The sequence below is a fragment of the Lepidochelys olivacea genome (genome assembly GCF_965140295.1).
Source record: "Lepidochelys olivacea isolate rLepOli2 genome assembly, chromosome: 9".
NCBI lineage: Eukaryota > Metazoa > Chordata > Testudines > Cheloniidae > Lepidochelys > Lepidochelys olivacea.
Window position 1 is genome coordinate 100640828 of NC_140419.1, and position 288358 is coordinate 100929185.

The window sequence follows — 288358 nt, forward strand, 5'->3', positions numbered from 1 at the left end:
ATGGGAGGGCAGGCGTGCGAAACTACAGGGGAAAAACCTCACTGCGCACATTTTACCCACAGCAATGAATAACTGGCCAAGCTGATTCCTCCAGACATGTCAGGTCCTCAGATGGCGAGGTGCATTTGACTCCAGGTGGCGCTGTGCATTTTGACGGATTTCTGTTAAACTTCCATAGCGCGATACAAAGTCGTTGCCACCTGCGCATTAATCTGTTTGCTACGACATAGTGTACACATTTGATTATATGTATTGATCTCACTTGCAGTTTTGCGTTTGCTCTTATTACAATGGATCGTTGGCACTGTTTGAATCGATGCCTTACTGTTTTCAATATTTAGTGAGAGTTGCATGTTGATTTTTTTTATCAGTAAATGTACTTGTGTGGTGGGGGTGGGGGGTGTACCCTACTACAGACACAAAGAAGGGGGGTGCGATCAAATAAGTTTGAAAACCACTGGTCTAGATCATAGGATTGGACCAAGAACCAATGTCTGGGGCCCCTGCTCACAACAGTTCAGCTCATTGATAATTCTCCACTAACATCTACATTTTGAGATCTGTCAGTGACCCAGTTTGTAATCTGTCTAATCTGTGCTGGGTTGGTTCCATATGATGCCAGGTTTTTAATCAAAATGTCAATTGGTACTAAGTCAAATACTTTAGAGAGATCCAAGAATGCTGTATCAACAAATGCAGTTTCCTTTATCAACCAAACCTGTAAACCTGTCAAAAAAGACTAACAGCTTTGACAAGACATACTTTTGGTGAAACTATTCTAACTGGCATTAATTATCATTAACCTCTAATTCTTTGTTGGCAAAGTCCTGGATTAACCATGCTATTATTTTTCCTCAGGTTGACTACAGGCTAATGAGTCTATAGTTCCCTGGCTCATCCCTTTTTGACCCTTTTAAAATATCTGTGAAGTGCTTTGCTGAATAGGTGTCTTAGTTAGGAAGATAAAAGGTATTTTTTAAAATTCCACATTTCTGTATAATGCTAGTCAGATCACGAAGTATGCAGCGTTGTTGGAGTGGTGTCGGTCCCAGGATATTAGAGAGACAAAGTGGGTGAGGTGATATCTTTTATGAAGAGCTCTGTGGAAGCTCAAAAGCTTGTCTCGCTCACCAGGAGAAGTTGGTCTAATAAAAGATAACACCTCACCCACCTTGTCTCTCTGAGATGCTGAGGTGGCATTTTGCCCTCCCTGTGTACAGCATCAGATTAGCTGTAAGAGTGTGGTGGGGTTAGCAGAAGTGTAGTGACATTTTTGCTAGGCTTGGCTGGAACATGGACACCTCTTCCCAGTGCCCAGGAGACAGGTGCTCTGGAAATAAATTCTGAGAGGATTTGCATATCGGACACAATGTGTTTGAGTTGAATGAGTTTAAGGTTTTCCTTGTTTCCAACACTCAGTATATTTTAAAAGGTTTACAGAAAGTCTATTGCTTCCACTACATTCAGGGTGCTGGTTATCTGAGTGCTGCTACCATGTGTGGGGCTGTATAAGAGCTTTTCCACACACAAACTAGCACTGAAATAAGAAAGATGTCTGCAGCAGTGCCACCTACCTGGTCCAGCTTCCAGCTAGCCACTGCCTCAGTTTCCCCTCACTCAAGTGGGCTTTCCCAACCTTTCCGGGGAGGACTCGCTGCCAGGCCCAAGTCTCTTTCCAAGTGCAGATTTATTCTTCAAACATAAAACTTAGGCAAAACTTCAAAACAAAAGCAGTTCCTCTGCCCACCCTGGGCAACAGCTCCCAGAAGTTTCTGCCCTTGCTTCTCTCAGTGCTGAAATGAAAATGCTCCCGCCCCTTCACTGCCTGCTTCAGAACTTACAGCAGGAGCCCATCTGCCTCCTGGAACTCCGTTCCATCAGAGCTCTCTCCGCCCTTTATAGGAAACGTGACCCTTTCCCAGCGGGCTCTGATAATCTAACAGGGCTGGCTGGTCCTTAAAGGGCAGGCTGCCCTGTTACAGTGTAAATTAAAATTGATTTAGTTAATCTGGTGCATTTCTGGGTGTGGACACTCTCATTTCAGATGACCAGTTTTAGATGAAGTTTAAGTTTTATTGGGGCCCTGGGCACAAAGAACTTTTGGTCCCGCCCCCACACCTCCATTGCCACAGGGCCCCGCCCCCCTGGCCAGGCCAGAAGCCAGAGCTGGGCTGGTGTGAGAGCTGCCCAGGGAGCCTGGGCCACTATGGAGAGCCCTGGACCCTCCGCCTGCCCTGGGTGGTGTGCCTCGGGGGCTGGGCACAGGGGCTGGGGGCTGCTTTCAGGCCCCCCAGCCCTCCGCCCAAGTTGGAGGGTCCGGGGCTCCCCTCAGCAGCACGGGCTCCTTGGGAGGCTCTTACCATGGCCTGGCTCCAGCTTCTGGCCTGGCCAGGGGGCAGGACCACAGGGGGGAAGAGGAGGAGCAGGGGGCGGGGCCTCTGGGGAAGAGGAGGAGCAGGGGGCGGGGCCTCAAATCCAGTGCCCGTGGCCCCACCACTTCTACCCAGGTTCGGGAGCTCCTGCAGAGCCCCCAAACTGCCCACACAGATTTGCACTGTAGCAACCAAGGGTGTGAATGAAAAGCAATTCAGCTATTTCAGTGGTAGTTTATGTGGAGCGCGGGAGACCAGCCCCAAGGCCCAAAATGAAGGCGGTCTCTCCCCCAGTGTCACATTGTTTGAGAGACACATTTTCTTCTGTTGGTGGAGGAAACGCTGCTTAGCGCCACAGGGTATAAATCACGGTGGCTGAGAGCATAACAATAGCTTTGCCTCTTCTATAGTGGAGTCGATAATTTCACACCGAGTGAGCAGAAACCACTGAAATAATAGGCAAAGCTGATAAGAGGTCCCTTCAAGCCTATAAATACAATTATACTCTGCAGCTATATGTGGATGTTCAAATGAGTTCCAGTCTAAAGCCAATGGCAGAACAGAAACGGGCAGTCTTTATGTGCTGTTTCCTTGGGGTACTTACAAACAATTGGAACCTGCCACAGAAGGAATCTGAACTTTTTGCCCAGCGTAGTTTTGTTGCTCTAAAGATTCTGTTTCCTCTTTCTGCCATAGCCCGGCTCCCACGGTGGGACTGATAAAGATGGGCCCTGTCAGTGCACATGAAGGCACTAATAACGTTCAGCTGTCGCTCTCCCCACGCAGTACAAATGAGCAGGCAGGTGTTTGTGCCCTTGGAGAAGTGGGGTATCATTCCAATTGCATGTTCATTTTTTTTTTTTAAAGAGGAATGGCGTGAACAGAAAGCAGCCCTGCGACACAATCACAAGGCGTTCATAGCTCTGCTGGCATCTACACGGCTCAGCTAGATGCCGCAGAATCATAGTCAGCAGTTTGTACTTTAAGTAGACTCCAGACAGATGGTGGGTTGATGGCACAGCCTCCTGTGTCATTATACTAAGTAAAACTATTTCCCCTTGTTTATTTCCCTCCCCTCCCCACCCACTGTTCCTCAGATGTTCTTGTTAACTCCTGGAAATGTGCTGGAAATGGCCCACCTTGATTATCACTTCAAAAGGTTTTCTCTCCCCCCACCCCACTCTCCTGCTGGTAATAGCTCATCTTAAGTGATCACTCTCCTTACAATGTGTATTTTTTCATGGTCTGTGTGTATATAAATCTCCTCACTGTATTTTCCACTTTATGCATCCGATGAAGTCAGCTGTAGCTCACAAAAGCTTATGCTCAGATAAATTGGTTAGTCTCTAAGGTGCCACAATTACTCCTGTTCTTCTGACTAGTGCTGTGTGAACAGCTGATTTTTGGTTCTCTGGCAGTTCCAAAAAACCGAAAATTAATTTAGGATCAAATGAAACATTTCGTTCTCCTGAAACAACGAAACATTTTGCTTCAGGTTTGAGCTTTTTAAAAATGTTACATTTTTAAAAAATAAAACTGAAGGAAATTTGCAAATGACAAGCCATGTCAAACTGAAAAATCAAAACGTTTTGCTGCGAAAATGTTGAAATGAAATGTTCAGATTTCTTCAGGGTTTTTTGTGACTCGGACAACCCAGCGACTTTGACGCAAATTCACAAAACGTTTCAGTCCACCTCAGTTTGCATTTTTGACGTACACAAAAAAAGTTTCAACCAAAATATTTCACTCAGCTCTGTTCCCAACCTCTCCACTCCTTGAGCTCTGCCATACCTGGCTGGTTGTGCCCATTCAGATCTGCTTTTTATGAGGCTCAGGACCAGAGGCCCCTAACCTGTCCTCTTTTCCCCCAAATCAGATTAGTAGCTTTCTTTCCTAAGCACAAGTAGGACTAAAGAATGCAATGTCAGGCAGAGTCCCTGTGGCCAGAGACCCATGGAGCCTACGCATTAGCTGATGGTGCATGAGTCACAGGCATGCAGTGTGCCATAGAGGTGCAGAACGACAACATTAGTGCAGAAGAAGAGGGGATCTTCTCTGCCTGCTCCTGTTCATTGACAGGCCCAGGTTGTCCCGTTCCATCCAGGCTGGCAGGATGTCCACGTCGAGTCTCATTGACTTCACTGGGGCTTTGCATAGGTGTGAGAGGCTGCCTGCAGGATTGGGGCCTTTGTTTGTGCTAGGTTGGCTTAGCTGCTTGCCTCTGAGTAATGCCAGGCTGGAAGGAGCAGCAAGAGCCCTTCTCCAGCAGAAACTTCAACTGTGACACTGTAAATCACTCAGTGGAAACATTGTATTGGTATATTGTGGTCACTTTAGCACTAGTTTTCCTCTCCGAGCTTATTTCCCCAGTGGCTGTTTCTTCTACCTTCTTGGCTCTTCTTTCGACATATTTTGGGCTATGTGTTTTATCTCTGTTTTATTAAAAATAATACTAGAGGGTCTTAGAGCACTTATCCCAAACACAGCAAGACCCTATAGCTCTAGATTCAAATGCTGCAGGGTTGGTACTGGAAGCCATTAGTGTTTTTGCAACGTTCTGGTAAAAGCGTGTAATACCTGTGTTTTCTTTAAAGGGGTGCTATAGAAGCTGCAGCAGCAAAAGTGGCAATGGATGCCTCGGCTGTCAAAGGCGAAAACCTCTCGACGGACAAGTGGCCACCCACACTACAGCAAAACATACAAGTTCTCAGAACCATCCATATGAAGCTTATCTCAGCTGAGTCACTCGGTGAGTATCTCACATCCTATGAGGTCAGTGTGATAGGAAGTGGTCCCTGTGTGGCGCTGGACAAAGCGTGTAATGTATGCCTTTATGTCCAGCTTTGAATGCAGCTGCATTTCCTATGCATGTTCCTCTCTCTCAGCATGCTTTATTGCCCTACATTTTAAAGTATAGTTCTGACCTTTTGTGCCTGTTTTAGTTTATCAGCTTGCCGGATAGCCTCCAGAAATTGTCACAAAGTACCAGGCTGCCTGCATCCCCTGAAATTCGTGCATCTCCTCTTGGGGATTTGCTTGATTTACCCTTTACATTTTCTCTCCTATAATTGGACCTGGTCTCCTCCTTATTTTTCACTCTGTCTCTTGTTTTCATTATTTCCCAATAAAGTAATTCATGGAATTGCAAGAAAACAGCTCTTTTTAGGTTTCCCTTACCTCTGCCCAGGTAGTACCACCTTTTGAGGTGAATGCTTTCCTTGGCTAAACAAAAGTGGATAATGCCACTACAAACTTCACTAACAAACTCCAGAAGACTGGAAAAAACACAGAGACTTGCAGGAATCTTTGATCTACCACATTTCTTTGCTTGAGGTATCGTTGCCTAGCAACAGTGATTATGACAGGATTCTTGTTAGCTGGACTGAGACCTCACATAGCAAGGATAACGGCTAGCTTCCAAGCATTTAAAGTTGCTTGCAATGTTGTTGTAGCTGTGTAGGTCCCAGGATATGAGCGAGATAAGGTAATATCTTTTATGGGACCAACTTCTGTTGGTAGCTGGTACAAGCTTTCAAACTACACAGAGTTCTTCAAGTCTGGGGAAAGAAATCAGGAAAGGATTTTAAAGGCAGCAGCTACCTTTTTACTTTGCACATGGTCCAAAAGGGGACCAGCAGATTTCCCTAAAACAACACAACTAAGGGGCAATCATAGACATATATGTAATACTGTGTGTAGAATCTTAAGGACATTAAGACCATGTTGTCTGTACAGAAGAGGTATGAATCCAAGAAAAGCCCTGGCATGCTTACTCTCTTCACACATTCAGAGTGTAGGTGTTTTCCTCTTCTAGCGGAGAGTAACTTTACCAAGGTCAGGCTCAAAGACTAGTGAAAGGTCAGCTTGCAGACAAACAAACCAATATCTCACCCCAGTAGATTAAAGTGGCCACTGCCACCTTGAACTCACTTAAAGTATCGCTGCTATTGATCACAGTTTCTCCTAAACCAAGGTCAGTGTCTGTCTAACACTAACAGTGCATTATTCTTCAGCCACCTTGCTAATGCTGCATTATGGGTCTGCTGCCAAGTACAACAAATTACATGAATAATTTCCAAATACTATGGTACAGCTTCAACCATTTGTACCAAACCAATTTCCATCACGCCATTCTGACCTAGCCAGAGCAAAGGGCTTTGCTCCTTGGCAATGCTCTCCCCCAGTTCAGAAGTGGACTGGATGCCAGTTGTCTGCCTGGAAACTACTGCTACTTCCTCTCCCCCACACAATTTCCTAGAGGCCACTGCACTTCCATGTTATTATTATTGTTTGTATTACAGTTGCACCTAGCGAACCCAACCAAAACCAGGGGCTTTCAGGCTAGGTGATGTATGAACTGATAGTGAGATTCAGGCCTTCCCATACAGAGCTTACAGTCTAAAAAGATACGAGAGACAGCAGATGGGAGGAGAAAGAGTCACAGAGAGGTGGAGTGATTTGCCCAAGGTCATGCAGCAGGTCAGTAGCAGAGCCAGGAATAGAACTGGTCCATTTCACTGCTTTTATGCGGTGGGGGCAGCAGTGAAACAGACAAAAATCACATCCGTTTGAGCTGTCAGGGATCCTGGGGAGCACACATCATTTTGGAAACACCATGTTTCGGTGTTTCCTAACCAAAATATCTTGGGATTTCGATTCTGCAAAAAGTTGCGGTTTTATCTTCATCCCTATTCAGAACAATCCTCCCCTCCTCCTGCCCAAAACTCGAAAGTATTCTCAGAATGGAAATTCAGTTTCCCAGAACCCTAAATAGAACCCAGGTCTCCTGACCACCACTCCAGTGACCAATCTGCTAGACCATGCTGCTTGCATGAAGAGGGGGGTGGGAATTCCTTTGTGCATATGGAGCCCAATCATGTGAGATTCTGAGCACCCTCAACTCCTGCTGATGTCAATGGAAGTTGAGAATGCTCCGCACCTTTCAGGATTGAGCCTATTGTGTACAAAGCCCTTTGAGATGAAAAGTGCTATATAATCAATTAATACAAATGCCATCACTTTGACATGTGGTTTGACTGATGTCCAGGCTATGAGCCCTGTGCGTTTGTTAACCATTTATATTTAATGTAATAGCATTTTTAAAACTATTGTAAAGTTCAGCATGTTTCACCTCTTTCATTTAGGCTCTTTTATGCACAGAAAACAGTCTCTAGTTAATTTAAAATCAGCTGCATATCACTGACTGAGGAGCTGGAAACCAGCAAGAGGAGAGAATCTGTCAGTTCACATCAGAATCCCAGTGTATACGAACGGGCATAGCCATTGATCTCCACTCAAGAGAAAGGTTCTAGGGAAATATTAGCTCTTCATCTCCCAGATGAACAGAAACTTAGGTTTGATTTCCTGCCTTTTATTCTCTTTAGAAATTTTTCTATCACTTTTGGAGACCTCCTGTTCCCAGCTTCCCCAAGCAATGAAGTAGTTTCTGTGCACAGGGCAGCTGTGCTGTCAAGATCACTTCTGAATTCAAATCCTGTATTGGGTCATTCACAGCACACCTCATGAATACAGCCAGCACTGGAGAATGGGAGGAAGAGGGGCATTTGTAATAGAGGGGGAAATGCCATAGCGAGATGTGGAGTAATTTTTTCCTATACAACTGACCTTAAGTGGAAGCATGGTTTAAATCGCTTCTCACCCCTACAGGGATCAGATTTCTGGGTCACAATGGACTCGCTTGTTAGCTAGCTGGTCTAACTGCTGCGAAATGGTCATTAACTTCTAAACCATGGTTGATTTAGATATGTATACATATTTATATTCTAAAACAAGGACACCTCAAGAAACTGGCCTATGAAGTTTTATCAGTTCATATATTCCATGAAGATTAAATTAGTCATGAAATATTATTTTATTTTAATTGGTTATTGCAGAAAGGTGCCGGACTGGCAACCCTGGAGGCTAGGCTGAAGTCTGTTCAAGCTAAGGTGACTCTGGGATACCAAGAAAGATATGTTCTTTAATCTTAGATTGCCTTTACTGCAGTGAATATCAGAAGACCAACACAGTCATGCTCTACCAAAAGGTAGGAATATAGCACACACAAAGACACGTTGCAAATGACCATAAAACAACAGAAATGTTAAATCCCAGATGAATCTCATTCACCTGGCTCCTCCAGCTTATAAATGGAATGACTTCCTCCCTGTATTATAGAATTATCTGCGGGAAGATGGGACAAGTGAAATGAACTGATTGAAAAAATGACCATATGGAAAACTTCTGTAATAGCAATGCAGCAAAAATTGAGCAATTGTTGAACTGCAGGAGTCACTTGTTCAAATAAATGGGATCTGGCCAGGCTCTGACCTTTAATCCTTCTCTTCCCCTTCCTAGCTTGTTGTGTCTGCTCTCCCCTATTGTCTATGTCTGTCCTCCCATCCCTTCTCTGCTCTGTCCACTGCCTTTCCTTTTACTCTCTCACTCCATCCCACAGGGCCTGTGCTCTTCTTTGGTCACTCTGGCTGAAATTTTCAATGCAGCCAGCGTTTCACTCTCTCTTTTCCTATCCACTTTCCCCACCCCCTTCTCTCCCTTTCTCATAGGGCTTGGGGAGATGCCATCCCTTGCCACCTTGCTCCTCCTATCTCTTTTCCACACACACCTCTTCCTCTCCTTCCTAAGGTGTTTGAGAGATCCCAGCCTCCTCCCCCCTGGCAGTGAGTACCTCTCTATCCCCTTTAAAAATAAATGGATAGACACTATTTAAAAGTGAATTGATTTCTCAGGTTTGTATACTCCATTATTTATCAAACCCAAGACACTGGTGGGAAAGGATCAGACATTCATATTTACCGAGTCATGTGCATTTCTATGTGACTAAGATTGTTATATACTTTCCTTGAGTTCAAATTAAAATAGAGTCTTTTCTGCCCCTCTGCCCATCCACCCCTTCTCTCATTCTGATCTTATACACATATTAACTGAGAACAACAGAGCTTGAAGTGAACATGAAATCAAGCATAAACTACTGCTCCATCTCCCAAGTCTTATTAGAGGGCGATAACAGGTGCCGTTGCAATAGCAGTCTGAGTCTGGGTTATGGTTAAATGGTAACTCTGAAGGAGGCAGAAGTCTCCACAAACCACTGGCTTCACAGTGAGCTATTTCAATGTGGTGCAATGCAGAACACATCTGTACCCTTTCCTCCTGTTGTGTACTGACAGGTGTCTAGAGAAGCGCAGAGAATGATGCGTCCTGGCCTCACTGAATCTCTGGGGCGTCTAGGTAATGAAAAATGTTGGGAATGGGGAATATGGCCAATCATCCCTAGAATGTTTTCCTCTCTCTTACATTTCACTTTTATCTTTATAGTTCCTGGAAGGAAAATACATTAGAAAGTGGAAAGATGATGAACTGAGCAGACAAATGCATGTACAGATCAAATATATTTACAGCTGCCACTGGTTTGTCGTTAAGCATTGATTGATTCGCAGTGGTATTAAGAAGGCCCAGGCTCACATGTTGTCATGGTGTAGCCAGCATTATTTAGCTTTCACCCCACGGGACTTGCTTCTAGAAATTGGTTTGAGCCATCTTTGCTAATGGCAATTCCTTCCAAACTGTAGCAGCCACAACAAAGTGCAGAAACTGTTTGCCTGTCACTTTATGGTATAGGGGAAGAGTCAGGATTTGCTCTGGGTGGAAGAGAGATGAAGGCATGCAAATATACAGGATGAGATCCACAGGAGTTTGATGAGAGAGATCTAATATCTCGGGGAAAATTCTGTCTTTTGGTTACCCTGTCCTCCCAAACAACCCCCTACCCCCTATTCTATCCACTTGTTGTATCCTATCTGACTGACACCTAGACTGTGAGCTCTCGGGGAGGGGCAGGGGGGAACTACTTTCTTTATTCCATGTCTGTACAGCATCTAGCACAATGGGGCCCTGATCCCTGGCTGCAGTTCTTGGATGTTACTATCATAAATAATAATGACAGGGCAGCGCCTCTCAACTGGGTGAGGTGGACAGGGGTCTTTATTTCTTTCTGGGGAGCAATAAAATGTGGGAAGACCACTCCATGCATGGTTCCCTCATTCTTCCTTTACTCTGCAGACACACCCACTGGAATTCCAGGAGGAGGCTCCCAGGGAGGAAATCTCAATGAGGATGGTGCTACAGAGATATTCCCTGATTGGACATGGGGCAAATCCTCAGAGATCTGTACCCAGCCCAAGGGGATCTGCAGAAGGCCAGAGCAGTGTTGCCAACTCTCATGATATCTACTGTTTTTTCTAAGGCTCCAGCTCCTGGAGTCATGTGAACTCAAATTTCATTTTTTAAAAGGTAAATTTCTGGCCCTCCTGGTTGCAGAGAAGAGCTTGAATAGTGACTCCTAGAGGCTCAGAAACCAGGAGGCATATATAAGAACCCCAATGTTGTTATTTAAAAAAACTCAGTATTTTAAAGCCAATTTCATCAGTTTTGGGGGCCTGACTCATGATTTTTGAACACTTGGGGTTGGCTGTTCTACTGGAGCCAACCAGATTGGGCCCTGCACCTTTGAACTGGTTCTAGTCTGAGCCCCACTGAAGACACAACACTGGAGACAGCCCCTCACCACAGCTGCAGCTAGGAGCACCAGGATGGGTATGAGCGGGAGTGAAGTAGAGGCGAGGGCTCAATGGGGGTCCTGGGATGGAATATCTTTTCTGACCAAGTGCCCCAGGACCAGAGGGGACTGGCATCATACGGCCACATGGCCTGGTGAGGCTTCTCCCCATCCTCCCCAAGCACATTCCCCCTTGGGACTGGAGGATCTTGGGGGACAATACCATGGATCTCAGGGAGGAAGGGGAGAGACAGGGCCCTGTTGCTAAATAGATATTTCATCTCTGTAGGGCACCTTGATCTGTGAGTCTCTCATGATTAACCTGGTGCTTTAGGACTGGCTGTGGATTGCATCTGCTGGAGTATTCTAAGAGGGGGAAGTTGCTTTTCTAGTGTTCTGCTTGTCTTATAACCCTCTGGGAGAGCTATGTTCCTTCAATATTGGCCCCAAGAGTAAATCATATTAAAACATCAATTGAATAGAAAACGAAAGCACTCTGGCAGTATGAGTACTGGGGGAATAGATTGAGATAGGGAGCATTGAAACCTTGTCTAAGTGTATGTTACTGGCCCATTCAAATGTATCACAACGCAACAATGGGCCCTATTGCTTGCAGGTGGAGAAAGTCATATTATTTGGAGCCAAAATGCCAGCAAAACCTTTCACGTTCCCATTGTCTTCAGGAGAGTATTTGCTGATGATCTGAAAGGAAAACAAAACTGTCACCATATTTAGAGCTGTGTAAACCCAATAGATAAATATATACATTTGCCAGTTTGTAATGAGACAAACTAAAGAGACAGAGCAGTCCATTTGGTATAAAGATATTCAGTTATTTCAGCTAAAATTACTTAGGGACAGCAGCACATAAATGAGATACCAACATTTGATTTTAATGACTTTCCACCTTGCTGCAGGCTAAAATTCAGTTAAAATTCAGATTTGCTATGTTAAAGTGCAATTCTCCCCTCCCCATCCCGCAGGAGCTGCATAATAAAGAGAAAATGGCATCCACAACACCTGCCTAGAATTCTGAAAGTCAACAACAACCTCAAAGTGTGGGAGTTGCAGTTGTGCAACAGGAGTAATTTATCTTTTCAGGCCTCCTTGCCAATAATATGGGACATCAACGCAACATTTTTGCAGAGTCAGAAATTTGTGTTTTTAAACCCTAGGCTTCTTGATGAAAAAACATTGGAAATTTCCCAATTATTTTTCTCCCTCCTAAAAGGACAATTGATTATTTTAAACGTGAGCTGTGAACCACCAAGTGCGGTGGGTCGAAACAGGCTCAGCAATCCTTTGCATTCATAGAACACAGAGGGGTGTGAAAACGACAACAAAAATGGATAATGATAGATACATGTTTGACAAGCTGCAGCCAAGTCTAACAATTCTGTTGCCAGCAGGATCATCATGTCATGTAAAAATCAACACCCAAAACCACAGCTTGCTTACCCCTATAGATTTTACTAGTTTAATTTATGAAGTCACGAGTTACAGCAATTGCATCTGAATTTAGTAATACACAGTACTACCAACCCCAAACATCCAAAAATCATGAGTCAGACCTGCCACCCCCAAATCATGAGATTGGCTCGAATATCATGAGATTAAAAAAACATGGGACTTTTTATTTGCCTTCTGGTTTTTGAGTCTTTAGGTTTCACATTTTCAAACTTTTGTCTGCAACCCTGAGGGCTAGTAACTGATCTTTTCTTTTTAATGAAAGCAGAGATTTTCACAATCATATGATTCCAGGAGTTGGGGCTTTAAGAAAAACACCAAGTATTATGACACTTGTGATAAAATGTCAACAACAGCTGGCAACACTGCATAGCAAACATGGCAAAGAAAAATAAGGTACAATATGCAAGTGATTCCTTAAAATGGTAGCTTTGGTACTACAACTAAGGTGTCTGCCACAGAAATTCAGTGTGTTTGAATGCACTCTGTATAGGTTCAATTCAAATTTGAATACAAACTGCTATAGAAATGACTTGAAAAAATAAGATGAGTCACCCTAACATCAGATCAATAACAACAAGACAAAAATGTAGAGTGCGGTTTGTGCTGGGCAAGCCACAGTTATTAACATGGTGAATTTTTCTTTGCTTTTCTTATAAACAGGTTTATGCTGAGAAGAATAAACGCCGGAGTTCAGATGTCACCATGCATAAGTCTGTGCTGAAAACCCCTCCCCTAGGATTTCCTCCCACCCGTCTGAGCTTTCAGCGCACATATTACAATGAGAGGGTACCTTCCATCCAGCCTTGTGTGGGCCTATGGGGGAAATGGAGCTAAGAGTTAGGTCAAAGAGGATCCTTCACACTGCTGAGAGCCCCTCTCCTGGGACTAGCTTTCCCGAAGTGGGCAAGAAGGGGACGGGTTCAGGTCCTCTCTGCAGGCTAGAGCAGGTCTAAGGGTCACTCTGACTTGTACCCTGTTGCAAAAGCTACAGAATGGCTGGGGCCTAAGACTGTCCTGGCCACATCTTCCTCCTCTGCCACTGGGCTGCTGTGGAGGTGGCAGAGAGAACACAGCTGCGGGAGGGCTGCATGTGGAGTCTGCAGAGCAGTGCTGCACTGGGCCCAATGTCTTAGTTCCTGCTAGGGCAGTGCATGTGAATGGTTAATTTAAGTCCATGGTAGGACACTGGGCACGGGTCTGGAGAAGGATCTAAGCAGAAGGTGAGCCATGAAGGCCAAGCTCTATGGGTAGAACTGAGTCTCTTTCACTGATAAAGTTCTCCATTTGGTGTTAGCAGAAAGCTGCTCTGTCATGTGACAATCATTTGGAAACACAGAGTAATGTGGGTCTGTAGCTACCTTCAAGGCAATAGGGCTGGGCAAAAAACAGGATGGAATTTCCCTCCAAATGAATTCCTATTTTTTCCCATTGAAATTCAAAAAATGTTACCTACAGCGTCTCTTTTTCTTTCTCTGTCCTACTACTGAGATTAGATTTGTTTCTAAGGTTATATCTACACTATGAGCTAGGGGAGTGATTCCCCTGCTTGTGTACATGTATTTGTGCTATTTCTCATTGAGCTAGTGCTAATATAAATAGCAGTATTGCCATGGTAGCATGGCTAACGGCCGCACAGCTGAGCCACACCAAGTACATTCCCACTACACAACATTGCCTCTGCTAATTCTTATAATTGTGAAGTCTGCTCAGTTCTTTTGAAAAACTAATACAGCTGCAGCACAGCTAGTTGGGCTTTCTCGGCCCCCGTTTCTATTAGTTCTCAAAGGGATTTTAGAAACATTTGTTCCATATTTGAAAACTGCTGTTGTCCAGACAAACTGAAGAACAATCTAATAGGCTCTGGCATACTACCCATTTTACCGCTAATTGCAAATGTCAGGTATTTCTGCATTTCATGTGCCGTAACAACAGGATTTCACTGTGCCACACATCTCATTATTTAAAAACAATATTTTAAAAAGACACCAGGGCACTGCAGCTGCAATCAGTTCTAAGTAATGAGCTTCTAAAGTGATTGACCTGTTCCACCTCAGTGTTTAATGTGTTGTGTATCACTTATAATTACTGTGCTAACAGCGATGGCCAATGCTTTACAACCCTCACCCTGTGCTAATTCATTTTCTCTCTTTCATAGGAGTGTCACAGAGAGCTGGGATTTTCAGCCAAAACTCATAGTATTGTGAATCTTAAAATTCAAGTGTAAATTCATATCTAGAAATGAGACAAGCAAGGATTTTTAGAGGCAAGCTTATACACGGCCATTCCTTGTACCTTCAGACATAGCTAACAAAGTGGTATTCCCAAGAATAACATCTTAATAGTTTTACACATACTGATGCGCATTGGGCACTGCTGTAGTGAAATCCTCAGGGATACAATGCCACCAGCCTTGTCCCCTAAAACTAACATATAGACAAACTGCAAGGCTCACCAGTTTGGGGGCTCCCTGGTAGGTAGGGTATTCAGTGATGGTGTATAGACTTGTCACGTAAGAGTATCTCCCATTTGGAAATTGATCTCCATTACCATATATCCATGTACAGGGCCAGATTGTGATGCCTTTACCTACGTTGAGCAGCATTTTTCCTGACTTCAGTGGAAATGCTTGTGGGGAAAGGTGCTATTCAACATGAGTACAGATTGCACAGCCTAGCCCACAGAAATTTTATATTCAGACATGTTATAATGCAAATCGACATGTCTTATTGGTTTGTGTTACTGTCTTTGTTACAATATATGAACATCTGATGCATTGCTTCAATGACCAGCCATCCCTAACTAAAATATTCCTGGGCTGGTGGGAGCGGGGAGAAAGTAGCATTTTCCTTGCATTGGCTGGTACAACAAGGATGATTTTTTATCATGTTACAGTTTTAAAAATTAGGTGACAGAAGAAAACAAGCACGTAGGATGTCGTGAGAGAGACCATTCAACAAGACACTTGTTTAGAGGGGTGTGTCTTTTTGGTGACTCTTTTATGGTTGCTTCAGTTCACACCATGCTGAGTCTAAGGATTTTAATTATCTTACAAGTGATCACTCTCATTACAGTGTGTATGGTAACACCCATTGTTTCATGTTCTCTGTGTATATAAATCTCCCCACTGTATTTTCCACTGAATGCATCCGATGAAGTGAGCTGTAGCTTATGAAAGCTTATGCTCAAATAAATTTTAGTCTCTAAGGTGCCAAAAGTACTCCTTTTCTTTTTTGCAAATACAGACTAACATGGCTGCTACTCTGAAAATTATCTTACTGTAACTTCAGGGAATTTTTGACTGGCTTCCTCATTTTAAAAAAAATCCTTCTTTTAAAAGTTTAGGGGTTTGGTTTTTTTGGTATATCTAATTCTGTCCCTACGGATATTCAATTCAATTCAATTGTTTGTAATTACTGTTACTCAGTGGCTCAAGTATAGTTATTTCTTGAACAAATTCCTGTGTGTTAGGACTATCTCTAGAATATTCCCTCTCCTTTGTGGCTTGGAACAGGGAATCAACATCGAAGGGGTGTATTTCTAATGGGGTCCTGCAGGGATCGGTTCTTGGCCCTATAATATTTAACATTTTTATTAGCAACCTGGAAAAAACATAAAATCATCACTGTTAAAGTTTACAGGGGACACAAAAACTGGAGGAGTGGTACACAGTGAAGAGGACAGGTGACTGATACATAGCAATCTGGTTCACTTGCTAAGCTGGGTGCAAGCAAACAATATGCATTTTAATATTGCTAAATGTAAATGTATACATCTAGGAGCAGAGAATGTAGGCTATGCTTACAGGATGGGGTACTCTATCCTGGGAAGCAGTGATTCTGAACAAGATTTGGGGAGTGTGGGGGGGGATCATCAGCTGAACAGGAGATCTCAGTATGGGATCAGCTAATTCTCTGTAACAGGTGCGAATCTGTGAGCTTAATATGTGCTATATTGCTCTTAGGACGATCATGATGAGGTACTGCTTAGTGTCCTGCAGGATGTGCAGATCTTCATACTTTCTGCTAAAGCTTTGCCCTTAGAGCACGCATAATAAATATTCTCATTTTGTCCCCATGATCAGCTGTAAGATTAATTCAATCTAAGGATGCATAAACAGGGGAATCTTGCATAGAAGGAGAGAGATTATTTTACCTCTGTATTTGGCATTAGGGCAATCACTAATGGAATCTATTTAGTTTAACAAAAAGGTTAATGGGCAACTTGATTGCAGTCTGTAAGTACCTATGTGGGGAACAAAAATTTGATAGTGGACTCTTCAATCTAGCAGACAAAGTAATAACAAGATCTAATGGCTGGTAATTGAAGGTAGACAAATTCAGACTGAAAATAAGGTTTAATTTTTTAAGTGAGAATAATTAACCATTGGAATGGCTTAACAAGGGTCTTGATGGATTCTCAATCACTGACAATTTTTAAATCATGATTGGATGTATTTCTAAAAGATTTGCTTTAGGAATTATTTTGGGGGGGGAAGTTCTGTGGCCTGTAGTATACAGGAGGTCAGACTAGATGATCACAGTGGTTCTTTCTGGCCTTGGAATCTATAATGTATTTATAGTCTTATAACTTGGAATTTGTATCCATACAGATTCTACTGTAATGCGCAACTCATTATATTCTACTGATGCAATGTATATATTGCAGTAGCTCAGTGATGACTAAAGCAGGTTTTAGGATAGCTTGTTTATTTATCTCTCAACAAGAAATGACTTACCAAGTAAACACTATACTGATGCTACTGCAATCTAGCCTGACTGTACTCACTGTCTCATTCTCTGTAATGGGTTCCTGCCTCTGACTGTGAGAGAGTCTGTGAGTTTAATATGTGCTATATTGTTCTTAGGATGATCATGATGAAGCACTGCTTAGTATCCTGCAGGAAGTGTGGAACTTCATACCTCCTGCTAAAGCTTTGCCCAGAGCACACATAATGAATATTCTCTTATTGTCCCCATGATCAGGTTTATGAGCGGTATGGGGCATATTAAGGTTCTTCATTATTGGATCAGCCAGAACTGATGGATGGGAAACTCCTAAAGCATTGATATTTACTATATTTGGTTCACTTGGAGCCATCGATCTGTTCTTGTTTGGAGCTGGATTTGGTAACGTATTTCCTGGCAGTAATCAATTATTTTATATTCAGTATGATACTTAATTGTGAGTAAACCAAAAGACAGATTGCTTGGATATAAGAACTATTGATTGCCAGCAGAAGGCACACTTATCAGCTAACTTTCTGAAGAACAGGAATATGAAGCTACTCTTCCGTATTGCTCTGATGACACTGGGAAAATGACAAATAGCTCTTCTACTCAAGCATGAATGGATGGTATTGAAGCAAACTTGCCACATCTTGAGTCAAATTCTACTTGCCTCATTCACATGAGCAGGGACATAGAAATCAATGGGAATACTTGAATAAGGCAAGCAGGGTCTGGTTCTTTATCAGTGCTTTATGATTTTAAAAGTCATAGGTAGCAATATTTTTATCCTGCTTAGATACTATGGTGATAGATGATTTACTAATACTGATAAATAATCTGTTTCCAGTACTCTTAGTGCACAAGGGAAAACAAGAGACCATGCATCACCTCCTTCTGTATGGAAAGAAATGTCCACAAAGAGCTACCAGTGATGCCCAAACTATTCCTGTTACGCCTCCCCACGTACCAGCACTGGAATCTGTCTGTGCCCCCCTCCATTATGGCACAGTTGGCTCAGCAGACGAATTTGGGCCGAAGGTGAAGCTGGGGTTGGAACTGGGGATGGAGGAGGAGCTCAGGCTAGGGGTGGAACTGGCCTGGGGGTGGAGAGAGAAGGAGGGCAGAGCTGGGCTGGGGCCAGAGAGAGCTTTGGATGGGGTGGGAGCGGTGTAAGGGCCGGAATGGCGCTGCTACTGGGATCAGAGCTGGACTGGGGGTGGAGTGGAGTGTGGCTGGGAGCAGAGTTGGGAGGTGCTCCCTCCCTGCTCCCCGTGGGGACTGGCTCTGGCTCCCCTCCCCCGAACATTTCTCCATGACACTCTAGGGGGCATGCCCCATAATTTGGGGACCACTGAGCTAGATTGTGGCTTTGCTAAAAGCCCTGAGTAAAGGGCAGTGCAGAACCAGATTTTTGCCTCACTGAGCATTCCTAGTGTCCCCTTACACCAAGGGGAAATTATCTGCACCAGCCCTGTACCTGGCACAGATTCCTCCCTTTCCACTCTAGCTCAGCTGTATTGGTGGGTGCATTGGGGGAGAGGCTCTGCCCTCTTCTTGCCCATCTCTACTCACCTGCACAGAAAGGGCAACAGCAGCCCTATGGAAGGTTCTCCCCCACCCTACACTGCTACTGGCATTATGGATATGCCAAGGAGGTAAGGGATGCACCTTGTGCCCCTGCTCCCCTGAGCAAGTGTCTAGGCAGCATCATGCCTATGCCTATAATACCAGTTTTGTGCTTCAACAGGAAAAAGCCTTTTCAGGCATTTGAGCAACAGGATTAAAAAAAAATTAAATTATATTCCACATTCTCAAAGCTGACCAACAGTGATATGTGAAGGAGGAATATCATTTGTCACAGGGGAACAAAGGCATATAAGCGTGCAAGGCAGCATTGTCTAGCCAGTTGAACACAGAGTTTAGTGAGATGAAAATAGTTTTCTACCAGTGAAAGTAATTTTTTACAGAAGGCATTATAACCAGTCAACTAGAACAATAAGGTCTTCCTCTGAAGATAGCAATTAACTTATTTTTTTAGCTGACTATTTGAACTTGTGCTCTGTGATCGAGAATGTGATCAGTTAATGAGTCACACAACAGCCAAAACTTTCATTGCCATCAAACCAAAGCTCCGTTCATTCTGAATCTTGCTGTATGGACATTTTAGTAAAAGAGCCATTGATGGGACTGATGTTAAAAGAGCTATTGTAGTAGGATGCATATTTGAAACTGAGTACAGCAGTTAGCTGTTTGCATTGACATTTGTTGGAAGCATTGCCATGCTGTTTGCCATTTGAATAACAAAAACAATTTTTTTGATAATTTTTTGCCTAAGCGGAAAAAGACAGAGAAGGAGAAAAACATAGGGAAAGGGAGGATGAAGCAGCAAAGTTGACTTATAGTATCACATACAAAAATAAGATTTCCCATCTTCTTAAAATGTTCTTTTGGGAAAGTCTAAGTCTGGATACAAATTGATGCTCTATTAGTTAGTAACATTGCTAATACAGTGTATGGATGGATGCAATAAAGCAGGCTATAACTGAAATTTGTTGTAGGCGGGTGGTGGGGGTGGAGGAAGTGTTTCTAGGATCAGAAATACTTAAAATTAGTAACCTTTTATCAGAAAATATTTTTTTCGGTTTTTACCTGTTGACAAATAAGCAGCTGATTTCTTCCTTTAGAATGGTCTTCCTTTAGTTCAGTTGTTACTATGCCACGAATGTGTCCATCTATTCAACACAGAAGAGGGAGCATTAAGGTCCTGATCTTGTAGGCACTTATTTATATGCTTAACTTTAAACATCTGAGTACTCCCACTGACTGTAGCCATGTCAGTGCTTGTAAGATCAGCAATTTAAATTGTAGTATTCTTAATGAACCCTAAACATAATTATAGGTATCTGAGCTTTAATAAAGCATAGCTTCTCATTTAACAAAGCTTCTCGTTGCGCTTTGTAACAAGTAATATTGTAGTTTGACTTAAATCTGTTAAATTAAACCAGGTTCAGTTTACATCATGTATTGCTTAGGGCCTGGGGTGGTAGCTATGCTTTAATTTTGTTTTCTTGACTAAGTACTTAAATAGGAAATACTGTTATATTGAGAACATCATTGAATGGACCTGGTTCTCTCTCCAGCCCTTTGCATGGTCAATAATACCAGTGCATAGCATGTAATCCATTACCATTCTGATTAGGTCATGTTTTGTGCTCTGTATTCACTTAGCACTGCAGTAAAGGACTACAAAAGCTACAGAGCCACAGAGAATCATGTCCATATGGTAAACAGAGTCTCCTTTGCTGAAAATACACTGATGAGTCTAAAGGTGAAAAAGCAGGTAGAGGGAATGAGCAGTCTTTTGCATCCCTGAGATTGGAATTAAGACATGTAACAAAATGTCTAATTTTGTAGCCATTATGACAGCTGAATTGGTGGGGAAAATGTTAGCATTAAACTAGGTAAGGGACATACAGACTACCTCAGTTGTTATCTTTTCAGATTAATAATCAGGTATACTGGCAATTAAAAGGGGTAGCTCAGAAAGCAGGAGTATATTAGGGTGTGAATATAGTACTAGTGTGGATTCCAGCACATGCTGAAAATATCACATCTTATAATTTACTGGTTTGTGTATTGCAGAAGAACCTTATTGAGGATCCTGGCGTCATTATAATAGGCATTGTATAAACACATGCTTTCTTGTAAAGCATCACAGGTATGCATGGCACTTTACAGGACAGTAAAATACAAATGCTTGCACAGACTAGCTTGCACTATAAAGCCTGCCACATGGCCACAAAGAACTTGCTGCAGGATCAAGACTTACAGTTAGAAGTAACATGAGAGATAGAAGATAAGACAGTGAGAGGCCTGAGGAGGGTTGCCACAGGTTGAGGTTGTGGTACTCCTTGTAGAATGTGCATCGTAGCGGGCCCTTTTGTGTCACGGAGCGATTTCATTTCCCAACTCTTGGTACCTCACGTGGCTCGGCCCTGCTGCCCCTGGATGTTACTTGGGCACTACGTGCTGCAACAAGCAGATCTGCTGATGCAGACGGTAGGGCAGATGAAAATCCAGGGTGCAGTTAGGCCACATGCATGACCCTACATCCCTCTTCCTCCTTATACAGCCCTCATGTGAGGAAGCAAGTGACTCCCAGACAGGATGAGTCCGTATCACTGTCCCGTTACGAGGTGAACTCTGAGGCCCAGAGTGATCAAGGGCGATTACCTCAACATGGTGACACCAGCATGGGTTTCCCTAGTCTACCAAGGCCTATGTGAGTCATCCCATGGAGTCTGTGACTGAGCTGGGGACCAGCAGTACCAACGCTCTGGGGAGCGGATGCCCCCCCATAGCCCCAAGTCTTGGGAGTCCCACCATGAGGAGACAGAGATGTTGGTACCAGCATGACTGGGGAGGAGGGAGTCGCAAGTGTGACCCCTCTGCCCGGCCAACTCCAGCACTGCACCCATTGTTTCACCACGCATGAGTGCCTAAGGGCCGGCCGGAGGATACATGGCTTTTGGATATTTAGGGTTGGCCAAACAGGTGGGGAATTGCACCTGCCCGCCCCCTCCAGAGCCCCAGGGGCCCCGCCTCAGGCTCGCCCCCGAGCTCCAGCCCAGCTCCAGCCCAGGGGCCCCGGCTCAGGCTCGCCCCCCCACCCCCCGAGCTCCAGCCCAGGGGCCCCGCCTCAGGCTCGCCCCCCCCACCCCCTGAGCTCCAGCCCAGGGGCCCCGCCTCAGGCTCGCCCCCCCCTACCCCCAGCCCAGGGGCCCCGCCTCAGGCTCGCCCCCCCCACCCCCTGAGCTCCAGCCCAGGGGCCCCGCCTCAGGCTCGCCGCCCCCCCCCCGAGCTCCAGCCCAGGGGCCCCGCCTCAGGCTCGCCCCCCCCCCCCCCGAGCTCCAGCCCAGGGGCCCCGCCTCAGGCTCGCCCCCCCCACCCCCCGAGCTCCAGCCCAGGGGCCCCGCCTCAGGCTCGCCCCCCCCTACCCCCCGAGCTCCAGCCCAGGGGCCCCGCCTCAGGCTCGCCCCCCCCTACCCCCCGAGCTCCAGCCCAGGGGCCCCGCCTCAGGCTCGCCCCCCCCTACCCCCCGAGCTCCAGCCCAGGGGCCCCGCCTCAGGCTCGCCCCCCCCTACCCCCCGAGCTCCAGCCCAGGGGCCCCGCCTCAGGCTCGCCCCCCCCTACCCCCCGAGCTCCAGCCCAGGGGCCCCGCCTCAGGCTCGCCCCCCCCTACCCCCCGAGCTCCAGCCCAGGGGCCCCGCCTCAGGCTCGCCCCCCCCTACCCCCCGAGCTCCAGCCCAGGGGCCCCGCCTCAGGCTCGCCCCCCCCCCACCCCCCGAGCTCCAGCCCAGGGGCCCCGCCTCAGGCTCGCCCCCCCCCACCCCCCGAGCTCCAGCCCAGGGGCCCCGCCTCAGGCTCGCCCCCCCCACCCCCCGAGCTCCAGCCCAGGGGCCCCGCCTCAGGCTCGCCCCCCCCTACCCCCCGAGCTCCAGCCCAGGGGCCCCGCCTCAGGCTCGCCCCCCCCACCCCCTGAGCTCCAGCCCAGGGGCCCCGCCTGAGGCTCGCCCCCCCCCACCCCCTGAGCTCCAGCCCAGGGGCCCCGCCTCAGGCTCGCCCCCCCCCACCCCCTGAGCTCCAGCCCAGGGGCCCCGCCTCAGGCTCGCCCCGAGCTCCAGCCCAGGGGCCCCGCCTCAGGCTCGCCCCCCCCCCGAGCTCCAGCCCAGGGGCCCCGCCTCAGGCTCAAGCTCGCCCCCCCCCCCCGAGCTCCAGCCCAGGGGCCCCGCCTCAGGCTCGCCCCCCCCCCCCCGAGCTCCAGCCCAGGGGCCCCGCCTCAGGCTCGCCCCCCCCCCCCGAGCTCCAGCCCAGGGGCCCCGCCTCAGGCTCGCCCCCCCCCCCCCGAGCTCCAGCCCAGGGGCCCCGCCTCAGGCTCGCCCCCCCCCCCCGAGCTCCAGCCCAGGGGCCCCGCCTCAGGCTCGCCCCCCCCCCCCCCGAGCTCCAGCCCAGGGGCCCCGCCTCAGGCTCGCCCCCCCCCCCCCCCGAGCTCCAGCCCAGGGGCCCCGCCTCAGGCTCGCCCCCCCCCCCCCCGAGCTCCAGCCCAGGGGCCCCGCCTCAGGCTCGCCCCCCCCCCCCCCGAGCTCCAGCCCAGGGGCCCCGCCTCAGGCTCGCCCCCCCCCCCCCCCCGAGCTCCAGCCCAGGGGCCCCGCCTCAGGCTCGCCCCCCCCCCCCCCCCCCCCGAGCTCCAGCCCAGGGGCCCCGCCTCAGGCTCGCCCCCCCCCCCCCCGAGCTCCAGCCCAGGGGCCCCGCCTCAGGCTCGCCCCCCCCCCCCCCGAGCTCCAGCCCAGGGGCCCCGCCTCAGGCTCGCCCCCCCCCCCCCGAGCTCCAGCCCAGGGGCCCCGCCTCAGGCTCGCCCCCCCCCCCCCCCGAGCTCCAGCCCAGGGGCCCCGCCTCAGGCTCGCCCCCCCCCCCCGAGCTCCAGCCCAGGGGCCCCGCCTCAGGCTCGCCCCCCCCCCCCCCCGAGCTCCAGCCCAGGGGCCCCGCCTCAGGCTCGCCCCCCCCCCCCCGAGCTCCAGCCCAGGGGCCCCGCCTCAGGCTCGCCCCCCCCCCCCCGAGCTCCAGCCCAGGGGCCCCGCCTCAGGCTCGCCCCCCCCCCCCCCCGAGCTCCAGCCCAGGGGCCCCGCCTCAGGCTCGCCCCCCCCCCGAGCTCCAGCCCAGGGGCCCCGCCTCAGGCTCAAGCTCGCCCCCCCCCCGAGCTCCAGCCCAGGGGCCCCGCCTCAGGCTCAAGCTCGCCCCCCCCCGAGCTCCAGCCCAGGCTCGCTCCATCCTAGTATCTCTCGCCCCCCCCTTGCCCGTAACTGAAGCCCGGCGCCACGCGCAGGCGCAATAGCGCGCGCGGCCGCCATCTTGGCGGCGCGCCGTCGGCGGGGGGCGGGGCGAGCGGGGCCGGGCGGGGGGAGCCTCCCAGTCCGGACTCGGGACTTTTGAAAAGCTCCGGAGCCGCGGCGGGGGGGGGGCTGCGGGCTCCGGGGCTGAGCTGCTACCGCCGCCTGCGACCGGGACCGAGCCCGAGCCCACCGGCGCCTGCAGCTCTCCGGCGGCGCGGCTCCGGGGCGTCGGCGTCCAGCGGGTTGGTGCCGGGGGGAGCGGGCGCCCCTCGCCGGGCTTGGGGGCGCTGCGTGCCCCGCCCGCGGTGAGCGGGAGCGGGGGGGGGGCAGGGCCGCTGCGCGCGCGCGGGGGTGGGGAGAAGAGGGGGTGCCTGAGGGGGGAAATGGGGGGGGGTCGCTGCGCGCGCGGGGAGATAGTGGGGGGTCATTGTGTGTGTGTGGGGGGGGTGCAGAGGGGAGGGGGGACTGGCGGGGTTCAGTTTGAGCGCGCGGGGGGGTGGGGAGAAGAGGGGGTGCCTGAGGGGGGAAATGGGGGGGGGTCGCTGCGCGCGCGGGGAGATAGTGGGGGGTCATTGTGTGTGTGTGGGGGGGGTGCAGAGGGGAGGGGGGACTGGCGGGGTTCAGTTTGAGCGCGCGGGGGGGTGGGGAGAAGAGGGGGTGCCTGAGGGGGGAAATGGGGGGGGTCGCTGCGCGCGCGGGGAGATAGTGGGGGGGGTCATTGTGTGTGTGTGGGGGGGGTGCAGAGGGGAGGGGGGACTGGCGGGGTTCAGTTTGAGCGCGCGGGGGGGTGGGGAGAAGAGGGGGTGCCTGAGGGGGGAAATGGGGGGGGGTCGCTGCGCGCGCGGGGAGATAGTGGGGGTCATTGTGTGTGTGTGTGGGGGGGACTAACGGGGTTCAGTTTGAGCGCGCGGGGGGGTGGAGGGGGTGAATGGGGGGTCGTCACCGGGAGGGGGTGACTGTGGGCGAGGGGGGGTCACTGTGTCTCTCCCTCCTCCCTCGGCTCAGGGAGCTGGGTCCCTCTCCCCACTTGGAAGAAGTGCCATGCTGCTCCCCCCCCACCCCAACAGACACTTCAGGGGCCCAGGCCCCCCCGTGGCCCCCCCGCTGCTCTCCGGTCCCGGGTGCTGGGCGCGGGGAGCCTGCCCGGGAGGGACCCGCTGCCGGGGGCGTGGAGGGCAAGAGGTGCCCGCGGCAGGGCTGGGCTTGGCTGCTCTCCCTCGCCGCTCCGCAGTTAGGCCCCGCTCTCTTCCTCCCTGGGCGCTCTTCAGGGCTGTCGATGGCTTTATGAAAATGTGCAGTGCTGACTTGTGGAACCCTCCGAGCTCTTCGCACAGGTCCTTTGCACAACTTCAGAGGCGCACACCTGCGTGTAGTTTACCTTGTTTGCATGGTAAAGGAGAGGGGTTTTTTTTTTTTAGAGTAAGCGTGCTGAGTGCTAGCAAGATATTGATACCGGCTTTCTGAGCTGCTGCAGTCCGCCTCGGAAGTATTCGCAAAAAGAAAAGGAGGACTTTTGTGGCACCTTAGAGACTAACCAATTTATTTGAGCATGAGCTTTCCTGAGCTACAGCTCGCTTCTTCGGATGCATGCAGTGAGCTGTAGCTCACCAGAGCTTATGCTCAAATAAATTGGTTAGTCTCTAAGGTGCCACAAGTCCTCCTTTTCTTTTTGCAAATACAGACTAACACGGCTGTTACTCTGAAACCTATCAGAACTATTGTGCTTCAAGTAATCTAGAGGTGTGATTTATGTCTAAATATTGTACAGACTGTTACAGAGAAGTCTCAGTAATTCTCACTTTGTTAGTCTATACATTTAGTAATCCTCATCAGAAACCTTGAGGAACTCTCCCCATTTCTCAACAGAGATTTCATAACAAAGTCAGTTCAGTAATCCTGTTTAATATTACTAAAATGTACTACAGAATATTTTAACACATTAAGTTTGGGTGATAATTAAGACTAATTCACACATTTCAAAATAACTGTCTTTACAAAAAAAAAGTTTTTATTCTCTAATATGCAAAATTCAGCAATCTGCAGTGGATCTCTAGCACAAATTAGCACGCTGCTGTGCATTCAAAGCAAGAACACTTACAGGGACGCTGTCAGATTGAACCCACTTTCCAATAATAAGCCCACTGGTTTTTCTTGGAGTTCCAGCCAGTTTTGCTTTTACATTTCCTTATTTAAAAAAGTTTCCCCTACAGTTCTGTAATCAAAAGGGGAAAATAGTAGTGAGTAAGGCCCCAATCATGCAGAAAGATCCATGAATTTGAAACCCTGTACCCTCAAAAAGTGGGTGCAAAGAGCAGCCACTGGAGATCTCCTCTGTAGGAATGAGTGACTACATTGTAGCAACAATGATATTGGTTATACAGGGAGTGCTGTTGCATGTACAAAGTAAAAGTAATTTTCCCATAATCTCTTTAAATAGTAGTAACCAGAGATGTTGCTTGTTACAATAGCAGGTGAAAAAAAAAAAGGTACAAAAGTGATTTAAGTTGGTGGTATCCCATTTGCAAAATCTAAGATTCTCTGCTGTATCTTTCTGAGCGCTTGTACAGCCGTCTAAGTCACCTAAGTCAGTATAACATATTTTGCTCAGGGGTGTGAATAAGCCACCGACCTAAGTGCTGGTGTGGACAGCGCTGTCTGCTGGAGAGTCTTCTCCAGATGCGCTACGCCACCACTGTAGTGCTTCTAGTGTAGACTAGCCCTAATGTAACACAAAACCCCTAGGAGGTATTAGGCAGTGGAGGTCAAACCCAGGACCTCTGGTTTTAAAAGCATGAGCCTCTGCTAGCTGAGCTAAAAGTCCCTGTTATGTTACATCAAAGGTTGTATAGATTTGAACCTCTGTGTGGGACAGCCATATTGTTCACGTGTTCTATAAACGAACTGAGAAACTAGAAGTTTTTGTTTTAAGAACTAGCTATGTAAAAGAGGTGATGTCATTAAGTTTTAAGTATCAATGTGTGTCAGTAGTAATATTACATAATTTTTTCACGGCGCTTCAATAGCTTAGGGGAATTGACTCAGTTGGGCTCCCTCAGTCTAGGATCCACTGAATAGGTGTCCACTTAATCTCTCATCACCATGTCTGACATCCTCATGAGTCTCAGCAGAGGCACCAAGGATTGAACAGATGTGGTCAATGAGCCCCTTCTACCTCACGATGGCATCTCATCTTGAGAATTTTTAAAAATGATCTCACTGTGCTGTACTGGCGGAAGACTGGTTGCAGATGTTTTTTATCATTGAATGTTTTTATTCTAGTATTTGTGACAAAGGATTACTACATCTGAAAGATGGAGTATGGATAAATCTCAGAAGATTTGAGTGTCTCTGCTAAGTATGCTTCTTCTGTCTCTTCATGGGCTATATCTTCACTGAGAAAAGGTGTTTACACTAGCTCTGTCAAACAATTAAATAAATGTCCTACTATTCACATTGTTAAATATTAGAATACCATTTTGTCAAATATTTTTGGACATTTTCTACGTCTTCAAATATATTGATTTCAATTACAACACAATACAAATTGTACAGTGCTCACTTCATTTTTTATTACAAATATTTGCACCGTACAAAACAAAAGAAATAGTATTTCAATTCACCTCATACAGGTACTGTAGTACAATCTCTTTATAATGAAAGTTGAACTTACAAATGTAGAATTATGTACAAAAAATAACTGCATTCAAAAATAAAACAATGTAGAACTTTAGAACCTACAAGTCCACTCAGTCCTACTTCTTGTTCAGCCAGTCCCTCAGACAACAAGTTTGTTTACAATTAGCAGGAGATAATGCTGCCCATGTCTTGTTTACAGTGTCACCTGAGTCAGATGCCACCAGCAGAAGGTTTTCTTTTTTGGTTGTTCAGGTTCTGTAGTAATACATTGGAGTGTTGCTCTTTTAAGATATCTGAAAGCATGCTCCACACCCCATCCCTCTCAGATTTTGGAAGGCACTTCAGATTCTTAAACCTTGGGTTGAGTGCTGTATCTATCCTTAAAATCTCACATTTGTACCTTCTTTGCGTTTTGTCAAGTCTGCTGTGAAAGTGTTCTTAAAACGAACATGTGCTGGATCATCATTCAAGACTGCTATAACATGAAATATATGGCAGAATGTGGGTAAAACAGAACTGGAGACATACAATTCTTCCCAAGGAGTTCAGTCACAAATTTAATTAATGCATTAATTTTTAACGAGAGCATCATCAGCATGGAAGCATTTCCTCTGGAATGGTGGCTGAAGCATGAAGGGGCCTATGAATGTTTAGCGTATCTGGCATGTAAATACCTTGCAACGCCGGCTACAAAAGTGCCATGCAAATGCCTGTTCTCACTTTCAGCTGACATTGTAAATAAGCAAAAAGAAAAGGAGTACTTGTGGCACCTTAGAGACTAACCAATTTATTTGAGCATAAGCTTTCGTGAGCTACAGCTCACTTCATCGGATGCGTAACCACTTTTAAACCTGTCATTGTAAATAAGAAGTAGTCAGCAGTATCTCCCGTAAATGTAAACAAACTTGTTTGTCTTAGCGATTGGCTGAACAAGAAGTAGGACTGAGTGGACTTGTAGGCTCTAAAGTTTTGCATTTTTTTTGCGTGCAGTCATGTAGCAAAAAAAAAATTTACGTTTGTAAGTTACACTTTCATGATAGAGATTGCACTACAGTACTTGGTATGAGGTGAATTGAAAAATACAATCTTTTGTTATTTTTACAGTGCAAATATTTATAATAAAAATATAAAGTGAGCACTGTACACTTTGTATTATATGTTGTAATAGAAATCAATATATTTGAAAATTGTAGAAAAACATACAAAAATATTTAATAAACTTCAGTTGGTAATCTATTGTTTAACAGTGTGATTAATCACAATTAATTTTTTTGTTAATCGTGTGAGTTAACTGCGATTAGAGCTGTCAATTAGTTTACACATCAAGATAGCTATTTTGATAGAACATCTTAGTGGAGAGAAGGCACAACAGCTTTTACGTATATATAGTTATTCAAGGTGCATGTCAACTGGGATATGTAGATTTGACCATGACTAGCTACAGATAGGTTTAAAAACAACCTGTGCCTTGTCTCATCTAGGACATTGCATTGTGGTACATTGATGTAAAACCACACCTATTTCTTGCAGTGAAGACATAGCTTAAAATACCTTCCTGAAGTTGGACTTGTAGCTGAATTCAGATTTCATGTATCCTGAGGCTATTTACTCCAGTGTGTGAGACTTGATATTGGCAGTGACAAAAGGGCTCTACTGACTTTCAAAGAGCTTTACATAGATGGGCTTATTGGGGAACCATAGAGAGGAAGTAACTGCCCTGTTACTAAGTGGGAGTGTGTTTGGGGTGGTGGGAAGGTCACATTTGAATTTCAGTGGGAAAAGTTTGCAAGATGGACCAAAATTTAGATCTGTGCTATGGTCCAAATTGATTTTCCTATATCTGATGAAAACAAGGTGGAATGGCATCTCAGATAAGGCTTTCCATGCCCATTTCAAGGTGTTGAAATATCCTACCCTATGGTTATTTATTTGTATTATCTTAGTTCCTAGGAGCCCTAGTCATGGACCAAGGCCCCACTGCGTTAGGCATTCTATGAACAGAACAGAGGCAGTTCTACCCCAAAGAACTTACAATTGAAGTAGAAGACCCGAGACAATAGATGAATACAGATTGGGGAAGTACAAGGAAACCATGAGATAATATTAATCAGCATGATAGGTTGTGATCTAAGCACATCTGCAGCCTCCCTGCCCATTTAGAGAAGCTTACGCCTTTTAAAAAAGCAGATCATGTGCATGAGGTCTCTGGAGGGAGTATAGCAATTGAGTTATGTTCTTAGAGCTTAAGCTTTTTTGCTATAAGCTCAGCTGTAGTTTAGTTTAAACTCAGCTGTAGGAAACAGCACATTTTATTTCCTTTCTCGGAAACAGCAGTGCTTTGTTGTAGATACTAATGACACAGTACAGTCATATGATTTCTTGTGGCTTTTGTTTTAAGTTCTTCTTTGTGAATTATGCAGCAATTATTGGTGTATGCTCTGGTTGTGAAAATCTTTGATGAAAAGTTGAGACTTGTAGGGGAGACTGGATTGGAATTGCATGAGCTGAAATTGTTCAGTTTTGGGCTTTATGGGGAAAGTTGGAACTTTAAAGATACCTAGTCTTTTTTTGGGAAAAGGGGTGAAGAGTCAAAATTAACAAGAGTATTTTGTTCTTTCCGTATTCTTGGTGTGAAAAATGAACTGACACTAAAACCAATTTTACCAGCGTACACGATTTAAAGATTGCATCCCAAGGCTAGGACTTGATGATCTGACAGAAAAAATGAAAAGTTAAAGTTTGGTGAATGCTTCTCCATTTGACCAGCTGCAAATTGGCTTTACAAGAATTGGGGAAAAGTGGATGGGATTTTCTGAATGGTGGGAGGTGGAGGGGAAAGAGTAATATGTAACTTTCACAGACCAGCAAGCCAAGCTGCTATGACTTCAAGCAGGGGTTCTCAAACTTCATTGCACCACGACCCCTTTCTGACGACAAAAATTACTACACAACCCCAAGAGTGGGGACCAAAGCTTGAGCCTGCCTGAGCTCCATTGCCCTCAGTGGAGGGGCCAAAGCCCAAGCCCCACCACCCTGGGGTGGGGGGAGGGGCGGGGGCAGAGCCCAAGGGCTTCAGCCCCAGGCAGGGGGCTTGTAACCTGAGCCCCGCTGCCCTGGGCTGAAGCTCTTGGTCTTCAGCTTCAGCCCTGCTTGGTGGGGCTCAGGCTTCTCAACCAGTTCCTCGTTGTTTGTCAAAATCAAATCTAGAAAAGCCTCTCCCCTAGTAGCTTTCTCCACCTTCTGAAATAAAATATTGTCTCCAATACATTCCAAGAACTTACTGGATAATCTGTGCTCTGCTGTGTTGTTTTCCCAACAGATGTCTGAGTAGCTGAAGTCCCTCGTCACCACCAAGTCCTGTGCTTTGGATGATTTTGTTAGTTTTTTTTTAAAAAAAAAAACCTCATCCACCTCTTCTTCCTGCTTAGGTGGCCTGCAGTTAGGGTGACCAGAGGTCAAGTGTGAAAAATCGGGATGGGGGTGGGGGGTAATAAGTGCCTATATAAGAAAAAGCCCCCACAATTGGGACTGTCCCTATAAAATTGGGACATCTGGTCACTCTATCTGTAGTAGACCCTACCATGACATCACCCTTGTTTTTTACCCCTTTTATGCTTACCTAGAGACTTTCAACAAGTCTGTCTCCTATTTCCATCTAAACCTCAGTCCAAGTGTATACACTTTTTAATATATAAGGCAACCAACTCCTCGCTTTTTTCCGTGCCTGTCCTTCCTGAGCAAGCTGTACCCTTCTGTACCAAATATTCCAGTCATGTGTATTATCCTACCAAGTCTCTGATACCAATTATGTCATAATTGTGTTTATTTACTAGCATTTTGAGTTCTTCCTGCTTATTCCCCATACTTCTTGCATCAATATACAGACATCTAAGATACTGATTTGATTTCCCCGCCTCCCAGTTCTGTCTTGTCTTTCCTTTATCCCTGCTATAACAGCCAGTGCTCCCCCCAATTCCAACCCTTTTCCCAGGTCTCCATGCCTTTGACTTACTTGCGGACTTTGGTCACCTGCCCCCTTCAAACCTAGTTTAAAGCCCTCCTTACTAGGTTAGCCAGTCTGTATCCAAATATGCTCTTCCCCCTTCCTTGATAGGTGCCTCACAGCATTCACCTCCAGGATGCATCTGTTTTTGCCTGGGCCCCTATCCTTGACCATGTCTTGTACCCATTCAGAAAAATGGGAGAGGAGAAGAATGTTTTAAGTAGCAGCAACTGAAGCAAGAACTAGAGAAAATCAGAGCTCACCATGTGTGAATTCAGTGATTTTAACTTTGTATCCGTTTCAGTTCACGAAGACTTTGTATCTGCAGCCTAGCTACCATGGAAAGGTGTGCATTAGAAATGCCTGGAATGAGTGGGACAGTCTTGTCCCACCCTTGCAGCGAGTAAACTGACTTTCCCTCAGGGCTAAGAAGGAGGTTCCACTTTTCCACTCAGAGTGGAGATCAGGCTTAAATAACTGCAGGAGTCCGTAGTTAACTCTGATGGAAACGCTGTACCCTGGAAGTCTTTAAATAACATCTACAGTGAATAATAGCTTACGAGTCTGTGGTGGTATTTTTTTCCTTTCTTCCCTGAGTTTTGTTCTGTGTCAAAATTAACCTGGACTTCTGGGACTGATGAAGCGGAGCTCTGTATCACAGAGGTAGTCCTGGTTGCTGGCATAAGTGCAGCGAGACGGGTGTGAAGTTATGGCCACATACATTTATTTTAGAAAGAGAGTAATGAAGGCACAATGAAATAGTTGATGCTGCATTCTTAACTACTCAGTTTGTTGGCCAGTTACATTAATACAGGTGTACTGTTATCTTTTTACTTAGCACTGAGGGATGATGTTGAAAGTTAATAATTCCCAACATGCTTGTTAAGTTAGTGTATGTTAGGAATACTCAAAATGTCTAATGCATTGCACAAGGGTTAATTTGTTGGCTGCTAAAGCTATTTTTGTAATCCTCCACAGTTCTCATAAGAAATTTACATGAAGGAGCTAGTGGGCATTTTTAGATGAGGAAATGAAAAATATGCTAATACAGGTGTTTAATTCAGGTAGCATGAGCATGGTGTTATCTTTTTCTGGAATTTATTGACATTTTATACATGACAATTTCTTCCTGGTTTATTGAGTCCGTAGAACTAGCACTTTTGAAGGCATACTGTACTCTTGACAGACTTATGGAACTAAGTGGCAAACTTTCATAAACGGGCTTTGACTATTCTGTTTATGTTGCTGTTGGTGCTGCGATATTCTCAACTTTTGGGCCTTACCGTACGTGTAAAGTATGTAAGAAAATATCTCACCGTGAAATAGAAATTTTTTTCTACAATAGGTATGCACACTGCGTTCCTTGTACATAGTTTTCCTATATATACAGATGTGGAAGTAGGATTCTTCTACTATAGTCATAAACCTCCAATCGCTTAATTTATATTTAAATTAACACTTCCATTTTAGTTTCACCGGCACTGGAAGCAGATATCTCAAGGAATGATTTTTCTTTTTATGACGTATGGGATACTGCATGTGCACCTAGTGATGGACTGAATCTGGGGAAAAAATAAGAATGGAATTTCGGGTTGTTGACACTAAGTGCCAACATTCATGGGGATAGAAGCTAGAATACTTTTTTTTTTTTTTTGTATTCCAGGAAATATTCAGTTGGAAAAAGATAGGTATTGGAAATTTGCATTAGTACACAGATGTTGGAATGATTTGAAAAACGCTTTCTGCCGTGTTACAAAACTGATACATGGTGTTTAAATAACTTCTCCTTCAGGGGTTAAATGCTATTCCTAAAAGGCTTGCCCCATCTACAGCAATTGAGAGAATTGAGTTTGTGTGCAACCTTCAAAAATGTCTTAGTGATTTAGGAGCACAAATCCCACTGAAAGTCAATGGGACTTAGTACTCCTAAATCACTTAACTACTTTTGAAAATTGCACCTTTTCATCTGTAGTTTGTTGCAAAATCTGCTTACTACTCTGAAGTTGTACTGTTAATTGGGAAACGTTGCTTATAGATTGGTTTCTCATGGATTCTTAAATACTTGAGATGAGTTGAAACTTGATGCGGTTAAAGGGGCCTGATTTTCTTCAGAAAGTGCTGAGAACCTGCTTTCTGAAAATCAGATCCTTTAAAGTGTCTTAAATTGGCTAGCCAAAAGTGGAAGCACCCCAATTGCTAATCATGGTCAGTGTGTGGAAATTGTCATGAAAGATCGTTACTTTAGAAGCTATATTAGTGATAGTATCCGTGTGAAAAATGCTAATTCACGGACCAAATGTCTCTCTGGTTAGTAGTGGTGGTGGTCCGCTGTTGGAGTAACAGGGCGGAAAAATAGTTCTTGTACTGTTTCTGTAACTTGTGCCCACATACATATGTGGTGGGGGTGTTAAAGATGTCTCAGTCTCTCTCGTGTATGTATATACAGGTGCGTGCGCGTGCACACACGCAGATTTAGTGTGATTCCCTGAAAAGCATCTCTTAGAAATGAAGTAGTTTAGTAAAATTTAGATTTGCTTTCATAAGGTACAGTAAAAGTAGGCAACCTTTAATCTATTTAACAAAGAGCCTTCAGTTTCTACCACAAGGAATGTGGAATAATACTTCATAAAGTAACTTAATCTCTAGCCAACTATTTTAAGAAGTTTGCTCTTGTAAGGAGTAGGCCAGGTGAAATGTTTACTTAAGCAGCCTTGTTCCTTTATTCAAGAAAGGTAACTCTACTACTATTTCCAGAAGCACAACCTAGTGTTACTTAACCACTTCAGTTATCCATTTCAGTGCTGGCTAATATACTTGAGATGTTGGACAAACCAACTTTTACCTCTTCTTTATGCTTTTGTAGTGTAGGATTGCAACAGAATGTTGATGAATGTTCCAGGGACATCTTCAGTCTTCTCTTCAGTGAGTTTTAATTTTCATTATTATGGTAAGTGCAGCACTGAAAAAGCTCTGACTGGTGGATTTTGATAGGGTATTGATCCAAAAAATGTGTAGTAATCTTCGGTAACTTTCATGTCAGAAAAACTTGGGCTGCGCTATTTCTGTGTTTAGGCAACAAGCATCTAGGTTATCTTGTGGTGTCTCATGGGTCCAGTTCTTACACTGAAATATTTTTGAATAGTATTGAGATAAATCTAATTTTCACCTGTTTACAAATATATGGGGAATGTAACTCTAGATTCATGGCAAAATATAAATTGGTACACTATAAATAGAAGGTAGCAATGAAATGGCTGATTGTGGTTTCTCTGTGCTTTAGAAAACTGGATCTGTGGTCCTTGAGCCTAGATTTATCAAAGCTAGGGACTTGTTCAGTTGTGCTGCCTTGAGGAAAGTATTCATGCAGTTTAAATGAGCAGCCAAACTCTGGAATCTGGAGTACATATACCTTACTGCTCTTTGTAATCCTCCACTCAAGTGAGCATATCCCACATGATCAATTTTTCTTCAGGTGGACTTGCATTGATAGGCTCTGGCCATTGCCATTATTTAAGCTTGCATATATAGTGAGACTTGTTTTTGATTACTACTGGGTTCCCTTTCTTGACCGTTACAATAACTGTTGGACTACTGTTAACCAAATAACCTTTCAGAGAACAAAAAGAAAAGGAGTACTTGTGGCACCTTAGAGACTAACCAATTTATTAGAGAACAGTCATTAATTTCAAGTCCTGTCCTTTTTTCTTGTGTAGCAGTGAACAAAACCACATTTTTAGGGCATAATTCTCAGCTGTTCCTTGTCCTGAGACTTGGGGTATATCAACACTTAAGATAGTACAGCAGTGCAGCTGTAATGCTCAGTGTAGACACTACCTATGTCAATGGGTGGGGTTCTCCTGTTGGTGTAGGTAATCTACCTCCCTAAGAGGTGGTAGCTAGTTTGATGGAAGAAGTCTTCTGTTGACCTAGAGTTGTCTGCACTGAGGGTTTGGTCGGTATAGCTACTTCTAACAGGGGTGTGGATTTTTCACAAAATCTAACCTGCATATTCAGCATTGATTATTCATTTGCATTTTTCTGATTAAATTCTTCCTCCCAGCTGATTTGGCTCATAATTGTTTTCAGCTTTGTGAAATTGGCTCTTTTTCATATATGTATATATCAACTGTCTGGACTGTATTCTGTTTGCACATTATAAATATGATCAAGTCACGATCACTTGTGTGTAAGCGACCATTAATTTTTAGTTTTGTGATGAGTTCCTTTCTATCTGTGGAAACAAGGTCCAATATAGAATTCCCCTATGTTGGCTGCAGTACTTCTTGAGTTACAAAATTGTTGTCTATAATGTAGAAATTCTATGGCTGTTTTAGTATTAGTAGCATGAGACCTCCAGCATATGTCACTCAATTTTAAGTCACATGTAATCACGCAGCTTTTTCTGCCTAAACGTCATAGATGTGTAAGGAACCAGTCCTACTGTTTCCTAGTGTGATTTATTTGGTGTCTGCTACAGACAATCAACAGCATCTTTTATTTTATCTGTTAAGATATTGATCCATAAGCATTCAAGATGATTTTCTTCCGAGTTTTCAGTTACTTGGAAACAGGTAATGCCAGAGGGCCACTCCCTTACCTGTTTTGCCCATTCAGTCCTTCCCAAATAGGTTGTAACCATTGATTTTTAGTAGAGCCGCAAACATGGTCTGCAGATATCTGCAGATTTTTAGCATTCCAGTCATAGGAATCTCCATTTGTACCTTGATCCAAAGCTAAGCCAACCTCTGTTTCTCTCCATAATGCCTTGTCAGGCAGCTACTTTTGGGAAGCCTTAGATGTTCAGGTTTAGGAGGGTTCACTATCTTGTTCAGCCACGGATTACAAAACTCAGTCGAGGGTTTTTGCCCTGCCAGATATATTTGGAAACAGCTCTGTGTAGGCCCATAAATGCTACTGGAACAACTAGGGGAATGCATTAGGATGAATAAAGCTGTCAAGCAAAAAACTCCATTCAAATTAGATTAACCTTTCTTGTCCATTATGCAGACAGGACTTCACATCCGGGTTTGTTTTAGGGTTTTAATTGGGAGAGCGGCATTCTGTTGAGTATCTTGCTTTTGGAAAGTGAATTAATGGTTTTGTTTTAGTGGTCAAGATCGATAGAATGTGATCTGTGGCAAGCAACATTTTGCGTGTTCGTTTTTTTTTTAAATTTATTTATTTAGTGGACGTCTCCTCTTTGACCTAGGAAACCCTGAAGTTCAGTTAAACTGATAGTATGTCCTGAGGTGCAGAAGCAGAGCACAATTTTGTTCGACTAGCAGCGGCAACAGAAGCGACAGCAGGCAAGTAAGAGGTGGTTAAAGGGTTTCTTTTATATGGTGCCATTTTTGGTAATGCCAGGTTCTAGGTGTTGCTTAGAACACAGTGAATTAGTAAGTAATGCTTTCACTTTATTCATCTGCATGACTTTTAATAAATGTGTATGATTTGACCGTTTCCATTTAGCTAAGATTCTGGGTTAGCATTTATCGTGACTTCTCCTCCTGAACAGAAGGGTGCCCCTTAAAGTTTTTCCAGGTGTGTTTTTTAAATTGCTATATGCCAGGGGTGGCCAACCTGTGGCTCCTGGAGCCAAATTCGGCTCTTCCTATACAAGGAGCCGCATGTTAACTTCGGCACTGACTCTGGGGCTGGAGCTCCAGGCGCCAACTTTCCAATGTGCTGGGGGGTGCTCACTGCTCAACCCCTGGCCCTGCACAGACCCTGCACCCACTCCACCCCTTTCCGCCCCCTTCCCTGAGCCTGCAGTGCCCTTGCTCCTCTGCCATCCCCACAGAGCCTCCTGCACACCACGGAACAGCTGATCGGGAGGGACAGGGAGGCGCTGATTGGCAGGGCTGCTGGTGGGTGGGAGGTGCTGGGAGCAGGGTGGGGAGCTGATGGGGGGGGGTGCTGCTGACCTATTACTGTGGTTCTTTGATAATGTACACTAGTAAATTCTGGCTCCTTCTCAGGCTCAGGTTGGTCACCCTGGTATAGGCCCTTATTTGCATGGTGGTATTGATATAGAGAGCTTTATTTGCTGCTGAGGGATTTGCAGAAATTCCTAAATTTATTTATTTATTTTATTTATTTTTTTTTAGGACTGACTTATGAGCTTTGTGGTGTATTTAAAACATTATGCCATTTTATAAACTTTTTATGTGAAATTATTTTCCACTTCCTGCACAGGAATAATACAACTCATTTAACACCTATAAATGCAAACAAGAGAACAACCTGTTCAAAAAGTGTTTTAGGACTATAAAGCTCAGTGTACCATCTTTCATAAAAGTAACCAATATAAAATCCATACAGTAGCTAATATTTGTTGCAATTTCTTTCTTCGTAACACAAAATAGGAAGTTCAGAACTAAAAATAAGAGTAGTTCAACGGTATTACATACTTTGCAGCATGAGTTAGTTCTGTGTTAGTTGCAAATGAAAATAGTGTGCTTTACTAAGTAAAATTGCAGCAGTGTGCCCTTTAGCAAAATCTGTAAATTTTAAATTGAGTTATGATTGAACACTAGAATCAATCTCTAATTATTGTAAAGGTATTTTAAGATTAAACCTTTGAGAATGAAGAATGGGGGGATGGCACTGTAAATATGTGGTAAATGATTGTGGTACATTTAAAAAATATGCCTCATAAAAATTGAGGCCACCTTTTAATGTGCGTATTTTAACACACACTGGTAATTTACGCTGGTTCTCTCCTTCACTCCTAAAATAGAGTCACAGCTTCCATTTTAGTAAACTATTCATGGGATAGATAGGCAGGGTCAGGCACAGCTAGGTTAAACCATGAGATTAATTTGAGAAATCTAGGGCCTGTAGTTTTTCTGCTCACTTGATTAGTTTTCATAATTCATTCTCATTCCCACAGCAGGAGCAGTAGTCCTAGGTGTTGGAAGTAGAGGTGCTAGGGCTGCGGCAGCACTCTCTGGCTTGAAGTGGTTTCTATCATGTACAGGGTTTACAGTTTGGTTCAGTGGCTCTCAGCACCGCCTCCTATACAAATTGTTCCAGCACCCCAGCAATAGTAATGTAATATTTGCCTACAGAAAAACATTTTTTGGTTTCTCTTTCATTCTTTTATCCCTTAGTGTCAGTGGGAACAGTTGGTGGAACGAGGAAGGAGAGAATCAGTTGAGTATGAATGATTTGGACAGATCTTGCCCTGCTTTGCTAAAATCTTTGGGATCTGGGAATCTACATTCTGTTTCTTGATGTCAGTCTTACTTTCTGCTCCACTTTTTTTTGTGTTCAACTGCAGGTGCATGAACAGCACAGGAGATAATTTTGCTTTTGAGGGATGATGTGGAGAGACACTTTGTGAGTAATTCTGTGTGTTTAAAAACAAAACTTTACTGTGTAGGAACAGAAATGAAATTGAATGTGAATTTATTTTCCTTATTCCATGTTACATTAAATATGCTTCAAGTCCTCATTAAGCTCAGAAAAAACATGAATTTGGGGTGCATCCCTTGAAAAACAAACAATTTAAGGTGAAGTTTGGATGGTGTCTTAAAATTGTAGAACTGAAAAATAGATTCTCTCTACTGTTTCATACACAGCCATTGATGGCAGCAACCTTTCTATGGTGACTGATGAACTTTAGTGTTAACCATGCAACATAATTTGCTTTATAGATATGAATAATATATAACCTGTGAAGCTTGTTCTGTGGATGATCTTTGGCAGGATTAACAGGATGCTTTTAAGAGTCCCTTCAAATAATCTTCAGTGGCAGTGCTCCACGGTAGAAGGGTTGAATTAGCCACCAAAGGATGAGCTTTCTTCACTTTTGCTAATAGGTCCATGTGAATTTACGAATTAAATCTCCCTAATTCTTGTTGAGGACTGACTTGTACAATGCAAAGCTGGTAGAGTAAAGTTCTATATTACCATTCATTCTGAAAACCAGCTTTTCACCCACCCCCTGAAATGCAGTAGCAGTATGACAGGACACAGACACTACACCACAGTTCAGCACAGGAAATGAAGCAAAACTGCCAATCTTTTCACCTCTTAGGCAAAAGGAACTAGCCATAAATGTAGCTCCAGTGCTTTGCTCACTTTTCTAAAACATTTATTTTTGTGAAAATTTGATTAATCTTTAATTACCTCATGTGTTCAAAGCCTTGGTCTGGTGCCTTATTTGACACAGTAACTCTCTCAGGATGTTACTTCCTAATGCCACATTGGAATACTGAGTCATCAAGCAACTCTTTCCTTCGAACCAACAATTTTTGCTCGAGACCCTTAGTAGTAATATTACTGTAGCCTAGCGTAATAACTTAAACCTGTATTGTCACGTTACGCTCGGGCTTTGTAGTAGAAGTACTATAAATTTGCTTAATTTTATTTTCAAATAGTATAAACCTAGTGTGTTCCTTAAGGTGGCTTCTGAATATTCCCACTTGGGATGTGAGTTAATCTTTCTTTCTCTCTCCCCCCAACCCCCACTGTGGTGTGGGAAAATGCTGTTGAGTTCTGGGAATGTTCTAGAAAAGCAGTGCCTGTTGAGACTGCTTGAGTGCCCCTTCATGGCACTAAGCATCTAGAGCTGAAGTAATGAGGCCTTGTTAACCCCTGTCACCTCAGTTCCTTCCTTTTTCATGGACTAAGTGCAGTCACAGGAGCCTGGACTTCACACTCAGAATATTACTTTTATCAAAAATTCTCTTGTTATAATTATTCTAAACTTGTATAGCGATTACTGACCCAGTTTTTAATTCGTTTGGATCCCATTTCATGTGATTTTTGAATTCCCATACTGGTTCTGCCTTTTCTAGAATCCAGACTTAAGATTAAAAATAGACTTAAGCAGTGTATTTTGTGCCAAAGTGTTATGGGTCAAGATGCATGAGGGTAAAATAAATGTGGGGCAACTGTGGGTTGGGCTGATTAGACCTGGGAGGTGGGAGCCAGCATATTGGAGCTGTTTTTCCCAATTCTGCTACTGACTTACCAGGTAACCTTGAGTTTAATCTCCGTTGTAGTATCTTTGTAAAATAGTGGTGCTGCTTATGTGGTTTTACAAAGTGCTTGATCTGTGAAAGTGAATGTTATCTGAGTGTTAGTATTACCATTATTTTATTTTGAGAAAATAAAGTTTTTGGTAATATCTAAATTGCAGAAAGCTGGAGACCTCAAAATATTTAGCAGGCATAAGCTTCAAAGACTTACTGAATGTCTGAAGAAATAAAAATGGGTTTATAAATGAATATGTTCACTCTGCAACGTGTACTTGCTACAGTTTGGAATAAATTTTTTAAAAAAATATATAGTTTAAAAATAAAAATCTCGTGGTGATAAATGTCCCATTCAGCAGTCTTATTCAGTTCTTAAATTCACAGCCTTTTTTAATGCTAGATCAAGAGTGAACTAGATGGATGGCGTTGCACAACTTTAGGTTCAAAGAAGACATTTGACATTAAAAAATGCATTAAATTGCATTCTGTTCTTATGGCTCTGGCTCACTCATTGAGCTTGACATCTGAATTAGGGTTCCTCATTCTCCTCCTTAATATCTGCCCATGTCTAATTAGGAGACTCATTTGTGCAATACTATTTGAAGCTTTACTTCAGCTGTGGCTAACAGTAATCAGTAGATAAGGGAGTTTGACAAGTTGGACAGTAAAACTCATAAGCTTGTGTTTCTCACAACAGAAGTTGGTTCAATAAAAGATATTATCTCATACTCCTTGTCTCTCCAATATCTCTCTAATTATGCTATGCATAATATAAGCTATTCAATTTGATGACTGGAATAATCGGGTCCTTTGGCTGTTCCTAATATTAGTAACTACCTAAAGAAGAAAAAGTGGGTTTTTTACCCATGAAAGCTTATGCCCAAATAAATCCTAGTCTTTAAAGTGCCCCTGGACTCCTTGTTGCTTTTACCTAAAGATGTATTCTCTTAAAGTAAATTACAGCACCTGGCTCATCAATATTGGTTTGTCTGGCACTCTGGGGAATAAGATAACCCAACTCTGTTACCTTGAATTAGCAGAGATGATTTTTTTTTTTCTTTTCTTTTAGCCTTTTACCATTTCTGTGGTTTTGCTGCAGTGTATTTTTTCTAAAAGGGACTATTCAGTTAATCATGTCTTTGTCAGTGGGATCCATTTTAGTGTGGTCTTTGCCTAATATACCTTTTATAATTACTTCATCAGATGAAACTACATTCATAAGCATATAGCTGTTGACTTAGATTCATAGATATTAAGGTCAGAAGGGACCATCATGATCATCTAGTCCGACCTCCTGCACAATGCAGGCCACAGAATCTCACCCACCCACTCCTGTGATAAACCTCTCACTGATGTCTGAGCTGTTGAAGTCCTCAAATCATTGCTTAAAGACTTCAGGGTGCAGAGAATCCTCCAGCAAGTGACCTGTGGATTCTCTTGCTATAGCTCCTTGACTGATTTAAGCCTATGGTGGGTGAAAAGCAAAGACTCTCTGTAGAGCATTTAAGATGTATGTGTATGTAAGTACCTCATATTCTGTAGCATGTTTCCTGTTAAATTTTTTAAAAACATTGTTTCAAATTTATTAGCAGCAGGGCCAACAAAAAAAATCTGCCGGAAAATATTGAGTTTAAGATTTTCATACATCTTGCCACATAAACTTGCTCTACTTTACGAATCAAAAATGTGTAATATTGCTGACCAAAGAATTCATTAATAAGTCATAAGGATCATACTTAATTTTATAAATACACATATGCTCTCGGGAGATTACATCAGATAAAGACAGACAACTAAATATTGACAAATTTTATAAGTACTTGCATACAGATACAAAAAGTTTACATACTAAGGTGGGTGAACTTGAGTGCCTGGTGTTAAATGAGAATATTGATATAATAGGCACCATAGAAACTTGGTGGAATGATGATAATCGGTGAATATGATAATACCAGGGTACAAAATGTATAGTAGTGACAGAGTAGGTTACACTGATCGGGAAGTGCCACTATATGTGACAGTGTAGAGTCAAATACAGTAAAAATCTTAACTGGATAAAGCAGTACCATAGAGAGACTATGGACAGCAATTCCAATAATAAGAGTATAGGAGTAGGACTGTACTACTGACCACCTGACCAGGATGGTGGTAGTGATTGTGAAATGCTTGGAGCATAGAGAAGATACAAAAACAGAAAACCCAGTAACAGGGGATTACAACTATCTCCATTTTGACTGGGTACATGTCACGTCAGGCTGGGATGCAGACATAAATTTTCTAGGCACCATTAATGACCGCTTCTTAGAAAAGCTAGTCCTGGAACCCACAAGGGAGAGGCACTTCTTAATTTAGGGGGGGAAATGCTGAAGAAACCCCCCAAAGTAGCATTTAAATTAAAAAAGGGAACTAGACAATGAGGAAGCTAGTTCAACAGAAAATAAAATAAACAGTCACAGGAGTGAAATGCCTGCAAGCTGCATGGAAACTTTTAAAAAAAAACATCATTAGAGGCTCAAACAATATGTATACTCCCCTTCCCCCAACCAAAAATATGCCACCATGACTAACCTGAATAGAAGAAGCTATTAGAGTCAAAAGGCATCCTTTTAAAAATTGGAAGACAAATCCTTTTGAGGAAAATAGAAAGGAATATAAATTCTGGCCAGTCAGGTATAATTAGGAAGGCCAAAAAGAATTGAAGAGCAACTAGCAAAAGAGACAAAAAAGTAACAGCCAATTTTAAGAACCTCAGAAGCAGAAAGTCTGCCAAAGAATCAGGGCGGCCACTGGAAGATTAAGGTGCTAAAGGAGCACTCAGAGAAGACAAGGCTGTTACGGAGAAGGTAAATGTATTTTTTTGCATCAGCCTTCACTGCAGAGGATGTGAGGGAGATTCCTGAGCCATTCTTTTTAGGTGACGAATTTGAGGAACTCTCCGAGATTGAGATGTCAATAGAGGAGGCTTTGTAAAAAATTGATAAATTACACAGTAGTAAGTCCCCAGGACCAGATGGTATTTACTCAAGAGTTCTGGAGGAACTCATATGAAATTGCAGAACTACTTACTGTGGTATGTAACCTATTCCTTAAATCAGCCTCTCTGGTAGATAATTGGCAGCCCCTGTAATGCTGAGTTAAAAAAAAAAAAAAAAAGCACACCTGAAGAGATGATCCTGGCAATTACATGGCCATTAGTCTAACTTCAGTATTAGGTAAATTAGTTAAAACTATAGTGTAAAAAAAAAAAAAAGCCAGAATGATCAGACACAGAGATGAACATGATCTGTTGGGGAAGAGTCAACAAGGCTTTTGTAAAGGGAAAGAATGCTTCACCAATATCAGAATTCTTTGAGGGAGTCAACAAACGTGAGCCAAGGTGATCCAGTGGATATTAGTGTACTTGGACTTTCAGAAAGCCTTTGACAGGCTTTTATCCCAAAAGGCTTTTTAGCAGTCCTAGGATAAGGGGGTAGGTCCTCCTATGGATCAGTAATTGGTTAAAAGACAGGAAACAAAGGGTGGGAATAAATGGTCTGTTTTCAGAATGGAGAGAGGTAAATAGTGAGGCCACCAAGGATGTGTATTGGGACTAGTGCTGTTCAATGTATTCTTAAATGATCTGGAAAAAGGGGTAAATAGTGAAGTGGCAAAGTTTGCAGATATACAAAATTACTTAAGGGAGCTAAATCCAAAGCTTACTGTGAAGAGCTACAAAAGAATCTCTCAAAACTGGGTGACTGGGCACCAAAATGGCAGATGAAATTCAGTGTTGATAAATGCAAAGTAATGCACATTGGAAAACGTAATCCCAAATATACATATAAAATGATGGGGTCTAAATTAGCAGTTACCACTCAAGAATGAGATCTTGGAGTCCTTGGGGATAGTTATCTAAAAACATCCAGTCAATGTGCAGCAGCAGTCAAAAAGGTGAACAGAATGTTGGAAATCACTAAGAAAGGGACAGCTAATAAGACACAAAATATCGTATTGCCTCTATATAAATCCATGGTACACCCACATCTTGAATACTGTATGCAGATGTGGTTGCCCAATCTCAAAAAATATATATTGGAATTAGAAAAGGTTCAGAAAAGGGCAAGAAAAATTATTTGGGGTATGGAAAGGCTGCCATGTGAGGAGAGATTAATAAGACTGGGACTTTTCAGCTTGGAAAAGAGACGACTAAGGGGGGATATGATAGAGGTCTATAAAATCATGACTGGTGTGGAGAAAAGAAGTGGTGTTTACTCCTTCTCATAATACAAGAACTAGGGGTCACCAAATGAAATTAATAGGCAGCAGGTTTAAAATGAACAATAGGAAGTATTTCTTCACACAATGCACAGTCAACCTGTGGAACTCCTTGCCCAAGAATGTTGTGAAGGCCAAGACTATACCAGGGTTCAAAAAAGAACTAGATAAATTCATGGAGAATAGGTCTGTCAGTAGGAGGCTATTAGCCAAGATGGGAAGGGATGGTGTCCCTAGCCTCTGTTTGCCAGAATTTGGGAATGGGCGACGGGATGGATCCTTGGTGATTACCTGTTCTGTTCATTCCCGCTGGGGCACCTGGCATTGGCCACTGTCAGAGGACAAGATACTGGGCTAGATGTACCTTTGGTCTGACCCAGTATGACTGTCCTTATGTTCAAAGAGTTACAAAGGGATCTCATAAAACTGGGTGACGGCAACAAAATGGTAGATGAAATTCAATTTTGTTAAATGTGAAGTAATGCACATTGGAAAACATAATCCCAACTACATGCAAAATGATGGGATCTAAATTAGTTGTAACCAACCAGAAAGAGATCTTGGAGTTGTTGTGGATATTTTTCTAAAACCATCCACTTAATGGGCAGTGGCAGTCAATAAAGCTAACAATGTTAAGAACCATTGGGAAAGGGACCAGTAATAAGACAAACTATCATGGCCCTATATAAATCCATAGTATGCTCCCACCTTGAAAGTGGGTGCATTTCTGGTCCCCCCCGTGTCAAAAAAGATATATGGGAAATGGAAAAAGTACAGAGAAGGCCAACAATTACTAAGGGTGTGGAACAGGTTCCATGTGAAGAGTGTTTAAAAAGACTCTTCAACTTAGAAGAGAGACAACTACGGGGGATGTGATAGATCTATAAAAACATGAATGATGGGGAGAAAGTGAATGGGGAAGTGTTGTTTACTCCTCATAACATAAGAACTAGAGGTCACTCAATTACATTACTAGGCAGCAGATTTAAAACAAACTGAAGGAATTACTACTTCACACAATGCACGGTCAACCTGTTGAACTTGTTGCCAGGGGACGCTGTGAAGGCCAAACATATCTAATTCTTTTTTTGAACTGATTTAAGCTCATGGAGAGTAGGTTGATCAATGGCTATTAGCTAAGATGGTCAGGGACCCAACACCATTCTTGGAGTCCCTAAATTGCCAGTTGCCAGAAGCTGGGACTGGATGGATCACTTGATAACTGACCTGTTCCATTCATTCCCTCCAAAGCATCTGGCTCTGGTCACTGTCAGACAGGCTGCGGGGCTAGATGGACCATTGGTCTGACTCAGAATGGCTGTTCTTATGTTCTTACACCATCACACCCAATTGAAAAGTTCATCATACAGTAAAGACTCTGCCTTTTATTACTGCATGGTCCAAGAAGTAGGAGTCCAGGGTTTGTCCCTGCCAGGCAACATATGCAGTAGCTTATAGCAGTAGATATTTCAGTACCATTTCCCCCTATTATAGAAGGGTAGGTGCCAGATTACAAATTTGAAAATTGCCGGGGAGGAAAGGGAGAGGTAAAATGGGATAGGGATGGTCTAGATCAGTGGCTGTGAAACTTTTTACCTGCAAAGGACCCCTTTGGCACCTGATTAAATTTCTCAAACCCCTTTCATTTAATATTTATAAACTTTAATGTTTTTCTTCTATTAGTTAGGTTACTTTATTATTTAAAAAAAATATAGTTAAAATAAGACTCTCGAACCAAAAGAAAAATGTAGTGCAAAATCATGTTCTGCAAGCGGTAAGTTACAGATTACCATTCTGGTGTGCCCTACTGCAGTACTCCAAACCCCCGCATAACCTTATGAAAACATCCGCTCAGCATGGAGCAGTTGTCGTCAAAGCTAACAGTGTTAGGAATCGTTAGGAAAGGGACAGATAATAGAGTAAATATCACAATGCCACTGTATAGGGTGCAGCCACACCTTGAATATGTGTGCAGTTCTGGTCAGCCCCTCCCCCCAAAAATATATAAGAAATGGAAAAGGTACAGAGAAGGGCAACAAAATTAATTAAGGGAATGAAACGACTTCTGTATGAGGAGAGATTAAAAGGGCTGGGTGTTTTCATCTTAGAAAATAGATGACTAATGGGGGCTGTGATAGAGGTCTTATAAAATCATGAATAGGGAAGTGTTATTTATCCCTTCACATGACACAACAACCAGGGGTCTCAAAGAAATGAATAGGCAGCAGGTATTAAATAAACATGAGGAAGTGCTGCTTCATATAATGCACAGTGAACCTGTGGAACTCATTGCCAGGGGATGTTGTCAAGGCCAAAAATATAATGGGATTAAAAAAAGAACTAGATAAGTTCATGAAGGATAAGTCCATCAATGGGTATTAACCAAGATTGTCAGGGATGCAACCCTGTTCTATGGGTGTACCTAGCCTCTGACTCCCAGAAGCTGGGACTGGATGACAAGGGATGGATAATTGTCCTGTTCGTTCCCTCTGAAACATTTGGCGCTGTCCACTGTTGGAAGACAGGATACCGGGCTAGACGGACCATTGGTCTGACCCAGTATGTCTATTCTTATGTTCATGGTGGACCCCTGGGAGTCTAGGTACCTCACTTTGGGAACCACTAGTTTAGGTATACTTAATCTTGTTCCAGCAGAGGGTGGAAGGACTAGATACCCTCTCAAGTCTCTTCCAGCTCCACATTTGTATGATTTTATGACAGCTCAAAGTTTTGTGGCCCAAACAAGGATGACAGAAAAATTGGGGGGCAAAGAAGCTAGGAAAGGGTAAGTTTGTCAGGGATTAATATGGGGTTATGGGTAAATATAAATTCAACTCTAAATCTTGAGAAGCAAGGCCCATATATGTCTTCCAGCGTGTTTCTAGAGGGCCTAGTGCAGCAGTCCCCACTTTTGATTTGGGCTTCTTGGCAATACTGCTCATAAGGGAAAGCATTACTTAATAAAACCCTTACTCCGCCCACCCCTTACATCTGCATAAAGTGAATCCGTCTGGTTTGCCTTGGTTTAAAAGGTTAGTAGAATAATGGTCCCAAAAATACTGTCAAGATAATCTCTCCATTTAAAGGGGGATGTTTCATGACTGCTAGTTTTCTGCACTGCCAGTTGAAAACGCTAGTATATTCGGAAAGCAATCTATGTAGTAAAACTGAGTTTAAACTTCACTTCGTACATAAGTACCTGATTTCTTTGCAAGCAATGAGGTATTTTAAAAAAAGTTGATAAAATCAGGTTCCGAGTATTTCCCACTGGCCCTGATTATATGCCTGAAGCTTATTGATTTATCTGAGTGAAATAGCGCAGTCTGAAACAAAATTCTACTTTTTGTATGGAGTCTGTCTACAGCTCAGTACTTAGTTGTTGTGTGAATAAGCAGGCAGTTTTCATTTTAAATGTCTATTTTGCATAAATCTTTGTTTAAAATTTGTCCAGAGGAGCAGAATTATTTGGTTTGTCTGATGTTTCTTGTTGCCAGACTGTGGCTGTTGTAGAGTTCAAGTTATGCAGTCTGATTCTCAGACACGGTTTGACTTGAAAGCCAAGATCCTTTAGGGTACAGACGCCTACGTACTTAGACAATGAAATAATCCACTTTTTAGCTCGGCAGCCCAGGAGCATGTTGTGTTAGACCAAATGCAAATACTGCATAGCAGCTGGATTTGTCAAGAGCAATATCAAGCTTTTAGTGTTCCATGGCAGCACAAAGTGTGCATTGTTTTTTATTTATTAAACAGTTTTTGAGGCTTATTTTGTTATATGTAAGATGTCTTATTTTGTTAAATATAAGACTGCTACGTCTACCATGAAATAAAGATTTTTGGGTTACAGAATGTTCATGATACTGTACTGGATGATTTCAAGGCATACAATGAGGAGAGGGGCAGGCAACGGGGGTTACAAAGGTCTGTTATTCACATTGCTATCTTTTGTTTTCAGTGCCAACTTTTGTCCTTGGTATTAATAATTCAACTTTGAACTAAATGAATCGGATGCTTAAATTTGCTTTAACAAAAATGTCTCGCTGTAAAAGCTAGCTTTTAGTGTAATGGCTTATGTAAAACTTTATTTAAAATTATACGTACCATCTAAAAAAAAAGTTTTAGATAACATAGTTCAGTTCAGTGGACTACTCTAGTAGAGTAAAACAAAATTTTAGGTGTTTATTTCCTGAAATATCACTTGTGATCAACAGAATATCTGTTAAGCGTTATATGTTAAGAGGAATGTGAATTGACTGTACATACGTTGAATGCACTTTAGTGTGGACTGTGAGGTCTGTTGATGATTTTTAGTGAACACCAGACGCTTCCTTAAATTGTAGACCCTGGCTTATCACAGCACAGATGGAAGCGCTCTTCAGTGTTTTGAATCTTGAGGAGAGAAATCCTGAGAAAACGGTTTCAAAAAATCGTATCTCTTAATTTCACACACTCCTCTTACTGAAGGAGAAAGTGGTAGTGAAAAACCTCCAAAGATTATAGTAAAATTGGTAAATATAGTAAAACTTGCTAAAATTGTTCTGAAAATGCTTGCTTCTCGTGTCTCCATATTAGTCCTCGATAAGTGACCTGACACAGTAAGTATCATAATACGATGTAGGATTTACATTTGACTTCAGAACAGAATACCCTCTGTAAGAGAAAAGGGTCTAAATCTTTATATACTACTATCATGCTGTCAGAGTGCTCAGCCATCAACTTACAGCTCTTGTCATGTTTTCAATTATTTGTACAGGGTTTTGGAAATATAAAGTGCTGCATTAATAGTTACCAATTGCCCGCGTTTGTGCTTCTTGCCTGTGATATGTTAACATGGCTTTCCTGGTTCTGATATAAGAATGAGAAGCTAAAAACAATCTTTTTTGTAAAAGTACTTTGGCTTTACTCTATTTCTGATTTTTAAATCACTGTTACTAATTAAATGACCATTGTAATTGAAGAAGAAAGAGACTTTGAGTTCATCTACTTTTTTAAAGGCAGACTATATAGCAGCTTGAAAAATCTACTAGCTCTGGCAAGTGGGACTCTTGAATCTTCAAACTCTGCAGAATCAAACCTTTCATTAAAAAATAAAAAAATCTAGCCCTTAAATATGAAAAGTGGACGCCAATGCAGCTCAGTATTCTTCAACCTGCAGGGAGCCCCATTGTTCAGTTATTACAGTAGTGTTTGGAGATTTCAGCTGCTGTTTGATCTCACTCATGGGCATTGTACAAACAAAATGAAAAGACGGTTTCTGCCTCCAGGAGTTTACAAACCAAGTATAAGATAAGAGAGAACAGGTGGAGGTGGGGGAGGAGGCCATTATAACTATAATAAGCAGCGATAACAGCACACCAGCTGCCAATCCGTTAAGTGTCTTGTAAGCAGGCACCACAGCCTAGGTGACTTATGGTGGGATGTGAAGAAGAATAATGTAATGCATTTATGGAGTTTTAAAGGGAGCTCCTCCCATATATAAGGGGTTGTATGGGTGAAAGCATGACAATGCTTGTTGGACAGTTTGACTAATGGAAAATAAAGGCTGACATCACTGGTGTGGCAGAAGAGGGCGTAGATGACTCCATACCATGTAAGAAATAGGGCAGAGCTAAGCCCTAAGAGACTAAATACAGACTACAAATAGTTCATTCTTCATGTGGTGGAAGAGGAGGCGCCAGTGGAGGGATACACAGAATGAGGCTTATAGTGCATGAGATGACAATCCAGGAAGATGTTTGCACCAGTGTTTAAATGAATTTAAGGGCAGAGCGGCAATGTGACATTTGTCCAGACCAGAAAGGAGTTTTCAGTAGTCAACTGAAATAGATCAAATTTAGCTGTGTGGAAGTCAAAGAAACATGGCTTTTAGGGTTGCCAACTTTCTAATTTCTGAAAACTGGAACCTTGTGCCGCCACTTCCCCCAACACTCCACCGCTGCTTTGCCATCCCCCTCCAAGGCCCTGTCCCTGCTTGCTCCTCTCCCCTCAAGGCCCTGCACTCTGCCCTCTCCTTCCTGGTCACTGCTCTCCCCTATTCTCCTTCCTCATTGCTCAAGAGAGTATGTGACTTAAAAAATGCAAGTTATTTATGATCCCAACATGGCTTATGTGAAAGTCGCAATTATTTTTCAGTGACACATGAAGAATTTTGGCATTCGCCAAAACTCAAGAATATCTTAGAGTTGAGAATTAGATACAGGGTTGATATAAGTTTATTTATCTGATTTATCTCATGGTAGCTAAGACACTGATCTTTGAGACTAACTCCTAACAGGTAAGGATGATGGAGAAAATATTCACAGTTCCTTTTGAATACTTTATGGTAAAAAAAAGGCTTTGGTGTATTGTTGGCCTCCATTTGAACAGAAGTAGCAGTCTCCTGCGTGCCAGTTGAAATTTTTCTTACAGCCCGAAGGGTATGCCTGCATAGAAGTCCTGGTGTGTAGACCTATCCAAATTAGCTGTATCTAACTAGCTGGGTACCACAATGTGGACTTCAACTCGGGCTGTACAAGTGTGCCTGGACCCCTGGATAATTACATAAGGTAGACGTCTACAGTGCATATTATTGGCAGTGTATAGGGTACATGTAGCTATGTGTTACAGTGAAAAGCAAGTTATGCCCACACTGCGGGGTATAACTACACACATGAATGAAAGGCTTCAGCAGTGAGTAGCTGCTGGAGCCTTTCTTCTGCTAGAGCCTTTCCCTGCATTGGGGAAGGACTGTGGCAGCAGGACGCTACACTGCTAAAAATAGCTGTGTGGACAGAGGAGACATTGCTTGTGCTTGTAGAGAGATGTGTAGGGCACATAACCACAGGGTTCAGGCATGTCTTTACTTGCCTAAACAGTGCCTCACTGTGATGGGTTGGATCACAGAAACCCTCTTGAGAACTGCCAACTGATGTTCCGAGACTACTTCTGCCCCTGCTTTTGCGCCCCGGCAACTTGGGACTTCAGTGCCCTGCCTGGTTTGAGCCAGACCCGCTAGCCTGCTGCAAACCCAGACCCAGGTCTGAACCACATCCCCTTACAGCTGTAGGCTTAATTGAAAGCAGCTTAAGAAGTGTTTCTGTCTTTAACACTCAGATGCCCAACTCCCAATGGGGTCCAAACCCCAAATAAATCCTGTTTATTTTGTGTAAAGCTTATACAGGGTAAACTCATAAACTGTTGGCCCTCTATAACACTGATAGAGAGGTATGCACAGGGTTAATTAATAAGTAAAAAGTGATTTTATTAAGTACAGAAAGTAGGTTTTAAGTGGTTCCAAGTAATAGCAGACAGAACAAAGTGAATTACCAAGTAAAATAAAATAAAACATGCAAGTCTGTGCCTAATACAGTAAGAAAACTGAATACAAATAAAACCTCATCCTCAGAGGAGTTCCAGTAAGCTTCCTTTTACAGACTGCTCTCCTTCTAGTCTGGGTTCAGCAATCACTCACACCCCCTGTAGTTACTGTCCTTTGTTCCAGTTTCTTTCAGGTATCCTTGGGAGTGGAGAGGCTATCTCTTGAGCCAGCTGAAGACAAAATGGAGGGGTCTCCCATGGCCTTAAATAGACTTTCTCTTGTGGGTGGAGACCCCTCTCTTCCCCTGTGTAGAATTCCAGCTACAAGATGGAGTTTGAGTCACATGGGCAAGTCACATGACTCAGAACTTACAGGTAGCAGCCATGGTTCACATGCTATCTTGAACAGCCACATGTAGACTTCTTATGTGGGTTGGAGCCTTACAAGATCCATTGTCCATTAAGTGCTTCTTGATTGGGCACTTAATTTGCACATTCCTTTCTCAAGAAGCTGATGAAATGCTTTATTAAGGCTACTTAAAAATCAAGCAAGTAAACAGCCAATATTCATAACTTCGAATACAAAAAGGGTACATGCATACAAATAGGATGAATAGATTCAGTAGATCATAACCTTTACAGAGATGTGTTACATGGCATATGTAGCCTCAAACATATTCCAGTTATGTCATATACATTCATTAGCATATTTCCATTAGGCTTTATGGAGTACACTGTCACGCTCACCATATACACTGCTATTTGTACCTGTGCTAGGCGGACATGGTTTGTATGTAGTCTGCGTGCTGCCGTAAGAGGCTTGCAGTATAGACGTGTAGGCAGCTGGGTTGTGCTGAAGCCCTGGCTTACAACTAGGTGGGATATGTGTACACGAGCCACAGTCGCATCACGAGGTGCAGGCATACCCTAAGAGTTTGGGAGGGGGAGAAATTAATGCTCTTGTAGTACTAATCACAGAATTGTCCCATCAAGAATTCAGAATAAAGCCTGAACTAATCCCTCCCTCCCCTGCCACCTGGGATTCTCTCATCTCTGCAGCATTTAAGTGTTATCACAAGTTATCTCACTTTAATAAATTGAGCTAACTGGTATTTAAACCTTTCCAAAAATTGAGTTTTTTGCCTCTTGCCAGTAGGGAATTTCACCCAGTTAGCCTTGCACATTAGTAAACATTGATTATTAGTTTAAAGACACAGATTTTTGCCCTATTTATTAGGTCACTTAAATTTTGAGGCATCATTTATTCAATCTAGAGAGTATAAACCATGTTTAATGTTTCACTTACAACATTTTCAACAGAATGCAAAGTGTTTCACAAGCATACATTGAAATATAAGTTTCTCTGAAGTATATAAGCATCTGGATTAAAATTTACAACTTGGGTGTTAGTAAAAGTCAACCATTTATTTAGTTACCTAATTTTCAGAAGTTCTGAGTGTCCAGAATTGCCACTGGAGTTGCAGGGAGGTGACTTTGGGCGCTGACAACCTCTGAACGTTTTTGGTGTTTTACACAATTGCACTCAAGTTTAAAACAAATTTGGCCTATAAACATTTAATATCGGAAAACTGAGGGTACGTTCCTGAAGGCCACACAGTGACTCAATGATAGAGGCAGTTGTAGACCAACTGAGTTGACTTTTAGTCTCCTGCTGTAACCAGTACTATTATTCCTCTGTGGTAAATTGTATTAGGGCTTACTTAGAAAGAAGTTGGTTGTTGGAAAAGTGGTAAAACTAGGTATCTCCATCAATTTTTGGAGGCTTTTTAGCCAGCTGAATTACTTACCTAATGGTATCACATGCATGATTAAATGTAAATTCTGCTGGTTGTTGCAAGAGAGCTAGATACATTTGGGAGGAGAGCGAAGAAAGGCTTTCATTCTGCTGTTTTTACTCATAGCTTGTAGGTTTAAAATGTTATGAATTGAATACTAAAAATCACATTTACATACTAAAATTTTTATTTCCTCTACCCTTAAACCATACAATATCCTGGACTACATGAATTTGTCTAAAAAAAAAAAAATCCAGTCAACTTTTAATTAGCTGCCAGTTTACTGGCAAATACTTTTTTTTCTAATTTCTGGTCTTCTGCCGTACAGTTGTGCATGCAGTATTTCAAGTTAGTATGGGGAGGTGGTAGATGCTGATTGCATCGTACTTCTTATTGCACTGGGAGTAAAGTAACTGGGGGGGAAAATGTGTGGGTTTTTAACAAGTGTATTCAATCTAGGGTATTTTTTAAAAGGTGCAGAGATAAAGGATTTGGCTAAAATCCATACTCTGACACTTTGTTTGGAAATAGACCTCTGCTAACAACCAGATTAAAAATCAGTATTCCTTTTGATATTAAATCTTTAGAAAATTATCTAAACTTTGAGAAATTCTCAATCTTTGATGAAGTGAGCTGTAGCTCACGAAAGCTTATGCTCAAATAAATTTGTTCGTCTCTAAGGTGCCACAAGTATTCCTTTTCTTTCAGTCTTCTACAGTTTATTTGCTTGTCTTGCAAAAAAACAAATCACACAGGTGTCTGATTTATTTGTTAACTTTATATGCTGCTAATTGATTCTGCAAACACCATGTGAGTAGTCCTGGTGAGTTCAGTGGTACTCCTCACATTGTTACTCACATGCATGAGAATCTGTAAGGTCATGGAGTAAGATTAAATTTAGCTCTTCCATTATAAACTTGCATTTCCAAAGTTTAGTTAGTTTTTTGTTTTGAAATAAGCAGTGCAAGATATTAGCTGAAGAGTGATATTTCTTGGCTTGGATAAAAATGTTTGTCCTTTATTGATAAAGTTACCAACTTGTATTCTAAAAAAAGGTATTTAAAATCTACAAGGGGTTGGGTCTTCATTTGTATTCTTGCATTGAAACTTGATGCGGTGAGCTGTATCCCACCCAGGATATTGTACATAATGTGCACGAGAAAGGCACAAATTGTATTGTAAATACAAATAAAGTTAGCACTTGATGATCTGATGTTAAAGTTGCCCAGTAACTTTTTTAGGAACACATTAATATTTAAAGGAGTACTTGTGGCACCTTAGAGACTAACAAATTTATTTGAGCATAAGCTTTCGTGAGCTACAGCTCACTTCATCGGATGCATTCAGTGAATGCATCTGAAAGCTTATGCTCAAATAAATTTGTTAGTCTCTAAGGTGCCACAAGTACTCCTTTTCTTTTTGCGAATACAGACTAACATGGCTGCTACTCTAAAACCTGTCATTAATATTTAAGTATTATGTTCTAGAGATCAGTGTAATTTTAAATACCAAACATATATTTTTGTACATAAAATTCTATACTTTTTTTGTATCCCACAGATCAAGGAAGCTCTAATAATTGAAAAAGTTAGGTAAATATTTAAATGGTACAAAAATAATTGTGGATCTGATTACCAAAACCCTGACTTCAAAGTTACAGCTGACTCACAGCTTAAACTGAAAACATTTTTAAAGTTCCATAACAGTAATAAAGGAGTGACATGGCTCTTTTTTTCTGTTTTGCACAATTTTAATGAAAGCCCTTTCTGCAGCTCAAAGATTCTGTTAGGAGAGAATTCTTAAATGGATATTTAAAAACAATTTCATATAACGTGACTTTGTGCCCCAATTGCAATTTGTACAATGTGGTTTCAATTTTTGTCTTGTTTTTTAAATATTAAGATGAGGCAGTATATTCTTAATGACTTCCAAAAACATTTTTGCTACTTCATAGTTGACAGGGCGGAATGTGACCAAACAGGTTAACTGGTTTCTTAGCAGTCCTTTCTTGTTGCACACACAGGATCTAAATGCAGTACCTTGTAAAAAGTTGTTTGACTTCAGGTTTGCCAGAATGACAGTTATGCAGGCAGAATAGGTGAGGATTTGTGCTAAACTTGCTTAAATATCTTCTATACATTCAAATTTTGTGAATGAGATGAGGAGAACACAGTTCTAAGAAATGTGTCATGGGGGGATGACTATCTCTACTCTGGATTGGCAATTTATTTTTATAGTGTTTAGATATTTATACTTGAGACATTTTAGTTCATGAATAGTAATTTTATAGTTGTTTTGAGATATAGATAAATGGCTTTTTCAACAAGGTACTGAAAATAGTTTGTCAAAAACTGACCATTTCAAAAATATGTTCAAAAATAAAAAGGGAGGGGCAGTATGATGGCAATCAGCAATAAATTAATTATATAATGGACCTATTGTTCAGTCTGTCATTCTATTGTGCTTTTTCTTTCCATTTAAAACAAAAGCCACCTTTTCAAAATAAAACAATAGGTAGGCTTCATGAATTTTCAACAGTGACTGCATTTTTAATTCCCTCATGTTAAATACACTTTAGGGTAGCTGCTCTTTTTTAAAATTGCATGTTATATTTTATCTCATTTGGTCAACAGGGCAGTTACTAACCTTGACGGCATGGATCATTCTGTGCTCAGAGGGGAGATGTCAGCAGTGCTTCATGACAGGTATGTTTTTTATAAGTAGCTAAAATCAGGCAGTGCCTTCAGTGCATATTGTCAGGGTGGCTGCAATTTTTCTTAACCTTGAAAATCTATTCCTTTTTTCTTTCTGGAAAACTTCGAAGAAATCTGAAAAAAAACCCCCAAAACAGAACAAACCCGCCCCCCCCACAAAAATCAAATGTTTTGAGAAATAAAACATGCAACACATACTGTGCTTCTCACTTCATTAGCTTATTTGTTCTTCAGAAATAGAGCACGTGATTTTTCCAAAATGAAACGCTTGCAGGTCTATAAGTAAAATGCAAGGAAACAGTTTGCCATCCCTCCCCAGTCTATCTAGTTAAGTGTACTGGTCTTTGTGTTCCTGACAAAGAGCAAGAGCAGATCCAAATCAGAATATGCTAAAGACACTTGATTGCTGGGCTGGCTGAAGAGGAATTCTGGTGTTTTTAAACAAAATTCGGAAAGTTAACTGTTACCCAACCTTTCTAGAGAAACCGATTCAGGGTAGGACTTCTGTTTATATACTAGGTTTCAGAGTAGCAGCCGTGTTACTCCTTTTCTTTTTGCAAATACAGACTACTAGTGGCACCTTAGAGACTAACCAATTTATTTGAGCATAAGTTTTCGTGAGCTACAGCTCACTTCATTGGATGCATTCAGTGGAAAATACAGGGAGGAGATGTATATACACACAGAACATGAAAAAATGGGTACACACTGTAAGGAGAGTGATCACTTAAGATGAGCTACATTCATGAGTGCATTCATCCAGCCCATACTTCCTTAACTTACTGACAAGAATACTGTGGGAGACTGTGTCAAAAGCTTTGCTAAAGTCAAGAAACAATACATCCACTGCTTTCCCTTCATCCACAGAACCAGTAATCTCATCATAAAAGGCGATTAGATTAGTCAGGCATGACCTTCCCTTGGTGAATCCATGCTGGCTGTTCCTGATCACTTTCCTCTCATGCAAGTGCTTCAGGATTGATTCTTTGAGGACCTGCTCCATGATTTTTCCAGGGACTGAGGTGAGGCTGACTGGCCTGTAGTTCCCAGGATCCTCCTTCTTCCCTTTTTTAAAGATTGGCACTACATTAGCCTTTTTCCAGTCATCCGGGACTTCCCCGGTTCGCCATGAGTTTTCAAAGATAATGGCCAATGGCTCTGCAATCACAGCCGCCAATTCCTTCAGCACTCTGGGATGCAACTCGTCCGGCCCCATTGGATGCATTGGATTGGATGCAATTCATTGGATGCATTGGATTGAATGCATCCAATTAAGTGAGCTGTAGCTCACGAAAGCTTATGCTCAAATAAATTGGTTAGTCTCTAAGGTGCCACTAGTACTCCTTTTCTTTTGCTTTATATACTAGAAGATGATAAACTCCAGATTGTTTTAGTAGCTGCATTTCAGCCTTTTCTTTCTGTTTTGAACTCTATCATAAACTCTGTTTGGGATCAGTCATGTTTTATATAATTGGAATGGTTCTAGAGTCCCTTATATAAAATCATAGAAATGTAGGCCTGGGAAGGGACTTCGAGAGGTCATCAAGACCATCCTCCTGCACTGAAGCAGAACGAAGTAAACCTTAAAGCATTCCTTAAAAGTGTTTATCCAACCTGTTCTTAATATCTCCAATGATGGGGATTCCACAGCCTCCTTTGGAAGCCTGTTCCAGAACAACTATCCTTGTGATAAGAGTTTTCTCTAATATTTAACCTACATCTCCCTTGGTGCAGATTAAGCACATTACTCCACCTAAGTTCAGTAGACATGGAGAACCACTTTATCATCCTCGTTATAACAGCTCTTAACATATTAAAAGACTTATCAGATTCTACCGCAGTCGTCTTTTCTCAAGACTAAACATACCAAGGTTTTTTTTTAAAAACCTGATCTACAAGGAAAGGTTTTCTAAACCTTTCATCATTTTTGTTGCTCTCCTCTGGACTCTCTCCAGTTTGTCCACATCTTTCTTAAAGCATGGCACCTGGAATTGGACATAGTGCTCCTGCTTAAGGCCTCACTAGTGCCGAGTAGAGCGGGACAGCTACCTCCTGTGTCTTACATTTGACATTCCTGTTAATACATCACAGAATATTAGCCTTTTTCACAACTGCATCAAATTATTGACTCATATTCAACTTGTGATCCACTATAAACCCCAGATCCTTTTCAGCAGTATTACTGCCTACCAGTTATTCCCCATTTTGTAGTTGTCAGTTTTCCTTCCTAAGTGAAGTACTTCGCACTTGTCTTTATAGAATTTTATCTTGTTGATTTCAGACCAATTCTCCAATTTGCCAAGATAATTTTGAATACTAATCCTGTCCTCCAAAATGCTTGCAACACCTCCCCCAGCATGGTGTCATTCACAGAGTCTTATAAGCATACTCTCTACTCCATTATCCAAGTCATTAGAAAAAATATTGAATAGTAATGAACCAAGGACAGACATACACCCTCTGAGTTTGACAGCCAGCCATTGATAATTACTCTTTGAGTATGGTCTTTTTACCAGTTGTGTGCCCACCTTATAGTAATTTCATATAGACCACATTTGCCTAATTTGCAGGACTGTGTCAAAGCCCTTACTAAAACCTTACTAAGAGATCTCGCTCCTACTGTTTCCCCCTATCCATTAGGCCAGTAACCCTGTTGGCTATTCCTTATAACCCTGTTATCCTCCATGTGCTTACAAATTGATTGTTCAATAATTTGCTCCAGTATCTTTCCACTTTTGGCTGACTGGTCTGTAATTTTCCAGATTCTCTTTGTTCCCCTTTTTAAAGATAGGTACAATGTTTGCCATTCTCCAGTCCTCTGAAACGTCATTCATCCTTCATGAGTTCTTCAAGATAATTACTAACGGTTTTGATATTGCTTCAGCTAGTTCCTTAAAATGTATGCTGTTTTGATCAGTTCTCCACATTGATTAGAAACGTCAATATACTTATTGCAAGTTGGATGCAGTGTAGAGAGAAATCTTCCACTGAGTGTTATTAAGAAGCTAGGACGTGAGTATACCTTTAATTAATCTTACCATGAAGCTGCTGGTAGCTGAAGAAGAAATTTCAAACTTAAGTGTTACTAATTCATCAGCACATTATAAATAGAGTGCAAAATACTCATACGTCAGTGTTCAATTATCAGGTTATGAAACATATACCTGTAAGAAAGGACATGAATAGACTGTTCAGAATGTAATAGTGGCTTCATCCCATTCCAGTATTACTTGGAAATAATCAAATAGATGTTTGTAAGTGACACTTTGTCTGCTTTGTTCTGTCGCTTAATCCTGACTTTTGGACTCTGGAGAAACCACAGTAAGTCAGGAAGTGCAAGCCTGTGCACTAGAGCAGTGCTACTCAAAGTGGTGGTCTGTGAACCGAGCCATCGGCTGCCGGTCTGTGCGCACGTTGGAAAAAAAAAATTGCCGGTCCCCCACATCAGATAGCTTGAGAAGCGCTGCGCTAGAGGGATACTTAACTGAAGAGTGGATGTACCAACCATACAACTGCAACTTTAGACTTGTTATTAATTTTTTTTTCATAACTCATTCTACTTTTTCTAAAAACAACTCATTATGGTGTTTTCAAATATTGACTATTTAGAATTGCATTATCCTTCCTATATTAATGCTTTAATTACAGTTCAGTATGTGAGGTAAATGATCTATGCTTTCAATTTCCTACAGAGATACCTGTGAGGAGTTTTTTTAGTTGTTTCTAAATGTTCCAGTCTTCTTTGTATATCAGCATAACAATATTTCCTTTCAGTTTTCCTAGACTTGAAGTAATTGAGACAACTTGCCAGTCAGAGAGAATTTAGTATGCTTACAGGAATTATAGGTGCACTCTGTTTATATACAAACAAAATTCTCTGTCTTAGAAATATCAGCATGGAGGGATTATTCTAATAGACTGCAACTGTCACCCTTCAAAAAGTGGGATAAGCAGTATTTAAACTAGTTGTGGTTCTGGGAGCCACTACAGGGATCCTCCTATCATTTGTCTTCCATTGGAGGGGAAAAGGATGAGATCTGTTAGATATACTTGGAAAGCTTTACTTTGAAACATCCATTAAAAGGCAATGTATCATATACATGTATGTGGTATTCTAAATGATTTCTAAATGTGGTCTTCCAAGATTTTTAGCTTATAACAGGTACAATCCATTATCAGAAATGCTTAAAATTATTTATATGAGGTACACAACTAGAACAAGGGCATTTATTACATAATAGCCAGGTGAACTGTACCTTCGTGTGTGTGTGTGTGTGTATGTATGTATATGTATAATGTGTGTGTGTGTGTGTGTGTATATATATATATATATATATATATATATATATATATATATATAGAGCTGTGTTTTTTTCCTGATATTGGTGTTTCACAACCTGTCTGGAAAGAGAACTTCTATCACAATAACTATTGTGCCTCTTTCCACAGACTTCTTAATAGCAATATGTACAGCTCATTTGTTCAAACTGAAGTCAACTCAAAAAGTAATGCAAAAAAAAGTCAATATAGTGATCTGATTTTCAATTTGTCTTCTTTTATATTCCAAATTAGGGGGCAAAACTTCTTTAACTAAATTGAAAGAATCAACTCCTTCAGCCAAAAACCTGTAAAAGAGGTGATGTCTTTGTTACAGGTTCCCCCCGGGCTGATGCCTGGAATTGGGGTACCACTGAGCCCTCTGACTCACCAGCCTGGGCTCCCTTTCACACTGTGCTGCTGTGACAAGCTGCAGACACGCTCCCGGTCTTACAGGGCCAACCTTACACTCACTGGGGCCCAGGAAAGAAAGCCGAAGCCCCACTGCATAGGATTGAAGCCCAGGTACCTGCATCGTGCCACCTGGGGCTGAAGCCTGACCAATGTAGCTTCGTGGTGGCCCGTGGCATGGGGCCACAGGCAATTGCCCTACTAATTTATAAAAAGTAGGTGACTGATAAAGGAAGCCAAAGGAATCAACGAAATATCAATGGCCAATAGAGTTAAAGATAAGGCATTTTTAAATAGGAACAAGAAAAATGCCAGATCAGGTATAGGCTCATTGTAAAGAGTGATGTAGGAAAAACAATGTTCAATAAGTGTGTGTTCTGTTGGAACAAAGGAGATTATATCCATCCCATATGAAGTGGATGTAATAAAAAGGTTACCGTCTGTAACAAGGGAGGAAGTGGGGCAGCATCTGCTAAAATTAAACCTTTTTAAATGAACAGGCCTGGATAACGAACACCCAAGAGTCCTAAAGAAACTAGGTTAGGAGCCCTCTGATCACTAGTGTTAGTTTGTAACAAATCTTGAGGGAATTCAGAAGGATTGGCAGTCTGCCAGCAGAGTTCCAATAATTAAAAAAAGGTAAAAAATGATGCAGAAGCTACAGACCTGTTAGCTTGAAGTTGGTTGTAGGCAAAGCAATCGAGTGGTTAATCCAGGACTGAACAGAGAATTAGAGGCTAAAATAGATAGGTAATATGAGTCAGTGCAAGTTCATGGAAGGTAGATTTTGTGATACAAACCTGTTAGTCTTTCTGGACAGAATTACAGATCTGGTAGACAACTACGTTGATTTTAATATACTTAGCACAGAGTCAAATACCTTGGAGAAACCTATGTGGCATTTTGATTAGCTAACTTGCATTATAAGGAATTAATAGGGCACAGATTGGATGGATTAAAAACTGTCTCACTGATCTCAAAATATAGTTGTTAATGGGGAGATAGCAATGACTAGGGCTGCTTTGAGCAGTGTCCTCAGTTCTTGGTCTAACACTATTTAAAATTTTTATCTCTGATCTAGGTGGTGAAATGAACTCTGTGCTGGTGAAGTTTGCAGATGACAAAAGATCGGTGGGGTAGTAAATAATGAGGAGGGCAGTAACCTGAAGTACTTGGTTAGATCTCAATCCAACAAAATGTGTTTTTTAAATATAGCCAAACCCAAGAGAGTATATCTGGGAACCAAGAACGCAGTTTAGATCTACAGAATTGGGAAACTGTCTTGGAAAACAGTAACTCAGAAGGATTTCGGGCCATTGTAGATGGCCCATGAACTGTCTGTACAATTCTGTGGCAAAAAAGGCTGATGTGACCCTTGGATGTATAAAAAGGGGAATATCAAATAGCAGAAATAGGGGAGTGATCTTGGCTCTGTACACAGCACTGGTAAGACTGCTACTAAAATTCTGCATCCACTTCTAGTCTCCATGCTTCAAGAAGGATGTGAAAATACCGGGGGGAGTTCAAAGGAGGGCGACAAAAATGATCCCCAGGGCTGGAAAACAAACCTTTATTATGTGAGACGTAAGAAGATCAATTTATTCATAGGCTTGGAAGGATTAGATTTTTATAGTACAACTTGATAAATGTCATTTTCACCATACACAGACAAAAATATTTTCCTGGATGATTTACAGATGGGCAAGGTAAGAAATGCTGCTTGAGAACATAATAGTTTGATTTAAGGTTACTTACTTTGTCAACACCACATGTCAAAATATACAATTTGTGTTTTGTTGGGTTGTAAAACTTTTTTGAATCTCAACAGGTACTGTCATAAAACAATTGTCTGACCCTCTTCTGTAATTTTCTGCAACTGAAAATTTAAATAGATAAAATTGAAAAATGCTTAAACATAAACATCAATATTATTTGTCAAAATTATACAAAAAATTGAAATTTTGCCAAGCCTACTTATTCAGTTTATTGAAGATTGAGAGGTAATTTAACTATTGTGTCTAGATACTTACACATGGAAAAGAGATCTGATAGGGATGTACTCTTGGTGTTGGAGGGGTTCCAACCTTACTGACAAAGGCACGAGAAGACCCAGTGGCTGGAAGTTATATAAATTTAGGTTTGAAATAAGATGCAACTTTCCTGCAGTCAGTGTGGTTAAACATTGGAACAGCTTAACCAGGAGTCACTGGGCTCACTGTTGCTTGGAGCGTTAAGAAGAGATTAGATAGCTTTCTGAAATATATGATTTAATTCACTTCCTGGGAAAAATTCTATGGCCTGTGTGTGCAAGGGGTCCTCCCCAGTTGACTGAAAGTATTCTGGGCTTTTTGCCTTCCACTGAAGCTTCAAAGATTGGCTATAGCTGGAGATGGGACACCAGACGCGGTGGACTAGTGCTCTCTGGTGTATAGAGAATCTTTTCTAGATGCCTACTTGGTGTGTCTTGCTCACATTCTCAGAGTCTAGGAATGGGATACCAGATTTGGAGTTGGGAAGGAATTTTGCCCCAGGTCAAATTGGCAGAGATCTTACGGGCTTTTCCCCTTCCTCTGTAGCATGTGTGGTTTGCCTGCTGGGATCATTTCCTTGCCATTGTACAGGCCTTGGGCATTGATGGCACTGTTTTCTGCTATAGCTTGGTTTTGGACTGAAATGTTTTGGTCTGATAAAGTTTTTAGGCTTAATATAGGGGAATCTGGGTGGAATTTAATGGCCTGATATACAAGTATCAGAGGGGTAGCCGTGTTAGTCTGAATCCACAGAAACAACGAGGAGTCCGGTGGCATCTTAATGATTAACAGATTTATTTGGGCATAAGCTTTCATGGGTAAAAAACTCACTTTTTCAGATGCATGATATACAGGAGGTCATCCTAGATGATATCATGGTCCCTTCTGGCCTTAAACTCTATGAAACTCTGTTTTTTCAGTGAAGATTAGTGCACATCCTAATTTCTCAAACAATAATTTTGGCCATTTGGAAAGATCCTTCTATTTTGAGGGACTGTATTGTTTTGGTCAGTGTTGCTCATATTTACATATTAGACCCACAATTTCTGTTTCAAAAACAGAAATATGACTACATGTAATTGAACCTGGAAATTGCTCTAACTGGTTTGGTCCAGTAATGGTATTGTAATCTAATCACATGCAGTTTGTCCTTAGTTTTTCCTTTTGTTCTCCTATCCTGACTATTTTGTCAAACACACATGAATTTGCCTTACCTGTAATTGTTTATATGTGAACTCATATCCATGTATTTACCAGCTAAAATCACTTAATGTTGCAGATAAAAATGTACATTTCAGTTATGTAGACTGTCTCTTCTGCTTGTTCTGGTATCTGCTGAACATACTGCAGCTTTAATCTAAGTATTCCATAATTCAGTGTAATCAATATAGTAGTGATCATTTTTAATTTATATTTTAGTCTTTATTTATTTATTTATTTATTTATTTATTTATTGCAAAATAAAATCAGTTACCTTTGTTCAAAATGTCAATGCTTTTTGACTGAAAAAACTTCTTGAGATCTGAAATTTAAGTTGAACTTTTTTCACAGAAAACATATACATCTTTAAGTTTGTTTTATCCACATAAATCCCTCAACCCTTATCTCCTAACACTCAATTTGTTCAATAACTAATTTCTCTTAAACCTTATTTTTGAGTACAGGCCGGATTAGTTCTTGTAGAATATAAGCTCAGAAAAATACAGCGCACTCACAATCTTTGTGCCTGCCTTTAAGATGCTTCCTATTATGCCAAAAAAGAATAGTTTTAATGTGCAGCTTAGTCCGCAGTGCATTTAGGCGTTCTCCACATTTTATGAGCTGCAGTTAGAACGCTGCTTTAGCCAGCAGTTGATTTTTCTAAATGAGCACTTCTGAAATGCATGCTATTTCTCTTTGACACAGTGTAAAAAGGAAAGGTGGACTTGTGGCACCTTAGAGACTAACAAATTTATTTGAGCATAAGCTTTCGTGAGCTACATGGTATCCTTACTATTCTCAGACAGATTACAGGAAGATTTATCTGTTGATAAATAAGCATTTGTACTCAGGTTTATTATGCCCCCAAAATAGTCTTTTGGTACTAGCTTTTAATCATGACTTACAGTTCGACATGAAGTTGAGAATGGAACAGTTAAATTGATGCTGATCCATTTGGAATAACCTCTTCTGTAAATGGATCTGTTGCATTTTTTTCCCATTCCTGGCTAGAATCCAATGAACTACTTTTCAAACGCAAGATAACGTTCTGTGTGGTGTTGTTTAAACTACAGACTTTCTCTAAAAGCTAATGAGGGATTTCCATTTAAGTTGCTCCTTTAATAATAATAATAATAAATAATTTAATAATAATAAAAAAGTACTTGCACCATATGGAATACATTGAGGAATATTTTTCTTCCTGTATGCCTGTATTGTTCTAAGAATATTGAATCCTTTGTTTTTAGACACTTAGGAGATGTCTAGGATTCAGTTTGTAGTTCACTTGAATGCATAGTGCGGCACACTTTAGGATTAGAAGACAACTGTTCAGAGTGGCAGAGACTACAGAATCTAAAATATATGAATCCGTGCTGAAAATGTAGGAGAGTGTGTTTCTAAAGTAAGAAATTCTTCTTCGTTGTGCAAATGGACTATTAGGCTTTGCCAATATGGTGTCTATCAGATTAACTCTGACTTGTAGTGAGCTACAGTGCAAACCATAGAGGAAAGGTTTTACATATTTTTGTATTGGTAATTAGTGTAGGTATCTTTCCGGAAGTGTGCTACCCTGGACAGCCTGAACTGTGGCTGTTACAAATAATAATGCTCCGCATTTAGAAACTTAATTTCTTCTTGACTGTAATGTTGCCACCAAAGCATATCTTCAGGTGTTGTTTATACTATTCTAATTGTTTTAGTTCCAATCTTTTATGTATTTTTGTCCCTGGCCTGGTGAGACTGCTCCTCAATGGGTATACTGTCAATTTCACTCCATCTTCATATCTAATTTTAAAAGAAAAATTTTAGCTTCCATCTCCATCCCTTTGGACCACTGTTTCCATGTTTCCAAGGCCTACTATTTCATTGTCCTGCTTCAGGATGCCTATTGCAACCTGAGGTCTGTTAGCAGGGGGCCTGGAAAAGAAGTGCATATGAGACGAGTGTATTAAACCTCATATGTTCTCCTTGCCTCTCCTGTATTAACTTTCATCTCAAAGATAGCCTCCTAGAGGTAATATAAAAACAGATTGACAGGTCCCTCAGCACCCCTTTTGGACAAAGATGGCAGAATAGCAACCCTGTTTTAAACCTTATCAATGTCCTCCTTAAATTTGCCAATAAGGACAGAGATGTGGATGGAGTGAAATAGACAACAAGGGAAATGAAGTGGAGAGGAGTTGGGCTGGCTTTATAAAGCTCCACTTCTCTGGCTGTCCTGTCATACTGTGGCTCCTGGCTTGGTTCCTCTTCACCCTCATAGCTTCAGTACATTCATGCCTTGGTTTCCTTCATCTGATAGGACCAGTATAACTGGTCAGCAATAAGACCCAGTCCTGTTGCAGGGCATTAATAAGAACTCGGCCCAGCTAGTAGATTTGGGTAACTTCCTCTGACTTCACTTGGCTTTGCCTTGGTACAGTAGCACAGTCGTTACAGTGTACTGAAAATTCTCTTCAGTGCAACTGTGTTAGGGGCGAGTTCCGAAGTGTGGACTAGTGAGGTTCTCCTGTTTGGTTACTTGCACATGCCATCACCTATATTGGTTTAACTTGAAGCTAGACTAGACCTCCATCTGCTGTGGATGGCTTAGGGGTAATGATATTCATGCTGGATGGAAAAAGCAAAAACCTCATCCTTTCTATCAGTCTAGGAGAACTGTCAGGTTAGATAGAATATGATGGGATGGAGAACTTTGTGAGGGGGAGTTTATTGAACCACTTTGATTTAGTGCTGTTAAAAGAACCAAACATGTAGCTGTGAACATTAAAAAAACAAACAAAAACACCACAAAAACCTAACAAGAAAACCCCCACAATCCTCCCCCCAAAAAACTGGAGAGTAATACTCAGATTTAAAATTACAAATGCACTTTGAAACCTATTCCTGTCCATAGAAGTTCAAGCTGTTTGGGTTCTGTGTTCCTCCTACATTAGATTATATATCAGGGTGGCCAAACCATGCGGCTCTTTTACCGTTAAAGTGTTGCTTGCGGAGTCCCTCCTCATTCTCCACCTACCAGACTGGGGGTAAGAAGAGATTGGGACCTCTGCCTTGCAGCTGGGTGGTGAGGTAGGGGCTTCTGCTCCGTGGAGAGGGAAGTCTCAGGGCTTCTACCTGTGGGGCGCACCCGCCGGGGTTCGGGGCTTCAGCAGGAGCAGGGCTGAAACCCCGAGCCCCGTCAGGTGCCTCCCATGGGACTGAAGCCCAGAGACCCCCCCTCCCCTTCCCACAGGGCTGAAGCCCTGAGCCCTGGCAGGCATGCTCTGGCTCTCGATTGTCTGAAGATTGTCGTATGCGGCTTGGAGGGTTTGGCCATCCCTGTTCTATATCATTGTAACCTAAAAGACTATTTGATAAGTTTTTGTGCAGCTTTGTGATGGTGGTGTAGTCTGATATAGAAGAAACAAACTAGAGTAGCTACATTCCAGTTTTTGGAGCTTCTGTTTACTTTTTGTTAAAGTATCTGATCTGGTGGTTGTGGTCCTTGAACAATGCATTAATTACTTATGATAGCTAAACAATTATTTTAGCAGTTTGTTTCAGCTCACGTTTAAGTGAGGCTTTGAAGAATTCTTTTTCCTCAGTGAATTAGATTTTTCTGCTTGAATCAGTTACTGCCACTATTCATATATGCAAAAAAGCTCATTCTAGGATCCAGCTTTTTGCCAGCAGTTGTTTTCTATGCCGAATGGTCTTAATAATCTAACTGAATTAGAATATAAACACCTCTCTCTCTCTCTCTCTCTCTGTGTCTGAGCTTTGCCTCCACTCATTATATTCTTTGTATTCCCTCTTGTGCCATGATTCGCTAAACAAACCCACATATATTGATTGTAGAAATGCTGATGTAATGTTAGCTCTTTCTCTAATAATGCTTACGTTTAAACCAGTATAGTCCAGTAACCTATCTTATTTATCTAGTTTAGGAATTCATTTTTCCCCCCACTCATCTTGCAGTCAGATTCCTGAGACCATACCTACGTCTGATTAAATAAGGATTATAATCTTGGCTAGAAAATAGCTTTAATTTCTACTTCCTTTTGTGTGCTCTCGTCTCCACATTCAGTTCCCTAGTGCTCTGTATAGGATTCTATACCTCCTTCTTAATAACTAGTACAAGACATACATTTATCTCAGACTGGTGACTGAATGTTGATGACTAAGTAGTTTCAGAGCCTCTTGCCCTGGGATACAAAGTTGGCTGTTGCTTTATTCTCCAGAGTGGTTCTTCACTGAAAAGTGACTGTAAAGCTGCCATTATTGTTGTATTACATATTTCTCAATTTTTGTATCTGTGATCAGATTACAAGTAAGATTTTTTTTTAAATAAACTGATAGCCCTTCTGATTCAAGCTGACAGTTCCGCTGGACTCTCTTTTTGCCTTGTATCAGTAATAAAAGTTTTGCAGGTCTAATTCTGTCCTCAGTTACACCAGTCCGACTGCACAGGTTCCGGTGGGAGCAGCACAGGTACATCTGTAACAACAAATCTGATGCATAGTGGCAAAGAGCACACTTATGAAGCTTGTGGATGATACCAAGCTGGGAGGGGTTGCAAGTGCTTTGGAGGACAGGATTAAAATTCAGAATGATTTGGACAAACTGGAGAAATGGTCTGAAGTAAACAGGATGAAATTTAAATAAGGACAAATACGAATTACTTCATTTAGGAAGGAACAGTCAGTTGCACACATACAATATGGGAAATGACTGCCTAGGAGGGAGTACTGCGGAGGGATCTGGGGGTCAGAGAGGACCACAAGCTAAATGAGAGTCAACAGTGTAGCGCTGTTGTAAAAAACTGAACATCACTCTGGGCTATGTTAGCAGGAGTGTTGTAAGCAAGACCCAAGAAGTAATTCTTCCACTCTACTCTGTGCTGATTAGGCCTCCTTGTATCATTTGCTAATTTTGCCACCTCACTGTTTACCCTTTTTTCCAGATCATTTATGAATATATTGAATAGGACTGGGCCCAGTACAGATCCCTGGGGGATACCCCTATTTACCTCTCTCCAGTCTGAAATCTGACCATTTATTCCGACCCTTTGTTTTCTATCTTTTAACCAGTTACCAATCCATAAGGACCTTCCCTCTTATCCCATGACAGCTTACTTTGCTTAAGATTAGCCTTCGGTGAGCGACCTTGTCAAAGGCTTTCTGAAAATCTAAGTACACTATATCCACTGGATCCCCTTTGTCCACATGTTTGTTGACCCCCTCAAAGAATTTTAGTATATTGGTGAGGCATGATTTCCCTTCACAAAAACCATATTGACTCTTCCCCAACAAATTATGTTAATCTGTTTGACCATTTTGTTCTTATAGTTTAAAACCAGTTTGCCCGGTACAGAAGCCAGGCTTACAGGCCTGTGATTGCTGGGATCACCTTTGGAGACCTTTTTAAAAATTGGCGTCATATTAGCTGTCCTCCAGTCATTTTGGTACAGAAGCTGATTTAAATGATAGGTAACAGACTACAGTTAGTAGTTCTGCAATTTCACATTTGAGTTCCTTGAGAACTCTTGGGTGAAAAGCATCTGGTTCTGATGACTTCTTATTGTTTAGTTTATCAGTTTAGCTTCCGCTTTTTAAAGGATGCTTTTTTTGCCCCTCACTGCTTCTCAGGCACACACCATCAAACGTGGACTGATGTGACCAGCCAACTTTAAACTAAAGGCACCCTCTTCTGCATGTTTGTCCTGTTCAGACTGTCTCTCTACTTACTGTGTTTCTTTTTGTACTGGTTTCCCTCCGTTCCTGTCTGCCTTCTTTCCCTGTTTGTTTACATAGACTCTGTTTCTCTCTCTCAGGCTCCCCTCTGCCCCTCAACTGTCCCCCCCCCCACACTCCCCTTTCTCCTCCAGCTGTCAGTCCCCCTCCTTCTGAGGGCAGGGCCATCTCCTCTCACGTTCTCAGAGGGAGGGGCTACCTTCTCTCCATAGAAGAATGACAGCACATTTACTCTGAACACACCCTAAATCATTTATCCCCATACAGGGTAAAATCCCTTTACCATATTTAGATTAGGCAGAAAAGAGTAAATACAGGAGATTTCTTAATGCATTCTAGAAGAACTTCTCAGGTTTGTTTCTTTGCTTACCATTGATGTGTATTCACCATAGTTTTGTATTAAACCTATATCTAAAGTTTTAGAGGCCGTGGGCGTGGAGGGTTATATTACCAGTGCTTGCAGTGTCTCAGGGCAAACATTCTTTTATTCTACATCATGAAGGAGTAGGGACTGACCATTTGTTTTCAATGTACAGTACCAAACATATGTTAACAAATGCTGCTTAACAAATGTGTGTGTAACTGGCAATGGCCCTCACAGAGAAGTGTGACGGCTATATCCTGTAGCTTGGAATAGAGTATGTCTGGCTCAGCTGTAAGATTTCATGGATGTCTTCACCACCAACCAGATCCTAGATAGAACACCAAATAGCACTTCTGCCATCCTTTCATGCTTACTGTGAATGCCATGTGAAGATGGGCTGGAAGGCTTCAAAGGCTTCAGCCTTCAAGCGATCGCAGAACCTAGACTCATGGAAGTGCTGCATATATCTGAATTTAAGCTTGTCTCTACTGAGTCATTCATTGCCTGAAATTTAGCAGGGCAGTCCCTAATGAATAGCAGATCCTTTGCTAAACTGCAGAAAATCAATTATCAAATCAAATCTGAAAACACATAGCTGTACATGCACAATGCAGTGACTTTACAATGGCAACAGATGATTTGTGTCACAAAGCTTGATTATTGTAACACTTTCTAAACAGGATTTACAACAGAACATAGAATCATAGAATATCAGGGTTGGAAGGGACCTCAGGAGGTCATCTAGTCCAACCCCCTGCTCAAAAGCAGGACCCATCCCCAATTAAATCATCCCAGCCAGGGCTTTGTCAAGCCTGACCTTCAAAACTTCTAAGGAAGGAGATTCCATCACCTCCCTAGGTAACGCATTCCAGTGTTTCACCACCCTCCTAGTGAAAAAGTTTTTCCTAATATCCAACCTAAACCTCCCCCACTGCAACTTGAGACCAACATTTCTGCTGACTATAGCTTATTCTGTATGCGACAATGTTTGCTCCCTGATCATGAGTGACAATGGTCATATGATGCCTACCTGTACCTGGCATGGAGCAGGAAAATATATAAACTTGTTCAGATCTACAAAAGAAAAAACTAATTTGGTTACATTAATCTCTTATTTTAAAATCTGATCTGACTTTGTATTGTAGTTTCCCCATTGACATAGGGACTTGTTAAAATGAGTGTTAGGTATGCTGAGACAGGGTGAGAGAGGTAATTTTTATGGGACTAACTTCTTATGCTGGTTAGTTCACATTGTCACCAGAGGGCGGCATAACTGATTTTTGTAAAGACTTTTAAAGAGTGAACAAGAGTTACAGGACAGAAAATACAGTGGATACTAACTAGCATTCAAATGTTTGGCATAGCTAAGCATATTCAAATATTTAAAGTTTAGAACTGAAGGAAGTCGTACCAGTTTAGCCTTTATATTTAAGGGACAGATTATAAAGATACATGCGTTCTGCTCAATTCTGAAATGTGATTACTCCATAATAGGACACAGCTTTATTTTTATAACTTATTTGCATTTCTGTTGGAATCTTAAGATGGAAGGAAGGGCATTATTGTCACAAGAACAGGGAATCGGGAGACCTAGATTCTCTCCTGGCTTCTTCTACGTCTTCCCCTCTTACTTTGAGCAAGTCATTTAAACACTTACTATTTTCCAGTCTATAAAATGAAACCAAAATACTTGCCTACAGGCTGTTCTAGTGCCTCTGCTGCTGTCTACGGCTTCCCCAGGAGCTTGTGAAAACCAACCATTTTGTCAGTTTTCAGTGGTGTTCCTGGGAATATGGGAGTGGTGAAATTGATGAAAATTAGGTTAGCTCCACTTTGCTGCAGTTTGGGAACATTACGAGCAATGTAGAGGTTATCACTGGAGCAGCTCACTGAGGAGGGTGAAGCAGAATAGAAGGATAGATTAGTGGATTACCTTCCCATTATTGTCTTCATAGCAAGGAAGAGACTTTTGGGTGGGAGAACAAAATGCTCCTACTTTCTAGCAACCACAGGGACCTGAGGGTTGTGTATGTGCGCGCATGCAGGGATGCCCTCAGGTTTTTCAGATATCAACACACAGAGTTGGAGTGAAGGAGCAATCTGAGATTATATTTGGATTTTCATTCACTTACATCTCACTTTCACACATGTATAATGTTCTTCTTCTCCCTGTCTCGAGACAACTCAGACTACTACTTCAGTTTTGGTAGTAACATTATCTGCTCCTCATCACTATCAGGTGGAGGGGGGTGGTGCCTTTGAACTGGGGCTCCCTGAATGGTATTGTTGGAGGACGGGGTTTGCTTTATTAAACCTGTGTTGATTACCGGGCTTTTCTGGGGACTCGGCAGGATTCCTCTCAGCCTATCTTTGTCAGACATTAAGAGCTGGTTATCCATTCATAAATTGATGACCACGACTGTAGATCTGGTCTGGATTCCTAATAATTTATGCCTAAAATTGGCCCTCAATAGTATAATGAACATCCTTGTAGACCTCTTAATCCTTCTCAACTGCAAAATCTGTTGGGTACTTAGCAGAAACTATGGATTGGCTACTGCCCTGTTTTGAAGCAGTCTGCCTGTTAGATATCTACAGTGTAACTGTAGCGGTGTTGGTCCCAGAATATTAGCGAGACAAGGTGGGTGAGGTAATACCTTTTATTGGACTAACTTCTGTTGATGAGAGAGACGGGCTCAAGAGCTTGTAAAAGATATTCTCTCATCCACATTGTTTCTCTGTTAAATATTTGTCAATCATAGAATGGACTGCCATAATCCAGGCAGATGCGGCTTCTTCAATCATCTGTAGAAAGTCGCAGAAAGTGCTGTGTGGTGGTGTTACCATTAGTATCCTAAATGATACAGCCCAGGATGTTATCACATTGGCTGCAGCCACTCTGGCTTGTCTAATTAGACGAGATCAAGATTAGGTTGTGGTTAGTTAATGCATATTTTCCCCAGGATGACCTTGACTAGCTAAATTGAGGTCTTGGGTCTGGTCTGCAGTTAAAACATAGGTTGATATAGCTACAGCACTCAGGGTGAAAAATCCACACCCTTGAGCAATGTAGCTATTCCAAGCTAAGACCTGGTGCAGATTCTTCTGTTGACCTGGCTGCTCTAATTCATATCTAATTTTTGTTTAAGATTGGCCAAAAGCAAATAAGATTTAAGAGGAAAATTTATCATCAATTATAATTTGAGTTCCATTTTAAAAAATAAGGTAAACATAGAAAAGATCCAGAAAAAGAGAATGAAAACTAACAGGTGCTGTACACTATCCCATTTCTAACTGATCAACACTCACCTCTGTCTCCCTCTTAATTATTAAGCTGTTTAATATTTTGGGAATCATTCTGGTATACTGAGTGAATGTGTTTCGGCAAGCTTTAGTTAATACAATTGTTTGGCCAATAGACTATAAAAGCTACAGAGAAGTTGTAACTTTCATATAAATCCTTTGTAGTTCATAGCTAGATCTAATAAAACGAACTGTGCTTTGGACCAATTAGTTGCAGCACTGTCAGTCTGGCTGCCATGCATGTGTATTGAGTGCTCGGAGTTCTTTGGAAACTGTTAAATATATGCATGCTGTTGCTTTGGAAAATGAGCATAGTACTCTGAACATTTAATGCTAATTGAAAGCAAGAGCATTTCTTATTGAGCTGAGGTTCACCAACATATTTGCTAGACTGAGATTAAAAGAGGGTGATTCAAAGAAAGTGATTTATGAAGAAATTATTTTACCTATTGCTCTTCTGTAAGAAGCATTGTGACTAAGTAAAACTGAATTTTGTTTGTACCAGTGATATAAATAGATAAAAATAGCCAGACTGGGTCAAACCAATGGTCCATCTAACCCAGTATCCTGTCTTTTGACAGTGGCTAATGCCAGATGCTTCTGAGGGAATGAATAGAACAGGCAGTCATTGAGTGATCCATCCCCTGTCGCCCATTTCCAGCTTCTGACCCCAAAGTATGGGGTTGCATCCTTGACTGTTGTGGCTAATAGCCACTGATGGATCTATCTTCCATGAACTTACCTAATTCCTTTTTGTGCCCCATTATAGTTTTGCCCTTTACAACATCCCCTGAGTTACACAGGTTGGCTGTGTGTTGTGTGAAGAAGTACTTCCTTTTGTTTATTTAAACCTGCTGCTTATTAATTTCTTTGGGTGACTCCTGGTTTTTGTGTTACTTGAAGGAGTAAATAATGCTTCCTTAATCACTTTGTCCACACCATACGTGTTTTTATAGACGTCGATCATATCCCCCTTTAGTCATCTCTTTTCTAAACTGAAAAGTTCCAGTCTTTTTAATGTGTTCCATTCATGTGCCATTTCCTTAATCATTTTTGTTGGCCTTCTCTGTACCTTTTCTGTTGCCAGGATTGCCTCTGGAGCCTTTTTTTTTTTTTTTTTTTTTTTTTTATAAAAAGCTGGTGTTGCATTAGCTATCCTCCACTCATCTGGTACAGAGGCTGATTTAAATCTTAAATTACATACCAGTTAGTAGTTCTGCAATTTCATATATGCGTTCCTTCAGAACACTTGGGTGAATATCATCTGGTCCTGGGGACTTACTACTGTGTAACTTATTAATTTGTTCTAAAGCTGCTTCTATTGACACCTCAGTCTGGGACAGTTTTTCAGATTTGTCATCTAAAAAGAATGGCTCAGGTGTGAGAATTTCCCTCACATCCTCTGCATCGGTCTTCACTGCAAAGAATTCATTTAGCTTTTCCACAGTGGCCTTGTCTTCCTTGAGTGCTTTTTTTAACACCTTGATTGTTCAATGGCCCCACTGGTTGTTTGTCAGGCTTCCTGCTTCTGATGGACTTCAAAATTTTTTTTACTGTTAGTTTTTGTGTCTCTTTCTAGCTGTTCAAGTTCTTTTTTGGCCTTCATAATTATACTTTTACACTTGACTTGTCAGAGTTTATGCTCCTTTCAGTTTTCTGCAGTAGGATTTAACGTCCAATTTTTAAAGGATGCCTTTTTGCATCTAAGTGCTTTTTACTTTGTTGTTTAGCTATAGTGGCACTTTTTTAGTCCTCTTATTATGTTTTTAATTTGGGATATACATTTAATTTTAGCCTCTCATCATGTTTTTAAAAAGTTTCCATGTAGCTTGCAGGCATTTCACTTTTGGGACTGTACTTTTTAATATCCATTTAACTAGCTTTCTCATTTTTGTGTAGTTCCCATTTCTGAAGTTAAAGGCTTCTGGTGGGCTCTTTGGTATTCGCCCCCCCCCCCCGGAAGGATGTTACAATTAATTATATTATGCTGTTCATCTAGATTGACCAGATCTTATGCTTCACTTAAGACTAAATCAAAAATTGCTTCTCCCCTTGCGAGTTCCAGGACTGGCTGCTCCAAAAAAGTCATTAATGGTGTCTAGAAACTTTACCTTTGTATCCCATTCTCAGGTGACACATAACAAATCAATATAGGGATAGTTGAAATTCCCCCATTATTACTGACTTTTCTATTTTTATAGGGTCTCTAATCTTTTGGCGCATTTCACAATCACCATCCCGGTCAGATGATTGGTAGTCTATCCCTACTGCTATATTCTTATTATTCAAGCATGGAATTGCTATCCATAGAGATTCTATGGTACAGTTTAATTCATTTAAGATTTTTACTATATTTGACTTTGTGTTCTTTCAGATATAGTGCCACTTTCCCACCAGCATGACCTACTCTATCATGCCTATATATTTTGTACCCTATTACTGTGGCCCATTGATTATCATTGTTCCACCAAGTTTCTGAGATGCCTATTATATCCGTATCCTCATTTAATACCAGGCACTCAAGTTCAATCATCTTAGTATTTAGACTTCTAGCATTTGCATACAAGCACTTATGGTATTTGTCACTTTTTAGCTGTCATTATGTGATGTAATTGAATAGGACACTTTTTCATTTGACTGTTTCTATTCAATTCCTACCTTTGCTTCTATCCTCTTCTCCTAACTAGAATATAGAAAATCCCTGTTCATAGATTCTTCCCTAAGGGATCATAGAATATCAGGGTTGGAAGGGACCTCAGGAGGTCATCTAGTCCAACCCCCTGCTCAAAGCAGGACCACTCCCCAACTAAATCATCTCTGTCTGAATCGTGTGCTCTCTGTCTCTGTTGGATTTCCCCCAAGTTTAGTTTAAAAACTCCTCTACAGCCTTTTTAATTTTACAAGCCAACCATCTAGTTCTGTTTTGGTTTAGGTGGAGCCCGTCCTTCCTCTATAAGCTCCTTCTTTCCCAAAAGGTTCCCCAGTTCGTAATAAACCTAAAACTGTACCATCGTCTCATCCATTCATTGAGAAGCTGCAATTCTGCCTGTCTAACTGGCCCTGGATGTGGAACTGGAAGCATTTTAGAGAGTGCTGCCATGGAGGTCCTGGACTTCAATCTCTTACCTAGCAACCTAAATTGGGCCTCCAGAACCTTTCTCCTCCACGTACCACAACCACCGGCTCCTCATTTTAGAGAGAAGTGTGTTAAGTTTTTGAAGTTTAAGTTAAAGCTTGCTATAAACTTTCCTTAAAATCTCGGTCATAATTGTGGAAAGATTTTTCTTTTAACCTGATTAAAATTAGATGTGAAAATGGAGAGTCCAAAATCAGATTGTCCTGCTTTTGAACGTTATGTCAAAACAAAACTCAAGTAATAGCAAGAGATTTAAGAAAATAAGGCAGACTTTGACGGTTCAGTAAAATGCTCTCTCAACTGGAAATACTTGTTGGGGGAACATTTACAAAAATAACTTCTCTAATCATTATGCATAGTTATTAAATATCACTGTATTAATACATTTAGAATGCTTGTTCAAATAATTCTTCCAAATGCTGACTGTCTTCTAGAATAACAAACATGCAGTGCTATTTTTTTCACCATTTCTGGTGTCTGGTTACATGACTTGAAAAAATTATTTCGCTTGTTTCTAAAGGTTATATCTCTGACTGTCTTGTATTAAAGGATTTTTACAATCAAGGTGTTGCCGCCTGCAGTGTATTCAGAAATTCCTGGAGCTATCAAAGTGTAAAATGGCCTTATTAACATGCCATTACAATTGAAAGATGTTTTTATTTTGTTTTGTTTTTTGAAAAACGCATGTAATCCACATAATACTTACACTGGTAATGCTTCAGCTTATTAGTTAACTTGCAAAAAGAAAAGGAGTACTTGTGGCATCTTAGAGACTAACCAATTTATTTGAGCATAAGCTTTCGTGAGCTACAGCTCACTTCACAGTATGCATCCGATGAAGTGAGCTGTAGCTCACGAAAGCTTATGCTCAAATAAATTGGTTAGTCTCTAAGGTGCCACAAGTCCTCCTTTTCTTTTTGTGAATACAGACTAACACGGCTGTTACTCTGAAACCTTAGTTAACTTGGTTAGTTTCCAGAGAACCAACTGTTATCTCAGTTCAGTTAGTTGATTGTCATACATTTTGCTAGTTTGCAAACCAGATGAGGAAAATATCCAAATAAATATTCTTTTCCAGTGTGGGGTGTGTTTGTGTTGGGGTGAAGGAGAATGACTTTTTATTCTTCGAAGTAAAATTTCCTTGTCAGATAAAGGGGATCCACTGTATATAAGTGGCTGCAAAGTTGCTTTCTCTAACATGGTGCATTCTAGGCAGGCAAGGTGGGTGAGATAATACCTTCTATTGGATCAACTTCTGTTGGTGAGGGAGACGCGGTCCAATGAAAAATATTACCTTACCCACATTGTCTCTCTAATCCTGGGACCAACAGGGCCACGACAACAGTGCATAGTGCATCCTAAACTGTTACTGCAGCAAATTCTTCAGCAAGTTTGTAGTTTATGTGGGAAAACTGTTGAAAATGTGGGTGAAATCTGCAGTATTTCATGTTTAAACATGTGATGCATACCCTGAATGGAAGTCTGACTGATGCTTCACTTTTAATATTTAAGGATTTGTTTTTTCCTTTTTTTTTTTACCAGTAGCTCTGCTTACATTGCTATAGAGACTGAAGCTTGTCCCATAATAGAATTTTGACAGCACTAAGAGTAGACTACAAATCACTTTTGTATTACTCTCCCCGCTTTCAGCCTACTCTTCTCCACTCTCGATTGTTCTTCATGTTTTTGTTTTTATTTAGGGCAGCCAAGCATATCTGAAAATATTAGTCATCTGTCACAGTAACTTTTGTAGACTTACACTCTTCAGGAAGTGAACAGAAATATGTCATAGTGATCTCTGGACACATTACTGCTTTAATATATTGGCACCTACATTCGGTGTCTTTGAGGGATTATTTATTTATTTTGTAAAAGGTTTTTTTCTGGATAACTTGTGATCTTTTCAGTTCAAAATACAATCAAAATAGCCTTGCTTAATTCTCAGTAATGAACTAAGGCTTCTTTTGCTTTTTATTTCTTCTCTCATTCAGTTTTTAAAACAAAAACACCCTGTTAAATGAAAGATTCTTAGTTCCTAAGGCAGAGCAGAGGCATGTTGATTCACTGACATTTTAAGAGAAGAACTGCCTAGTTCACATACCCACTCTTTCTATAATATTTTAAATGTGTTTTTGCATGTTATTAGCATCATTGCAGTGAAAATACACACATTTCCATTGGCTTCAACAGGACTCGAGTTCATGCTTTAATACCCAGGCAAAACAGTGGGAGTTAATTTGCCTTACTTAGAATTGAACATTATTAACTCTTTCAGCTGTATAGCCTAAAAAAAATATGTTTATCAGCTGACCGTAATATAATAAAATATTGTCAAGGTAGTGGGCCAGTTCTTCAAAAAACAAAGATACGTACAGGTAGATGGATTGTAGGAAGGAAGAGGGAGAGGCCTGTGGGAAAGTCTGTGTGTGGGGTGGGGAGATGATGGGTAAGGAAAATGGTATGCTAACTTTTTGTTAAGCTTTTAGGGATCCTGACTAAAAGTGTTATGTAACATTGGTTGGTCTCTTTCAGTGTCTAGGCTTGTGTCTTGAGACCTCAATTTAAAATGCTGGTTGTGAAGTGAAGATCACATTTGAGTTTCATGTCTTTGATGGAAATGCCTTTTGAGCTTTAGTTCTACTTCTTTTTTTGTTGATTAAAATAGCTTTTCATGATAGTTCATGTCAGTTCAGCATTTTAATAGCTCTAAAACACACAATCCCAATTTTTGTAAAATTTGAAATTGGATTTCTAAATTTAGTTTAAAGCAAAGTGTGTTTTTTTTTTTCTTCCCGTCCTTTTGACTCTGATGGTCTAACGGGTTTAAAATGAAAAATGGGGTTTGAAGTGCACAGTTTTCTTTAGAACAGAGAAAGTGGGTGGAAAAAACAGAAAAACAAGTACAGTAAAAGCTGTTTTATCTGGCACTTCACCAACCTGAAAGCTCTATAAACCGGCATTTCTGATCTTCATTGAAATTCCAGTTTATAGTCTGGTTGGCACGGGGCTGGTTGGGGAGCGGGAAGGGGTGTGGAGTGTGGGCTCTAGGAGGGAGTTTAGGTGTGGGAGGGAGCTTGGGGCAGGGGTTTGGGGCACAGGGTGCTGGATCCAGGGGCTACTCGCCTCAGGCGGCTCCCCACAAGTGGCAACCTGTCCCGGCTGCTCCTAGGTGGAGGCGCGGCAGGCAGCTCTGTGCACGACCCCTACCCTGCCCCGAGCACTGCCTCCGCAGCTCCCATTGGCTGGGAACCGCGGCCAATGGGAGCTGCAAGGGCGGCGCCTGCAGGCAGAGGCAGTGCACAAAGCTGCCTAGAAGCAGCTGGCACAGGTCGCCTCTTCCGGGAAGTTGCCTGAGGTGAGCGCCCACTGGGTCCGGCACCTCCTTCTGCACCCCAGCACACTGCCCCGAGGCTCTCCCCACCCAACTCCCTCCCAGAGCCCATGATCCACATGCCCCAACCCCCAGCCTGCACTCCTCCCCTCGCCCGCACCCACGCTCCCTCCCTCTTAATTAACCGGCATTTTTCACTTACCAGCACCCCCATTCCCTCAACATGACTGGATAAAACAGCTTTTATGTAATTCTGGAGTTAGCTTCTCACATGTAATTCTAGCACTGACTGATATTTCCTTGTTCTCATTTGGTTTTTGCTGCAGTACCTGGGACTTTTTATTAGAGATGCATTCTCCTTCTCTCCCCACTTCCCCCTCCCCCCCTTTGAGGAGTAGCTCAATGCTATAGGTCTTTATTTTCATGATTTAAAATATTTAATCTTTGATTGTTATCCAAGTCTCTAGATTATTATAATAGTAGGCATACATCACACAACCAGCATAAAATTAGACACTGATAGTGCCCTGTAGTCAATTGAGGCCCAGGACTAGAATTGCAGGGCTTTTGCAGGTCATGTTGAAAGTGGTTAGGAGAGTTGTTGGGAAGTTCTCAAACTGCATACCTACACTATGCCTATTTCTAGCTAATGCATTGGTAGACTCTTACTGTCTCAAACACGAGATAAGGCACACACGAGTAGGGCGTTAGCACACTTGTTTGAATAGAACAGCAACACCAACTGTGTGGTGAACGTTAAGAGAAGATGAGTTCAAATAGAGGATGGAATTGATATGTTTTTAAAAATGCTAATGGCAGTGTATTATAAAACTATTACTAATCGGCACTATTATAATCATTTTACCTTTTCATGTACATTAATGGATTAGTCTAAAATACTTCCAAATTAAAGAAACAAAACCCCCCAGTGTAGTTAATCAGGTTCTTAGGTGGTTCTGTTCATTGGCTTACCTTAGGGGTCAGAGCTGATCAGTGACTAATGAATTCTTGCTCTTTGGCAATAGGTTGGTTTCATCACAGAGACTGTAATTTCAAATATTAGTTCAGATACAAGGGACTGGCTGAATTGCTTATGTGTACATTTACACTGGCTGAGCCAGAGTGTGACACAGATGACCTCTTGAGGCCGTTGTTTTTTTAAAATTAGTCTGTTTATTGGCTTTTAGTATGTTCTGTTAATCCATAAACAGAAACTCTTTAGTCCCCTTGCTTTTAGATTTCGCAGGAACAGCCAAACCTTTCTATATTCAGACAGGAAATCCATAATATACATTAAGCGTAAGGTGGGGCTTAAGAACATTGTATTGTTGTGCTTTAAGCCTGTATACGTTAATTTACATTATTCTTGCTATACAGTTTGTTTTTTTAAAAGTCCCTAGTTTCTTCCATGTGGTTGTGTTAGCAAATATCCAATGACTTTTTTTTTTTAATTTAAAAGAATGCTAAAACATGGATTCAGGTAGGGCAAGATCTAATCTGTCTAGTTGTATGTATGCAAATCAGTCTTTTCTGTGCATTGCTGGTAAGTGTGTCTGTGTGCATACAAGTACATAACTATAGTCTTTAAAAAAAAGTCTTATTTTGACAGACTCCCATCAGCTAAAAATGGATGCTTGCAGTTAGCAAGATTTTAGTTTTTTCCGTAGGATTAAAGAACGTAAATCTCATTCTTCCATATTCAGCAAGTACATCTGGATAACTTTTTTGCCAGTTTCAAACTGTTGCCAGTGTAATTTTTTTCAAAGTACTAAGAGATTAGCCCCTTAATTGCTTGCGGAGTAAGTGCAAACTGTTTTTGAGTTAGAATAATGAAATGAACTCCCAAAACCACTTTAGTTTATGTCCTGTGTTTATGTTACTGTAACTTTAAACTGCCCAGTGCCATTTTGGGGAAAACTTGTGAAGACATGCAATGCTAAGTTTTAGTTTAGAACAGATTCTTAGAGTAGTTATAAATTTGAAAATAAAGATTTGTAATGGATGTGTTAACAGCCCCCTTATAGTAGTGCTTCCAGACACTGCTAGAATGCGTGTGAAGTGGTGGTGTTGTTTTTTGTGTTTTTAAAGAAATTTACAGAAAAGCCTGTCAGGAATACTAGTGGTAAATGTAAACACTAGCACTGTTTCTGTCTTTTCCCAGTATATCTGAAGAGGCTATTACTGTGCTGGGACAGAATAAAGCCATGCTGGTAACCAGAATAACTAGCTTGGCTTAATAGCATGATGCCACATGTAAAAGAGACTACTTTGAAGTCTGTACTGTCAGTATTCTAAACATATTGGTTTAGCCTACCCTGCCAATATACTAACATTGGTTTAAATAAGGTGTTATGTGGTAGTATCTTTAAAAACAAATATTAAACAATGATTTCAGTGAAATAAGATTTTTTGCTTTTGTGCTTTTTCTAGGTACATAAACTTCTTATGCAAAATAATTTTCATACAGTGCCTAAATGTCTGTTTTTAGCAGCTCACCTTTTAAGCATCCCTGTCAGTCATCAGCCCCTGGAGGGCACCAAACAGACCACAGAGCTGCAGAGTGGTCCCTGATGGACACCTGCATGACCGGCTGCTTCGTCAGTATTTCAGGCAATTTGTGAGCTGTTGGGGGGGGGAGGAAGCAAAGGGAGGGGGGCAATGAATTAGACTGTTGATAGCGTCCCTACAAAGACTGCTATTAACAGCATGCTATTCTGTGCTTCTCTACTGCAGAAGACAGAGTGATATTCATGTTCCCACAGCATGTTGTAAAATGCATGAGATTTTGCTCATCCTTCTTGGAAATAAGAATAGAAAAATGAGAGCAACCTGAACCAGAAGCTGTTAGAAGAGCGTGCAGAAATCTGCAGCAATTTATACTTATTCTTACATTTTTGCCTCCCTAACTATGGATTAGAAGGACTGGCATTTTTGCATTGGGCTTTTTCTATAATGGCATTTTTGTATTGTCTGGCCAGAGCTTGCACAAGAGGAAAACAGGCTGCTGAATTTAGTCACTGATCTCTATTAGCCGTGGCCTAAGGCTATGCTGAGGTTCATATCCCATTTGTATTGTTGCAGCTCAAAAGAAGAATGTTCAGAGGATGACAAGTGTATTCTGAGTAGGTAGGTTGTTTCCTTTTCATATGAAACCCATTTTTTTTCCTGCTACCATTGGTCAGAAATCAGGTTAATAGGAACAGAATGAAGCACAGTGCTGCAAGCACAGTACTGCAGTGTCCCTGTTAAGGTAGAACAATAGCATTACAATAGCTTTAAAAAAATCTTCGCTGGTTTAATTAAATAAAGCTGCATTGTGCTGGTTTGCACAGTGCAGTCTTTTCTTTCTTTTTTTTTTTTTTTAAACATATACTGCAGTCAACGCTTCCCTAACGAGGTGGCACTATTGTTGAGTTAGAGCGATAGAATCATCATACTGCTTTAGGGGACAGCAGGATTTAAAAGGAGATGCCTCACAGCCCTATTTTACAGATTGGAAGCATCGGTTTAAGGGCATTGGCAGAATCGCTTGCTTGTTCTTAGCAGCAGCCACTGCTGTGTCAGTAGTGTGTGGAATGGAAGTCCTAGTTGGTAGTCTGTTATGGAAACACTGTTTACTGTTATTGTAGTACCGTGGTGACAACATGCCATTGAAATGGAAAACGAGCTCTCCTGCTATCTGGAAATTCCCAGTTCCTGTGCTTAAAACATCCAGGTCATCGCCACTTTCTCCAGCATACATGTAAGTGAGAGAAATGAGGATAAATAAGGTGGGATTTCTTTCATGAGACTACCATTTGGCAAAATACCCTGTTATATATTTAATGACATTGGCACTCAGAATTTTACCTTATTTTTTCTTTCTATATATACCGTCTCAAATGTTACCTTCTTATTGTTTTCATGGTAGGTGTTGTCAAGTCTTCCCTTTGTTGAAATGCAGAGAAATTGTGCAGATTTAATCATATTTACAAATATTTTTAACTTTTCATTTGAAAAGTTCAAGTTATCATAGATTTGTAATACAGATCTCAGATCAATAAGTCTAAGCATCTAGGCAGGCTTTTATTTGTGGCATATATTCTAAAGATAAATAGCTCTCTGATTGTTAGACATTGAATATAGAATCACCTGCTATATTGTTGTGCGCTTTTGTGTGTGTTTAGTTTTGGGATGGTACATCTTGACTTAAGTCTTGCTTTTATCCTTTACAGTCATACTCTTTAAGAATTTAACATCTCACACTTTTAAAAAAATACTTGAAATAAAAGCATGAGGGTTAAAACATTTTTTTTATTGTGTGATACTTACATGTAAAATGTGTATGCATTTGTTTATGCAGTTTGTTCACTGACAGTAAGTTCTAGATACATGTGCATGCATTTTAATAGATACATAAAATGTATATGCCTGAGTTTCTTGGCAACTCTTAGTAAAGCTTATACTTCAGCTTCTGATTATGGTTGTAAATTTTGTATTGGTGTATACAGGTGGCTTGTTTTGCTTTAGCAATCTGAAATAAAGCTTAATCTTGATTAAGTACACAGTTTTTCCTCTTTAAGTGCTGTTATGGCATTTTTCTTTAAATCAGGAAGATTATTAAAAACAAACAGCTTAAGTACATTTGATATTGCACACAACATATGCTATGAAGAAAATTAATGGAATAAAAAGTTACTTTTAGTAGTATTCCTTAGTATAATAGCTACATTATTAATGCTTTGTGACTTATACTTGTGTAAAACAGGAGATGTCATTACTCAACCCTGTATTACCTAGGTTTTGCTTTCTCTCTTATGAGGACACAGTGTGACATGTAGATGTTTACGGGTTCCATAAATATTTTTCTGTTGAGGGGTCAGTAATTTGTCAGTAAGATTAAAGCAAGATAAGGCACCTCATATGCATAGTCCCTATTTTTGTTGTGAAAAAGCTAATGTTTAAGAAGCTAAAATTCTCAGATCCAATCTACAATATATATGCCCTTCATTTAAATTTAGTTTTCGTAAATGCAATTCAGATCATTTTCTTAGCTAAGCAAGTTCTTAGCTACCAGAAAGTATCAAGGTATTTCTACTAAATGGGAGATATGAACTTATGTAGTAAAATATAAGACAAGGTCAAATATAAAAACAGTAGTATGTCACAGAAGAGTTTGAGGCCTTTGAACCTATTGGGGGAAAAAATGACTAGATATTGTCTGATAAACATTTTTGTGGATTTTAAAAATCACAAGATTTAATGAAGTCAAGATTTAAAAAAAGCTCCATTCCATTCTTGTCTGTCTACAGACATCCCGAGAGATGTAATTTATTTTATGCATCTTCTCTAAATTGTTACCTTTGTTTTCTGTGTGCTCCAGCATCTTTGTTTTGGATGTGGTGTTGACTTATATTGATGTATTCAATGTATGTGGAGCAGTTCAGTGATCACATATTAACTATCTTCTGTTAGGTACGTCTGCAGCATGTGAAATCGTTGAACAGCTGCTTTAATTAAAAAAAAATTAGTGCTACAGTCGGCACTGATTAGTGTCTAAGCAGACATATTTCTTCAGTGATACACACAATCCTGGCATTAGCTGGAATATTATCTCTTAAATATCATACTGAAATTATACATACATTATACATATTAAATGAGAAGAATTACAAAATGGATCCAGTTTTATTAGGCAAAATATATTAAATGCTAAAAATAGCCTTCTGAGCTAGTTTTAAGAGCAAAATAGATGATAGACACTCACTACTTCATTGTTAAGTATGTAATATAGTATATGTTGGTTTTGATCTCCATACATGCATTTTTTTCTTCTACATGAAGTACTTGTGTGTATGTGTTTAATAAAACAAACCACAAATGACCTAAGAACTGACTATTTTTATTGTGTTGCTACAATTTCTTAATACTTTGGAGAATCTGGAATATTTGCACCAGTATCTAGTATTAGAAAATGAATGACAGGAATTAAGGTTAATTCTGACATCTAAATAGTGAATAATAGTAGTTTATACTAACTTCATACATATATTGGCTATACTAGTAAGTTTTTTTTTTTTTTAATTTCTCTACTTGGTAAAATGCTGTTCCTCATATTTCAGTTGTTCTAATCAGTTAACCTTGACTTTAAATATTGAATCCTGTTTGCTGTTCTAACCACTAGATAGTCATTCAGAAACAAGAGTAGGCGTCAGGATACCTAGGTTTTATTCTTGGCCCATCTACTTACTTGTGGTGTTATGAGAGACACACTGCCTCAGTTTCCATATATGTAAAATGGGTTTACTACACCTTACCCATCTTGTAGCTGAATATTGAGTCTAATGTGTGGGCATTCTGAGCTTCTTTGATGAAAGTTGCCATGTTAAGTGCAAAGTATCATTGTTAAATATTTCTTGCTTCCCAGAATGGACCTGGAAGCTCTTCCGTAAACTGATTCAGTTTACAGAAGATGTTCTTACATAAAGTTTGCTACTAATTGAAAGGCTACAGAAGTATTGTGTAGAGATCAATTTAAAAGAGAGCCCTCTGCTGGAAGAGATCTGTATACATTTGCAAAAAGAAAAGGAGTACTTGTGGCACCTTAGAGACTAACCAATTTATTTGAGCATAAGCTTTTGTGAGCTACATTCTTGTTAAACCCTGGATTTGTGCTGGAAATGGCCCACCTTGATTATCATACACAATGTAAGGAGAGTGATCACTTTAGATAAGCTATTACCAGCAGGAGAGTGGGGTGGGAGGAGGTATTTTTTCACGCTTTGTGTGTATATAAGATCTTCTAAACTTTCCACAGTATGCATCCGATGAAGTGAGCTGTAGCTCACAAAAGCTTATGCTCAAATAAATTGGTTAGTCTCTAAGGTGCCACAAGTACTCCTTTTCTTTTTGCGAATACAGACTAACACAGCTGTTACTCTGAAACCTGTATACATTTGGTGTGTGAAACAACTTATTTGTTTCACCTGAGCTGATATCATTGTAGACTGTAGAACTCTGGGCTTTTCAGGGAGACTGGTGTTCTAAACTGGCCCTCAGACTGTTTCAGAGGTGAGATTACACTTCCTTGGTAGTGGGAAGGTGAGAGAGCACCATTTTTTCAAACCTCCTACCTGCTGATTAGTGGTAACTGTGACCTTAAAGGAAGCTTCTTGCCCTACTAGTTAAAGCAAAATTGAGTGCAATGATTTACGTAAAAACTTCCAGATCATACTGGAACAGGAAGAGGTAACTGTTTAAAACGGTAGAGAGCAGGGCAAAATTCCCTTGGGTGAAGAGATGAGTGAAACCTATGAACTTTGTTTGAATTGGTCCAAAATAATTTCAGCTTTTTACCTGGTCTGGTGAGAGATCATTTGGCATATCCTAGTTGTGGTTGGGTAAGATGAAAACTGTGGTGTTGGCCCATGAGAAATATTTTTTAAGTATCATGCAGCTTTTCTTCATAAATACACAAATTATAAATATATAGGGAATCTGTGTATGCGCATTTTCAAAAACTATCTTTCACTGCCATCCCTTTAATCTTCCTGTGTTAGCACCAAAGCTGATATTTTAGATTTTTTGTTCTAAAATTTGAGGGTTAGAGCTATTGAAACAAGTAAGTAATCTCACTGGCAAGAATGTACATTCATATTTCAATGATTAGTTGCTGACTGCTGTTGGCAGCACTCATCAGTTAATGTTAGTGTGGCAATGTGTGCCGTTTACCAGTAGGAGTATCCTAGAAAAAGGACAGGCAAAGTTAGACCATTATATGCCTTGCAAAAAGTGCATTTGTTGTAGATATGCATTGAGAAGCACAATAAAAATATTTAAATGAAAGTGGATAAAGGACATCTAAAAATTAATACTTCAGTATGGAAACACCATCCTGGAGGAAGGGTAGGAACAATTCATTTCCAGTTTGGTCATACAAGACACTGCTTTTGGGGTAGTAAGAGGAGATGCACTGTGTCAGTGTTTGCTAACTAAATGGTTTGGTTTGCTGAATGTTTCTTGGGTTCTGCATCATTTATCTGAAGTGGAGAAAAATTCTTCTCTCAGGTCTGTACAGTAGAAACTTGACTTTTATATTCTGCTCTCCCAACATGTGCAGGTCTCCTATTTACATTTATGGATATCTACGCATGTACAATATAAGAGCAAAGTCCTACAATGCCTATCTGAAAGAATGTATTTTTGCATTAAATAAACGCTTTTAGCAGATTTTTTTTTTTTTTTTTTAATGAGAACACCTATATCTTGATTTCTTACTGGAAGAATTTCTCTGAAAATGAACACACTGCTAACTGAATAAATAAGTCTTCAGTATGGCTTTTTTTGAAAAAATTACTAAGATGCAAAATACCCAATTTCTAAATGTTGTGCCGTCTAATTTTTTATGTTGTACAATTATTTGGTTTTATAATTAAAGGAATAAATTTTTAATATGACATTGATAGCAGAGTGGCTAATGTTAAGAGAAATAAGCTACTTTAAGTGATTCTACAAATACTTTGTCATCAAATGGTGTATAAAATAGTAGTTATTGTGAGTCACCCTTTTTGTTTGATGGGGTCAAAAAATTGCTGTGTAGTAATGAAAATAATTTACCATGTAGAAAAGTAGAACCAGTGCTAATACCCAAGAGCACTTCAGTGTTAGTTTTCAGCTGGTGATGTGGCATATGTTTTTCTGTTTTCTCCTATTAGGTCTCCTATTGCCCTTTTGTGGACACTGAGGTTAACTGATACTACAAAATATGTGTATATCTTTAGAAGTTATGAGTGGAAATACACTTGTCCTGCTTGCCATTTTGCATGGGTCTGGCATTTCCTTGAAATCAATAAAAGCAGTAATATTCTGTTATGTGGAGTGACTATTTCTTTGCCTCAGCCTTGGAGATCCCACCCAAACAGGTCTGCAGTATTGTCTGTGAAGGAAACGGCACATGCTGTGTTGGACATTCCCTCTTTTGTTGCTACTGCTGAGTCCATGGAAGCTGTTTTTGTGCTGGTTTTGGTCACAGTGTAGAGTGGTCAGATGCTGAAGAACACAAGAGGGAGTGCATGCAGTGTTATGCAGGGACCATCTTGCTCCTCAGTGGCCTCCATCCTCACAAACATTTCTGTTTGAAGCTACAGAAAATCAGATCCTCTTAGTATCCCCCTCCTTTCTCATTTTCTCCATTTCAGCCTAAATCACATGTTGTGCATGACTTCTTGACTACAGATTTTTATGCTAGGGCTTTGTTGGTGAGGCCCCACTGGGGATCTAAGCAGACTCAACTTTTCCCCCAGTATGTTAAAGAAACAAATAACCCCTCCCACAATTCTGAATGGCTAGACTCATATTATTTTTAATGGGTTAGTCCCTGAAACTTGTTCCTCTGTTTCTAGGGTAATCTGCCCTGAACCTGACCCTGCTGGCAACAAGGCACCAAACCTGAATCATTCAAATTACTGTCTGAGCATATCATTATTCCTAAACTATCTCTGATTGGTGGGTAGCCTTGAGTATCCCACTGGTAGCCTAGAGATGGTTCCCCAGCTTCCCAAGGCAGCTTGCTTCATTGCTCAACAGTTTCTATTTTGAATCTACTTAAAATATGGCCAAAATGTTGTTAAAATGAGGATAACAATTTTTTTAAAACTACATACGTGTCTTCCCCCAGTGATTCTTCTGTCTTCTAGGGCCAGGTAAATCACTCTTCTCTGAAGAGCTGGCTGTCTCCATTCCTATGTGCCAGCTGTCTTCTCTGTGTGTAGACATTCTCTCTAGCTCCCTCGTCACCTTCTTCCACCATCTGACCTGGCTTGCCGCTGTCAGTTGCTCTCCTACTACCATTTGTGGCAGCAGAGGGGTGTCTGTGTTCAGCTCTGTATAGAGATGCTTGCTGCAAGATGGCTGGGGCAGAGAGGAAGAATGATCTCAAGTTTAATCAATGTTCTTCTTTCTGTACCTGAAACCAGGTTAAGAGAACAGAGTAGTGATCAGTCTACACTATCAGCATTCGATGCTATAATTATTTCTAGGATTTAGGACAGGTAGCGTTTCCTCGCTGGGACAATGGGTTTCATTCTTTCAGTGAGAGAGGGCAGCAAATGCCTGATTAAGCAGATTTTTTTTTTAGTCTCTTCAGTATGTCATTTTATATAGATCCATATAAGGTTAGTTTCATAACATTTAGAGTAAAGTGCCACCACTGTAACTTAAACCTACTTCTGCTTGTTTTGTCCTCTTTGGGTGAAATAATTGATACAATTCTTCTTTATAGAGACAGCTTTGTCATAAATTTAAAATTATCTTTTTTACTATACTGAATATAGCTATTTTTCTTGAGATTTTCTTGTATAATATAGGCATCAGTTTTTTTTACCTTTATTGCTTTCCCATGGAAGTGCCAAGAAGAGTGGAATAATTACCTGGTATGTTTTACACAGCGTATGACTATTACTGTAGTTCAATACAGTGTTACCATTGGTATCCCATATTTGGCTTATTCAGTTTAGCATCCACTGTATAAACTAGAGAGCCTTCTCTGTGGTACTAATGCTTAACTACTATTTCTTCTTTGTATATCTCTTCACTTCCTTTCTTTGTAAGCCATTTAAAAAAAATCTAATTCTGTTTTGTTAAATTATAAAGATTACACTGCACTTATTTTTCCACAATTAGTTGTGGGTTTTCTTAGCATACGAACAATTCAATTATTTGAGTCACTTATGAAAACTTCAGTAAAATTGGATGTCTTCCCTTTTCCTCCCATAACTATCCTGGGGGTCAGAAAAGAGAAGAGGAACCATGGAAGTGAGCATGCAGCTGAGTTTTTCATGGTGTGAAAAGCAAAGTCTGCATGCACCTACAGTTGGGGCATTTAAAGTTCATTCCAGTTCTACAGTTATTACCCACTTAAAGGGTTCTGTGACATATTTGCTATCTTTAGTGTCTCTATCTCTGTATTAACCGGACAAAACTCAGTGAATTCATAGTTTTATGGAAGTGGTAGCAGTGTTTGGAACAATTCTCTGGTTCTCATTATCTCTAAAAACAAAAAGGCATTATTTTAGTCTAATTGCTGTACCAGTGGTGGATAGCCGGCAGAGGCGAAGTTGGGCCACTTGGGAAGAAAGACTTCTTCCCTGCTTTCTATGGTAGGTTTTGAGAGGTAACCAGAGTTGGCAGCCCGACTGCCAGTGCTGCCTTCATTTCCTTCATCACTCTGTGGCTTGTGGTTGGCCACCCTTCTATGGCAGTTTAGGGATTTTGGAACTCCAGCCCTCTGTTATCTTTCATGTCAGCCTTTTCTATAGCCTTAGGAGAGAGAGAGAGACACTTTCCCCACAGTAGAATTAGCAGAAAGTGGTACTCCGCTTTTATGCTGCCTGATTACCTCTTTGCTTTTGCTCTGACATCAAAGAGCAATACTCCTTGCCTCTGTTAGGAGGTAGAGTCTGGGAATAGAAAAATTGGTCTCAGTTTAAATTACTTAATTTAACTCACAACTGGATTTTATTTTTGTCCTTTTCCATTTGTGTGGGTTTTTATGTGAACTACACTCAAGGATGCAGTAGTAGCACACCCAGACAAGTACAGCATTTCTACATTGCTCTTTTGTGACCCTAACACATTCCACAAGCAATTTCTAGTTTAAAAATAAAAATGGGGATCTTCAAAAGTGGTTAAGCACCCAAATCCTATTAAAAAATCAATGGGATTTCTGCACCTAACGCTTCGATAGCTTTGAAAACTCCAGCCAAAGAAGTTAAGCTATAGAGTTCATCTTTTTGTGACTTTGGGATAACTAAAAACTATTCAGAATGCTGCTGATCACTGAGACCCAGCTTAAGAGAACAGCAAGGCTATAATGAGGGAGGAGGTAGAAATTGGACTTCAGTAACTTGGTGAATAAAGGGTCCAGATTATTTCTCCACAAAACTTGCAACTTCTGTTGAAGTCAATGGAACTTGTGTGTGCAGCTGTCAGGATTATTAAGCCCTTATATTTGATAATAGAAGTTAATGTTTCCTTTTAATTTTTCAGCCAGAACTGTGTGTCTGACAAATACAAATGAATAGCTTGTGATTGGACACCTCATCAGAAAAGCATTCCAAGTAGAAATGTATGGTTTAGTTATTTAAAGTGTCAGAGGTCACCTCACTGATCTTTCCTAGTGTGATGCTTTCATGCATCTTGACTCTGGATATTTCATAGCAAAAGAGGACACAGAGCAGAGTACCCTATTATATTGTGAGTCAGCACCTGTGTGCTCTAAGAGAGAAGATGAAAGTTTCAAGTGCTTGTTTGCTAAATATTGCAGTTTAAAGATGAGTTAGACTTGCTGTCAGTGCTCTTCCATGCCATAAAATTAGTTCCCCCCCCTCCCCATCTCAGATGAAATCACTCATACATTTGTAGCAGCAAAACTTTTGTTCCTTGTACTAGTGGATAAGAAATTTTCATTATAAATAGGCATTGGCAAATCACACAGCTGACTACTTTACCCTGTAGTTTAAATGCTACAGGAGGAGTTGTTACAAAACTGTAGCTGAGTAATATTAATTAAAGGACAAGACTTCACTATTTAGGAGGAGGACAAGAAGAACAATAACTAATGCATTTAATATAGTAATTCTTTGCCCAATTAAAGTGCTTCGTTAAATTACACAGATTTACAATGCAGAAGTGTGTATTTAAAAAAAAAAAGTGAAGAACCATGCATTATGTAACTAGATTCATCTGTGTTGCTTATTATAATGTTAAATTCCCTAACAGAATGATAAAATATTCACTTTACAGTGCTGCCCTATCACTGTTCAGCTTACTCAGCTCTTACATGGCCATTTAATTTATTAGAGAATTCCTAAATTCGCTAGTCAAGAAATTAGAACATCTATTCTTAATGAGAAGACATTAAGCGTACTTAATATTTAAAAATAATTTTTGGCAGGCTAAGGACAAGCATTACTGTATTTTCTAATAATACATGAAAGTTTCATTATATTTAAATCAGCCTTTTCGTTAAGTTAATAGTTTAATTAGCTAAACGTATGCTTGGCCACAAACATATATACCAGAGTTTTGGTTAGATCATAGAATAGTAAAAATCTGTCGTGAGATAGGATAATCTTAATATGAAATGGAAATTTAGCTCCTTGCTTGCTGATAAATACCATGGTGCTGGCACATGACAAAGAGTAATTTCAGAAGATGCCACTTACCAGTGACCGGAACACTTGCAGTCATGGTTCATTGGAGAATAATTTGACAAAGAAAATAAGGTTATAATCCTTTAAAAAACAAGCTGCTGAGCTACACAAAGTTATCAATATACTATCTGGACTATGTTGCTTTGGTAGATTTTTAATGTATTCTGTCATGTCATATTTTTAAAAATAACCCATGAAAATATGTACTCTAGTGTGAAGAAAATTATGCTAGAGAAAATTTAGGCCAATTCGGTATTTTGTGTCAAAAGAAGCATACATTATAAAACATTTTAAAACAACTTGGATTTATTTACCTAAATTCATAGATTCACAAAATTATTCATTCTTGTAGCTGTCTTGCTGATATGGGTTTAGAATAAATCCAATTTCATAATGAGAGCAATGCAAAACAAAATAATTGTTTTATTGTTATTTTGACAATAAGTGATAAATATTATAGCCAACAAGACAAAACTCTCAGTACTTCCTACTAAATTTTTAATGGTATACTGTGCGTTGCACGTGCTCACTCAACAGGCCAAGATCTAAAGGGAAGGCAGAGTTTCAGTTCCAAATATTCTACATACTGTTTTTAAAAACTGTTAAAGGAACATTAAAGTTGCAAAGTCAAACACTCAGGTTAAGAAATTCCAGAATTAAGTTTGCTCATGTAACCTTAATTTTGCCCCCTTGTGCATATGCATTATGGTATAGTATTTAATTACATCATCACATACAGTCTTCTCCACCAGAGCCCTACCTGATTCAGGGCATAGGATGGACGATACACTAGGAATAATGAATCAGGATTGGGTAACAAATGAGGCAGTTATCTCTAATACCCCTGATAGTCAGACAGTCTCCAGTCTTCCTGCTTTCAGTTCTGGTGTCCAGCGCCATAGTGGCCATAGGGTCTGCAATTCCAGGAAAGCCTTGCTCAGCCTTGGGATGATCCAGGCTTGGTTGCTCTCCAAAGGTGGTGCATGCACAGTCTGATTGGCAGGTAAGTAGGGCCCTACCAAATTCACAGTCCATTTTGGTCAATTTCATGGTCATAAGATATTAAAAATCGTAAATTTCATTATTTCATCTGTTTAAATATGAAGTTTTACAGTGTTGTAACTGTGGGGGTCCTGACCTAAAAAGGAGTTGTGGGAGGGTCGCAAGGTAATTGTAGAGGGGTTGCGGTACTGCTATCCTTACTTCTGCGCTGCTGCGGGCGCCGGCACTGCCTTCAGAGCTGGGCCGCTGGAGAGCGGCGGCTGCTGGCTGGGAGCCCAGCTCTGAAGGCAGCATCCTGCCAGCAGCAGTGCAGAAGCGCGGCCCGGTGTGGTGTTGCCACCCTCACTTCTGCGCTGCTGCCTGCAGAGCTGGGCCCTCGGTCAGCAGCCGCCGCTCTCCGGCCGTCCCGCTCTAAAGGCAGCCATGCAGAAATAAGAGTGCAAATACCACAACCCTCCTAAAATAACCTTATGACCCCCCTGAAACTCTTTTTGGGTCAGGACATACAATTTGAGAAATGCTGGTCTCACCCGTGAAAACTGTATGATGTAGTATAGGGTAAAAGCACACAAAAGACCGGATTTCACGGCGGGAGACCAGATTTCACAGTCTGTGACATGTTTTTCATGGCCATTAATTTGGTAGGACCCTACACATAAAAGAGCTGTGTGGAATGGACTTTGCTCACTAGAGATGAAATCTTTAGAGCTTTTAGCTTTCAAATTCTAACAAGTCTCTGAGCATGTGCAAACAGATCTTCAGAGGCTTTATAATTTGAACAAATTTGGGCATATTTTCACAGGGATGGCAAGACACAGCCCTAACACTAATCAGCTGTTAAACAACATGCTCTACTCTGGTGGGGGGGGGGGGGGAACACATACATTCATCATTGACCATGCACACTTCCATATATATATATATATATATATACACACACACACAGTTAGGAATACAGTAGCAAAGAATATCTTTGCTATTTAGGGTGTAGGGTCTGTTGATGATTTTAAGGAAACTGGAGATAGGAAGCTAATTTGCATTTTGATTCTTAAATCTGACGCTCTGATCAGTCAATACACAGGATTAACTAGTTTAGCAGGATGTGCAGCAGGCAATACATAGCTGAGTTGTTTTTTTTCAGACCAGATATTTGGTTGTCATGGATGCCAGACAATGAGATATTTTTAGTCTGATATATTCTGTGTTACCAAAGGAAGGTATGTTGAAACTTCCTGAAGCAATTTAATAAGAATTGTTAGCATTTAGTAAGCATTTCATGAACAATCTGTGTTTGCCTTTGTGTACTCCATGCCTGTAACTAAAACTTCTGCTGTATTTAGCCCTATCAGGTTTGTTCATGAAATGAGGTAAAAATACTGTTGATACACATATATTACCTTGGATATTGAAGTTAGCTGGTTTAGTGCAAGGTTATCCTATATTGTACAAAGTTATTGTACAAAACTTGCAAATCAAAACAATTTGCTTCCTGTTCCAGTCTTAAGTAACTGGTGTATGGAGAAAAGGGTAACATAGTTGTATCAGTTAGACTGTTGTATACTAGTAAAGACAGAGAAAATGCAAGCAGGAAAGAAACATGATGCAAGGATCGGATGATGAGAAATATGAGTAAAAGGCTATATAGTACAGAACAGAGAACTCAGGGAAGGGTGATGGGATACACGATGTATCTACAAACATTTTCTAGGAAACAATATAAACAAAGATTATGTTCAGTCTCAGATGATTGAGATAAGAGCAAGGCCCTGAATATTTTGGGAGGGGGGGGGGAGCTTAAAATACACATTAGGAGAGTTCTCTACTAGTAAGAGCTGTTGGATAATGGAATTGATAAAGGACAATAGCAAAGATACCTTCACTGCAAATATTCCAGAACAGGTTATGTACAGTGTTAGTGTAAATAATGTAGCTAGCAGTCATGTAAAGCAGTTGGGTCACCCCACTAACTGTTGAGTATTAGGAAGAAATTTCCCTAGTGGGCTGGATAATTTATAGTTGTCCGCTAAATAGCTTCCTGCACCTTTTGCCGAAGCCATGGTACTAACCTCTGAGAGGGATTACTGAAATATGTAGACCATTGGTCTGATCTGGTATGGCAGTTCCTGTGTTCATTTCATGTTTAACTCAGCATTCATTTGACCATAAAGCTATTATAGAAAGCTGGGCTCAGTGTTTCCCCAGACTAACTATTTTTGATTAAAGTAGGGTTAACATTCATGTTTATGTCAACTTGTTGTGAATTCTCATTGTCCATTATAGTCGCTGCTGTAGCTCTTCCTTTTTCAGCCTTTTAAAATTCTGATTAAAAATGCTTGTGCTGCACTTTTTACTTAATGCCTTATTGATCAGAACAATAGAACTAATTAGAAAATGAATTAACTTTCTTCTTTGCAAGTCTGCCTAATTGTGATATACTGTACTTATTATAAAGCACCAATCAATATATTTACATTCATTATTACCCAATTAATTATAGTGCTTGTCAAACCACATTAATAAATGTAAGTAAAATGACTTTGGTAACAGTGCCTATTCTACTTATTTTGTACAACTTTTGTATTCATTAGGAATTAGATATTTGGTTACCTTTTATTCAGTACTGAAAGTCCATTCACCTGCAAAAAACCCCCCAATTAACTAGTACACCCATCCTTTTTTAAAAATAAGTTGATAGATGTGCCTGGTCTGTTAAATATGTGTAATGAGAGATTTCACTCCATTTAATAAAATCACTAGAAATGAGATGTCATAAGTGTAAAGGCGTTCGCTCTGTAATATAACCACCTGTTAAATAGAGGGCACTGGCTGTGTTCTGTAATCTCTTTTTAAACAACAGTCAGCTGTTGTAATGATTTTGTTTCTGATCTGTACATGGCAAAGATTTGTAACCCTGTTAATACTTCGTAAAAAAAACAAAAACAAAAAAAAATTAATCAGATAGAAGATTGAATTAGTCATGTGTTCCCAGAAATGAATAGTAAAGAATCACTTTTATGAAAGTTTGGTTTACAGGCCTAAAAGTGCAAGTTAAATTAAATTTTGAATAAATCTGAATTCTGTTTGCAGGCTTAGGTATTTTTTAAATTAGTCACAAGTATTTCAGGCCTTATATCTGTCTGTTTGCCATTATCTTGCATATTGATAGGGTAACTGAAAATATATAGGGAATACTGCATTTTCCCTTTGTCTTGCAGAGATGAGTTTTTAATGCTATGATAGCATACATGTAGTTTACACAATGTCAGTAACAAAATCAGAACTCTATCATTTTGGGAGGCTCTATCATTTTGTAGTGGCTATGTCAAAAGATTGGGAGTCAGGAGACCAGAACCATATTTCTAGCTCCTACCGCTGACTTGCTATGTGACCTTGGGCAAGTTGCTTAAACTCCTTCTGAACATCACTTTCATTGCCTGAATAATGGAGAGAAAACTTACCCTTTCTAAAGCATTTTGAGATCATGAAAGATGCTGAGTGCCCACTATCTTTTTTTTTTTCCTTTCTTTTTCTTTTTCTTGTATTGATGGTGATCTTAAATAGAAGTTGAGAGTCCTACTTCTTAAACTTGACTGTCTGGGAGATAGGGCAATCTTGTTATTTTTAATGTGAACATACAAATTGTTGAATGGGTTACAGGTTTGGTACAATGAACTTGACTTGCTTGGCAAGCAGTAAAATCATATCTTATGCTTGCTTGCTTTTGTTTCCTTTAAACTAGATCTAGATATTCAAGAGCTTACTCAGTTACTGCTAGTAGGTCACTAAATTTTATAGTGTAAATGCCAAGGGTACTGTAGCGCTTGCTGAACTATAGTGTAAAGGGTAATACCTATAAATCCATTCTGCACCATACATTTTTAAATGTGCAGATATAGCCAGTTGCAATTAAATGGTTCTAGTTTACAAACGTTGCCATGAGGTGTTATCTTCTAAATACATAAATAGTTCTAATTTTATTGTAAAATGAGAAAACTCTGTACAAACTTACTGTTATTTGTTACATCTGTGTCAGTGACCAGTAAGAACCCATACTTTCCCCCAACTGTTCAGAGATCCATAAGCAGTAACACTCCAGACGAGAATCTTTGCCCCTCTTGGTTGAAGTTACTGGGACAAGATTTGCTTTTCTAATGTCCCAGTGGTACAGCTCCACGAGCAGTGATCGAAGTACTCCTAGAGACATCCACTGGCATTTTAACTACCCTCTTATCAAACCTGCTCAAGAGATCTGGGTGTCCTGGTGCTTAAAATGGTGATGCTCACCAGTAGTCTGACTACAATTGTACTTCCATTATTCTTTCTACCCGATCTAGTGTAGACAAGGCCTTCAGCTTCAGTTCAAATCTTTAAGGCTCATGCTAAGTATATATGAATAGTGTATGGAATTGTCATATATTATGGCTGAAACCTTAAAAGCCCACTGAAAATTTTGGCAAGTAAGTGGGTTTGCCTGTTTTCTAGTTGTTGCATATTAACTATGTGGCAAGTTTTCCTTGGAGTTGAAGAAAGCCTTTTGAAAATTTCTGCTTCGTTGGTTATCTGAGCTGATACTTTTATTAAGTATTCTTTCAGAGAAGTAACCTGTCAATGTAATTTTAAAAGGATCTTTGTAATTCTTTCTCTTGCAACAGTACAATTCTTTCCTCCACATCAACACATTTGTTTCAAAAGAAGGACACGTGACATGTAAACGTAAGGAGCAAATATCCCTCAAAATCACATGAGACAATATACTTGATATGAGTACATTCAGATTTTAAAAAAAGAGAGAGCCAGAGCAAACTGACCAAAAACATTCAGGTCATGCACTAGAAACTGCTTTATCTAACCTCTTGTTGAATGTTGTTTTGGCTGTTGTTTTCCAAAGACAAAAGTATGGAGAGTAACTTTCTGATTACGAAATACAGTGTAAAATATTGATTTGTATGTTAAAGAAGAGTTCCAGTGAGATTTAAAACAAACTATTTTAATTGTAAACAAACAGTACCATAGTGCATGCTAAAATATATTCACATTTATTACAGCTTATTCAAATTTGTGTATTAGGTTTTTACATGTGAATTTAAATCTCTGAAGCATACCCTTGTTCCTTTACTGTGTGTTACTGTTATGTCTGTGTACATAAAATCTTACTGTTTCAAACCCATGTGTATTGAGAATTTTTGTTATAGCTGGCATTTAAAAAAAAACAACATGGGTTTGAACATACAAAATATATTAACCCTATCAGAAAAATTCTTAAGTTTCAGAAACTGCTTTTACTAGAAAACTTCAAATGTGTATATTGAGAAAAAATTATTTGTTAAAAGGCAATTCACATTTTAAACTGGGCTTCCTCAATAAAAGAGCAGTGTGAAAAGTTGGAGATCAACGTTGAATTATCTTTTCGCAATTATCTTTAAAGTGATTTCTGAAACTAGTTTGGAGGCCAATGTTTATACCTGCATGTTACAATGTGGATGAGATTTTTTTATTTCTATGTGAGATGTGCAGTAGTTGTATCAACTTGGTTATGTGTTATGAATGCTTTACTCAAATACAGTTTCTCTTATGGATAATTTCAATTCCATATTTGGGTTTATAACATTTGCTAATGCCTTCTATTGAACCATGCTGATATGCATATTGATAACTTACAACATTCAGTAAATCATAAAATACTGTAACTGGTTAATATTGATCATTTTCTGAAGACCTAACACAGATTAAAATCTAATTATTTGTAAAATCTCTATTATTAATTTAATGTTAGCGTACCAAAGCCTAGTATACATGTCTTTTTATTATTTAAATAGACATAAAATAAGTAACATTTACATAAGTATAAGCTCTAGGCATCCCATAAAGTTTAAATGCATTTTACATCACAGGATGAAAGTAGTGAGCCAGCAACATTGCAGCAATTGAAAACATTAGCATTTTGTAAAGTTGCTCTACCATTAGATTTGGGTAATAATTATTTGGAATTAAAAACCCATGTGCAAAGATATCTTTTGTGTTAACAAACTGTGGCACCTTTTCAGTATTCTTTTCATACTGGAGCAAGACTGCAGTAACCAATACAAATGAAATTATTAAACGTTAAGAACACATTTTGCACTAATAACCTTCAAATGTCACGTGCCAGTCTGAGGTAGTAAGACACTTAATTGTGAAATTAAAAAATGAGAAAATGAAGGCATCTTAAATTGTAAACACAATACAAATATGTTTTAGGGAAGTATCTGGTTTTTTTTTAAAATAAATTTAAAGAAAATGGAATTGACTGACTTTTTTTTAAGACCACTTATATCAAAACCCTTGCTGGTCTTCTTAATCAAAAATCTAAAATGAAATGATGAATTTTTAAAGTCATGAAATGTTACATGCATAACCTGCATGAACACATAGATGAGCAATAAGGACCCCGTACAACTCCCACTGTTATCAATAAAACAAGCTCACGTTGATGTTGGCTTGGAGCTTAAATCACTATGGGTTGAATGTTTATCAGCAATTAATTTAAACTGTGTGCTTAAGCTTGCTTTTTTTGTTTTTGTTTTCCCCATTTTCTTAGATCTCTAGTGGAAGAGGAAGATCCTCACATGAAAGTATCTCTTGGTAGCAGCGATATGGGCGTGTCTGCCCATCTACAGTCTTCAAAGACAGGGACCACACGATTTTTCACCAGCAACACTCATAGTTCTGTGGTATTACAGGTAATCTAATACAACATATTGTAATATTTATACCAGTCTTTCCTGAAGTTTTTCAAGGCTTTGAACTGTATCTGCACCTAAGAAAGTTCTCAAACTTGGAAAAGTGCCTTAGAGACCTTTTATTAAACATTTGTTTGTGTCATGTCAACAATGCCTTTGTTGAATAGGCAGCATGGTTTTGTGTTCTTTATTTTCTCTTTGAGAGCTTATGTTATCTATGAAAATCAGATTTTTTTTTTCAAGTTAAATGTTCAGGTCACATCAACAATTTGAAAAACATGACCTTTCCCTGTAATTATAGACGTGTTCACTATTAACTTCAAATAGGTAAATAAGGCTTGCTAAAGTGAGGGACCGCTGTCTCAGAGAAACTCACCTCTTTAATATAGTCAAGCAACTTTTTCAGGTGAATTTCCTCTTCTCGCCTTTTCTGTGTGAACGCTGTGTTAAAGATGTCATGAGTCTTAACTATTCCTCTTTGTGCCCCTAAAACATGTATCCGTTGGCAATTTCATAATCTGATCTATCCACATACTGTGCTGGAGTCTGAATACTTCCCACAAACAATCTTAGCAGCCATCTGCAGTTTCTACATGGTTTGCGAGCCATAATATGTGACTTACATATGAAATCATTATTAAGAAGCTTGCACTTTCTGCACGTAGAAAAACTGTTACGTTATCCTCTGAAGCTCATAAATATGCCAGCTTTCACTTACTTTTTAATAAACATGCCACCTGTCTTTTACAGACCAACCATGAAATAGCCTTCAGTTTATCTTATCTGTCCCTGTTCAGCTAGGGAAAGATTACCTTTGTTTAATTCATAGCTATCTAATCAAGCAAGTTTCATGTTTTTACAGTGATAGTATACACTATACAAAAAAAAAAAAAGAGGACGACTTGTGGCACCTTAGAGACTAACAAATTTGTTACACAAACCCCGTCGATAACCTCCTCACCATATATTAGCAGTATGCTTGCCCCTTTGAGTTACTTCTTCCAAACTGAAGAATCAAAATTCAAGTTACATGAAAGTGGGTATACAAACTGAAGAGGAAGAAAATGTTGGAGGGTGGCTCTACTCTGAAAAGTGACTGTAAAAATGACACTTCCATCCCCTATGTTTATTCAGGATCATATCCGTAGACTTCAGTGACAAGAATAAAATTTTAGCACTTCTTACTTCCATGAGCTCTTAAGAGCTAAGGGGAGTTAGACTGTGTTTCATCCTGTACATGCCAGATTTGGTTAGTGTATCTTAACCTATTAATCTGGGCAATCACTTTGAAGGAAATAAGTAAATGTGTAAATGAAGGTGCATAGGGGAGACCGAATATGAAGTACAGAACCTTTATCATTAGTGATGATGCACAAAATGGAGAGAACTCACCTGCGGGGCCTAGCAGGCAGGGGAAAACATATTTTTACTTATAAATTGGGCACATGTGAAATGGAAAGAAATGACAAACTTGGAATTCCATAGTGCTGTTTTTGAAGCATAATTTTTCAAAGCAGAACTGCACTTTAAACATTCACCCATGTGGTTTTCTCATCCTATTGTACTCAGGTGTTAGTCTTATTTTTGATCTGAAACCCTCCACTTGCCCAGCAAAACAGCATCATTGAGCTTTAGCATTCACTTCCAATTTTATTATTTGTCTTTTCCATTTTAATTAAAGTGAACTAAAGTGGTGGCCTCACCGTGTCAGTTTCCTATACTTTCTATCTAAAGCAAACAGACTTTGAAAGGTAAGATTATTTTATTGCAAATATTTGTTTGCTTATGTAAACCAATTGGCACATTTACCCTTAAATTTGCTAATTGCTTTATAGAACTATATAAGTACTTGTAATAAGATAACCTCACATCGCTGTTCCAAGACTTTATTTAAAAAATCCCCGAGATTATTAAATCCAAAGAAGAAGAGAGTAGATTAGATATATACTTTATTGGTTTCAAAGGCCTGTTGATAACTATAGCTCAATATGTATAACTTGAAAAATGTTCTTATTACCAGCAGATTTCTGTTTATACCCCTGCAGCACAGAGACATAGCTACAGATAAGAGAATCACACCCCAGTTGTTCCAGCCATTGGAATGGGGGGCCTTGAATACTAGAACCAGCTGGGGTCAGTGAGACTGGGAGTTCCAAGTTTCTGCATGAGAGAGCTAGCAGTGACGGGGTGTGGGGGTGTGTGTGTGTGAGTGAATGAGTCAGATGCGATCATTGAGAGAACTGAGGTATTCTAAACCTGACTAAAGAAGGGGTAAAATGTGCTCTGAGTTGCCACTAGCCCCATCTGGGAGATGGTCCTTCCCCTCTGCCCTACCCCACAAAGGTTGATGAAAGACCCATTCCATCCAAAACCCTATTTTTTCCCTTGTTGTTACTATAGCTGTGACATTGCTCACCAGAGAAACTAGGAAGCCTGTAGCTCTCACTTTTTAGGATCTGAGTACGGTGTTTTCATATAGTTCTCTAACAACATTTTGAAACATTTCTTTGTTGTTCAGAATATTAAAAGTTTGTGATATATACCAAACCTGTGCAGATAAGTAATTTTTAAGCAGAGGAACATTTTTTAATTTGATCAGTTTTTCTCTACAGTCACTATCAGTCCGAAGTAAAGTTTATAGATCTACTAAAAGGTGCAAATGGATTAAACAAAATGTATCTGTTGAGCAACTTCTGGTATATTCTCTGTTGCATCTATTTCTATGAGGGGAAATTGTCTGGTGGGAGCTCTGTATTCTGCTGGTGATAATTTTCTAAAAATGGTCTTCTGGCCCACGCTGAACTAAATTCTCTTTTTCTGTTGGAGCAACCAAACTAAGGCACTGTGGGACGGTGTCACATGGTGTTGCTCTCCTCTGGCAGATAAAAATGTAAGCATCTCGTAGAAGCTTACAAAGCTTTAAAATGTTATAAACTTCAGAAAGTAGTTCCTCTATGTTCTAGTTTCTGCTTGAATTGTGTAGGCATCACTAGAATTCTTCCATATCCTATGGATTCAAGCCTACAACCCATACAATCCCTTGCTTTCTCCAACTAGAACTTTACGCAGAAGTGCTGTGTGTTTCCTTGTATAGGATGAGGATTCCCTAAAGAATTATGACTTATTTTAGGACTTGCTGCCAACATAGCTTAAGTGGATCACAATGGGTTTTCAGACAAAAACAAGCCAGAGCCTTTTCTCTTATTTTAATTTTGGGTTGAAAGCACTAGTAGTGTCTCAGTTTCTAACTCCTGGGCCTCTACTTGGTATTCTTTCATCTTCAAATCTTAGGACAGGTCAAACTTCTCTAATTTTTTCCTACCTCTTACCTCGCTGGGAACTATCACTGAGTCTCTTTTTCTGTATGATTGGAAATGGCCTTTCTCTGGAGCCTTTACAAAGCTGGAGTTAACCTTATGGAAAGATTTACCTCAAGGCCGAACCCAGGTTACTGCATGGGTAAATTGATTACCATCCCACAGGAGAGTATATACTCAAGCTACAAGGATCCCCATGTATATACAGTAGATTCTGTTCTTAAAGGGGCTTTCACAGAAGCAAAAAAATTGGTGGCAGGTTGCTGTTTGTTCAGTTCATAGTTTATTAGAAAGTGACTCCAATCATTAGTACTGCAGCAGAGGTATTTTTGCTTCATCTTTCAGTAGAATAGCTAGTCTAGCAACAAATAGCACTGTTTGGAGACCTGGCAACTAGACATATTGAACGCAGCTCATTGCCTTCAGATTCCAATTGTAAAAGAATAATTTTTCTCCAAAGTCTTAATACCTATTCTTGCAATATAAATTGGAGAACTAGTAGGGTGCCTCCTTTTTTGCAAGGACTAGTTTCAGAAGGCCTGGTAAAAATGCGCCAGTTGAGGGTCATTGGATTACTGAAATGCTTCGTTTTGGTACTTGGCTAAAAATTAATAGATGGATTAGTTTATATAATTGTATTAGATCATTGTCAAAATGTTGTTATATCATTGTCAAAAAATTAAATTCCAGTTGGGTGCAAAATATTTTGTGCTGCCCTTAGATCACAGTCTGGTTTGCTTGGATATGATGGGAAGGACAGCAGAGAAGGTGGGAAGACTCCCATATTTCCATGCAGCCCAAAGGCTCAACATAGAGAAATTCACTGCTCTCTTAGGGTCTGTCTACACTACAATTAAAACTCTGTGGCTGGCCGATGCCTGCTGGCACGGGCTGCAGGGCTGTTTAATTGCAGTGTAGACGTCCGGGCTTGGGCTGGAGCCCAAGCTTTAGGGCTGTGCAAGGTGGGATGGTCCCAGAGCTCGGGCTGCAGCCTCAGCCAGAATGTCTACACTGCAATTAAACAGCCCCACAACCAGAGTCCCACGAGCGGAGTCATTTGGCACAGATCAACTGTGGGTGTCTTACAGCAGTGGTCATCAGGTTTGCAGGACACTGACTAGCCACTTTGGTTATGATTGTAGCTGTAAATTTTGGTTCAAAGCAGGAGGTTGTCTTCATATCTTGGGTTATCGTATTGCTGAACTGGGTTCAGAATAGGGCTCTGTCAGTATGTTGAATGTTAGAAGAATGTTATGAAGGATTACACTGAATTTAACTATGCCCATATTTATGCCTTTCCTCTGGTTCTTTTCTGTTTTCCCATTGTGTTCTTTCTTTAGGACAAATCTGAGTTTTCATCTCTGTATTTATGTTCACCACAGCTTTAAAGTCCAGGCTTCTTTTTTAATAAAAATAATAAACAAATTCTGGAATTTGGAGCTGAGACTCTCAAGTGTTATCTGTAAGGCTATTTGCCTCCTTTCCTTCCCCTCACCCCCATCAACCTTATCAATATTGTTGGGTTAGGCGACATATATGACTAAACAAAATTGATCTAAGTCCTTCCCACGTTCTTGTAATGCATGAAAGGGGCCATTATTTCTATTGATCTTTAAGTATTCCCGAAGTAGGTTTTCCCCCTATATGCAAACCTTTCTTTTAAGGTGCCATTGTTATCTGAGACCCAGGTAGTTGTAGTTTGCCCCTCAGACTTGTCTGGAGAAGGAAACAACATGAGAAATACTAATACAACATGAGCCTTCTGGGAGGTTTTACAAAGTTAAAATTGGTAATAAAATTGACAAAAGTTGTAGTTAAGTGACACCCTTCCTGTAAGTCCCAATATCATTCAACCTTCCAGGTTGCAGAGTACGTTGAAGGAGTAGTATGGAACATAAATGTATCCTGCACATGTTATATTTTTCTGAGAAGTGATGCTGATCCAAATGGGCAAATGTCAGTTCCTACCTGAAACCATTTACATCTGGAGAATAAGTGGACAAAAACCATGCCCTTTCTGAACAAATCTATCTTTGTTTTATGATTAAGAACACTTACTCAGTCATACTGTACTGTGCACTCCGTAGTCACTCATGGAGACTAATTGAATTGTTCTGTTTGATTTAAGTTTTTGAATGATTTGATTATACTTTAAAGTCTGAGCACATGATGGTTATAGTATGGAAGACCACTAGTCAGACTTCAGTTTCCAGCACTTGTCAAGGAGCGTAGACAATCTTAAAGTAAATAAATAACTTCCCTTAAAGAAATCCAAACAAACGTTTACTTTCCGCTTCAAGATGACTGAATAGTTCAGGTTGTGATCTTGTTTTAGGGTTTTGACCAGCTGCGAGTAGAAGGTTTACTTTGCGATGTGACGCTAGTACCAGGCGATGGTGATGAAGTATTTCCCGTTCACCGAGCTATGATGGCATCAGCTAGTGATTACTTCAAGGCTATGTTCACAGGTAGTGCTTTTGTTTCTGTAATAGATTTGGACTCTGAGCTGTTTTAAACATGTCTTTGGTGTCAGATATTCTAATATGTGTAACATAATACTAGGTCAAACACTTCCTTCCACATAATATTACTATCATAATCATAAAAAAATAAAAATCTTTTCATTTAATTGAAATTAAAGTTCAAATGAATTAAATCAGCTTTTTAATTGTGTAAGAATACGTATATTATTAGAGTGAACTCTTTCAAATGTAATTGAAGAACCCATTTTAATGTATCTAATTTCTTTCTTAGGTGGAATGAAGGAACAAGATTTAATGTGCATAAAGCTTCATGGTGTGAACAAAATAGGTCTAAAGAAGATTATTGATTTCATTTACACTGCAAAACTTTCTCTTAATATGGACAACCTTCAGGACACTCTAGAAGCGGCCAGTTTTTTGCAGATTTTACCTGTTTTGGACTTCTGTAAAGTGTTTCTGATCTCTGGGGTAAGGTATTTTGATTGGACATTAGTTTCAAGTTCTGACTCTTCTTTTTTTTTTTTTTTTTTTTTTTTTAAAGCACATTGATTGTGTAATATCCATAGGCGAGGATTTAAGCATGACACTGGATAACTTGGGTTCACATACAGTAAGTTCCTCTAGCTTCAAAGGAACCATAAAATTGAATCTTATTTACTGTACCTAACGCTAATCACACTAAGCTTGTGATTTAAATATCCTGGCACATTAAAAATTGTAAGAACTTGTTGCAATTTCTAATTTTACTGCATGAACTGGAAAATTATATTCCAGTAAACCATAGTCATACTTCATTAGTTGGTTACTGGATTTCTCTCACTGATGCTCATTTTTTATAACATACCATAAGAAAGTAACTTTGTGAATTTATAGTAACGTAGTCATTATTGTACAGTGAATTATTTGTCATATTATCTTTATACGTACGTGTTTTGTATATAACATTTTCTTATGTTGGATATGAAGCACATAATTACAGTGGTTGTCACTGAAATCTTTACGGTGTTATCTTTGAGTTGATGAGGTTACAATAATGTTCTTTAAACAAAGTGCATTGTAGCCGATTACAGGGAATATGTAGGGGATGCTACAGTAATGTTAGTTACGTGAGAAGGTAATTATAAGGATTTTAGTGGTGACCATTGTATATTTCTACAATACACTAAAAGAAAAAACTTTTACCTTGAATATATACTTAAGTGTTTAATCACAGTGACCTCAATAATAGGTTTTGTAAGGGGCAGAACTAGGTGAGTTAATAGTCTCTGTTCTCTCCCCATTAACTAAAGCTTACCTAAAAGAGGAGAGTTTGAATTAGAGGATCATTTGTATAGTTTTTTTAGTATAAAATGTAGATCATATATCTGTATATGCTCTGTAGATGTAGTGCTTAGCAAAGTTATCCCACTGCTCTTATTTGGTTGAACAGTTTTTTAAAATAAAATCACAGCATCGCAAGATGGGGGAGATGTGTGCAAGTATACACAATCATAGATCTGGAGAGACTCAACTTCTGAATCTCTGGAGCTTTTCCCATCACTTAGCTGTGACCTGAAAGAGAGCATAAAAGGGTTTGTCTGCAGTAGGAGTATGGGTGGTGCTTTTACAATAATTGTTAAACTCACGCATTTTACAGCACTACTTAGCACCCAGTGTATGTAGACAAACAATAGCATTTAAAACCCAAGGAGTGGGAAGGATACTAGCACTGACCATGACACGTGACCACAGTTTTAAACACTTTTCTTCTGTGTAGCAATATGTCTACAGGTGGAAAAATGAGGTGTCCTGGAAAATCCATTGGCCATGTCGTCACTAGGAGAAAGTTTGTTTTTAAGCTCACTTGTTAGCTCACACATTAATGTGTGTAAAAACCCCAATGTGGATAAGACAAGTTGTACCTTTTACACACAGCTGGTCAAGGTAGATCCTGTGTTCCCTACTAGGGATTTACCTCAACTAAGGTGTTAAAACTGTAACTTGTCTATGCTAGGATTTTACCGTGTTACCTAACGTGTTAAGAGCAAATTTCATTTCCTTGTAAATACAAGACTATTGAAAACAAAGGGACTGAAGCTGACATTTCTTTGCAATTAAAGTGATCTCAGCAGACAATCGGCAAGTTCCTCAGGCTGACAACCTTCTGGTTTATAAGAAAGGAGGCTGCAGGAAAAATGTTCTCTGTGAGGGATTCTCACCTCTGGAGCTTACTTCCCCATCCTTACTCAACAGTGTACGGACTTTTTATTTAAATTATTTGTTAAATAATTCTGTCAGAACTCTGAGGACATCGCTTATACAGGAGTTGAGTGAGGGAGTTGGGTTGATAGATTGGGAGTCTTTTTTTTGTACGGTGGACAAGATTTTCTGAGTATATTATTTTGCGTTTTACTACATTTAGATAGGTAATACCTACAAAGCCAAAGGCTGACTTCCACAGGTTCCTTCAGAGTGCTTCTCAATAGTTGCCAACTTCTGAAACGTTAGCTCTTCACAAGACTCTGACAGAAATAGGGTCTAGGGAAATCTAGCTAGAATATTTGATCATATAATTAGATAGTAATAAATTCAGTAAAATAAGCAAGCAATTTAAATGAACATCCTTTTTTTGTGCAGCTGTAGGGTATGGTAGTGCAAATTTTTACTGCATATTAGACAAAGTGGTAATATAGATAAATTCATCAGAATTAGATTTAATTCTCTCTTATAAGGCTTGTGATGGTGTCAGTGTTGCAAATATGATTTTCTCAAGTGACTGGTCACCAAAGGAAAGTGGATGTTTTTGGAGATCAGCAGTCAGTGGATTTGTGAACAAGAGTCCATTATTATTGTTTTACGAAAGGGTTAAGTATGTGCACTTGAGTTTTAACCATATATTTGAGAGTTGTCTGATTAATTTGATTTTTTTCATATTTAAGGAAAGCCCCGAGCAGAACTACCAATATAGGGTTCCGCAAAAGTGTATTGAAATAGTAGAGGCCTCTCATCTATGATGTCTGTTAGTGAGGACTGGGGAAAACATTTTGTTACTCAGGAATCTTGAAAATCTAATGCTCATTTGGAATCCAATCCCCACCTGTTTCATAGATGTTCGTTGCCTATCTTCAGGATTTATAAGCATATACTCTGTATCATGCATCAGATACTGCTTTCAGCTACTTGCTAAGTATTCAATCTTGCTGAAAGACACTAGTATCTCAATCTATCCTTTTGCTTGTGACAACAGACATATTTTTGACACACATTTGCTAGTGGAATTTTTACACGAGAAACTGATTAACTCTGACTTTAGAGTATGTGTTTTCTTCTATATGAATATGAGAACATACATGTTCTGTTAAGGCCCCATCTACCTGGAGCTTGTAAATGTGTTTGAAGCCATTTTCAAGAACTGTTATAGCATAAGTCTTTGTCAGGATTGAATGTGGTACCAATCATGCTACTGATTGCAATATAGCCTATGGTGGTTCATGGTTGTTCCTTAGTGTGGACTGGAAATCAGTTAGTATATGAACCTGGATCTCTGAAGCTGTGGAGGAGATCCGGTGGGGAGAAGGGGTGGGGGTTCGGGTCAGTCCTCCTTTCTGTCCTTACCCTCTCCCTCTCTCCCAGGGAAGCCAGCCTTGGTAGAGGACTCTCATTTCTGCCTTCAGGCAAGAAGGGAGGACTCACCCATCCCTTCAAATGAAGGAGACATTGCAAAAGCGGGGAGATTCCTTTCACCCCTCCCCTCACCCTGGCTTTGACCGCCTCTTTCTGTAGTAAGGACAGTGACAGCCTGGTGGCCTTTTCCCTTTTCTTCCCGTCCTCCCCTGCTTTGTCTTTAGGAATGGCTGGCTGGCCTGCTCTATCTGTTCAAAAAAAGATTGAACTGTTTTGGCCAAATAAATTGGGGCAACTGATAATTCCTGCAAATACAGTTAAATAAGAAGAATACTGTTCTGTGAAAGGGAGATTTGATGTCTCCTCTGGGAGGACAGGCTACTGCATAATCTACTCTTACTAGGAACCTTTTCTTGCAAAAACTTCCCTTTCTCAGCTTCTTTCCATTGCTTTTGGAATGATTTCTTCTTGAACCATTTACAGCGTTTTTTGATCTCTGTGTGAATTGCCTGTTTGCATTTCTAGAAAGTTATTCTAAAAGTAGTAAGATAGGAGCGTGTTATGTAGGATGTTGAGCACCTTATACTCTTATCTCTGAATTACTAAGATCGGAGGCTGGAGAAATAAAAATCAGATAAAAAGTTGTTTCTTGAGTTGAGGGGTGTAACTATGTATTACACAGAATCTTACTATGACTTAAGCAAGCAAAAAACTCAGTGTTGTGAGTAATGAAGTATTTATTCTGCAAAGAAAATACTAAAGAAAAGCAGGCAATTAAACAATCTTAGTTCATTTACAATCTTGGCATGTCTTCTAATTTACCAACTTGCTTAAAGAATTTGAGCTAGGCAGATTAATGAAACATCTTAAGTTAAATCCACATAAATTGGTTGAGGTAAATAGATTCTCCTCTCCAAGAATATGCTGTCCCAACTCATCATGCTTGAACAAAGAAGCAGTTAATAAACCTTAAGTTGCAATAAGATTTCAATATACAGTTAAATCAATGTCAGAAATAAAGTTAGCCTAATTCTTGGCAATGCTTATGCAGAGTTTCTCTCTAACAGAAACTTGAGTTTTAGTGGTGGCATGTTCTTCCAGTGCAAAGCCAATGAGCTTTTGTACTCATCTGGTCCTTGCTTTGTGTGTGTTTCACTGTGTTCTGTACACTCTCCTTTTGAATACTGCATTGGGCTGTTCATCATACTTTTAGGGAAACAGCTGTTTGTTTATTCTAAATAGGATCAATTTAAAGGAATTTTTTATCCACTTTCTCACAGATTTCATTGAAGGTGGAGATCGCATCTCATAGGTTTGATTAGATGCTGGTATCAGTGTTTCAAGTTTTTCTGTGGGTTCCTCCTGTTTTTGGATGGGCTCAATACTGTGCTAAAGCATTTGTAGTAAAAGTTTAACACTATTGTCTTTTATGGTGTGCTATTCTGGCTGAGAGGGGTCTGAAAAACTTTTGAAGTTTTGCTTTTATTCGCTCCATTTTCAGAAATATTTTTATTCCAAAAATGTCTTGGGGTAGTTTCATAAATTCTAAGGCCAGAAGGGGACCATAGTGATCATCTAGTCTGACCTCCTGTATAGCACAGGGCATAGGATTGCCCCCAAATAATTCCTACAGCATATAGTATCCACCACAACCCTTGATAAATAGTTCCAATGATTAATTACCCTCACTGTAAAAAATATACACCTTATTTTCAGTCTGAATTTTTCTCTCTTTAACTTACAGCCATTGGATCATGTTATGCCTTTCTCTGCTAGATTGAAGAGCTCCTTATCAAATATTTGTTTTTCATGCAGGAGCTTACAGATTGTAATCAAGTGACACCTTAACCATAGACTCATAAACTTTAAGGCCAGAAGGGACCATCATGATCATCTGGTCTGACCTCCTGCACATCACAGGCCACAGAACCTTACCCACTCATTCCTGTAATAGGCACATAACCTCTGGCTGAGTTATGGAAGTCCTCAAATCTTGTTTTGAAGACTTCAAGTTACAGAGAATCCACCACTTACTCTATTTCAAGCCAGCAAATGACCCAGGCCCCATGCTGCAGAGGAAAGTGAGAACTCCTCAGGGTCCCTGCCAATCTGACCCAGGGAGAAATTCCTGCCTGACCCCAAATAGGCTGATGAGTTAGACCCTGCTCATATGGGCAAGACGCACCAAAAAGACCTGGGAAACAATTCTGTGTAGTAACTCAGAGCCCTCCCCATTTAGTATCTCATCTCTGGCCATTGGGAATATTTGCTAATAGCAGGCATGGATTGGTCATATGTCATTGTAGGCAATCTCATCATAGAATCATAGAATATCAGGGTTGGAAGGGACCTCAGGAGGTCATCTAGTCCAACCCCCTGCTCAAAAGCAGGACCCATCCCCAATTAAATCATCCCAGCCAGGGCTTTGTCAAGCCTGACCTTCAAAACTTCTAAGGAAGGAGATTCCACCACCTCCCTAGGCAATGCATTCCAGTGTTTCACCACCCTCCTAGTGAAAAAGTTTTTCCTAATATCCAACCTAAACCTCCCCCACTGCAACTTGAGACCATTACTCCTTGTCCTGTCCTCTTCCACCACTGAGAATAGTCAAGAACCATTCTCTCTGGAACCACCTCTCAGGTAGTTGAAAGCAGCTATCAAATCCCCCCTCATTCTTCTCTTCCGCAGACTAAACAATCCCAGTTCCCTCAGCCTCTCCTCATAAGTCATGTGTTCCAGCCCCCTAATCATTTTTGTTGCCCTTCGCTGGACTCTCTCCAATTTATCCACATCCTTCTTGTAGTGTGGGGCCCAAAACTGGACACAGTACTCCAGATGAGGCCTCACTAATGTCGAATAGAGGGGGACGATCACGTCCCTCGATCTGCTCGCTATGCCCCTACTTATACATCCCAAAATGCCATTGGCCTTCTTGGCAACAAGGGCACACTGCTGACTCATATCCAGCTTTTCATCCACTGTCACCCCTAGGTCCTTTTCCGCAGAACTGCTGCCTAGCCATTCGGTCCCTAGTCTGTAGCTGTGCATTGGGTTCTTCCGTCCTAAGTGCAGGACCCTGCACTTATCTTTATTGAACCTCATCAGATTTCTTTTGGCCCAATCCTCCAATTTGTCTAGGTCCCTCTGTATCCTATCCCTTCCCTCCAGCGTATCTACCACTCCTCCCAGTTTAGTATCATCCGCAAATTTGCTGAGAGTGCAATCCACACCATCCTCCAGATCATTTATGAAGATATTGAACAAAACTGGCCACAGGACCGACCCCTGACACCGGCTGCCAACTAGACATGGAGCCATTGATCACTACCCGTTGAGCCCGACAATCTAGCCAACTTTCTACCCACCTTATAGTGCATTCATCCAGCCCGTACTTCTTTAACTTGCTGACAAGAATACTTCCATCATACCATCCCCTCCATAAACATATCAAGTTGAGTCTTAAAACAAGTTAGGTTTTTTACTCCCCGTGGAAGGCTGTTCCAGAACTTCACTTCCTCCTGTGGTTAGAAACCTTTATGTAATTTCAAATCTAAACTTATTAATGGCCAGTTTATAGCCATTTGTTCTTGTGCCAACGTTGGCCCTTAATTTAAATAACTCCTCTTCTTCCATGGTGTTTATCCCTCTGATGTATTTATAGAGAGCAATCATATTTCCCCTCAGCCTTCATTGTGTTAGGGTAAACATACCAAGCTTCCCAGGTTAGAGTCCCCCATTGAGTAAATGTGTGGCCTGCTTTCTTTGTAAATGTTTACATTTAGCTATATTAAAATGAATATTGTTTGCTTTCACACAACTTACTTAGCAATCCAGAATGCTTTGTATTAGTGACATATCTTCATTATTTACTACTCCCCCAATTTATTTGTCATATGCAAACTTTATCAGTGATAATTTTATGTTGTCCTTCAAGTGGGTTCTCCCTTTGTATATTACACTGAGCGTATGCATGTGCTCCATGCACCTGGAGCCGGAGAATCCTGGAAGAAGCATCCATTGCTCCACGCATGTGCCCTCACTCTCCTCATGCCTCCAACCAAGGCAGTAAAGAGTGGGGCATTCCAATCACTCTCCAGTTCCTTCTTACTGCCTCATGGCTGGGGTCAGAACCTTCAGTGTCCAAACTTTGTGAGGATTTGCAGGGAGGGGATAAGGAGATTCTCTAGCTTGTGGTTTTCTGTCATGTTAGATTGCGATTCCTACAGAGGACAGCTCATTTACTTACCAGCTCAGTGGTCGTGGGTCACCAGTGTGGTTAGATGTTCAGCTCTGTGTCTGTGTGTTTGTTTCTGGGTGCTGCCTCAGCTCTGTGCCCACAGCAGACCTTGAGCCAACTGCCCAACGACCACAAGATCTGTTAAGGTATGAACACCTGGCCAGGTTTATTGTTAACAAAATATTGTTTATAGCACCTGGTAAACTCTACAAGGATATTAAGACATGTATGCCCCTGACACTGGATGCAGCTCAGTGAGTGGCCAGACTTTCCACTGCTTCCTAGGTTGGCCAAAAATACTCCCTCTGAGATACATCTTTATACCCCAATACAAACACGTTGTTACTGCCCCTTTGACATAGTTAGTTACTGCCCTCTGATGTGCCACAAGTTCTCCTTTTCATTTTGTACATGTTAGTTCAATTAAAACATTTCTATTATGTACTGTCATCCTGACCTTATCTTTTAGGAGGGGTCAATGTGTTCCTGTTATCCTTGGGGAATGTTTTTGTACCATCCTTAATATTGGGATGTTCTGGTACCACTTGATACTGGGATGAATTTGTGTGAGCACTCTGTGACTAGCACTACTTAGGAATGTGTATTTTTGCAGCATTAGCCCTGTTCTGGCCAAATTCTGTATGCAGGTCCTGCCTCATACCAGGCCTTTAATACAAAGGCTTATGTCTCAGGCTCTCTTTCTGCTACAGAGCCCGAGGATGTTGCTGTCAGGGTGATGCTCTACTTCTTCCACGATCAAACCATCTGAATGTATTCCTTCTTTTCCTTACCAGTCCTACCTTGGGTCTTCTGGAAGATTCATTAGAACAGGGCACAAGTTGTCCTCACCGCCCCCATTGGCCCAGACAGTTTTGGTTCCTGAGTAGTCTTCTCATGTTGCCTCAGTCACTGATGACCAGTCAGCCTTTTTCCGATCTCCTGACCCAGGAAAAGGGCAAAATCAAACATTCCAATCACTCCATCTCAGACGGTGGTTTTAGGATGGGTGTTGACTCTAGAATGTTCATACTCTGAAGATGTACAAAACATCCTTACTTACAGTAGAAAGGATTCCACTAGAAAATGCTGCATAGCCAAGAGGAGGCATTTATCTAGGAACAATAAAAATGTATATCCCCTAAGATGTGGATATTCCATTTATTCTGGACTATCTTCTTTCCTTCAGAACAGCAGGTCTTTTTATCAATTCTTTATGGGTCCACTTGGCAGAAGTCAGTGTATACAACCCACCTTCGCAGGGTTACTCAATTTTCACTTACCTACTGGCCAACAGATTCTGGGAAGGTCTAATCAGAACCTTTCCTGCTCTGAGAGAACCTACTTCTCAATGGGATCTGAACCTTGTTCTTTCAGTGCTCACTAAGCCTCCCTTCGAGCGACTGACTTCATGTTACATGTTTCTCCTATCCATGAAGGTTGCATTCCTGGTAGCCATCACCTCATCCAGGAGGCTGGGTGAGTTTGGAGCTCTGATGGTGGATCTGCCTTACACTATATTCCATAGAGACAAGGTCTCATTATGCTTATATCCTAAATTCACCCTCCCAGTAGTTTGTTTCATCTGAACTAGTCAATTCACTTACCTGTGTTCTTTCTAAAGCCACGTGCATCTACAGATTAGAGCAGGCTTCATTTCTCGACGTGCAGTGCGCATTAGCCGTATATCTGCAAAGAACAAAAGCATTCAAAAAATCTCCCAGACTGATCATAGCGGAAAGAGTTTGAGGTCAAGCTGTGTCCTTTCAAAGAATGTCCATGTTGTGGATTTTTGTAATGACTTTCAAATGATGGAGGTCTCAGGAAGCTACTTAAGAGCATACCTTCCCATGACAACTAGAAGGCTTGGTGAGGAAGGCCAAAGCTATACAAAGCATGACAAGCATGTTGGGTGGTTTGGTGGGAGTGAGGGATCCAGTTATTGTGCAATTGCTTAAGAAGCTTCACACTAAAAATCCTGGGTTCCTGAGGCTGGTAGCTCAGCGAGAAGTGCCCCTCTAACTTGCCTTCTGGATCTACCCAGCCATAAGTTCTGTGCGGGTGAAGGTGAGTCAGTCCAATTCCTGAGCTGGCCTGAACCCCTATTTTGTGAAAAAGGCATTTAAGTTCTGAACTTCTCTATGTGGGAAACCAGGCAAAAAACTGGGAGGAAAAGAGATTTCAAGATTTTGCTCCCAAGTTCAGCAGTGAGGAATTAAGGTTTTCTGTGCAAGTTGCGGCTGCAGAGTCATTATCCTATGATCTCCTCAGAACCCTCAGACTTGTGTTCTGTTGCTCCTTTTCCAATTTCCTATAGTCAGCTAAGTTTTCCATTGGGTTTTGGGGATTGCCATCATCAGTTACTTATTTCTTTGACTCTCTTGTTTTACTTGCAATAATTTTCTCTGGAGCTCTCTACCATCCATTCACTTTCCAAGCCATGAAACTTAGAAAAGAAGAGAGTCCTGTTACTTTAGCGGGGAAAAAGGTGTTTTTTACCACTTTTCTCAATAATACGTTTCAGCTCTCTAGGTCGGGGTTCTCAACTTTATCTCTGAGGCCCCCCCCCAACATACTATAAAAACTCCATGGCCCACCTCTGACACAGCTGTTTTTCTGCATGTAAAACCTAGGGCCGTGATTAAGGGGTGGCAAGCAGGGCAAGTGCCTGGGCCCCATGCCATCAGGGACCCCACAAAGCTCAGTTGCTCAGGCTTCGGCTTCAGTTCCAGGGCCTGCAGCCCCATGCGGTGGCTTCAGCTTTCTGCCTTGGGCCCCAGGAAATCTAATGCTGGCCCTGCTTGGTGGTCCCCCTGAAACCTGCTTGTGGCCCCCCAGGGGACCCCAGACCCGTGGTTGAGAACCACTGCTCTAGCTGGTTGCTCCCTTGATGTGCACCTTCTTAACTAAAAGTTTTAGCTTTTGGGGGTTAGTTTGATGAGCAAATTAACTTGAACTGTTTTGCTATGTAGGCAAAAACATCCAAAGTGTAAAGAATGCTCACTTGGAATGAACTCTCCCTCAGCTCCTTCTGGTAGAGTTATTAGTGTTTGTCCAATTATAGCCCCTCTCTGTCTGTGTATAAAATGTCTTTGCTGTCCAAATATTTCATAATCTTTTTTGTAAGAGAAATCTTACCTTTTGCCTTAGGCTGTTCCTTTAAGTCATTAAGCTTTGCCATTCATTTCATTGGGAGCACTGTTGGGGCCAGTAATAGTGGTTGAGATATTCCAGTGCCTGTTAATGAGCCCTTTTATTCTTGGGTTCCATACAATAGAAGCAGCTTCTGTGTCTACCATTGCTGTTATAAGCCATAAAAGTTAAAAGGAACTTAAATTATCATGTAAATGAAATTCTATAAAGTACGTTGCTCTGTATCTAAGCAGTATTTTGGAGAAGATAGTATCTGCGTACTGTATCTTGTCCAATTTTTCAATATTTCAGTGTGAGTAATTATTAGACACCCTGCTGTTTGTCAGGGTTTTTTCCAGATGAAAACAAAGTATATTTTATATATTGTAAAAAAAGGAATACTGTAAATCAAGCTAGGATTAGTCTATACAATATAATGTAGCCTGGTAGCTGTCAATGCTCGGGGAAAAAAAAATTCTATAAAAAATTACTAATTGGGCTAGTGGAAAGGTAGCTTTCAAGAAAATATTTAACATTTTAATCAAAATTGAAGTTAAAGGAAATTTATTTATTAATCAAGACAAGCACAGAACAGGGCACAACCCCATTAATGCACCTTGGGAATAACTGATCATAATGCTTAAAAGGATTATGCACAATAAAGTTGTAATAGATCAGATTTAGACCAAGTAATCAATTAAACCATTAAAACTATTTAAATTTAAAGAGTAAATATTTTGCAGAATAGATTTGAGATGGTCTGTTTTGAGACCTGCAGATAGTGTTTAGCAGAGTAGCATACAAACAGTAGCAACATACAGAATGGATGATGGAGGAGTCAAACAGGAATTGTAAAATTCACAACTAAAGGTTACAAGTGCATTATGGATATTAATTAGATCAAACACAAAAACAAGATTTAAATGTTCTAGTTTAAAAACAAATTTATCTTAAAAATCTACATGTTAAAACTTTCTAACAGGTATGCACTCTACTCTGTCTGCATGTTCCAGTGCAACATAAACTTCCAGGATACCTACCTGTACCTCTTTTGCCCTGCATTTGATTTAAAGCAGGGATCTCAAACTCAAATCACCACGAGGGCCACATGAGGGCTAGTACATTGGCCCGAGGGCCACATCACTGAAACCTTTTCAGACAATGATACAAAAGTATAGTCAAAAATGAAAAAAAAAGAATATAGTATGCTATTAAAAGTCAATGTATTCACTTTTTTAAAAACCATAATGCAAAGAGGGATTTTAATAAAATATAAACACTCAGTAGTGCACCTCACTCAAACGACAAAACACGCATGTACTTTTAGAATTATGTCCGTTAAAGCTCCCCCTCTGTCCCCGGCCCTGCCCCCATTCCAACCCCTACCCCAACTCCACCACCTTCCTGCCCCTATTCCAACCCCTTCAACAAATCCCCAGCCCTGCCTCTTCTTCGCCTCCTCCCCTGAGCATGCTGCATCCCCGCTCCGATGAAGTGGGCTGTAGCTCACGAAAGCTTATGCTCAAATAAATTGGTTAGTCTCTAAGGTGCCACAAGTACTCCTTTTCTTTTTATATATCAAGGTACATGCTAAAACACAGCTATCCAATGAGAGAACTTGCATGCAAATAGAAAGATGCAGGATTATTTCCAAAGGAGGGCAGGACAGACAGAAAATGGTGTTATGACAGACTGCAGTGCCATTGAGTTGTGGGACACCATGAATTGGCTGCTTTATTAGTATGGTTCTCCCATTTGTTTTTGTTTCATTTTTATTATATAACTTGAAACTTCTCCCAATTACACTAGTGTTAAATTAATGTAGTGTGTTGTGGCAAGGTAGCCAATTTTAGTTTGGTGGGTCCTGCGCTTTTCTTGGTGGGGAGCCAAGATGCTACCTTTTGCTCCTCGCTCTGAGTCCCAGCCCCTCTCAACCCCTGTGGGTTTCTTACCTTCATCCCCCTTAGGTGGGGTTACCCTCAGTCCTTAGATGCTAGGGGGAAGGGAGTCTCCCTGTTCTGCTGGGCAGGGTCCCCCTTACTCCAATTCTCAGGTCTTCCAAATCTCTCAACACACCTCCAAGCTCCAGTCTGTTCTTCTTCCTCCTCCTCCTCTGTCTGCCTGATGCAGGGGGTTTTATTAGGTTCCTAACAGGGCCTTAATTGACTGCAGGTGCTCCAGTTAACCTGCAGCCACCTTCCCTAGTTTACAGGGAACCACACCTTAATAGCCTTGAGCTTATATATCTAGCACTCTCCCACTACTCCCTGGCCCTCCTGTATCACAGTGTATAGTTCCCCTCAATTTGCCACTAATTTAAGTAATTATGAAGCCTATGAGGAAAACGTATAGAAATTGGCTTGATACTGACAAACTTTAAAGGAAAAATAAAATAAAAATGTTTGTCAAGTTTCATAGAATACTCTGTAGGTGATTATTAGTTTATATCAAAAGCTAGATAATGAATTAACAGTTTTGTACTTCTTTCCTAACAACTATAAAGCAAGTTTAATTCAAGTATATAATGTATCAGCATTTTACTGTATAAATCTTGTTAGCCTGCCACCCAGTTAATGTTCTAGTTTAAAAAAAAAACAAACCAGAAAACAGTTATAGGGCTTGGTTTTACAGAATATTAACAATGGAATATGGAACCTTTTACCTCTCACTTGTTAGAGGGCATTGCAGGCCATCTGTGAATGAAGATTATCATTTGGTAGCTCTCCAGTGGCCTATGTAAAATGAGTTCTTAGGCCCGGTTTCTGGTGAGGAAAAAACGTCATCACCACTACAGTTTGCTGATTTGTAAATTGGTCAAATGTTGAAGGGGCAGTGCCACACTCAAGAATGACATGCACATGATATTGATAAGATTGTATGTGATGAACCTAAACAAATGGGCCACTTATGTTTCTGACTTCAAACCTTCTGCTATTTCCCTGGACAAAATCTCTGAAAAAACCCAAGTATCCTGGGGTTCTAATGGGCCTTGCAGTACTGCTAATCCCAAGCATTCAACAATCATGAGTCAGGCTCCAAAATATCAAACATGTATGGATTCTTTTTCTGTGTTTTCTGGTCTCTGAGTCTTTAGGCTACACTCAGGTGATGTTGTCCAGCTTTTTCCCCTGACCATAAAGGTAAAAACTTATTTTAAAAAATACCGACATTCTCATGACTCTGAGCTGGGGCTTTAAGAAAAAAACAAATATAGTGAGATTCCCCTCACCGGGTCCTGGAGCCTGGGCTCCAGCCTGAGCCCAGAAATTTTCACAGCAATGAAACCGCTCCGCAGCCTGTCAGCTGGCATAGTCCAGCCGTAGTCTAATTGCTGTGTAGGTGTATACTAAGTCTTTCAGTACACCACATACTCATTATTGAAACTAAGCTTTAAAATTAACAGTTTTTTATACATTATAATTAGGCTTGGCAGAATTCAATTTTTAGTTTTTGATAATTTTGACAGATATCAGTTTATTTTGAAGAATTTTTTTTTTAGATTTTTATCTTTTTAAATATTCACAGTTGTACAAAATTATGAGGAGTCCTGCAGTGGAGGTCAGACAATTATTTAATGACAGCCGACAGCAGAGATTCAAAAAGCTGAAGCTTTATAACTGTTAAAACACACATTGTCTACATCACGCTTCAAAATATACACAATAAATATCCTTAAATCAAACCCTAATAATTTTTCAAGCAGCATTTTCTTACTTTGCCTCTTTGTAAATTTTGATTGACAAAAATATTTCCCTATACAGTTTTTGTGTGTACGGTAAAATCAACATTTATCAATATGTACCCATAAAAACTGAATCCTTCAGAGCCTGGTTATGGTGCACAAGTAATCTTTTATAAAGAACATACCTAAGGAATTAAAAATTCAGAGTAAAGGCTGACTGAATGAAATGTGTAGCATTGGAGAAACAGGCTGTGTTTCTTTCAAACACTTTCTGGTTTTGTTACTATTAATTTTGATCAGGAGATTTTGAACTGTAGACATTTCTGTGCTTTGGGGCATGTTAACCTGTCTAATCACTAAATTCTTAACTATTATTTTCCTGCTATTGCTTTGTATAGGGTTACCATCGTGTGCAAATGAATGTTTCTTAGGGAACATCTTGCATAGTAAAAATATATGTACTGTGGGTACTGTTTATGGAGGGTGGCTTAGGTGTGGAGGAGAGTAGTCACAAAATAGTACGTCTTATTTTGTGGTAAACAAAAATTAATGAGGGGGGGTGATGGAGTAATTGAATGAGCATGGGCATGTGTTAGGAATTTGAGGCCAAACCCCAGTTCACATGATGATTCACTCTGACAGAGCTATGCATCCCTACTCTTACCACACTTTCCCCATTCCAAACATATAAGGATGTTTGCAGAGCACTTTGAAGATAAAGTGCCTTTATAATTGCTATGTATCATCATTTTATTATATTAGATCTGACGTATAATTAATATATGCCATCTGTTCTCCAGTAGTCTTATTTTTTTCTTCAAAACAACAAATACCTTACTGGATCAATTCTCGCAATCATGAATATACACATCTGACTGAATATTTATTTGCTCATATGCGTAAATCACCTTGAGCATTGCAAAATGATGCAAATATTGCTGGCTCCACCGTATTCCTTAAATTGTGTATTATCCTAATATGGCTAAATGAACATCAAATTAGGAAAAAGTGTTTTGATTCCTCTTTCTACTCCCTTAATAGGTTTCTTTGGAAAATTGTGTCGAGGTTGGGCGGATTGCCAATACGTACAATCTTACAGAAGTGGATAAATACGTTAATAATTTCATCCTGAAGAACTTCCCCGCATTATTAAGTACTGGTGAGTTTGTGAAACTCCCCTTTGAACGTCTTGCCTTTGTGCTTTCAAGCAATAGCCTTAAGCACTGCACTGAGCTCGAACTCTTCAAGGCTGCTTGTCGCTGGCTACGGTATGAGGAGCCTCGAATGGAATATGCTGCAAAACTAATGAAGAACATCAGATTTCCACTGATGACACCACAGGATCTTATTAATTATGTACAAACAGTGGATTTCATGAGAACTGACAATACATGTGTGAATTTGCTTTTGGAAGCCAGCAATTACCAAATGATGCCGTACATGCAACCAGTCATGCAGTCAGAGAGAACTGCCATTCGATCAGACAATACTCACTTAGTAACATTGGGGGGAGTGTTAAGGCAGCAACTGGTTGTCAGCAAAGAATTACGGATGTATGATGAAAAGGCACATGAATGGAAATCATTAGCTCCCATGGATGCACCAAGATACCAGCATGGCATTGCTGTGATTGGAAACTTTCTATATGTAGTTGGTGGACAGAGCAATTACGACACAAAAGGAAAAACTGCGGTTGACACGGTCTTCAGATTTGATCCTCGCTATAATAAATGGATGCAAGTTGCATCTTTAAATGAAAAGCGTACCTTCTTCCACCTAAGTGCCCTCAAAGGACATTTGTATGCAGTTGGTGGTCGAAATGCAGCGGGTGAACTAGGTAAGTGTATTTTATCTTGAATGTATGAATTTTTGTCTTTCTTTTCAGGTCTTAAAATTATGCTGTTCTGTGGAAAAGGGAGAGAAAAACAAGTATCCTAATTTGAAAACAAATTAAGTTATTTCTTTCCAGCAGCATCTATAGAGATGCTAATTTGGACACGGTCAGTGAATTTCAGGTACACTTTTGTGAAGGAAGTTCAAAATAAATTTAACTTGTAGAATAAAGTGACATGTTGCTGACTGATTTAGATATGTAATATCCAGTGTTTTCATCTTTAGCATCAAACTATTTAAAAAAAATGCTCACTGCCATTTATTTAAATGTTTGTGTAAGCTTTTACTGAGTTTTGCAAAGTTTCTTTAGAAGGAGCTTTAAATATTTGACTGAAGAAATGTTTGCTTGCAAATAGATTAACCTTTTCTAGTTCTGCCTCTATATAAGTTGCTTTTCAAACACATCATGATTTAGTAACCTCATATATCATGTAAGCCAAAATAATTTAACACATTTTTATTTGGATAAGAATATCTGTTATACTTGTAGGAAATCTGTGCAGTTGCTCTCAAAAGATGTGACTTTTTCTTGCAGTAATTGCAATAGTGATTTTGGAATATCAGTGTTTTAAACATCTTTGTTGCTTAAAGACAAGCCAATAGCTTATCTGTGAGACTAAAAATGTTCTGACACACTCCACTTGTTTGTCACTAAAAATTACTTGTTCTTTTCCATAATCTCTGCACCTCATGGTTAAGTGTCTCACTTCCTATTAATCCTCCTTTCTTCACTCCCTCTTTGCCAAAAATTGTAATTCATTTTACTTGGAGAAAAAAAGGTCTAAATAAAAATTAGAAGGAATAAAAAATGATCAGGCAGTAGCTAGTTACTTTTAATTTAGCATAAACCATCAGAAATGTAAGATTAATCTTTCTCTCCAAAAGCTGGTGGTGTTCAGAGTTGATACATAGATTTGACTATATGTACCCATTTGTAAATTTTGTCTCTGTGCATTAGAAATACAATAATGAGATACAGTATTATACTTCACATTTCTGATTGCATAATAGAATTTCACTTAGTGTGATTTAAGTAAGTGTACACATACAGATGCTTTATTTAAGCTTGCAGTCTCTCTGTCTCATCCCCATTCACAGCAGGTACTTGGCAGCAGACCTGGCTTTGTGGTGAAATCTCCTGTTACAAAAACTTCATTACTTTTATGGATATACTGCAGTGTATTTTATAAATGTACTGTGAAGTATTGTCTTAATTTAAACTAATCAGAAATGTGATGTAGCATCTGATTCTCTCTCCCCTTCCCCCATTTTACTCATCTACAAATCTGCAAAATTCAGATAATCTGCAATGGATTTCCTAGTCATATAATAAACGTCCTGTTTGGGAAGCATGGAGTGCTAAAGTTGTAGACTTGTAATTCTTTCAGCAAAGTTTGAATAGCAGAATTGATTTTTGTGATTTTTTTGGTGTTATAATATGTTAAAAACTGTGTGTTTAACATAACTTGGTTATTTCTTGCAACCATTTCATGATTTATATCTAAATGCATTTCTAGCTAAAATGATCATGATTGGTAACTTTTCACTTCATCTGCCTGGTAGTGCAACGTGCAGTAAAAGTTTAGTGTCTTGTGAGTGTACCTATTGTATAATTAATGAATATCTACCATCATTCACTTGTGTGAACTAGTGTCAGAGCACCTGGGCTTCAGTGGAGGACCCATGTTAATGGTTCACCCTAGGAGGATAATCCATTCTGCCTGTTACTTGGCATGGGTGGCACCTTAGTCTCTCCTTTTCTCTGCTTGTGGCGCACAACAGTTAAGTCTCCTGAGAACTGATATGCTTTGGTCTAACTGAAGTGATTGAGCCCAATATAGGGATATCTGGGTGAAACTTAATGGTCTGTGATATACAAGTCAGACTTGATGGTCTCTTCTGGCCTTAAACTCTAATTTTCAGTTCCAGCAGACACTTAAGGAGCTTTAATCAGACTTGCATACATAGATGTTCCTGCAGTACTATATTTTGCTGTCTGCCACCACAGATTAAATAGCTTGTAGATGTCCTTTTCCTTTGGTTTTGTACGATTTGAAAGTTGGTAACCCTAATGCAAACACCTTGCCCCATCCCTTGTCCAAGGCCCCGCCTCCTGTTCACTCCATTCTCCCTCCCTCTATCATTCGCTCACCCCCACCCTCACTCACTTTCACAGGGCTGGGGCAGGAGGTTGAGGTGTGGGAAGGGGTGAGGGCTCTGGCTGTGGGTGTGGACTCTGGTGTGGGGCCGGGGATGAGGGGTTTGGGGTGCAGGAGGGGGCTCCGGGTTGGGGCCAAGGGGTTCAGAGTGTGGGAAAGGGTTCAGGGTTTGGGTGTGGGGGGGGTGGGGGGTTACAGGCACTGGCTGGTGGGGTGGGGTGCGGCCGGGGACGAGGGGTTTTGGGTGCAGGAGGGGTCTCAGGGCTGGGGGAGAGGGTTGGGGAGGGGCGGGAAGGTTGTGGGCTCTGGGAGGGAGTTAGGATGCAGGAGGGAGTTCCAACCTGGGGCAGGTGGTTGGAGTGCAGGAGGGGGTTCAGGCTGCGGCTCTGTCTATCCATCGCTTACCTCAAGTTGCTCCCAGAAGCGGACGGCATGTCCAGCTCCTAGTCAGAGGGGCCAGGGACCTCTGCACTCTGCCCACACCCTTAGTGCTGCCCTCACAGTTTCATTGACCACGGTTCCCAGCCAATGGGAGCTGCAGAGTCGGCGCTCAGGGCGGGGGCCACCTAGGAGGCGGACATGATGGCCGCATTGGGAGCCGCACAGAGCTTGGGCAGGCAGAGAGCGTGCCTTTACCCCCACCCCCACCTCCCGTACCATCAACTGGACTTTTAGCGGCCTGGTCAGCGAACCTTGGCAGTGTTGACCAGAGCCACCACGATCCCTTTCAACTGGGAGTTCTGGTCGAAAACCGGACACCTGGCAACCCTAATTTGTATCATCTCCACAGCTCTCTTTGATTTAATTGTGGGTTGTGGGAACTGATGCATTTACAGGTAAGACTTGCGTGCTCGTGGAGAACCCACTTGGAGGCTGATCATCTCCTCATGCATTATGCTAGAAGCCAAAAGTTTTTACCTCTTCCCTGAGCATGTAGGATTTATCCATTGGAACCATTTTGTGTTGGTGATTCCAGCTGACCTCGAGGAGAAATGTTCTTCATTTTTTTTTAAAGTACTTTTTACATGCCCAGGGCCATATCAAGATCTCACATGTAAAGTGGTTATCTCTACCTAGAGTCTGCTGTATAAATAGCAAAGTCATAAAATCCCAGTCTCATACTTTCCCTGACTCCAATACAGTGGTTTGAGTTGATCTAAGACATTGATTAGATTGATATACATGAGACTGCTCATGTCAGTGTCCATACACAAAGTTGCAGCAATTTAACTAAATCAGTATCAAATCACATCTTCTGTTAAACTGCATGGAGACCAGGCTTTGAAGTTATAGAGAGCACTGAACCGATCTCAAGCGATAACATTCTGACCTAAATTTCCTTTGCAGTCTCAGTTTAAGACCGGAAATGAAGAATATTCTGTTTAAACTTTTGTGTAGAAGTACTGTTAAACTGCTGCAGTGATTTACATGTACAGCTGGCAAAGCGATTTTGATCCTTTTGCATGAAAAGCTCTATATAAATGTTAGGTATTCTGGTTGCCTAGGAGTTTGATTTGGGGACTGAAATATTCTGTTTTTCTTCCCATGAATTGCTGTCCAACTCATGTTTCACTTTAATTTTTCCTTCCATAAAAACTGGCAGTCTAAAGATCTGAAATCCAGTTTAGCTCTCTCTTCACCCCAATAAAAAAAAATCCTAACTTTTCATAAATAAGCAGGTTAAATGTGCATTGGAAAACTATTATGGAATTTGCCCTCCTGGATTCAAACTGATTTCAACTTCTTAGTTATTATATGTGATATGAATTTCTGAAAACTTGAATTCAACTTTCCAAGGAGATCAGCTTTAAATATTGGCTCTCTAGATGTTAAACTCTCTCTAGTCAATTCTGTGGTACTGACTAATTTACCGTCCCTTTCAGGCACAGCAGGGTCTAAGGGTCAAAGTTATTAGAATATCTATCCTTTTCAAAAAGTCTCCTTTAATCAATAATAAAAGGGATACATCTATGGGGTCTTTCAGACATGGTACCCAAAACATTTCTCAAATATTTTAAGCTTATTAGAACTGTGTAGTATTACTTTTCACCATAGAAATGTCTGTTTTTCACTAGTAGTAAGATGATGATAATAGTAATTTAACAATGCATACTAGTACCCATTTGAAACCTTCAAAGGGAAGTTACCAGAATTGGAATTTGGCAAAGACCTCAAATACCTAAAATTGTAATGGGTTTCTTTAAGGCCTCATTTTCAAAACAGCAGAAGTGCAGGGCTATGGACAGCTCTACATCTGATTTGAGCATATAATTACCCCAATTGTGCATGGAAATTAGATATGGCTGGTTAAGTGGGGATGTTAATGGATAGAGAAGGGAAGCCAGAATCAAGGGAGAACACTCCAGGAAGTGTATCTGTCGGAACAAACAGAGGAGGTGACCGAGAAAAGGAAGACTCCAAAGGAAAGAAGGTGTGGAAGACAAATTGGGAGGTGTCTTACAGAAAAACCTGAGAGATCAGAGGGTATATAATCTCCAATCATGATAAATGCTGGTAGATTGATAATAGGCTCCCTTTCTTGAAGATAAATAGGGGTAGCCATATCTTGTTGGGAGAAAGAGTGGCTGTATTGTGAGAATCATGTGGCCTGGCTGGGGTGGTGGTACAGGTCTAGATAAGCATCCTGAAGTTTCGATGGTTAATCTCAACATATCCAAAACTCCAGAGATTCTGGGTTCTCCAATAACTAGTTTTATATGCCACCTTGTGAGTGGGATCTAGTGTACTTTCATATGTATTTTTAAGTATACTAATACAAAACATCACCTTGTATTGATATCAAGTCATAATACAATACACAGGGCGCAGAGAATATTGGATTTTCATGAGAGAACATAAAAGAGCAGCATGGAAATTTCAGTTGTGAGGCCTAGTTAATTGAAGAGATACGCAAACAAAACAATTCTCTGGAATGGGAATGGAACACCAGCTATGTGACAGCTGAGAGAGCAGTGGTTTTCAGATTTGTTTATTCAGAGAATTGTCCTTGTAAAATTTATAAATGGTGGTAACAACTGTAAAAACCCTCAGTAGTATCCCAGCTGGGTCACTCTGCGACAGTAACTCGAATCCCAAAGAGAATGCTGTATGAGAGATCCTTTCAGACTGCTAGTAGGAGTATGGTAGTAGGTATGCATCCGATGAAGTGAGCTGTAGCTCACGAAAGCTTATGCTCAAATAAATTGGTTAGTCTCTAAGGTGCCACAAGTCCTCCTTTTCTTTTTTCTAGTAGGAGTAGTAACAGTATTTATAAGGGAACCATCACTATGCTATATTTGTGAAAAAGATGCAGCACTTTATAAGAACAGGTCCTACACTCTCCTCTCTGACAGGATGATCAAATGAAAATCCTACAAGTGGGAACAAAGTAGAGTTCAGTTTCCCAGTGCTGGAATACCCATGTACGGGGACAGTAGTCCTCTAAGAGGTATGTCTACAGTGTATCTGGGGGGTGAGCCTCCCAGCCCAGGTCCGCAGACTTGTGCTAGTAGATCAAGTGCTAAAAATGGCCATGTGGGTGTTCTCACTTGGGATGGAGCTTGGAATCTCAGGGTAGGTCTACACTACCCGCTGGATCGGCGGGTAGCAATCGATATATCGGGTCGATTTATCACTTCTAGTCTACACGCGATAAATCGATCCCTGAGCGCTCTCCTGTCGACTCTGGAACTCCAGCACTGCGAGAGGCGCAAGCAGAGTCGACGGGGGAGCTGCGGCAGTCGGCTCACTGCTGTGAAGACGCCACAGTAAATTAATCTAGGTACGTCAACTTCAGCTATGCTATTCTCGTAGCTGAAGTTGCGTACCTTACATCGACTCCCTACCCACTAGTGTAGCCCAGGGCTTAGGCTCACCCCAGCCCCCTAGACCTGAGAGTAAGAGCTGTAGCCTGAGCTGCAATGTGTACACTCCCAGATGCACTGTATACATGCTCTGGGTGCTCCTATAATACAAGTAAACAATGGTAATACATCTCAAGACTCATTAGAAGTTATTGGGACAAAATTGATAAATGTCTGCGTGCTCCACAAACAATAACACAGGTGGCCGTGTGAAAATACAAGCAGAGTTGCATAATTTGGGACTGCTCCAGGTGTGCCTTTCGAAGTATCATGAAAAATAGCTAACTTCTTTTAGTTGTGAGTGTAGCATCCACAAGATTTTCAGTCAGAATTATGATCTTCAGGTTGGTAGTGATCATCTAAAAAAATGAACACTGCAGCTACATAGCTGATGTTCAAAAAGTAAGGATTCTGGAACTGACAATAGTCCGTTCTCAAACGGGCAATTGTTTTATAACTTTGTATGAGCCATAATATTGTACACTAGCTTCTGCATGCTGTATCTGCTGTCCCCTGTCCTAACTTGTCTGTGTCCTCATCTGTAGATCCTCCCTCCAGTTGGTGTGGGATGAACAGCTGTCTGGTGTTTTGGAAATAGTGATGTTGAATTTTTGGTTGCTGCTAAGTCCTCTGTGGCTTTTTTGGGGGGGCTACTTAGTCCATAGTGTGCTTAGTATTTTACTAGAACTGGCTTTGTTTTTTGAAGATTTTTTTTCCCCAGATTCCTAAGAAGTGCCAGAAAAAAACTTTACATATTGTCCATATGTTCACATTGCTGGGCTAATGAAATTGGTGGTGTTGATCCACTACTAGGAAGTAAACAGTCAAACTACCAGGGTGGATTGATTTTAAATCGTTGATTTTAATTTAATTAAATTAATTAATTTAATTAAAATTTTAATTAATTTGCATTTGTACTTATTTTCCTAAAGAAAGATAATTCTCATTGGTTGGTAGCCATTAAAACATGAAGACACGCTATATCTATACACTTTTATTTGAGCCTTTATGTAGCTTAACTCTCATTTAGTCAGATCCTTAATTTTTACATTTTTATTTTGCTAGAAAACCGTGAATAATGCATTTCTTATTTACTAGATGATTAATTTTTTACTTGTGCAATGTGTCAAATCTATTTGGATGGAAATTCGAACAATTTAAAAATGCAAAAAAGCAGCATTTTAAAGTTATTTATTTTTTAATTAGTTAAATAAAACTACCTTAAATGTCCTGGATACATAAGAAAAAAGTTGATCAAAAATTATCAAAACATGTTTTGCATTTAAAACTTATTTATGAAGTAAAGGAACTATTATCTACAGTTAGTGAGTGAATCAACATGATTGTTTCTTGTCATCATGTCCTTCCAGATTTTAGAACTAGTAGAAATCATAGATTGGAAGAAGAAAACAAGCTGTTTTGCTTTTTTCAACTTTAACTTTGAATGAACTAATAATTGAACTGAAATAATTAAATCAACTGAAATGGAAATAGGAGTACTTGTGGCACCTTAGAGACTAACCAATTTATTTAGTCTCTAAAGTGCCACAAGTCCTCCTTTTCTTTTTGCGAATACAGACTAACACGGCTGTTACTCTGAAACCTGAAATGGAAATATTCTCCCTGAACCTGCAGACAAGGTTACTGCTCTCAAAAGTGGATTTAGCATATCAGGAAACACTGGATCCATGTGCTTAGCCAGTGGCTTCCACCAGTCCAGTACTTTGATTTTCTTTAAAACTCTGGTTGTAAAAATATACTGTTTTAATTTTTTTTAATGTAAATTAAATTATTTTAATAGGTTTGAGTAAGTTTAGGCCTTAATATATGTTGTCATAACTTCAAATTTAAATTTAAGTAAATCTGTTTTTAAAAATAATCCTGCATTTAATGTAAATAAAATCTGATTTAAATTAAAAAAAAAATTAAAAAAATGATTTTTATCCTCCCTGCAAGATAACTGTTCCTCCATTTGGAGAACAGGCAAAATTGGAACGGAAGGATGTTTATCTAGCAATTGGTAGGGGGTAGAGTTATCTACGTCCGAGCCAAGAAGTTTCAGTATTTCAGTTCCAGACTTGGAACTCCGTAGCAGAAAGTAAATGTAGACATTGAGAACCAAAAATGTTTTGGTTCCAGATATGAACAATTTTTTCACTGACCTCTTTTTAGTGTCATGCATATAAATTTTGTATTGCTGCATCCATTGATAATTGGTAAGTTTTGTTTTTCAAAGACTTGGCTTAACCTACATATTATTTAACCAACCCAAAAGTCACTTAATAATTCTATTGTTTATCACAACTTTAATAAGTTGTGATATGCTAGAGCATAATTGATAATATTTACCTTATTTACCTTAATTTTGTTCCATACTTTTGGTCCATTTAACAGACACAACTGGCAGCATCTACTCAAGAGATTGGTATTAAAACAGCAGATGCATTTCAGGGTCAAGACTATTGGTATTTCCTCAATTTCATAAACACTAAATTAGCTCACAAATTATACCTGTAAATCAAGTGTGCAGCTTGTTGTGAAAGAAATGGGATGGGTTTGGTCTTTTTTATGTCCTGCAGCAATGACTTCTTGTGCTGTGGCCTTGTCTGACCTCACAAAGTATACAGAGCTGACTTGGACAGTACTTGGATGAGAAATGTCCAAGGAAAATCCAGGATGCAACTGGAAACAGGGACTTGTGTGAGTAATTTAGTAGCTGGCACTTTCCTTCTGAGTTCCTGCTGAATCAGTTCAACACACTGTTCAGGGTATTGTCATTGGAAGTATCATTAGTCCTGAGGTAGTGATGAATTTTTGTTTAGGGAGTTACACTCTGTACTGAGCTTACTGGTGGGTAGGGGTGTGTGTGTGTGTGTGTGTGTGAGAGATGCCCCTTTTTGCTAGATTCCCCTTGCTAAAGTGCACTTTGGAAGTACTCTCAAATTCAGAATTACTGCCACAGCTATATTTTGTCCTTAGAGATTGTCCCTAAGGATTTTTTCAGACAATTGAAAATATCCTGTGTGCTTGTTTTAAAAATAATAACCAAAAAAATTAAATAGTCCTTTTATAATCCTTGTATCATGGTAATGACGTACCGAGTCACACAATAGATTCCTGCCAGCACTGCAACTGTCATATCTTTAGAATGTCAAGATTCTCAGCCTTTCAATTTTATGTATTTGTGTGTCATGCTGATGGTTTGAGATGACAGACTTTAAAATTAACCCTGGCCCATCACACCAGTTTGGGAGTTTCAGTACTTGTCTAAGACTGAATAAAAGCAAGTCCTATGGTAATATTTAATCTCTGAAAACGGAAGACGTTTATAGTCAGTGTGTATGAAATGTGATTCAGTTCTCTGAAAACAGAGTTTGCTAACCTGACTTGATTATTTAAAATTAAGAGGTTTAATTTGCTTTCAAGACAACAGCAGCTTTAACATTATGGGTTGCTACACCATGCATTGTAGTCAAACTATTATTGCTCCCTCTTAAGTCTCTGGCCACATCTCCTCTTAAGCTACTATTCTGAATACCTCATTCATATCCTTTTCCCAGGACCATGTCTGTGCCTTTCATAAGGCCCCTAAATCTGGAACTCCCTTTCTGACCCCATCCTGTTTCCAAGTACCTCCTCTAACCTCTCCACCAAGGAAACTTAAACTGTGATTTCTTTTTAAATTATTGACTGTTCTCAGTTGCCTGCATTATTTTCACGAGCAACCAAATGTTTGTATTTTCACCCTTGTTCTCTTACAGTTTGACTATTCCCTTAGTCCCCCACAAGGCAGATTGATTTATATCAGTGATTTAATTCAGCAGCAGGAAATCTTGATATCAGTAATCAATTTTAATCTTGTTTTTCATTTGTACTTCTTATTTGTCTAAAGAGAGGTTGATTCTCATTGTTTTTAATTTGGTACTACTTTTTGTTAACCAGGAGGATAAACTATAGCAGTTGTATAACTTGGCATATACTTATTCAGATCCTTAATTTTTGCTCTGTTAGAAAATAGTGAATGATGCATTTCTTATTTCCTAGATGATTAAGTATTTACTTGTGATTTGTGTCAAACTGCATTTGGATGGAAATTAAAATTCAATTAAAATGCACAAAAAGAATAAAGTAGTTTATTAGTTTTAAATAAAATTATCTTAAATATCGTGGATACATAAGGAGAAAAGTGAGTTTATGAAAACATGTTTTGCCTTTAAAACTGATTTATTAAACAAGGAAAGTATTAATAATTAGTGAATTGATGTGATTTGTTTCTGGTCACCATGTCATTAAATATTTTAGATCTAGTAGATCTCATCCTCTCTCACCTCATTTTTATTCATAGATAGTAACAGGAAAATAAGCTTTCATGCTTTTTCAGTTGGTTTCCCAACTCTGAACAAATAATTTAACTGAACTAGTTGAATAAACTGAGATGAGTGAAATATTTTCTCTGCAACTGCGGAAGCTATCAAAAGCTGATTTGTCGCTTCAACAGTCTCTGGTTCCAGGTGTTTGACCATTGACTTCCACCAGTTCAGTGGTTTGAAGTTTCTTTAAAACTTCAGCAGCAAGCATGTACTCCTTGAATATTATTTTTATTTAAATTATCTTACTATATTTTATTAAGTTTAGGCCTTAACACAGGTCATCATTTTAATTACATTTTATTTTTAAAAATAAACCTATTTAAATTTTTAAAAACATCTTAAATCATTGTTTATCTACCTCAGTCCTGCAAACAAAATTGCATGAACAGAGTCCTGTTCCCACACAGAGCTGCCTTTAAGCCAGTACGGCCCTACATAGTTTTCTTTGCAGGCTTGGATCCTGGAAGCAATTTGGGTTAGACCTGTATTCTTTTTTGTGAAGTGTCATGCACTTCTGTGGTGCTGTATAAGTAGTAAATAGCAGTCACTACAAAAGGTGGTATCACATTCCCAAATCAAGAATTCATATGCCAGGTGTCCTTTCAGGCAATCTTTGAGTGAGTGGCATAATGGGATTCTAATGCAGTAGATAGAGCACAAGCTGGGTCTGTATCCATATGTGCCTGGGTGGGACACTTTTAAAGAAATGTGACTAACACAGGTCCTTCTGATTCCCTAATGTTTTCATCCACTTAAACATGTTTAAAGTTTGCTCCATATCAGTTTCACCAGGCACTGGAAAGGTTGTATGAGAAGGAGGATTAGAAAAGCAGAATTACCTAATTTTATTTTCACTTTTTTTGAGCACACCATAGTGTGTGCAGAGCAAGATAAATGAAAGCTGTGGCAGGCTAAGCAGCAACTGTATTGAATGCAAACCAGGGGAAACAATTGGGCAAGAGTTTATTCTTCTGCACCTGTGGGACAAAAAACGTATAGGCTATTCAAGGATATCTTTAACTACACGGAGTAACTGAACATATCTCTGAAACTTTCTTATATTAATAACCTATTTTTCATGGATGTATTGTCTATTTATGAATGTATTAATTTCACTACTACTGCACTCAAAATCAAATTACCATGCTAAATTCAAGCACTCTTTTGTTTGTTTAACAGCCACAGTGGAATGTTACAATCCAAGAATGAATGAATGGAGCTATGTTGCAAAAATGAATGAGCCCCACTATGGTCATGCTGGAACTGTGTATGGGGGATTAATGTATATTTCAGGTAAATCGTTCTTTTAAGTTTATGAACAAAACCCACCACACATGAGGCATATTGGCTACATACTTTTTCTTACTCCAGTGGGTGAAGGAAGAGTAAAAGAATTATTCTTACTTTAGATATAAAACATCTGCATGTTTCAAACAGTGATTCATAGCTTCATACAAAGTTAGTCAAATAACACACACTTACTAAATCTCTAAAAGAACCATTTTAGATAAAAATACCGCTGTTGGTAGATACTTATTTTAAACCTGTCTAATTTGCAATGCTCACTAGTACATCTTAACCTTCGGTGCTGCATTTTTATGAACACAAACACTCATAGTTGTCAAACAGAATTTGTCATTTTGCCCTTAGATAAGTAGTTACCTCACTAAGGATTGGAAAGGTTACATAACACTACAAATACTGAGATAAAAGTATCTACTTATGTAAGACAAAGTTGGAAGGATTTTAAGGTTAACCACAGTATGTGAGTGGTTTCAGAGTAGCAGTCATGTTAGTCTGTATCCGCAAAAAGAACAGGAGTACTTGTGGCACCTTAGAGACTAACAAATTTATTAGAGCATAAGCTTTCGTGAGGTTCAGCTCACTTCATCGGATGCACAGAATGGAACATATGGTAAGATACAATCTATCTTACTATATGTTCCATTCTATGCATCCAATGAAGTGAGTTGTAGCTCACGAAAGCTTATGCTCTAATAAATTTGTTAGTCTCTAAGGTGCCACAAGTACTCCTGTTCTTTTTTGCAGTATGTGAGTGGTGTCTTTACTTTTCACTGCTTCTGTGTTGCTGTAACTTTTGATTGGTCCTGTGCCTCTGAAAGGCGATAATGTAATGCATGCTGTTCAAATCAGGATCCATAGTTATCCTGAGAAAGAAAGTTCTCTGATCTCCCATATAATTATTCTGCTTTGAGGGGAATTCCATGCCAAGTCAATAAATGGTCCCACCTGATGTACTCTGATTTCACATGCTTTCCCTGGGTAGTGGCATTTAGTAGGCTCCATGCCCACATTTTTGCCTCATGCTTGTTCTAAATAACACTTGGCTCAGAATTTCCACTGACCTCAGACAAGGACACTTCCTTTTTATAGCGATAGTGCAGCTGAAATGAGTGCATTGCACCCAGTGTATATTTTACAACCACTCTAAGAATTCTGTTTGCCCTCCTTTAAGAACTCAAATGCAAATATTCTATGACATTGGTTTATTAGATACAGTTTGAAGCCAGGCATGATAGGGTGGTTTTAGTAGATGGATTTCTCATCAGAAGGGATCTGTATTTTTTTACATGTTACATTTTAGATAAAATCAGGGATTTGTCATGTTGCAAAAGTTGTTTTAAAGTTAGATTCCTCCCTTTCTAATTTATTTTCTATCTACGTATCTTTAAATTATTAGTGAGCTTACAGTCCCTGCTGCAGCTTCTCACCTTGCTCTTTGTATTCCCCACAGGTTTTCTCTGTCTGTCCATATAGACACCCTTACGGGTGCTATTACCTTAGTGATGAAAACAATGTCAATACCTAGACAGTCTCTCAGTAGAATGTTCTCTTGTTCAGGTTTTTATCATCTGACAGACTGCCAAGCACTCATAGTGGTGGCTGCCATTAGGTGGCTTAAGCAGCTCATTAATCCTCTTTTTGTTTCTTTGCTTGCTTCCTTTCCAAAGAGCTCTTAAGGGCTTTTTTAAATGGCTTTTACAGAAGTCAAGGATTCTGCAAATCCTGTGATAATCAAAGCATTACAGTTTTTAGGTCAAATCACTTAGACTTATGCCTGTCTTCTGAAAAAGTCTTGTTTTATAGCGATCTCCTACAGTTAAACAGGTAGTTGTATAATTGTCAGAAACAATGCCATCTTGAACACATCTGTGATGGCTGAAATTAGTGTAGCTGCTTTCTCTAACCTCACCTGAAATCTGCATGCCGTAGGGAGCAACTTGATCTTGGAGTCAGAGTACACTACTGGGAGCTGGGAGACTTGGGCTCTCGTGTCTGCTCTGCCATTTTCTTAATATGGCCTTGGGAAAGCGTGAGAACTGAAGGCCAGTTAGGAGGAGCTGGTCAGGCTTGTAGGTTGACCAACTAGTCGGCACACAGGCCTCAAAGGTTCTGGGCATATGTTGCTTGTTGAAAGAAATTTGACTTTTTATAAATTTTATTAAAACAAAAATTAAAAAAACCAGATCACCAAAGCTCAACCTACTATTAATATTAAACTTAACTAACAGTAAAGTACTACAACTGTCAAATAAAGGGCAAATCGAACATGTTAGACTCAATATTAAATCATCAAATTAATGCGAAAAATAATCAGTCTTTTTACAGATTTTAAGAAGGTGCCTGTCCGTATTGTTATAATTCCCATCTAAGGAATTTTGACCAGAGGGAGTCAAATCTATAATTGCTTAATACTAAAGCCAAATTATTATCTGTCTGGACAACCTCAAAGCCAATTATAGAGCTTACTCCTTGGATTTCAGTGTGATGGCTAACCCTTCCTCCCCAGAGATGGTATAATACAGACTGTAACAGGAAGTTCTTGATAAGCCATTGTTTAACAACTCTTATTTTCCTGAAAATGTCAGTGACAATCTCAATTCTTTCAGTTCTATTAAACATAGGACACACAACATACCCTAATGAGTGTCTCTGAGACATTTAGAGCTGATTATACCTGGGGAAATTTTCTTTCAGGCTCCGTCCCTGTCTGGCCTTCATGAGTGCAGCCCCGGTTTCACTTCCATGCCCTAAACATAAAAAGGTTAAAAACAAGACAAAAACCCAAAAAGAAAAAATTCTATTTAGAATAGCAAGGGCTATACAGACTCTTCAGCTCTCTGTCTCCTAGAGTTTGGAACTGTAGTCAAGGAGTCAGATGGTGGTGATCTGCTGGCACAGCACTTGTTGCTTGTGGGATTCCTTCAGGTACAGGTGAAGACTAGAGAAGGCTGTAATGGCTTTGTAGTTGATGTGACTTCCTCTCTTCAAGATTATCAATATTGGGGATTTTGGCAGGTCAGTCTTCTCTCAGATGACTTAGTGACCCAAAACGGCAAGGCTTCTTGGCCTTACCCTTGATTCTGAGTCTGTGACCTTAATTCTGAGTCTGTGACCTTAGCTACTCAGCCTTAACTACCTACATGGAGCCATGTAGCTTGGTCCAATCAGGAGCAAATTTGGTCAGGGAAAGCGTCAATATGGAAAAGTCCTACTTAAATCAGCCATTTAAGAACTAGTCAGTGTTTTGCATACCTGAGAAACTGAGTCTGTGATCTCCTCCCCCCACCCTCCAAGTATAAAAAATATCTCGTACATTAAATCTCTTTTTAGGAAGCTGGCATGATCTTATGTGGGTGAAAGGTCTTAAGGTGACATTAAATCCCCAGTTTACAGTAAGTTCAATATGAAATTCTATAAAAATAGCTTATTGGAAAAAATCCTAGTAATAAAACCAGTCCCTCCAAAATCATTCATCAGCAAAATTAAAAATAAATTCAAATTTATTATCAGTTTCATCATCTTTAATTTCTTCTTCCCTCATTCTTTTTGACCTTCCATTCCAGCACTAGGCTATTGGTCAAAGAGCTTACTTTCTGAACTCTTCGTTTTTACATAGAAAAATTACTTTATAGCTTATCAAGAAGAAGCCCATTTGAAATATAAACCCCTACTTTTTATATAAGGGTCTATATTCCCATATAAGCTGTCCCTCATTTAACTCCCTGTTGCTTATTTTCTTTATGGTGCATTTGTTGTTGGAGCCATTGATGGAGATTATCACTAAATAGAGGGAGGAAAAATCTTGCTATCAAGGCATGTTCCTGTAACTCTACAGACATTGTTAGCCCTCTCTAATGCCGGTGGTTAAAGAAAAGGTACTATGTTAAAGAGCAGCTATGTCTAAGGAAGCATGAGGTTACGCACTCAGGGTCACTGGCCAACTACTAAAGTTTACAAACTTATGTGACTGTCCCATTTTATGCTTTCGTTTGTAGGAAGCGATCTGAGAAGTAGGTAAGTGGCCTCTGAAATTTGCGCTGTTTGAAGGGATGTCAAAGTTTGCTGTTCAGCATCAGCTGAAGTGGCAGTAGTGACGCGACTTGAAAGTGAGTAAGTGCTGCTTGGAAATGGGTCAAATGGAACAAAAATCCTTCCCCAGGCAGCACTGTTCATTTCACTCAAAGCCACCACTTCTGGTTCCTCAGCTGATGTCAGAGTCCCTCTGATATGCTCTTGACAGAGATGCTCTTCAGAAGTAGCTTACTCACACTTGGACAATTGCCTGTCACTAGAGAGCCGGTAAAAGGGATGCTAAATAGTAGTCTGATTTCATAGTAGCAGCCGTGTTAGTTGGTATCTGCAATAAGAAAAGGAGTTCTTGTGGCACCTTAGAGACTAACAAATTTATTAGAGCATAAGCTTTTGTGGGCTACAGCTCACTTCATCGGATGCATAAAATGGAACATATAATCTCTCTCTCACTCACTCACTCTCTTGGAAGTTGCCATACAGACTGTGAGAGGCTAATTAGTTAAGATGAGCTATTATCAGCAGGAGAAAAACATTTGAAGAGGATTAAGAGGAAACTTTTTTTTTTCTCCTGCTGATAATAGCTCATCTTAACTAATTAGCCTCTCAGTTTGTATGGCAACTTCCAACTTATCTGTATGTGTATATATATATATATCTTACTATATGTTCCATTCTATGCATCCGATGAGGTGGGCTGTAGCCCACGAAAGCTTATGGTCTAATAAATTTATTAGTCTCTAAGGTGCCACAAGTACCCCTGTTCTTTTTAAACAGTAGTCTGTCAGATTGGGACCATGAGCAGGGACAGTGTGCTCACTTTTCTCAGAACTGTTGCTGGTTCTTTAATTTCAGGCTCTTGAGTTAAATGAAAGTGGGGAAAAGTTTGCCAAATCAGAAAGTTTCAAATGGGAAAGGAGTGCAACTATTTTCTCTTTTTTTAAAAGATTCATATAAACAATGGAGAATTAGTCAGAGAGCAGAGTTGCCTCTCTCAAATCCACAACTAGAGGGGAACCTTTGCACAAGTATATCTCACCAGTTCAGTTCAGAGGGCGGGCTCAGCTGCTTTCTCAGGAACAGTACTCTCCCCTCTTCAGGACTCAGCAGAATCCTCTTCACATAGTCCAAGTTCTGTGTTGGCAAAGAGGTAGAAACTGGGTAATCTGTAATGAGGAATGGACAGGATGTAGATGGAGCCAAGGGAGATGCACCATCTATGGCTACATGGAGCTTACTCAGAAAAGAGAATACAGCCTGGGACTATGTTATCTTGTTGATTGAGCCATTCCCCAGAATTCCCGGGGGGGCCACACTCCGAGTTTCCCTACTAATGCAGGTGCCATGGTGTGGAGATGCGTGTGCTCAACACAAACGGTTCTGGTCTCCCGTATCTATATCCTTGAGCAGTGGTTCTCAACCAGGAGTACGTGTACCCCTGGGGGTTCGCAGAGGTCTTCCAGGGGGTACATCAAGTCATCTAGATATTTTTACAACAGGTTACGTAAAAAGCACTAGCTAAGTCAGTACAAACTAAAATTTCATCCAGACAATGACTTGTTTATACTGCTGTATCTAGGATACACTGAAATGTAAGTACAGTATTTATATTCCAATTGATTTATTTTATAAATATATGGTAAAAATGAGAAAGTAAGCAATTTTTCAGTAACTGTGCTGTGACACTTCTGTATTTTTATGTCTGATTTTATAAGCATGTAGTTTGTAAGTGAAGTGAAACTTGGGGTATGCAAGACAAATCAGCCCCCTGAAAGAGGCACAGTAGTGTGGAAAGGTAGAGAGCCACTGTCCTTGGGGATCTTCTAGAATTTGTTGAAATACTGTTACATTTTTGCTATGACTTGTTTATTCCAGGGTCAATATTACTTTGATTTTCTTTCTTTCTATAGGCGGAATTACCCATGATACTTTCCAAAAAGAACTTATGTGCTTTGACCCCGACACAGACAAATGGACTCAGAAAGCTCCAATGACAACAGTTAGAGGTCTGCACTGCATGTGTACTGTTGGAGACAAGCTTTATGTTATTGGCGGAAATCACTTTAGAGGAACAAGTGATTACGATGATGTTCTAAGCTGTGAATATTATTCACCCACCCTAGACCAGTGGACTCCAATTGCTGCTATGTTACGTGGGCAAAGTGATGTTGGGGTTGCTGTCTTTGAAAATAAAATCTACGTTGTTGGAGGGTACTCTTGGAATAATCGTTGTATGGTGGAAATAGTCCAGAAATATGACCCGGAAAAGGATGAGTGGCATAAGGTCTTTGACCTCCCAGAATCACTTGGTGGCATTCGAGCCTGCACTCTTACAGTTTTCCCACCAGAAGACAACACAGGGTCACCTTCTAGAGAGTCACCTCTGTCGGCACCTTAAAAAAATCCTTTGACTTACGGTGTTGTGGTAATACCTTTGCACTGCATCATGGAGTGTCTCATTTTTCTTCAGTAGTATCTGTTAGGCTTAGCCTACAGCAATTGGTACAGTTACTGAGGGAGAAAAAAAAAAGACTTTGACATTACTTGTGCTGTTTGTTTGGCCTAGAATGTTTATCGAGTGGTTAGCAAAGATTATGGAAAAATGTACTCAACAGAGCCAAATCTTTAAAAGTGAGAAACAAGATATTGTCTATAAAATATATGAATTAGGTACGTTTTTAATGTTGTGTATTGGGTGTGAGGTACCTTACAACTTACATTAGGAAGCCCAATAAATCAAATTGGAAGGGGTCATAGTGAACGTGTAATTATGTTCACTAACCTTCATATTTGAAAGTCTTTCTTCCTTTCATCTTTGATTGCAGATTTTAAAGGGAGGCGGCCTGCACCCATGTGAACTATGACAAAAGGTTGCCAGCAGGCCTGAGCTACCTCCCTCTTTTCACAGAGTATTTTTGACACATCTCTTTACCTGCCCAACTGGGTGGGTGCTTTAAGAGCATATGGAGTTTCTTAGGCAGACAGGAGAAATCAAATAATAATTTAAAAAATATTAATATTATGCAACAGGTGGACCCTGTGTAGGCTGGGGTTTTTTTAATAGCATATATTGAGGGGGTTTTCCCTGACTCAATTAAGTGACACTTCAAACAGAAGACTTAAAATGTTTGGGCTTTTTAATTTTTGGTCTCTTTCCCCTCCCCCACACACCCAGTAATCAGCTTCCGTTTGTAAGGGAGCATAAGCTATTAATAAATTGGAATTCAGTACAGTTGTATGACCTGTTGTATGCCTGTATTGAGTTATGTAGATAAGGGCTAGGAATGTTAATTCAAGCCACTAAATTTGTCCAAATTGTTCCTTCAGATCAAATTTAATCTAATTTTTCTCCTTCGCTGTTGAGATAACTTACATATTACATGTCCTTTGTATAGTCTCAGTTAATAAGGTTATTTAGCACAAAGTGCAGCTTCAGCAGGAGAGCTGCTTTTTGCTCAGTGAACTCAGACTACCATGTTTTACCTTCTTTTGTTCAATAAAACTTTTAACTGCAATTATTCAGCCTAAGATACCTCATTAATGTTGCTTTGATTTTCTTCTTCTGCTCACTGTTACCAGGGATACACATTGCATATATATGTGTGGGTAGATTAACTTGCTAGGAAACCAATGCACAAGTGGTCTCAAATGGGTACTTTGACCTACTTTCAAGGCACTATTTTGGCCATACTTGTCTATTGTAATTTTAAGGACTGAAAATGTGGAAATGTCTGAACAATTGTGCATAGAGTGAGCTAATATGTAAATGTTAAGCAGTACAAATGTACTACACAGTAATCTTTATCGGTTCCAACACAGTAATTTGCTTCTGAATATGTTTTTTTTTTTAAGTTCTGGTTTTAAATCAAATTAAATTTAAAATGCAGGGCAAATAATAACAAATGTTAGTCAGTTTTGATTGTCTGAACGCAAAATCCTCATTATTTTTGGCTTTCCATCATAAAAAGCACAAAAATTTGTACTAATTGCTAGCAATCATGGTGGCTTTTGCAGACATCTGGAGATGGGTGTTTACATTATTTGTTATTTTATTATGGTATCTATTACCAGTTACAATATAAATCTTAGTAGCATGCTCTCAGCATAAGTATTCTTTTCCATGTTTTTCCACTATAACAATATTGGGTTTGAACCCCAAATCTTCTAACTGCTGGTGTTTGTTTTTCTCTGATGGAATTTAATTGGTCAAGTGTCCTTCACTCATTTTTCAAATGTACTTTTATCACAGGTTTCATATTTTAACATTATTTTGCTTAAAAGCAAAGTGGTTCTTCCTCAAAACATTTTCTAACTCTGGGCTACTTATGTTGAGTTACCACAAGTTATCCTGTATGGAAATGAAAGATGGAATGTTCTTGGGAAATATTTGACCTATTCAAGATCAAATGAGTATTCTAGGTAAAATATTTTGTTCCACTCATAGGAAACAGAAGATGAGCAAATATTGCTGTCACTAATGCAGGTATTTAACATACACTTTACCTATTTTTAGCTTAAATGCCACCTCTAGTGAACTATTGTGAACATAAAACCCAGAGGCCTGTATCATACTTACTTTATTTTTCAACTAGAAAAGAAATCCTCCTCCTAGAAAGAGAAACAGCAACTCATTTTGGATGATTCAAGTATGGTTTTGGTTTCTGAATCCTTAGGGTCCACTTCTTGAAAGTGGATCTTAGCCCTGATGGTCTGCACTCTGAAGATGCTGATGGTGGAAAGACCCTTTGGAGATACCTTTCTGAAGATTAGAAGAGGAAGTCTAGCAGCTTCCCTGTCGGAGAGCAGGTAACTGGAACATAGCAACTCTTTCAGCTTTAGGGATTCTTTTTAATGACAAACTGTTAGCTATAATCCTTAAATGCAACGTGCTTGTGTTGAATTTCTGCACCAACACTGGATGTATATGGGATAATGGATTAGATTTGTCCTTAAATAAAATGCTTCTCCTTTTGAATTTTTTTCCTGTTATTTTTATGGCTAAAGAATTCTACCACACAATGAAATTATTTCAGATCAGTTCACCAGGACTTAAGAGTAAATCTCAAAGACTCAATAGAGATGGCAAATTGTTTTTCTTTTGTGGTACGCTGTTGAATAGCTTGACACTGACTGCATCTCTTTTCATGATAGCCTGAGAGAACCTCAGTCTGTGAATCTAGAAGGAATTATGGAAAGCTGCTTCCAGGAGAAGGATATTCACCCTCCACTTTTAACAAGATTGCTTTTGTGGCAAGATTGTGAGCTATCATGGCATTAAATGCTCGCAGTACACAGGTGATGGCCCAAGTCCTTTACATCAATTGTTGATAGTAACATCATCTAGTTGTCGCAGTACCAAAGAGGGAATGGTAATTGAATGCAAAGTTGATGCTTACCCTGAGTTGGATGCAAGGGATGTTAAGGGGACAGCTGGAAGAGCCATGGTAATCTCGAATACCCAAAGGCCAGAGGTGTCTGTCTTCCAACCGTTAAGGCAGTTTGTAATCTCAGTGTTGATCTGGACTCCTGTCTTGGTTCCCAAACAGCATTCCTAGCAGCTGCTGCTTTTGTCCATTTACAGCTGGTCGGGAGACTGTTGCAAGCCTCTCAGAAGCCACATGTTTGAGTTCCAGGCTTGACTGCTTCAATGCAGTATACATTGTCCCAAAGCCATTCCGGATTTCATTTGTTGCTTTGGATAAATTGTGGTGTTGCTGTACTGTCTTTACAGTTTAAAGTTCTTTTTGAAGATGTTTGCTCACTAGTTGTCTTATTGTAGCCCCTCCTTCCCATCTTATTCTAAATAGTCATCCCCTATTCCACTGATGTCTTCTTTGTTCTAGCCTAACGACTGGTTTCATGTGAGAAATGTCCTTTGCTTGGAGAGATTAATCTGTATCCAAACTACTGTCGACCTTGTTTCTGAGTTAAGACTGAACTCACGTATGTTTATAGTTCTCTTAACACTTCTGTTCTTTCGTTTCTGGAAGGTGCACCAAAATTTGTAAAAATGTAATGACTTGCCTAATTTAGGAAGGACTGAAGGGCAAAATGCACCATTACTGATAAGTAACAACTCACTGTTTTCCTAGGAATAAACTTGGAAAGTTAATTAATCTGATCATAGCACAACTTTCAGACACTTGGAAGTTAGCTATGTAAGACAAGTCGTCTTGATTCAACATTGCTGAGAGTGTTTCTGGAAAAGTAGATATATGCTTATCTTACTGCAGGAAAAATACGGAGGCCTGGGCTACACTAGTGGGGGGTTCAAACTAAGATACGCAACTTAGTATCTTAGTTCGACTTACCTGGCCGTCTTCACGGCAGCGAGTCGACCGCAGCGGCTCCCCTGTCGACTCCGCTTATTCCTCCTGCCAAGGTGGAGTCAGGCGTTGATTCAGGGATCGATTTATCGTGTCTATCCCTGATAGATCGAAGACGTACCCTGAGTCTTGTACTCCACTGGCTTGCACCTTGCATAGTCAATCATGCCTATGCAAAGTGAATGTAGTATGCTACCCACTTTGCAGAGGTGTAGCATCCATGCTAGAATCAGACCCGCTGTGTATAGGGCTTTACATTTTCAGAGCACTTTACAGCTGTTCTTTTCTTTTTACTTAAGTACTGTGTAGTTAATCATAGTTTCCACTTAGCCGCAAGAGAATGAAAGTTCTTAAAGTCTACCTGTGGTCAGAAAGTCTATGTAAAAATACAACATTTTTATACTTAAGAGAAAATCTGTGGCGTGAACAGTTATATCCGCTTTGCTTGATGACAAAAATAAGTTTTTGTTTCCTCTTACTCATGTCAGTACTGCAGAACCAGATGGAAAAGTGAGCCTGGTCTGGGAATCAGACCTTTTCTGCTTGGCTGCCACTGACTCATCATGTGACTTTTGGCATTTACCTGGTACATCTTTACCCCTGCTGCAAGTTAGGGATCATGTCAGCCTACTCACTGGGGTCTGGTGAGGCCTAATGGTTGTAAGCTGCCTTGAGTCCTCCAGAGAAGGACACAAAGCAGGTGATTATTTATTGGGGTGATATTTTTGGTTTATTTCATCCATCAACAGGGTGAAGTGAACTTAGTACCTTATTTTGCAGTCCCCATCCTCAGTCTCTTCCCTTTGTCTTCCACTATACTCACTATTTCTGGTGTACCATGGAAAATACCACAGTAGCCTCAAGTTTCCATCTTCAACAAAATGTTTTGCCTAGTTTCTTCTGTTTGTAAAGATGCTCCCTGTTAGATATTAGGAAAGAATTAAGGCAACCAGTGGCACAAGTGCCCTTCTGAAGTGTTTAGATAACTAGGCTGTTTGCATGTTTTCAGGGGATGCAAGTTCATATAGCCTGGGAAAGGTGCTGCTGTAGAGGTTTATCGGTACTTCATCTGGGGGCATGCCTCTCAGCCCTGGAAGACAGACACAGGCTAGCTCTACTTGAGCTAGCATGCTAACAATAACAGTGTGAACTTTTGCAACACTGGGTGGTGACACGGGCTAGCCACCCAAGTATGGACTCTGGTGGGCTTATACTTTTGGATCCTAGCCCAGGCTGCAACATCAACACTGCTGTTTTAGCACGCTAGCTCAAACAGAGCTAGGACATGTCTTTGTACCCGAGCTGAGAGACTCGCTGTCAAACTGCAGTGCAGGTCTGAATGGAATTTGCCCGTTTATTAGAAGTAGGGCTGATCTTGGCTGCTATGGTTCTTGACCATGGGGGGCATATTGAACCTGTTGCTGCCTTTTTGTTTTTTGGATTTCAGCCATGAATTGGGTAATGCCTTTTTTCCATCTGTGGTTGGACTGGAAACTACAACTGGTCCTTCCTGATCCAGAGGTTGCCAGAGCATTCATGTATCTACAAACTCCAAAGACCGGTTTCTGCAGTGTATTCTAGTGATGGTTTCTTTGGTTAAGCACTCTGAAGCACTGAATTTAAACTGTGAAGCCAAGATTGTCTTTGGAAAAGAGTCCTTGCTGAATGTGTATTGTTGATAAAAGGAACGCTTAAGACACTCCAGAAGCATTCCTCTTCAGTTAACAGATGATGATGATGACCATCACGGCCAAGATATTCACAAGCATTAGTGATTTTGGATGCCCAACTTGAGACACCTTAGAGGTGCCTGACATCTCAGAGGGAGGTGTTCCCTTGGGCTTTGTAAACATCAGTCCCCCTTTGAGCTGTCTCAGGTGGGCCACCAAAATCATTAATTACTTCTGAAAAATCTTGGCCAATGAGTGTAGAGTGGGAAAGATGCCTCTTTAAGATGTGGTTATTTAAAATATCCTGTGGGCATGCCATAACCGAGCAGGTTTGATACCGAGTTTGAAGTAATGTTTAGCTAAGTTTAATGCTATGCTGTTTATTACATCAGTTCACATTTTAAAACTGATAACTCATAACTTTTTCTATCTTCAAAATCCCAGTGTGAAAGTTTACTACATATAGAGGCTTACATACATGATCTTATCTATCTAGATCTCTACTAATAGGACTATATTACTGTAGTGATGTATTTTTCCCCATGGCATGGGGAAAGGGAAGTAGTAGTATCCCCATTTGACAGATAGGAAATTCAGACTAGGTGACTTGCCCAAGGTCACCCAGGAAGTCTGTGGCAGAGCAGAGAATTGAACCCAGGTCTCCCAAGTCCCAGCTTGCATTCTTCCTACTTCCTGCTTTACAGTAGAACCTCAGAGTTACGAACATCTCGGGAATGGAGGTTGTTCGTAAATCTGAAAAACAATTACGGTTGTTCTTTCAAAAGTTTACAACTGTACATTGACTTAATATAGCTTTGAAACTTTACTATGCAGAAGAAAAATGCTGCTTTCCCATTTTTTAGTAGTGTCAGTTTAACGCAGTGCTGTATCTGCGTGTGTGTGCGTGCGTGCACGTACTGGTGCCTCCTTATCGTGTACTTCTGGTTCCAAATGAGGTGGGTGGTTGACTGGTCAGTTCATAATTCTGGTGCTCGTAACTCAGAGGTTCTCCTGTATATAGGACTGATAGGTTGTAGTCTGGTTAATAAATCAATGAAATAACTGAGTAACTGCAATGCAAGTCTAGTCAACTTACGTTTTCCATGTGTTATATAATACTAATCCCTCTTAATGGTTTTATTTTTAATTATCCCTCTAGTACACAAATGACACAAGAATCTAGAGCCCAAGACTTCTCTCAGTGTCTGTAACTCTCAAGGCGGTGGGGGGAACAATCTTTGTGGTGTTCTCCATGTGGTATGACATAGTACTGGAAACTGGAGTCCAAGTGGAAATCCAAGTTTTTTTGCATTACACGCACCTGTGGAAGTTTGCCTCTCAAATGTATACTGGCTTTGAAACCTTATCAAACCAGTGTGAGACAGAAAGATGACCACACACACACACACACTATTTCTTGACCTGTATTTACAGCTGTGTTTCCAGTGGTGCTCAGTGCAGCTGCAGGAAGCTCATGTAACTCTCACTGCCCTCTCATCCTTCACAGTTCTTGCAGGATGGGCTGTGTTTACTGGCAGGGGCCGTTTCCTCTGGGCTCCTGTGAATTTCTACTGAATGAGGTTACACATCTCCTTGTTTCCAGTAATTATTCAAATACTGCATTTCATTTAGTTGTGGTTTTAAAGTGAAATATTTATCTTGTATTCTGCCATTTTAATTTCTATACCTAAGATGCATTTTTTTCTTTCTCGTCTTAGCAACTAGTTACTGTGGCAATGGGCACTATATAAATATCTAAGATTTGTATTTCTGATACAGTACTTTGCTCAGGTTTGGAGTCTGTTGTAGAAGGCGGCACCTTTCCAATTAGCCGTGGAATGTCAGAGGAGGCTGTGTCCCCCTGCTCCCAAATCATCTTGTAGGGAAGGGGCAAATGTTCTAAATCTCTTCAGAAGGCAGCACTTCTCACCTGGTTGCTGCCTCCTGGAATAGCATTGCTTCCTTCTCACAGCTATGCCTGCATGAAAACTTGGAGGAGGAAGCGTTGGTGTTTGGTTTTCCTGCCATTTTGGTTAATCAATCTTGTGTCAAAACATCAGAGGAAAACAAGCTTTTGCACTCTAATCCAGACGTGTGCCGCCTTACCAGATGTAGAGCTGCAGAAATGTTTCATTTATTAAAGCCTTGCTCCAACTTGCTGATCATAGCCATCCTTTTAAAAGCATTTAAAGCCAATCCCACTTCTGGTGCATCATCCCAGATGTAACATACTCGTTATCTGCTGATAAGGTCTTCCATCGTGCCATAGAGATTCCTTAGGCATTTAAACCATTACTAACATTATCCCAGCAAGTATCAAGAAAAAGACATGAAGTGCACTCTCTTCCAACCCCTAAGGTGAAGCCTCCTGTTCCTGAAAAGTCTGTTTCAGGGGCAGGGGGAGCTTAGCTTAACTTGGATGGAAAATCAAAGGGGCACCTTGGTAGCAGCAAAATCAAATCAACATCTTGATTTGCAGGATTGACCCTATAGAAAGGGTCGGGGGAGTTTGTTTCCCCTACTAGTCTTTGTCTTGAGTGAAGGCTATTCGTAAATTAAATTTGATCATTGCTGTAAATAAAAACATTTTAGCAAATATCTCAGTGCTGGCACAGAGCCTGTAGCTATAAGAGCCAAGGTAGATGACGTCAAGGTCAATACGCCAGACTATTAAATTCCTTGACAAGAATGTAGTCAGAAGCGTCTGACAAGTGCTTGCAGGCAGAAGCAACACCTGTTTTTCCAGTTATATGTTTTGTGTAATTTTATTTGTTCAAGAAGACTCAGCGTAACAAGGCATCATCAGTCAAAGCCATGTGCTCCCTTTGTGATTAAAACTACTGAGAGCCACATTTAAGAATACTTTCTGGACAGTATTTTTAAAGACATGGAGGTTTCTTTCTATTTTTTTCCTTGCCACAGTGAAGTGATGGGGCAGTTTTTAATGTAGCCTTTATCAGTGCATAAATTCTGTCAGCAGTTGGGAAGGTTGGGGCAATTTTATGATGTTTCTACAGCTGTTAAATGTATCTTCTTTAATAACTTAAAGGTCTCTGTTTGGCTGGCAGTAACATAGTGCTGAGAGTGCAAACGCCATCTTTGAATTCCTCCAAGAGCTGTGGCTTGCTGTTGCATGTTTTAGAATAACAGCATTTACCAATTAGGCAGGAAAACTGAAATTCCATCTCCGTACGCCTGCCTCTGGGACAATCTTCCTCTCCATCAGCAAGAAGAACATCCTAATGCCAATGACAGAGTCATGTAACTTTCTATTCCCCAGCTGAGACTCTGGCTGATAGCATCAGGAAGCTGAAGGTCAATGCAGTAAGCGTTTGTGCATTAAACCACACTGCCAGCTGAGGCTGTTTACATTTTCATCTTTGTGTAACTCAGTTCTAAAAGTGGTATGAACAAGGACCATAGTGTAGACACTAAGAAGAGGGAAGAGCTATTAACTTCCTATTACCAGTCAAAATAAAACAAGTTTATTTCATCTACCTGATCTCTCATAGACATAATTTGACTCCTTCCCCAGACAGAGAGTGCCAAATTTGAGCTAGGAATTTTCTTTAAATAAAGAGCAGAAAAGGCGCTTTCCTTGATGGGAGATAAATTCTGAATTTTGACATTTTCCTATCATCAATTTTTGTTTTATTCTTTACCATTCTCTATTACCTCCTTAAACATCTCACTCAAGTAGTTTATATGAATTACTCCAGACACTTCTCTCACACCCTCATTTTTTTTAACCAATTCCAAATTAAGACCAGTTGTTGGTCTTACCCAAGTACTGTATTCGATGAAAGGACATGCAGTCAATACACGTCTTGCATGAGACTACTACAACAGGAAACCCAGCTACCCTTATGGAAATGCATTTGTCTTTTCCCCCAAGTATGCTAGCTATTTGGAGTTTGTCTAACTAGACAAAACTTCCATGAAGCTCCATCACGGATCAGTGATGACACATGCCATATGGCAGCTGAGACAGGCTGCCACTTCATTAACACATGCAATACACCAGTATGGAAGCAGATGAAATGGCAGCTTCAGAGGACTGTAGACAGCCTACTCCATGTTCTCGGAGCCATTCTGCCATACTGACATCACTACCTTCCAACACCTAACCTGGGTGTTGGGGCTTTGCACAGCTGACCCTCATCCAGTGCCTCTTCTCACAGCGTGCTAAACCCAGCAAGGGAGCATCCACACTTAAGGAAAATGGCAATGAAGAGCTTCGATGTTGTTGTTGTAGCCGTGTTGGTTCCAGGATATTAGAGAGACAAAGTGGGTGAAGTAATGTGTTTTATTACTCTAGCCTCCTGCGCACCCACCCCAAAAAGGGCTGAGAGGTGCTATTTTGTACCAAAGGAGCTGAGTTCCTTTTTTCCACACTCAGCACCCAACTCCCTGGTGGAGCAAGCGGGCACTGAAAGGTCTAGATTACAGCATCCCAATGCTACATCGACAGGGAAGGGCTTGAAATGACTTGATCTTCTGGCAAGGAAGGTGTTTACCTCCCCCAAGTCTTCAGTTCTATATCACTAACTACCAAGCTGTGTTAGCAAAATACGATTTCTCTAAGTATTCAAGGATTTTGGGCTTCAAGGACAAACTCTCTTGAGGAAAGAGGCCAATTCCAGGCCCGCACTGAGGAAGGCAAACTAGCGGGCAAAATATTCCTTCAAGCTGTGGTGGATGCAGCTGACACTGCATCTAGATAGTTTGCCACAGGTATAGTCATGAGCTGAGCATCATGGTTGCATTCCTCAGGGTTCCCCAGGAAGATTCAAAATACCACAAGGACTTGCCTTTTGACAAGTCTGATTTATTCAGTGAGAAGAGTATTGAGTGCCTACTCACTGAAAGAAAACCCTCTGCTCCCTGGGAATTTACATCCCGGCCTGAAGAGATAGCAGTATAAACAGATGAATAAGTGAAGGCTGCCTCCTTAACCCTTTTACCACCAGGGCTCATTCGAACTACTGTGCAAATGCCAAAAGGTACAAAGACCCAAATATACAGGTCTTTCTGTATGGCAACTGCTATTACCCAGCCACATACAGGGGCTACTTTTGATGAGATGATCGAGAACCGCCTACCCTGTTGATACCATCCACTACTGCCCCCTACCTTTGGTGGCCTCCTCACCCTCTTCACCCACAATTGGGAGACCATCACAACAGACAAGTGGGTACAAGAAATCATCCATTGTGGCTACTCTATAGAGTTCCTCTCCCTTCCTGGGCACTCTTCCGGGACAACTCGCATGAGGAAATTTTGTCAGGACACAGATCCTCTCTTCCAATGAGGGGCAATAGAAGAAGTGCCATCTCAGTACCAAGGGAAAGGGTTCTACTCCCCGTATTTCATAGTCCTCAAGAAAAAGGGAGATTAGAGACCCATTCTCGACCTTTAATTCCCAAATGATTTTATTCACAAATCAAAATTCTGAATGGTTATGATGACATCAATAATTTCCTCCCTGTGGGAGGAAATATGGCTCGTGATTTTTGACGTGAAAGATGCATATTTTCATGTGAACATTTATCCATCCCACAGAAAGTTTCTAAGGTTTTTGGTAGACTAGCAATACTACTGGTTCAGAGTATTCTGAATTAATCTTTTAAGGATTAATCTCAAAAGAATTGAAGGAGTTTGACATTAAACATTAAAAGTGATTCTTAGGTTTTGGGGGGGTTTTCTACAGAGGCCTTGTTTTTCCTTGATTCTTTGGCAAATACCCAAAAGCATTTATTCTAAAGCTGAAAGTTTATTGATTAAACACCAGAAACAAGACATTACAACAAGCATTTATACTGAAACTGAGAGCCTCTTATTTTCAGAACATCTTTTCTTTGATGAAAAGGATGAGTTCTGCTGTGTAAAAGATATTCACTTCTCCTGTTTCTAACAGTCACAAGGCGGAGGAGAGAGAGCATAGAAAAGGCGGGGGAAATACGGCTTGTATTGATGTTTTTGGAACACTGGGTGGCTAGTCAGTCATGAATGGAAGCTTTGGCTGGCAAGTCGATCGTGGCACCTGTTGCTTGAACCCTGGTTCGCATTCCAGTCAGGGATGTGATCTGGTTGGGTCTTTTCACCTTAGACAGGGCAGGCTGTGGTCACCTCATCTCACTGAGCAGATTCCAGGATGTGATGAAAAGCTGAAAGAGTGGGAGACAGGATCTTACATGCCTCTGTGATGCTGGCAATTAGGAATTTCTGCTGAGGGGCTGAGGACTGGCTTTCATGATATGATGATTTTCAGGACTTGCCAATAAAAAACAAAGTTCCTAGGACAAGAGCAAGGCCAAGTGGCATTCCTCTGAGAAAGCAAGTTAGTCTGGTCTGCTCCTTCTATCTGGAGGTCAAGCAGGATGAGACAGGACGAGCCAGGATGCAAAGTGAGACGGGAGATGAAAGCTTTTTTCACTCTCTCTGTTTGAAAAAGAAGGGGCTGGGGGAGTGAGCAGCAAAGTTCATCCCCTCATTTTCCATCCACGAACCAGGCCCTCCAGCTGCTACACCAGCCTTGGGGCACTAATCTCCAGTTCCGCATCCTCTGTTTCTACCAACCGTGATTTCCACAGTCCTTGAACCATATCAGTAGCCCCCCGCCTTGTTTGTACCAAACCTTTCATTCTGCCTGCTTCTGTTGCCCTTTTTAATATTTATATATTGAAAACAACTCGACCTGTTTTGGGTTATTTTCCAACTAGACAAAAAGGTACTGTGACATTTTATAAACTTGCACACAGCTTTTACATCAAAGCTCGCTATTAGGATAAGTTTTTAGGTCCAATAATCACAACTCCCCTTCAGGCTATCCACAGCACCAGGGTCTTCACGAAGATCTTTTCAGTGGTGGTGGCCCAAATGAGATGTCCCGGCTGTACAATCTTCTCATATCCGACTGGCTTCTAATAGTGGTTGCAGTCAGGAGGTCCAGTTAGCAACTCTGTTCTTGCTTCATCTTCTGGCAACCGTGAGAATCTGTGTAAATAAAGAAAAGTCCACTTAAATTCCCACAAATACTATAGACTTTATATGAGTGACCCTATATTCGATGGCAGCAAGGCTTGACCTCCTACAGAAAGACTCCAGACCATGAACAATTTGATAAGACAAATAACACTCAGTCCATAAACCCCTGTCAACATCTGCCTTTCCTTACTAGGCCATGTGGACTCATGTAGTTATGTAACACTGTTTGCCAGACTTCCTGTGCACGAAGCCTCGGGTGCAAGGACCCCGCAGGTCCAAGAGGGAGTAGGGGAGCAAGCCACTGGGCCGCCAATAGTTGTGGAGGACCCTACAGCTCCGACATCCTCCTCATCGTCGCCAGTTCCTCTGGATAATGCTAAAGTGCACCAGGAACTACTGAATCATAGAATCATAGAATATCAGGGTTGGAAGGGACCCCAGAAGGTCATCTAGTCCAAACCCCTACTCAAAGCAGGACCAACCCCAGCTAAATCATCCCAGCCAGGGCTTTGTCAAGCCTGACCTTAAAAACTTCTAAGGAAGGAGATTCCACCACCTCCCTAGGTAACGCATTCCAGTGTTTCACCATCCTCCTAGTGAAAAAGTTTTTCCTAATATCCAACTTAAACCTCCCCCACTGCAACTTGAGACCATTACTCCTCGTTGTGTCATCTGCTACCACTGAGAACAGTCTAGATCCATCCTCTTTGGAACCCCCTTTCAGGTAGTTGAAAGCAGCTATCAAATCCCCCCTCATTCTTCTCTTCCTCAGACTAAACAATCCCAGTTCCCTCAGCCTCTCCTCATAAGTCATGTGCTCCAGTCCCCTGATCATTTTTGTTGCCCTCCGCTGGATGCTTTCCAATTTTTCCACATCCTTCTTGTAGTGTGGGGCCCAAAACTAGACACAGTACTCCAGATGAGGCCTCACCAGTGTCAAATAGAGGGGAACGATCACATCCCTCGATGTGCAGGCAATGCCCCTACTTATACATCCCAAAATGCCATTGGCCTTCTTGGCAACAAGGGCACACTGTTGACTCATATCCAGCTTCTCGTCCACTGTAACCCCTAGGTCCTTTTCTGCAGAACTGCTGCCTAGCCATTCGGTCCCTAGTCTGTAGCGGTGCATGGGATTCTTCCTTGCTAAGTGCAGGACTCTGCACTTGTCCTTGTTGAACCTCATCAGATTTCTTTTGGCCCAATCCTCTAATTTGTCTAGGTCCCTCTATATCCTATCCCTACCCTCCAGCGTATCTACCTCTCCTCCCAGTTTAGTGTCATCTGCAAACTTGCTGAGGGTGCAATCCACACCATCCTCCAGATCATTAATGAAGATATTGAACAAAACGAGCCCGAGGATCGACCCTTGGGGCACTCCACTTGATACCAGCTGCCAACTAGACATGGAGCCATTGATCAGTACCCGTTGAGCCCGACAATCTAGCCAGCTTTCTATCCACCTTATAGTCCATTCATCCAGCCCATACTTCTTTAACTTGCTGGCAAGAATACTGTGGGAGACCGTGTCAAAAGCTTTGCTAAAGTCAAGGAAGAACACGTCCATTGCTTTCCCCTCATCCACAGAGCCAGTTATCTCGTCATAGAAGGCAATTAGATTAGTCAGGCATGACTTGCCCTTGGTGAGTCCATGCTGACTGTTCCTGATCACTTTCCTCTCCTCAAAATGCTTCAGAATTGATTCCTTGAGGACCTGCTCCATGATTTTTCCAGGGATTGCGGTGAGGCTGACTGGCCTGTAGTTCCCAGGGTCATCCTCCTTCCCTTTTTTAAAGATGGGCACTACATTAGCCTTTTTCCAGTCGTCCAGGACCTCCCCCGATCACCATGAGTTTTCAAAGATAATGGCCAATGGCTCTGCAATCACATCCGCCAACTCCTTTAGCACTCTCGGATGCAGCGCATCTGGCCCCATGGACTTGTGCTTGTCCAGCTTTTCGAAATAATCCCAAACCACTTCTTTCTCCACCGAGGGCTGGTCGCCTCCTCCCCATGCTGTGCTGCCCAGTGCAGCAGTCTGGGAGCTGACCTTGTTCGTGAAGACAGAGGCTAAAAAAGCATTGAGTACATTAGCTTTTTCTACATCCTCTGTCACTAGGTTGCCACCCTCATTCAGTAAGGGGCCCACACGTTCCTTGACTGACTTCTTGTTGCTAACATACCTGAAGAAACCCTTCTTGTTACTCTTAATGTCTCTTGCTAGCTGCACCTCCAGGTGTGATTTGGCCTTCCTGATTTCACTCCTGCATACCCAAGCAATATTTTTATACTCTTCCCTGGTCATTTGTCCAATCTTCCACTTCTTGTAAGCTTCTTTTTTGTGTTTAAGATCAGCAAGGATTTCACTGTTAAGCCAAGCTGATCGCCTGCCATATTTACTATTCTTTCTACACATCAGGATGCTTTTTCCCTGTAACCTCAATAAGGATTTTTTAAAAGCAGGACCAACTGGAGCAGGACTCCTTTCCCCCTCATGTTATTCTCCTAGGGGATCTTGCCCATCAGTTCCCTGAGGTTGTCAAAGTCTGCTTTTCTGAATTCCAGGGTCTGTATTCTGCTGCTCTCCTTTCGTACTTGAAGAGGGTCGACATGGCCAAGTTCGAGGACTCCCTTCCTGAGGCTTCTAGGAAGCAGTTCTGAGCTATTATAGAGGAGGGCACAATTGTGGCCAGGGCGAAGCTTCAAGCGGTGTCAGATATGGCGGACACTGCCGCCCGAACCATGGCCTCAGCCTTCGCCATGCACCGGACATCCTTGCTGCTCCTCTCTGGCTTGTCCACGGAGTCTCAGCAGTCGATGCAAGACCTTCCCTTCGATGGGCAAACCCTGGTTGCGGAACAGACAATCAGCTCCATGGCCTAAAGGACTCCCGCATGACTCTTAAAACGCTGGACTTGTATGTTCACGGCCCTACCTGCAAGCGGTTCAAACCACAGCAGCCTCGGCCAGGGCAGCCCCTTCGCCAGGCACCTCCTCATAAGAAATCCAGAGGCTACCAGTGGCGTCCTGGCCAACAGCCTTTGCAGGCCTCTCAGTCAAGCTCGACCCGCAATAAGCAGGTGGGCAAATGCTCATTTTGAGGGTACGCCTGAGGGTGACCTACCGGACTGTTCCCAGGATCCTTCCTCCCCTATTTTTGCCTACTGCCTTTCTCCTTTCCTCCCTGCGTGGGCATCTGTAACGTTGGGCTGATGGGTCCTCAGTACAGTGGTACGGGGTTACACCCTTCAGTTACTTTCTACCCCTCCTTCCCACCCCCCTCCCTGTCCCTCTTCAGGGACCCTTCTCACGAGACTCCTCGCACAGGAGGTAGAGGAGTTACTGCAGCTAGGTGTGGTGGAGATGGTTCCTCCGGAGTACAGGAACAAGAGGTTCTTTTCCCATTACTTTTTAATCCCTAACACCAAGGGCAGTCTGCAACCTATCATAGAATATCAGGGTTGGGAGGGACCTCAGGAGGTCATCTAATCCAACCCCCTGCTCAAAGCAGGACCAATCCCCAACTAAATCATCCCAGCCAGGGCTTTGTCAAGCCTGACCTTAAAAACCTCTAAGGAAGGAGATTCCACCACCTCCCTAGGTAACGCATTCCAGCGTTTCACCACCCTTCTAGTGAAAAAGTTTTTCCTAATATCCAACCTAAACCTCCCCCATGGCAACTCGAAACCATTACTCCTCATTCTGTCATCTGCTACCACTGAGAACAGTCTAGATCCATCCTCTGTCCTGGACCTGCGAGACTCGAACCCTTTCCTAGCGAAGCTGAAGTTCTGCGTGGTCTCCCTGGGCTCCATCATCCCCTCCCAGGATCTGGGAGACGGGTACGCCGCCCTTAATCTGAAAGATACATACTTCCACATCGCTATCTTTGAGGGACACAGACGCTTCCTCCGGCTTATGGTAGGTCCCAACCGCTATCCGTTTGCGGTCCTCCCATTTGGCCTAGTAACAGCACCACAGGTATTTACCATTGTCGGTGGTGTCTGCCTACCTCAGACGTTGGGGTGTCCAGATCCAGCCGTACCTCAACGATCAGGACCCTGTTGCGGTAGGTGCTGTACTCACGCGCTTTTGCTCTTGTCCTGAAGAGCGTGATCTTTGAAAAGGAAAGACTGGTACATCTTGGTCTTCACTCAGTTCATTTCCCCCACGCTATCCTGAATGGTGGGAGGCAGGGGTGGGAAGGTGGAGCATGTCCGCATCTGGGCTGGTAAATGCTGTTGGCACTGCCGGCTATGCACACACACTTGCAACACGTGCTGGCTGCCTCCTTTGTGGGTGTGCTGGTGGGTTTGAAAAGGTTTTCTGCCGTCTCTTCTCACTCAGTGTGCAAGAGATGCTGTGTTTGCGCCTTGCACATGAATGTTATAGTCAGTGCAAGTATGGTAATACATGAACGAAGTCCGAGAGCCTCCTACACAATAGTATTTTAAAATCAATGGTGTGAAAATCTAAAATGTCCTGAGTATCCCTGATGGTAAGTCTGTTATCATTTACTACCCTGGTGCAGCACCTAAAGGCCACAACCAGCTTGGGCCCCGTTGTGCGAGGAGTTGCACAGCTGTAATAAATGACCGTTTCTGCCCTAAGGAGCCGTGTATGGACAGTGTAATCTCTTCCCACCTGTAAGCACATTTCAGAGCTGCTGTTGTGATTGCAAAGCTCTGCTAGTGGATTTTGACACCAAGCTCTGCAGCCTTTCTCCCCTTTCCGCACTGGAATGCGGCTAACGTAAATATCGGTGCAACTATCTGATGACTTGATTAATTGGGACCTCCTGGGACAGAGCCTAAAATATAAGGGAATGTAGGTCTCGGAGGGTGCAATCATAATCCATTATGGAGCACGGCAAGAGCAGATTTTGTGATACACACAGCTACTGAGGCTTCTGTGTCTAGCAAAATAGCTCCAGCAGGTGCTGGTTATGCCCGTTGCTGTTCCGCATTCATTGATTGCCGGGAGTTACTATTTTAAACTGTATAAAATCAGTCTGTTTGTTAGGGAACACGTCTAAGATGCAGCTGGTTAATTTAGATTGGCCTATGCTTTTATTCCCCTAACACAGAAATCTGCTGCCGTGCCATTAAAACAATATTCTAGCCCATTTATGGTATCTCTAGGGGGGTCTGTCACATTGGCATTTAAACTCCGGGTTTCATGGGAAGTGGCCAACTGGCCGAGTTTAGACCTGTTCAGTGCAATGGCAGCTGACTGTAGTATCGAGTAGCTGCCGGGGTTTAAACAATAGGATTTGTGTAGGGACAATAGGTAGGCGACAGTGCGGCTACAGAGTGTGTGTTTGCCGCTTACAGAAACGATGCTTGAAACAACACACGTGACCAGGCTGCATACCGGAGTGACTGGATGAAATTCTGGGGTGTCTCTTGCACAGAAGTTCACAGTAATGGATCCTGGTCTAAGTTCCCTGTAAGCTGCGCGGCTGCCTTCTTAGTGGGGCGCAGGTGCTCAGGGAACCTGGCTGGGGGAGGGGCACCCGGACCCCAACCTGCTGCAGCCGGGGAAGCCTGGTCTGGACCTATCTGCAGTCCAGGCGCCCCTCTCCCAGCCCGAACCCAGCCCTGGCCTGGACCTGCTGAGGGAGGGGCTCCTATCCTGTTGCCCCAGCCTAGGTGCTGCTGGGGGGAGCCCGCTCTCCCCGCCATAGCCCTGGAGCACCCTCCTGCACCCCCAACCCATCATCCCCGGGCCCTCCACCCAATCCTCTGCCCCAGCCCTGAGCCCTCTCCCACACTCTGAGCCCCTCGGCCCCACCCCCACCACATGGATTTTATGTGCACCAATATGAAGGTCATGTGTCACACATTGCCTCCATATTGGTGGACATAACAAAATCCATTCCGCACATGGGTGGGCAAAATAGAGGGCATGCTGGTCCTGGCCCAACACTCTATGAATCTGGGTCCCAGTGCAGGGTGAAGGAGGCTGATTGCGTTTCGTGTTAGCACCGTGACTTGTCTGGGCCTTTTGTTTTCTGCTGTGTTTATGCCTCACAGCTGGGTGATGGAGTGACACTGCACGGTGGAGTGATGCATCTTAAGGAGCTGGTGGCATCTCAGCCAGCTGAATTCTCAGCCAAGAGACACTTTTCTTGGCCAGTTTATGCCTCAGCCAAGACTCTGCACATGTCCCTTCTGCATAACATGCACCATCAGCTAGCACGTTGGTCCTATCCAGGACCCTGCACATCTTGTCATTATGGAGTTCTTCGTATCCTCCAACCCCCGTTGCCTGGGGCTGAGGGTTTGCTCTGGAACTGGGGTCTTTGCCAGGTGATCTCATACCCCCCAGCATTTCTAGTGGCTAACGCAGGATGCAGCATTGTCACCTGCGAAGAGCAGGAATGGTTCCTGAGCACAGTGGCTGCTGAGCCCAACCCAAGGGGAGCTGGGATGTCCCTGGCCTCACCCCCAATCCCTGAGGAGCCAACCCGGAGCCTTGCCTGCCAAATCTGCGCCACGCTCACCCCCCACCTTCCAGCCTGGCCTGCCCTGGTGCCGTGTCTCTCCCCATCCCCGAAGTAGCTGCTCTCTCTGGCCCTGCCTCTGCCAGTGATATGCACCATGTGTAACATGCATACAGCTGCAAGAGCCACTGAATGTGGGAAATGTTCTACTTCAATCAGGTGAGGAGGGGCTGGGGGTCAAAGCAGGACAGCCCCATAAAACCTGGGACTGCTGAGGGGGATGGATCTGCCTGGCTTCACGAAGAATAGATAATGGCACTGGTGGCGATACATTCGGGTAGAAACGTTTCAGTGACACCTCCATATATGACCTCGTTTGCCACTGGGCTTGAGGCAAAACATTCAATTGCTTCTTTAAATTCATGTTCGTTTTCACGTATATTAAAATAGCAAACCGTGGGAGCATCCTGCACCAGTGCCAACCCAGTAAAATAACTCTGGCTGCTGCCCCCCACTATGGGCTGTTAAGCTGCTTACCTGGAAATGGTGCTTTGTTTTCCGACTGTTCGATACTGAAGCGACAGGTTTGTAAGTTCTAAATGTCAAGGCCGAGAAGCGACTGCCAGCTAAAGGGAGCACAGGAGCCCTGACCGCGCGATGTCTCGGGAGCATGGAGACCACGCGGGCAATACAAACTCACGGTGAGGTCTCGCCCTTTCCGCAACTTGCTCCTGAATCCTGCCCTTTTGCTAGCAAAGAGATGTGAATTACCACCGAAAAGGTCACATGTCTCCTGCTTGCGTATTCTTCTGAGCCCCTGAGCTCAGTGTGTGAGCACGTCAGCCTGGGTGCCTGCATTGGCTGTAGCCGGGCTTCTGCAGCTAACAGGTAATTGCAGCAACGCTTCGTTGGTACGCAGCAGGCCAAATTTTGATGATATAAATTATTTATCTCCACTACCTGGCTCCTAGGAGCCCCGGTGGTGGGCTAGGTGCTGCTTTGCGTCCGGCAGCTGTCTGTGGACAGAAACCAATTGTTGTCAAGGTGGAGTGGGACATCTGGTAACCAAACCGAACCCCCCCCCCCCAAATAACTGAGCAGAATGCGTGTGAAGGGCTAGATGGAAGTGCGTGTCCCGCTCTCGGGGGAGCGCTGGCTCATCCTTCAGGGGAGGGATGATGGGTCAGAGGCCAATATTCCATTTGTAAAACGCGTGTGAAGATGGCAAATATACAATAGCTAGGGCCCTACCAAATTCACGGCCACGAGAAACACCTCACAAACCGTGAAATCTGGTCTCTTGTGCGCTTTTACCCTGTACTACACAGATTTCACAGGGGGAGACCAGAATTTCTCAAACTGCAGGTCCTGACTCCTGACCCAAAAGGGAGTTGCAGGGGGATCACAAGGTTATTTTAGGGGGATAGTGGTATTGCCACCCTTACTTCTGAGCTGCCTTCAGAGCCGGGTGGCTGGAGAGCAACAGCCGGTGGCCGGAACGTGGTGGCTGCTGGCCAGGCACTCGGCTCTGCAGGCAGCATCCCGCCAGCAGCAGCGCCGAAGTGAGCATGATGATACCATGGTCTGACACCCTGACTTCTGTGCCGCTGGCTTCAGAGCCGGGCAGCCGGAGCACGGCGGCTGCTGGCCGAGGGCCCAGCTCTGCAGGCAGCAGCGCAGAAGTCAGGGTGTCAGACCATGGTATCGTCATGCTCACTTCAGCGCTGCTGCTGGCGGGATGCTGCCTGCAGAGCCGAGTGCCTGGCCAGCAGCCGCCGCTCTCCAGCGGCCCAGCTCTGAAGGCAGAGCCGCGCCGGCAAGCAGTGCGCAAGTCAGGGTAGCAACACCGCAACCCCCCCCCCTCCCCGACAATAGCCTTGCGACCCCCTCCCCTTTTTTGGGTCAGGATTTAAATAGCTGAAATCATGAAATGTACGATTTTTAAAATCCTATGACCGTGAAATTGACCAAAATGGACCGTGAATTTGAGAGGGCCTAACTATAGATTTCTGCTCTGACCTCTCCTATTGCTTCTATGACGGGCTTTACCCGGTGTCATGGACACGTGTTCCCATCTTTGTTTTCTATCAGCATGATGCCAGAAAGAAGTACAGTGGTTTAACGTGACAAGTAAAATGATGAGTTTTTAGAATGTTGACAATAGCATGTATTCATCCCAGCACTCGAGTCTGCTTTTCCTCTTGAAATTGCCTGACATTTTATTTTATGTGCTTCATTTTCAGGGTTGGTACTGGAGTTCTCCACTGTGCAGTCGGCAATGTTGGCAGGCAACAAGATAGTAGCAAATACATTAAACAGGGAAACAAATTCTCTTAAGCTACCTTATGCTGATCTGTTACCAACCATAACAAGGTCTAGCCCTGTTTAAAATCTAAATGATAGAGGTAATGTACTATGGAAAGCCCCAACCCTGATGGAAATCATATTTCTCAGTTAATCAAAGTTCAGGTCAGATATTCAGATTCCACCCTTGGTGATTCTGTGTTGGGTTTGGTTTGGTTTTTAGCAGGAGGTGGGGAGGAGGGAGACAATATTTCTTTAATATGTGACCTCTCCTATCTTAGGTTGTTTCACACAATTACGGTGGTAAGTCTTCTCATGTCCTACAAACTACTTCAGATAATATGCTGTAGTGCTCTGGACGATCGAGGTCCTAAAGGAGCAGTCAATGTAATTGAGGAGAAGCTAAATGAATTCTTTGCATTGGTCTTCACTGCGGAGGATATGAGCAAGATTCCTACACCCAAGCCATTCTTTTTAGATGAGAAATCTGAGGAACTGTCCTAGACTGAGGAGTCTGTAGAAGAGGTTTTGGAACAAACCGATCATTTAAACAGTAATAAGTCGCCCTTAGCCATCCTCCAGCCAGCGTGTAGATGATGCTTTGGTGGCTTCTGGCATATTTAACACCATGTAATTAAACTGGCTTCAGAGACTAGTTGAGTTGCTGGTAACAATGGGGGAACTTCATTAAAAAGTCCCCGACTGTAGGGAACAGAACCCAGCACCTCTCCTCCATGCTTCTGTAAAGGGGTCTTCTGATACTAGACCCAACAGGCCTATCTGCAAGGATCCTCAATAGCAGTTTTATCTTCTGCTAGTACAGGGGGTGGGTGAGGATGCCTGAGGCTGCTCCATCTAAGGAGCAGATGTGCCACCTGCATGTTGCCTGGTGCCAACCTAGCTCATCTGGAGTGCTTTTCATTAATAGACACATTGCTTGGAAGTGGAAGCTATCCCCTACTTCAGAAAACGTCTCTAAGCCTAGTGGGTGGTGCAGTTACTTTGTGCTCACCCAAAAGCTGTGGCTGAATCATCCGGTCCTCCCTACCCCCAGTCACAACAAGAACTTTGCAGAGTCCTTGGCTCCTTTTTACAATTTCCCTCTTGCCCATGGCTACGCTGGAAAAACTCTCACCTGCCAGTACACTGATTTTTCTTTTACTATGCCAGAGCTAATTAAAAGAGGATGTGGAAGGAAACAAAGGGGAGAAAAAGAAACATGCAGCTATTTTAGACACCACACAAAAGCAAGGCCTAGCCCTGGACAAGGAGACCCCCCCCAGCAGCCCTCTCTGTGAAAGATGCATTTGGGGGGGTCTAAAAATGCCTAATTGCTGCTCCTAGTTAATACAACAGCTCTTCCGAACTCATGCTTTCCAAGATGAGCCCCTCATGTGGAAAGCTAAGCAAAATTTCAATTTCCACAGGCTACAGTAATTCTACCGGAGTGACACGCAGCTGGAAGAAAAAGAAATGTACAACTTGGAGAAATTCAACTAGCAATTGCTACGTGTTCCTTGAGTTGCATGCATCCAGTGGCCCTAAGGGGACATAGGGGAGGCGCAGGTTAAGAAGCCAAGGAGAACCTGACTGGTAATTAGACCTTAACCTTGGAAGTATCTAGGTTATTTCCAGCTGACACGTAATTGTGCCATCACCAGGCTCCTTAAGAGCTGCTTTGAGGAGTTCCAAGAGGCATTTTAAAGAAAAGGAGGAAATAATTGTCAGTATGATACGTGGTTTGAACATACACAATGCACATTATAATTTATACATGCATATTATTATCACTAGTTTGCAGAGCCAAGATTTTTTGGGTTTTTTTTTTGGCTATTACATTGTCAAAGTAAACAATAAAACAGCACATTTTGGCTGTTCCTTCCAATCACTGAGCCATAAACTGATCCTCTAGTTCCTTTCGTTCATTTTCCAGTCACTGCTGCTCTTAGATCAGACTAATCATGATTTTCTAGAGAACTTTACAGTCTTCACAGAGACAAACTAGGAGTATTTAAGCAAGAGCTTAGAGTAACAGGAATGGCCGGACATACGCATTTAGGGTACAGACAATGCAAACATAACTGATAGTCATCAATCCAGTAAAAAGAACATGAGTACTTGTGGCACCTTAGAGACGAACCAATTTATTTGAGCATAAGCTTTCGTGGGCTACAGCTCACTTCACTGGATGCATGCAGTGGAAAATACAGTGGGGAGATTTATATATAGAGAGAACATGAAACAATGGGTGTTACCGTACACGCTGTAAGGAGAGTGGTCACTTAAGATGAGCTAATACTAGCAGGAGAGCAGGGGGTGGGGAGGAGAAAACCTTTTGTGGTGATAATCAAGGTGGGCTATTTCCAGCAGTTGACAAGAACATCTGAGGAACAGTGGGGGGAGGGGGGAAATAAACATGGGGAAATAGTTTTACTTTGTGTAATGACCCATCCACTCCCAGTCTCTATTCAAGCCTAAGTTAATTGTATCCAGTTTGCAAATTAATTCCAATTCAGCAGTCTCTCATTGGAGTCTGTTTCTGAAGTTTTTTTGTTGAAGAATTGCCACTTTTAAAGGTCTATAATCGAGTGACCAGAGAGATCACATTGGTAGATGTGCAGGTGAACGAGCCTCTGACAGTGTGGCTGATGCGATTAGGCCCTATGATGGTGTCCCCTGAAGAGATATGTGGACACAGTTGGCAACGGGCTTTGTTGCAAGGATAGGTTCCTGGGTTAGTGGTTCTGTTGTGTGGTTACTGATGAGCATTTGCTTCAGGTTGGGGGACTGTCTGTAAGCAAGGACTGGCCTGTCTCCCAAGATCTGTGAGAGTGATGGGTCGTCCTTCAGGATAGGTTGTAGATCCTTGATGGTGCATTGGAGAGGTTTTAGTTGGGGGCTGAAGGTGACGGCTAGTGGCGTTCTGTTATTCTCTTTGTTAGGCCTGTCCTATAGTAGTGACTTCCGGGTACTCTTCTGGCTCTGTCAATCTGTTTCTTCACTTCCGCAGGTGGGTATTGTACTTGTAAGAACGCTTGATAGAGATCTTGTAGGTGTTTGTCTCTGTCTGAGGGGTTGGAGCAAATGCGGTTGTATCTTAGAGCTTGGCTGTAGACAATGGATCGTGTGGTGTGGTCAGGGTGAAAGCTGGAGGCACGTTGCCAACTGTGCCCACATATCTATTCAGGGGACACCATCATAGAGCCTAATCACATCAGCCACACTATCAGAGGCTCGTTCACCTGCACATCCACCAATGTGATATATGCCATCATGTGCCAGCAATGCCCCTCTGCCATGTACATTGGCCAAACTGGACAGTCTCTACGTAAAAGAATAAATGGACACATCAGATGTCAAGAATTATAACATTCAGAAACCAGTCGGAGAACACTTCAATCTCTCTGGTCACGCGATTACAGACATGAAAGTCGCAATTCTTCAACAAAAAGACTTAAAAAACAGACTCCAAGGAGAGACGAATTGGAATTAATTTGCAAACTGGATACAATTAACTTAGGCTTGAATAGAGACTGGGAGTGGATGAGTCATTACACAAAGTAAAACTATCTCCCCATGTTTATTCCTCCCCCCCCCCCCCCCCCCAGTTCCTCAGACGTTTTTATCAACAGCTGGAAATGGCCCACCTTGATTATCACTACAAAAGGTTTTCTCCCCTGCTCTCCTGCTGGTAATAGCTCATCTTAAGTGATCACTCTCCTTACAGTGTGTATGGTAACACCCATTGTTTCATGTTCTCTGTGTGTATAAATCTCCCCACTGTATTTTCCACTGAATGCATCCGATGAAGTGAGCTGTAGCTCACGAAACCTTATGCTGAAATAAATTGGTTAGTCTCTAAGGTGCCACAAGTACTCCTTTTCTTTTTGTGAATACAGACTAACACAGCTGCTACTCTGAAATTCGCCAATCCAGCGTTCATTTTCCAAGCAGGATAAACAACACTTTCAGATTTTATTTGAGTGGGTGAATATATTTCATGTAATTGCATGTCCTAGACAGTATTAGTAACTGATGGATCATTCATGGAACACATGCTATGATCATACATTCTAGATACAGTATGTTGTCTCTGAGTCTCGGTAAGAGCTGAGAATGACTTTTAGTAAATTCTATTATTTAGTAGGATGAGTTAAGCATAAAGGGAAGTAAATTTACTTTTGCAGCACACATGGGAAAAGCCCATTTTCTGTTCAAATAAACAGACCCGGCTGAAATGTCTAGCAGTGTACACAAATACATTCCCTATTGCATGAGCCCAGCTTCATGTGTAGCTTCCAATGCATGTGAGTAAGCTGGGTTTGCACACCTGCCTAGGACTGTACCTGTGTAACATCAAATGCCGGCATGAGCATTAGAAGTTGGATGCACATGGAAACTGGGCGTGCATGGATGTGGATCGGCAATTTTGAAAATATGGCCTCGTTGCACTGTGGGGGGTGTTTTCTATAAGGAAGAATTGCATCTCCTAAAGCCTGTTAAAATGATTAATCTCTGGTGCCCCATTGACTGTATATTACAATGAAAAGGCCTCTTGCAGCTGATTATTTCATAAGGAGACATTGTGCACGCTCACAACACAAACAGCTAATGAAATAAAAGGACAACATGTAAAATAAAAAATGCACAATGTAATCTGTAACAAGTATGTCCATGCCATTAACTAGTGAATCCCACAGCAAGTGGATACAATTAGTGTTCAAATCTTCCAGCTCTGACTCAGGCAAAACTCCCCTGGAGGGCTTTTGAATGTCTGAGCTAGGTATCAAAAACCTTGTATTCCTTAAAAGCATGGGGGAAGAACCCCTACTTTAACAGGGAGGGGTGAAGTGAGACGGCCACAGATTGTCCGTCTCCTCGGCAGAGACAGTCAAAGCTCTCCAGGCCCTCCCCACGCACTCAGTGGCGATGCGAATGGTAGGACACAGAGAGGGCAGGAGAGCCATTCTGCAACAGCTCCAGGCAGCTCCCCTGTAGCATGGGCCCCAAGCAGTGGCCCGCCTCTGTCTTCCTCCCCAACCACTGCGGGTTCTGTGCTGCGCTTCGTCCGGTAAGTGCAGCAAGGGTTTCGGTCCCAGCACGTGCAGCAGCAGGCTCCCGCGTCCCGAGAGGACTTGAGTCAGCCACCGCCAGAAAGTCTTGGGCTGAGCAGACAGGTCCGTCCCGCGGTGTTTCAGCCTCGTCGCTCTGAAGATGCTGGTGTGGACAGGGAGGCACTATGGCAGACGCTGGGTGGGCGCTCGGTCACATCTGCCCACGCGTCGTCCTCTCCTCCCATCTACGCCCCACGTGCTGATCTCTGTCTGCCTGGCTGGATCGGCAGCTGAGCCAGCATCCTGCCGCCACCAGAATAGTGCACATCCTGGAACGTCCCCCCTTCCCCAGGGGTGGCGCGGTGGGCTCAGATCTAGACGGAGAGCTTTTAACGAGCTTTTAACGACTCAGAGGGGACAAAAATGTCTTAATTTATGATGCAGCATCTGGCATCTAATGAGCACCAGCTCCTCATTCTTGCTTCTTGTTGTCCAGCTGCTGCTGGGTTTTTTTTGTCCAGCCCAGTCCTATTAAGTGGCTTTCACTGCACAGCCCTACGTGCTAGCAGGGGGATGGAAACCTTTGGTGTCCCTTATTCCCAGCCAGTGAGCTTACTGGGGCCAGTTATAGCTGGGGTGCCCAGCACCAGGTCCTCCCTCCAGAGCTGGCCTTGTGCTAGGCTCTTTGATGAGACTGGATCATTGAGGGAAACTAAGCTATGGCACCTAACTGGATGCCTGAGGAAGAGCTGCCCATGCAGCACTGTAGCAAGAGAGACCGTGGTTAAGTGCCGCCCTTCCTGCAAAGACTCCGTGCGCGCTCCCGTCATACAGTGCCGGCAGAGCTGCCTTTGGCCCTTGCTGGTTTCTGGCATCCCATGTGGCTGCGTGTAGTGGTTCTTGTACGGGCTAACTGCTGAAAAGCACCGACATTTTCCCATCCGCTGACCCTCGTCCACGACCGCCGTCAAGCTGCTGTCGCATTGCTGAAGCCATCACTTGCGGGAGCTAAAAGTGAAATGAGGGGCTCGTGTTCCCTCCGTGTGGGGCGCTCTCTGTGCTGCCACGGGTGGCAAGGCTTCAGTCACAGTCTGGTTCCTGTAATTAGGCTGATGGAGTGAGGAGCTGGGATTGGTGTTCGGTTTTGAGGTAGCTGCTCATGGTTCTCCAGGAGCTTTGATAGACAGCTGCCCGCTCCTGCAGACAGCAAAATACCTCCTCAACACGCAGTTTGTCTGCAATGGGCAACTGTGAAAGAATGATGCAAAGTGCCTCTGAACTGCCTTTTCTTTCAGCCCAGAGCGCTTGGCTCAGTGCAGCGACGGGCGCTGCACCCACGGCTGGTTATGAATGCGGGAGGTGCGCGGTTTGGCTTAGGCTGCGGGGCCTGCATTTCCCAAAGCGCCTTCGTCCGGGGCATGGGCGCGAGGGGGGCTAGGGCTGCCTGACTTGAGACGCTTTGGAAGAACTAGATGACCCTGCGCTCCCAATCAGGCCTTTTTTAAAGCATCTTCAGCAGGACTTGACTGCAGCTCCAATGGGAAGCCAGGGAGCTCCTGGTGCTCTGTACCTCTGGAGAGCGGGCCCCAGATGTCAGCCAGGCTCCAAGCTGAAGCTGTGATAACGGGAGAACCACTTTTCGCCTTTCCCCTTCCCTCTATTCACCAAGTGACCCCTTCTTTTGGGTGCCCCAGCTTTGGGTACAGACCGTGACTCTGGCTGGCGTTGAGGCTGATCAGCACCTTTGCAAAGCAGACATTGGCGGGGCTGGGCCGGGGGTAGGAGGGCTTGATTTGGGCTACCAAAACTAGCTGCCATTTTTGAAAATTGTCACCAAAGCGAATGCCTGTCTCCCCTTGTTGTGTCCCTTGCTCCCAGCCCTGGGGGTCACAAAGTGCTTCCCGCTCTATGGCGGAGCCGCTCTTTCTTTGTCCTGCAGCCCTTGGGTTCAACAGCAACGTCCCTCAGAACTCGAGCCCTCCACCCTGGGGCTGGAACCAGCACAGTGCATGGCCCTGCCTGGGTGCCCCAGGGGGGGAAGGACAAGGCACCGGCTGCCTCAGCCTCGCCCCATGCCAGGGCTTTGTGCTAGGTGAGCTCTTGCAGGAGAGAGACTGCTAGCACCACGGCCAGTGCCTGCCTCTCCTCGGCACGCCCCAGAGCTCCGGGAGGTGTTGGCCTGCTGCGGGACTGTTAGTGCCTCTGGAGCCTTGCTGGGGCGGCGCTCCTCTGACCTTCCCCCAGTGCGCTGCTGGGCCTTAACACGGCAACAGAGCCCTGCTATTCAATGGACACCCGGAAACGGCAGCTCGCTTCAAGTGCTCCACTGCTTGCTTCTCCGGCAGGCCTGAAGCTAGGCCACAGGAGGGATCAGAACCTGTATGTCCCCAAGCAGGAGCAGATCGTGCTCCAAATATCCTGAGGTGGAGACAGGTGGTGGTCAGGGATGGGCCTGTTGCTAACTGCGTGCTCAACTTTAACATGCATATTTTGCACTGGTGTGTTTTGTCAGATAAAGAAGACATCCATTCAGAGATCAGGAACTGTACCATCTGACCTATGTAACGAACCCGATGCAAACTGTGAATTTTACAATCCCGTGCAACTTGAAATTTCTGCTCTTTGTGAACAATCAAGGTTTATACTTTCAATGCATTTCCTGTGGGTATTTCCACTAGTAAAACTCAAGCGCTTGAAAGGTCAAGGAAGCAAACATCAAAGGGCTGTGGACAAAGTCGGGTCAAAATTAGCTTCCAAATCTCACAAGCATTCACAAATAGGAAGTTCCACTCAGACACAATGAATGGCTGTTTTTGACTTTCCAGTTTAAGGTCTCACTATCTAATCATCAGGCTGCTAGCTCAAAATGCTAATGCCGAGACAGCGACCGCAGGCTTGCACTTCCTCTCCACAATAGAGAATTTTGGATGCATTCATTATGCATGGAAGCAGAGGTCCTGGAGTCACTTTGGTTGGGGCTTTAAATAACTAATGGTTCCCCTAGGCAAAAGTTTGCTTTTATAATTGCTAATAAATTCCATCACTCAGTGATATTTACTAGCTATGAAAACAAACAGACCATTAGCTGGCATTTGACAGCATGGATTAAATCTGTGGTTTCACTGAAAAAATAACCAGAGAGGCTTTAAAGAACTCAGGACACTGGTGGGCTGGCCTGATACCTGTAAAAGACGTGTTCCCATCAAAGGTGCATCTAAGCAATGGCAGTGGATCATCCAGTGATGGACAACACCTCTCAGAGGTGCAAGTGCCATTCTGGGGCTCAGCCCCACAGACCCATCCTCTCCTGTGCTTATTTGCTGCAGAGCAGAAGGAAACAATCAAACATACAATGCTAGACAGACCTCCAAACCAGATTTCTCCCCTCTTTGTTTCTGAGCCTCTAGGAGAAATACGGTGGGTGCACCTGGGGAGCTAATGCCTGCTGTCACCCTGCTCCTTTTCCAGCCTCTCTCCTGCTTAGGCAAGGGGACTGCATGATGCCATGATCTCATTGGGAGCATTACCTCATGGGTCGGCAGCGCTTCGCACTGAGCTGTCTGAAATATTTTGGCTGGGCAGGGAGGGAAATTTTTCACTCTTAATGAGAGTGTCTGTGATGAGTGAACTTAGAAGGGCTGGTTTGCTAGACTGCGTGTGTAGGAGGCATGGAAGGGAATTATCAGAAGTCTTTTCCCCTTCCCCCAAACCTTTAATACAGCTTTGAAAGGTCACGGTAGGGAGACCGTATGGCCCATGGGACTGGGAGCCAGCTGATCTGGGCTCCCCTCCTGACACCGCTATCACTGTGTACTCTTAGGCAAATCGCTGAGCTATTTTGTGCCTCTGTTTCCCCATCTGCAAAAATGAACTAGTAAAACTTGCCCTCTGTCTGCCGGTGAACAGCCTGCCTAATGAGCCAGGAAAGAGGAAGAGCGGTGAGTTGGCAACACTTGCAGATGACCTCAAATAAAGTAGGTTCGTCAAGATCAGAGAAGACTGAAGAACCTTCAGAGGCTCGTTCACCTGCACATCTACCAGTGTGATATATGCCATCATGTGCCAGCAATGCCCCTCTGCCATGTACATTGGCCAAACCGGACAGTCTCTATGCAAAAGAATAAATGGACACACATCTGACATCAAGAATTATAACATTCAAAAACCAGTTGGAGAACAATTCAGTCTCTTTGGTCACTCGATTACAGACCTAAAAGTTGCAATTCTTCAACAAAAAACCTTCAAAAACAGAAACAGCAGAACTGAAATTAATCTGCAAACTGGACTCCATCAAATTAGACTTGAATAAAGACTGGGAGTGGATGAGTCATTTCACTAACTAAAAACTATTTTCCCATGCTAATTTTTCCCCTACTGTTACTCACACCTTCTTGTCAGCTGTTTGAAATGGGCTGTCCTGATTATCACTACAAACATTTTTTTTTCTCCTGCTGATGATAGCCCACCTTAATTGATTGGTCTCGTTAAGAGTTGGTATGGCAACCCCCATTTTTTCATGGTGTGTGTGTATCTTCCTACTGTATTTTCCACTGAATGCATCCGATGAAGTGAGCTTTAGCCCACAAAAGCTTATGCTCAAATACATTTATTAGCCTCTAAGGTGCCACAAGTACTCCTCATTCTTTCTGTGATTCTTTGGTTCCTGATACAACCTCACTGACATCAATGGACCCTTATAAATCACTTGCAGCTCTACATATGAAAAGTTTTAAGTTTAAATGTTATTTTATAGATAAAATTAGATGTTGGGGGCTTCTAACATTGCTCCATTAGCCCTTTGTGGTCTGAGTCCAGTGCTTGGCACAGGAAGGAAATAGATTATTTATAGTCCCATTTAAAATATAACCTCTCCTAACAGAGGCCCCTCCTTGTACACCTGGCTCTCATCTGTTTTAGCTGATGCTTTTCTGGCACCACAAAGATGGGCACAGAGTTCCCAGCATTTCTTGGCGGCGCTGGCATCAGTCCTTGGATGCTTCCAGTTCTTTAGCATGAATCCAGCTCTGGGGTTCCATTATTCAAAGCTCTGATGGCTCGGACTGTCTACGCTCTGTCTGCGATGTGTGCGCAATGGGCCAAGCAGTGTTCTCCGTCTCACAGGTGTAACTCCATTGGACCAACAAAGCTACTGCACAGCCAGAGTGGTGTAACGGGGAGGAGAGCATAGCCCTGCGTCACGGGATTGTCTCCGCACTGAGCAGCACTTGTGGTCGTTGAGCCTCACAAAACAATTCTGTCATAATTAGCTCGTCAGGCAGAGCACAGGGTCACCATTAAAGGAAATTAATGAACTTCCAAATCCATGTCTTAAAAGTGTTTCTCATTATCTTCTCAGAATACAGCACAACACCTGCAGAATTGTAATGTCCAATTTCAGCAAGTGTGACTGGCAGCAAATATGAATTCGTTCAATTATCAAGGCAGGAATTAAGCGTATGTTTAACAAAAATAAAAGGCTACCAAGGAATTGGTAAGAGGGTTACATTAAATGCCATCCTGTACTGGGGGAGAGGGGACACAGCTTCAGCTTGGGAAAACACCCCGCAGTCTAAGTGACTGATAGGTAAAACGCACTTCCACAGTAACTCTTAGAGTCATCAGTTAGCTCTGTTCCCCACCCACCAGTGCAAACAGCCAAGAGGCAAATGCCCCTTTACAGTGTCCTGTCCCCTTTGCCATCTGCTAAACCCCACTCTTGGTTTGGTATCAGTGGGCAGCCCAGCCCCAGAGGCCCAAGGTCACTCAGACAGGCCGGTCTCTTGGGAAGTGCTACCTGGTCATAGCCTGAGACTCCACCACCTAACCCGTGGTTCAAGTTCAGGGCAACTGCATCTGCATTCCCCCTCAGTGGACCAGCCAGGACACCCAACTGCAGCCTTCCTGCTTCCCAGCCATTGCCTTTCTTGGGTGGAGATCCACGTCTCTCTCTCCCTCCTGATGGGGTATTTCCAGCCCGCCCAGTTTTCACTGTTTTTCCCAGCGGAGACGAGCCATCCAAACACACCAGCTTGCTTTCTCTTCAGAGATGGCTAGCACAGGGATTGTCAACCATTAGAAGTCCATGCAGCATTTTCTGTGCAAGATTGCTGTATTCCTGGGGTGAAAAGCATTTCAGAGAAAACATTTAAAAAACAATAGAAGAAGCTACACCCATATGAATAAGCTTATCAGCACTCACCCTAACCCTGACATGGGCTCTGGCAGGAACAGTCCTTCAACACCCCACCCTAGGGGTTTCCTTGTGGTTACGAGTTCAAGCTTCACCTCAGAACAAGGACCCAGCCTTATGAGGCCTCAATAAAATAAGATTCATTTCTTGACTCACTCTGCTCAGGATGGTCGCAGAGAGGGGCTTAGGCCCTAAAGGTCTCAGCAGGATCCTGATAAGGATGCTCTTGTGGTTGGAGGGGGTTCTGGATTGCCTGTTGACTCTGGACCCATCCCGACTCAGAAAGTGTTTTGTAACAACTCCCTGCTCACCTCGCTGTCACTGTGCAACATGGCAGGGCTACCCCAAATGTTAGCATCAGGAGACATGGGACTCAGGTGAGGTCTGTTTGGGGACCTGGCAGCAGGCGGTCAGATCACTAGCTGATGTTCCCGTGAACGAAGGCAATTGGATTACATATACATGCCATATCCCAGTATTCAGACTGGGACAACCAGCCAGGTTTGGAGGGGGCTGGAACAGTGTTACTGGAACCATCATGGGTTGGGTTAGGCTTTACTAATGAGGGAGTCCCATTAGGATGTCCAGTTTCCCCCACAAAGGAAGTGGGACTTGATCCTGCAGGATGCCGACCACTCTGGCCTGGCCCAGCAAAGCGTCTAAGCAAGTACTTAATTGTAAGCACATGAATTAGTCCCATTGAGTTTTATGGGACTGCTTAAAATTAAGCATACGCTTAAGGGCTTTGCTGGATCATGCCCGTGTTCAGCACCTTGCCGCTTTGAGCCCCGGGGGCTGTGGGTGGCTAACAGTAACCACGGGTCAAAGGAATTCATGTTGTTAATAATAGTTGTAGCCAGAGGTCTTAACTCAGAGATGTGGGTGTCGTTGTAGCCTACCATGGAGTGGCACTCAGGAAACCAACTTCTTGAGGCCCTGTCCCAGGGCTACGTCTGACCCCAATTTGGCTGTGAAAGCCCTAGTTATATCACAGGGAACTGAGTGTTAAGCGTGTGCAGCAAACTGAGAATAAAGCCCTATTCGTAGTAAGGAGATTTTTAAAAGACAATTATTTGAACAAAGCTCATTCCTATAGAGTCTGGTCCATTTCCGTCCATAATTACTGCTTACAATCTGGCAAGCCGTGTCGATAATAAAGGCCTTAAAAAGATGGAAGCAATTGTTATCCGCTGTGTGTGCAAATTCACTCCTTTCTCCAATGTCTTTATAGGGCTGGCATAGAAGACTTCATAGCTCTGGTGTTCAGGAGATAAGGAAAGCAGCAAATTAAAATCTTAGGAATTTCTTCTGGGAGTTTTCTAGGGCAGAAGCAGGTTTTAATTGAATTTTTACCTCCTTCTTTGCTATCATTTGTTGTTATTATTGTCAGTCCATTGTTGTTCTGAACTTCTTTAAACAAATACAAATTTGCCATTTGCTTTTTAGTGTGTGTGGGGGAGAAAATCAAATGACTATTCTGGAGATGCCAAACAACAGAAGGTAAGAAGAGAAGACAAATTGTTAAAAATGAAACCGATTTGATACGCAATATTTTAGTTTGATAGATTAACCACCATATTGTGTCATATATCAAATGAAGTATGAAAGGCTGCTAACTATATTCTTAATTATTAAACACTTCCCCGGTGTTCTGTAGCTGGTCTGGGTTTAAAATTTTCAATTAAAGCCTTTAATTTTTGCTTTAATTCCACATTTAAAAAAATCTTTAGTTCCAAATGTCTTGATTTATATAGATTTGATGTAGCATCAAAAGTTTACTCTGTTAATTGCAGTACATACAGAACTGCAGATGTCTTCCTTATTGATCTCTGAGCCTTTTCTTCTTGTCAGTCAAAGACAGAAGATTGCGTAGGCATGAATCACTCTGCAACCCACTCAGCAACAGGAGTACTGATCTTTAAGTGAACCACATCAAGACAGCAAGGTCTTGTGTGTAATTTAGACAAAAAAATTGGAACAAATCTTCATTTCTTTCAAATGTCACTCTAATTTTCTGCTTAGTGGGTGCACACAATCCACTCGTACGAAAAACCACATTCCAAACTCTTAAGAAGCAAACTAGTAGCTATATATTATTTTTAACAAAAAACATTTGTTTACCCAGCTTCCCCGCGAGAGATGAGATTTTTCAGATCAGCAGTTTCCAGCTTTGTTTCATCAATAACTTCTGCAGTTGATGTACGGGAAAATATGGAGCAATAGACTGGTTCTTTGTTCATTCTCCTTTACTCAGTATTAGTCTTTTCTACCACTTGAAACCAGTGTAGGGACCTGATCTAGACCCGCTGAAGTCAATGGAAAGGCTCCCAGAGGACTTGCATTAAGAATCTCCATGGTGAACTCTGTTTACCTCCACTCATTAGCACTCCAAACACTAGAGCTGTTAAAGCCAGATGGAAAAGTACAGTCAGAGTTGACTTAACAGAGTAACAATCCACTCACGTAAGGGACTAAATTATTTCCTGGACAACTCCTCTGAATTCAGCTGGCATTACACGAAGAATGAATCCAGCCCAATTATACTGAAGCTGATTTGGAAGAAAGAAACCACCAGCTCTCTTCAGGAAAACAACCCAAACCAAAAAATGTCTCGGTAGATATCGGAACACCACCAGAGAGAGTTGTCTGCATTGATTCTCTCTGCTGACTTGCTCTATCGCCAAAGCTGATTTTCTTCCCAAAGTCTGAATTATTTCCAAGCATTCCCATTCTCTCCTGGTGTTCACATTTGAATACTGCTGATGCACGTTGAGGAACAGTGACATGACTCGATAGTTCCCCTCAGCCAAATCGTTGTGAGACTGGGATATTTATTGTGCTGTAACAGAGGTGATTATATGGATAATGACTGTCTAGATTGAATTGCAGGGTACAAATAATCTTTTTATTAGCGTGACCTGCATTGCTACAATATAGCTAAAAAGCCTCATGTCTATGATTCTAGAGTCCGACTGTCCCAGCAGCTGTGGGGCTAAAGAGCTCTGATGGAGCCTCAAGCCAAAATGGAAACACATTTGCCTCAACTCTTTAAGCGTTTGCAGTTAGCATGACCAGGCTGCGCAGGGACCCTGCACTGCAGCTTGGTCCTGACTGGTAGTACGCTACGTGCCCCTCTTGTCTGGCAGACAGGGCCCAATCCTGCCAGGGGCTGAGTGCCCTCCATTCCGACCCCGGTCAGTGCAGGAAGAATGCAGTCCTTATGCTGATTGGATTTACTTTGCCAAATGCTGGCAGGGCAGAATATAAAACCCTGTGGCACCAAATCCCCAGCGGGCACGAACTGGTTCCCTCCATTGTAAACAATGCAGCACTGCCAATTTACACCCCTTGAGGAGCTGGCCCGAGGCTGCCACAAATCTTGTCAGACGTTATACAGAAAACTGTGAATTTACACAGTTAGCCTAAAACCGTGCAGCAGTGACCTGCCGTATATCTGTACAGCCCCAGTGAGATGCACGGCACTTGGCGGACGTGGATGCAGATGAAGCCCTGGGTCCTGAGAGCTTGCAGACTAAGGCCCTGATCCGGCAAATGCTTATGTAAGCACGTGTGTGTGTGTGTGTGAGTGTGTGAGAGAGAGATTCAGATAACACAAGAACTAGGGATCACACAATAAAATTACTAGGCATCAGATTTAAAACAAACATAAGGAAGTACTACTTCACAATCCATCTACCTGTACGTATCTTTGTTTTTTGAAGAACTGGCCCACTACCTTGACAATATTTTATTATATTACGGTCAGCTGATAAACATATTTTTTTAGGCTATACAGCTGAAAGAGTTAATAATGGTCAATTCTAAGTAAGGCAAATTAACTCCCACTGTTTTGCCTGGGTATTAAAGCATGAACTCGAGTCCTGTTGACTCCCACTACGACATCACCCTTGTTGCTCACACTTCTAAACTTAATCCAGAGACCCTCAGGTTTTTCTGCAATTTCATACCGGAGCTCTGAGCAGTCATACTGCTCTCTTACATACAATGCAACTCCCCCACCTTTTCTGCCCTGCCTGTCCTTCCTGAACAGTTTATATCCATCCATGACAGTACTCCAGTCATGTGAGTTATCCCACCAAGGCTCTGTTATTCCAATCACATCATAATTCCTTGACTGTGCCAGGACTTCCAGTTCTCTCTGCTTGTTTCCCAGCCTTCTTGCATTTGTGTATAGGCACTTGAGATAACTTGCTGTTTGTCCTGCTTTCTTAGTATGAGGCAGGAGCCCTTCCCTTTTGCATTCTCCTGCTCGTGCTTCCTCCCGGTATCCCACGTCCCCACTTACCTCAGGGCTTTGGTCTCCTTCTCCCAGTGAACCTAGTTTAAAGCCCTCCTCACTAGGTGAGCCAGCCTGATTGCGAAGATGCTCTTCCCTCTCTTCGTTAGGTGGAGCCCATCTCTGCCTAGCACTCCTCCTTCATGGAACACCATCCCATGGTCAAAGAATCCAAAGCCTTCTCTCCGACACCACCTGCGTAGCCATTCGCTGACTTCCACGATTCGATGGTCTCTACCCAGGCCTTTTCCTTCCACGGGGAGGATGGACGAGAACACCACTTGCGCCTCAAACTCCTTTATCCTTCTTCCCAGAGCCACGTAGTCCACAGTGATCTGCTCAAGTCATTCTTGGCAGTATCATTGGTGCCCACGTGGAGAAGCAGGAAGGGGTAGCGATCCGAGGGCTTGATGAGTCTCGGCAGTCTCTCCGTCACATCGTGAATCCTAGCCCCTGGCAAGCAGCAGACTTCTCGGTTTTCCCAGTTGGGGCGGCAGATAGATGACTCAGTCCCCCTGAGGAGAGAGTCCCCGACCACCACCACCCACCTCTTTCTGTTGGGAGCGGTGGTCGTGGAACCCCCATCCCTGGGACAGCACATCTCATGCCTTCCAATCGGTGGAGTCTCCTTCTGCTCCCTTCCCTCAGACGTAACATCTGGTCCACTCTCCGCATTGGTACCTGTGGAGAGAACATGAAAATGGTTACTTACCTGTATCTGCGCTGCTGGTACATACACGCTCCCCTTTCTTCTTCTGGAGGTCACATGCTGCCAAATTTCTTCACCGTCCTCCTGTCCCCACGGTGCAGCCTGCTCTGAATCTTCAGAACGTTGTGCCCGTAGAAGCATATCCTGACGTCTGTCCAGGAAATCTTCAGTTTCTCTTTTGCAATGCAGGGTCGATACTTGTTTCTCCAGACCTTGAACCTTCTCTTCCAATATGGAGACCAGCTTGCACTTTGTACAGACAAAGTCGCTTCTGTCCTGTGGAAGAAAGACTAACATGGCACATCCAGTGCAGGTCACAACAGCTGAACGCTCCCCATCCATATTACCTTCCTTCTATGAGCTTCCTCGGGAGTTGTAGTAACTACTCAGAGAAGCTGGCAAGATGTCAGCCTCAGTGGGCTCTCCCCAGGCAAACTCCCTCTGTTAGCCGCTCTGCTGTTCGCAGCTGACTGGCTTTTTATAACAGTCAGGCCCACTCAAGGCTCACCTGGAACTAAGCACTCCCAATTCACACGTTTCAAACAACCAATCAAGCATACAGTCAAACTGTCCCCACAACAGACACTCCGATACTCACCAACACAGCCTCCCTAATGCAGCCCTTAGCCTACCTCCTCTCAGACAGATCCCAGGCAAACTCCCTCTGTTAGCCACTCTGCTGTTTACCGCAGTCAGGGAGCACCCAGCAATGTCAAGTCTTGGTCCTCCTGCATGGGACCTAATATATTTCTATTCCCCAAGAAGCAGGGCTCCGGCAGTGCAAAGCAGGAAGCTAATCCTGACTACAATAAGTCTCTGTTAGTAGAAGGGCTTTATTTCGGGGAAATTCCTCTTGTGGTCAGATCACATTAATTCTGCTAGTTTTTATGCATGAAATAGTTACCAGTAGAATCAACAAGCTTGCTGTAAAAAAGCCTCATTCATATGGAAACATATGCAGCAGTGTCCAGAGTGAGCTCTGCCTCGATGTGGCAGTATGAAAGGGGACAGTTACTGTATATTTAATTAAATACTAGTTGATTATTAAATAGGTAATAGCTGATAACCCTCAATCAACGTAGTAAATAACTGGTGTTTAATCTACTCTCGTGGCTGTGCAGATTTTCCTACTCTCTTTAGCCACTTGCCCCCAGTCCTCCCTGGTGCATTTCCTTTTGACGCCATAGCCTTCTTGAGCAATAGGCGTGGGATGAGGATGCTATATGCATATTAGGAGCCCTGCATGCTCAGCTGGGGATCCGGCAGTAAATGCTGGGTATGAAAATGGACATTACATTTTGTAGGCAAGCTGGATGGAAGAACAAACGCAAACCTGGAACGAGATCTGGCTGGTGCGCAAGGAGGAAAGCTGGACCGTGGCTTTGAATGGTTTTTCGACTTCCTCTGAAGCATCAGGGCATGGCCACAGCTGCAGAAGGGACACCGGATGGAATGGGCCAGCGTGCTGACGAGGTACCAAGAATCTTCTTTCCTAGATGCTTGGCTGGTGAGTTTTGCTCACAGGCTTTGGGTCTAACTGGTTGCCAGATTTGGGATCAGGAAGGAATTTTCCCCGGGTCAGGTGACAGGGACCTTGGGGGTTTTCACCTCCTTCTGCAGCATGGGGTGAGGTTCACCTGCTGGAATCATCTGGGCATCTCAGACCTAATCAATTCCCTGCCATTGCTGGGGCCTCAGGCATGGGTGTCACGTCCATCTCTCCTGTTCTCTGCCAGGGGCACACAACAGCTGAGTCTGAAATGCTTGGGTCTAACTACACTCACTGGGCTCAGCATGGGGGCATCTGGGGGAAATGTAATGGTCTGTGATATACGGGAGCTCAGGCTTAATGACCTAATGGTCCCTTCTGGCTGACCACTCTCTGAAATGTTTGTACAGCACCTGCCACAGTGGGGCTCTGTTCCTGACCAGGGCTTCTGGTCTCCAGGGAGACACAGAACTTCATTAACGAGAAGAGGGAGCAGGAGCGCCCCAATGTCCGTGTTTGTAAGTAGGCGTAGGACTCGTGACAGTGCGTCAGGACTCCCACCGTGCCAAGCTCGGCACAAGGACGGCAAAGTTACAATCCCTGCCCTGAGCCCTGCAGCACCTCCGATGGGACTTTTGATGGAGCTGCCAGGGTCCCTTTTCGACCAGGTGTTCCGGTGGAAAACCGGACACCTGGTCACCCTAGTGTGAGGCTATGTCCTGATCTCCCTTCCTTTTCATATTTAAAACACCAATCAAACCTAACCTAGAAGAGCCGCCAAGACCAGGGTACAGTAAGCAGTGCTCATGATTTTATACCGCTGTTCTTCCTAGCCCCACTCGCTCCTTATCATTTGTCACCCTCTCCCGAGTCACTTCTAAAATGTAGGCCCTGGTCTAATGGGACTACTCATTAGAATAGAATTACTCGGGTTCCTAAGTGTTCATATTAGAGAGAGAAGGTGGGGGAGGTTATATCTTTCATTGGACCAGCTTCTGGCGGTGAGAGAGACAAGCTTTCGAGCCACACACCGCTTGTCTTCAGGTCTGGGAAAGGTACTGCCGGCATCAGAGCAAAGTGTTCAGATGGCCGAGCTCTTAGATTGTAAATTCTTTGGGACAGGTTCTGTTTTCTTTGTGTTCTGTGAAGCACTTAACATGCTTTGGGGTGCCATTAAATAATAATAATAATGACGGAAGGCCTGATGCAATTAAAAAAGAAAGTTGACAGAATCCATCACAGATTGTACCTGGCAAAAGAGCAATGTTTTGTGAAGGAAACGATGACGGTTTATCGAACAACCTTCTCTCCCTTTGTTTGAAGGTGACCTCATTGCACGTCAAAGCCAGCACACCCTAGTAAGGATCTCAGACCACTCACGCTTCAGAGCAGCGTGCTGAATTCACGGTGCTGCCTGCAGCTTGCTTTGTAGCTAGGATAAATTAGTCCCTCTCTCTGGGCTCGAGTTTAGTTTTACAAATCAGGATTTATGGTGGGTGCCGGAACATCTCTGCTTTTAATAAATGCACTGTTTGTCTGAATAAATTTTGTTAGGTAAATGGAGCGAAAAATCATAATGACTCCAACATAAATTGGAGAGCATTACATCAACAAACCACATTCATTTTAATCAGAGGCTAATTAAGGTGAGTGCTCTGCTGGTGCAGCTCACCGCCCTTCCCCCTCACCCCATAACGAGAGTTCACCGGCCCTGCCTGCGCTTTTGAGAGCCAGGCATGGAACCGCCATTGCTGAGTGGAAAGTCAATAGTGCCCCTTTCTCGAAAGGGGAGAGATCTTGCTGCCGGGGAATCCAGTAGGACTTTCCTGTGGGAGCAGGACTGGAACGTAGAGGAACCAGGACTCAGTGCTTTATAGAAACAAGCCTGGAGAAGGACACGATGCGCTGGAGTCTCTCATTCATGAGCCTTCATGCCCCAGAATCCCTGGATGTGATTTCTCAGGTGCCTTTGTTGGGTCGCCCTCAAAGTTATATAAGTACGATAGAATTATTATTATGTAGTAGTAGAAATAAAGATAGACAAAAGAATATATAGGTATTGTAAAAGGGTATGAACATTAGTTCCAGGCTGTTGAATTTCACTCTGTAACAAATGCAAGGCCAAAGTCCTAATTATTTCAGGCCGGTACGGATAAAGAGTCTGTGCTGGAAAGTGATAAGAACTTTGAGAAAACAATGCTGTTCTTTAAAACAACACCCTGATGCTCTTCCCCCGTGGTGGCCCCTTGTCATGCCTATGTAAATCTTTGTATCCAAAGAGGGAAAAATAGATAGTGGGATAAAACTTGTTAAATGAATCAAGAGTCATAGATTGTGTTAAGTAAAAGAATGAATGACGAGTGCATGGAATTGAGAGCCTGAAGCAGGGAAATAATTGGTTAGTAAATGGTGCCAGCCTAATCCCAAGTATTTCAACCTTGGTATCAATGGGCCGAAGAATATGCAAAGTGGAGATAACTGGATGACCCCCCACAAAGGGCGAACCGGAATCCAGCCAAAACGCATCAAGGAAGAACAAGAAGGTAACACCTAGTCATCATGGAGCCATCATGAATGTACCAGCTGCTGATTGATGGTCATCTCAATTGTAAATTCAGCATGATGAAGCAACTTCCATAGACTTGTACTGAACCGGAGACCTATAAAAATTGGATTCAGGGACTGTGTTCTTTGAGTCTGGTTCTACGACCACCCTCCAGGAGCACTGGATGCGCATCTGACAACGACTTGGCTCCACTCTCGTGTCCAGGCCACCTGGCCAGTGACTTGTTACCAGCCTAGACGTTGCTCGTGCCTATAACAACCTTTTTGCAGAACCTGTGTGGATGTCTGTGTGCGTGAATGGATTTCTATAGAAATTGCATATAGTAATATTTTGTTGTATTTACAATAAATGTGGCATTTTGCCTTGTCTCTCTTACAAGATCCTGGTGGTATCATTTTTATTAGTGTAACACCTTGACATGTGCAAAAATCACTGGGCGTGGGGCCTTGGGCAGCGTTTGACTGAGTAGCTATTTCAAACAAGCCGCTTACCCGCAAGTAGTGTTGGAGTCACCGTGCTGTGGTAGGGGAAGGAAGTCTCCACGGCCATCCCTGCACTTAGCTGCTGCTGCTGCTACTTATCTGATTTACAGTCATGCTCTGAGGCCCCGTCCAGACAGGGCTCGACTGAGCACAGTGCAGTCCCCGCCCTGAAAAGCTGGCAATAGAATTCTCTTTCCTGGCTGCGCGGTAGCCTTTGGGGTCTGTGGGAAGACCGACTGTCCACTATGCACTCACGTGGGTCTCCTCCAGCACATCAGGGGTGCATGGGGGGGAAATAGGTGACTTTTGTGACACTCTTCCAGAAAGAACACATGCTTGTCTTTCAGAGAGATCAGCCCATCGGCTTCTGGGGTTTTGAAGTCACTTTTTACTTTTTAATTTAAAAAAAAAATGTAAACACTGGTGTGGGCAGAGAGATGTGATTCCTAGTTTGTTTAGAGATCAGTTTATCACACCCCAGCTGCTCTTACCTCCAGAGTGGTCGGAAGTTCCTCAGGCATACAACAGAATGGCCAAAGAATGGTACCATCCTGAGCAGGGCCTAACCAAAACCAAAACACTTTGCCAATCTGTGAATAGCTTGTCAGGCCAATAAGTCTCAGTGAATTGAACTGCTGGGACTAAAGGGATCAGATGAAAAATGGCTTCCAAGAATCCAGTGTGAGATTCCATTGAGGATGACTTAGTCTGGGATGTGTTTAGATTGTCGACATGAACTATCTACTGTCACTTCAGGGCATGACTTAGTAAAGCCTTTTCTGTACTCTGTGGCCACAGTCTAAATCAGTAGTAATGGTTTCACTGTATTGTCTCTAGCTCCTGGCTTTATCATTTCTGCTCTATGCTCTTTAGCTCAGTGGTGCGTGTACAGAGGAATGACTAACTCGATCTATTCTCTTTTTCTAAATATTCAGTTTTCTAGAGTAGCCGGGTCCCAAAGTGCAGTGACATGACACAGCGAAACACAGAACGGCACCAGAGAGGAGGTTTATATAAGTGTGGTGGCTCTTAGAAAAGGCAGCATAGTGCGCTAATGGCAGAATGCACAGACCTCGTCTGGGGAGTGTAGGAACCCAGCCCTGACTATGTAAAGACTGGGTTCTGGAGATGCTTAATCGTGGGTAAGGAGGCCGGGGAATGCATAGCCCTCAGTCCAGGGGTGGGTAGTAAGGGAAGGGTACTGTCGGGACAACTTGGATTCATAGATTCTAAAAAACGGAAGGGACCATTGTAATCATTGACCTCCTGTATAACTCAGGCCATAACTTCCCCCAAATAATTCCTAGAGCAGATCGCTTAGAAAAAAATCTTTTTAAATCTTGACTTTAAAATTGTCAGAAATGGAGAATTCATCACCCTGGGCTAATTACTCACTGTTAAAAATGTATAACTTGTTTCCAGTCTGAATTTGTCAAGCTTCAATTTCCAGCCAGTGGATCCTGTTAGACCTTCCTCTGCTAGACTGAAGAGCCCGTTATTAAATCTTTGTGCTTTGCATAGGTACTTATAGACTGTAATCAAGTCATGCTGTAGCTGTCTCTTCGTTAAGTTGAATAGACAGAGCTCTTTGAATCTATTGCTATAAGGCATGTTTTCTAATCTTTTAATTGTTTTTGTGGCTTCTCTGAACCTGCTCCAGTTTATCAACATCCTTGTTGTATTGTGGGCACCAGAACTGGATACACTATTCCAGCAGTGGTCACACCAGTGTCAAATTTAGAGGTGAAATAACCACTCTACTCCTATTTGAGATTCTCCTGTTTGTGCATCCCAGGATCACATTAGCTTTTTTGGCCACAGCATAATACTACAACTCATGTTTAGCACCAAATCTTTTTCAGAGTCACTGCTTCCCAGGAGAGAGTCCCCCCATCCTGTAAGGATGGCAGTCATTCTTCACTCCTAGATTTATACATTTACATTGTATTAAAATGCATATTGTTCCTCATGCCCTAGTCACCAAGTGATCTAGAGAGCACTCTGAATCAGCGACCTGTTCTCTTCTTTATTTACCACTTCCCCAGTGTTGGGGTCATGCTCTTATACACAACTGCACATGAGCATTTGGAAAAGTGTGGGGGAAAAATGACCAAGGAAATTCTGACATCTTCAAATCAGGATGCCTTTCTGGAAAGTATGCATTAGTCATGCCAATTACTGGGCTCAATCCAGCAGTAACTTGGTGAAATGTAATGGCCTGACATATACAGGAGGTCAGACTTGGTGATCTAGTGGTTCCTTCTGGTGTTAAAATCCACAAATAAACAGGAAAGACAAATGTTGGGAGAAAGGAAGCGTTAGCCTCATGTTACATCAGGGGAGCAGAGAGGGGAAGTGACGTGCCTGGGGCATCTTCCATGTGCCTCCCACAGACTGCATCACAAGACCATTCTCCTGCTTTCTTTGGACCATATCATTAAAGGAGCAGCACAAGTCATGACACGGACAGGACAACTTTAACACTGTTCTGCAGCAAAGAAATAGCCACTGTAGAAGTGATCCATGGAAATGCATCCCTCTTCTCTGCTCTGGGACAGAATTCCTGATTAGATCTGGACAAATGCTGCCAAAACCACTTTCTGGAACATTCTTCTGAATTGTTACATGGCACTGCCCTCTAATGATGCAAGGTGGGATTTTTCAAAGCACCTTGGAGGCGGGAATGCCCATGTGAAATCAGTGCTCAGCTCCTCTTAGGAGCTTGGGGGAAATCTCACCCACTGTTCCAGAAGAGGAGCGTGCAAGCTCACGTTGTCCCTCAATGGCTTAAGCTCTCCATATAGGGTGAGGATGAGACGTAACCCACTCCCCAGTGATCACATTGCACTACTCTTACTGTCTCATCAGTGAGGGCTTTATCACAATGGCTCCCCTGGTACGTTACACTCTGTAGTTACACTTCCCTGTATTGGAATTCCTGCCATGACTACAAGTTGTCCTGCATGACATAAATACTTCCCTTGTCTTTAGATTTTGTTAAATTCATGCTCCCATTTAATGCTTCTTATAAAATAACTAGTCCTGTTTTCACAGTCACACGTTCCCCAGTCTTCATATTTTATTAAAATTATAGCCTCTAGTTGTTGTTTCACATAACATGATTGCTTTTCGCTGATTTTCTGTTAGACAGTAAATCTTCTGGGTCTCTTAAATGGCTAGCTGTTAGGTGTGTGTGCGGGCATGTATGTTACTGATTTCCATAAATGAACATTAGCATATATCTAGGGTTGACTTAAAAAAACATCGTGGCTTTTCGCTGAAAACTGAATTTTAAACATGCTTGAAAAGCCATTTTCCTCAAACAAAAATTCCCCCCGCCCCAGCTCTCAGCATACATTTAGAGCGTTACATTTGTGCTGCGGGGAAAATGACAAAGGTTTGGGATTGTCAGGCTTCTCTGCTCTCTGAGTTATTTCTCCTCTTCGGGACTGAGACTGATTCTTCTTCATCTCCCGTCTTCTTGACCCGTCACCAAGAGCAGCTGCAGCTTTTGTTAATGGAGCCTTTATAGCAGAGGCCTTTTAGACATCATCTGGAGCGGACGAGATGCAACTTCTTTTCTCCCACCCTTTGCCGGTCTTGTCTGTTTAGATGCGCTCTTCAGGGAAGTGACTGTTTCTATGTGCTTGTACGGCTCCTAGCACAATGGGGTCCAAATATTGGTTGGAACCTCCAGGTGCTACTGTGAAACAAATATTTATCTCAGTGGGGTGCTGAGCTGGGCTGGTGACGTTAGGCAAATACTTAAGAACAGTCACATATTTTGAGCATTCTTAAATTGCTGTCTTAGAGCAGCTTAAAGAAGGGTTATATTGCTGGCTTAGCTTTTGAATTCGTCCTGGGACATATGCTTTCCTGCCAATGCTCACCCTTCTGACCTGGAATAAAAGTGGTTACACGTGGCACTGTTTCCAAGCAGTAGAATTTAGAAAGTCTAGCTCTAGATCTAAACTTAAAAATGTCTTTTGCCACCTCTTTGATTACATTTTTCTGGTCACTGTTCTAAAGAGATACGAAAGGTGCTTATGTTTTCTTTATCATGGGTCTGCTCCAGTGAGGAGGGTGATTACTGCCAGAGAGGCGGAGGGACACGGGCATTATCAGGTACATTGGATACATGGAAGACTTCAGATAATTTGTCATTAATGTCTCCATCTCTTCATAGGCTCAGATAGTGATCATTTCAAGACAGACAATGCTCCCATCTACAAGCACTCATCCAAGCATGGGCTGGATGCTACATGTTATCAACATAAGGCAGCTGTTTCTTTGAACATAAAAGACTCGCTGTCTTCAGTGTTGCAAAGGATTTTTGTAATCAGCACAGATTTATGACCTGGATATGTCCGAACATTTCTAATCTCTCGTGCAGGAGTGATATCCTCCCTAACATGGTCAGAGCAGAAAGATTAGCTTGTTGTTTTGATACTTGGTTCTATAGGAAACAATAGTGCAAAGAATTATTTGCTCCTAGCAAGTGGAGCAATAAACGTGGCTCATCCCCTGAATCTGTAATGCCTTCCATATTGCTGAACCGCATGGCGGGTAGGTAACAGAGACCACGTTTTTCACTGAGCTCATTTAGAAAGAAATTTACTGTTCTGTTCCACTGCCATCATATGGAGCTGACAGCGTACCCCAGAATAGAGTTAGCAATGATGACATGGAAGAAAACACCCTTAGGTTTCCGTGACTGAAGAAGGGAGAGCATGGCTTTATAATGTGAAAGGAGTAAGTCTTTAACATTTAATGTGTGTGGTGGAAGCGGTCTGGTCTCATACTACATTGGCTACTCTGTTTTAATGATCAGTTAGGCTGACGAATAATATATGCTCCTTGAAGGTTTATGACTGGAAAAGGCTAACGTTAGGTCATGAAAAAGTGTCATTTTGAAACAAACAGCCCCTCTAGATATGTCAGGGGTGCCAAATGGTCAGTTTCGAATTCGGACGTTTCCTCTATTAGAAGTTTAGGATTTGGTTGCAAACTACATGTTAAACCCACTGGAAACAATAGTAATTTCCAGGTAGCCTGCTGCAGTAAAATTACTGCATTTACTCATGGTAACAGGGTAAAGCCTTGACCCTGCCAGGTGCGGAGCGCTCTGTTCCCAGTGCAATGAAGCTCTCCGCACCTGGTTTACTTTTAAGCTGTATAAGCGTGTAAAGTCCCTGGAACTACTCAGTTTAGCACTTGAGTCACCACTTGGTTGGTTCAGGGCCCACCTGCTCCGCACCTGGCGCTGGGTGACGTGGTTCAGCAAAAAAAGGCAGATTCAGTGACTCTGACACGTTTTATAAACTCGTGCCACTTTCTCTGAATTGTTCATGTCAGGGAAAAATCCCCCCAAAAGTCAACGTTTTGGTTTTTCAATTTGAAATGACTCTTCGTTGAGAAATGACCTTCAGTTGCATTTATTTTTTTAAATGCTCAAAATCAAACATTTTTGTTCAACCCAAAACAACTTTTTCCAACTTTTTGATTTGCTGAAAATTTGAAAAAAATTGTGTTCAGGTCAACATGAAACTATCCCCCCTCCACCCCAGAATGACCAGGGAACTGAAAAATCAGTGTGAATGCATGCGCCTCTCCCTACTGGGAATGTGGCCCTGTGTCTGTGGTGTGTTCAGTTCCCTTGCTTTGGTCTGTGTGATTTGTACATACACCTGATAATCAGCATTAAAAGGAATATTGTCGATCAAAAGGTATTTGGATTAGCTAGCCAGCTATGCCCCAAATCAATCAATAGCACAGATGGATGGCTCACCACAGAGACAATTAAGGCACATGCTAGGCAATGCATGCACGTACAGGACTCCTTGCTGAATACTAGATCTCTCATTGCCTGGCTGCAGTGGTCCCTCGCCCTCGAGTGCAGAGGGAGGCCACGCTGCCTCACCATGGCAGGCAAAAATAGTCAGGCTGGGGACACTCTGGGGAGGGGGGGTAGAGCAACAAGCAGCCTAAAATTAACAAAAAGAAAAGGAGTACTTGTGGCACCTTAGAGACTAACCAATTTATTTGAGCATAAGCTTTCGTGAGCTACAGCTCACTTCATCGGATGCATGTAGTGGAAAATACAGAAGATCTTTTATACACACAAAGCATGAAAAAATGGGTGTTTACCACTACAAAAGGTTTTCTCTCCCCCCACCCCACTCTCCTGCTGGTAATAGCTTATCTAAAGTGATCACTCTCCTTACAATAAGAAAAGGAGGACTTGTGGCACCTTAGAGACTAACCAATTTATTTGAGCATGAGCTTTCGTGAGCTACAGCTCACTTCCTCAGATGCATACCGTGGAAACTGCAGCAGACTTTATATACACACAGAGAATATGAAACAATACCTCCTCCCACCCCACTGTCCTGCTGGTAATAGCTATTCTCTGTGTGTGGTAATTCCTATTCTCTGTGTGTATATAAAGTCTGCTGCAGTTTCCACGGTATGCATCCGATGAAGTGAGCTGTAGCTCACGAAAGCTCATGCTCAAATAAATTGGTTAGTCTCTAAGGTGCCACAAGTACTCCTTTTCTTTTTGCGAGTACAGACTAACACGGCTGTTACTCTGAAACCTCTCCTTACAGTGTGTGTGATAATCAAGGTGGGCCATTTCCAGCACAAATCCAAGGTTTAACAAGAACGTCTGAGAAGGGAGGGGGTAGGAAAAAACGAGGGGAAATAGGTTACCTTGCATAATGACTTAGCCACTCCCAGTCTCTATTCAAGCCTAAGTTAATTGTATCCAGTTTGCAAATTAATTCCAATTCAGCAGTCTCTCGTTGGAGTCTGGTTTTGAAGTTTTTTTGTTGTAATATTGCAACTTTCATATCTGTAATTGCGTGACCAGAGAGATTGAAGTGTTCCTGGGATATTCTATCTACTACCCAAGATCCATAAACCTGGAAATCCTGGGTGCCCCATCATCTCAGGCATTGGCACCCTGACAGCAGGATTGTCTGGCTATGTAGACTCCCTCCTCAGGTCCTATGCCACCAGCACTCCCATCTACTGACTTCCTGAGGAAACTACAATCCATCAGTGATCTTCCTGATAACACCATCCTGGCCACTATGGATGTAGAAGCCCTCTACACCAACATTCCACACAAAGATGGACTACAAGCCGTCAAGAACACTATCCCCGATAATGTCACGGCTAACCTGGTGGCTGAACTTTGTGACTTTGTCCTTACCCATAACTATTTCACATTTGGGGACAATGTATACCTTCAAGTCAGCAGCACTGCTATGGGTACCCGAATGGCCCCACAGGATGCCAACATTTTTATGTCTGACTTAGAACAACGCTTCCTCAGCTCTCATCCCCTAACGCCCCTACTCTACTTGTGCTACATCGATGACATCTTCATCATCTGGACCCATGGAAAAGAAGCCCTTGAGGAATTCCACGATGATTTCAACAATTTCCATCCCACTATCAACCTCAGCCTGGTCCAGTCCACACAAGAGATCCACTTCCTGGATACTACAGTGCTAATAAACGATGGTCACATAAACACCACCCTATACCGGAAACCTACTGACCCCTATTCCTACCTACAAGCCTCCAGCTTTCACCCTGACCACACCACACGATCCATCGTCTACAGCCAAGCTCTGCGATACAACCGCATTTGCTCCAACCCCTCAGACAGAGACAAACACCTACAAGATCTCTATCAAGCATTCTTACAACTACAATACCCACCTGCGGAAGTGAAGAAACAGATTGATAGAGCCAGAAGAGTTCCCAGAAGTCACCTACTACAGGACAGGCCTAACAAAGAAAATAACAGAACGCCACTAGCCGTCACCTTTAGCCCCCAACTAAAACCCCTCCAACGCATTATTAAGGATCTACAACCTATCCTGAAGGATGACCCAACACTCTCACAAATCTTGGGAGACAGGCCAGTCCTTGCCTACAGACAGCCCCCCAACCTGAAGCAAATACTCACCAGCAACCACATACCACGCAACAGAACCACTAACCCAGGAACCTATCCTTGCAACAAAGCCCGTTGCCAACTGTGCCCACATATCTCTTCAGGGGACACCATCACAGGGCCTAATAACATCAGCCACGCTATCAGAGGCTCGTTCACCTGCACATCCACCAATGTGATAGATGCCATGATGTGCAACCAATGCTCCTCTGCCATGTACATTGGTCAAACTGGACAGTCTCTACGTAAAAGAATAAATGGACACAAATCAGATGTCAAGAATTATAACATTCATAAACCAGTCGGAGAACACTTCAATCTCTGGTCACGCGATTACAGACATGAAAGTTGTAATATTAGAATAAAAAAACTTCAAATCCAGACTCCCGCGAGAGACTGTTGAATTGGAATTAATTTGCAAACTGGATACAATTAACTTAGGCTTGAATAGAGACTGGGAGTGGCTAAGTCATTATGCAAGGTAACCTATTTCCCCTTGTTTTTTCCTACCCCCCCCCACCCCTCAGACGTTCTTGTTAAACCTTGGATTTGTGCTGGAAATTGCCCACCTTGATTATCATACATATTGTAAGGAGGGTGATCACTTTAGATAAGCTATTACCAGCAGGAGAGTGGGGTGTGGGGAGAGAAAACCTTTTGTAGTGGTAAACACCCATTTTTTCATGCTTTGCGTGTATAAAAGATCTTCTATACTTTCCACAGTATGCATCCGATGAAGTGAGCTGTAGCTCACGAAAGCTTATGCTCAAATAAATTGGTTAGTCTCTAAGGTGCCACAAGTACTCCTTTTCTTTTTGCGAATACAGACTAACACGGCTGTTACTCTGAAACCTAAAATTAACAGTCTGTGGGAAGCTCTGGCCCTCTGGTTGAGCAGAGCAGTCTGGAGTGTTTAGCCCTGAGCCTCCTGGCTGGGGCAGACAGCGATTTAACAGTCTGTGGCAAGGCCTTCTGGTGAGTAGGCAGCCAGCCCACATGTGTGGGGGAGTGGCGGCAGGTAGGGGTAGGGGGACCCAGGCCCTCCCTACTCCACTGGGTCCCAGCCCAGGGTCCAACGGTGATGGGTGGGCCTGCCTCTGGGTCAGCAGGGAATCCACTGGAACATGCTGCCTCACTTCCCAACAGCACAACCAGATCAAGGACTGGTTCCCTGTGGCTACTTCTTACCCCACTCAGGCGGCGTTGCTCCATTGACACCAAGCTCAGTTTGGCTGCTTCAGAGTCAGGCAGCGTCCACTCTGCTGCCTTCTTGTGGCCTTCCACCTCCTTGGTCAGCAGGACGCTGCTCTGCTCAGGGCTGGCCCGGTATCCTGCAGAGGGCTCAGCTCCCTGGAAGAGACGTCCACTCCGTCCCTTGGTCCAGCACCAACTGAGCTCCAGGGCTCTCCTTTTATACTTCTTGTTCTGCCCTGGTACTTCGGTGAGGAGGGGTGGGGCGGGTTTGGCTCCACACACGGGGAGAATGGCGTGGTTCCTCACTCTCGAGCCTGGAGGGAGGCCACTCCGCCTCCCTATGCTGACTCATGATCGGCCCAGTGGAAGTTGGGCAAATACTCCCAGGGTTAGAAACAATTTAGGGATGAAATCCTGACCCACTGAAATCATAAGAGTTTTGCCATTGACTTCAGTGAGTACAAGATTCACACCTCCTCCAGTACCTGTTTTTCTTTACCTTGTAAATCTAAAATGGTCATTGAACTCCCCCTTCCCCACCCCAAGTTTAACCTTATTTGTCCTGAGTTTGCTAGTAATAGACTCTTTATGAATGCGACACCGTAAGGGAGTTTCTATTAGATTAAAGCAACAGTGTATCTTCTTGATGCTTTTTACAATGGGCTATTTTGCTCTGAGAGAACAACATGGCTTCTCTCCTGCAGTGAGATTTACCACAAATGTCCAGTCTCAAGTACTGATGATCAGAAAATGTGTGTTTGAGAAGTTTTTTGCCCAATAAAATAAATTTAAAAAAAAGTAATAGTGATTAACAAAACTGCAACAATTTATGGATAAATCCAAACCTGTCAAATATGGGATTTCTCACAGTAAACAGACTAATGAAATCTGGGTTAGTCTGAGTACAGATTCATGATCATCGTGACAACAAATCACTTTTTACAAGATTGTGCAGCTGAAAACCAAGTCTTTTGCTAGAAGGCTGATATGACCAAATGCCAGGGAGAAATAATTGAACCAAGTATTTAAGAGCCCGCTGCTCTCTCATGGTAGTGCACAATAATTACCTTCAGTGGGGCAGACCTGTCAATACCTGCATACATATTTTGTTTATATTGCCTGGCATTTATCTAATTTTATATGTGCCTCTTTAAAGTGCATTTGTTGGTTCTTTGCACTGTAGTTGGGAACAATAAAAATAGTCTTTATTAGCAGTTTTTATTGATTCTTGCATCAGGCAGTAACCAGGTTGATGGCATGGCATATTCGTCAGCCATTACTATCAATGAGAAGCCAATAAAAGCTTTTACATGAAGAGTTATGGACTAATATTAGAAAAGGAGATGCATTGGGGACAACTAACATAAAGGGATGGGTTAACACTTCTTTTCTGAACACACACAGAATTGGCTTTTTCTGAATACTAGATCCAAAGACCACAACCACTAGGATGTTTCAGAACCAGACCTGGAGTCATGCTTTTGGCTGGTTTTCCCCTCTTCCCTAATGGACTAACCCAGACCCCCAGCTCCAATCATCCCTGAACTTTAAAAAGAAAAAAAAAAAGTTGGTCTGAGCCCATCTTTAGGTAGAATTTGCTGCTATTATGCATTTCTTCTTCTTAAATGTGTTTGTGGGTCACACCACTGGTCTTCTGATCGCTTAGGGCATTTCAGAGTGAACGATTTCCTCAGTCATTTACTAATATAGTAAGCTTAGAGAATCCATACATGTTGCAAATGTTCTTGTTTGGGCAAAGGCTAAGAAGGTTATTTCTGATTTCAGCTAATCCTTAATAGTTTTTTTTTGCCTTGTTTCATTCTCTAACAGTTGGTAAGAAACTGGGTTATTATTGTTTTAGGCTCATGTTAGAAACTATCAGTTCCATTACTAATTATGTATAAAGCAAGACTGTTTTTTTAAACCACTTTGAAGTTTTTATAACCATGTCTTAGAGTGAGAATAATAATAGCCTAATATTTCCCCTTACTTTGAAGTTATTAAAACCACATCTAATTATGAAACGATTAAGACTATGAGTCACCATTTTGTCTCCCTTCACAATGTATCTTTCAAGCAATATAAATATGTAGAAAATATGTAAATTATAAAGTTAGACATTTGGTGTAGTCTGACCTTTGTGAGGAACTATAGGTTGTTTTTCAGTGAGTGATCCAGTCATGTGAAACATCCGAACCAAATGCTGTGCAATGTAGAGAGCAAAGGTCTGTCTGCTTACAAGGAAAAATCAGTGACGAAAGGGCCTCAGTTTAATTGTTTTTATCTAAAACTTTTCCTTTCCATGTTATTAGTCATTAATTTATATTTTGTAGGCTTAATAGATATGCTGGTTTTAAAATATGCTTCCAGGGACTGACCAAAGTCAATAATTCCATTTTTATTTTCATAATGATTCTTCAGTTATTAAAAGTCATAGCAGTTAATGACTACTCAGAATGATAGATAATGTAATAGATTTAATGAAGACTTGATTTTAAAATGCTTGCTTTGAATGACAATTGCTCATCCTTACCATATAAACATTGATAAATAAACAATAGATGGATTATGTGAAATTAAACATAACTCTAATCTGCTTTATATAATATAAACTACTTTAGTATAATTCTAAAAATGTCTGAGTGTTATAGACCAGGAGCAAATGAAGACCAGTTTGGAGTTTTGTTTCCATCTATTAGAGCTCAGTCTGTGTTCCAGCTAGAGTAGGTGCCACTGTGCAAGGTGAAGTCAAGTCTTCAGTGCCTGATGGTAACTGGAGGGGAGAATGTACTTGTTCTTGCCATCTGGTAATGGCCCCTTACTGCACTAAGGTAGCTTGTAAGAATCTGGATTAACAGACAGCTCTCAGCTTGAGTTGGATTTTAGAGTGTAGCCGAAGCTCTTATATTGCAGCATTTGTGTTTCTTTGTAATGACCACGAAGGAAACTGCTGGGCAAAACTTTTGTAGGAATCCTCGACGTTCCAACCCGCTTGCTGAGGCAGCCCCAGGAGATGGGCTGTTAAGTCCCTGCTGGGGGAGGGGGAGGGCTAGGACCCAGGAGTCGGGTACTTATGGCAGGAGACACCACTCAATAAGCCAGTCACATATGCCGCACCAGCTTCAGTTTCCGTACTGGTTTAAGACACACCCTATGTACAGCACGCGGCAGTAACTGAGTCTTGACGTAGCAACGATGTGGATCACAGCAGCACCCAGAAGGAAGGACCACAGTTTCTAAACCAGGCAAAGATGAGAAAGGCCATCCCGGATAGTACCACTATATTATAATCCAGTAGCATCTGGGGATCCAGCAAAGCCTTGGACTGCAGACTCGATTAACAAATGGTGGGAATTCAGCCCCAACAAGGCTGTGGCTACGCTCGGGAGGGCTGATGGGTGTTCCTATCCCAGCGCACTCTACCAGCTGTAGCCTTTCGGAGGATGGGAGTGACTCCACCACAAAGCGCCCCTCGTGCGGAGGACTCAGCTGAACTGCCGGCTCCGCTAGGTCAGCCACACGTCACGCCTCTTCGGCTGCCTGACCCTGCTGTGGTGGCAGAAGTCTGTGGTGTAGACCTGGCCCAAGGATGACCAATGTAAACCAGGCCACATTTTCTGATGGCTGCCCCCAGTCTAGCAGCTTGGTGTCACCCGAGTCTTGTTCGGAATCCGCTTCAGCCAGCACACCCAATCTCCCCTTGGGGTGGGGTATACGAACCTGCACGAGCTCTGCCCCGCTGCACCTGCGAACCATGCTGGGCTCGGAGGAGGAGTATTAATAGAGAGAAGCCCAGCTCAGTGAGCGCCGGAGCGGAGGGGGGACAGACCTCTCCTTGTCAGCTCCCCGAGAGCCAAGCTGCCTGAGGTTGCCTGGGGACGTGGAGCAGTCGGGTGGATGGCTGAAGGACCCTTGTGTGATAACAGGGCTGGTGCTGCTCTTTATTTCTGGTCGCTTCATTTTCTTTCCTCTGTTCCGGTGGGAACTGGGATGTGGGGTGTGACCCTAGGGCAGACCCCTGCCGACAGTGTGAGTCCCCTGAGGAGAAGGCTGTGTTAGAAGACTAAGGGGACCACCAGTGCGTCTATATGGCAGGTCAACAAGGCTATGGAGAGTGAGAATCCGGCAATGCTGCATCCAGCCACAAGACGGCAAATTGGCTGGTGAGATATCTTGTCACACACCCTGTATTAGACCAGGGGTTTGACTGCATTGGCTGTGTCAGATAAGAGTGTGTGTGTGTGTGTGGGGGGGGGGGGTGTCATCAGCCCGATGAGAGTGCAGCAGGCTGGCTAAGTGTCATGTCTCCATTTTCTGGCAAGTCCAGAGAAAGTGGATCAGAGTCCAGGGTGGGTCTCTGTCGTTGGCATTTCCTGGCTTAGGGCAGTGGTCCAGGGATGATGCAGGAGGCAAGGGAAGCGTTTGACTTCTATTTGGAGGAAAATATCATGTTAATTACAATAGTTAAATGCCATCTCGATACTGAGGTGATGGTGCCCTATAGAGAAATTATCCTTCTTTACGGGAGTTAGGCATAAAACCAGGCTCTCATACTGAACTTCTGATCTCTAGAGTTTTTCCAATCTAGTTGCTGATGCCTCTCTCTCTCGCTCTGTAAATGTGGGTGGCTTCTGGCTGCCAGCACACAGTTGTATGCGGTGTATGTGTAATACAGAGCATATGCCAGATTTATTTATTATACGATTCTTCAAGATGCAGTGTCCTTTTTTTGTTCTTTCTTTTCTTTTTGATGGTCACCTTCCCCCCACCCCCAAAAAAATCTGCAAACTCTAATAGGTCAATTTTGAAGCTTAAATGCTGTTTCAATATTTGCCTTTTCAAAAATCTCTTAATTTCTGGGGAAGGCAAATCCTCCAACCAAGGGAAAACACCCCATTTTCCCCTCTGTTCGGTAGTTTTCCTGTTCAGTAAAACAGGGATGATCATACATTACTTTCATAGCAAGTGTATTTTTTCTGTTTTTTTCTGATCCCCTTGTTATGAATTCTGTTCAGAGCCATGTTGCTTCTGCACAGAATCATCAAGATCAAGAAAAGAGCTGTTTTCAGCCGCCAGACAGGAATGATAAACAAGTCTCATCAGTTGCTTTTCAGGGTCATGGGTTAATAGGATCATAAATCTAGGAGTTATTTCTCAGAAAGCCACAGCCTTCAGTTTAATATGTCAGCTTTATGGTGAATCTACTGCCTGTCTGAGAAACAGAGTTGTAGGTAATTTGTGAATTGTGCAGAAATGTTAGGTCATGCATAATCGCATGTATTAAGCTTGTGTATGTCTTTTTTGCATAATTACTAAAGCATATGATCCAAGTTATTCTCAGATACAGCTCTGTTTTGGCTGATTGACATTGCTTCAATGACACTGCCAAGAACTATATTGGGTAATGTCTTCTGATAGATTTAGTGCACGATATCTCAGCATGGTAGTAGGATCCTTACATTTATGACAAAAAGATGGAGGCAATCATAAACAGTAATATCTGTTGGAAACTAAGGATGTGATTCCAACACTGGCATTTACTCAGTGTTATACACATGTAAGTGTCGTCGTCTGTGCCAGTTACATAACGGCTGACACTGAATGATTGATTTTATGACAGCCATTAGGCTGTGTCCTCTAATTCTATGTGTAAACTACATAATTTTATTGAAATTAAATACTGTTGGCTGGACAACCAGTAGCAGTATGCACTCCTAGACTGAATAGTATTAAAATCTTTCATATCCATTTCTGACACTTGCTTACTGAAAAAACAGTTTTATTGGGTTTTTGTTCATTTACTTTGACTTGACTTTACAATATTTAGCTACATTAAAAATAGAAGTAAACCTCATTTAACATCTTGCTATACAATTTATTGTTCCATATAGAAAAGCCAAAATTGTTTATTTAATGCAAATATTACGGCTGATAAAAGGACTTACTAATTAGTAATGGGTGAACGTTGGCATTCTTCAGTTTTCACGGTCTCACAGGCCAGCTGGCGAAGGGATCACTGTTCTGTATCAGCAACGCCTCTCTGGCTTGACAAAGCTACTACACCTAACCTGCCACTTTCATGGTATTTATCCATAAATAGTGCCTTGCAAGGTATCAAATGAAAGCTGGTGTCATGCTGGTCATAAATATCATTGTAAAATGCATGTGCTGATGGGGTGTAAAATTTGCGTATATACAGAAAATATATCTTGAGAGTCTGTATCAAGTTCTGAGGCACCAGCATAGACCAGCTTTCTCTCAGAGAAGGTATGTGTATTCACCCATCCCAGTCTCTGACGTAAATTAAGTAGCGTAAAGCCAACACAATGGAAGTCCTATTTACATGTGGACCCAGCCCTCCAGGAAGGGAACCGGAGAGTCACCCTGTCTTTGTGGACAAAACAATGCGTTTTGGAAAATATAAGGAGGAACCAAAAGATGCTGTAGCAGCCATGACTGGGGAAGTAAAAAGGATGATGATTTTTATATTCATGAAAGTTGGATCCTGGCCACTGGGGCTAATGACTCTGGGGAGGACGAGGTTGCTTTGGGTGAGATACTCCCAAAGATTTTACCTGTTAAAGTTAAATTTAGACTCTAAGAAGCACATGATAGCTTTTTGTTTTATTTGTAACCGGTTATCAGCCTTGCTCACTATCTCGTAAATCTTAACCTTTGTTAATAAACTTACATTTGTTTTTGCTATAAATAGATTGCAGTGCTGGAGTGCTATTCTGCACCTTATCCTGCGCTGTACAGTCAAGCTGTGTGACACTGGTCCTTTGGGGACAGCTCCCCTGCTAATTACTCTGTGTCCACTGACAGGGGCTGGATACTACAGGGGGACACTTCTGAGGAGTTCAGGGATTGGGGTGCACCAAGAGTCAGCCTGCAAGGCAAAGTGGGGGATGGCAGAGCTCTGCAGATAGTGGCTGAAGGGCTGGCAGGGCCAGGGAGCTGGCAGCCAACGACCACAGGAAAGACTTCCTCTAGCTGGAGGCAGGGGGGTTACAAAGTGATTTACAATCCTGGGCACCCCAAGTCAGCATTACATGCACGCACACCCCAGTAATGATTTCTGCAGATGCACTCATCAATATCGGAGGAATAGTTTGTGAACCGATTTCAGCATATGGATTATTTGTAAACTGTTCATCTCAGCTGTTCTCACTTCATTAATTGTGATGTGTAATTTATCCCCTAATGAGGTTGTTTCTACTCCCTGATTGGATTTATGAAACTTTGAAACAGGAGAATAAGTAGTGTGTGTGGATGGAATGAATAACATGGATGAATAACATACTCTCTGTTATAACTTTTCAGATGAATAATCATTTCTGTTCACAGAGTCCATCTCCCATGATGCATCACATCAGTTCAGCCAGAAGGGAGACCAAAGTGCATCATGAGAGATGGAGCCTGGCCCGTAGAGGAGAATGGGGGCCTGAGGCACCCAAACTTCATCTCCTCTGAGGCACTGTGCTGAACATAGATTAATGCCTCACTGATCTGAAATAAAACATTTCCATTTGGGATGACAAACTGAAATGTTTCTACTCAGAACAACCCAACCCCAAACAAAATCTGTAGTTTCAATTTTCCTGATTGAAATTTTTCAGGGAAAGCTAATTTTCCTTTGGAAAATTGTTGGAAGGAAAATTCGCAACATCCACAGCTAGTGACAAGGGAAAGCGAAGCAGCAAAACTGATTCAAAATGACTAGCCAGTAACAGAGAGATTCAGTGACAATGTGTAATTGCTAGACTAATGCGTCTGATGAAGTGGGTTCTAGCCCATGAAAGCTTATGCCCAAATACCTTTTGTTAGTCTCTAAGGTGCCACAAGGAATCCTTGTTTTAACCTGTAATGACATTTCAAAGGAGCACACAAGCATGCTTATGGTCTGCTAGTTCACATTCCCTTTTGTTGTTGATTTAATGTCATGCATTTAAAAACATCAAACCAGCATGATGGATTTCTTTGGGAATGTATCCCTGGCCTGCTTTTCTTATTTAAAATAAGGGGGAAGGGAAAGACTTGGACACCTCTGCTTTTAACTACCCATTATGGTTTGTGGAGGGAGGACATTCCTTCACTCCATACACCTTATTAGCAAGCTGAGGAGCCTGCTTAGACAATGTCTTTGTAGATACACCCCTCTTCCATCCACCTCCTCTCCCTTTGATGCTCTGCACTCACCCTGAGTGAGGGCTGGGTTAACAAGCAGCTGAGAAATATTTCCACCCAGTTAGAGGACTGTGCCTGGTGTTCCACTGTACCAGGGTCAATGCAAAGCTTCCGACCACACTTCCACTGGAGAGCTCACCACAAACAGGCTAGAGGGTCAAGGACAAAATGTAAGCTTGCTTATCGTGTGTGTGGCTGTAGATATGTATTTAGACACAGGTGCGTTAGTATAAAACCTGACTTCATTATGTACATAGAAAATGTTTCCATGAGGCGTCTGAGAATAGTGGAGTAATCTGGTCTAAACGAGCGCATGTACGGAAAACAAATGGAGGCTCACAGAGCCCTGCGGGTCTTTCCCCTTGAAAAACTCCCTGTTGTCTTATCACTACAAATGGAAAGGCATAAAGCAAAAAAGAAAAGAAAAAAAGAAAAGAAAAAACCCCCTGCTGCTTGCAGTTTTCTCCAGACAGCTAAGTTCATATCTCAGCCTGACAAGAAGACTAGCTCTGCGGATGTGAAAATAATTTTATTTATTTATTTAAGTATATTTTTTCTCCTCCCTTGGAGATGTGTTCCTCCATCATCACTGTAACCTGTGAATCCGACTCTTGTAGCTTTTTTAGCCATAGTTGCTTGTGTTTACGTAGCACACACAAAACACAACAACAAATCGTTGGTTCCTTCATTTTAAGGGACTCTGGTTTTAACCCTTATACATATTGTGTAAGGAGCTCTCCAGTGCCATAGTCTCCTCACGTGTGCTTCTCAGTTCCACTAAGTACCCAATTCTACAGTGGGAATGCTGGCAAAGGGCCCGGGGCATCCTAGATAAAGGCCCAGGCCTGTTCCACCTCCTCTGTATTCCTGCCCTTTCTGTACATTCTTTTTTCCATTTATTCTCTCCCTAGTTGATCTCCCTTAATCTGAAGCTCTAACTTTAAAGCCCATACTGTAATTTAAGGCACAACCTCTATTACTCCTAACTTGGCATCATAGCTATTCTGCAAATCCTTCAAAGTCTTCCAGTTCAGTTACCCATAAATCTCAATTCCTTTCTCTTCTTGCTTATCTCTATGGCCATATAAGGACCCAGATCTGCTTGCCTTAATCACCCCTGTTGTCCCATTGACGTCAATGGAACTGCTTGAATAAGGCGAGTAGGATTTGATCCCAGATCTTGACCTGTTTAGCCCTCCTTCCCTTTATCTTCCCAGGCATGTTTTGTTGGAGTCACGGTGTTCTGACCATCTCCTGTGTGGATAACTTTCTATTTCCGCTATTACCTTCATACTGGTTCTTCATATACTGTTTGACACCTTGATTCTTCCATCTTTACCTTGCTCTACTAAACTGAGCCGTGCCTCCAGCATCTGTTACCTGACCACTCCCTTGAAAGTGAGGTTCTTTCGCACCTGCGTGACGGATGCATTCGTCCTCTTCCTCCTCTTATGCAGCCACCCAGCTTCTACATCCATCCCAACAAAACTCGCTTGCTCTTGTGTCACCTTCATCCTTCTCATTCTTGAACGTTGACGCTTCGCTCAGATGGAAGCCAAAATACTTATTTACCCCCTAAGTAGTCAAGGCTCTGGCTGAGGATCTGAGCTGGGTTTCGGCTCAGTCAGTGGTTGAAGGATAGTTATTTCCCTTGTAATCTCTCTGGGGAGAGGATGAGAGAGAATGAACCGACTCCATGTGACAGGTCTTAGTGGAAGGATCTCAGAGACCATGATGATGAGGAGTAATGGTCTAGGAGTAATGGTCTCAAGTTGCAGTGGGGGAGGTTTAGATTGGATATTAGGAAAAACTTTTTCACTATGAGGGTGGTGAAACACTGGAATGCGTTACCTAGGGAGGTGGTAGAATCTCCTTCCTTAGAGGTTTTTAAGGTCAGGCTTGACAAAGCCCTGGCTGGGATGATTTAACTGGGAGTTGGTCCTGCTTTGAGCAGGGGGTTGGACTAGATGACCTTCTGGGGTCCCTTCCAACCCTGATATTCTATGATTCTATGAGGTGGTATTGGAACCTGTATCGATAGAACAAAATTCTCCTCTGCTTGGCATGGGTCACAGCAACTCCAACGGAGTTTAAATAAACCAAACTTTAGTCACTACAGAAAAACAGAGACCCAAAGTAAACTAAAGTAATTTGCCAAGTTTGGTTAAGCGCCATGGGGTTCCCTCACCACTTGCTGGCTGGAAGACAGCAGGTAAAGCTTAAGCAGAAAATCCCAGAGTCAGCCATTTTCCTGATTGTCTATTTTGCTTGTCTACCTAACTCCCAGCTCAGATATTTGCTTGTTATCATCTGTTACATTCTCCTTTTGTTAATGCCAGTCAGACCCCTTTCTTTCTTATTAGGTACCTTCTAGGCTATCTCAAATTGACCTTTGAATAAAGCAACACCCTCTTTCCAAATTGGAGGGTAACTGTATTTCTCTTCCAATCCCCCTCTCATATGGTTGCATCATAATTCAATAGTTCTTTGTATATCTGTTCCTTGACACTGCCCTGGCATTTTCAATAATGATTGTTCATTAGCACAGTTGGACTAGTTTTTTATGCTGTAATAAAAAGCCCATTACATAGTTAACAAATGACTTCTGTGCAGACACTGTATCAACTTTAACCAGGCTGTGCGTGTGTTTAAAAAAACCAAAAAAACCCCACAAAACCAAAAGTATCTCAAATACATAAATATGGAGAAATCCTGTCTCTCCAGTAAATATAATTCTTTGCTGGCAGTAACTCAGCCCTTTGCATCTTGGCACATAAATAATTCATAAAGAAGTAGGAACCTTTCACCTCTGCAGTTTTCTGATCCCACTAAATAATATTGGTATCATGATGGAATATCTGCAGAACAAAACCACTCTTGGCCAAATCCTGCAATTATGTTTCATACCGTGCTCTTGCTCGGTGAAGATATATTAAACCCACGATGGACATTCCCTGGCATTTCTGCTTAATCTGTACTGTCAATGTCTTATTAGTTCTATACAATGCTGTGTCTGGTGTTTCAGAAGGATAGTGTTAGAAGCCTGTAACTTCTAAAAGTCTCAGGAAAGTAAGTGTAACAGCAGCTATTTTCAAGATTTCCCTGGATGCTCAAATGGCAAAGCAAAAGAACTGAGGAACAAGCCATTCTTTAAACTGGGAAAATGACAACCTCAGAACCCATACATACTTAATCAGCCGTCAGTCCACAGACGTTTTCCCCTACAGCTGTGCCATTTATCAAGCTAATGAGGTCATAATAGGTAATGGATTATTGTGGATGGCAAATCTTCCTGTACCTTACTTGGCCACAACATGATCCAAATGGGAATTAAGCACCTTGTACCAAATTAATGTCAATGCCAACATAGTCTGTCATTTTCAGAATCTGATTAGCATCTTCTGTATCTTTTTAAGTGGCTTTACATTATAATATACTCTGTGTATGAGTGTGTATGCACCTTGTATCTGTAGTATATGCTGGGTATTGCCTTGTTTCATTTAATGATTTTATGTTTATTAGATTAAATGTAAATGAACTGGCTAAAACTATTCTATTGTGATAATTTATTATTTTTCCTCTATCAAAAAATGAAACTATTGGGGTTGAGAGAATATTGGGGAGAAAACGTTCCACGCACATTCATTAAAATTCAAAAATCTGCTCTGACTTGACAGTGTTAATGGACCTTTTTGAATTCACTTTCAATCAGCACTTGTGTGTTTGGGCTCTGCTACCCTGAATACTCACACAAACACATGCTAAGCCTAACTGTTTACCAAAAATGACTTTGGAATTGTGTATTTCTTTGTAAAATTGAGTTGTTGAGTTACATAAGACATCCAGAGAACAGAAATAATACCCCGTGACTTCTGTAACATCCAAAGCACAACATGAAAACATTTGTAGTTCACCATATGTGGACGCTCAGAATACCAAGAAATATTTTACAAAATTTGTTGCTGGGCAATTTAGGGATTTGTAAACAGGAAACATATTAGACAGTAAAAACAGAGAAAATTGTCAAATAATTTCTTTTTGTTGCAAGTTATTTTTCTCAGCTCTTAAAAATACCACTGCCACCAAAGTGCTGAGATATTACCTTGAACAATAGCATTAGGAGGATCATTGTGTCATTCATATTTATACACGAAAGGTAGCTATTCAGTTAGCAACTGGATGGAAGAATGTACCTCATGCAGATGCAGCATGGAGTCTTTGGCTGTTTAACACTCGGGGCAAGATTTTGTCATTAAGATGCAGTTCAATTAGGGATGTTGCATTACTATTGTTCATCGATTGAGAATTGCATTATTTTCTTCATTTACATGTAGTAGGAAGACACAAGATCATGCCCTGAACAATTTACAATCTATATTGTAACTGATCTTCAGATATCTCTGGGAGAAGGTTTTGGAGCAGGGCAGGTTCCTCGTGCACCCCATGAAGAACATGTGTAGCAACAGTTGATCCTTTATTAGTTTCTCATTCTTGTGTACACCTTTGGAACAGACAGGATCTCACTTGGTCACAAAAATTGATCCCTGCTGTTCCTTTTTTTTTAACCGTCACTTTATTCCTTGCAAAATCTGCATTGCTTCTCCGCAGCTCAGTATTTCAGCCAGGAGACACTAAGCCATTCCTTTGTGGCTGTTTATTGCCTCAGATGTTTTTCTTTTATTGCACAATTCAGATTCAATCAAAGAAAAATGAAGGCTATAATACACAACCTTGGCGCACAGCTGTACAAGTTTGGTTGATAAAGAAAGCTGTGTTGACATAACAGACTTCTGAAAGGCATTTAATTTAGTCCCACGTGGCATTCTGATTTAAAAAAAAAAACCCTGCAAAATCAGTGTGACCCATGTTAATTGGATTAAAAACTGATTAATAGATTGCAAAATGAGAAATTGTCATCTAGTAGAGGTGTTTCTAGTGTTCGGTGATGTCCACAGGGATCTGTTCTTGGCCAAATGCTGTTTAATATCTTTACTAATGATATGGAAGAAAATATAAAATCATTTCTGGTGAAGTGTGCAGATAACTACAAACCTGATGGAGCTGTGAATAATGGCAAGGATAGGTTATTTATACAGATTTACCTAGTAGGATGAGCTTCTTTGAACAAAATGTGGGTTTTTTAATACAGCCAAATGTTAGGTCCTACATCTACCTGTAGGTCACACGAGAGGGGAGACTGATTTCTACAGTGCAGTGACTCTTGAAAGGCCTTGCAGGTCACGGCACCCAACTGGTTTAGCCACAGCATCACATGGGCTCAGAGGTTGAATGCAATCCTTGAATCTATGGACAGAGAAATACCAAGTCGGAGCAGGGTGGTGGTATTACCTCTGTACACGGCTTTAGTGAAACCATTATGGAAATTCAGTGTTCAGTTCAAAAGGACACATGCTGCGTGGGGCTCAGGATCGGGGTTATAATGAGCATGGTAGTTCCCTCTCCCAGAAGGCTACCCATACAATAATGCTAACACGGGCTTTATGTGAGTAGCTTGGCCACATCCCTTTCCCAAAGGTCAATGTGCCCATGTATTATTTTTTATCAAGCACAGCCCTATATAGCATTAAGCTCCTTCACGGACACATCTCTGTATTGGTGCTTAGAAGGGTCAATGGAGACTTAATTTATCTTTTAACTCGAACAGCTCATTGGTGTCCTGGAGCTGCAGGTTTGCCCCAATCCAAATAATAATTAATGTATTCGGTAGATAGAAGGAAAGATAAAATCCTTCAAGCTTATTTTGATCTATCCCTGGAATAGGGAGGTGTCTGCAAATGCTAAAGAATTTTCTGTGTGATAATCTATATAGCAGCCCTCCAGGAAAAAACACATGCAGCTTTCAAGCACATTATGGCCATTCCAGTGTAATATTGCTGTATGAGAACAGTCGATAGAAACAAAGTTTTAGTTCATTAAAAGCTGAGGGTTGCTGTGTAGGAAATATTTATGCAGACCTTGCCTTGTGTATCTGATCTACTGTGTATAAGAAAGACCAGGGCATGGGAGAAGTCATGTCCATTGCTATTCCTGTTCTCCTTTGCTCCACATGGTACCCCCAGCTTGTCTATAGGTTATAGTTTTTTTTCTAAAAGTCAAGGAAAATACGATGTACTGATTTTCAGCTGTGTTTGTCTACAGGAGGTTGCAGCCTCTTGTTGACTTTTTAGTGTTCTGTGAAGTCAGCTAGAAATGGTATTTTTTTTCCAAATCTATATTTTGTTGTGAGGACCAGTGGCATAGGCAGTCCCCATTGCCTGTGTATGGACCCACTGCCTTGTAGAGCCTGTAGGTCAATGATGCGATCGATAATATATCAAAATATATTTGTAGAACACAACTATGCTGTTCACTTCATAAAATGCCCCAGGGAATGGTCTAGAGACTTTAGGGAACTCAAAACACTGCAGGCTCTCTCTCGGATGCACTGTGATGGTTGATGGAGAAATTAAAAGGAATAAGTGAATATTGAGGAATGATAAAACTATGGGAGGCGCAGCTTGCTCTGCTAGCTGCTATATAGAATCACAGAACTGGATGGGACCTCGAGAGGTCGTCTAGTCCAGTCCCCTGCACTCATGGCAGGACTGAGTATTATCTAGACCATCCCTGACAGGCGTTTGTCTAACCTGCTCTTAAAAACCTCCAGTGACAGAGATTCCACAACCTCCCTAGGCAATTTATTCCAGTGCTTAACCACCCTGACAGTTAGGAAGTTTTTCCTAATGTCCAACCTAAACTGCCCTTGCTGCAATTTAAGCCCACTGCTTCTTGTCCTATTCTCAGAGGTAAAGGAGAGAATTTTTTCCTCCCTCTTTCTTGTAACAATCTTTTATGTACTTGAAAACTGTTATCACGTACCCTCTCAGTCTTCTCTTCCCAAAACTAAACAAACTCAATTTTTTCAATCTTCTGTCATGGGTCACGTTTTCTAGACTTTTGTTGCTCTTCTCTGGACTTCCTCTAATTTGTCCACATCTTTCCTGAAATGTGGTGCCCTAAACGGGACACGATACTCCAGTTAAGGCCTAATCAGGGTGGCGTAGAGCAGAAGAATGACTTCTCGTGTCTTTCTTACAACACTCCTGCTAATACAGCCCAGAATGACGTTTGCTTCTTTTGCAACAGTGTTACTCTGTTGACTCTTATTTAACTTGTGATCCACTGTGATCCCCAGATTCCTTTCTGCAGTCCTCCTTCATAGGTAGTCATTTCCCATTTTGTAGGTGTGCAACTGATTGTTCCTTCCTAAGTGGAGCACTTTGCATTGGTCCTTATTGAATTTCATCTTATTTTCTTCAGACCATTTCTCCAGATCATTTTGAATTCCATGAAAGATATTAAAAGTTGGTGTGACACAATTGTTATCCAATTATGAAGCACCATGTGACCAGGTTTATTTATGAAAGTGCTGAGTAGGTGTATTCAGAGGCCTCTGGCTGCATGCTCCCTGCTGACCACTATGGTCTCCTGAGGGCTGTGGTAGTCATCAGGAAGCCACCAGCCTCCCCTCAGTATAGAAAAATAAAACAATGGGCAGCAAGAGGCTGGTCCTGTGGCTAAAATACACCACTGGGACTCAAGAAATCTGAGTTCTAATCCCAGCTCTGCCACATACTTCCTGTGGGACCTTGGACAAGTCCCTTTTCCTCTCACTTCCGGCATTGTAAAATGGGGACAATACGTCTCCTGCGGTTGGAGATGTGAATTCAGGGGGTAAGCCCCTGAAGGCCAAGTTTCTCACTAGGGGGCCTTAGAACACTGCCCACCCTGGGTCCCTGATGGCAGTTGGGGCCTGTGGGTGCTACTATCATACAGACAATAATAAGAAAGGAAGAAAGGCCAGGTGCTGCCTGGCCCCTGCAGATGTCCTGGCAACATCCTATGGGTTGCAGCAAAGCTGATTTCTACAACTCAAGATGCTTTTATTTCCAAAAATTGAAGAGAATAATTTCTGGAAGAGAGAAGCCATCTAACCCCATGGTCCACACATGTTTCTCCACAATCTTTAATCTTTGATATTTCTCTCAGCTCTTTATTGTTTTATTATTTATTTTTGTGATTTGCTAGAAATCTAATTTCATCCCAACACATCTTGCTGGGTGATTCCAAAATCATTAGATGCTCATTAAAATGGAGTCTGAGTTTACAGGCAAAAAATCAATCTTAATGTCATCCCTCTTGCAACTGATGTGAGGCATAGTAAAATATCTACACACTTTAAATAGAGATTTCCTATTGATGATAAAAGAAGCACTCTCCTAGAGCATCTTTTGAATGCTCAACAACATAAATAAATAAATGAGCATCTACCGTATACAGTGGGAGAAGTTTCAGTTTAGCTTCCTATTGATAGGTCTCATTTGTTTTCCTTTAAACATCTTAAAAATTTAAAACACTTTTTATTACTCCAGTGACCATCACCATCGTACCCAGGTGCTTCATAATGCTTAAGGTGATAGTCATGATCTTAATAAGAAACACCAAATATGCTGCTTTAAGAAAAACAGAAAAAAACCCCAAGGAAACCAAAACTTTAGGAAGACATGTTTTTTAAAAACATGCCATAATGGTTTACTAGTTATGTAATTGGATAAAACTCAGCCTCCGGATCTGAGATCTACCTGAGCTAGACCCAGGAAGAAGGCGTACCCTGGGAGGTTTTAAAGAAACCCCTGGTTTCTGTCCTGATTTCATTAGTCAGTGAAAGCTTGGCTACCGAGTTCAGTAGAAACTGGATCAAGTGTCATGACTATGGCAAAACAAGTCTTACTTTGCTCAATTCCTTTTATGATTTAAGTGCCCTTTGTCAGGGAGGTCTGTCAGATCGTAGAGAACGGGATAGCGGCACTGCGATCCTTAGTACTATGGACATACTAAGCCACTTTCCTTTTCCTGCTTTTCAGTGCAGTTTTCCCTCACACCTCTCCATGGTTCATACATTTTTAATGCTTAGTTGTCATGCATTTTCTAATGAGCTGAGTTATGAGACAATCCAGTGGCATGTCATGTGCCATGTCTGTCCTATGGGTTTGCTTCATCTCTGACTTGAGGTGGCAGCCAGGTTCACACGGAAATATTGTGGAGAAACATGTACCCTCAGGGGCTGCCAGGGCTTTTAAAGGCAGCTGAGCATTTTAGTGTGTGGGTGTGTTTGGTCAAAGGTACTTGGATTAAATGGAGGGAGGAGGGGACTGCTCACTTCAGCACAGTCCTTAGAATAGTAACAAATTCTCACATGGGGGCCTTCCACTGCTCCCCCTGACATCAGGGCTAAAACTATCACGGACTTCAATGGGGGCAAGATAGGGTGTCAGTTTGTTTTTAGTGTTTTCCATGAATCAGAATTACAGCCATCCTCCTTTTTTCCCTTCTAGAAAGGTTAATATTTTCTTCTTCTCCTTAACTTAGTGTAGTTCTTGAAGCCACCTACATTCTATACAATTATCTTGAAATTATGCATTTTAAAATGTTGTTCGTTCATTCTGACAAGCTTAAATCTTTTCCAATGGCATTAAGTGCTCCTACATCTTCCTTTCACAGATTGTTTCTTCTCTTTTTCTTTGGCACTGCCCTTATAAAAGTTTCTGATAGGTGATGTTCACCATAAAAGAACCTATTTGTTATGTGTAGGATAGCATGAAACAGAAATATGCATAAATCTTCTGCTCTTACAAGTAACTGCAGCCTAAGGATTTATCTCCAAATCTCTGCTCCTCACTGGCAGTCTATTAATGGACCAAAAAAATGCAAGATTGAAGCCTTGATTGTAAATAATATTGCCACTTCATAAAAAGCATTTGTGTGGTGGTGGTGTGTTTTGTTTTTTTTAAACCACCACCTCCCTCTTTTCTTCTCTCCAGAATGGAGCCTGGCTGCTTCTAAAAGCAGCCAAGCTGCAGTACTATAAAAAAAAAAAAGAGGTAATGACTGTTTTGGCACCTTTACTTAGCGGCAACACAGGCTGCCCCTCTGTTAATAAACAGTATATTGTCGGCTCAGTGGAAGAGTAATAAAACCCACAGCAAGGCAGAGCTGATACCACAGGCTTCCGCTCAATAGAGGTTGATAGTAAGCTTGATGGAAAGGCAATTCTTTTGTGATTCCTAATGAACCCACCAACTAATGAATAGATATTAAAAATGACACATCTGCATGCAGATTCTGATAGCCCCTTCTGCATCACGTATGTATGAAATACTGTCTATTTAGATGATACTGTCTGTACCTAATGTGGGGGTCCAATACAGGAAATCATTACTACCAGGGGTAGTGCTTTCTAGAGGGAGCACTTCCATTCCTTTCAAGGAGAATTTTTATCTAAGTAAAATGACATGCTTATTTGCAGAATCTTAAACTATAAAGTTATTCGCACAATAGTGCATATTCTAATAAGTTTTCGCAGCACCAAACACTATTGATTTTCCATAAATAATTATAATAAAACTAGTCAAATTGTTTTGAACCCCCTCCCCTTTTTTTTAAAGCCAATAATTCACAGAAAATAGGGGACATTATTGAAAGGTTTCATGAAAGTTTTTGGTTGAAATGGTTATTTGAATTATTTGTTTACCAAGAGCCCAGTTTTCAGTAAATGACATTTTTTACAACCATTTGGCTAAAAATAGATTTAAAATAATCACGTTGTGAAAAATGAAAGGTTCCATTTTGAACCCTACACAATGAAAACTTCAATTTTTTTCAGAAATTCTCTCTTCATTTTTGACCAATTCTAAATGAAAATCCTCTCTCTGCTCATTTAAAAATACACCATACAGAATAAATTAATTTAAATCAAATTGGGATTGCACAAGAATCTCCGTTCCATAATATGCTGTCAAGAGGAGTCGGATGCTTCCCGCAGTCCCAGTGATCATTCGGAAAGGGTGGTAAGAAATTCAACATAGTGATCAGGGTCACATGCTCCCTCACTTCCACCGTGTAATTTCTTGATAACAAGGCCTCTAATACACAGGGGTCCTTTCAGTGTTCCTAGAAGCAGAACTTTGGCTCTTTCCTAGGGCTGACTGAAGAAGCAGCTTGAATACAAGTAGAATGTGTTTGCTCACAATGAAATCATCATACCCCATCTCATCATGTTACAAACTCACTAATGTACATACTGATAAGAATACTTGAGAGCACGGGGCCCCTCCTGAGAGGCCCAAAGACTCCTTGAATAAAATGCTTTACCTTGGATAACTAAGTGCCTTTTGAATGACTGAGTCTCAGAAAACGGATTTCTGGTTGGATTGAAAAGCTCAGTTTTCTACTCAAGCAAAATAGGAGCTCCTTGGAGCTCATTAGTCGTACCACTGACTCCTTGCCCTTCTTATGCAGGTTCAAGCACCAGGTGTTGTAGGCCATGACATGCTCTGGGGTGTTGGGGTCTAGAAGATGGCCCCAGTGCTAACAGCAGGATATCTCACCCAGGCATGGCCTTACTGAGATGGCTGGCCAGGCACCAGTTGCTGCTGCAGCCACCGAGTGCGTCTTTACAATCAGGTCACTGGCGCCTTCTGTTGGTGGTTTTTTGTGGGTTTTGTTACTTTGCTTGTGTGAGTATGGCGGCGGCAGGAGCAGTGAGTCTTGTACCTTCCATCAGGCTCCCGGGTCTTCCCCAGTACACCCGTCCTGTCTGCTTATATAGGTCTGCTGTGAGTCCCAGCTGCTGGGGTTGCTGCCCCCTCCCTTAGCCCCTCAGCTGCAGCTCTGTTCAATTAATTCACACCCTGGGTCAACTCCCTGGCTTCCAATGAGGTACCAAATACTACAGCCTGGTGGGGGTTTGAGTGGCAGGGTGCAAAGTTAGCTCTGGATTCGACACACCCCATTACACAAGCCCAGAGCAGTTTCCATACACACTGGATCTCCATGATGGGGATGCATAGAGCAGCCAAGCAGCCTGCCTGTACACAGCTGGGTCAGGTGCCACCTCATTGGGCTGTCTTGCAGTGAGCTGACTTAACTGAATGATAGTGAATGGCAATGATTGCTGGCTTACTTGGGACAACATTAATGATGGTTCTACCTAACAAGGATTCATTCAGCCAAGGCCAAATCATTAAGGAGTATTTAACCATGTGTTAAATAGGCCTGAAATTCTAAGCTTCCATCACTTAGCACGGATGTTGCTAAACACTGTAAAGATGTCAAGACGGGATAAAGATCAAGGAGAGATGAAATATGGTGAGTATCATTATCAAGGTTCCTTCCCCACTCTGAACTCTAGGGTACAGATGTGGGGACTTGCATGAAAAACCCCCTAAGCTTATTCTTACCAGCTTAGGTTAAAACTTCCCCAAGGTACAAACTATTTTACGTTTTGCCCTTCGACTTTATTGCTGCCACCACCAAGAGCCTAATAAATATATAACAGGGAAAGAGCCTGCTTGGAAATGTCTTTCCCCCCACAAAATCCTCCCAAACCCTACACCCCCTTTCCTGGGGAAGGCTTGATAAAAATCCTCACCAATTTGCATAGGTGACCACAGACCCAAACCCTTGGATCTTAAGAACAATGAAAAAGTAATCAGGTTCTTAAAAGAAGAATTTTAATTGAAGAAAAAAAGTAAAAGAATCACCTCTGTAAAATCAGGATGGTAAATACCTTACAGGGTAATCAGATTCAAAACATAGAGATTCCCTCTAGGCTAAACCTTAAGTTACAAAAAGACACAAACACAGGAATATACGTTCCATTCAGCACAGCTTATTTTATCAGCCATTTAAACAAAACAGAATCTAACACATATCTAGCTAGATTACTTACTAAGTTCTAAGACTCCATTCCTTTCTGTTCCCAGCAAAAGCATCACACAGACAGGGAGAGCCTCTTTGTTTTCCCCCCGCCCCCCAGCTTTGAAAGTATCTTGTCTCCTCATTGGTCATTTTGGTCAGATGCCAGCGAGGTTATCTTAGCTTCTTAACCCTTTACAGGTGAAAGGGTTTTTCCTCTGGCCAGGAGGGATTTTAAAGGTGTTTACCCCTCCCTTTATATTTATGACAATCATTTTCATGCTGGTGTCTTTATTTGAGGCTGTGTGTTATTGTAAAGACTTAGCAGGACAGTCTTTGTTTTCCAATGACTCCTCGTCTCAATTAGGCAGCTAGTGAGCTGTTCTTGGGTGTGCCAGGTGATGCCTTTTTCCGTCTGTTAGGCAACTGTTTGAGGAGAGCACAAGCCCTCCTGAAGGCAGAGGCATTGTGCTCTCAGGAGCTATGCTGGAGAATACTCCATTGCAGTAATGGAGCAATAATCTTTAGAAGAGCTGGATGAAGCACCGTAGCTGGGTCCAGACTGCCCTCCCAGGGAGAAACCTGCTGGAGGGACACAAGTAAGTGGAAAACTCCAAGGGTTTGATGTCACAGATATTCTACTGCATTGCATGTGAAAACCACAGCATGGGCAACCTAATCTGTCTCGAGATCCACTGGGAAACTTGTAGCTCCTAGACATCTGCACACAGCCCCAACCCTGGATTTCCTCCTCTGCCCCCAGGGCTTCATCTAGCCAGCCATTTATGTCCACCAGCGAAAAGTCATCTCCATGCAAGTAACTTTAGCATAGTGCAGAGCATTAGGTGAATGCCACCAGAGGCAGGAAATTCACCACAACTTCCCTGTATTTGGTGGCAGATTTTTAACATGGTAGTGCTTATCACCTGCCACCCAGCACAGCAGTGGGGTGGGGGAGTGCCGGCCTGGTCAGTCACGATTTGTGTGTGTCTCTGAGAAGGTTCAGTAGGTGAAAACACACTGGCCAATGATCGTTTTCAGAGTGACAGAAAGGGAGGGACTCAAACAAAATGCTTTTGGCAGTTCTATTCCAGCTTCCTGTGCAGATGGCTGTGCTGTCCAGGGAGACAAGTTACATTCCCTACTCATTGATTGAGTTTGTGCCATTTAAACTCAGGGTCATGAATGTTTTGTTCACTAACCCTCCCCCAACCTGTTCATCTCTTGTAAGGGGATAGACTCTCAGTGCTGCACTCTCTTTCCTGGTCTTGCTATCTGTTCCCCTTGTCTGTTCTTTCGTTAGCACATTATATCATCTGACACTTCATCAGAATGAGGGCCTGTTTACTGTATGCAAATAATACCTGAGTCATGCATGAATAATTATGAATTTGCACATCAGATTCCTGAGCTGGCATATTGCCGTGTAGAATTAGCTTCACTTGAATGGGAGCGCACAGAAACAAGCAGGCGCAGTCAAAGACTAAAGCCAAGGAAGTCTGAGATGTACAAAGGCATCAAACCGCCACTAGGAACAGGGGGAGTGCAGTGGAAGTGGTCTGACAGGCTAAGATCAGCACAGGATAAGTGTCATGGAAGAGTTTAGGGATCTCTACACAAGGACATTTCTGTCTCTCTCCCTCACCCCCTTCCAGGCACTATTCTTCATATGTTCTATCGACACACACAAATAGATGGTGGGCCAGATCTTGCTGGCATCTCTGTAACTTAAGGTGACTGTGCGTTAACTACATGATAAACCATGGGCTGGATAATTGCAGAACCAAAGGATGGTGCTGCTTTAGTGGACAGAGGCTTTTCAAAATTGAAATTTAAGTATTTAAATTCTGCTTCTCTGCCATTACACTGGTCTGCAAAATCTAATTCTAAAGAACCAATCTCTCCTTGAACAGATAAATCAACAGGTATAAAATATTTCAAAAGCAGAAAGCTTCAGGTTTTTTTCTATAAGTAGCTGGAAAATACTTCATACAGAGACACCAAACTTCAGTTCTGACATTACTGTGTAAGAAACATCACTGCTGAGAAACCTTTACCAGACTCGCTTACCGTAAAGAGACAAGGAGGGAAGGGTATATTTTTGCAGACCCTGCACATGATAGAGTACAAGAACTGAAGTTTTTCTTTACATTTCTCCCAATACATCATAGAATATGTTTTGACGGAGTTTGAAGACACTGATATTCAGTCTTTCTGGCTGTTGCTCATGCAACCCTTTGGAGAAAACAAGCAGTTCTCCACTGGCAATATGTGCTAATTTAGGTCTGAACATCCGCTGTCCCTTCTGGTAAACTCTTAGCTAGTTCTGCATTTAGTAGTTTCAGGCTCATGTGTCACTGTATAAATGTTCCAGTTACCGTTTTCTCTCTGAGTTTCCTTCAAGGCCAAAGCTATTGATGGAAAATGCACATAAGCAAATGTTTAAACATCTTTTGACTCTGCTGTGTCATATTGACTTCTCCTGTTCTGTAGCTGAGTTACTGGATAAAAAGATTGAATGTGGTTGTAATACTTTGCATATATTGAAATCCCAGTACAGTACTTCAGTGGATCTGGATATGCTTTCATCCTTCATTATAAAACTCTTTGGCCACTGTCTGAGCTTTGTTGTTCATCACCAAACCAGAATGAGCTTTATCGTGGGGAGTCACTTTAGGATGTAGATCCTCGACGTAGTGATCAAAAGGATGATGTTTTCACGAGTTTCAGTTGGTAAACAAATGACATATCCCTTTTCTTTAAAATCAATTCAATCTTGTCATCACACACACATTATTATCCTAATGAGCTTGTCAGTCATTGAGAATAGACTTCAGTATAGTCAGCTTCATTAAAAAAGAGAGAGACCAATAGTAAATTGATGATATAGTTTTATTACTTTTGGTGTGAATCCAGTTTCTCAGCAAACGGAGATGTTATGTTTGCTTCATCTCCCTTGCATACTGAAACACCATTTCATCAAGAGCAATAAAGTCAATGATATCTGTAAAAGAGTTATTGTTCATTGCTGTACCCAGCAAGTAGCAAAGATAACTTTAAAAGGATCTGAATTAATCCAAATCAATGGTGAAAGTGACAGGGAAGTTTATCCATGAAACTTGCAGGATCAGCCCAGATATACCTCATATATGGCCTTTCCTTTTCCTACATTAATTAAAACTGGTGGGAGAATAATCAGGATATTTTGGATGGATGGCTACTTTTTCCTTTATTCATAATCTTCTCCTCCCATCAGACTCCCTCTACTTAGAGTGCAAGTACCTTGGCCCAGGGACCATCTTTTTGTTCAGTGTTTGCACAGTGCCAAGAACAATGGGGTCCTTGTCTAGGACCAGGGCTCCTTGGTGCTGCTGCAATACAAATAATACGTGATAAAGTCAGTGATGCCATCGTCCACATGACCTCAAAACCACACACCTACTGTGCTTCAAGTGAACCTACTTGATGTGTATAAAAAAAATCCCTGTTGATTCCTGCTTTTTCTTAACCTCTGTCTACTTCTCTGTCTGTCCCTCTTTAGACTGTGAGCACCTCTGGGTGCAGGCCACCTCCCTTCTCTGAAGTGTTTAGCACATCAAGGGTGCTACAATCAACAGTTTGACTCCACAGTTACCTTCAGGAGGTACCTTCATGATGGTAACTATAGTTACCTTCATAAGGATAAACCGCTGTGAGTCTCTCATGCTATATTTTGACCCCGCTTAATGAGTCGGGTAGAAATAATGGGCTGGTTGGGAAGGATGAAATAGAACTGAAGGCAGTATTTTGGCTCACAGAGCACAGCCCCAGAGATGGAAAGAGCCAGTGATTGCAAGGAAGAAAAGGAAAACATGACATTGAATTGGATGACTCTGGCAAACAGCAATGGGACGGGGAGTCTTTTGCAGTTAGGTCACCGGTTTGAATCTCACTCAGGTCAATGGTGACCAAAGGTTCTTTGACTCCCATTTGATAGCTAATTGGTATCTGTGTAGAAAGAGTTGGCTGCCTCCGTTGTTCCCCAAGTATCTACACCCGTTAGCAGCATGTGGTACTCAGAGGGGCAAGCTCAGCTAAGAGACCGGTGGTTGAATGGGCTTGCATTCCTGGACACATGGCCAGAGGCTGATCTCTATCGCACTGGTGGTGTTCTGCAATAACTCCACTGAAGACCAAGATGGCAGCATTACATTAGATTTACAGCAGTGTAGCTGTAAATCCAAACTGGCACCTCAACCCTTCACTGCAGAGTATAAGCGGGCTGGTGCGACATGTAGGGATGTACAGCTGCCTATGTTGCATTTCTGCTGTGCATGGCTAGAGGGATCCCTTCGTCTTTGGGGACCTCACTCTGGCATCCTTCTCCAGCACGACATTCACCAAACAGAAAAAAACCCCAGAGTAGTACAGAGCGCTTATGATCAAACGGATGTTTGAAGTTTACCACCATAAAGTGGTGGCTGCTTTTTAAAATTGTTCAGGACTACAGTACTGCCTCATTAGCAAAGGGGGACATTAATAGAGAAACTAAAGGGCACATTTGCATAAAGTATCAATCTGCCTTTATTATGATTCATTCAGTGATTTCTTGGTTCAGGTGCAGGACATGATTATGGTGCACTGCACAGTTTGCATCTCCAGCCTGTCTTTTCTCATGTGCAATTTACTGACTCTGAACAAAGTCTGTGACATGGACTCCGAAGGAATTGGAGATACCCAACACCCTCAAGTAGATTCCCATCTGGTCTCTAGTCAGACAAGTGATCAAACAATTCCCATCCTTCTCCGTTCTTAATTCCTCTTCAATAATGCTCTGCCTTTGCTGGAACCAGTTTTGTCTTTTGTCTGTAAAAGTTTGTAAAGATTCCATTAAGAGATCTATGACAATTGCCTGGAACATGGACGTGCATATGCTTTGTTCTAGGAAGCTCAGATGTAGAAGCAGAAGCCTCTGGCAATAAATTGAACAGCAAAGTCTAGTAGGATGGAGGATAGACAGATAAAAGGAGGAGGGAAGATTTTTTTTTTTTTTTTTTTTGCCCCCCAGGCTTCTGTATCGTGCTCTGGTTTGAACTCTTTCAAGGATAATCCTGAGCAGTGACTCTAGGCCAGGGGTCCCCAATGCGGTGCCGTTTCTTGGCGGCATTTCGGCGGCAGGGTGTGTGGTGCCCGCAACAGCCTTCTGGGAATAGGAATATGCTATTCCCGCAGAAAGGTTGGGGACCACTGCTCCAGGCTATGTCTTCACTGACAAAAAAGGTGTGTTTGTATGTCCTTTCCTATGGAATAACCCTCTCACGCTAGCTGTCCTGTTGTAAGAACATAGTGGAGACAAAGCACCTGAATTTTACCACAAGACCAAACACAGACAGGTGGGCTGACCCTGCCTGGCTACTTAAGGGTTAACACTACAAGTGCCTTGTCTCCACTGGGGACTTTGTTCCAAGATCACTACCGTGCCTTTGTTTCCTGGCTGTAAAAACCCTCCAGCGCCTTCAACTGGAGAAGGCAAGGCCCAGGAAGTCTCAGATCTGATTCTGAGAGGTTGGTGAGGTTTAACACTGTTGCAGCTTCATGGATTTCAGTGGCGTTACCCCTGACTCTCGGTGGCGTAAGTGACATCTTAATTACACTATCGCCTTCTAGGGTCTGCTGGGTCTGTGATGCTGACTCTGACGCAGTCCATTTGACTGCTCCTGTGTTGGCGGGAAGGTGGGTCCAGTGGCTACAGCACTAGGCCAGGAGCTGGGTTCAGGTCCCTGCTCTATCACTGACGGCCTGTGTCTCCTTTGGCAAGTCATTTGGGTGCCTTAGTCCCCGTTGTAGGCACTACTAGCATCCACAAACTCCCGCTTGGCGGCCGCCTAACCCTGTAGAGCCCTAAACTCCCTCAGCACCTAGGATTTTTCAGTAGAAGTTCCCTAGGGGTCTGCGTTTCTGCCTCTGGGCATGCAGGCAGCCGCCTCCCTCAAGGCATCTAGCTCCTGTCTGAGCCCCAGAGCAACCTGCAAACCAGGCTGACAGGGGTTTGTCTGCCTGACTCACGGGCAGGGCCTGATTTGGGAGCGGTGCTCAGAGGCCACCTACTGGATCAGGTCCCCGGCCAGCGAGAGACCTGGGGTCCAGTCCCCACACCTCCAATGACTGTTCCTTTGTTTATCCAAAGTGGAACAGCTTCCCCAGGAAAGACTGAGAGTGCCCCACATCACACTGTCCTAGAGCTCAGCGCTTACCGCACTCACCTGGGAGGTGGAAGGATTTGAACGGGGCTTTCTCCCCTGCAGGCAGAGGGGGGAATTGAACCCAGGTCGCTCATGTCCCAGGTGTGTGCACTAACCCCTGGGCTAAAAGGGAGAAGGTGGGCCGCTGCCTCTCTTCCCCTCCCATCACCCGTTGTGCAGAGTGCAGCAGGATCTAACTCATTCTCACAAGAAACACCTTAGTCACCTCAGCCATCTGACTCCAGCCGAGGGTTCTCAGCTGTGGATTGCCAGCGAAGCTAGGCAGCTGTCTCTGCAAGAGGGGTGGGATTTACCAGACCTCGCCCCTCGCCATCTCCCACTGGCTAGCTTAGGCAGCTCCCTGCCTATCGGGCTGGCTTTGTGGCTTGCATTGGGAGGTGCCTCATGCATTGTCCAGGGAGCCCATGGGCCTAACCCAGGCTTGGAGGATTGCAGTTCTTTCTGTGCATTGCAGCAATGAAGTGTATTGTAATGAAAATTAGCACACAAGATGCTACATCTTTTTCTTTTCTTTTCCTGAAAGCAAGCGGTAATTTGAACTTTGCCGAAAGCCGAAATGGTTTTTCAAAACAAAAATATTCAGCCTATTCTGCTACTCCTTCATCTCTCTCCATTTTCTAGAATTTTTTCATAGACTGTCTGTTCGTCTCATTGTGACAATAAAAGCATGGCAGCCATGGAGCTGCAGATAAAATCGCAAAGCGCATGCAAATGAAATACCATAATCATTTAGGAGCCACCACTTCCATTGAATATAAGTACTTTCCACCGCAGCTTTAAAATGTGGAGGGATTCTGTGAAATTTAATTATATTCCCAGGAGGATTGCAAAGCGAAGGCACATGGTAAATGTGCAGTTTATAAATGAGGGTAGCTTCTTAAAATTGCTAGGAAGAAGTGCAGTTGCTGACTGTATGTATGAGAAAGGCACACTGCTGGTATTGCCTCAGTCTTTTATTTCCTCTTTGAACATGTGCTTCTCTGAAACTGGCTTTTCTCCAGTTTCCAGGTCCTCCCAGTTGCCAAAAAATGTTTCAGAAATAATGGTAGGGGTTATATTAAGGTCATTTGCTAATTCATGCTCTTCACACCCCAGGGAACATCTGTACCTCCCGCCTGTTGGCCCAATCCAGATCTCCCTGAAATTGAGCATTCCCATTGATTTCAGTGGGAGTTTGATCAGGCACTAGGTGAACATTTCCTAAGTCCACTTCTCCAAGCATCTCAACCACTTCTGAGTCACTAATTTCCTCTCCTCCTCCTCCTCACCTGTTAGAGGTTTTATTTCCTAGGCTGCTTTCCCTGGGAATGTCTATGAAAGCCCTGCTTCTTCTCCTGACCTTTTTAGTTAGCATTAACTCATTCTTCTCTAGTTCCTTCCCCTTCCTCCCGCTCACCATCTGCAAGCCTCAGCTAACTCCCTGTTCTTGTTTGGCTACCTGACCCTCTTCGTTGCCAGTAGATCTCCTCTTTATGTCCATATTGACCAAGCACTGGTCTCTGCATTGTTGTTTTTCAGATGGATTACAAGAGCTGGGCCATTATGGTATCTTGAAGGGTTGCTAGTCGTCTTATGCATGACTGGGTTTAACTCTCGTCACTAAACTTCATAATTTCTCAGCATACTGGATTGCAGAAAAACATGTTTCTACCGAGGTGTATGTGATTGTGAACCCATTCTACACTAGGGTGAATTCAACTCGCTCGCAGAGTTAAACTCTTGGGCAGATTTCAACATAAAATAATATCCATACACAGTTGTAATTGCTACCAGTCGGGCTGAATTTTATAATCCGATTGAGCACACTATAAAGAGTTACATGTATAGTGACCTAGCCAGATCCAGTAGTTATTAACTCAGTTTTCAGAGTAGCAGCCGTGTTAGTCTGTATTCGCAAAAAGAAAAGGAGGACTTGTGGCACCTTAGAGACTAACCAGTTTTGTGTCAGTCAAGCTGGTTGCCATTTTTATGGGGAAGCCATTGTAAACGTAACCTCATTCACTGGTGCATATAATAAAACCAGGATAACATTCACTCTGTGACTCGGTATACACTGCGCTCTTAATGGAAAGATGTGCTCTAGAAGACACAGATATGAAATAATTGGAAAAATCTCTGTCCGCCATGGTTACCATCAAACTATGTCCTACCGGTCAAAATATCAAAGCTAAAACTTATTTTTAGCCTTAGTTTTAGGTTATTTGTTAGCAATTCAAGCCACATTTTGTATGGGTTTTAAAATATGACTCAGACACCAGGGTTACTGGAATAGTAGAGCGAATTCTCAGCACTTCCCAGCACACACCACAGCGCTAGGGCTGGTTCAAGCATTTCAGAGGAACATGGGTGTGGCAGAAGGTCCCAGAGAGAGCAGCAATCGTGCTAGGTTGTTTAGGGCTGTGTAGATGGTGACAGACACTGTGAGCATCATCTGTAATGGTGCTGACCGCTGGTGCTGTGTGGAGAGGAGGTGCCGTATCCTGCTGCTAGCCTTCAGCTACATTTAGGACATGCAGCAAAATGCAGCGTTGCACAGTCTTCCCATTTGCTGTGGGCCCTGGACTCCCTGGCCATTAGCCACCTGGCTGTGCTGCTATCCAGTTGTGTTGGGGGTTCTTGTATCACACCCATCACCCTGGCATCTGAATGCTTTTCTCCTCCTCTCTGGTCCCTCATAACTCACTGTGCTGCAGGGGTGGTATGTGGTGGCTATGTCTGGAAAATACTAAATTCTTCTCAGCGAGGCAAAGTCTTGGGCCACAATAATCTAAAATGGCTAGTGATTTTGAGTGCTCAACTTGAGACACCCTAAAGAGGCCTGGTTTTTGGTGGGAGTGTGCTAAGCACTTTGTGTGAAGATCCAGCCCCTGGCAGGCATCTCACATTGGGCACCTAACATCACTAGTCACTGCTGAAAATCTTGGACCTTTTTCTCATGGTCACGAGTACGGGCATGGGTGAGCGGAGACTCAGTCCCTCTTACCTTACAAAGCACTTGTAAAGCACTTAAGAGAACTGAAGGAATTTCCACTGTTTGATGGTGAAAACAGAGTGGGGAACCATGGATTTTCAAGGCACGATAACGGGCATCCATCTGTGTATATGAAGACTTGAGAATAGCTCGGTGGTTCTTTCAAGGTTAACATAACTGATCTTATTTTGCTGCGTGAATAAGTGATTATTTCTAAGGGCATTAGTTCTAATCTAGAAAGTAACACTTCATCTTATCCTTGATGGTGTCTGCACATATGTCTTTTTTTTTGGCAGTTTGTCGTGCTAGCTCAATGCATTTTACTGGGGGATTTGCTGCAATTTAAACTGTTGTCTATATAGTCTTCGTATTAAGCAAAACCAAGGCAAACCAGAATGATTTCAGAAGAAGTTTGTAAACTGTTTTGCCCAAACAGTAGTACCTGGTTGTTTCCTAGAAGACCGCACCATACAAATGAACTTTTACTCACTGGTTTGCCCCAGTAATGACTGCAAGATGATTTTGCCTTTACAAGGAAAGGGTACGAGCTAACCCCTATGGGGATAATTAAACTGGGTTAGTCAGTGCCTCACACAGGGCCATCCCGAGGGGCATGCAGGGCCCGGGACCAATCAGCCTCCCCACTAGTCTCCTCGCCGGTGCGCTGGCCCACCCAGTCGCCGCTCGCCTCCTCCGCCCCCTTGCCCCCTGCTGCTCTCCTCCTCGTTGTCTGTTCGGCATGCTCCCCGCCCCCCCACCCTCCGCCTCTCTCCTCCTTGCCATCCGCCTGCCTCCTCACCCCCCTCCCGCCTGCCGCTCGCCTTCCTGATCGCCGCCTCGCCTCGCCTCCCTTCCCTGCCCGCCACCTCACCTGAATATTGGGTCAAATGATGTCTTGATCGTACATCAGTTGGGATGCGGGACAAAGGGCTAAACAGCGGGACAGTCCCGATTTTATCAAAATGCGGGGCCTGGGGCAGTTGCTCCTATTCGCCCTACCCCAGGGACGGCTCTGGCCTCGTGTACTAACTGTTCTTGATCTCCAACATGGTACTCCATGTATCAAAAGATAATTCATGGCAGAAATACCCATTTCAGTAGCTTTTAATTTTCTTCTGGGATGCGGCTCAGTAAATGTAACAGTGCAGCCCTTTGAAATACGTGCCGCACATATTAAAGGGTTAATTCTGCACCCCTTACACTGAGTGATACTTACGCAAGTGTATTGAGTTCAATGGGACTACATGCATAAGTGCTACTTAATGGGTAGAATTGCAGAACTGGGGCTAAGGCAAAAGAAGAGTAAAAGAAAAGCATTTTGGTACAAGAAGGCAATGTAAGAGGTATCCTGTTGTATTAGCAGCTTAATCTACAATACTGTTCGGGCTTTGGATCAACTGCAGCTATGCTTAGGTGGGCCCGGAGAACCCGCTCTGAGTACAGCGCAATGTCTTTCTGAGTATAATCAGCCCAAGTATTTTGTTAATGTCCAGCTGTCAAGCTTGCTCAGCCTTGTCAGCTTAATTGGCACTGTTAAGCTTCCAAGGATGAGGAGGCCTACACAGTAATGCAGATATCGAGATATAAACATCCTCCAAATATTTAGAAGTACATCAATTTGCCTGTGAATGAGATGTGTTAGTAAAGCATATGGCCCACATAATGTAAGCTCTCATTACTTTCGATAGATAGCGCCGGAGGAATTGCGTGCATTAGAGAGATGAATTGCTTTTGCTTAATGGTATTGCTTTTTTTGTCTCTAGAAACATCACAATGTTTTAATTTTAAATATATAAAGGTAACCTTACTTTAAAGCTAGTGATCTCTTTGTTTAGGCATTGCAATGAGCGTACCAGATATTTATAGCTGCTCTGTGTTCCTCTGGCTCTTACAGCTATGTTGGCAAATGTGAGAGCATATCATTTCGCCGGCATAATAAGAACAATCAGAGCTGTGTAAGATACTTTTCTATCAGCAGTTGTATTAGCATAGCTATATATAACCATGCAGCAGGTCAAAGAGTGTTCACATGTACCTTCCTGCATGAACTCTCACCTCTTCTATGGCACACTTCGCTCATACTGGGACCTGAAGACCACAACACATGTATGGCGGACTGGAGTAATAAAGCAAGGGAGGGTGGAGAGTGGTTACACAACACTCACGGCTATTATTAAAACAAACACTGAGAACGCTGATGCTTGGCAAATATTCTCAGCTTTTTTTTCTGGTGAGCTACAATATTTTCTACTGGAAATTGGGCGGCCATGTCCCCTTGGTGCCTTTGAAAAATCTCAGCCTGTGTGACTAAAATATTGTATGACCAGGAGAAGAAGCCAAAAGTGGAACCAAGATGCCCTCAGGGAAGATGGTGAAACTTGTGCTGTCAAGAGATAGAGTAGCATTGTGAAGACCAGTTGAATAGAGGAGGTTGCCATCTTTGATAAAGGCAGCCTGGGCTTCCATCTCATTGAGTACAAGAGGAGATGCAACCATTTTGAAAGAGGGCAATTCTTTGTGAGGCTTTCTAAAGGAAAACATTCTTCAGTTTCTGCTTTATAGATCAACTTTCAGTTAGAGGGGAATTATAGAAGAAACAACTATTAATCCTAACATTTCTTTTGACAATTTATTCATTCCAGCAGATCTCCTCAATATTCACCGGTCTACCAATTATTATGTTCATAGGCACAGGAGATTCATCTGGGACCAAAATGCTAAATTGCTTAATAGATCCGTTTTAAATTAATTTTTTTATATCAGAAACTAATAGATTTACTTGTAAATTCCCAGACAATTAATTCAGCCCTAATGAGTAAGTGCTGCAATTTTGAGAGAGAATATGCTCTGTTTCGTGAATGAGTTTAAATCGTAGGTGCTGGAACTAGAGGTGCTGGGGGGGCTGCCGCACCCCCTGGGTTGAAGTGGTTTCCATCATACCCAGGGTTTACAGTTTGGTTCAATGGCTCTCAGCACCGCCCCCCATACACATTGTTTCAGCCCCCCCTGGACTGAATCCAATCTTTAAGTACAAATCTTGACTCTCACACAGCTATGTAGTCATGACTGGAACCTCCATAAAAACGGCATCATAATATTTTCATTATTATTCACCATCTCCTTCCTACGCATCCGAAACTTTTTTTTTGCTTTTTTTTTTTAAACTACTGCTTCGCTTTGCTCCGAAATTTCATGAGAAAACAAAATGTCAGGGACATCACATTACCAAAAATAATTTATCGTTTCATGTAATGTAAATAGTCCTTGCTTATGTAAATCTAGATATGCAAAAGTATCTACATTTTCAGAAGATTATTAATATAGTTAATAATATGCATTCATATGTTTCCTCATTTGGCTTATATATTATTATGCAGTTTTTCCTACAGTAAAAACCATTCTAACTCCACACTGTAATAAATTAACTTTTTTGTTTTTCCTTGTGCTTCAATAAGGACGCAGAACTGTTCTTGATCTGGGTCTGTGAGTTCACCTAACTATACATCTAAACCTTTCAGAGAGTTGATAAACAAGAGTGACATCTATAATTTCCTTAAGGAAATTTACTACTTTACAAAGAACAAACCACGTGCAGGGATATGTCCTTTGTGCAGAATTAAGGGATCTAACTTTAATGCCATTGTATTCCCAGAATTAAGCTGAGTAGGAAAATTGCTACTTGTGAGATAATACTCATCACGATGTCTGTACAATTAATGCACTGCAGACAGATTTCAGGTCCATCTTGCTCTGCTTTGGAGTGGTGGTTTAATTTTAATGTGAGCACTATCTTGCAATGTATTTACTAAGGATGAAATAAGCTCAGGCTTGACAAAGCCCTGGCTGGGATGCTTTAGTTGGGGATTGGTCCTGCTTTGAGCAGGGTTTTGGACTAGATGACCTCCTGAGGTCCCTTCCAACCCTAACAGTCTATGATTCTATGATTCTACAATTAAAGGCAGAAATATTTAGGCCAAATTGATTGTAGAATCCATAACACAAGGCTCCAGCTATTGCAAATGAGTATTTTTTAAATAAGTGTCTTAGCATATGAATAATAAAACTATAACACATACCATACTATACACTACATTATAATATAATTTGTATATTAATTTTTAACCTTTATCTTTAGACATTTGTTTTTTTTGCTACACCAGGCCTCTGGGCAACATATAGAAGTGGTGTGAGAGTATTTACTGAATACAAAACTAAGAAATTTTGGCTTTTGGGTTTTTTGTTTTTGTTTGTTTCTCTGTGTTTTTAAACGAGATCCGTTATTCATTACTGTACTGGCTGTTTGAAAACATTCTAAGGACAGTGGGAGTGAGCCCATGCTATATGACAGATTATTTACAAGACATTCAGTGTTGGTATTTTGTATTCAAATTTCAAAATGGGACACCCAAGAAATGTAGTGGGCCACATACAGGAATGCTAAATCTGATGTGTGCATTAACATCTGAATAATGACTTTGGCTTCAGATATATTTTGTCAACAAAACCATGCCGACCAGTTTTGAAGCATCATGAATTCACAATTGCTAACAGGCTTCAATATGATCACATCAAACAGAAGCTTTTAATAGTCACAAAATGGTCTTGATACCCAGTATTCCACTGGCTAGAGTAGCTGGTGGTTTGAATTAATTTCTCATATTCAGTATCTCATACAAAGTATGATCAGTATCAGTCTACAAATGTGGGGACTTTTCTGACCCATTTTTCTCCCTTGGTCTGCTCATAGTGGAGGGAGCATGCAGCCCCTACAGATTTGGTGCCAGACTGGAGAGGTCACTTTATGCTGCTCTAATTTGTGTCTGGCTTTCCACAGCCCCGAGAGACTGTTCCAGCAGCTAGGCTACAGAAGTGCACTGATCATATCTTTTTCCTGGGAACATGCTGTATGCCAGGGCTGGGAAGGAGATGGGATGGAGCCACTAATGTGCAGGCAAACAATGCTTCCCACCCGGCCCCAGCATAGGGGATTCTACTGGCATAGGGAAGATCCAGAGGTGACCCGTTAAGTCATCTTGGCATCCCTTTTGTGTTAGAATGGTACAGGGTTGATGGAGGCACACTGGGGACTGAATCGGTAACCTCCCGAGATGAAAGCATGAGTCTCTACTGCTTGAGCTAGGCTCTGGAACTGGGGGCTGTAACATACTTGCATCCTCAGTGGTTTGGGTACAAAAGGGAATATGTAACACTCACATCAGTAGGTTACACAAGGGGTCTATCTTCCCTCCAGTCTCCTCATGCTGTTAGTTTGGCAACATCAGTGCTGCTTCTCTAATCTCATTCTATTGAATGCACTTTTTTTAAAAACATAACAGGAGGATTTTACAGTGGGTCTAAAAGAGCAATACAAAGAGCACTGCCATTTGTTAACGATGAAATGCAGTGAACAAAGAAATGTGGCTTTAGGCTTCTCTGACTATTCTGGTGGGAAAGGAATTACCTATGTGTAAATGACAGAACAATGTGAGCTAATTTTATAGGCTATTGTATGTCTAGGAAAGCTGTGAAATTCGTATGGTATCTCTTACTTTGCTACTCGAGCTAAGAGTAAATGTAAGTCTTGTGAAATGAGGTACAGTGGCATTCTCCAATACCCTGTTAACCCATTTACAAGAAGATACAGTATGTAAGACACTGTGTATGTGCAGGGAATTAAAATTCTGCCTAAATGTGGCTCAGTAGGTATTTGTTTAGTCTTTAATCATGGTTAAATTGCTTAGTTGGATAATTGTTCTGTCATCTGATAATATGAACTGTATTGAAGAACAATGAGCTAAAACAACTTCTGCAAAAAGAATCAATAGAAATCCATTTTGAATCCCCTTGGGTACACCACCTATACTTCCATGCACCAGCTTGTATATTTCATTAATGAGTTTTAGACTATTGCGTTAATTTCTTCTAAACCCCCCCAACACATATTTTTGAGGCTTTACTTCAGTTGCTTGTGACAGTTAATCCTCAAAAGCCAAAAATCATTATAACCAAACGCCTTGAGAGAGTCCAGTGAATAAGCCATTCCCAACATTCCCAGAGAGTCCAGTGAATAAGCCCTACCATCGTTTCACGACATGATCTTAAACAAACCTGTTAATATTGTTGCGCCTTGATTTCCCGTCTCTTAAATGGGTGTTAGTTCTTACATTGTTATAAAAGTGCTTTAAGATCTAAGCTGAGTAGCACTAGGTATTATAACATCATGAATATTCCTTTACTATGATTTTAAAAATACCAGCATATCTTGGTTGTAGTGTGTTAGTAATATATATATTAGCTGGCTATAATGCCAAAACATTCAAGCAATGTCATTATACTGTAGCCCCTTTAATTTATTGCATTATTTATTTTGATTAATGCAGTCTGCCCTGCCAACTCCTTTAGAGCACATGGTCCCTTTGTATTAGGATGGATGTCATTCTTTATGACATATTCTGTTATATTGCATTGTTAGCATCCAAACTTCAGGTGGCTAGTGAGAGGCAAATGGTACTATTGTTACATGGTACAGTATTTAGGATTCATAAAGGTGCATATACAGGTGGCCTGTGTTAAAGCGTGCAGAGAATCATACTGAAAACACTAACCAGTTTGTGACCAAATGGAGAAATTCTTGTTTCAATCTGTTTCCATGCAAGGCCACGTGCAAAATGCTAACGCGAGGAGAAATCCGTGTGCAAAGATTAGGACAAGATTACTTTAAGCGCTTTGTGTTGCTAGGGAAACCTTCATTTTTATCCATATGTCTCATGTGCCTTCCTTATTTTGAGCCTGGCTTTCAGAGCGGGGGGAAGTCTTGGGAAAAGAGTCTTGGATTATTTAAAACCTTTGCCCAGCACCCCTACCTGTCGGGGACCAGTACTCTCCCCAGGCCTGCTCTTCCATGGAACTTGGATTGTCCACTGAATCTGGGAGAGAGACTTGACCTTAGGACAGATGCAGCAGGGAGAAGGAAAATGCAATAAAAGGAAAATGGGGAAATTAAGGAGGTGATTAAAGTTCTTTTTTTTCTTTTTTTCTTTTACATGCCTCTGTGAGGAAATATGGAGACTCCAGATTCATTCTGTGGCGTTGATGGTGGTGGCAAAGAGCATTGTGTCCTCAGAATATCGGCGGTTGGTTAAGAGGTGTCCACCAATAGAAATTCCAGCTCCTTCCACTTTATCAAAACCTTCCAGGGCTTGTCTCAGAATAAATTCTGCACACATGTTGAAAAGACGTGGGGACAAACTGTACCCTTGGCTCACATCTTACCCAGTGCAAAAACCACTTGCTATCACGCTCTGCTGTTTGAACTGTGATCTGTTGTTGACCGTTTAGGCCTGCGATGAGCTCCATGAAATGCTTTGGAATCCCTGTGTCTGCCAGTCCCCTCTAGAGATGGTCATGTCACGCAGTATCAAATGCTCTGAAATGTCACTGAAACCACCCCATCAATGGGTGATGATACTTCCTGCATTTTTCAATGATATGCTCAGTATTGGCAGTTTGACGGCACGTGCCTCATGCCTCTCGGGAATGAGCTTGTGGTTTTGGTAGTTATGCTTCTGTCGTTCACTCTGTGTGACCCTGAGTTACGCAGACCAGCACTTTACTTGGGGGCGATCTCGGGGAGATGGTATGATAGTTAACAAACCCTGTTTTACCCCCTTTCTTTTGTCAGATAAAAGTGTGCAGTGCTTGTTTTGGGGGTTAATGCCTGCTCCCCTCCCCCAAAACTCTGAAAGGGAACCAACTAACCTGGGTCAAGCAGGAGGCAAGTAGGGTGGTCTCCAGTACATGGCTTGGGATTTGGGACCTATTTAACAAACCTGGGGGGTCCCTGACTCCGTGGGATTGCATGGGACAAGCACGCCTGTCAACAGGACAGGAAGCCACAAAAGTAAGCCTCTGAGAACCCCTCCTCACCCATTAACATCCTTAATGATGAGATACCCCCCTTTTCTTTTTCACTGTGAGCGCCATATCCTCTGCGAGGGACCCCATTAGCTTCCACTGTGGATCCAGCTCCGCTGCATTAAGGGCCTCGGTGGCCGGAATAGCGAGAGCAGCACAAGCTCCTTTGTTCGGACGCTGTGACCTAGTCAGGTAAATGGTGGCACTTGGGCCCAAAGTTGTTTAGGCATCTACATTTCTAAATGTGATTTCAATGAGAGATGGGCACCGAGCGACCTTTGAAGATCTGAGAGACACAAGATGAGCTAGGGAATATCTTTTATTGGACCAGCGTCTGTTGGTGAGGGAGACGAGCTTTTGAACCACACACAGATCTTCTTCAGGTCTTGGGAAGGCACTCTGAGCACCACAGCTAAGTGCCAGGTGGAGCAGAGTGTTGAGCATAAGTAGTTAACATACACTACAAGGGACCATTCAAGGTGAAGTGACCTATTAACACATCTCCAGTCACAGGCTGGAAAGGAATGGAGAGAAGAAAAACAAAAGGCAGCTCAGGGGGGTGGGTCTGGGCTTTTTTGCTTTGTTGAAGAGGTCAGTTTCACAGCAAAAAGTCCAGTCCTGCTGTCCATGAAATCAACCCACTGACTTCAAGAGATGCAGAATCTAGTCCAAAGTTTACTATTAGGTCACATCTTAAACAAATTTGAAAATGTAAACACTTATTTATATCTCCTGGTTCATGTATCTTTATAGAGACCAAACTCCAAGTCCGGTTCCCCTTTTCACAAGAACTTCTTCTGGCCTGGCTTTCAAAGGGGCCTAGTAGCTGCAGCTCTCATCAATTTGTGAGTACTCCACACGTTTCAAAATTAGCACATGCATTTGTTTTGTTTTGCCTATAGGCTACCTAACTGGACACAAAATGTCTCAAAGCCTTGTGACAATCATGCATTTCCCCCTGCTTTATCACCCAGTAATGTCAAAACCCATTTAAAAACACAGCTTGGAAGGTAAAAATCCAATTGGGCTGGTAGTGTGTTTGCCAGTCTGAATTTTCATTCCAGTCTGACTTCAAATGGCTGCGATAATACTGCCCCAGATGGAACTGCTAATGGAAATGTCTGAATTGAGCTAATGCAGTGCTGCACTAGTAAAATAATAATAATAAAAACATATACATGAATTCCAGATCATCTTAAAGTCAAATATCCTCAAAACCCTGGCGTTTGAATTCCATCTCTCCTGTGCAAAGCAAGCTGTTGTGAATACATACGCAGAGTGTTTATCAGGATGGATTGGCAGTCTGAAGCGAGGTATAATTATAGGTCAACCATGAGATACCTGAGTGCACCTATATATTCTTCTCTGTGATCATGATGTAGCCTTTATTGCATTTTTGATCTGCACTCAAGGCAGCCAAGAGAGAGAGAATTTTAAAAAGGAGTATGGAGCAAATCATGAGTCTGGTAATGAACATAAGATTACTAATTGCCTATGCTTGTGTAAGCTAATTTCAAGCTGTCTGCAGTTGTGATTCTTCAACAAAACTTTTTTTTTTTTACCACCCTGGCAAATAAAACTGTGTGATGCATGACTTTACGATAAAATGAAGTGCTCTCATTAGGTAAGCAGTTAATTTTCCATGTTGGCTCTTACAGTACAGCACATTCAATTAAACACAGAATTCATTAGGTTTTGAGTGGATTCAGTAGGCCTTACAGAGAAAGGAGCCTAAGCAGGTATAACTTACACTTTCTTCTGGCTCTCTGCAACAGGCTGATAGGAATAGTGAACCCTCTAAAGGATGCTTGTGCATCATTGACACACCCCAGTTAGCAGAAGTCAGAGATGTACCTAAAACGGCTGAGTTTCGGCAACTGACCTCCATTGGGCACGCTCCTGGCTCCACTGAAGTTGATGGGAATGTTGCTGTTGACTTTATTAGGGTCAGGATTTCACCTACAAGGGAAGACCCAGCTTGTCTCCACCAAGGTAGTAGAGAAAAGTGGGAGTGACTGTTCTCTGGTCAGAAGAACTAGGGGAAGAGGTAGGTGGGGTTGTGCAGGGAACCTTAAGAACATCCAACCATAAGGAAACTGCTAAGACTGAAGTTCATGTTTTCTTGCTATTGAAAGCCACACCACATAAAGGGGATAGAATCATAGGACTGGAAGGGACCTCAAGAAGTCACCTAGTCCAGTCCCCTGCACTCATGGCAGGACTAAGTATTATCTAGATCAGTGGTGGGCCACCTGTGGGCTGCACATGGCCCATCAGGGTAATCTGCTGGTGGGCCATGAGACAATTTATTTACATTGACTACCCACAGGCATGGCCACCCGCAGCTCCCAGTGGCCGCAGTTCTCCATTCCCAGACAATGGGAGCGGTGGGAAACGGTGGCCAGCATGTCCCTGCCGCCCGCGCCACTTCCTGAACCATGGCCACTGGGACCTGCGGGCAGCGGTGACTGCAGATGTTCAATGTAAACAAATTGTCTCGTGGCCCACCAGAAGATTACCCTGATGGGCCGCTTGTGGGCTGTAGGTTGCCTGCCACTGATCTAGACCATTCCTGACAGGTGTTTGTCCAACCTGCTCTTAAAAATCTCCAATGATGGAGATTCCACAACCTCCCTAGGCAATTTATTCCAGTGCTTAACTACCCTGACAGTTAAGAAGTTTTTCCTAATGTCGAACCTCAACCTCCCTTGCTGCAATTTAAGCCCACTGCTTCTTGTTAGGGTGACCAGATGTCCCGCCTATTAACCCCCATCCCGTTTTTTCACAGTTGCTATCTGGTCACCCTTCTTCTTGTCCTATCCTCCGAGGTTAAGACGAACAATTCTTCTCCCTCATCCTTGTAACAACCTTCATGTACTTGAAAACTGTTATCACGTCCCCTCTGTCTTCTCTTTTCCAGACTAAACAAACCCAATTTTTTCAATCTTCCGTCATAGGTCATGTTTCTAGACCCTTAATCATTTTTGTTGCTCTTCTCTGGACTTTCTCCAATTTGTCCACATCTTTCCTGAAATGTGGCGCCCAGAACTGGACACCATACTCCAGCTGAGGCCTAATCAGCATGGAGTAGAGCGGAAGAATTACTTCTCATGTCTTGCTTACAACACTCCTGCTAATACAGCCCAGAATGATGTCTGCTTTTTTTGCAACAGTGTTACACTGTTGACTCATATTTAGCTTGTGATCCACTAAAATGCCCAGATCCCTTTCTGCAGTACTCCTTCCTAGACAGTCATTTCCCATTTTGCTTTCCCCTTAAGCAGTACATATAGATTTTGGAACAGAGTGGGAATGCTTGGCTGCTCACACACCCTTACTGTGTATGGGAGAACCAGGTAAAACTCCTTTGACACTAACTTAGACTCTCTTGCCCTTATTCTGGTCTCTCTTCAGCCAGTGTAAAGGAGGAGTACCGTGAGTCCACTGCAGTCAGAGGAAGTAGTTACGTGTAAGTGACGCAGAATCTGACCTCTTAGATCAAGGCCCTGCCCACGCTATCACTTTTAACTAAGTTTGTAATCATGACTTTTGTCCATTCAGAACATGGTTAATAGTTGGTTACTAATTAAGTTGGGTGATTTTTTTTCCCCAGTAAATTGCATTTTCACCAAAAAATGCATTTTTCACAGTTCAAAACTATTCCTGTTTTTTATCAAGGAAAAATTTTATCTCGGGCCCTTCCAAATTCATGGCCATGAAAAACGTGTCACGGACCGTGAAATCTGGTAAGCTGACCTCAAAAAGGATTTTGGTGAATTAGAGGGGATTTAAAAAAGTGATGAAAGAGTTAGGGGCCTGGAAAATCTTGGACCCAAAGAGAGCTTGAAGAAAGGGAGTTTTCCCAAAAAAGAAATAAGAGGGGACATTATAAAAGTGTGTAAAATAATCAATTCTGCACAGAATCTAGATTGGGAGTTTCTCTTCTTCCTCTCTCCTAACACAAGAATGAGGGGCCATTCAATGAAATTCAACAGAACCAGACTACCATTGACCTGTGGGAGCTGACTTCACTGAAACAGGACCTCTATCAGTAGCAGGCCTGGTAGAGTCCACTTCATTGTACCAGGTCCTGGCAGCTGCAGATCCAGTAGAGCTGCTCTCAGGGAACCCAACCTGGCAGCTTCAAATCAGAACCGGATTTGGTGACATGGATTTCATGGGACAAGAGCAGGCAGACTGACCAGAGCTGCCTTCTGGTATCCACGTGGTCTTGCAAATAATTACACACATACTTAAATTTCTGCATGTGAGTAAACTCATCAATTACGCGTGTGTGTAAAGTTAAGTAAGTGTGGTCTGGGTCTTAGTCTAGGAGGGAAATAGGCCTGAGAAATACCTGTCTCTGTACTAGGGGTAAATGAATGTCAAATCCAGCATGATCTATGTCTGCACAGCATGTTTTTGAAAAATTTTCTTTTCAGCCTTTCCCTTGATTTTCCTGTGTTGCATTTTTAACCCATTCCCCCCCCCCCTTTTTTCTTTTTCTCTTTGTGAATTTTAAACACTTTCCATTTCCAGGTTTTTAAAAATTTAAATGATTTTTTTTTTCAAAACACAAAGTGAGAGCTGGCTTTTAACTATTAAACAAAATAGACTGGTACATCAGACAGCAAGTATGTATCACACCCGTGAGGCCCTGAAAGGGAAAATTACTTCTGTTGCATATGATGACTGACTTGATTAAAATATTTAGTAGCTTTTTCATTTGTGTTGTATGAATATTTACATAATCATCAAGGTAAGGAGAAGGAAGTTCAGATTTCTTTCGTTTGTTTTGTTGTTGCAGCAGAAAGTTTGAATTAGCCCCATTAAAAGCTTAGCTATTTTTGCTTTTGAGAAGTAGCATGTGCCACCCTGGCAGACTGGAAATTTGTACAGCTGCTGGAACACAGGTGTGATCTGCTTCATGCAAAAAATATTGTTAATACAGCTGCCTCTGGCTGTCTGCTTCAGCTCTAGCAGCAGTTTCTGAGTATTCCTTGGAGAGTAACAGGTTTCAGAGGGGCAGCCATGTTAGTCTGTATCAACAAAAACAACGAGGAGTCCTTGTGGCACCTTAGAGACGAACACATTTATTTGGGCATAAGCTTTAATTGGGCATAAGCGACCCATGGGTCACTACAAAAACTGATTTTCCTCTGCTGATACTCACACCTTCTTGTCAACTGTTTGAAATGGGCCACCTTGATTCCATTGGCCTCATTAGCACTACAAAAGTGATTTCCACCCCTTCTTGTCAACTGTTGAGAATAGCCCATTTCCACCTTAATTGAATTGGCTCGTTAGCACTGATCCCCGGCTTGGTAAGGCAACTCCCATCCTTTCATATGCTGTGTATTTATACCTCCCTACTGTATTTTCCACTCCATGCATCTGATGAAGTGGGCTCTAGCCCACAAGAGCTGATGCCCAAAATAAATCTGTTAGCCTCTAAGGTGCCACAAGAGCTCCTTGTTTTTTCTCTGAGAGTAAGTCGCCTTTTGGAATAATGTAATCTAGAGAGGAGCTCCATCTAAAAGCAAATGAGCAAATGGTAAGTATGTGTCCAACCAGTTTCATGCAAGGTGCAAGAGTTCTGCTAAGAACTCTACCTGCTGCAGTCTAGTTTGTATTGTGTAGCCCTATCTACGCCTAGTATTATGGGTGAGGCTGTTTGCCAGAAGCTGGGAATGGGTGATGGGATGGATCACTTGATGATTACCTGTTCTGTTCATTCCCTCTGGGGCGCCTGGCATTGGCCACTGCTGGCAGACAGGATACTGGGCTAGATGGACCTTTGGTCTGACCCAGTCTGGCCATTCTTATATTCTTATGACCTTGATCTCTGTGCAGAGGACCAACACAAGTGCTATGCACTACCTGGGCCGTGTTTATTTAGTCTGAGTTTATTAATTACAAGCCAGTTCTTTCACGGTTGGCATGAGGGTCTGGAAGCACAGCTGTCAAGGTTCCTTCCCCACTCTGAACTCTAGGGTACAGATGTGGGGACCTGCATGAAAACCCCCCAAGCTTACTTTTACCAGCTTAGGTTAAAACTTCCCCAAGGTACAAACTATTTTACCCTTTGCCCTTGGACTTCCACTGCCACCACCAAATATTTATCTGGGTTTATTGGAAAAACGTTGTTTGGAAACGTCTTTCCCCCCAAAATCCTCCCAACCCTTGCACCCCACTTCCTGGGGAAGGTTTGGTAAAAATCCTCAACAATTTGCATAGGTGACCACAGACCCAAACCCTTGGATCTTAGAACAATGAAAAAAGCATTCAGTTCTTGAAAAGAAACATTTTAATAGAAGAAACAGTAAAAAGAATCACCTCAGTAAAATCAGGATGGTGAATACCTTACAGAGTAATTAGATTCAAAACATAGAGAATCCCTCTAGGCAAAACCTTAAGTTACAAAAGACACACGGACAGGAATATTCATTCTATTCAGCAAAGCTTATTTTCTCAGCCATTTAAAGAAATCATAATCTCTAGCATATCTAGCTAGATTACTTACTAAGTTCTCAAAAAGAAAAGGAGTACTTGTGGCACCTTAGAGACTAACCAATTTATTTGAGCATAAGCTTTCGTGAGCTACAGCTCACTTCAATCTGAAACCTGTTACTAAGTTCTAAGACTCCATTCCTGTTCTGTCCCTGGCAAAAGCATCACACAGACAGACACAGAGCCTTTGTTTTTCTCCCTCCTCCCAGCTTTTGAAAGTATCTTGTCTCCCCATTGGTCATTTTGGTCAGGTGCCAGCGAGGTTATCCTAGCTTCTTAACCCTTTACCGGTGAAAGGATTTTTCCTCTGGCCAGGAGGGATTTTAAAGGTATTTACCCTTCCTTTTATATTTATGACAGCAGCCAAGGGTGGAGGGAGAAGTGCCATGTCTGTATCTGAGAGAGTGTACGAAGGGCCAGACGTGTGGCTGGTAAGACGAAGGCAGCTTGGAGGCTAAGGGAGTTAGCTAGCAGAGTTCACCAGTGAGGTGGGCCCCCCTTAACTTGCAGGTACTCTACAAGGAAGAATTTGCAACAGGAGGAAAAGGAGTGTTGCCAACATCACTGCTCGCTCTCCCTTGGCCTGCACCTATAGGCCTCTCACCAGGCAGGCATCCTGACCCTGGAGGCTTTCACCCAGGCCCTTGTTTTGTCTTGGCCTGCATGTCCCTGCTGAAGAAATCAGGCAGAGGGAACCAACCAGTGTGAGAGGTGGCTGTGAAGAAGTCCCTCAGGAAGCAGGTGAGAGAGCTGGAGGAGGAAGTGGCTCATCTGCGTAGCTTCTGGGAGCGTAAAGACGTTGGCAGGCTGCACAGGGAGATATCCAGGATGTGGGATGGTAGCCAACGAAAGGAGGCAGGAGAACTGGCCGCTCTATGCGGAGGAGACTGGCTGCTGGCCACTTCAGGCAGTGCTGCACCCCACCTTCCCCAAGTCCCCTGGTCCACTGCAGTCAAGACCTGCTATGCTGTATTGGCAACAGCAGGTGAGGAGCAGACCCCTATGGCTGAGGAGTAGGAACCTGAAGGCTGGGAGGTTCATGGCCACAGCACCCAAGAGGAAGAGACGTAGGGTGCTGGTGGTTGGGGACCCCTTCTGAGAGGGATGGAGGCATCGCTCAGCCGACCTGACATGATGTCCTGGAAGATGTGCTGGCCCGCATCTGAGACATTACAGAAAAGTGGTTGAGGCTCGTCCATTCCTCTGACCCTGGCCCGTACCACTCATCCACATGGGCATTAATGATACTGAGAGGTATGGCCCTGAGCAGATTCGTGACTATGGGCTCTGGGAGTGAGGGTGAAGGGGTTGCAGATTGTTTTCTTTCGTCCTCCCGGTTGAGCGTAAGGGTCCAGACAGGGACATGCGCATCCTGCAGATGAATGCAGGGCTGAGCAGATGGTGTTGATGGGAGGGCTTTGGCTTCCTTGGCCATGGGATGCTGGTCTGGGAAGAAAGTGTCCTGGGAAGAGAGGGGTTTGATTGACCCCAGGAAGGGGCAGAACATCTTTGCACACCGATTCACCAAACTAGTGAGGAGGGTTTAAACTAGGTTCAAAGGGGGCAGATGACAAAATCCCACAGGTGAGCATATAAAAGGGTGACCTTAACAGAAGACTAGATGTTGTGGAGTGCGGGGGCAGGGGACGTGAAAAATTACAATAGGCACCACCAGAGTGAAATCAGTGGGGGATTCTGCTCAACATCTTGTGTCTATACACAATGCAAGGAGTATGGGAAATAGAACTGGAAGTGTTAGTGTATGAGCTAAATTACGACTTAATTGGCATCGCTGAGACATGGAGGGATAAATCTCAGAACAGGAATATTGGTATAGAGGGGCATGGCCGATTCAGTAGAAACAGGCTTGGAAAAAAGGGAGGAGGTGTTTCATAATACTTCAAGGGACATGCCTAGTTTGAAAGGTTAATGGTGACCAGATACTAAACATAATTAGTATTAACAAAAAGGGGGAAGGAACACAAGCCAAAATGGGGTAAGAATATTAAAGAATAAAGGTTAAGAATACTTAGATAAGTTATTCAAGTTGCAGAGCCTGATGAAATTTATCCTCGGATACTTAAGGAACTAGCTAAAGCACTGACACAATCATTGGTAATTATCTTAGAGAACTCATGGAGGATGGGTGAGGTCTCAGAATACTGGAGAAGGCCAAAGTACCTACCTATCTTTTAAAAAAGGGGACAAAGAGGACCTAGGGAATTACAGTCCAGTCAATCTAACTTTCATGTGCAGAAAGATTCTGGAACAAATATTATATAATCAAATTGTCAGCACCTAGAGGATAATAGTGATAAGAAATAGCCTGCATGGATTTGTCAAGAACAAATCATACCAAACCAACCCAATTTCCTCCTATGACAGGGTTACTGGTCTAGTGGCTAGGGAAGAAGCAGTAGATATGATATATTTTAAATTTAGTAAGACTTTTGGTAGTCTCTCATGACATTCTCATAAACAAATTAAGGATATGTGGTCTTGATTCAATTACTATAAGTATCAGCAAGCACACACCACACAACAGAACCACTAACCCAGGAACCTATCCTTGCAACAAAGCCCATTGCCAACTGTGTCCACATATCTATTCAGGGGACACCATCATAGGGCCTAATCGCATCAACCACACTATCAGAGGCTCGTTCACCTGCACATCTACCAATGTGATAGATGCCAGCGATGCCCCTCTGCCATGTACATTGGTCAAACTGGACAGTCTCTACGTAAAAGAATAAATGGACACAAATCAGATGTCAAGAATTATAACATTCAAAAACCAGTTGGAGAACACTTTAATCTCTCTGGTCACTCGATTACAGACCTAAAAGTCACAATATTACAACAAAAAGACTTCAAAAACAGACTCCAAGGAGAGACTGCTGAGTTGGAATTAATTTGCAAACTGGATACAATTAACTTAGGCTTGAATAAAGACTGGGAGTGGATGGTCATTACACAAAGTAAAACTATTTCCCCATGTTTATTCCCCCCGCCCCGTTCCTCAGACATTCTTGTCAACTGCTGGAAATGGCCCACCTTGATTATCACTACAAAAGGTCCCCTCCCACCCCTGCTCTTCTGCTGATAATAGCTCACCTTACCTGATCACTCTCATTACAGTGTGTACAGTAACACCCATTGTTTCATGTTCTCTGTGTATATAAATCTCCCCACTGTATTTTCCACTGAATGCATCTGATGAAGTGAGCTGTAGCTCATGAAAGCTTATGCTCAAATAAATTTGTTAGTCTCTAAGGTGCCACAAGTACTCCTTTTCATTCTGGGGTGTATTAACAGGAGTGTCGTACATAAGACATGGGAGGTAACTGTCCCGCTCTATTCATAAGCCTCAGCTGGAGTACTGTGCCCAGTTCTGGGCACTACACTTAGGAAAGATGTGGCTGAATTGGAGAAAGTCCAGAGGAGAGCAACAAAAATGATTAAAGATCTAAAAAAACCTGACCTATGAGGAGACAGTGAAAAAATTGGGTTTGTTTAGTCTGGAGAAGGGGACATAGCAGCCTTCAGGTATGTGAAAGGTTGTTAGAAAGAGGAGGGTGATAAATTGTTCTTTTTATTCACTGAGGATAGGACAAGAAGCAATGGGCTTAAATTGCAGCAAGGGAGATTTAGATTGGACATTAGGAAAAATTTCCTAACTGATAGTTAAGCCCTGGAATAAATTGCCTACGGAGGTTGTGGAATCTCTATCATTGCAGGTTTTTAAGAGCAGGATAGACACATACCTGTCAGGGACGGTCTGATAATACTTAGTCCTGCCTTAGTGAAGGAGAGTGCACCTACTGAGATCCCTTCCAGTCCTACATTTCTATAATTTTCTTTGTTGGGCTTCATGAGGACTGTCATAAATAAAAGGGAAGGGTAAACCCCTTTGAAATCCCTCCTGGCCAGGGGAAAGCTCCTCTCACCTGTAAAGGGTTAAGAAGCTAAAGGTAACCTCGCTGGCACCTGACCAAAATGACCAATGAGGAGACAAGATACTTTCAAAAGCTGGGAGGAGGGAGAGAAACAAAGGGTCTGGGTCTGTCTATATGCTGGTCTTTGCCGGGGATAGACCAGGAATGGAGTCTTAGAACTTTTAGTAAATAATCTAGCTAGGTATATGTTAGATTATGATTTCTTTAAATGGCTGAGAAAAGAATTGTGCTGAATAGAATAACTATTTCTGTCTGTGTATCTTTTTTGTAACTTAAGGTTTTGCCTAGAGGGGTTCTCTATGTTTTTGAATCTAATTACCCTGTAAGATATCTACCATCCTGATTTTACAGGGGGGATTTCTTTATTTCTATTTACTTCTATTTTTTATTAAAAGTCTTCTTGTAAAAAACTGAATGCTTTTTCATTGTTCTCAGATCCAAGGGTTTGGGTCGGTGGTCACCTATGCAAATTGGTGAGGCTTTTTATCCAACATTTCCCAGGAAAGGGGGGGTGCAAGTGTTGGGAGGATTGTTCATTGTTTTTAAGATCCAAGGGTCTGGGTCTGTAGTCACCTAGGCAAATTGGTGAGGCTTTTTACCAAACCTTGTCCAGGAAGTGGGGTGCAAGGTTTTGGGAAGTATTTTGGGGGGAAGGACGCGTCCAAACAGCTCTTCCCCAGTAACCAGTATTAGTTTGGTGGTGGTAGCGGCCAGTCCAAGGACAACGGGTGTAATATTTTGTACCTTGGGGAAGTTTTGACCTAAGCTGGTAAAGATAAGCTTAGGAGGTTTTTCATGCAGGTCCCCACATCTGTACCCTAGAGTTCAGAGTGGGGGAGGAACCTTGACAAGGACAAATAGCTTTAAGTATCACCTGGGATGCTCTGCTTTTAGAGTGATTAGCTCTGAAAATGTGAACTTCTCAGAAGTCAATCGGTGACGTGAAAAGTTTAAATGCCCTGACGAATTTTTGCTGCAGATGCTTCGTTACAAAACTTCACCAGGAGATGCACTGGCTTTGGCAGAGTTTTCGGCCAGCACTGCACAGACCTGAGTTATGCTGAACTATGGATTTTATTAACTAGGCTAGTTACGTGGGTTTTCACCAGCCACTCTGATGGACTCCCTCCCCCCGCCCCCTTTTACCTTCCTGGGAAGATAATAGACAAATCAGAGATGTCAGAGTACATAGAATCATAGAATATCAAGGTTGGAAGGGACCTCAGGAGGTCATCTAGTCCAACCCCCTGCTCAAAGCGGGACCAATCCCCAATTTTTGCCCCAGATCCCTAAATGGCCCCCTCAAGGATTGAACTCGCAACCCTGGGTTTAGCAGGCAAATACTCAAACCACTGAGCTATCCCTCCCCCCCGAACAAGTGGAAGGTGCGATTCCCAGCTCTCTTAACCCTGCATAGACTAGTTTGGCTGGAGCTAACACTGACTATAATGACCTGGGTGGCAGCTTGGGATGGCTTCGAGAGTCCGTACCCCAGGGATTGGGTGAGATTGTGCTTGGGTACCTAGCCTGAACCCCCGTCAATGCCACTGCAGCTACACTGCTACCTTTAGCATGCCAGTGTGAGCAGAGCTGGCCCATGTATGCCCACCCTGGCTGGGGATCACACTCCAGCTGCTGGGTATACTTACCCCGAAAGGGCTGGATTTGGAGAATGGGAAAGGGCTGCTTCACGGGTGCTGTATTCAAATCCAAATCTGACTTCTATTCCCCCCCTCCCCCGCATGTTTGTTCTTTTGGGGGACTCATTTGGGGACCTCTGAAGCCTGAAGAGGGGAGACAGCAAAGCAAAGAGAAATGGCATGAGGATACGGAGTAGCTAAGTGCAGCCAGCCACTGGGGAGTAAAAGCCAGGTCTGGGCAGCGTTAGAAGTATCGTTGCCAGATTAACTCACATAAGGAAGAGCTGGTTGGGCATAAACAGAAGATGTCTGGAGCACAGGATGCAGAAATCGGCCGGCCAGCCAGCCTGCCCAATAGCAGGAGTCCAGAAGCAATGTATATAAGTGAAGGACAATATGGCAAGCAAGGTGGCTGGCCTGGCAAGGCGAAGTGGGAGAATCAGCCGTTTGGCACGCAGGCTGCAGCTAGCATTATTGTGTGGTAGGAGAGCGGAAGCAGTGCCGGTCCGACACACGCTCTGGAGAGCAGTGCTGCTGTTCGGCAATGCCATTGTTACAGCATGCGGATTCCCCAGGGTTCGTCTGAGATGTTACATTCACATCTGTTCTGAGTGGGCGACTTTCCTTTCTAGCCCCTGTTTTCTTTCCTCCTTCAGGCAGATGTAGGGGCTAAAGAGGGATCTGTCGAGCTGTTTAAAGAAAAGAGCAGCAGCACCAGCTTGATAAATCTTCTCGGAAAGTATAATGTTGTCACAAGCTCTGCAGCTGACGGGCGCGTCTACTGGGGGTTGGTCGTAAGGCTTGTTGCCCAGACGTCGTTCACATGGAGCTGCGTGCTGGGTTGCTGCACACTAGGCTTAGGAGCATGGTCACTGATGAGGGATGGCTGTTGCTAGGTGATGCATGGGGCTAGATATGCACACACCACACTGCAACAAATCTGTGAACGCTTAGGACTTCAAGGCCAAGGCTGCTCTGGACTCTAAAACTCTGACCTGCTCTGAACTCTGAAACGGGAGGAATAGAGCACGGCTCCTCAAGCTCCCAAACTACGTGCTTTTGTTAGGTGAAGAGCTTCCAACTGTCCGTCTGCTCTGAGAGGGCGTCGTCTTGTGGTGGATAAGGCACTGGACTAGAACGCAGGAGATGTGGGTTCACATGCCCCCTCTCTGTTACCTTAGGTCAGTGTTTCCCAAACTTGGGACACCGCTTGTGCAGGGAAAGCCCCTGGCGGGCCGGGCCGGTTTGTTTACCTGCCACGTTCCCAGGTTTGGCTGATCGTGGCTCCCACTGGCCGTGGTTCGCTGTGCCCGGCCAATGGGGGCTGCGGGAAGCAGCGGCCAGCACATCCCTTGGCCCGCGCCGCTTCCCGCAGCCCCCATTGGCCTGGAGCAGCGAACGGCGGCCACTGGGAGCCGCGATCGGCCGAACCTGTGGACGCGGCGGGTAAACAAACATGGGCACGAAGTCGCTGCAGATAGTAGATCGCTGGAGCATGCACGTGCTTGGCTCCTTGCATCCGTGCTGTGCATCCTCGCCAGGAGTGCTTGGGTTGATGCACCGGGCGGTGCCCCTTGAGTTGGGATCCCAGTGTGCTGCCGGCCACTGTCCAGCACACTGTCTTTGTGGGAAGTTTTGGTGATGCATGGTCGGGTAGAGAAATGAGTCGCACACAGGTGATTGGGAGCCGGGGGTTGACTTCCCAGCATGCAACTCTCTCCATCCCATATGGTGTGCTGTGTCGTTCCCAGGATATTAGCGAGACAAGCTGGGGGAGGTAATATCTTTTATTGGACCAACTTCTGTGGTGAAAGATGCCAGCTTTTGAGCCACACACAGCTCTTCTTGAGGCCTGGGAAAGGAACGCCCAGATCACAACAAAATGGGAGGTGGAACAGAGTGTTTAGCATAAGCAGTTAGCACATATTGTAAGGGACCATTCAAGGTAGAGTGGCAGTCAGAGGGCAGAAAGAGGGGGTTAGTGGGTTGCAGATTGTTGTAATAGGTCGGAAATGCAGCGTTCCTGTTCAGTCCATGATTTCTGTGTCTAGCAGAGTAACCAATTTAAGCTCCCAGGCTCGTCTTTTGAAAGTGTTGTGCGGGTTTCCTGTGAGGATGAGGACTGATCACATCACTCTCTCTGACCTATCTGTCTGATGCAGAAGGAAGAAATAAGGCTGCCGTCCCTAGACATGTGCCCGTGTGGCCCGTCGGGGCAAGACCCATCCACCGCAGGTCGCCTTTCGTAGTGCTGGTGCCGTGGTGCCTCTGGCTATGGCCACACAGCTCTTACCCTTGCCGGGCTTTGTGGTCCCATCCACCAAATGGCCTGTCCATGTAGCAGGGCTGGAACCAGGCTCCCCTTCTCAAGGAAGCAGCATAACTTTGCTCTTCTCCTGGGTCACCCCCCTCTTTGCTCGTGTGGTGCCAATCTGCCTCGTCACCTTTCCATGTTCTCAACGCCCTGGCCCCTTTTTGATGTGCGTGTGTTTGAGAGCGAGTGTCCGAGGTTTTTATGAGCATTTGCTTAACTAAAATACTGAATGTGCTTTGACTGCGTTTTCCCCCTTTTGTGTTCATTTTCCATTCGGAAGCCAGCTTGCTGGCTGGATCAGTCCACCAGTACCTCGTCACTGAATGGTGGAGCTGATCTGCAGAAAGTGAATTCTGAAATCCTACACAGGCGTATTTGCCGCACAGACTGTGCTTTGCCGAGTGACATCCATGCAGCTAGGGAGCAGCAGCAGTGTCCTGTCACTGGTCACAGCTCATTTACACAACTCACATTTTCAGACTGGAATTCTTGAGGCAAAGAGCTGCTCACGCTCTCCAGGCCAGTGATTACTCCCGGAAAGCTGGGGTGACCGCTGTGAATAGTGTGAACAATCTAAGCTGCTCATGGACAATTCATGAACAGAAGGAGGTGAAACTCACCGCGATAATTGGCCGTGAATTATTCTCTCAACTTTAGCTTTTGCACATGACTTTGGTTCTGTTCTTTCTTCACTCCTCTTTTTTTTATCTTCTGAACAGAACTCTTCTGTTTCTGACTTGTTCTGTCTTTTGAACTCAAACCTAGTTCTTTTTGTGTCTACATTTGCCCCTCCGAGGCTGTCTATCATCTCTTTCTCTTTCTCTTTCTCTCTCTCTCTCCTGCTACATGCTCTTTACTTTGCAGAAGCACTTGAGACTGGACCAAGCTGCAAAATTCTGGTTCATGGATTCAGGCCCAGAGTTCAGTCCCCACAATCCCCACCAAATGCAGGAGTGTCTGAATTCTGCTTTTCAGTTTGATCCATCCCACAGAGAGGGGCTAATAATGAAATTCACTCCTGGGCTCCAACCCTGATTTCAAACCCCATCGACAGGCAGGTGTGTTTCAGTTCTACTGCCCGTAGCTGTGGTAAGGGTGCCAGGGGAGATGGGGGCCTTGGAGGCCATGGGCAAATTAACTCTAGCCCCTCTATGAGCATGTGCATTGGCAATGCCAGCTTAACACACACGGTGTATAGGTCCAGGCCTAGTGCTCCACACTGAGGTGAGGCAAATGTCAGAAAACAAAGACAAACAACAGTGATCTTTTCCTTCCCGATTGAGGGGGCACCTCCCCCAGTCTAAATACAGAGGCTGTATTTTTCTTTCGGCTGAATGAGACAGATTATTCCTCTTGTTTGAATTAATTAACTATCCGAAAAAATGACCCTGTGAATCACCCTCCTGTCTATCCGTGATCAAAACAACCCAGCCTCTGTTTCAGTGTAGCGCATCCTTGCTCGGTATCTGGGGCCCATCTTCTCATGGGGGCTGGGAGTCCTAAGATGACTCCTGAGTAGTGTGGTCAGAAGTTGTTCTGATCAGGATTAGTTTGGTTTTTTTTTTATTAACTCAGCAGCTGGTTGCTAAGAAGAACGAAGGTCTACTCCAGCCAGCTCATGACACAGTATTCCTGAGGGAGTACAATATTTTAAAATTTTGCAAATTTTATTTGTCAAAATAACATTACATAATCACACCAGTTTCAATTATTTTGGTAATGTATTTCAAAATACCTGTCAGCAAGTGTGTCTGTAACAATACAGACCCACACAAAAATTCCCCCAGGAGTAGAGTGTTAAAGAAACCCCTGTGACAACCTTTTTGGTGCAGAATGCCCCCAGGAGCAACATGGTGCTGACCAGAAAGCAACTCCCTTTCCCCGTGAAAGGAGAAGGGGAAAAAAAGTTGTCTTTGCTGGAGAGTGCCTGCTCTCATACAAAGGGAAGGAAGGCAAGCGTTCCAGCTGAACCATCCGCGTCTGAGTTTGGCTGCTAATCTCATCCTCAGACTAGCTCCCTGATGAGTCAGTCGATAGGCTGGAATCCTCTTCTACACTGCAAAGTGCCAAATAACCATTGCATTAAAAGGAAGCAGATCTGCTGTGGCAGTGCAATGGAAGACCTAGATCTTGAGCAGCACCGAGTCATCTTGTGACTTGGGTACGAGTTTTATCGTCAGGATTTTTCTACAAATTCCAGTTTAGTCCCAGGATGCTCAGTCTCTAGTTTGTTGAAGTGTGTCAGGAATTTTGCAGTCCCATCAGCATTTCATCACTTTCTGCAATGGGTTTGGTGCAGAGCTAGGACACCCATTTCAGCAGTGGTCAGAACAAACTGATGTACGTTTGATTGCACAGGATCATTCTCCCTGTTTTTGTTTTCTATATACATCTGCAAAAGTTGCTTGGAGTCAGAGTGGCAGCTTCTTCAGGGGCCAACACTGTGCAAATGTAACCTACACACCTCCTGGGTGTGGCGTTCTGTCCCCTCTAGTGGCACCGAGACCGCTTAGAGACTAATGAGTCTGCTCTACAGCCTTAGCTAAGAGGCAGTTGGTTTTTAGCTCATGCAGTAGAGGCTCATGCTTTAAGCTCCAGAGGTCCCTGGTTTGATCCTGCCCGCCGACAATGGGGTCTGTTAGCATTACACAAACACTAGAAGGAAAGACCGGAATAGTAAATGACCCTTTCTGATCTCAGGGAGATAACCTTTAAGGGCCTACTTTTGTAGGTGTTCAGGTTCTTGAGCCTTGCAGGAGCAGGGCCTTGCAGGCCTTGCAGGAGCAGGGCCTAAGGAAGCAAAAGGAAATGTCACTGTTAAGGGGGTGGAGGAAGGTGTTTCTTTTCTTTGGCTGCCACATGAAGGCAAGAGGATGAGAATAGAGCAGCTGGAAAAAGATGAAAGTTTTGGCAGAGGGACAGCAGTCTCTCTGCTGTACTCTGCTAGCATGAGGCTTTGGCACCAAAGCAAAATATTAGAGGGCACAAACTTTTCAACAGTCTGATGTGGGGGAGAGAAGAAAATAGGCAGCATAAATGTCTCTGAAGGAGTAAATTCTGGTTAGCTTTGTGCAGCAGGCTTTGAAAATCAGTGCTGACAGTTGCAAGGCAATGCGCCTGGGAAGGAGTCCTTTGAACTGCACATACACATTGGACTCTACATTAATTGTACAGATCTGGGCATCCTTTCAGGCCGCTCACTGAAAACCTTGACTCAAGGTGCAGCCGCTGACACAATGATACAAGATACGTACCGAGGGACAGAAACTTTTGAAAACTGTATAATAATGTAATTATATATGCAGAGCCTGTGGCCTGAAGCTCCAGAGCTTCAGGAGCTCTCTGCTCCCATCTGTTGGTGAACAGGGGTAAGGATGGCCACAGAGCTGATTCATCTGCATAAGCTATTTACCCAGAAGCCCAGATGGACAGACACTCCAGAGGGGAAGGAACTCTCTGTCTCCATCTACTGGGGGATGGGGGATGTATGGCTAAAGGGGGAGCTTCCTCTGCATCAGCCTCCCATCCAGAGTTCCTCCACTCATGCTTTGGGAGTCGCCATAACTGTTCACAAACTCAGAATTGACTGGGGAAATGAGCTCCCAGCTTGTAGCAAGGAGTGCTTATATGGTGGGAGGAAGTTTGCCCAAGGGCTCCAGATTCTACTGGATCCCCTATGGAGGATCCTGTGCTGTTGAAAGGTCTCTTCTCTGAACCTGTAGAGAACAGAAGAAGACCTGAGTGAACTTGGGGAGGTACCTCCTAACCAGCTCCTTAATGAAGCTGCAATCACTATAGCCGTGTTAGGTCAGGGCTCGTTTTAGGAATGGGCAAGAAGGGATTGTGCCACACGACTCTGCTGCTTGGCTGGTATTTTTTTAAGGGGGGGGGATAGTGGTTATTTTGTTTGTTTTTTGGCTCTGCTGGTTGGTTGGTCTTTTTATTTTATTGCTCAGGAGAAGGGGGCACTGAAAACATTTTCTGCCCTCACCGGCCAAACACCTAGGGCTGGCACTGGGTTAGCTGGCAGAACCCCAGGACAGGATCAGGTAGCACTTCCCAAGGGACAGGAGACAGGCCTGTCTGAGTGACTTCCAGACTCTGGAACTGTGCTACCCACTGACGCCAAACCGTGAGTGAGGTTCAGTGAATGGGGGAGGGGAACTGACCCATTAGACAGACATTCCCCTATTGGATGTTCACACAGGTGGGACTTGAGCTGAAGGACTTCGGCCAAAGTGACCATGCGGGAGCGTTTCACGTATCGTTCCTACCGGTCGACTGTTGCTGTGTTTTCCCAGCTAGGTGCTGTATTCCTGTCCTTTGTAATAAAGACGTCCATGTTTGTATAATTATGGAGTTCTTGTGAGAAGGGGAGCTCTGCCTGTTCAGGCTACCCAGGGAGGGTACATTCAGTTTTCCCAGGTTTCGGGGTGAGGGGAGCTTGAGCAGTTTAGTTATTTGTCAAGAAGGACAGAGGTTTATTGAACAGAACCCTTCTTGCTGCTGTTTACTACCTGGCAGAAGGGTTATGGATAATTTGATGGTAGTGATGGCTGAATCTCTCCTTCCAAACACAGCCTGAGAGCGTAGACCATATGCTAGGGAGCCCTACTGGTGTGTATGGGGGGGTGAGAAATCCTCTGCCCAAGCCACAGAATGGGGCACAGCTGCTCTGTTACTGCTACACGCTCACTGAGGTTGGTAAAGCTTGCCCTAGCCACGTAATTCTTCAGTTTGCAAATAATCCCAGCAGTGGTTCCTGGTGCCTCTCGTTCACTGAGTGCAAGGATGTGTGGCGTGTTCGTTTGCACTGGTAATGTCACGACATGTTAACAGGGATTGCAAACATTGGGTGTCATAACCTATAACACAAAGACTTTGAGACTGGCAGATGGAAAAGCATCACATAAGTGCAAAGTATTGGTAGAGAGTTTTCCAAAACAATTGGCAATAAAATACCAATGTAGTGTGAAACCTGGTAATTGTGAACTCTGATCTACTATAATTCAGTTATTGGATTGTGTCTGGATTGAGAAATGGCTTCTGTAGAAGAGAAGCTTATACAGGAGCCTGTTTAGAATAAAATAGAAGATCCGAATTAGAAGGATGAGTTCATACTAACACTGCTCACTGGAAGGAGAAAATGTCAGTGCAGAGGAGGCCTGATTTTTGTACAGCTGCCTTGTACAACTGAACTGGAGAGCATGTCTATCCAATCAGCAATAGAGAAAATGATTCCTTACATCTCCATTGATTTGGTGTTTGGTTTTTATATGATATTATGGGAACATAACAGTACTTATATTCAATAGTTCACAAAAATTGCTGATGTCTCTTGCACTTATAACTCCCATGAAATCAGGAGCATTTTTCATTTAATCCCCCCTCCCCCGCACATGGCATTTTTGTAGAAAAGTTCCAGTTTTTAATTGCATATTTGGAAGCTCTTGTATAGCCATTCACAGAATCACAGGGTTGGAAGGGACCTCAGGAGGTAAAAAGTAAAAACTGAATCTTTTTGGTGTCTGGTTTCCACCACTTTCTCTCTTTCTTTCCTCTTTCTAGTAGAAAATGGGGGCACAATGGGCACAAGGGAGAGAAAGTGAGAGAAGCTTTTGGGCTAAAACTAAAACATTCAATGACGAAATTGAAACAAAACAAACAAAAATGCAGAGTGTTGTCCAGTTCTAGTCAGAACCCATTGAGTTAGGTAGGGCTGGGATTTCAGCCCTTGTATTTAGACTGTTGTACAAGCAAGTGATGTCTTGAAGTGTTTAATTAACCCATTCAAGCTGCCCTAATGCCTATCTTGGAGGGTGTTGCTGGGGTTCTGCTGGCTTTGCCTCTGATTTCTGTGTTGCAATGTTCAGAGAAGTGAAGTTGTTGGCTGGACTGTGGGAAGAACAGGCTCTACAAGAAGTAAAGACAAGAACAAAATTGCTTACGGCCACTGGAACCAACTATTCTATGCGCCTCCTGACTGTTCTGAGCTGGCCCTGCCTGGTGGATGACAGAGGCTGTGCATTAATAGCCAGAGACCAGAAAAGGATCAGTGGTGACAGCTTTGTGGTTATCAATCAACAGAGGGACTGATTTTAAGTGGCAGCCTGCTGGGAAGAGCAGGTGTCGACCCTGTGGGAGGGACCCAAATGGGGAGGTGAGGCCTTCATGTTCTGTGCACAGTGAAGGAATGAGTTATTCTCACCAACAGAAGTCTCTGGCCCAGCTGAGAAGAGTCAAAGCAGCACAAAGAGCAGGGTTGCTGTATGTTGCTGTTACCTGTGAACTGGGTGGGGAGGCTGCAGGTTGTTTGGAACTGGTTGGCTACTGGGGATTTGGCAAGGAAGGAAAGCTTGAGCTCTGGGCTGGGGCTGACCCATTTCCAGCAGTGTTATAGCTGTCAGTCCCAGGATACCGGAGACACAAGATGGGTGAGGTAATATCTTTTATTCGACAAACTTCTGTTGGTGAGAGAGACACGTTTTTGAGCCACACAGAGTTTTTCTTCATTTCCAGCATCTTTCTAAATAGAGCTGGGTGAAAAATGCAATTTTCGGCAGCCGAAACTATTCATGAATACTGGTTTAATTTGACCAAGAGTTTTGGCAGGGAAAAATTACTTCCGCCACTCCCAGAAGAGTTGGGATGGTTTGAAATGGTTTGTTTTGACATTTTTGAAACTGTTTCAATGTTTTGTCTTAAATCAATATTCGTTTTTTTTTCTGTTTTGGTGAGAAAAATCAAAAGAATTCAGTTTCAGTTAGAAAGTAACTGAATTTTGTTTGGATGTTTCATTGTGGCCTGTAAACTGAAAAATCAATTATTTGCTCAGCTCTGTTCCTAAATACACAACCCAAGGCCACATGCCAAAATAGGTGTGCAATTGGATGCCTAATTTTTGCTTAAACAAATGCCATATTTACAAGTACAAATTGCTAATTCGAATCCTAACTCGCTGTTTGTGACTGCTGCCACTCAATTTACACATAAAGCTCTGATGACTGCAAGCGTATTAAGTATGCAAATGCACGTTTGTATTTACCCAGAGTGTTGCACTTCTGAGACTTTGAAAACAAAGGCCATCAGGGGCTGACATTTCCCCTTGAAACTTCCTGTAAGGCCCAGTAGGTCTCAAACCCATGTCCCACTGTGGGCACAGATCACAGGAAGTCCCACCTCAAGGGGTTCAATAGACAGCAGCTTCATGGCACCTGATTGGCTCCCTGCCTAATGTAAACCCAAGGGGTGGTCCAGCAACATGGATCATTAGCTAGCTGCCCCAACCATCCTGCATTCTCTGTTCCTGACCTCCTGGTATTGACCTTGGCTCTGAATTGGACCTTGAGTCTTGCTCAAACCCCGGAACACCCACACAGGGCCTGATACAGCTACAGCTCTCACGAAAGCTCATGCTCAAATAAATTGGTTAGTCTCTAAGGTGCCACAAGTACTCCTTTTCTTTTTTAGAGGATTTTTTGTCATGGAAATATTCCCAGTAGCACCATGAAAGATCCAATGTGAAGGCAGTCAACCAATCATTTTCATTTACACAGGGCTTTTAATGCCAACCCCCTCAGACTGCTTTAAAATAATAAAAATGAAATGTCAAGCAAATAAAAAGCTAATTAAAAGCACAATCAAAGACACTTAATTTGGTCCTTACAACAGCCAAGGATTCTGCAGCATACATTCAGCAGGGCAAAGAATTCCCCTAACTTACAGCATAAAACACTGGTTTCAGAGTAGCAGCCGTGTTAGTCTGTATCCGCAAAAAGAACAGGCGTACTTGTGGCGCCTTAGAGACTAACAAATTTATTAGAGCATAAGCTTTTGTGGGCTACAGCTCACTTCATCGGATGCATAGAATGGAACATATAGTAAGAATATATATATATATATATATATATATACACATACAGATAAGTTGGAAGTTGCCATACAAACTGTGAGAGGCTAATTAGTTAAGATGAGCTATTATCGGCAGGAGAAAAAAACTTTTGTCGTGATAATCATAAAACACTAACCACCAAGTGCCCAAAAGTTAATGCCTGCACCTGAGGTGTATTCAGCACCCCAGCCAAAGCCAAACGTAGAGGATATTGTATGCCAAGAATTTGGGGAAATAGCAAGGCAGTGAACATAGAAAGAGGCTCTGAAATGTTGTAAAGTTAAGACACTTTAAAATCAGCATGTCTTTGTATATATAGAGAGAGAACTGAGCTATTCCAAGGTTAATGTAATATGGGAATTAAAGGCCAGATCCCATGCCTACAGAAGTGGATGGAAAGACTTTCATTTGCTTTAATGGGAGTTGTTCCCATTTTCACATAAGCTGTAGAAGAGGCTGAAGGCAATGTGGAGAGCTAGCAGAGTGACCGGGCGAAACCAAACGACAAATAATCTAGTGCAGAAGAGGCCGAAGCATAGAACAGTGCCTACATTACCCTACTGCATAAGTATTTGTTCTGGCTTTGGAACAACAGTTTTCCATAGGAATTCCTGTTTCTTCCACTGAGTTTCTTACTGAGGATAATAAAATGCTTCTCAATTATCATAACCAAATCAAAGAGGAGGAACAGGATGATCTTATAATGCAAGAAATTATACTTTCACTGCTGGGGATAAGGGACAAGAAGGAAAGTGAAGGATCCAAGTGAAACTGTAGGCCAACCAAAACTAATACTATCTGTTAGGATATAGATATTCAGGCCTATCTGTAAAGGTCTGTACTTTAAGAATTTAGGAGTATTCTTATCACTTGGCTAGTTAGAGGTATAAAAGAAAGAATCAAAATCACTGTCTGCCGGTGTAAGGTCCTTCTCTTACTGTGTCAGTCTGAGGCCCTGTTCTTACGCTAAGGCCTTTGGCTAAGCGACAGAGGCAGTCATAAGCTGGGAAGCGACCGGTCACATCCTCGCATTCCAAAGTAGTCACATTGAAAGAAGGTGCTATTGGGCTGTTAGGTTACAATCCTGTCCTGATAATGCCTGTCACCTCCAGAGAAAGGGAAGTGCCTAGAAGATGTAAAAGGAAATTGAGGTTGATAGTTTTCTGTCTGGTAAGAACTCACTTATCAATAGACACAGCTGGGAAACTCTTATGTCTTTATAGATGTAGTTGTGAAATCCTCACTTCTGTATTGTTTTGTCATTATAGTTCCCACTTTGCTGTTGTTTATTGGCATGGTCTCTGTCTGGTTCTGTGATTGTTTCTGTCTGCTGTATAATTAAGTTTGCTGGGTGTAAACTAATTAAGGTGGCGGGATATAATTGGTTAGCTAATCATGTTACAATATGTTAGGATTAGTTAGTTAAATTTCAGTAGAATGATTGGTTAAGGTATAGCTAAGAATATTACTATATAAATTAGGGGCAAACAGGAAGTAAGTTGGGATTCGAAAATAAGGAAAAAGGAACTTGTACTTAAGCTTGCTGGAAGTTCACCCCAATAAACATCAAAATGTTTGCACCTTCAGACTTCGGGTATTGTTGCTCTCTGTTCATGCGAGAAGGACCAGGGAAGTGGGAGAGTGAAGGAATAAGCTCTCTTACACTATCCTATGGGAATTCAATTTTAAGAAGACAGCAGTCATCCAAAGGGAGTGCTCAGTGAGATAGGAAGTTGATAGACTGCCTCAGTGGGATCCACTGGAAGCAACATATCAATGAAAAGATCAAATCTCAATCTGTGAATGATACTGCTGAGAGGGAATAGTTCTGGTTAAAAGAGCTGCACGAGGAGTTGTTCTGAGGCAGGTCTCTGGCCTGTGCTGTGCAGGGGGAAGGTCATGTTAGATGATCACAATGGTCCTTTCTGGCCTTGGAATCTAGGAATGTGATGTCCACCCTCTGTGCTGAGAAGACCTGGGGCCAAGTAGAACCCAGAAAGATGCAGCAATTTACAGAACCATAGTTTCTGCTGAGCAAATACCAAAGAACTCATTCCCAAAGCGCCCCTTCACACCAGTGCTGTGGATGGATTTATGTCCATGATCAGCTGCAGAGAGAGATGCTTAGGGGATAGGATGCACAAAAGCACCATATGGAAGAGTGGACGCTATGTGGTAGCTATGTGGTAGCTCTAAACTGAGGCCCACCTTTTTGGAGGAGATAGGGAAACAGGAGAGAAAAAGAGGGGAACTAAGTGAGGTAAGACATGGAGCGTGGAACTATGAGCAGATCTTCCACTCCCCGGGCTCCCACAGCTCCTTATGAAGTCAAATACAAGAAAATTTAATAAGAAAACATTAAGTACAAATGGATGCCAGTCTGAAGTGTGACAAGACAATGACCTTCATATTTACTGGTAGAATTTCGTCCTTCTGTCATTTAATAGCTGGTCTACACATAGGCACCGACTCTGTGGGTGCTCTAGCAGGTGCTTAGCACCTACTGACAGCCAGCTCTTTCCATCCCCTCACCGCCTCCTGCCCACCAGCGGCCCTGCCCAATCAACTCCTCTCCCTCCCTCTCAGTGCCTCCCACCCACTGCAATCAGCTGTTCTGCGGCGTGTAGGAGGTGCTGGACGGGAGGAGGAAGAGTGGGGACGGGGCATGCTCGGGGAGGGGCAGAACTGGGTTGGAGGAGGTGGGGCGGGTGCTTGGGAGAAGGGGTGTGGTGAGGGTGGGGGCAGGGCCTTGGGCGGAGTGCTTGTGGGAAGAGTTTGGGGGAAGGGGGTGGAGTAGGGGGTCGAGCACCCCCGGTGCCCAGAGGAAGCCAGCACCTGTAGGTCTACATACAAGTCGCACAAGTTTAACTTAAGTTGGGTTGAAAATCAAATTAGTTAAACTGGCACGAATCCCTGTGTGGCCACTCTCCGTTAGTATACAGTGTGACAGGGTCAGGCCAGGTGGCTACAGGAGAGTGATAGAAGGCAGATATATTAGCCCCAGGTTAAGTGGGTCCCTTTTCCCTGGGTAAGGTAACAGGGAAGGTTCCAGAACAATCAGGAACTTTCTGGAAACAATTAAGGCAGACAGGCTGATTAGAACACCTACAGCCAATCAAGAAGCTGCCAGAATCAATTAAGGCAGGCTAATCAGGGCACCTGGATTTAAAAAGGAGCTCACTTCAGTTTGTGGTGCATGTGAGGAGCTGAGAGCGAGAGGCGAACGCAGCTGAGAGTGAGAAGGCGTATGCCTGGAAGACTGAGAAGTACAAGCATTATCAGACATCAGGAGGGAGGTCCTGTCGTGAGAATAAAGAAGGTGTTGGGAGGAGGCCATGGGGAAGTAGCCCAGGGAGTTGTAGCTGTCGCACAGCTGATTGTAGACAGCTGCAATCCACAGGGCCCTGGGCTGGAACCCGGAATAGAGGATGGGCCCTCCCCATCCCTCCATCCCCACATCTCCCTACTTGATACTGGAGGAGTTGACCTGGACTGTGAGTTCCTCCAGAAGGGAAGGTCTCTAGCCTGTTCCCCGATCCACTAGGTGGATCAGCAGAGACTGTGGGGATTGTTCTTCTTCCTTTCCCCATGCTGGCCAGTGATGAGGTTATCTGAGTGAACGGCAGATTTGAGCCACAAAAGTGGCCAAACTGAGGGCTGCTGTGAACCTCTGAGACAAGAAAATCCGCTAATAAGCGCAGGACCCACCAAGGCAGAGGAGGAACTTTGTCACAACAGCTATCTTATATCAGTTTAGCTTCGTGCCTGGAAACTGCAAGTAAGAAGCTAAACTGCTATAATCTAGGTTTACAATCTGCTTAGAGTCTCATTTCCTCCCTGGTTGGCAGCCCCCTGTTCAATGTATGTGCCATGGCAATTCTCTTCCCATCTGGGCATGTTGTCGATTCCAGACAAAATTATCCTGACGTCTTTGGAGTGACAGTACCTCTAGGTGTGCAAAGCTGGAATGCCTGGATGACATTTCCTTTTGACTTGACTGAGTTTCTCAGAACTGATGTAAGTACGATCTCATATACACACGTTCACTTTGATGTTTGTTGTTTGTATGCAGACTTTGCATGGAGTACAGAGTGGGACAGCTTATGGGTGTATCCGTGTATTTCATTGAAACTGATAGAAATCAGGTGGTCATGCTTCTTCCATTCCATCTGAGCCTATCAGGATTGGTTCTGGAGCGAGTCTTCTGTAATCCTGATTAAAACAATGGCGAAGGTACAATATGATGAATAGGGAGTGGGGCATTCTCATGTCTCTGCCTGGGACTCTTCGAAAGGCAGATGGAAGAGTGGGTGTTCCTCTTTTCAATACAACTGCAGGAAAAAGAACAAGTGCTACAAAAATTGGACAGACAATCTTATACTAAAGCAAAATTATACTAGTCTGAGCCTCGCAATGACAAGGACCTTCAGAAGCTCACTGTGCCTAGATAGCTTGGGGTCTCCAGTGAGTTACAAACCATCTTCCCTTACTTTTAGAATTAAATATCTTCCATTGTTGTTTGCAGTGGTGTTGTAGCCATATTGGTCCCAGGGTATGAGCAAGATGTAAGCGCATGAGGTAAGATCTTTTATGTCAGACACTTACAAATATCTCAGTGCTGCTTTGGGTAATATAATATAAGTTTGCTTAGAAGCTTTGGTTGGCAGTCTCATGCTTGTGGTTTTATTCATCTTACAAATGATATTAACAAGTACACGACTTAATGCGACTGCTGCTTATTATGTAAAATGTGTTTTGTTTTCTGTTCTTTTGTCCTTCCCCTCTCCCATATTAATCTATTCTAGCCTCTATTGTGTCCTGTCACAAAACTAGCTTGCGGGGCAGGTGTTGGTGTTTGCGACTTGTTGTCCAAAACCTACCACAATGGCAACACAATCCATGATCTGTCCCCCTAGGTCTGACTGTGACAAAAATAAATAATAATAATAATGAAGATGATTTACATTCCAGTTATTTTATGCTAAATGAGTGAATCTAACATCTTTAAAAAGAGATGAATTAATAGCGGAAGCCATAAAATCCAGCTACATTTTAATTTGATGTACATAAGCTCTTCTTCATCTTTGACCTATTAAAGTTGGAGTGCATCAATATTACACTTTTTGTGTGTTTACTGGATTTCCGAGTGTCTGGAATAAGGTCAGTTCACACCATCAACAGCAGTAAAATGTCAGTGTTTTCCAAGGTGACAGAAATCTCTCTGGCTTGTTCTTTACAGTCCTGCATCTCTAGCTGTTTCTGATTAGAACTGGCTACGACCAGGACATGTCCTGAGGTTGGCATTGCTAGAAACCTTCTAATTTTAGGCTTTGATAATATAATGGCTGTGTTAAAAGCTGTAACAGATTAAATTAAATGCTCCATCTCTGAGGTGACCTACTTTGGGGGTTCAAATGATGCAGCAGAGGCTGAAGGAAACCCTGCCTCTGCCACACTCAGAGGCACGAAAGAAAGGAAATCAGTATCGCCAAGAAAGGAGACTCCATCTTGTCAGGAGACTTTGTTTTCAGAAGTAATTACACGACCAAAATAGCGGCATGGAAGATCCTTAAGGAAAACCAATTGTAGCTAAATTGAGCCCACAGAATGTGTCACTGCGGGAAGCATTGTTTTCCAATTTGTGACTGGTGGTGGCATCACCTTTCACTCAGATAAAAATGGGACAAAGGCTGAAATTAGGGGTAGGCCAGAAAACATGCTGCATAATCCCATATTTGATTGACCTGAGTGCTTTGCCCTTGCATTTCCCCTGGTCTGAAAGTTAACTGTCGATGGTGAATCACAAGTGTGCTGATAACACCAAGGACATGGTGCTAATGAGCACACCAGGGAGTCTCACCACAGGAAGTGAGCTTTTCCTGTCCCACAGAAAGAAAAGGCACATGCTTCACCCTGCAGGGGCCTCTTTCATTCTGCTTATATGCTTGGGGAAAGGGAATTCTGATTCCTCCTAAGATAATGGATTCTCTGAGACCTTCCATTCATTGCGGGTTTCTCTGCTGGCCTGTCAGCCTGTGGAAGGAACAAGGTCAATTTGCAGAGTAGTTTATTTTTGTGCAGTATGATCTGAAGTGTTGAAATGTCCCCTTCTCTTTGAGTCTGGCTTGGCAATGCTGCACCAATGTGAATATTTACAGGGGTTGGGGGGCTGTTTAGCAGTGAGTGTGGCAACTCACTCCCATCCAGTTCCTTTCTGGTTTCCCAAATACCAGTGGAGCAGAGACCCGGGGGAATGGAGAAGACCTAACTGTCCATTGTGATGAGGAAGCATCTTTGACCAACAGCAAGCCTGTAGTCAAACGTCTACCACAAGGTCAAATTCTGCACTGATGTACACCCTGTGAACCCCAGTGAAGAAGACAGAGTGTGTGAATCAAGGCAGACTTTCACCTGTCTTGTCTGTGCCATTCACTGGGGGTTTCTGATGATGCTTTTACTAGGGAAACCAGACGTTACTTTGTGAGTTTTCCAGTAAGCAAAAAGGAACACTGAGGTCTAAGCAGGAATCTGGGAGGCAGGAGCTTCTGAGTTCTGTTGGTGTTCAGTGTTTGTTACATGCAGACAGGGTGCTTTCCAACCTGGTCCCTAACACTGATTCCCTCTCTGGCCTTGAGCAAGTCTCTTGACTTCTCTGGCTCAGAGTCTGCATCTGTAAAATGGAGATAATCATGAAACCCTGCTTCGCCATAGTGTGCAAGGGCTAATTAGTTATTATTTATAAAGCCCTTTGAGAAGAGAAGAGGTCCTAAACTCATAGACTTTTTAAGGCCCGAAGGGACCACTGGGGTCATCTAGTCTGACTTCCTGTATATCACAGGTCATGGAATTTCACCCACTTACCCCAACATAAGTGGTAAGAATTATCAGGCCAATTGTACCTGATGCCTCTGTGGAATGACCCAAGAGATTCCACAGCCCAAACCTACAAGCCCACCAACACCTCTGAAGAGTCCCCTCACTGCCACAGTGCTGTGTACCTCTCTATCTTCCTAGCTACTTCTGCCCGGGGCCTCCTGGGTCCCACGGCTATTGTCCCTTATGAAGGATCTTCATCTGATGGGAGCCATGTTCTAGGGAATCCCCTCAGCCGTAGCTTCCCTTTAAGCTCTCCCATTTCATAAGGGAAGGGGGAGAGATCCACAGTGAAACTGGTCACAACAATTTTAGAAAAAAAAATAATTTTCTTAGTTTTTGTCTAAGGGCTTGTCTACACTTACCTGGGGATTGACGCATGGCGATCGATGCATCAGCTGTCAATTTAGCGGGTCTAGTGAAGACCCGTTAAATTGACCACAGATCGCTCTCCCGTCAACTCCTGTACTCCACTGGATCGAGAAGAGTAAGGGGAGTCAATGGGAGACCGTCTCCTGTCGACATAGTGAAGTGTGGACCCCGCAGTAAGTAGATCTAAGCTATGTCAGTTTGAGTTACGCTATTCATGTAACTCAAATTGTGTAGCTTAGATCAAATTTCCCCTGTAGTGTAGACAAGGCCTTAGTCTCCAGCAAAAAGATTGGGGGTTTCCCCTAGACAAGTGATGTATTAAACGTGTGATGATGTATGAATAGCCCAAAGGGGAATGTTTCCAAATGCAGAATTGTTATGTGGGACACTTCTGCCAGTTGCACATTTCTCAGGTACCCTGGAAATGAATAATTTGTTTTTAGGAACTCGTTACGAGACAGAATATGGCAAAACATACTAAACTGCCGGCTGGCAAAATTGGCATCTGTTCTCGTCTCTGTTCTAATTATCTCTCTTCTGTCTCCCTTGACTGATCAAGAGCATTGCGTCATCCCGCTTCGGGGCAGGATGGCTGTGTCATCCGAAGGATGTGCACGGTGGTACTCACTCAGCCAGGGGGCATCTTTCCTGGCTACTGAACAATCATAAAAAGGGCATTTTGAAGTAGTGTCTGATTCCACTGTATTTTTATAGGGGTCAATTAAGTTGTTTGTTTTGATCTTTCCCACCTGGAGTACTCTCATCTACCCAGCCTTTACTCTTTTCAGGACTTGTCACTAGTACCTTTGTCAATGCTGTCTCTTGTCCTGGGCTCCCAGGTGAACATCAAAAGCTCTGGATGCTGACTGCGATTTGTGCTGCTTCCAGATTTATCAGTGCAATTTGCATATGGTTAATATTTGTTCCTCACTGATGTTATATTTCAATTATGACTGGCCTTTATTAGCATTTTTGTGGAGGCCATTAGATTGCTTTATGGAGGTCTTTAAAATTTGCAGAACTTGATGTGGATGCTTTCATTGCATGCATAAAACTTGTAGGAGATACCGCAGTAAAGCGTATTGAGTAGATAGTAAATATCCTCCTGTTCTAAGGATACTTGATGTGTGGTGCATTTGCTGATGGGCTTCATGTTTTAAGGAGCAATTTTGGACTAATCACCATGTGGCTCAATTGCGAGCCAGCCTACATGCCTGTGCGGTGGAGTTACTCATCTTGCTGGGGTGCCATGACATGCTGGTGGACATGAAGCCGGCAGGCCAGCATGTGGCGTGAGTGGAGTCATGCACAGCTGATCCGGCATGGATGGGGGAAGTAAACTGAGCCAGGAAAAGGGCTAATGTAGGTTACTTGCCTCCTGCTAGCACTCCGAGTCAAGATTCAGCCCCCGCTCTGCTTCTTCAATAGAACAGTTACCTGCTGCTCCTTACTCAGGGCTGATTGCAAAGTGCCAGGCTAGTCTCATAAAAGTAGGGGTATAACTAAATAAATTCCAACAGTGTTCCCCTCCCTGCAACTTTCTGCCCACCCCTGGTCTAGCTTCAACTTCAGCCATTCGATCCCATTATAAATTTTTTGTTCCCCATGTAGGCACTTATAAACTGTGATCAAGTCACCTCTTAACCTTCTCTTTGGTAAACTAAATAGGTCGAGCTCCTGGAGTCTGTCATTATCAGGTGTGTTTTCCTGACCATATTTCTTATACTAGATGTATAAGACCTTAGTTCTTAGGGACCTAATTTTCAGTTTCCATGATCTGAATGAATGAGGGGAATGAATAGCACACAATAAATGAACGTATTGATCATTTACTAAATTATTGATATCTGATTTGAGTTATATAGAGAAAAATGAAGCAGATTACTGTTATGTATTTTCTCAACTGAGCTAAAAGTGATGATTTACAGCAGGCTGAATAATACAGAAAGAATTTCCAATATTTTTGTGAATAAATGTAGTGACTTCAGTTTGCTACTGTTGGGGGGGGTGGTGTCACATTATTCATTATTCATGGGCATTCAGACATGCACCAGGTAATCAAGAGTGTTCACAAATCTGGAAAGTTTCATGAATTTTAACATTGGTTATGGTTCATGTCAGACTTGCAACATGCATTATTTGTTAATCATAATTCATCATGCTGAAAAATCATTTTTTAATTCATGTAATTTAAAAACCTGCCAACCAACCAGGGAGCTGAAACAATGCCATGTAACTTAGCCCTGGCACCTAAAGTTCCACTAGGGTGGCCGCTCTCTGTCGGACAGGTGAAAACTTTAGAACTGCAGGTCTATGGAGGAGAATCACACAAATTATCCCGTAGGCTGAAATTTGTTGGGAAAATAGATACATACTCATTACTAGAAATCAGGATCCCTTGCAATCAATTTGGAAATAGCCCAAAAGCGAAACTGACACTGACTGTTAGTGACAATGAATAACTGGGCTATCTCTAATAAGGTTAGACAAGTTAAGATCCATTTGCAACTGATTTTGTCCACTGGAAATCTGTATGAAGATTTCTAAAAGAAAATGGTCTGACTTTTAAATTCAGGAATTTTTTTGTTTTTAGTCTTGAAATTGATGATCTAAATTAGCAATACTTCTTTCTCTTCCAAGTGTTGATTACAGGTTCAGAGCAGTGTTAGAACAATTCAAAGAAAAAGACTACTGCCTTGAAATCCAATAGAGCAAGTTGCCTTGCAGATCTGCTTCTGTCCTTCATTTGGGCTGAATACAGCACTCCTCTGATCTGGTGTGACAATCCCCATGTTTATCAGTAAATCTCAATGTATTTTACAATGGAAGGTCAGAACCATTATCTCCATTTTACAGGTGGAGAAACTGAGGCACACTGAGGGGAAGTGACATGTCCAAGATTGCACAGCAAGTCAGCAGCAGAGCCAGGAACAGACCCTTTGCTCTCCAGATTACAGTATCCTACCACTTGACAGTACTGCCATCATTCCCAGTGTCATGTTCCTGTGTATCCGTTGACTCATGCTCCCTTCCTGTTTCAATGACCACCCAATGGGGAAGAAATCTGGAGATCTCTGTAGGGTTAGTGGAACTGTTCGCACTACTGCAGTACTTAAGAGCTGCAAAAGAAAGAACTCAGGTCCTGCCTTATCAAGTCCCATCCTATCTCCTCATTCCTCTAGGCTTTCAAGATGGACCCTGTCAGCTATTCATCTGCCTTTGCATGGAGCCTGTGGACCTGATGCAAAGCCCAACTGAGATTAATGGAAAGACTTCCATTGACTTGAATAGGTTTCGAAGCAGCCTCTAAATGCATGTCTGATCTGTGTGGAGTAAAGCCGTGCTTATTAGTGAAAAGTAAAACCAGTGGGGAAAGTAAAGACTGGAGTGGAAGGAGTCAGCAGCTTTGCTGACATGAAAGATAAAATTCAAGAGCACTCCTCTTGGGAACGCGGCTGAGGGGACGAGTATTACGGAGCTGGCTAATGGGCTGTTGTTTCTACTTTATTCCTGAGTGATTTTGCTGCATTCACCGCTCCTGAAAGTGAAACACTGACGAGAGCCAGGCAGATTGTGGGAAAGCTTCCCCGTAGGCACCAGCCAGCACACCGCCATCCTGCAATGGCTCTGGTATTCCATCAATGGCTCTGGTATTCTCCTCAGAAGAGGCTGCCAACTGGGCTAAGCCTTGTGCCAAGTTCTGTAGCGTGTCTGTGCGAGCGAGTTACCCACTGAGAATACGCAATGGCATAGCTAATACGTGTTCGGAATGTATTTTCAGCAAATTATTTGTAAAACCTACCATGCAGATGTTCCACATTAGTCTGTTCTTCCTTGCGAAGCTGGCTCAACACAAGGCCATTCCTCACTTTTGTGGAGCTGGGTACAGAAGAACGGTGAAAGATCTCAGCCACTGGAGAGGGGAGGGAGTGTAGGCAGCTACTCTGCATCCCCTAGCACTATGAAAAGTTTGGGGATAGATGGAGGGCAATCTACTGATCGTGCCCTGCCAGCCTGTCTAGGGGAAGTACAACAGTAGGGCGCCATAACCTGGGGGAGAGGATTCTTTCCTGCTTGATTCACACAGAGCACAGGAATGAAGATTTAGCCCTTAATCTGTATGTGTCTGGCTATCCTGTGAAGTCCTTTTTTAATAAATCAGGATGGGAACAATCATAAACACAATGGGCCAATCCCATTTGATTTTCAGTGGCCTGCGCCGTAACTCACAACAAGAAAGCAATGGAATATTCTGACTGTTTCATGTTTCCTTAAAGCTTGATTACTGCTATGTAATTCAGCACCAGGGGAATGGGTATCTTGCTTTCATGTTTTAATCATTGAAATGTGAAGCATTTACAGTTAATGTTCATTGATTCCAAGGCGAGTAGGGACCACTGTAATCATCTAGTCTGACGTTCTGTAGAACAGGCCAGAGAACATCCCAAAAATAATTCCTAGAGCAGAGCTTTTAGAAAAACATCCAGTCTTGATTTAAACATGGTCAGTGATGGAAAAGCCACCACGGCCCTTGGTAAATTGTTCCAATGGTTACTTACTTTCAAGATAAAAAATGTGTACATTATTTTAAAATCCTCTTTAGGCAAGTAAAGAATAGCACACACATTTACTGTCCATGTATCTGGCGTGTCATGGAGTCAAGTAATCCAGGGCATCTTTGCCACCCAAAAAAATGATCAGTCACTTTAACCCGAGCATACACATTGTTAATGGGTAATATTTTTCTGATCTCAATGTAATTGCCTTCTTGAGAATAGTGTAACAGTAATGGGATGTCTCATGTGTGCTGTTATATTCTTGAGTGTGTTCTCACTACACTGGTCCATTAAAATATTAACTATTTTACTTGAATTCACTATTAACACAAGAGAAACTGATGCAAATGTATGAACATCAAGCCTAATTTTTGATGCAAAATGACTTTGGGCATAAAAGATGCACTTTCTTTTCCCTTTTTAAGTCCAGTTACTCTGAATCACATCAGAACCTGTGCTACAGTGACATTTTTCAGAGCATCATTTGCTTTGTCAGCCAGCTCTATTTTCCCTTGTTAACAGGTTTGGAAACAACTGAAAGCTGAGGGAGAATGGGCAGTCACGCAAAGCACGGACTCTAGTAAATGTCAAGAGTACAGTTTGGTATATGTCGACAATTTCATGATGAAGAGTTTAATAAGAATGGGTATTTGCCAAATATCTATAGTATTATTCTTACTACAATTTTAAAACTGAGTTCTTGTGATCCCTCTTTCACGGGTTCTACACTAATAAATGTAGCGACATGTTGGTAGCATCGGCACTGAGGTTTGGGTATGTTACCTATTAGAAAATGGTTTGGATCACTAGTTTTTTACAACTAGTCCTAAAAATTCAATTTACATTTACTCCACTCTGTAGCCTTAATGCTGTCATGTATTCCAAAAGGGATATTTTCCTCTTCATTGAACCTTGTTGGTGTCTAAGACGAGGTGCCCTTGTGACATTTAGCCAGAAATATGTTACAATGATATTTAAAGTCTAGACAAGCAGTTTTCAGGCTGAAATGCTCTGGGAGCCACGTATAGTCAATAAAAATACATTAGGACTGGGGAGGGGACAATATGCCTGAGCCTGATCTATGGGTTCAAATGTGCTTGCAGAACTGAAGCATTTCAGTTGGGAAGAGTGTTTAACATAGTCTTACATCATGTATTTAGCTGTGAAAACACTGCACAATAAAGGCTAATTTTCACTGGTACAAGCGCTCCAGAAACAGAGAGGCAGGTGTGGTGCAGAAAGAGAGGAAACATGAGGAGAATTGAAAAGAAGGTCGAGATGGAGCTAGAAACGTACAGAGAGAATGGTGTAGGCTGCACAGACAGACATTAAGTGAGAGAGAGAGAGTTGATGGAGGCAGGAAAACCTAGAGCCATGACAAGTGAGTGAGGCAGGGACAGAGAAACACCTGGCATTGGAAGTATAATAAAATGTGACTATAGGAAGGTCAAAGTATCTCTATGGGATCTAGTTCTTGGGCTGAAATCCTAGCTGCAATGGGAGTTTTGCCATTGACTTCAATTTCAGATCTGTCTTCTAAGTTGTCCTATGTTTTAATTGTAAGTGAGACACTTTTCTTCTACCTCAGCACAGCTCAAAGTAGTTAGCTGTAGGTAGCATATTATTCATCAGTGTTTTTCCTCTCGGTGATGGGATGTACTAGGCTTGGAGGTCCCCTGCTAGAGGCCTAGCGGTCCTACCCTACCCCACCCCAGAAAAAGTGCCATACAGGTGACTCCTCCAGACTGGCTGCTCCCTGAAGCCTCTCTCTGATTGGCTGCATCCTTGCAGCCAACCTAGTCAATCAGAATCCAGCAGGCTCATATAAAAAGAGTTGGACAGAGCAGAGTCAGTTGCTGGCTGGAGCTAGAGGAACAAGGCTGGTGTTCCTGGCTGGTTGCAGTACCTTGACAGAACAGTTGCTGGCAGGGACCAGTGGAGCAAGGAAGGTGCTCCTGGCTGACTGCAGAGACTCAAGCAAGACTTCAGCACTGAGCTCAGGGTGAAGGTGAAGGGGCTGCGGGGAAGTGGCCCAGGGAACAGTACCTGCAGATTTAAAAGGGATGCTGCAAGTGGCTTCTATTTGTAGGGTCCCTGGGTTAGGACCTGGAGTAGTGGGCGGGCCTGGGTCCCCCTCTGGCCTCAGGTGGAGTGACCAAAAGCCCCAAAAAAGGGGAGCTTAATCAGGCCCAAGGAGTGGGCTGAAGACCCTGAGGAGGGTCAGCATTTGTGGACTTTGATACCACCCCCCAGCAGGTACTGAACTGAACCAGTGGCCCAGCTGGAGAGCTGGGGCCAGGGAGGCTTGCGACTGAGCAAAGAGTCTCCAGGGAGGAAGCCATGGGGGCACTGCTCCATTCCAGAGCAGGGATCATTTGAGAGGGAGCCCAGAAAGGGCTGAGAGACCGTTTGAACCAGGGTACTGTGATATGCCCTTTGGACCAGGGCCAGGGCTACAGATCAAGAGACTGTACTGAGGGCCCTGAGACCAGCCCAGTCGAACTAGTACCCTGGAAGGGGTCTGTTTTGTTTCACACACACAGACAGTGTGTGGCTGGCTGGAGGGCTGAGTCACTGAAAACCCACCAGAGAAGTTAACTGCCAGCAGGGATCACCGCAAGCAGTGCAACGCAGAGAGAGTGCAAGTGCAGACACGCCCGACGGGTTGGCGGGCTCACATGAGGTCTGCCACCCTCCCTCATCCTTAAAAACAAAGGGCTAATGTCTGTTCTAATCTGTTACAGGACATTCCGATTTATGCCGAAGTTACGAATGGAATTCCACAGTATCTACATGGAATACGCTTGGATACCTTGGGACCAGCTACTCACTGGGTGTTAATCATCTGATCCTGTGTTTTATAAGCATTAGATAAATACGATGGTTAAACACGGTGCTTGAATGGTGACATGTGTTGGGCAAGTGCCTAGGATAGATCTAGAGCATTTGCTTGTTTAGAATGTTGTATTTTTCTTCTAGAGCTGAGCTATGTTTTGCAAAGGGCTTTTAATCAGAAAATGGCCTTTTTTAGAATAAACTGTTGCTATTGACATCTACAATTGTTCATGAAAATTGTAGATATCAAAGTTTTATGTTTGTTTAATATATCATGCTATTTCCATTGAAAATCTTAGTGAAATAATATGAAAGTTTTCTATAACAAATTTAGAAAAAATCGTGGAAAATATCAATGACAAATTGGCCTATATTGAGCTATTCAAAACAACTTTGGAAATTCAAAATGTTTCATTTTTCAACCAGCTCTAGTTACTGCTAAACAACCAGTGGGGCCACTGGACGATCAAGATGCTAAAGGAGCACTCAAGGGTGATAAGGCCATTGCAGAGAAACTAAATGAATTCTTTGCATTGGTCTTCACGGCTTTAGCATGAGAGGGAGATTCTCAAACCTAAGCCATTCTTTTTAGGTGACAAATCTGAGGAACTCTCCCAGATTGAGGTGTCATTAGATGAGGTTTTGGAACAAATTGATAAACTAAACAGTAATAAGTCACCAGGACCAGATGGTATCCACCCAAGAGTTCTGAAGGAACTCAAATGTGAAATTGCAGAACTACTAACTGTAGTCTGTAACCTATCATTTAAATCAGTTTCTGTACCAGATGGCTGGAGCATAGCTAATGTGACGCCAATTTTTAAGAAGGGCTCCAGAGGTGATCCCAGCAATTACAGGTCTGTAAACCTGACTTCAGTACCAGGCAAACTGGTTGAAGCTATAATAAAGAACAATATTGTCAGACACATAGATGAACATAATTGGTTGGGGAAGAGTCAACACTGTTTTTCTAAAGGGAATCATGCCTCACCGATCTACTAGAATTCTTTGAGGGGGTCAACAAGCATGTGGACAAGGGGGATCCAGTGGACACAGTGTACTTAGATTTTCAGAAAGCCTTTGACAAGGTCCCTCACCAAAGGCTCTTAAGCAAAGTAAGCTGTCATGGGATAAGAGGGAAGATCCTCTCATGGATTGGTAACTGGTTAAAAGATAGGAAACAAAGGGTAGGAATAAATGGTCAATTTTCAGAATGGAGAGGGGTAAATAGTGGTGTCCCCCAGGAGTCTGTGCTGGGCTCAGTCCTATCCAACATATTTATAAATGGTCTGGAAAAAAGGGTAAACAGTGTGGTGACAAAATTTGCAGATGATATGAAGTTGCTCAATATAGTTAAGTCTGAGACAGACTGCAAAGAGCTACAAAAGGATCTCTTGAAATTGGGTGACTGGGCAACCAAATGGTAGATGAAATTCAGTGTTGATAAACGCAAAGTAGTGCACATTGGAAAACATCATCCCAACTATACATATAAAATTATGGGATCTAAATGAGCTGTTACCACTCAAGAAAGAGCTCTTAGAGTCATTGTGGGTGGTTCTCTGAAAACATCCACTCAATGTGCAGCGGCAGTCAAAAAAGTGAACAGAATGTTGGGAATCATTAAGACAGGGATAAATAGTATGACAGAAAATATCACATTGCCTCTATATAAATCCATGGTACTTCCACATCTTGAATACTGCATGCAGATGTGGTTGCCCCATCTCAAAAAAGATATATTGGAATTGGAAAAGGGTCAGAAAAGGGCAACAAAAATGATTAGGGGTATAGAACGGCTTCTGTATGAGGAGAGATTATTAAGACTGGGACTTTTCAGCTTGGAAAAGAGACGACTAAGGGGTGATATGATAGAGGTCTATAAAATCATGACTGGTGTGGAGAAAGTAAATAAGGAAGTGTTATTTACTCCTTCTCATAATGCAAGAACTAGGGTCACCAAATGAAATTAATAGGCAGCAGGTTTAAAAGAAACAAAAGGAAGTATTTTTTCACACAACGCACAGTCAACCTGTGGAACTCCTTGCCAGAGGATGTTGTGAAGGCCATGACTATAACAGCATTCAAAAAAAGAACTAGAAAAGTTAATGGAGGATAGGTCCATCAATGGCTATTAGCCAGGATGGACAGTGATGGTGTCCCTAGCCTCTGTTTGCCAGAATCTGGGAATGGGCGACAAGGAATGGACCACTTGGTGATTACCTGTTCTGTTCATTCCCTCTGGGGCACTTGGCATTGGCCACTGTTGGAAGACAGGATACTGGGCTAGATGGACCTTTGGTCTGACCCAGTATGGCTGTTCTTATGTTCTTATGTTTTCACTCTTTCTGAATATATTTTTCTCTATGAAACATTTGCACAATATGGGGTTGGGCCTGAACGTTGTTGAAAAAAGAAGACAGGAATAGGTAGAAATAAAGGAGGGGTGTCTCTCTCTGCTTTGATCATGAAATATAGAACATGCCTAGGCAGATGGCTTTTGGTGACCCTAATTGGGCTTACTAGCTCACCGTGGAGATCTGGTTTCATTTGCAAAATTAACCTTTAGGCTACATTTCTTTCCAAAGAAGAGCAATGTATCTGTGCACCAATAGGTCCTACTGAAATCAATGGCAGGTTTGGGAGTATAAGATTGACAAGTATTTAGGAATAGTGAGTGTGTATTAGGTATATAAGTAAAGCATGATTGTAATGCAAGGCCTACAGGTGGAGACTTGTAAGATTTCAGCTTAGTCACACTAGGTTTAAGGAAGCTTGACATAAGTGGGTGAACTAAGAATAACCCTATGCCAGTCAAGTCAAAAGATTACTGGAAAGAGTGTGTCAATAGGTGATGTGCCAGAAATACGTTGTAATGTACCCACCTATATTGTCTAGGCCGCAAGACCCCTGATTGTAACATCATAGAAAGTTCTGCTTTTACTGCAGGTTACCATGGGAACATGTGTATGTAAATGTTAATAAGGTGCTAATAAGAAAAAGGGGAACTAAGAGAACAACCTATTAAAAGTGGGGTGCCCTGAAACTTAAGGGGTGTAGAAGTACAGATAAGGAAAAGGAGGTTAGAAACCTCATGCATATGTATAGGGCATTAGGTGTGGTCAGAAGAAGAAGACGGAAGAGGTGCTCTGGTTGGGTTCAAGTGGGAAGACTCTGAGGTAAGACCTCACTGGGAAGACCCCCACAGGAACCACCCTTTTCTCGCTGACCACCTGTTGAGAGATTCCCCAGGCTCTGTACTATCTTTGGGTAGGTGAGGATGAATACAGCGTTGACTGTTGCTTGGCCTCTCTCAAGGTGTGTAGATGGGTGTGGGAGTATAACTTGTAATACAAGATTTTTTTACTTGTAACTGTGTTTGTGGTCACTGTATTCGTACTTTGCATGCTCCTAGAAGTCTGCCAATCTAAGAGATTCTTAAAGGGTAACTTTCACCCTATTGATCTAAAACTATGTCCACATAGGAGTCAAGCTCACTCCCTGGGGACACTGTAGGTTCACAAAGGGCTATCAATCAATTCAAATTTTAAAAAAGGCTACCAGGGGTTAGGGATTCCCAATATGTGCTCCTGGCAAATCTGACCAGATGTAAATCCGTGCCCATATGTTAGTTTGGGTTTCCCTTTGAAAAAAATGAGCTCCCATGAGCGTTGTTCACCTGTCCTGCAGGTGACAAGCTCCCTAGCGGAGCTGCATTGGTTGTCCACCTGTTCAAGAAAAAAAAATTGGGGATTGGAAAAGCTTTTGAAATTTTTAGTGAGCCAAGAAGTCAAATAAAAAATCCATCTTTGGTTCAATAAAATGTTAGGGTTCATTCTGAGCTTTATTTAAAACATAATTGTTTTGAATTGAAAAATCAAAATCTTTTATTAAAAAAATAGGGTTTTTCCCCCAACCAAAACAATCTGGCAAATTTGACATGCACTTGCAAAATGTTTTAGTTGAACTGAACCTGCATTCTTCAGCCCCTCCCTTCCCCCCACCCAAAAAAAAAAAGTTCTGGTGAAATATTTCAGCCAGATCTACTTCCTATTCATTTCTTTCCTGGAGACACTGGCAGAGTTAGCAAGATTAGAATTATGTGAAAAATTCAAAATCTTTTGCTGAAATTACAAGCCCCAAAGCCACCACAGACATAGAATGAGCAAAAAATATATGATACCTTTTAGAAACTTCACATATGCTACATATCTTATTTAAAGCTCTTTTAATTACAAATGGCTTATAGCTCAGCAGTACTATATAGCCAGTCAACATGGATTGCACCATTTCATAGTCAGGCCTGAATCATTTAGAGGCATGTGGTGTGCCTTGCTGTTAAACTAAGGACATTTCCCAGGCTGGGTTTTTGGCTGTGACATTCTACTGGGGCTGCAGCATGCCTCACTGGACAAACCAGAATGTGAAATGCTTTTAATTTCGGTTAGAGAGGTCACAGAATGCTGCAACTTCCACTCAGTGAGGTTCCCTCATATCTATCCCTCAATAGGTCAATAAAAAGGAATAATTTATTTAACCTGTATTAGTAATTTGCATGAATTATACTGGGTTTATTTATCAAACTATCAAACCACCATAATTCCTTCATGGTTTCTGTCCCAGCTGTAAAATCTCTTGGAAGGAGAGTAACCCATTCTTTGCTTTGTACAATGTGACGGGCGTGACAAAACCAGACGGGAGCCCAGTGTGCTGCACCTGGCAAACAGAGCGCTGAGTCAGATGAAATCTGTGACGAATTGGAAGCAGTCAGAGCTCTTACCCAGCGGATGGTCTCAAGAGCTAGTTAGGTGCTGTTTATTCTAGAAAGTGAATGCAACAGCTGGCACTCCTGAAAAGGGTGTCAACTTCCCTTGTATTTGGTGGGGGTACCCCCAAAATTGATGGTTAGAGCCAAAACTTCCATCCTTCTCTTTGGACAAAGATGCATCGGGCACATGTAGGTGCTTTAACACTACGGCTGCGGAAAGCCAGCACGTATTTGTCTGTATGCCTTTAGCAAACTCTCTTTGCCTGCTATGTCAGTGATTAATAGCTGCATACATGGCCAGAGCTAGTTACTAGATCAGGTGCCAGTGTACAAGAACATGCAGCGTTGTCCTGGGTTTTGCAGGACAATAAGCTTGCTGTCCACATCATCTCATCATAACCCACTGGCGCAGCATGGGACTGACTCCTCCCATCCCTTTGCAACTCCTCGCAAAGGGCTGGCCACAGCTGCAGGCCTTGGGCAAGTTTGTGTGCAAAGATTGCTCCTAGCCAGTGCAGCTATCAGAGCTACTAACCCCAAAAGGGGATCGGAGAGGGCCGGGAAGGGAACCCATCGTCAATGGGACTTGCTTAAGTACTTTAAAGTTAAGCACATGCCGAAGTGTTGTCCTGCACAGGGGCCCAGTTCTGAAGCAGCAAAAGCAGAAGAGAGTCTCACGGCAGGTACCTTTTGTTCAAACGCACGGGTTGTTTCATTGTGCGGGAGTGCAAGTCTTAGTTTGTGGTTGAATTTTTCATGTGAGCCAATTATCCTGATTATATAGTCACGAATATTTCTCTTTCTGAAGGAGAGATTGGAATTGTCTCCGCAGATTTTTTCTAAGCTACACCTTTCTCGAAGTTCAAGCAGAGCAATATTTCTTTACACAACATGGAAGTAATTTCTCTTTGACACAAGTTTATCCTAACGTAAAGGCTAATAGATAGCTCACAGGGCACTTGTGTTTTCCAGGCTGTTGTTTTTGCTCCGAGCAAAAATTTACTCCGCTGATGAGAATATTTTGACAAGTCTTCCTTTGTGTGTTCAGGAACTGCAGTTTGGTGTGAATTTTCTGGGTGCACTGACCCACTTTTAAAACCTAAATGGACATGCTCCAAATTAATATGACAATAGTGTACTCGGTAAAATAAAACAGAGATAAGGTAAATAAACAAATATACATTACAGAAACAGGTAGCAGAGTTTGCTAATCAGGTGCTAAATTATGTTTGTCCTCACACTTTTATCCTCTCATTATTCCAGGAACTACAATTGGTTTTCTTTTTTGTAAGGTTCAGTTTGGGTTGCAGAAATTAATATTTTGACCCAGTTGAATCTGCCTCAATCCTATAGTTTTTCAGCAAATTACCTTAGTTGTAAACAAACACACACAAAAATGAATGTGCCAAATCAAATAGAATTACTTTTCAAGAGAGGAAATATGCTGCTTCATTTTTCCTTTGTGTTCTTGGAAGTAATAAATGCCTCATTTAGAATTCTCTCTCATTCATATTTACAGTTTGTGGTGTTTATTGGTGTATGCTTTTCTAGGCTTATTTGTCAGTAAATCAGTGACTGTATTTTAGGAGTAAAAAATTGCTGTTTCTTGGTGTTAAAATATTACTTTCCTTAGGTTTATAACATAAATTAGCTTTTTCCAAAGTCTCATGCTCCTGCGATTGAGCTCCCAGAAAGCACAGGAGAGCTCTAAAATTTGTTACCAGAGTTCTGTACAACACAGTGTCTGTACAGGTGATATGTCTGTAGCTAGGGTTTGCTGGTTAAACTGTGCTACATAGGACTCTCCTCACAGTCTTCCACGTTGTCCAAAACCACTCTCTAACACTACAAACGTTGTTCCTGTTGGTGTCTATTTTTTTACATTACACACACAGGGAACTGGTGAAGGGATTCAAAGAGGTCCGTGACACTGGTCATATCAATGGGCATGGGAGAATTTATTACTGTTACCCATAACAACATAGTGAAGTGCTCTCTGTCTCTGTTTCATATTCGTGCTCCACTATTTGACTGTAAATAAAAGTGCTCTTGCCTAATTGGAAACCTATTCTTCAGCCCTGCCATTTACCCTGGAAGTAAAACCAGCTGGGTTGGTAAGCCATGAAAACCTAGCTACAAAGGAAAACAAGCAAAACCACAGTGGAGTGCTGTGCTCCCCCAGGAAAGCTTGCTTCACAGCCTCCTCTGTCGCACTGCCTTGATTGGATGTTATGTTGGGGGCGCCTGTACCCTAGTATTGTCACTGAATGCGAATTGATCCTGATAATTCTTTACTCAATATCTGGAGAGGGAGAAAACGAATGTGAGCCTCTATTTATTAGAGCCTGAGTATTGCACAACTCTACTAAATGCATAATCTCTAAGAAAAATTCTCGTTCTCAGAGCAATGAGCTAAAGCTAGAAGCCTGGCTGTTGTATTGGCTTCGGGATGACCATGCTGTATACAGATAAGCTGCTATTGGTTGGAACAGACACTTCTAATGGTGAATACCACTGAGAAAGTTGCTTTCTTACCTACTAGTTAATCGTTACAGCGTGTACTGTATTACAATGCTGTAAATAGTAACCCCTGTATTACTCCGACACTATTCCGTCTGCGTTAGAAATGGCTGTGCTCAAGCCATAAGCCTCAAATCTGCATGGGACTTCCCCTAGCATAAACTCTGGGGTTCCGGATCTGGCCTGTCTGTCAGTGTTTATTTCTGGTGAGGCACAGGTCCTATATTGACATGCTGAACGGCGCTCGCACAAACTGCTTGCCAGACTTTTCCATTCCAGTGAATAACCCTCTTATGATTTAAATTTGGCCTGACAGGTTGGCTGTTAATCCCATTATTTTTCACAATGGAGAGGAGTCTACAAAGGCAAAGGGAAAAAAGAATCCCATTGGCAGCTGCAAGCTGCATGATCATGCAAACTGCACCAAGTGTGGGCCTCAGCAGCGCTCCTGAAAATAACAGGAATATTCAGAAGCCGATTACTGAGTCACGAGCATGTTTCCAATGTGATTACAAGGAGAAAGACAGAGTTAGTCTTTGGTTTCCATAAGAGTTTAATGAAGGAGATGGACAGGGACAGACAAATTGAGGAGCTCACTTGGTAAATGTTCTAGCCAGAAGCTATTGTAAACATTCCTCTTGTTTAGCAAAGAGAGATACTAAATCTATACTGGTTATGCTGGCCAGGAAAAACTATTAGTGTGCTATAGGTGTACCTGGGGGTGGACTGTGTCAGGAAAATAAAGTAACAACACGCTCATTTTGGGCCATTTTGATGCATCTCCAGTAGCAGAGTCAATTAAACACGCCGTTAGAGAAACATGGTTTTCATCTGGTGCGTTGCCAGGGCAGCAGCCCTTCCTGACAGTGGATGCGAAGAGCGGACTGATTTCCGCTCTTGTAAGTTATCAGTCCGGTTTTGTTTTTAAAGTACGGTAATCAAGCCATTCTCCATTATCGGCAAGTCAGGTGTCTTCAGCATTCACTGCAACATATGTGGTGACCACAAAACTCCATTAGATCTTGGCACCTCTTCTCTTCATAGCAGCAGTTCTGTGTGGTAATGAAAGCAGATCTAGAACTGTGACCCCAGATCTCTTGGGATTTCAAGGCAGGAGATGTTTGGGTTTGGGCTCCAGATTCTGTTCCTATCTCCCTAGTTTCCCTTTAAGGTATAAGTCAAAACTAGCAGGGCCTAATTTACTGGTTCTGGTTCATATTCAGCCAATATCTTGTGTGAACCATGCCCATAGAATTTCAAACCTAAGACCATACAAATGTCCTGAAAGCAGATGCTCTTGGGAAATTTCCACCATTCACACTGGCAGAACTTTTATTTTAGTCTGAAATCTCATGAGAATTGCTGGAGAGATTTCAACACTGTCATACTCCAATCTGAATCTGACTCTAATTTGGTCTCACACTCCTCAACTCAAATCTTACGCTAAATGAATATGCTGCTGGACATGCATGTGATCCAGCCCTGATCTCAAACGTTCCCTATTTCAGTTTGGATCCAAATTGTCATCAGTAATTGACTCTGGGTGGAAAAGTAAAACTTCTTAAAATATGATCAGGACTGAAATATCTACTTTGTAGATGGCAGAATTTCCAGTATGTAGACTATTTGGAATTGTATTAAACAATAACACTGAGTCATATTCTGCCGTCTGTATTCAAGCACAACTCCCATCAAACAAACAGAAGTTGTACTACCATACCTCTCCGCCCCCAGCAGTAGAGCTAGTCAGAAAGTGCTTTTTCCACAGAAAATTATTATGAAAATGACGTTTGTTTGTTTGTTACGTACACTTTTATTGAAAGTTTTGACTTTTTGTTGAAAAACCAAAATCTGAAAATATTTGTCTAATTACCAAAATTTTCAGGTTTTGGTTAGAAACTTTTCAACAAAAATGGCATTTTCTACAGGAAGCAGACACTCTGCAAAACATTTAGTCTGCCAGAAACCCATTTCCTATTGAAAACCAGTTTGGACAGAGTCACAGGGGTGGACTGAGCCCTGCGAACCCGAGTCAGCTGGCAGGGCCAGCTCCGGGTGTCTAATTTCAGTGCAGACAGACCTGTTGGGGCGGACAGAGGGCAGCTAGTCTCTACAAAGAGCAAGAAGGGAACAGTAAATGGGGAGAGGAAGCTGGAGCAGAGACTGCAGAAGAGCTGCAGTGAGCAGGAACCTCTGGCAGGAGCCCCTTGATTTGAGACAGGGTTTGGGTCTGGGTACAGAGCACTGTTCCCTCTAAGCTGTGCACATGCACACACATCCTAAACCCTGCGCACATGGCGAAACACGCGTGCACAAAAATTTGCACAGAAGCACAGCAATTTGCACAGAAGACATTTTTTGAGCACATGGCTTGTCAAAAATTAGAGGCAACATTGGTACAGAGGGCTGAGGGCCAAGGAGAGCAGCCTCTAGGGTAGAAGAAAAGAACATTCCAGCTAGGAAGGGCTGGGCTGGACTTGCTAAAAGCAGGGAAATGAGTTGAACTTTGTAGACTTTGAGTTTTGTGTTCAACTTTGATGTTAATTAGCCCAGACCCAAAGGGGGAGTGTTCAACCAGAGAGAAGGCTGCGTGTGGAGTTTATTGAGGAGATCTGAAGAGGGGAAACTGGACCAAGGTGACACAGAGCCACGCCTGAGCATGAGGCAGTACTTGGGGGGTGACTGACTTCCTGTAAAGTTTTTCATCTTACCTTATTCATTAGATTAATCCTTAAATTTACTCAACTAACCAGTGGCTCAAAGTCGGTGCTGAAAATATTTAGGATGCTGGACGTTATGTATCCTAATCAATCACTTGACGTTAGCATAGAAAAAGTCATGCTAACTGGAAAAAAAACTAGTTTATTGTACTAAACAAGGGAAATATTTCTTTAGACTTGTTACAGAACTGTTGACATTTAAGCCACATTTAGATTTTGCTTTTGTTTTCTATTCTGAGTAGTCTTTACGTCAGTACCTCTGTACTAGAGCCCACCCATAAATAATTCATGTATAATTTAAATAAATGCAGATTGCTTTCCAGTTGGCATAGAAGCAGCTGTTCTTTTCTATATCACTGTGTACAGTTGTAGTAGCTTCTTGTTTCAGATGTGTTTATGATTCATTCAGAACACACCAGTAAATCAAATTACAATAAATGTAACAGCCGGAAGTTTAATTAGATGATAAACAATGATAGTTCTGCATTTTGCTAAACCAAAGTATCTTATTTGTATCTGCATCTGATTCCAATGTGCTTGAGAGAAAGTGACATCATAAAAATAGTTATAGATTGGCCTTATTGACTGTAATTACTCCATGGGAACCATCCTGAGCCAGCTAGACCACTGGGTAACTCAGCTTTAACGTGGCAGCAGTGAAGAACTAGAAAGGTAACCGTTCAGATTCATGTTCACAGATTCCAGAGATGTTAAGACCAGAAGGGTTCATTGTGATGTGTGACCTCACAGTATCAATGGTTACTCCCGCTGCTCCATCCTGCATAGGAGAGGCTCTGGAACTTCTTTCGGCCACTCCAGCGTTCAGCCCCACAAATGGTGGATGCACAAAGACATCCAGTCTTGATTTAAAGACTCCGAGTTATGGAGTGTTTACCTTATCCCTTGGTAATCCATTTCAATGGTTCGTTACCCTCATTTTTTAAAAACCATCTCCTTTCCTGTTTGAACTTTGCTGACTTCAACTTCTCTTATTTCCATGAATACAGTTTAACCTGCTTTCCTGTTGTTGATTTTCTAGTATTTTTAACATTATAATAAACGTGGCAGAGACAGCTCATCCTTCTCCTTCTCTGTATTCACAGAGAGACACCATCCTTCCAGCAAGCACAGGTTGAGCTGTGGAGCAGTGGAAAATCAGTGTAATCCCATTGAACCCTCATGGAACCGTACCCTAGAAAGGGGAAGAAGCCAAAAATCAGAACCTCTTGTAAAATCTCATGCAGTTGAGGAGCACGAGGGAGGGTGAAAAGATTTATAATGTCATAGACTTGAGTCTGCCTAGAGCTCAGTGTGGCCAACTCTCTAATGTTGGTCTGAATGTACAAGGGGATGTGACTAGAAGAAACACAATGTCCGAGCCAAGTGTGAGGAAATACCGTAGGGAAAGCTTGGTTTGAAATCTTCAACTCCTTCTGGCTGCTCTGAAGCGCTCTGAATGAGGCAACATTCTGGTTTTCGTTCACTTCAACTTTATATTTAGTGGAGCTGGTTGAAATATTTTAATGAAAAGTGTGTGTGGTGGGGGGGTGAGGGGCGGGGGGAGCAGGGGAGGGGTTGTCCAAAACTTCCTCTTTCGTGTTAGGGACAAGGACTGTGTTTGTTTGTAGGACACCTAGCACCGTAGGGGCCTGTCCCAGGACTGGGGCTGCTGCAATACAAACAACGATTTTCAAAAATGACACATTTTGTGGAAAAACTCTTGACTTTGTTTTGCTTTTAGTGACGTTTTTCAAAGTTAGTCATTGACGTTTGCATGGAAAAAGTTATCAGAGCGGTTACTGAAATATTTTGTTGATAGGAAACGTCCTTGCCTCTGTCTGCCAATGACACCGCCTCTCCTTCGTGAGGCACTTTGTGATCCGTGGATGAGAAATGTGATGTAAAAGCTAAGTATTGGTTTGGCTTTGTGTGGCTCTGCTGTCATCAGAATCTCCCACAAACAAATTTCCTAGCTCAAGAGGCAGAGGGGAAATGCGGAGAAAGACGAAGGTGTTCGCAAAACAGTCTTTGAGCTGTGAAGATGGACGTGGTATTTCAGTTATGAAGTCATGCACCAACACTCCTCCTTCGAGTGACTTCAGAATCTATTCAGATAGTTCCTCTGTTACTCTCCATCCCCATTTCCTTCCCAGGACAGAGTACGGGTAACGAGAGAGGAAGTGGCACAGTTCCCAAAGGGGAAGAAGGCCCAAGAGGTTCTCTGCACTACAACCCTGGGCATATTTGGGGTTGCAGCCATTTCCTCCAGCACCTAGGACTTAGTGTTTCCAGGCTGCATTCTTCCCCCCTCACATGAGGTTAGAGATTCCTCTCTCTTGAGAAGGGAATGGGAAAGAAACTCTCTGAGGGGAAGAGTGAGGAGATTCCAGTGTGTGCTTTCCCTGCAAGCTGGACCTGCTATTGTTTGTATTTGGCCAATACAGGGCACACCCTGCACTCTGGAGAAATCACACCACTTCTGTGCAGCACCGTGGGACGTGACTCACCCCTCTCTAACTTACATGGGGCACCAGTTCGCTCTCCCTGTTTCAGAGCTTTCAGGCATCCAAGGGATAAAGTAGCTTGCATAGTTTTGCAAAAGGAAAATGAAAATTGTTTCTGAGGCAAAAACACTGTGTTGGCACCGGGAAGAAGTGGGAAGAATTTAGTAGAACATGAACCAGTTGCTAGAATGCCACATGAGAGAATACGCTTCAAGGTCAGCAAGTACAGTCTGGAGGAAGGAGCAGCCTAGCCAGATGAAGACTCCTTGGGGATGCATGAAGACAAACAGTAATTGCAAGTGAATGCAATTTGGGATGGAAGCAGGTAACCTGAATGCTGCAATTTAGGATCAGTGGTTGGTTGGCTCTTGTTCACACTGACTTGGAAAAAGGAGTGTGCAGCAAGGTTAAAAATGTGCAGATGATGCAAAACTGAGGGTAATAATACTCAGAACAATAGGCACATCGGCAGATAAAAGGATCAGACAACTCCGATTTGAGAAACGTGCGGTGGTAAGGACACACAGTAAAAAATGAGAGGAACATGTACTCCAAGCTCATACTGCAAAGCACACATCCCATAAGAACATAAGAACGGCCCTACCGGGTCAGACCAAAGGTCCATCTAGCCCAGTATCCTGTCTTCCGACAGTGGCCAGTGCCCGGTGCCCCAGAGGGAATGAACAGAACAGATAGTCAAGTGATCCATCCCCTAGCACCCTTCCCAGCTTCCGACAAACAGAGGCTAGGTTTTGTCTTGTCTAGGCGCCTGTTACCCCTCGCCTCCATCCTGATTTTTCACACTTGCTTCCTGGTCACCCTACTGCCTCCTGACCACTAGGCAGTGCTATGGGCCTGGCACAAACGAGAGATGCTGCTCCCTACCCCAGGCAGCTTTCCAGCAAGGTCTCTCCATACAAAAGGAGAATGAAGTCTTCTGAGCCAGTATGCAACTGTTCACTTCCAGAAGTTTATCAGAGAGTTTAAGGCCGGAAAGGAGCACCGTTTAGTCTGGCCTCCTGTCATTCACAGGCCACCTCTGCACCAAGCCCATAAAGGAGGACAGCCTGCAGGCAAAGGACAGGAGGGACCTAGGCGTCACCAGTGCACCAAAATTTTCTACATGGGGCCCAGTCCTGCATTCCGTGTGGTCCCCAGACACCCACTGAGGTCATTCAGTTACACGTACACAATGCAGATTTGGGACTGAGCAGAGGTGAATTCAAACCATCTCATTTGAAAATGGACTTTAAGCACCCCAAGCCGAGAGGGGGTAGGACCTGGGATTTGGGTCGAGTCCAATATAAAGATGGAGACATTTGCAAAATCTGAACTGATGGCTGGGCTTGGCTGTTGAATCCCCTCATTATACCAGGCGGGATGCTTTGATGGGGCCAGCCACACACTACACGTTGTGTTACCCATGTGCTAAACCCTTGTCTTAGGGGACTGAAAGCATAATGACGAAGTTCAAAGAGAGAAACGTATTGTGTCATCTGGGACCAGGGCTTTTCTGCAGTTTGATTTGTTTGGTAGAGAATGTCCAGTCTGCTGACAGAAGGATTCCGTCCGTCTCTGGCTTTGGGAAGCTAACAGTGATTTATTTTTTATGTATTTTTAAATTATTTTTGAGGGAGTTGTAACGTTTGCTTTCATTTTAAACAGTCATTTCACTTGATTCATTTCAGCGGGGGAAACACTATGGCTTTTGACTGTCTCATCTCTGCCAGGACATCGCTGCTGACAGAGTGTTTTTGCAATGCTGGGCTTGTTTTTCGGACTGTGAGCTCAGCAGTTGCTCTCTTGCTAAGTGCCCCAGATTTGCCTGTCCGGGGGTTGGTGACAGGCAGTTCTCAGTGGAGGGCCCCAAATCCGGAGCTCACAGCTGTGGTGTAAGTAGCTGTACCGCTGTCTTGTGGGGTTTTGTGTACTACACCTTTACATTCCTAGCTGTTGGCGAGAGGCAGTTGCCATTTTGTGTTCTGTCCAGAAAGGGCCCATTTTGCGAGTGCCCCATGGCCACTACATGCCAGCTCAGAGGTAAAGCCAGCACAGGCCGAGAGATGGCATAGCCACCCTTCCACTGGGCCCTACTGCAAAAGCTGCTGCCAATGGAGGAGTTGCACGGGCATTCCCTGCCGGATGAAGGCATGGAAAGGTGTTCCCATGTGCTAGCTATTCCTGGGGGTCAGAATGGCCCATATTGGCAGCTGGGCACCAGCTGGGACAAGGGGTGAATTTGTCCCTGCAGGTCTGGATTCCAGCTCCTTTGATTTACAGGGCAGAATCCTTCTGCTTCTCCTCTCCTGGAGATGGGGGAGCCTTTCCTACTTTGTTGCACTCCTCAATTTAAAATATGTCGTTTAGTCTGCACCTCTGTGCCCTTCGTGTATGGAAAAAATAACAGCTTCCCTCACTTGTGTGACACAGCCTGAGTTTAACCTTTGGGGCACAGCACACAGATCATCTGTTTATTCCTGATTTGCCTCAGGGCTGAGATGTATATTTCTGTTTCTGGGAGTCCATCTCATTTAGCTGACGACAATTTGTTAACTTTTTTTGTACATGTTTTTACATATGTTCATGCATCAAAAATAGTTTACAAGTAAAGAAATGCCCAGACCCTCCTTTCCCCACCTCACCATCATCACTGCCAGATCATTACTGGGCAAAAAATTTTGGAGACCTTAAAATCACCAGAGGTTTCAAAGCAAGTGCTGCGGAGCTGGAAGCCTTTTAATTCAGTAATGTTTGCAGATGGCATAATTAGAGAGGTGAAAAATAGAAACCTGGTTGTTCTTAAGCAGCCGTTTACTGACTGTGGAGAAGCTGCTGTCATTATGGAGGGCTGGACGGTGCGGCTTCCGTGTTGGAAGACCAGGGGCAGCACAATGCATGGCCGGGTGCTGTGTACATAGGGCCAGCTCTCACTGCTGTGTGATATTATCTTTCACTGAAGGGCTAATGTAATTGTTAAATAAAAGATTTCTTTGCAGCACAGTGACCAAGAACAACACAGTGGCAAGGTGGATGAAACTACAAGGGGAAAGGAGCTGCAGGGAAATGGCCAGATTAAAAAGCATAGACCGAACAAATGCATCAACAGTGAGCTCTGTGGGTCCCCCACGTGGATCAGCATGCTAGTACTAGACCAAAACTAGCATCTCGGTCGTAACTTTCTTTACCTGTGGAAGAACACCTCTTAAGTTACTAATCGGGAGAGGGTTTTAGAAATTGTATTCCCCTTTTTGTTTCCTGGCCTTGGATTTCTGAGTTTGGATCATGTAAATGGACCAGTCTATTTCTCATCCCTTTTGTTTGCTTGTTCTCATACGCTGCAACATTTGAGTTACAGAGTCTTCAGAGACATGTTTTCTAAAAAAACCTGTTTCCTATGGAATTTGCTTTCAAAATTAATGGAAACGTTTGTGTTATGGTAAGCGGTTTTTAAAAGACTTTATTGCATTCAAAGTCTTCTTTAAATAAAACTTAAATTAGCAGCTAAACTTGAACTGACAGCATTTCATTAAATCCTCCTAAATAAAAATTCAAATAAGTGTCTTTCTCTAAGCATTCACCTAGCAGCGGGAGCCTATTATCTCGTGTGACAATGTTCTCTTTCAGTGACTTTATTTCTGGATTGAATTAAAGGTGGGTCAACTCAAATCTAAAGGATGCTGAGGAGTTAGTGAACCTCCTGAAAGCTAACAACCTGCTGAAAAGAGTGCCGCTGTTCACAAAATAATGTAAACTATTCAAATGTTCCTGTTCATTGTTAAGTATTTGTATTACAGAAATGAAATCGAGGCCTCAGTGTGCAAGGTGCTGTACATACAAATAGTGAGAGAATGTCCCTCTTCCTGAAGAGCTTACAATTTAAATAAAAAGAGGAAAGGTATGAGAGAGGAAATATTATCATGCCTTTTTTTTTTACAGCTAGGAAACTGAGTCATAGAGAGATTAGGTGTCTTGCCCGAGATCACACAGGCGGTCTGAGTAGAGTTGGGAATTGAATCCAGATCTCCTGAGTCCCAGCCAAGTGCTTGAAGCACAAATCCTCTTTTCTCTTGTAGACCATCTTTCCTGTAGCCATCCAGCAGCTGTCCCTGTTAAAGTCTCATTGGCTGAATTGTGGTGAGTGTGGCTGCTTAGCTGGTTGGGAGTTTGTTATTCTTTCCCCTTAAAAAAAAATAGTCACATACTGAAAACAAGCTTGTGGCTAAATGTTCCGCTCCCTTGGTGGGGATGTTGAGGAGAAAGGCTAAGGTTCAGAAGAAGCCCATGCGCTCAGCTAAATATGCCCTGCCCCACCCATGGAAACCATGAGTGGCATGATCTGCTCTGACAGCTTCCTTCCAAATGAATCCCATTGCCTGGGAACCTGTTCATGCTTTCCTATTGAAAGAGAGCTTTTTCTGAAAATCCCAAAGCAATCTGCAGAATAAATTCCATTTCCTTTCCTTTCATGCATATGATCTGCAGGGTGACATTGTCAGGGCTCTACTTCCGTGTTGCTGAGGGGTGGTGTCTTTGAGCTGGGTAGATTTTTCTCCTAGGGTGACAAGTGAGTGTGTGTGTGTGGGGGCGGTCTGGCAAGGTATCCTCTGAGCCTTTTACCACTGCTCTCAAACCCCCCACCCCTTGTCTCCTGATGTTGACCAGAGAATGATGTATGGTTTGACCCCAGCCTGCTGCCTCCGTAACACTCCCAGCCCTGGCTGGCCTGGGAACAGGGGACGCAGCTTGGGTCCTTAATGCGGATGCTGTTTGTCAGTTCAGCGCACTGCCAGGCGCTGGGCTGCGTGGCTGGCCTGCACAGCTTACAGTGAATTATCACAGGAGGGGGCTTAATGGGAGCTGCTGCTGCTACGGCACCTAAAAAGCACCAAGAATCAGGAAAAGCACCCAGAGGAGAAGTGCCCTTGCTGGCAAGGCCCCAAGAATGTTTGCAAGTGGATTTTGTGGGGTGCATTTTCTCCTTTAGCGACTGAGTGTGGTTATGCTGCGGCTGGTGCTGGCCATGTGAGCCTTCAGGGCGGTGTTCTCTTGCTGCCCTCCCACAGCTTGCACCCAGGCCTCGCTCACTCCGAGGCCCCGCTTCCTTCCAGGGCAGCAGCTCTGGGACACATTTCTCAGGCTTGCTGGAGACTTCCACTTACGGAACAAGCTGTAGCCCCTCAGCCATAGCCAAACAGGAGTTAAAGCCTCCTAAATCCTCGTATGCTGGGGGATTAACATCTCCTGGAAACAGGGCCCTGCTACGTGTGCAGCTCATTGGGGAGCCTGAGGGGTGTTCACCCCTGAAGGGATTAAAATGGCTCCGAAGGGGCTACCAGACAGGACGGGCTGCACCTGAGTGAGGAGGGCTGGATAGACAGCCCTAACTGAAGCTGAAGCCTGGCTCGGCTTGTATAAAGCCAGGGAGAGGAGAGCAGAAACCGGCTGCCACAGAGGGAGGGAATTGACCGTTGCTGTCAGCACTGAGAGAAAGGAGTAGCAAGGAGACTCTGGAAAACAGCAGCCAGGGAGAGCCTGCATGGACCTCAGCTGCTGAATGTAGGGTCCCTAGCTGGAACCCAGAGTAGGGGAAGCAGGCCTGGGGGCTGGAAGGTGGGCAGGGGTGGTCACATATAGTGCAGTGGACTTTGAAGACTGCCTGAGGTAGTTTGGCTACAGAGACTTTTTTACCCGGAGGTGGGGAAACCTGGCCGGAGGGCCCAGCCACGAAGAGGAAGTGCTGCAGTTCGTGGAACGTAAGAGAGGCAGCGGAGCGAGAGATCGGGACAAGGGGCAGAGAAACCGCAAGAGGAGGTGTCACACCAGTGGTGCGCTAATCCCCAGATGAGCCACAAGGAGGCACCACAGCGGTGCATGGAGCAAAGCCCCTGACAGGGAGAAAAAAAATAGCCCCTGGGAATCACCCACCCCCATGGAGATGATGGTCATGCACAATGGAGATGGCTACCCCACAGCCCCTGGAGGTTAGAGAAAGGCCTGTGGAAGGGAATTTACTGCAGGTCCCTGTACCATTGTGATGGGGACAGAAAGGACTCCTAGGTCCTCCTGTCACAGTTCTCTTGCGCTGTCCTGAAACTGAGGCATGATATGTGCACTCCAAGGATGACCGTATGCAAACATATCTCTATAGGGCTCCTGGCCCTGAACTCTTTGGGTTCAGACAGATCACAGGCTTCCCAGCGCAGTAGCACACACAGGAGTCTGCTCAACCTATGCAGGAGGCTATTTGAACTAGTGTCAGATTCAAGAACAAGGGGTTGTGGTCCTGCTTTGCCCCTGGCCCCATAGGTAGCACTAGGACACATCTATAAGTAGACAGACTCCCTGAGGCTGATTATCTTTCTGCGTGCTGGGAGCTGGTTATGGCTCCGATTCTCTGCTCCTCGGGGCTGCTCTTTCATAGGCTCCAAGGCCACTAGGGACCAGGTGTGATCATCCAGTTGACCTCCTGTAGAGTACAGGCCATGGAACCTGCCCGAAGATTATTCCGAGAGCAGAGCTTTTAGAAAAACATCCAGTCTTGATTTAAACATTGTCAGTGATGGAGAATCCACCACAACCTTTTATGAGCAGTTCCAATAGTTAATTATTCTCATGATTAAAAATGTATACCTCATTTCCAGTCTGAATTTGTCTAGCTTCAACTTCCAGCCATTGGATCGTATTATAACTTTCTCTGATAGATTGAAGAGCCCATTATTATCCGTGTAGCTACTTACAGACTGTAATCAAGTCTGCCCCTTAATCTTCTCATTGCTAAGATAAAAAGATAGACTCAGGGAGCCCAGTCACTATCAGATATGTTTTCTAATCCTTCAGTCATTCTCATGGCTCTTCTTTGAACAACTGTCTCCAATCTATCAACATCCTTCTTGAATTGTGGGCACCAGACTAGACACAGGCTTCCAGCAGTGGTCACACCAGTGCCAAATATAGTGGTAAAATAACCTCTCTATTCCTACTTGAGATTCCCTGTTTCTGCATCCCAGGATGGCATGAGGTCTTTTGGCCACACTGTCATGTTCAGCTGATTATCTACCACCACCCCCCCAACCCCCCACATCTCCTTCAGGGTCCCTGCTTCCCAGGATACAGTCCCCTGTCCTGTAAGCATGGCCTACATTCTTTGTTCCTTGATGTATACATTTACATTTAGCCTTGTTAAAATGCATAGTATTTGCTTGTGGCCAGTTTATCAAGAGATCCTGATCACTCTGAATCTGTCCTCTTCATTATTTACCCCCTGCCCATTTGGAAACACACCCCCTTGATAATGATTCCCCGTTTCAACCATATTTTGAGGCCTATCAGTTAGCTATTTTTAAAATCCGTTTAAAGTGTGCCATGTTAATTTTATATTGTAGCTTTTTAATCAGAATGTTGGGCGGTACCACGTCAAATGCCTTACAGATGTCTAAGTACATTACATCAGCACAATTACTGTACCTTTATTTTAACAAATTTATAATCTCATAAAAAAAATCTAGTTAGTTTGACAGGATCTATTTTCCGGAAACCAAGGTCGATTTGCATTAATTACATTACCCGCCTTTAATTCTTTGTTCACTGTGTCTCATATGAGCCACTCCATTACCTTGCCT

The 288358-nt window shown here is 42.5% G+C and overlaps 2 protein-coding genes across 7 annotated transcripts; one reads left to right on the top strand and one right to left on the bottom strand.

Moving 5' to 3' along the window:
- Positions 1-8371: 8371 nt before the first annotated feature.
- Positions 8372-21707, bottom strand: LOC311526027 (uncharacterized protein). The gene is made up of 3 exons (XM_084638657.1): positions 20974-21707; positions 19794-19876; positions 8372-11649 (listed from the first exon to the last, which is right to left on the bottom strand). Exons 1-3 carry the CDS (start codon positions 21104-21106, stop codon positions 11551-11553), a joined length of 315 nt encoding a protein of 104 aa, XP_084494783.1. The 5' UTR covers positions 21107-21707; the 3' UTR covers positions 8372-11550.
- A 2402-nt stretch (positions 21708-24109) lies between these two features.
- On the top strand, positions 24110-143040 carry KLHL13 (kelch like family member 13). 6 transcript variants are annotated; one of them, XM_084639677.1, is made up of 10 exons: positions 24110-24276; positions 36883-36979; positions 38786-38827; positions 38956-39014; positions 101314-101455; positions 107108-107240; positions 107527-107723; positions 122948-123743; positions 135371-135484; positions 141436-143040. In XM_084639677.1, the coding sequence occupies exons 4-10, from the start codon at positions 38995-38997 to the stop codon at positions 141921-141923; spliced, it is 1890 nt and encodes a 629-aa protein (XP_084495803.1). In that variant the 5' UTR covers positions 24110-24276; positions 36883-36979; positions 38786-38827; positions 38956-38994; the 3' UTR covers positions 141924-143040. The 6 variants fall into 6 exon arrangements, with proteins under 6 accessions (XP_084495803.1, XP_084495800.1, XP_084495802.1 ...); XM_084639674.1 differs by lacking the exon at positions 38786-38827 and adding an exon at positions 56637-56708; XM_084639676.1 differs by lacking the exon at positions 38786-38827.
- Positions 143041-288358: the final 145318 nt, after the last annotated feature.

Coding starts and splice junctions, on each gene's coding strand:
- LOC311526027 (XM_084638657.1), bottom strand. CDS start 21,106: ATGAAATCGCTCCGTGACACAAAAGGGCCCGCTACGATGCACATTCTA. Junction 19,877..20,973: donor CTCTCATGTTACTTCTAACT/GTAAGTCTTGAT, acceptor TGTGTTGAATAG/ATGGACACATTCGTGGCATA. Junction 11,650..19,793: donor AGCTGCTTATTTGTCAACAG/GTAAAAACCGAA, acceptor TTTTCCTTTCAG/ATCATCAGCAAATACTCTCC.
- KLHL13 (XM_084639672.1), top strand. CDS start 84,189: ATGCCATTGAAATGGAAAACGAGCTCTCCTGCTATCTGGAAATTCCCA. Junction 84,287..101,313: donor CCACTTTCTCCAGCATACAT/GTAAGTGAGAGA, acceptor CCATTTTCTTAG/ATCTCTAGTGGAAGAGGAAG. Junction 107,241..107,526: donor CTTCAAGGCTATGTTCACAG/GTAGTGCTTTTG, acceptor TTTCTTTCTTAG/GTGGAATGAAGGAACAAGAT.